The following is a 288,358-nucleotide window of genomic DNA, read 5'->3' as shown; positions in this document are numbered from 1 at the left end:
GGGTGTGTCTGATGTCCGTCGGTAGCTCGTTCCAGGTCTTTGCAGCAATGTGAGAGAAGGATCTTCCACCTGCTCTGGCTCTGTGGATGCGCGGGGTTTCGGCTAGTGCGAGGTTGGAGGATCGAAGGTTTCTTTTGGGTACGTTGAAGTTGATTCTGTCATGAGATATTTGGGACCGATGTTGTGGAGGGATTTGTAGGCGTGGGTGAGGATCGTGAAGGTGACTCTTTTCTCCACTGTTAGGTGTTGGCTGATGAGTTTGTGCCGGGGGGTGCCATGTTCAGACAGGAGAAGTGATGGCCCTTCCCATCTTCCCAGACAAAACACGCTAGATGACTGTGATGATTGTCAAGAAGCCTACCCTGTAGCCTAGTCATGTACCTCCTGGAACACCAAACAGTCTGACTCCAGCATGAGAAATCACCCATAAATTTGGAAACTACAGTCGCTCTCTCTCGGAAATGCCAGAACTAGGAGACATGAACTGTGTGGCCATCAAGAGCATAATTTATGAGTATGTTGTACCTTATTTTAAGTCTCATGTTTTGTAAAGGAACGTTATGTCAATAACTGTTTATGTAAGGGGGGGTTGCCTCAGGCTTATCCTCCACGACAACCCTCTGTTTGACTGGCTTGCTTCGTCCCATATGATATCATATAAATTATGAAAAATTCGCCTCATCAACTTTTAGCACAGTGCTTGGGTACCCAGACAAAATCAGTGCTGTGTGTGAGCGTCGCTTTTTACCTGCAGTGCCACATGGACAGGCCTGAGGCCTACAACTGGGAATTTAACTCTTAGGACAGTGTTGGTCCGACTGGTGTTTTAAATAGTTGAGGAACTGGATCAGCACTGTTTTACCACCCCAGATAATGGTAAATGGTTGTCGGTATCATTTTATATGAATATGCTGGTCTTGGCTGGAAATGTAGCATTGGTTGTTCACATCTCAGAAGTAATTATAAAGTATAACAGGACACAACACAATAAAAACCACCAATGAAAATAACAACACAACTAAAACATAGCTTGACACAACACAACAATACAAGGAAACTTAACAACCATTGTGCAATACGCATGACACACCAAAACTTAAGACACGACCCCTACACTCACTAAATGCGCCCAAAAATCCTCAACTAGTGCAGAATCAGAGGTCAAACTGGGAGGGGTCTATGTGGCATGTTATGCTCATACTTTAACAGCAGTTTCACTACTGTTTGTGAAAAGGCAACTGTCCTGGGATAGTTAATTAGGGCAATTGAGATGCCTCTGTTGAAGTGGATTGGAGGGAGTCTCCCTTGCTTTAAATCCAAGGGAGGGACAGCACGTTAAACAAGAAACATACCTTCTTGCCTGGGTCTCTGCTGTCTGAAAGAAATTTAAGTGTGTGATTGGTTAATCTGCAAATGTAAAAGCTGCTTGGAAGCCTGTATTGGCTTTAATTGATGAAATCACTTGAAGTTTTGTGATGACAAGGATTTAGTCTTTTTGAAAGGTATTGTAAGGGTGTTTACCAATTGAGTTGTGGAGTGTGTGCTTTAAGTGGACAATTATAAAAAATATTTGCATTGGATAGAGTCTGTGCCTTACTAAAATCGATGTTTTGAAGCACTGTGTTTAATCTTAAACCTAAGTCTTTATGCACATGTTGTGGCAGCCTACCTTATACTGGGTATAATAAAAGTTTAAAATAATAACTTACATATTTACAGTGCTTTCTGTCACAGGCTCGAAGTGGAGCCTCGAAGCACTTAAAATACACAAATCACTATTGCCCACTGCACCAATAGGGAATCAGTTCTGTGACTCTCTGGTTACACACACACATACATCTGCAGTGACCGACTTAACCAATAGAGGTTTCATTGAGTAAAATAATTAATTTCCCACTGATTACTTTAACTTGCATTTATTTTCCTTTTAAAATGTGTATTTTATATGCAGTTTTTCTGAAGGTTATAGACCAGTTAAATAGTTTCACAATTGTTTGTTCTTTTTAGCCACACCTTTTACCACGCTCCTATGCTCACCTACCTTGCCCCTTTTGCCCTCAGGATCACAGTTCCAATACTTTTTTGGATCCTGCCTGAGACAGCGCATGCTCTGTTGCTTGCCGTGCATTTTGTTTACATACAGGGAACGTAGTGCTGCCCATTGTCATCTGTCACTCATTCTGAAACACTGTAAATATAGCTTGTTTTTTCGAACATCTCCAGATGATATTAGCATAGACAGTGCTGCACAGTTATTCATGTAGTGGATTAGTGCTTAGGTTTGACGGTAATGTGACGTTTATTTTTCTTGTGCTCTGATTTGCTGAAGAAATTATACATTTGCTCAGACCACTATGATTTTGTGAAAGTTCTTATTTTGTAGGCAATAATTGTGTATAAAAACCCTCGATTTTGAGGGTAAGCCACAAGACTTTCCTGTTTTACCAGGGAAGCTGTCCGATTCTTTTCTGATTTTGCTGCCCAATGAAACTTAAAATATTTTTTAATTTTTACATATTCTGTATATCTCTGTGTTGGAGATATTTCATGGCATTTACTCTGTACCACATATTTTGGATTTTTTTATTGAAACTCTTTAACTTTTCATAAATCTAGATATCAGTTATTGAGCGGGCTCAAACATTTTAATTCATTTTATTTGAATTGATATTGATTCTTTGGGTGGTCCCTTAACAGGTGGACATATTGTCTCATGAAACTGAGGTTAACACTGTCCTGATCCTGTAATTGTGAGCAGTTTGGTTGAAGTAAGATTTTGGGATGCCTTTTTTCTCCTACACCATACCACACCCTACAATGACATGCCATACCATACAGCAGATCAAACCATACTGTACAATAATAGGCCATACTGTACCATATAGTATCACAGGCTATATTATATCATGCAATACAATGACATCCCATACTATACCATACTATACAATGAAAGGGTATACCATACAGTACTGCACAATGACAACCCATACCATACCGTACAATGAAAGACCATACCATACTAGACAATAACATGCCATACCATTCCATACAAGGACACACCAAGCCATACTTTACAGTGACAGGTCATACCATACAATACCATACCAATATACAATAGGCTATATTATGCTATACTATACAATGAGAGCCTCTACCATACTTTACAATGACAGGCTAATCCATACTGTACTGTACAATAACAATCCAAACCATACCATACAATGACAGACGATACCATACTATAAAATGACTGGCCACATTATAGTATACTATTCTATAAAATGACATACCCTAGTATGCAGTGCCAGTCCATTATATCATATAGATGTATGACCCACTCTCACGGTAGGACTTTCCTGTGATACATTTGTGACAAAAAACGTCGATGAGCAAGGGAAGCGAGAGGAGTATTGGAACCACCTCTCACAACGAGGGCCTGTATATAATTTTAAGCAAGCTGCACTAGCAGAACGCAATTTGGACAATGCATCACAGAAAGGAATTATGTTATACAGAAAAAAGGTGGCAGTGGTTTAGAACAACGCAGCCAGCACCTCTGTTATGTTTGCAAATGTAAACACTCAATGTATTATATAGCGTGCTCAATGCAAATATCGTACCACCCACAATATTATTTAGTACATGGTAGGAAGATCCTCCAAGCACATAAATCATAGAAATTCAAATGGCAGAGCACAGCACATTTAAAAGTTCAAACTGACTAACAAACAGTCAGTAAACCATTTTTTTCCAAGCAAAGAACAGTAGATATATCACAGTCTTGATCATAGGTGGATCATTTAGCAAATTGTTGACACATAGATGAAGAAAAATGAACAGCCGCCATGTGTTTCGTCGTCATACGACTTTTTCAAGGCTCAAGTATAAGTTTCAGAAATATACGTAATCAGCAAAGCCAACATCATCATAATCTGTGTAATGGATTTGACGTGCTACTCCATTCCAATTAAAGTCATAGGGCGAACAAGTGCCCAGAAAGTCACCAGTATGAGCGAGTATGCCAAAAAAACAACCTTGTTATGTTAGACGAGTAAGGGCCGGAGTCCCAAGCTCCCAGGAAGTTAATAATCTTCCTTCACAGTCTCAATCAGCGAGGCTCCCGCCCACATTCAGGTCATGAATTATGACAGCTTCATTATACCCAAAACAAGCATTGGACTGCATAAAATGAATTGGTGTATTGAAATCTACTGAAAACATTTCAATTACAATCGTGGTGCATTATGGGCAATGAAGTATTCCGAGACTAAGATGCGTTAGAATCCATATATAACCGCTGTGGACATTTAATAGAAATTAGTGCTGCTTTATGAATAAGGCTTATCAGCTGAAACGCGTCAGAGATGATCACCATGTTGCTGCTCTAAAAGAGAATAAAAGAGCTTCTCGAATGGAGGTGTGCTTCGGCATGCTTTTTCTGTGTTGCTGACATATTAGTGGGCTACTCCGTTCCCGCTGTCTGCTGATGCTGCCCTGCAGGGTCGGAGGCTCCCCTTAGGAGGTGTTTTTTGCATATATATATATTTATATTTGTTTTACTGGTAGTTATAGGTAGGACCTAGTTTCCATAGGAAAAGTGTTTTTTGTTTTGCAAATCACTTTGGCGCCGTTCGACGAATCTTCATGAAATGTTCAAAATTAGTACAATGCTCAGTTCAGCTGTAGTCCGGCACTCAGAGAACAATCACGTTGCCAAAATTAAATGCACACAAGGTCACCAGAGACATTACCTCATGATCCTTTATGCAGCTGTATTATAGAATTGGCACTAGACAAAGTAGTCCTGTTGGGTAGAAATTTTTAGCAAAACTGGGGACTCTTCTTGCAACAAATGAGGTTCCATTATCGCCCTGATGCTCATTTCACACAAATTAAACCTCAACGAGAATGTAAACAAAGCAGGTGTCTCAGTTGAAGCTCCACCTCTGTACAGCACAAATGATCCTGACTTCTTGGGTTGGCGATGGTAAAGCAAGTGTGCTTCCTCAAGTATTCCACAGTAAAAACCAATCTGAAATCCTTAATGGAGGTTAATGTAATGTTGATATGTTGGAGCATAATCTTATCTGTAGTGACTGTGAGGAGTGGTTTCTTTCTTTTCTTGAAAGGAGAGTCCATGATTCTCCGTTTTAATTACCCTGAGTATGGAAATGCATAAAATCATCTGCAAGGTCGGCCCGTTAGGTCCCACCCCATTTCCCTAAGTAGTATGCAAAGGTCTTCCAGCCTTTTCCCAAGTTAATGGACAGCTTACCAAAAGGCCTCTGAGCATGTTTCCTGCTGATTTTAGTGATGCGTACTTGATGCAGAGGAATTCTGAGGACATCTCCACCAAACAAAGAAGCACCTGCTTCATATAGGGCCTGATTTAGATCTCAGTGGGCGAGTTACTCCGTCACAACGGTGATGGACATCTCGTCCGCCAAAATATGAATCCCATAGGATATAATGAAATATTTATTTTGATGACTGGGATATCCATCACCGTTGTGACAGAGTAACCAGTTCGCTGAGTTCTAAATCAGGCCCATAGTTAGGAGGAAATACTCTTGTTTGGTGAAGAATCCCCTTTTTGTAGTCTCATCCTCTTCTCTAGATGAGGTTTCATGTTATTACAGATCTGTGGATCAAGTTGCTCAAGGAACAATCACATTGCCGAAATTATATGCGCACAAGTTCACTGGAGACATTTGCTCGTGGTGAACAATATGCAATAGTCATTACTCAACGAAGTATCGCTTACTACACTTTGCTGATCTTAACAGAAACAGACAAGGTCACTAGGCCACTCCCTCAAACCCATCCATCCAGATTTACAATTACTTTTTAACCTTAATTTCTCAAACACTACTCAACGGATTTACTCCAAAGCAAGAAAAGCACAATCTGCGGACCAAGATCTAGCTGCCTGCCAAATTAAGTGTTATTAAATTCAGCAGTTTTTGTAGTAGCGCTTCTTAAAGAAGTTTATGGAAAATGCATAAATATTTTGCGTTTTGGGACCCCCCCTTTTTTCTTGGCCCCCGCTTGACAGATCATCCTGAAACTTTCCATGCACAAACAAAGCAGAAAACAGCACTTTTTTGGAACATGTCATGGAGATTCGTCAAACTATGACAAAGTTATTAGCAACATAAAAAATGCACTTCCTATGGATACGCTGACCTAACTATAACTACCTAGTGGCGACCGCCACTCATTTTATTTCAATATATATATAGTCAGCACAGACAAATATGACACTCAGTCCAGACTTAGCACATGCACCCCTAATCTTGAAGCTACGTCATAGGGAGGGACCTCTATGATCCCCACCATACTTAAATGTGCATTTTTCAGACACTGAGTTGAGATGAAGGTCAAAGAGAGCAATACAGGCATGAACAAAAACACGGAATACAACATTGAAATCAAGCTCTAATAGTGCTGTTTGAAACCACGAGTAAGTGAATCCTTACTGATAACAAACATTTGAACAATGCACCCAGGTCCTGGCCGTACCATATCTTATATAAGATACAACACTTGATTATGTGGGGAGAATTACATGTAATATCACTTGATTGTTGGATTGACTTTTTAAGTTAAATGTGTGAGAACTACCATTCCTTCAATGTCTCTTAATGGACTAAGTTGGAGAGAGGTACAGAAGGTGAAAGCAAAGATGGACTAACTATTTACCGTGATCAAGACCAGTGTGGTCGAAATGCATAGGTGGGAGAGTTGGGCTGAGTTACTCTATAAAGTATCTGGCTACATCGTTTGGCGAGTGCAGCGTTATTCTTTGGTGGCAGACTAATTTGCGGGGGAAGTCCACCCCTACCGACTGTGGAATGCGCGTCCTCTGTTTTGGACTAACTTGTTGGATAAATATATATATATGTGTATATATAATAGCATTATGCAGCAACATCATCACCTGAGGGAAAGAGGAGTATTATTTAAAATACTGATGAGAGACTTTGCGTGATTCAACACTTACAGCAACAACTGAACACCAGCTGCTTTGATGCCGTGATGTCCGCAGCCAACAATGTTTGGGGCACCACTGGGTCCAAGAAGATCACATTACTTAATGTGCCTTCACTGTGGGCAGTACTCATCGTAAGCAGCGAGGTTCGAAATAAGGCAAGCGGTGTAGCGAGAGACATGACGCTGTTCCTTTAATGCAGAGGTGAGGTCAAGCACCAATGAAAACATTAGCGTCTTCATTTAAACTTCATGCAGGCGTAAGGACCTCCATTATGAAACCGGCACTGATGAAAGCTAATCGCTGAAACGCGTCTGCCGAGTGGTTTCATGGCTCACCGGTTTTATGCCTACTAGATTGAATTAAAATCAGCTTTGCAACGCTCTTGGCATGTGTCGGACTCATTCTTTAACGGAGTGAGTTATGGACTGAATATATATATATATATATCAATTCTCCGTGCTGCACTCGCGGGGTCCCTTTAAAATAACTTTATTTGCAAGGACGTGTTTTGGCTTTATGCCTTCTCCTGCTTGCTTCATAAATAAAACGTCACTGGCATGATTGTGCTTTTAAGTTCATACCTGGGTCTTCATAGGTCACTGCACAATGACAGGAGAGAGAGAGGATTGGATGATCATGGGCCTATGAAAAAGCCCCATTTCAGATTTTACATATCAATGGCGTGCTTCTGCGCTTTTATTTTATTTAGCCTGTATGCCAATGTTCTTTTGCATATTACGCCCCCAGATGGGCACCTCCGAAGCACACAACTCTCCGTGTGAATGAACTCACTCTTCCTCCGACACTGGCCATTTACGTTGTTGTGACGGTCATCTTACGGGACCCCTCGTCAAGCCGTCAGGTTTCTCAGCATGCCACACAGGAGTCGGTAGATAACCGTTGCTCCAACAGTCTGCATGACTATCGACGATATTGACGTTCCATGCCAGGATTCCCTTCAGGCGGTGCAAGGCGTCATGTATATAATACGTTGCTCCATAGTCCACCTTGAGGCGCAGCTACACTCTTCACGACGGGTGCATGCACACCGGGAGTTGTGTGCTTCAGAGGTGCCCATCTGCGGGCGTAATATACATCAGTGTTCCACTGTCGAAACGCGTAATGCTGGGCACTTGCTGTTTCTAAAGAAGCTGACATCTATGCAATAAACTGCACTTGGATTTATTAGCATGTTGTGGTCCGTACCTGTTTGTTGCGGGAACTAAAGCAATTCAGGACAGTGGATTTTCATATATATATTGTAGTATATATTATAATATTTGGACTGCACTTAGACCGCTGTGTAGAATGTAGTTTCAATATTTAAAAGCAATATTCCCAATGTGATGAAAAACATTGCAAAGTAACATTTTATAATGTGTTATCAGACTATATTTGTGAGGCTAAAACGTCTGACTACATTTATGGAATATTTGTGGATGTGCACTTTTAGATGAATAACTCCCAGAACAGTGTTGCATTTTCCTTTGACAAGCGGTGCAATATCCTTGATAGTGCATCCGGTGGTGTAACATAAAATGATGGGCTACAATGAAGAATTTGAACAGGGGCCCCTGAGCAGCGTTGTAATGAAGGGGGAACAAGCTGCATCCTGGATCTGGTAGCTATTATTGACACAAATTGCTAACCGTCTGGCCCCAGTAAAATGTTCTGAATTGGTCCCGGTGTAATTTGCCAATACTGGGACAGAATTCAGCAGCACCAGCACATTGGCTGTTTCTGTTCGGAGCAGCAAAGTGCAGGAGGTGAGAAGTTTTTTTTTACTTTCTCTTCCAGCTAGATCCAAAACAAAGGCTATACATTAAAGGACCATCAGCCTTCCTTTTGTTCTAGTATAATCCTGGCTGGTAGGTAGCTGTAGCCTAACACTTAGATTCCAATGCAATTGGGAAACAAAGACACACAGCTTGTTATCAGTTCACAAGGGATGTATGATGTTACAACGCATGCTTTTACAACGCATGCTGTTACAATGAATTTTTTACAACGCAAATGCTGTGACAACGCAAGTCTTTACAACGCAAGTCTTTACATCGACTAGCAGTAGATGGCGTGCTAACATTAAAAAAGGGTAATTTACTATTCTAACTCCAGTCCACGTTGCAGTAGGGAAGGTGTTTGGATAGTAAACTACACTATTTTTAATGTTAGCACGCCATCTAGTGCAAGTCAATGTAAAGACTTGCGTTGTAATGGCATGCGTTGTCACAGCATTTGCGTTGTAACAGTTTCGTTGTAATGGCAGTGCGTTGTAAAAGTTGCGTTGTAATGGTTGTTCACCGTTCACAAGTACCTAAGATAAACTCGGATTTTGAGGCAGGTTTTTGAGTATGTGTCACCCCTTTATGTAAGAAATATACCGGCACTGTAAAAATGTCAGATGTATTAGTATGTACAAGTCTTTACATGGATAACAATTTAAATAGTACTTACTATTTTTTTTTACTGAATACTTTTATAGTGCTGCTCATCTGGGTGTCAGAGCGCTTCACATCACGCACACACACTATACATTGACAATACATCATATAAGTATATAAATCCATGTACAGGGTGTTACATAAGACAAAGAAGGGTTCAAGGTGTAGGATTCACGTCTTTTCTGGTATTAATTATATGCTAATATTGCATGGATGGAAGAAACACTAAGTCAGGATTTGTTGGGATGGAAAAGTCCCTTGCATGGTGATGGTCGTGCACCACTGCCCTGAGTGCTCCAATTGCAATGATGTCTGGCTCCCTAATGCTGATTTTTGTTGTCATAGGCAAACACGGATTTTGTGTGTGTGCACCATGACATTGGCCTGTCTCATGGATTGCGGTCTTGTTGGACATGGAGGAGCACCCAAAGCACTACCCTCATAGTGGTGAAAGGCTACTGTCTTTACCAAGAGACAAGCAGCATGAACACGGTCGTGGCAGCAAACTGTGTAGTAATCAGTAGGTGTGAACAGATCCTTCTCACTTATGTCACTTGAGTGATGCCTATCGGACATTTAAGTTCTGCTACTGTGTGCTTAACTCACCATTGGCCTACATCAGTTTGGTGTGTAGTAATGCTCAGTGCATGTCTAGAATCCAAGTGCCTGCAAATGGTAAAGTACATGAAGGAAGTAGTGCTGTGCACCTTGTGCTATATGCACACGCTGGGTGTATGTATGCCTGCGGAGGATACAATACATGGAACACAGGTTTCCATTTTTCGAGACCCAGGGCTGAATGGAGAAATATGAGGGTAGGAGGTAAAATAATTTCCTCAGGCAGATTTGTGTATTGCTGCATTCCTATAAGCTGAGTGGGACAAACTGATGGAAGGGAGAGCCAGGCTCTCCAGAACACTTCATAGGGTGCTCTTTGATTCAGAGAGTGGTCACAAGGCAGGGACCTGGGCACATACCAGGCGGGAGATAGGGATGATTAAAGAATCATGAAGAGTAGTGCTGGGGCCCTGAGGTGATCCTTTGATACACATATTACTGTGGCTGACATCCAGGTGTGAACCTCTAGTCACTCCCATGGCCTGTGTTGTGAGGCAATCAGATTTGGAGTTGCTCCTGCCATGACAGACTGCTTTCTGGAGGAAGAAAGAACAGAGGGGTGGGCACTTCGAAAGGAAAAACAAGCAGGAGGAAGCAGGCCCAACATAAACTTCAAATACCCATCATCATCATCAAAGAAACTTTATTCGGTTTTGTAAAAGAAAACCATAAAAGTCAGAAATACATCACAACACATATAAAAACTACCATTTAGATTAGTTAAGAAGTAAAAAAAATACATATCACTCTGTATTCCATATTGCCCTCACCCCCTCTGGCTAGTCGCAGGTCGCTCTGAGCCTTGCTTCAGCTTTTAAAAAGCTGAGAACATGCCATACTGTGATCCCCGAAGGATTAATAAAAAGGTAAAAGCAGGTTGCACTTGGTTAAAATTGTTGTTTTTTTAATATAGGGAACACAAAGGTCTTCCTGGGCAGCTCATAGTTGCTGCAAAACATTAAAAAATGAAGCATGTCCTGTGGAGACATACCGTCGCAGCCACAGGGCAGCAAAATCTCTCCTTTCTTACTCCCTCTAGGATATGCAAGGAGAAGATAAAATAGGACCAGTCAAAATCTAGTCAATAAAGACAGGTCATGCGAGCTGGGAATCCCTAAAAGATAAGGTTCCGTAGAGGAGACCGTTTTCCAGACGCTATGTCTGCATACGCTGGGCTTCCTTAGCTCACATTCTTCCCTTTCTATCATCCGCAATCTAAAAAAGGACTCTTTTACCCAAAGTAGGTCTTTCCTACAGGCACTATAAGGGGTGCAAAAAAGGTCAGGTCTGCCTAATTTCCTAAATTCTTCCTGTATATAGTTAAGCCAAGTTATAGAATGAGCACCGTCAAGGCCTAGGCAGTCCCTTAATATCTCTTTGGTAAGAGTATTCCAGTCACTTGACAATATTTTAAGCCAATAATATAAAGGGCGAAAAGACAACAAATTTGTTAGATAGGGCACACCCAATTCGCTATTAACAATATAAGTAGCAGTACCCTGTGGGACACATAAAAGCCGTCTCAAAAACCTGTTTTCCACTATTCGGAACTCCCCATGTTGCGCATAGCCCCATATCTCACTACCATATGCTGCCTGGAAGACGCACCTAGGTTTATAAATCAGCAAAAGGGCGCCTATGGGTTTATTGCACAAACGGTCGGCAAAATTAAAAATGGCTGCGTTGGCACATAGAAGGGCCCCCTGTTTGCTTTTTTTTAAATAGCTCCAGTTTAAATTAGCATCCAACATGACTCCTAAATTGGAGAAGATGCTGGTCTTAGGGACAAGGATAGTCCCTACCTTAAAGTTGAAGGATTTTGTTGGACTTTGACCTATCTGCATCACGTATGACTTGGAGTTATTTACTAGCAGGTCCCTGTCTTCCATAAAGGACACGAAGGCGTTAAGTAGTAATTGCAACTCCCTTGCGGTCCGAGCCATAAGAACCACGTCATCGGCATACAATAAAACAGGCAGGCCCTGGCCTCACCTGGGGTACATCTGCGTGGGTGGATAACAGGTCCTTCTCTAGATTATTGATATATAAATTAAATAAAAAGGGAGCCAATACACATCCCTGGCGTACCCTCCCCTGAATTGGAAACTGGCTGGTCACTTTGCCGTCATTTGTATAGCAAACCACCGCTTTGGTGTCACTGTGGAGCGCATGTAAAAAGAGGACAATGTTATTATCTACTCCCATATACCTAAGCGTCTCCCATAATTTGCTCCTGTTCACCCTTTCAAAGGCCGACGACAGGTCCATAAAGGCCAGATGAATCATAACTTGTCGCGCGACCGTGTATTTATTTAAGATTATGTACAGATTAAGGCATTGGTCCACTGTTGACCTCCCTGGACGAAAACCAAATTGAATATCTGATAATAAGATATTTGAATCAGCCCATGTGGTTACTCTATTCAACAGAATACGGCCCACCACTTTTACCATTGAGTCCAACAGTGATATAGGCCTATAACAGAAAGTATTATCCCTGTTGCCTTTCTTAAAAATCGGTACGATGATAGATGTGGCCCAGGAGGTGAGCGGAGCTTCTCTAATAGCTGCATTAATGATGGAAGTAAGGATTGGCACCCACAACTGGGGGTTAGATAAAAAGAGGTCAGGAGGTATACCATCGGGGCCAGGAACCTTATTTCTGGACAGTCCCTCAATACCTTTTCTGACCTCGTCGGCATGGATGACAAGAGCCGACTTTCCTGCCCCCCTACCGTCCAGTAACCTAGTTTCTGTTTGACTAGCAAACATTTCCTGGAAATAACCAAACCATTCCTCCTCCATAATGTGAGCATCAAGTGGTTGGCCGGCATCTCCTACCAAAAATGGGATATTAATTGTACTCCAGAACATTTCACAATTTTTAGGGTGCAGGCATCAGTGAGCTTTGTTTACTCCTCATCCCTCAAGGCAGCCTTATGGGTTGCTAGTATTAGCTTATATTGACTTCGACAGGCTTTCACTGAAGCTGGACTCCTGGGTTTGATACTTAATGCTGCCCTCAGTTCCCTTGCTACTCTTGAACATGTATGATCAAACCATCTTAGGCCACACTCTTTCTGGTCCCTGGCTTGTGCCCTTAAGAGATCCCCAATAACACAAGAGATAAGCACGAATGCGTCAAGAAAAGTCCCTGGTGCTTTCTGCCCTATGGCGCAAATATCCAATTCCCCTTTCCACCTTGAAAAGAGAGACTCATAGAAAAATTCCGGGATGATCTGGGCCCACCTTAGCCTTCTGCGCTGATCTGTAACCTCGAGGGCCCCAATTACGCAATGCTTCCTGTGATCCCCTGGCTGGAACCAGCTAACTGTGGCACAAAGGGGGTTATAATCCTTATAAATACGCTCCTCAATTGAAAACTGCATTAGAAAGGGGAAAAAAGGACTAGACACATAAATAAAATCAATATAGGATACGCACCCCCTCTTTGAGAAGGTTGCAACAGGAGGCTTCCTTGCTCGATTCGCTCGACATATTGCCATAGTCAAATCAAATTCTTCCACTAAAGTGTTGAGTGATTCTCCCTACTTAGTATGCTCAACATGCACTCCCACTCACCGTGGACATCCTGGATTGGGCATATTTAATACAGAAGGGTCCCAGTCACGGCCAGCATCACTCGATGGTGGGTGTCGTGCAGGGAGGGTGTCGCGTGGGGAGGGAGGGGGTGTTAATTTAATATTTAAAAAAAAAAAAAAAACCTAACCATCTCCTCCGGTCCAGCGTCGCGTCTCCTCCCTCCTCTCCATACAGGAAGCAGGCAGCCTCCCTCCCCTCCCCTAAGCCAATCACAGTGCTGCAATGGCAGCGTTGTGATTGGTTAGGACACCGACTCCACAGGCGTCCATGGGGAGGCCATTTTCTCTATGTAGGATGCATGCAGCCTACATAGATAAAATATAGAGTGTGCATGACTGGTTTGGCCAACCAAACAGTCAGCGCCCCAGTCAACTGTGGGCTCGCCACTCCTCCCCTGCCTGGAGCAGGACCGCCCACCTGCCCGCACCCAACCAAACCCTGCCTTCTGCTTGCTCGCAGTGTGAGAAGCAGAAACATTAAATGGTATATAAAATACTGTTTTATGTTTGTGCTTATCACACTGCGAGAAAGCAGTGGTGTGACACTCCTCCGCCCACATGGAGGAGCCGCCCCTGAAGGGTCCACACATAAGTGAAGGGTAAAGTCCCCAGCAATCATAAGAAACCCTTTATAATTAAACGTTGATGTCATACTGTTTAAAAACAAACCTTACCTGGTAATATTACAGGCATATGGGGCAACACCAGTGGCATTATAAAAATTCACCAACAAAAACTTATGGGCCCATGAACAAATAACAAAGCCTGCAAACAGGGATTGTCCATTGGCAACACCTTCATACGACAATTGACGGTCACGGAAACAAAGATGACAAGACCACCCTTGTGTCTTCCAGCCCTTGAGGGGATGGTGGGCACAAAAAAGATCCTATAGCCCTCAAGAAAAATACTTTTGGTATAGACCCATGTCTCCTGGAGACATATTACCTCAAACCCTTTAATAAAAGCACACCACATTGATTCACTAAGCTTGTTTGTTAACCCCGCAATGTTCAACGACAAGAGTTTACAAGCATTTCCTTCTCCGTTCCCAACAGGACCTGGCAAAGTCACAGTGTTAAGTGAGGATGATGACTGTACTGGGACCTTGTCAGTCACAGGTGTCCAGGGTGGCCTGGGGGGCGAATCGATTAGTGAGGGGAATAACTTGAGTCGACGGCTGACTAAAAGACTGCTGGCGCAAAATAGGAGCCTGGTGAGGCCAGTCCTTCCCTTCCCCAGGTGGTCTTACTCTAATAGCAGTATCATAGAAGTAGCCCAAGGAAAGGGGCTGCAGGAGTTGTTCTGAGCAACTGTGTGCAAAACCCCTTCTACCATGTGTGGCCTATTAAAATTGATAATGAAGCAGTCTCAACCCATATGTTTGCTGGACATGCCGATCCACAAGACTCTTCGTACCATATTGATAAAGCCCTCCAATCTTAGGCCCAGGGTAGTTGTGAGCAAACCAATGTAACACTTTGTTCTTTAGTTGATCAACGGCTTCAGTACCACCTCGGAGTAATACCGGATCATTACCAGGAACTACTACATATGGGATTGACTCTGGGGGTAGGTCTAGAGCTGGTAACCTCTGCGTCTGACTTGTCACCATCTGCATTGATGCCTGTGTCTTTTGGCACGCCCCTGTCCCACTCGAAAGTTCTCCCCATGCAATGTATGCTGGCCCGGAACAGGTCTGAGCATTTGGAACAGGGAATTTCTGCATCTGTTATTGCACCCGAGGTGTCAGCCTTTGAGGGATTTGGGTCTGTTGGCATTTGGAAGGGAAGGAGTTCTCCACCGTGCAAGTCTACCCTTTGATCCCATTGGGCCCATGGTAATGTGCTCTCATGCTATCTATTCGAGGGCCAGGCTCTCCTTCTGGCTTACTCAGGGTTTGTCATGACTCTATTAGCGTAGCCTGTTGTGGCTTTAGGAGCTCCAATTCTATGACGGCTGAGCATTGCAAAATGGGGTCTAATTTGGGGTTCATGTTTGTCAGAAGTAACTCAAGCCAGCCTTCCATCATTACCACCAGTTCATCCTTAGATAACATATTGTTTACCCCTTGCGCCAAACCCTCTGCCCCTGCGTTTCACATTACTCACTGACAGCGGGCATTTCCTTTTAACTCCCTTCCCTAACTCAGTTCCAGGGACTCTCCCTGCCCCAGTATTCTTTAACGTGTGGGTGGGGTCCACCCCCTTGTCACAGGTGTACTGCTTGTCCGTAGGTGGTGCTGGGTCCGACCCTATGGTTCTGGCCACCTCTCCACCCAGGCCAGATTCTACATCCGCCTCTTTCCTGATTATGCTTAAACCAGGGAGGAGAGAGCTTGGTTCTAGCTCTACAGGCCCTGCCGGACTATCAGGCTGGGCTATAATGTCCCTTTTGTTGTAAACTAAACTGGATCGAGAACAGGGTACTGGGGAACAGGACAGCAGGCGTGTGACAAGCTGAAGTTCCTTGTCGATGATCTCCACTGCTCTAACAAGGAAAGCGTCCATGGTGGTACTTTGTAACGCTGGTGTCCCTGCCACCACCCCAGTCGTTTTCCCATATTTGTCAGCTAAAGGGATATAGCAACAGGAATGCAGTCATCAGGATTGTGCAAGTTGACCTGCTGGCTTCCTATAAAAATAAATCGCTTTATCGCGTGCGATCAAGTAGGTCCGACCCCCACCTGACTTAACCCAGGTCAGCAACGCTCAACCTCCTACCTGGTTTAGTGATGATTAGTGAAGTAAGTGAAGTCCAAGGCACTGTTATACACGAGGCACTCGCTTGTTATCCACACCCTGCGGTAGAATGCTAAACTAAAACACTCTCAGTATACTGGATCCAAATCAATCCTCAGCTCTGCCAACCAAGAGGGGTGGTCCAGCCCAGCCTCCTCCGGGAGCAGATGGGCCCACCCTTGGCCCTGGCTTTGCCCGGGCGCAGCCCGAGCGCGTCTCGCGCTGCGGGAGGGCAGCTGCGCTTATTAGCATGCGCAGGGCAATCCTCCTCCTCCTCCTCTCCTGCTTTGCCTGGTGGGACTGTGAGTCCCCGCTTCCTGGGTCTCGACAGAAAACAACAGCCACAATAGGTATTTACTTCAAATACCCATCACATTTGGTGTCTAGAAAAGGACTATAAGAAGGGGAGCTTGAAACCCCAAAAATCCTCAACTGTTAAGCAGCCAATCGGGCTGAGCGAGGAGGAGAATCTCTGCATCACTTCTGCCTGTGCGCAGGGCTGGGCCAAGAATCAAGGCCTGTTGGTCTCTTAGCTGGGTGAGAGGACATCACTCAGGGAATCCAAAACCACCTGCCCTGGAGACTGGAGCACCAGCTCCAACCTGCTTATCAAGACCAGTGTGTCCTGTGAGGAAGAGAAGAGCTCTGGAGGGAGTGAGGTCCAGTGGGGTATCCTGGAGAATCGATTCCGAGTGTGGTATGAGGAGACAGCTGCTGCACCAATTGGGTTGTTACCCATGTGCAGGGAAAGTCGGGGACCCCCGTATGCCAGAGAATGGCCGATGTGAAGCAAGCGAGCATGATCGTTGCTGCACTGAACAGTACATCGCCTGTGTGCTGTGTTAAGTCGGTGACCCTGTACCCTGGTTGGGGCTACCATGAAACTTTCTGCCATGTCGAGTGGGCCGTAACCCGTATGTTGTGTTATGTCAATGACCCCATATGCCAGGGGGGCTGCTGTGAAGACTGCCACTGTGCCTATCAGGCCAGACCCTGTGTGCAGTGAAGGGACGGTGAACCCAAATGCCAGAGGGGGACACCGGTACCATGCATGAAGCATGGGCTTGTCCAGCTTGTCATCGTAGGAGAGAGGCCACCATGGTGACCCTAACTGCCTGAGCCATGACTGATGATCAGCACCAGGATCGTCACCCTCCTTCCCCCCCTACTACTGGTGGGAAGAACTGAAGAACTTACCCAGCTTGAAGGAGCAGTGAGAACCCCCTGGCCGCTGCCAGGCCACATGTGGGGGAAAGTTGGGACAGCCAAGCACAGCCCACCTGGCCAAATGAGAAAGACGTACCGTTGAAAGCCACTGCAGCTCCGGCGCCCGCAAATGGGGCACGCTCAGTGACTCTGGTCATTCGTATTCTACTGGTGTGGGTATGACTGATATCAGGCCAGACAGCTCCACTGGAATTTATTTGCCAGAATACCCCCCAGTGACTTTGACTACTAGTGGGGCTTAGCCTGAATGTCGCCTGTAGTGAATGGGGAATAGCCATTACTGCTAGCTTGAGGAGTGGGGGACTCACAGACCTGCCTATGAAACACTAGAGCCATGTTATAGGTGGCTCTGTGTATTGTTTGTGAATGTCGTATTTTACTTAGCGGTCGAATATGAAGCTACTTTCTTTATAAAAGCAAGTATTCACCTGCACAATCATTTATTGCTGTGTGTATTTTGAGTTATGAACCTGTGTTCACCCCCCTGTGTCTCCCCACCCCGAGAAGCCTTGGACTGCTCGACCCGTGCTACCACTGAGAGTCAGGTGCTGAAGGGGTGCTTGGCCCAGTTGGTCAGGACGCATATTAGGTTGGTCCCAGGACATCAGGTGTAATAAAAGGATCTCTGTGTCAAAAGCAGTGACCCACTTACCTATCTACATAACATAATAATCTGCCATTTGCATGTTACATGATGTGCTTTGCAGGAGACACAATAACTCTCTATGCTACTCTATGTGTGAAAGCTGTGACGAAACACCACACAGATCTCTCTAGAAAATGCTTTAATCACAGGTTAACTTACACCTAATATTATTATTCCTTGAGATTAACTGGGCACACACAACTGTCTGCAGAAGGTACCTTAACCCTATAAGATATTTTAAAATGCAACTTTTGCAACCAATTGAGCCAAAATAGATTTACTATCACTTTTCTCATTGGTGCCTATTTCTTTGTGACAGAGTTGATAAAAAAATAAATGTATAAGTTGACTGTCAGCTGTTATTTATGTCTCTGTCCCATTTGTTGCCACACCTGTGAATGTTGTTTTGTCTTTTCTAAGCTTCCAATGCGTTTGAAGTTGAGCTTGCGCTAACATAATCGAAATTGTACTGTCCAACACAAGATCATTGTTGTCATCCTTGCCTTTGCTCTAACTGAGAATTGTGACTTTTCCCAGTGCCTGGGATTAAGCTGTACTTAACCAAGGACAACTTAGCTGTCGTGGACCACTCTGTACATAATGTTTCAGTTCATGTTACCTGAATCAACCTTAGAAACCTCTGAACTCAAGGCAATAGTATTATGAGAACCTCTTCGAACGTACGCTGTAGTAAAACGTTTCTTGTTGCCTGTTCCTCATTGGTGCCTATCCTGAGAACTGTGTATCTGTGTGGCAATGTATGAAATAATTTGCCTAAAGTCAGTCCTATAGAAAGACCTGCACAGGGCACGAGTCGGGGGTACACGCGGGTACATAGAGTCCACCCACCATTTTCACAGGGTGTATGCCGTCCACCCTGCCAAGAAGTTGGGCCTCATAGAAATATGTTGAACTTGTCCCTGTGTAATTTTTAGACACCGGGACACGTTCAGCAGTGTCTGTACGTTTTCTGCTTTCCCTTCCCTGGAGCAACATGCAGGCAAAGATAAAGAAAGAATTTAGGGGGCCATCAGGTCTCCTTTTGATCGAGTATCTTGACTGAAGGTGGCCTGGAACCTCACACTTGAATGCAACTACAACAGACAGAGGGGAAACAAAGGCACACAGTTTGTTATCCCTTCACAGGTACTTAAAAGAGGCATGCTTTTGACTTTGTTCAGTCACTGTATATAAGTGCATGCACTGTAAGAATGTCAGATATGTTGGTCTGTCCCAGTAGTTACACAAATAACAATTTAATAGCACTACATATTTCTTTTATTGCGCTACTCATCCTTATGCTGGGTGTTAGAGCACTTTACGTAACATACACATTACCCATTGACAATAAATCATGTAAATGTGCAAGTCAATGTTTAAGATGTGTTACATGAGACAGTGAGGGTTACAGGGTGTAGGAGTCACATGCCCTTCATAGCTCACTGTCTTCTATTAGAAGGATCACAATTCATGAACGGCAAGGAACAAAAGGATCTCTATGTTCAAATCAGTAATCCACTCATCTACCTACATAAAATAAAAGTCTGTGATCTGCATGTTAGATGATGTGCTTTGCAGGAGACACCTTAACTTTCCTTAGTACTGTGCTTCAATTCTTGGACTAGACAAAACACAGATCTCTCAAAGAAAATGTGTTAACCTCCAGAGTTATGTCACCATTATTATTATTCCCTGAGATTTACTGGGCACCTCTGTGGCAGATGCCTTAACCACATAAAATATTTTAAAATGCAGTCTTTGCAACCAATTAAGCAGAACACATACACTACCATTCTTCTCCTTGTTGCCAATTTCTTTGTGGTAGGGTTTTTAAAAAATGTAGTAGTTGAGGCCCAGATTTTGCATCAGGATAGAGCCAGTTTTTTGGTACAACCCCAACGCCAAATCTCATTTGTTAAATCTTATAATTCTCTTAAATGTACTCATGATATACCTGATCAACAAATTTGTGAGTCCTTCATAGCTGATATCACTTTCTATGATGTCACTTCCTGTGATGCCACTTGCAATGTCAGCGTCACGACGCAATGCGCTGTGATGGAACGCATCATGATGTCACATGCATACTGCCTGACTTGGTCCATCCCCCCACTTCTTTTTATAGGACTTGTGCCCTGGACCTGCATTTCCCCTGTCAACGGATCCCTGTTTCATCACTCTAAGGGGGCGAGTCTTATCTGATTAACTATTGAATTTTACTGAATTCTGTGTACTTCTTTTCTGTATTTTTGCTGCTAGCCTTACCAATGCTATTTCATGTATTTTGCCAAATAATTCTCTAAAGTCTTGAAAGTTTGACTTGTCTGTCCTTCTTATTGAGAATGTCACAGTCCTATTCCATATCTGAGCTTCACAACAGATAGAAAAGAGCCCGACCAGGGTGTAGTGTTGTAGGTCCTGGGCCCACATGCTACCAATCATGGACACAGATAGAGTGTGGTAGGGTAATGTAACTGGCCCAGGGCACATGCGGCCGGCCCCTTTTATTAGCAGGATCACCTGACCGATGAAACCTGTGATGGGTGGGTGTTAAGTGGGGTTACAGCACAAGGCTGAACACTAGAACGTGTTCAGCAGGACACTACATCCCTTCCAAATCTTATTGAAAATGAAACAAACAAAAGTCCAACCTATGCGGAAAACAAACAAAAATACACAGCACCATTGAGTCTCTGCAGGCCATCTGCCAGGCAGTGCTGATGGCTGACTTGTGTTGATGAACATCTTCTCTAGTGTTGGCACGAGTCATCTGTCCTATCACTCTTCTCCTTTTTCTCTTGGGCACCTGTGGTAGTTGTTTGCCCTGTGGCATCATGCAACTCTCTTCTCCTCCTTCACGAAGTGGCATCCTGCCACACTCTTCTCCACCTTCGTGATGTGGCGTCTTGCCACGCTCTTACTTGCTTCTGACTAGGTTCCTCACTTGTATGTGGTGTCCTGCCATGTCTCATGTTTGCGCCACATGGACATCTTGCTGGTTGTGTCGAGTTCTTAGGACTGTGCCTTTTTCTTTGCTGCGGATCTGTCGCAGGTCTGTCGTGTTGATAGGACACGCGTCTTCTCCTTGTGACCTCTTGTGGGCCCCATCTCCTCATCAGGGATTTTCGCGGTGCTCCTCTGCCAGGTTACCTTCTTCGCTTGAGGACGTTGTGGTTGTGCCTTGAGCCTGGCCGTCATGGCGCCTGCTCCTGCCTCAATTCAGGCATGCTTGGCAGGGTTGGTAGCTTCATGTGACATGCTTAATGCTGGGCCCATGGTGGCTATTCTGTGCAGCAGGCGGCTGCTGGTGCAGCCTCTTCCTTGCTTCTTCTCTTCGAAGAGGTCTCTCTCTCCCGGGCTCCTGCTCATGCTGTCAGGCTCTCTGGTGCAGCCTTTGCGCACCTCAGACCTCATGCGCCCAGTCCTCTTCATGGATGCCCTCTTCTGACATTTGGCATGCCCATTTTCTAGCTTGCTCTGATTCTTGTTCACCACTGAGGGTGGGTGGTGTAATGTAAAATGTAAATGTAATGTAAAAATTATTTGTAAAGCGCGACATTCACCGGACGGTTTCTTGGCGCTATTCACTTTAATCAACGAGAGGCAGAAGCAAGGCAAGGAGAAAGAGATTTATGAGTAGATACCAAGAAAGAGGTGGGTTTTTAGGAGGGACCTGAAGTGAAGATAAGAGGAGGAAAGTCTCAATTCCAGCGGTAGAGAGTTCCAGAAAGAGGGTGCCAGAAAGGAGAACCTAAGACCGCCGTGTTTTTTGCGCTTGAAGCGGGGAGTCTGAAGGAGCGCAAGATGAGAGGAGCGGAGATTCCTAGAGGGGGTATAGGGGTGCAGAAGGGAGGAAATGAAGGAAGGGCCGGTGCCTGCCAGAGATTTATGGGTTAGGCAACCGAGTTTAAACTTGCAGCGCTCCGAAATAGGAAGCCAATGGAGGGCCTTGAGGAGGGGACGGACGTGATGGTGTTTCGGTTGGTGATAGATAAGGCGAGCTGCTTGGTTCTGAATAAGTTGTAGTCTGTTGATTTGATATTGGGGGATGCCAACGTATAGGGCGTTGGCGTAGTCGATGCGGGAGATGACTAATGCCAGTAGTACCAAGGTGAGGGCTTCAGTGGTCAGAAAGTGGGCTATTTTACGAATCTTCCGGAGCTGGAAGAAACAGGAGGACACGGTGGCACTGACCTGATGCTGCATTGAGAGGTCGTGGGAGATGTAAACCCCGAGGCTTTTCACTTTGTCAGCAGGGTGGGGGGGAGGGCCGAGGGAGGAGGGCCAGAAGGTGGAATTCCAGGGATTGGAAGGGCCTCCGACAAGAACGAGCTCCGTCTTGTCGGGGTTAAGTTTGAGATGGTGTGTGCCCATCCAATTACTGATGTGGCAGAGGGTGGACTGGAAATCTAGAGCCGCTTCGTCCGAGGAGTCGAGATTGAAGACGAGCTGAATGTCATCTGCATAATTAAATGCTGTGACATTCCTACCGCGGAGGGACCGGATCAGGGGGGTGAGGTAGAGGTTGAAGAGAAGGGGTGACAGGGAAGAACCCTGCGGGACACCGCAGGTGACTCTCGTCTGGTTTGCCGTGAACTGAGAGAGACGGACCGATTGATGGCGGTCTGCAAGGAAGGAGCGAACCCAATTAAGGGCCGTCCCGCTAATGCCTGCCTCTTCGACACGGTCGACTAAGATGGAATGATCGACCGTGTCGAAGGCTGCTGACAGGTCTAAAAGCACCAGGGCTTGACTGGTGTTGGAGTCGGCGCCTCTACGGAGTTCCTCCATAACAGAGAGGATGACAGACTCTGTCGAGTGGGCAGGTCTAAACCCAGCTTGCTGAGAGTCTAAGAAGTTGGAGTCCTCGATGAAGGAACTGAGGACGGTGGTCACGTGCGTCTCGAGTACCTTGCTTAGGTAAGGCAGGAGAGAAATAGGGCGGAAGTTGCCCAAGACCGTGGGGTCGGCATTGGGTTTTTTTAATATGGGGATAACTTCGGCGTTCTTGAATTGGCTGGGGACCACGCCGAGCAGCAGGGAGTTATTCAAGAGGGCCAGTGGGGGGCCAGGGCAGGACAAAAAAGCAGTCCGGAGAATTGCTGGGGGACAGCAATCAGTGGGGGAACCGGATGAGACTTTATGAAGCAGGGGGAAGAAGACTTCGTCAGATATAAGAGGCAGCTGTGACAAGGAGTGAGAGTTAAAAAAGGGAGCAGCCTCTGAGGGAGACATTGCTGGAGGGCAGGAGGAAATACTGTTTTTGATTTTACTGATTTTGTCAATGAAAAATTGGTTAATGGTGGTGCAATTTCCTCACTTGTGGTGGCGTCACACAGCCACTGGGGGTTGTATGCTCTGCGCATTTCCCCTTGCACCTTCATGGGGCTTGGCTGCTTTTCGGTCCTATCACCTTCGCTGGACCTTGCTTGGCCCCTTGATGCTTCTCTTGGCCGGGGCAGTGCTGGGCTTCTGGGTAGTGACCTTGGGTGCTCTGTGCAGAGCACTGGATGTGTTGAGGCAGCTGTGAGTGTCCAGTGGCATCTTGCAAGGGTATTGGTCCCTCCCCCTTCCTGGTAGAAGCTGATAGGCAGCAAACATGGGGCTTGTGGTGCTCCTCGGCTAGATTCTCTTCCCTTGTATAGGCATCACTGGGGTACCGTCCTGGTGCCTGCTAACTAGTGACAGAGACTCTGGATGGCTCGCATGTGCCTTTCCTCAGATTCTGCCGTTCCTGGCAGTCTGCTTCCTGCAGTGGGGTCCAACTTACCGGCTCTCTCTCCTCTAAATGATAGTCTGATCACAGGGGCGTGTTTTCAGTCATCACCCACTGATTCTGTGCTGGGGGACGTTCAGTGTCCGTGTGAATGGTTGTGCTGGTGCAGCAACCACAAGTGGCCACCAGGTGGCACTGGAGTGTGAGTCTTAGGCTCCGGCAGCTTTGCTAATGCTGCGGGCACGCTGGGCTCTATCGAATGCTGCCTGGACGCTGGGGATGCCTGTGCCAGTGGGGGAACACAAATGCTGGTGTGGTTACCATGTTGACCCCGGTCGAAGCATCCACCGCAAGTCAGTGTGGTAATCAGTGGTGGGTACAGCTTACAGGTGCCTGCACAGGTGTTAGAAATTGGATTTCTGGTTGGCTAGGGCTTGCGTCTAAGCCAGGCAGAAATCACCACTCTAGTCAGGGCAAGGTAGTTACAAGCTGAAGATAACCCCTGCTCACCCCCTTGGTAGCTTGGCACGAGCAGTCAGGCTTATCCCAGAGGCAATGTGTAAAGCATTTGCGCAACACACACACACAGTAGAGACACACTAGGCACACCACAAAAGAAACTCCAAACAAGGTTATATAAAAAATAGCCTTTGTATTATCCAAAACACATTAGAATCATAATCACACATATACACTGTGCCAACTGGCACTAGGCAATATTTACAGGGGATTATTTACAGGACAGGGCCAATCGGACCGCTGTCAGAACCATCACAATTGATAGTAAAACACAACCAGTAACTACTGGTAAGATAATGAACTTAGCATCATATTACATTTGCACTAAACATCATAGCATGACATTTGGTAAAGGCATAGCACAAACACATTATGCATCACTCAGCAGTGCACCACAGTAACACTAAAAAGTGCACACTGCACCTTAGGGCCTTGCGCCCTATCAAAATCAAGAAAATGACCCCAGGCCAACTGGCCTTTCACTGGTGCTCAAAATGTCCTATGTCCAGAAAGTCAGGTTGTAAATGTAGGACCTTCCAAATGACCATCTGGCTGCCAATGCAGCAAAATCACTGGTGCGCAAATGCGCTGGGGACGTGGGGTGTATCTCACCCCTTCCTTATCCTCACCAAAGAAATGGCCCCCAAACGTTGCAGCTGTCCGCGCTCTCAAGGTGCAGCTGGGGAAACAAGCACCGGCACCACCGTGCCTTGTGAGCCCCACTGGGACTCTTAAAACCAAATGGCTCCCACGTTGCAGCTGCCCGCGCTCTCGCAATGCAGCTGTGTCAAGCAATAGGGGCACTGGCCACAACTGAGCAAGTTGGAGCCCCACTGTGGGGCTCTGGAACACAAGATTGCCCCCACGGTGCAGTTGCCCGCAATGGCGGTGCAGCTGTGCAGAACGATTCTGGCACTCACAGTGCCTCGAGAGCCCCATTCACCGGGCTCCTCCTCGTGCCATCTATTGCCACCAACAAGCATCAGCCCTACTCACCGGGCTCTTCTGGGTCTCGCTGGTCTTCTCTGGTGCCACTCCCGCCTTCTCCGGTCAGGCTTGGCAGCATGCGGGGCTCTCTTCACCAACACGGCAGCCTCTTCCTCTTCCAGCCCTACCCACAGTCAGGCAGCTTGCCTGGCTTCTGGGTTGGCTGCACTGCTTCCTCGGTGGCTCCTCTTCTCTTCAGGTCACGGCAGTGATTCTGGGTAAATGCGGGGTTGGCTCCCGCCTAAAAGGTACCAACGCAGGGTAGGCTCCTGCCGATAAGCACAAAATGCCATAAATAACACCAAAAGCGGGGTGGGCTCCCACTATTAAGGAAGCATCAATGTGGAGTGGGCTCTGGCCACCAATAGCAGCGGCAGTGCTGCAGAAGCCCCCAAACTGCGAGGGAATCCCCACGTCGGGATTCCCTCCCAAATTTGTCTCAGCCTAGAGCTGCAAGTTAAAGCAAAAACGATCCTCTTGTCCTGGAGCAAGAAAATACAGATGCAGCGCTCAGGCGCTGGGAGTTCAAGGGGCATAGCTGGGCCCAGGCCAGAACACAGGGCCCTCCAGCAGGGAGGCAGTCCCTTGTGGCAATTCCTCTGGGGCCCGGCAGCAGCAAGCCCCATGTCACAAAGAAGCACAAAAGCACCACTTTTTCATGGGGTCACAGCCCCAATATTTATACCAACATTTGCTTTGTCTGCCCTGGCACAGGGCTTGGGGGAACCAGCCTAAACTGGTTCTGGGGGATTTTGGAGCACTTTGTTGACAAGGCTCCTCTTCGCCTTTGTCAGGTGGGGGCTCGTCATCAGACACACCACAGGGGGGCAGAGCCAGCATTCACCTAGGCAGGCACAGATCTTTTCCAGGGTCAGGGGACTACTCCTCCACTACTCCAAATGCAGATCCCCTATTCAGCCTAGCGCTGACTCACCCTGTCCTCCCTGGAGCCACACACACCTCACCAGCCCCTGTCACTCCAAAGCCAGACATGCAATCCACATCCGGCAGGCAGACACATAGCACACAGAGATGTCAACTTCTAAAAGTGTTTAGGTAGGGTTCTGGAACAAGTAAAGGTCATCACTCTTTTCCTTGCAGATATTCCAATTTATTTTTCTAAAGATCTATTAGATATCTGACTCTTTTTGTAAGTAGAGTCAAATACAGCAAGCATATGTCATTTGGCGATACATAAGTGAAACAGCCAACACGTGTTTCGCCCCCATTGGCGGCCAAAGTAAACGATTCTCGAGTTAAGTATCAGGTCAGGCGTCCAGTCTCTGATGTCTGCTCCGGTCTGTTGGCGTGGCTACTTTGGTGGGTGGCGCGACCAGTGCTGCAAGCCCACAAGTTTTTTAAACACGGGGGATTGGGCCTGAACTGCACCCAAGCTAGGCCTCAGGAATAGTTTTAAACAACAGGGTGTTTGGGTGTGTATCTCAAATCTATACCATAGCTGCAAAAACCACCTTGCCAACTAAAAGTGGTTTGGTGTTTTTATTACACCTTGACAATTTGTCCATTTTTTTACATACACATTCATCATTTAAATCATGTCAAAACAGGGAAGAACAATCAAATAGAAAGATTAAACAAAACATTATTAACTGTGTACTTAGACATTAGACAATTACAAACCAATAAACCGACAGCACATAAAAAGGCAAAGAATGACCAGTCCTTCAATTTTACACAGAACAATGGCGGCACAGATTATTTACAATTCGTAAACCAGCAACCTGCCAAAGACATAGTCATACGTGATCTGAATACAACAGGCTGATTGCCTGCACACTGTGTTACTCTGTGGCTCAAGAAAATAATTGTGACTAGCTGAGTCGGGTCGACGTGTTTCGGAACCCCTACTTTCTTTAGGGTTCTCCTCAGGACCAGGAATAGGTCGAACAATACAACATCTATGAAAATTCAAAAAAATGTGCCAGATTTAATTCCCAACTTCTAAAAGTGGTATTTCTAAAATAGTTATAATAAATCTGCGCACACCATTGAGCAGCATTTATTACTACCATTCCAAATATACTAAACGTGACCACGCTGCTCCTCTCATATCAGAAATTACCACTGAAACACTTATCAGGGAATCCCCAATGCATTCCTATGGGAGGGCAGCCTCACAGCAGTGAGAAACCAAAATGGCTGTTTGTCACTACCAGGACATGTCACACACTTACGATACATGCCCTACCTTTTACCTACAATGCAGCCTGCCCATAGGGCTAGTTAGGCCCTACCTTAGGGGTGACTGACATGTAGTAAAAGGGGAGTCACACACATGGCACACACTTGAGGTGCCACGTCACAGTGGCAGTAACACTGCACGCACAGGCCCTGCAATGGCAGAGGCCTGAGACAGGTTTGAAAGGATACTTTGGTGGGTGGCGCAATCAGTGCTGCAAGCCCACAAGTAGCATTTAATTTACCAGCCCCAGGTACATGAGATACCACTTTACAAGGGACTGACAGGTAAATTAAATATGCCAAACAGGTGTAGACCAATCTTACCATGTTTACCACAGAGAGCACACGCACTTTACACTGGACAGCAGTTCAAAGTGCCCAGAGTCCTAAAACCACCCACACCATGTCAGAAAAAAGGCTAGGAGGAAGGCAAAAAGTTCAGGGATGACCCTGCAAAAAGGGTCAAGTCCAACACAACCCCCTTCCAGCCAAAACGCAGGGTAGACCAGTCACCACCTGGATAGAACACGGACGCGGTCCCGCAACTGCAGGGGCACAATCCAGTTCTACGCCATTCAGAACCCATGTGGATCCCTCTGTCAAAGCTCCCAGGACCTAAGCTACCCCACTGGTACTCCCTAGTTGTCCGCAGCCAGGACCAGGCCCTAGGCCATCCAGATGTCTCTGGCCCTTGCTATCTCGCAGAGTGGGGGGCGGTAGCCCAGGCACATAGTACCCATTCTCCACTCTACCCCTCATCAGGGCAGTTCTAAACTGTCACTGATCCTCCAGCCTAGGGTCTGCACCCTCAAGCTGGCCAGAAGTCACAGGCGAGGCACTCCTCCCCCTACCTCTCCTTCTGGGGTTCTGCACTCTCCTCCATTGAGAGGCACCATCAGAACACAACTCTTCCACCAGTTCAGGACCTCTCTCCAGCAACTGGTCTACCAACCTGGGATCTAAATCCTCAGGTTGAACCGGGGTCAGAGGCGAGGACTCCCTCCCTCTGCACCCCCTTCCAGAGTTCTGCACCCTTCCAACTGGAGTGGTACCCCTGGAAGGCACACCGGTCAGGACACTGCTTACAGTCATCCTTCCCTCCAGGTCAGGCAGAACCTGAACTTGCCCTCCCAACCTTGGGGCTGAACCCCGCAGCTGAGCACTTGCCTGGCACGCCAGGACTTCTGGGGACTCACACAGTATCTCCCCCGGTCAGGACACTGATTACAGATGTTCTTCCCTCCAGGTCAGGCAGAACCTGAACCTGGCCTCCCAACCCAGGGACCAAACTCTGTGGTTGAACACTTGCCTGGCACACCAGGACTTCTGGGGACTCACACAGTATCCCCCGAGGATAACACATGACTCATGTGTCGTGTGACAGTCTGCCTGGCACACATCTCCCGACCCCTGTCCATCTGACAGTGCGCGAAGATCCCCCAGGACAGAAGTGGTGTCACCATGGTCACTCCTGGGAGACTCAGCCCTTCTGGCTGGTCCCTGACCCGCTGGTTCTCCCACTGGGGAACACATCCCCCTCTCACCCCTCAATCCGGACTTCTGCACCCTCCACTTAGGAGCGGCACTGCCAGACACCAGAAAAACTGGAGCTCCATTTACAGATCCTCCAGGTTCTCCTAAAACTAGGAGATCCCCCTCAAATGGCCTACTAGTACAGCCTAGGCCCCCAACCTGGTGTTCCCTTAGGGAACCCTCCAGGCCCTAAGACAGGGTGTCAGGCACCTTGGGACACAGCCACACTCACTCCTTCTCCACTGAGACAGGCAGAGCCCCTACACCCCTCCCACTATACTGGGGCCTAGCTGGGCTACTCTGAACCTCTTCCACCACATAGGACCGGAAGATACCTGAGCCACTCTTTTTGGGATCACTCCCCAATGCCTCTTCAGACCCTCTGTCACACAGCCAGAGGTCTGCCTCCCGTGCAAGCTCCCTGGGATCAGAGAGCTCACACTCCAACAGGTGTTGGCGTAATCCCGGTAAACAATTACTGAACATGTGCTCTCTGACAACCAGATTGAACAGCCCTTCACAATCATTTGCCGTGCTACTCATCACCCAACCTTTCAGTGCATCACAACATTCATCCACAAACTCCCCCCAAGACTGGTGAGACAGTTTCCTACTGCACCTGAACCTCAACCTATACCATTCAGGTGTGACACCCTCTTCCTGGGAACTAGGTACCACGCTCTGGGATCTGGGAGTGGGACTTCCTGCACTGGACTCCATATTGCTGCCACCACTGGACCACAACCTCACTGGTGAATCCAGGCAACTAAAACAGCACTCAGGGGATAATCTATGCTCCAGAGCTAGTGACTCCCTGGTGAAGGCCCTCTCTGCCTCTGCCATCCTCTCCTGCGCAAAGACCCTCTCAGTCTCTAGCTTTTTCTCTTCAAGGACCAACGCCTTGAGACTCAACTCCTGGGCCACAAGGCCTTTTTCTCCTCCAAACCAAGCCGTGCTATCTCCGTGGGATACTTCAACTGCAACAAGTCCAAAGCCAGCTGATGCTCGCTTTCTTCCCTTCTATCCACCCACTCCTCTGGGGACAGGGAAAGGGGTGGGGCACTGCCCCCGGCACAAGACCCAGCAAGGGACTCCCTATCTCTGAGGTCCTCACTACCTACTGGCGTCCCTGTCCTGTCATTTTCTTCTTCTTCTTCACACTCTTCAGGGCCACCCTCAGACCCACCTCCCTCTTGGGGTGTGGCCTGGGCACTCTCCCACCCAGAGCACTCACATCTCCATGTATCCTGTTGCCATTGTAGCAGGGCGACCCTAAGTGATAGCTGAGTGTCTTCCCCACTCACTGCTAAGCCTCTCTCATCACAGAACCCCCTTAGCTCCTCTAGACTGTAGTTCAACAGCAACAGATCATATGTGTTAAAGGCAGGTTACATTCTGGCAAGACACTTAAACCTACACAGGTACAAGATAAGACTCCTAGGGGTAAGATCTGAAGCAAGAGTACACAATTTGAAAATGACACTTTTAGGAGGGATAACAACTCAGGAAAAATAATCCCCAAACATGTGATTATCTAAAGGCAGAGTTTGTAGTGCAACCAGTTGTCACTGTGGTACTGCACAAACGCAAGTCCTATCCTCACCGCTGACAACCAATGTTAGAAATGGGATTTTTGGTTGGCTAGGGCTTGCGCATAAGCCAGGCAGAAACCACCACTCTAGTCAGGGCAAGGGAGTTACACGCGGAAGATTACCCCTGCTCACCCCCTTGGTAGCTTGGCACGAGCAGTCAGGCTTATCCCAGAGGCAATGTGTAAAGCGTTTGCGCAACACACACACACAGCAGGGACACACTAGGCACACCACAAAAGAAACTGCACACAAGGTTATATCAAAAATAGCCTTTGTATTATCCAAATCACACTAGAATCATAATCACACATATACACTGTGCCAACTGGCACTAGGCAATATTTACATAGAATTATATACATGACAGGGCCAATCGGGCCGCTGTCAGAACCATCACAACTGATAGTAAAACACAACCAGTAACTACTGGTAAGATAATGAACTTAGCATCATATTACATTTGCACTAAACATTATAGCATGATATTTGGTATAAGCATAGCACAAACACATTATGCATCACTCAGCAGTGCACCATAATAACACTAAAAAAGTGCACACAGCACCTTAGGGCCTTGCGCCCTGTCACCATCAACAAAATGACCTCAGGCCAACTGGCCTTTCACTGGGGCTTAAAATGTCAGGGCATAAATGTAGGACCTTCCCAATAGCCCTCTGGCTGCCAATGAATCAAAATCACTAGTGCACAAATGCGCTGGAGATGTGGGGTGTCTCACCCCTTCCTTATCCTCACCAAAGAAATGGCCCCCTAAACGTTGCAGCTGCCCGCACTCTCGCGGTGCAGATGGGGAAACAAGCACTGGCACCACCGTGCCTCGTGAGCTCCACTGGGACTCTAAAAACCAAATGGCTCCCACGTTGCAGCTGCCCACGCTCTCGCGGTGCAGCTGTTTCAAGCAATAGGGGCACTGGCCACAACTGAGCAAGTTGGAGCCCCACTCTGGGGGTCTGGAACACAAGATTGCCCCCACAGTGCAGCTGCCCGCAACGGAGGTGCAGCTGTGCAGAACGATTCTGGCACTCACAGTGCCTCAGGAGCCCTGTTCACCGGGCTCCTCCTCGTGCCATCTATTGGCACCAACAAGCATTAGCCTCACTCACTGGGCTCTTCTGGGACTTGCTGGTCTCCTCTGGTGCCGCTCCCGGCTTCTCCGGTCAGGCTTGGCAGCATGCGGGGCTCTCTTCACCAACACGGGAGCCCTGCCTGCATCGGGCTGCCTCTTCCTCTGCTGGTCGTCTGCTTTGGTTTCCTGGCCCCGCCCACAGTCAGGCAGCTTGCCTGGCTTCCGGGTCAGCGGCGCTGCTTTCTCGGTGGCTCCTCTTCTCTTCGGGTCGTGACGGTGATTCTGGGCAAATGCGGGGTGGGCTTCCGCCTAAAAGGTACCAATGCGGGGCGGGCTCCTGCCGATAAGCACAAAATGCGGGGTGGGCTCCCACCGTAAATAACAGCAAAAGCGGGGTGGGCTCCCGCTATTAAGTAAGCATCGATGCAGGGTGGGCTCCTGCCAGCAATAGCAGCGGCAGTGCGGGGTGGGCTCCCACTCTGCTGCAGAAGCCCCAAAAATGCGGGGGAATCCGCACATCAGGATTCCCTCCCAAATTCGTCGCAGCCCAGACCTGCAAGTTAAAGCAAAAACGATCCTCTTGTCCTGGAGCAAGAAAATACAGATGCAGCGCTCACGAGGCGCTGGAAGTCCTTAAAGTTCAAGGGGCATAGCTGGGCCCAGGCAGGCCAGCACTCAGGTTCCTCCAGCAGGGAGGCAGTCCCGTGTGGTGGTTCCTCCTGGGGCCCAGCAGCAGCAAGCCCCACGTCACAAGGAAGCACAAAAGCACCACTTTTTCATGGGGTCACAGCCCCAATATTTATACCAACATTTGCTTTGTCTTCCCTGGCACTGGGCTTGAGGGAACTGTTTCTGGGGGATTTCGGAGCACTTTGTTGACAAGGCTCCTCTTCCCCTTTGTCATGTGGAGGATCATCATCAGACACACCACAGGGGGGCGGAGCCAGCATTCACCTAGGCAGGCACAGACCTTTCCCAGTGTCAGGGGACTACTCCTTCCACTACTCCAAATGCAGATCCCCTATTAAGTCTAGCGCTGACTCACCCTGCCCTCCCTGGAGCCACACACACCTCACCAGCCCCTGTCACTCCAAAGCCAGACATGCAATCCACATCAGGCAGGCAGACATAGCACACAGAAATGCCAACTTCTAAAAGTGGCATTTCTAAAATAGTGATATTAAATCTGTGCACACCATTGAGCAGCATTTATTATTACCATTCCAAATATACTAAACGTGACCACGCTGCTCCTCTCATATCAGGAATTACCACTGAAACACTTATCAGGGAATCCCAAATGCATTCCTATGAGAGGGCAGCCTCACAGCAGTGAGAAACCAAGATGGCTGTTTGTCACTACCAGGACATATCACACACTTAAGGTACATGCCCTACCTTTTACCTACTATGCACCCTGCCCATAGGGCTAGCTAGGGCCTACCTTAGGGGTGACTGACATGTAGTAAAAGGGGGGGGTCACAGATATGACACACACTTTAGGTGCCACGTCACAGCGGCAGTAAAACTGCGCGAACAGGCCCTGCAATGGCAGAGGCCTGAGACAGGTTTGAAAGGCTACTTTGGAGGGTGGCGCATTCAGTGCTGCAAGCCCACAAGTAGCATTTAATTTACCCGCCCCAGGTACTACTTTACAAGGGACTGACAGGTAAATTAAATATGCCAAACAAGTGTAGACCAATCTTACCATGTTTACCACAGAGAGCACACGCACTTTACACTGGACAGCAGTGCAAAGTGCCCAGAGTCCTAAAACCACCCACACCATGTCAGAACAAGCATTGGCATAGCCAATAGGTCTCACCTTTAGGACCTTATAAGTATTTAGTTATGCAGCACAATATCCTTACTGCAAGAACATTAACTGTTGCATGGCTAAACACTCAAAAGGTCCCAAAGGCGAGACCTATTGGCTATGCCAATGTTTGTTAATCTTGAAAGCGCCACTAATGGAGGTCACAGGAAATCTCTTTTGAAAACCATCAGCTGAGGTCAAGGAGGAGCAGGCTGGTCTCTAGGGGAAGCTTAGGGGAAGCTAAAGGGAAGAAGTGATGTCATGGAGGAATGGAGGGGGTCTCTAAGGGTAGCTAAAGGGAAACAGTGAGGTCACGGAGGCAGGAAATGGTGGGTGGGGCGCATTATAAAGGGACGTAGGGAAACTATGAAGGAGGGTGTGGGGAAGTCGCTCAGTGCAGATAAAAGGAAGCAGAGAAGTTGAGATGTGGTGGGCGGGGGTTGAAGGAGCTTCACAGCTCAGAGACGTTTTAAGGCATGGGCAAAGTGGGCTCTGGCCCAGGGCCCCAGCCTCTCAGGGGGCCTCCTGATAGAACCAGCTCTGTTCTGCAGAGAGTCTTGCCCTGAAGACCTTGAATAATATTTAAACAGATTATTGTAAATAGTGTTTTCTGTCATTTATTTTTAAGACGTGAGAGTCTATTACAGACATTTTGCAGGCAAAATAGGTTTGTTTCATGCAACATCCATGCTAAAAGTTTCTTTTAGATCAAAACAGGACCTCACACATGAGAGAGTTTAGGGTGTGACAGAGATTATTTGCAGTATTATTAGTGACCTGCTGCTGTGTTACAATACTGAAAACACACATCACTGTCCCTAAATATATGATGTTCACACATTTAGAATTTGACCAAAGCGGGCAGGAATGAGCTGGAACTGGATCATGAAATCAAAGCTGTTCGGAACAGGGGCCCCCAAAATACATTTGGCCCAGGGCCCCCAATATTCTTAAAACGTCCCTGTCACAGCTGCCACATTGTCTCTGTGCATGTCTGACATTTCTATAGTTGCTGTGTACCCACGTGCCGCGTTTGCACGTCTTGTGTGACACTTTAAGTGACACGTAATCGTAAGCAGAAAAGCGGTGCAATGCCACGCCCCAGTTTCCATGTCTGGCAAAATCAGAAGCACTTAAAAATATCCGGAAACTCTTAGTTAAAAAAATAAATAAACCTTTGAGATATTTATTTAGGGTTTTATTTATAGTCCATATTCAGGGGTGATGTGCGCATCGGAGAATTAATGATACATAAAGTATAAGCAATAGCACGTCAGGCAGACAACACGTTATAAAACAAAGGGAGCAAAGCACAAGGCACATTTCTGAACAGATGATACATGGCAGCATCACTCGCCGCCCGTTCTCACGAGCATGAGCATGCACATCCCACAGAATGCTTTAAGATAGTCACCTCATTGTGGTGCCTTTGTGTGCATTACTCTCTGTGCCCTTATCTTCCAAAAGATCCTTATCTTGGGACAGGATCGCACAACATGGCATCACCGCAGCCGCAACCACAACCGATTCGATTCAAGAGAGACAATGTAGTCCCGGTTCAGGCATTCCCCGCCACAATCTGTTTTTTCTCCAATTTCTGTACTCGATTAGGGAATTTCACCCAGTTAGGACTGGGACGGGCAGACGAACTTGGAAGTAATGGAGCTCAAAAGCGACTTTCCGTGCCCGGCCCAGCAGGTGTGTCCTCAGTGACACTGGGCTAGACAGGCCCTGCCATGCGCCACCACTGCAATACCTCACGCAGTGTTCGCATGACTGTCGGTGAAAGGGGCTTGTCCCTCGAGTCCCCCATCGCGGGTTGACATCCCTAGAAATGCGCCCACCACAAGATGCGCAGTTTGGAAACTATCATGACGTTTATAAAAAGAATATATAGCATGCCTTATAAAAAAGAAAACTATTTTCCGTGCCCCCATTCCAAAGCAGACCTCCTAAGAATCCAGAAAGGTTTGTCTGTGTCCAGCACTGGAGGTATCCACGGCTTAATTTGTAAAAGAATAAGTGTCCTGGGCCCAAAGTGTATCTCAGAAGCCTGCAGCCGGTGCAGTTGAGGGCCAGGATTGCCGATGCCAAGGCTACTATTCTTGATTCCACCTCATGCCACCTTATTTCACCTCGCTGCTTATTTTTAATTCCTACCAAAAAATTGTCCCTTGTCACTGTTTCGCTTTCTCCAACTCTTCTTTTTTTCTCTCTCTTTTTTTTTGTTAAAGTCTGAAGAAGAATGGGTACATGCCGATCCCCAAGTGAGCCACCTGCAACCACTGGCGCAATCTCAGCACGTGAGCATCTGAGCAGGGTTACGTACATTTATTTGTGTGACGGGCGGCGCATTACAAAATAAAGCTATTTCCTTCTATGCAAAAGGTATATGAAAGTAAAGCCTTCCGATGAGGGCAGCAGACGATGTTAGAACTGAGCCGGTCGGAGTTGTGGTGGGTGAGCCAGTGAGCCGTTTGTGAAGGCTGGAGCCCGGCAGTGTAAATACACGATGCGATCACACCTGCTATTCACAGGGCTTAGACTGACAGAAGTGCGGTATAAATAATTCCACAAACCACGGTATAGTGATTAGTACATTTATAGAGTCCAAAGGAAGAAAGAGGTGGCATGCCTACACATTAACAAGTCCCTTCTAGCAGCTAGAAGGGGCTTGTAAACTTGCAAGCACATCCAGTGGCGGCTCGCATAGTCTTTGTGGATGTACCAAACAAAGTAAACATAATTACAGAGCGATTTATGTTGCGCTTCCGTCGTTTCTAGGCACTAAATGTGCACAGCTACTGATCTGATATGCACGTCCAGGTGGGTCTGCCAATGGCACTTAGGGCTGTACAACGGTCCGAGCACCGTCGTCTTTGTTCCAGACGATAAATATGCAGTGTACGCGGCCGGGCTTGCAGTTCCTCCAGCGCAGCTTAGTTCCTTTTAGCTGCACCCGGGCACGTCAGACCTCCCCTCTGTGCACTGTAAGATGCACGGATATTTATACATTGCGAACCTGTCCATATACACGAACTGTCAATATGCAGTCATGTTTGAAAATCCCTTGTACATGACATGTCCCATTGTGTACTCACTGAGGTAGACAAAACGGCGGCAACGGATGAGGAAACCCCGCGTCTGGGCACGATAATTGAAAACAGATGTGGCCCGTGCGTGTAACCGCAAGCCTTAGGCTGTGGGCAGTTACATCAGCTGGGAAAAGGAAGACGCACGCAAACACCAATCGAAATATTGCAGGAAAAACAGCCACAAGCACGAGCTTGTGAAAGGTGCTGGTCAGCTGCAAGAGGTCGTTTTCCTATGGCAGCGCATGCGCGCTGCTATAGGCTCGACCTAAAAAAGACTAGGAGGAAGGCAAAATGTTCAGGGATGACCCTGCAAAAAGGGCCAAGTCCAACAACAGGTATGGGGGCCTAATCATTTACGAGCTCTGCCATACCTTGAGGAGCTCTGTGGCACCTTCTCTTGTTGGCACTGACTCCTCCTCTTGACACTGTCTGCCGATTCACGCAGTCTTTCTGCGGGCGGATGACAGCAGGGGCATCTGACTGTTGTAGATGACCACATGGTGAGTACATGGTGTCCCCTCTCTCCACATGCTGTTGTGACTGTGGCAGGTGCGGGGTTGGCTCACGCTGCGTCTACTCTACCCTCCTAGGAATCGTATAGCTGCTGGTATCAAACATGCCACAGGGAGGCTGTCTAGCACGGGTTAAGAAAGTAACCACTTACAGGAAGGAAGTGTGACACTTAAGCAGTGTGTAACGATGTTTATGTCACTTGCATCTAACCTGAATACATGATGAACACAACAAATCTAAAAAACACATAATCAGAGAAATTCAAACTAATTTATTTAACCAAGTTTCTGCTGTGGCTCTCTTTCTAGGTGATGACTCGACTGCTGTGCCCGGAGCTCTAAGAGCAGAGACCTAGCAGAGGAATGCCGGCTGCCCGGGTCCACGAAGGAGACCCGCTAAGAGGGCGGCCGCCTTAGTGCCACAAGAGGCACAGGAGGCAGCCTCCCAGTGGTTAGGACCCTAAAGGGTCTGGCGTGCTGCATCACTTCCGGGTAGAGGGGGTGGGTGGGTGAGGTACATATACCTCACCCCGCCCACTGGGTGCCCTCTTTGCCCTCTACCCTGACGCCGTTTCGGTAGTGTCCTCTGTGTGCTGCGGACCACGAGGTTAGTAGGCCACCCCCCACTCCGCCCCATGGGGTCCATGCCTGGGAGGGACCCGTCCCAACTACTGGTGACCGCCCGTCCCCCTTGTTAGGTGCGCGCCTCCTGGCCGTTGGGGGCTCGGGGCTTGGGAGGGGGACCGGGGCAGGAGGGTTGTCTCCTAGGGGGACGGATCCGCTGTAACGGAGATCTCCCCCAGGCAGAATCCTGCTATGGCTAGGGTGAGCGCGGGGCTAGGACCGAACGGTGTGGGCCCCTGGGGGGGGCAAAGAGGCTTTCTGTCAGCGATTGGGCCCTTGCTTAATCATCGGCCGGGGGCAGGAGGTTACGTGCATGTTTTTTGTGGGGCTTCAAGTAGTATAGGGCGCTGCCGCGCATGGTTGCACAGTTGCCTTATCCAGTGAATTGATCATTTGTGAGGTCAGGGGCGCAGGGCGGGCAGGCCCGATGAGGGCGGTAAGGGGCCATGCAACACGGATTGCGGAGGAGTGTTGGGGCCACTGGGCCGGGTGCCCGCACTCTGTCTTGGCCGGTTAATCCGCGCGCTGCATTGTGCGCCCACAGGGTTCAATGATGCCCAGGTACGCGCTGCTGCAAATGTGGCTAAAAGGGGTGGGGCTACAGGCGGGGGCCATTATCTTCCTCAGCGTACTCCTCTCCCCTGTCTGGGGGAGGAATGGATGGGGCGGATTAGCAATACAGGAGAACTTCCCCTTTAGCGCCACAAAACTACTTCGGTAGAAGGCCAGGTGTTACAGTGGTCCACCCGAGTCAGGCTGCAATACTTGACTCAAGCAACTATTTAAACCTTTCTTGGTGTTGGCAGAAAAGAGGTTGCTGTTTGAAAGATGACCTATTTTCACTGCATGAAGTAGACAGCAATGCAGGGCATCTTTCGTCAGTGGGGCTGGGCCCCATGAGAAATCTGATACCTTGCTTACATATGGGGCAAATGGTTGCCTCATACAACATACATGTGTATATGTAAAGTACACGTTCATCACTATGGGTGTCTTGGTGCTTAATGACGGATGTTGGTTGTTACCCTACTCATTGGTTCTCATTTTATCGACCTCGTATGGATGAGAGGCTGGGTGGCCCGCCGGGATTTGTAACGGTGACCATTGATCGTACACAGGCCCCTGCATTGCGGGTTTAAGTATGATAGTCGAAGGTATATGTCGAGGCCCCAGACACTGACTGCAGAGGACAGCATGACCTTGCTTCCCTTGTTTACTGACATCTAGCCCAGTTACTAAAGCGGCAGCAGCCCACCAGTCCATCTGAAAGTGGCGGAGGTCGTTTAACCTTGGCACAGTGAATAAGAGTTCAGCCAGTATCCCAAATGTACCCCCCTTTCTCTCTGCCAGCTTTAGGGTGTATCTAGGCTGCCCTAAGATCTTGGAAAGGTATATGTCAGGTGACTGAGGGATACGTGGGCTTACGGAGGCTACTCCTTTCATTCCTCCTTCTGCCCATCGCGCCTGAAGTGTTGTGAAGAAGGGAGGAATTATTTATTTCATAGATGGAATCAACTATTATTCTGTTTCCTTTCTGCTCCTTGTCATGAAACCTTTGGAGACGTTCTTTCCATCATTGATCCGGAGAGGGTAGTCAAGTCCATCGAGATTTCCTGCTCAGATGGCAGGGGGTATCTTGACTACCTGCAGCGGCATTACGGGGCCTATACTTTGTGTCTAGATTTCTCAACCTCCAGTGATGAGCACACATTTGTGGCATGAGTGTATGCAAGTGTGCAGTGCGGTCCTGCAAGGCCATGGTGGCTGTCCATGATTGGTGCAAACAATGACCCGGCTCTGTTTACGATGGAGAACCGTGTCACCTCCAAGCAGTGATATTAGTCCTTGGGAAGTGTAGTGACCAAGCGCAAGTGCTTCATTGGTTTCAGAAAGCTGGCAACTGTCGGCCATCCTTCGTGGTAGGGTATTGGCATGTCGAATGCCAGATGTTCCCTAAAGTGCATGTGGGCAATGTAACGGATACTCTGAATGCAAAACAACTTATGGCGACTTGTGGAGTCTTGAGGACATTTCTCTGTTAGCTTTCGTTGTTTATGTAATCATGAAGGGTCTGCACTTGGTGGTGGTTAGCTGTAATGGGGGAGGCGGTCCATCCTTGCACTCCAGGCGTCAACTTAAGTGGTAAGGCAGCTCCTCAGCCAGGTCAATGGATCCAGGCAATGCCGTGCAATGCAGGTGTTGCAGCGGGTGACCTCCTCTTCCCACAGTTATTGGCCGGGTGGTTTACGGTCCTCAGCACCGTCACTTAATCATCGGCGATGGTGACAGCCCGCCCGCAGGGCGCTGCCTCTCTGTTTTAGAAATGACCACAGCATCGGACATTTATTAATTAAACACTTTAAATCTATTGCCTGCTGCCCACGCCATCCTTCTAGCACTGGGGGCCTGAAATAGTCTGAATATTCACACGTGCACAATTGATTGGGTTAGGAGTTGTCATGTTGACTACTCTCTTGCATGTGGCCTGTCTGGTGTACCACAACTCCCCACCGCAGCGACATCTAGGGTCTAACCATGGTTCTTTCCGTGGCCAGCTTTCTGTTCTATAAGAAACCCATTGCTATGCCCCATGCTCCTAATTGCACCAGTCTTTGGGCAGGGCGGACAATATTGAAATTACTAGTGCGCACTGCCCATGCCTTGCTTTTAGCCGTTGAAGCTTGGAATAGTCAATTGGTTTTGTATACTGCAGGGGGAGGGACTCAATCATTTTCACCCCTGCCAATATAAAGCATAGTGATACACACTTTCCAGTTTTGTACCGGGGGGCAAGGGGCAGTGACATGGGCATAGCTCTTGCTGCAATCAGCGCACAAATCTAATGCATGTTTATGTAAGGGCACGGCATAGCGCGATCTGCAAATTACATACATCTTCCAGTACCTTCAGTATACATGCGCGCCCATTTTTCACACTTCCTGTGGAGGGCTAGGAATCCCGGGGGATACAAAGGGAACCAGGGCTGTGGGGTTCAGCACCTAGGGTCACTCTTGGTCAGCAGGTAGGGTTACCTGGGATAGGACTACAGCAAGTAAGCAGGATGGGCTGTGTAAGGCTCACCCCACAGGGGGTGCAGTCACTGCAATAAGTGGGCACATTACAAACCTTCCCTCAATCCAGATTGTCTCCATTCATGAGTTCGCCATGTTAAAGGATGGTTCAATTAACAACTTTCCCTGCCCAGACAACCATGGATACGTGGGGGAGGAAGATTACTTCTAGCACGGGGGCTGCTGTCCCACAATGGGAGAAACAAGGTACATAGCAAGTAATAATTACGATTGTACCGAGTGTGCCATGCAGTTATGATTAGTGTAAGGTTTCCACTACACCGGCACAACATCACATATATGGGGCAGTCAGGACACAGGCTACATGTTCCGCCTATACCATAATGGGAGGTAACCACACATTGCCACTTGTTTGGTGTCCGTTGGTCTAAGGACTGGCCAGTGCGACTTCCTGCTGTCAGATCTATGAGAGCAATAACTCTGAATTGTCTGGGGGCGGGGGGTTCTGGGCATGGAGACCCGGGCCAGCCCACCCCCTTTGCTTTATCAGTGACATCCCGCACCCTCCTTCAGCAGGGATTATTTCAGGGATGCTTCATAGGGTTCAAACTTGTGGTTTGCCTTTCCTTCGTCCTGTTACTGCCACATTGTTCCAGTTCCAATGGTTATGCGCTGGCAATTAGGTTTGAGCCAGAGTTATACCGGTTAGGGCAGCGATTTTGCGCATGAATGGAAAGAAACGCCATGGCTTGCCAGGCGCTCTACACCACCTCACGGTGGTAGATAGGGCGGGTCATAGAGTGTTGCCGCCGCACGGGGCACAGACGTCAGGCAACCTGGGCTTGTTACTGTTCGCCTCGGCCAGGCATATTCACCCACACTTTAGACAGGGCAGCAGGCGGGTTTTGGTAGAAGTCATCTTCAAGTGGACTGCAAGGCAAAGTTGGTAAATACGTCATTAGAGGACATAAGACGACATGGTATTAGAGACCTTCTGGCATTATCAATATCCAGACAAGGGCAGTTTTTTGCACATATTGTTCCCTTCCAGTTTCCTCAGACTTGTCTGCCCCAGGGATATCCTTCCTTGGACTAGTAATGAAAGGGGCAGCTCCTGCGACCTGTGTCCCAAATAGGTCAGTAGTCTACGCTGGGGTAGATGTTCCATAAGGGCAGGGTTACTGAGGTTGTCCCAAAGCTTTGTGGTCAAATTGGGTTGGCGCAGCAAGTCCACAATCCTTAGGAAGCAATTCGACATGCGGTCGATCCAGTAGGGCAGTTAGCTTACATAGTATCAGCAAGTGGATAACATGCACTGGTTATTCAGCGACTTCATGCCCTGGGGGCACGGGCGCCTCTCAGCATCTGTTTTCATCAAGAAGGGTGCCAAGTGGCAAAAACCAGGAAATAGGTTTAATATGTGCCTCTGGCCTTACAGCTGTGTGGAGCCAGGCTCATTTAGAGGTAGGCCTAGGTGGAAATTGGGTGCTTTTAAGGTTCTCATGACCTTTGCGGTTTGTGGTATCTCCCAACGGATCCATTGTAGGTGTACTGCGGTCTACATGAGATTGGGAATCTGGGATCCCGACACTCTTGTGGGTTTTAGCATCCAGGGTAAGAGATGGTTAGCAGGTACTGGCATCTGTTTCCGAGGGCAGTTAAGCAAGCGGGGTGCGCTGCATAAGTTGGCACTACACGAAAGGGAGAGGTGTCGCCAACAGTGGGGGTCAGGTGCGATGCCATGGCATTACTGGGCCAGGCAAGGGCGGATGGGTACAGTGCCAGGAACCGCGTGATCTCTGAAGTTAGCTAGCTATGGGCAATCAGCAGCGGAACGCATCAGGCAGGGGGGACTATGGGAATCCCAAGGTTTTATAAGGTACAGCCGTACGCAGCCTCCCCGGGGAGTGGCCGGGAGATAGGTTAAGGTATCATGTGCGGGCAAACTTGGAGCATTCCAAAGGCACACTGTGAAGCACCAGGGGTTTGATGGGGTGCAGTGTTATTGTGCAACTATGTGCCAGCTGGAGTAGTTGTTTATACTGGTGTGCAGTTGTCAATAAGGGTGTTAGAAAACTAAGGTGGCCTTGGACTTGTTTGCGGGACCAGGGAGAGGCCTAGGTATCAGCTGGATGTAGACAAGCTTCCTACCCTTGTTAGAAGGGGCATGGACAGGTTTGCTGGACCTGGAGAGGGGCCCGAGCAAGCAGGATGTAGGTAAAAAGGCTTAGGTGCAAACTGGAGTGTACAGAAAGGTGTGCAGTGCTCAATTCAGGGTGTTAAGCAAGCCAGCATTTCTTTATTTTGCCAGGACCAATGGTTGGGTTTATGGCCTTTTGTGCGTCTTCTAGGTGGCACGAGGGGCGGAATGCAGGAATCAGAGACAGGTGTTGTCTTCACCACTGAGTCAATTCGGTTTGGGGGCCTAGGCTAGCGCTAGGACAGCTTGCTGAAGATAGCTGCAGCACAGACCGGGGGGGTGTCAACCCTCCTAACAGCGGGACATACACGTAAGGGGCTATGAGTTGGATGTCCTGTGTAGGCAGGCACTGCTGTAAGAAATGGTGTCCTCCATGTTTAAGAAAGCAACCATTGAGGGACATGTGAGTTATAGGGGTCATGGATAACCCCTTGCTTAGTGAAGCAAGGAGCCCGGTCTAGGGAGGCCAGGAAGCCTTGTGCAAATGAGCTAACCGCGTCATGCGGAAATTCACTGTTCAAAGTAGACTTTATTTGGCTAGGATACCCAGGCATGCGCTGGACCGGCTGGATGAAGAAGCCACAACAGAGTCTTGGGGGGGGGGGCATTCCTCCTCCTAATGTACTGGTTTTACACCTGGGAGGGAATAATCTGGCATCTCTGGGGAGAAGGGCACTGCTTCAAGCATTAACGGGTACCACGGGTAAGTTGAGCAATCGGCTGGGGACCTGTGAGATATGGAGGGCTAAGATAACGCACCGGCAGGTGTGGCGGGGCGCACAATCATGGGAAGCCAGGGAGGTCTCTTGCAGGAAGGTAACAGCGCCATGAGTAAATTCTCTGAGCTAAGGGGGTGTGCCTTCATCCGTCAGGGGTTACTGCACACTAAGGCCACAGGGTGTTTTGATGAGGATGGGGTACACCTGTCCAGAATCGGTTTGGACCTGTTTTACTTGTTCTGGGTGAGGCCTCAGAGACAGCAAGGTGTAGGTAAGGAAGCCTATCTTGGTGGGGGGCTCTGGGGTGACGGTGGCCACACCCAGAGCTGTGGCGGAGTTACAGGGCAATCCAGAGGCTGTAAGGTACAGAAGGGTACCCTCTGCACGAGCACAGTAAAGGTGCTAAAGCCAAATATCGCCATGGAGGTCCTCGCGTTGGACCCTGGAGGAGCGACGGCGCCCCGTTAGTCCTAAGGGCGGTTGTGGATCTGCGCAACCGGGGGTTGCCTGGAAGGCTCCGCCCCTTTCTGGGGCGCGAGCAAGGGAGTGGACTGACGGTCCACCGGTGGGAGGAGTTGCCCCTCCCCCAAATCTGACTGACACCGATTGGATTGGCCACGGTGTAATTTGGCTCATCAGGTGGCAGGTGGCAGGCGGCGAGGGACTGCCTGCCTTGGGATCGCCCGTAAGCTAACCCACCAATCTTGGCATTGTGTAATGCTAATAAACCTGCAGCAATTTTCTCAACAAAGAAGGTGTCTTGTCTGGTTATTTCGCTGAGAGATTGCTGTATGGGGGGGATGGTGAGTGTTGCCGATATTGGCACTAAGGGAGAATCGCTCCTCCAAAAGGCTCCTAGCTGCAATTTGCTTTCTCTGCAGAGCTGTCGGCCTCACATGTATGACGACGTGGACAGGACTCTCCATCTGACTTGTGAGTGTTCAGGAGAGTTGTTGGCACAGAACGTCGGTGTCACAACATGCTCTGCTTGTCACGTCTGGGGCTGTATGCTTTTTCTGGTTCAAGGTACAAGCACCAGAGGTCTGTCCGCAAAGCAGCTAAATTCAGCTGCTATGCTCTGAAAGTAAACACTGAGCCAGTCCTGGGCATGCGCTGTAGTTTTAATACAAGCTCCTGCACCAGCGTGAGGCTCACTCGTGAAGTAGAAAGGCTGAAGACCACAGTCCAGCCCCTAACATGGCCGTAACCATGACGTCAGTTCTCCCCTCCCATAGAAACTGCATTGGCATAGAGCAGCGAATTTGAACAGCTCTGGGCAGGGATTATTTATGCTGGCTGGATTGATGGGCAACATGCGATCTCAGCAAGAGCAGAAGTTATCAATTGCGTAACATCACATTTGAGTGCGGCCATGCGAGGGCAAGCAATGAAATGCGTTAGTTTCACCCTTGATGCTTGGCACTTGGCAGGGCTGCCGGTTATGGGTGGGTGTTAAGTGGAGTTACAGCACATGGCTGAACACTAGAACTAGAACGTGCCCAGCAGGACGCTTCACGGAGCACCAAAGTCGGTATAGGAACTACACCACTCCCGGTGTTAACACCGGCACATCTTGACCCCCAATTTATGGGTTCTCCAATGCAAAGTTTTTCCACTTTCATCACTGCCCCAGAGTCTCCCATATTTCATAGATATTCATCCAAGCCAGAATGGGGCCCCGTGAAGAGTAGGCGGGCCCCTGAAGGGTTGGGGGACCCCTACACCTCAGGGGGCTGCGTTGCGCCCGACTGCCTTAACAGTGGAAACACGGGTCCTTTTGATCACGTTTGTTGCGTCAAAACATGAGGAGAACGATCTAGGGATGAAAGTCACAATCCAGTCAAAATAGACTGGGGAAGCTCGGAAACAGAGCGCCCATTGATTTCTTTCATTTTAACTTCCTGGCGCTGCGGCTGCATCACTACACGATACCCGCCTCCCAGTGGTTGCAACTGGCTAGCTGACATTTTTGGGTGCCTGGGAGGAGCGATTATTCTCTTCTACACAATGCGCCATGGGTCGCCCTCGGAGGCTCGCCCCGCCCTCCGCCCCGCCCATCAAACCGCTTCTGCTGCTGCTTTCTGCTCAGCGGCAGCCGGGCTGGCCCCAGCAGAAGAGGTCTTCGCGGATGATTTCCTCGCCGGCCACCTCCAGGAGGGATCCACGTCCTGTTACGATTGCGTACTCACAGCCCAGGCCTACTGTGGACCCAGTAGCAGTTGCCAGTGGTTGCGTGCCCAGCGGTACCCCCTGCAGGCGGGAGGCAGGGGATGCGATTCTGCCAGCCAGGTAACCACCCCTGCTCCCGGGCCACCATTGTTCTTTGTTACTTTTACCTTCTGGCAACGGATTTTTGCTCTAAGCGCACTCCTAAAATCATTCGTAAGTCTGTCTTCCTGAATGGTACAAAGAATGATGTCGCTTTTGTCCTGCTCGTTTCATTGGAGGCTCCTGCTCCATCAAATAATTGCGGGTCAAGGGTAGGTTAAGTGTGCGTGAAATAAGCTATTAACGCGCCCGGGGCTGCAGGGTCTCAGTTCTGGGTGGATTCTGTTCATCAAATAACAAGAAAACAATGTAACCTGAAACACACTAAACTTTCTTTCGGGAAGTAACTGGGGGTTTACTACTCAACTCTCTGGTCGAATTCATTATTACGTTTGTGTGGACTTGATGCTGTGACTATTACATTCACGCATCGTAGAAGCACAATAAATCGTGGCTATAGATGCGAATAACCTCATTTTTTTCCAAACAGCCTCCGGTTTACGGTGACGCCTAAAACCAAACCTGACTTTTATGTCAAACGCACAAAGCATCCCGAAACGTACAGTGTCACTTACGGCAGGAGTCGGGTAAGGCAACAAATGAACGGGGAGTGTCCGTGGTCTGACTTGGCGCTAAGAGCCCATGTAAGAGCTGAGCCATGAACATGTTTGGCATGCAATTTGTAAAATTTTCAAACACAAAAGATCTGGCTGACCCGGGCAACAACCATTTATTTTAAGTAGGACTGATGCTGGGGGGTCTCCACCTCAACCCAACCACTGCTTCAGCAATAATACAGACTAATCCAGTCCCCTGCGCCCACTATTCAAATTGTATTATAAAGAAAAAAGAACGTAAGTCAAGTCACTCGCAGACAACATATCCTCAGCAAATAGGTGTATGTATACCACAAAAAAAATTGTGTGTAGAAAAGAGAAAGTACCTCACGTGCGCACCACCAGAGGAGCTACTACCTGCTTGCCCACGTTTTTATCATCATTGGTAACTTTCTCATGTAGAAAAGAAATTGGTGTCCAGTAAACAAAATGAAAAGAAGTGTAAGAGGTGATAAATATATCACCAAAGAAAGACCCAGTAAAAAACACGAGACAGAATGTCTCAAAATATAAGTAAAATTGAGCTAGGACTCACATATATAGTTGCACCCTTTTTTAATCCGAAACGTGAGCTTGCTCAACATTAAAAACACAGCATGTTGTAGACCAATTCAAGGAAGGCCAACATGTTTCATTGCCTGTATGTCTTTGCGGCAAATTTTGTCAGGGCTTCGAGGTCAGCAATCACCTCACTGGACATCTGACATTGAGTATCGAGTGACAAGTGGAAGCCAAGGGTCCGCGTACCAGCTCCCACTCAAAAGGGGTGTGTATCTCTTACACTTAACACTTAGAAAACAGCACATCCGTTGTTTGTAGGTTCATCGCTACCCGATGACCACCATGCGTTTTCTCATCCCGGCGTAATGCAATTTGTACAACTCTTATCGTTTAAAAAAAAAATGATAATGTCCCTTCAGACTTGAAGTGTATTTCTTTAACATACAGAAACGTTTCATTTTTAGTACATCAGACTATGTGGCACTGCAGAGAGGCATTTATTAAAGGTGATTTAAGAAACACACATGCCCTTCAGATGACCGTGCCATTATTATCACGTGCACCCTTTATGTGACCTAGATTCTTATTATATATGGACCAACATTAATAAACATGCTTTGTTTAATAATAAACACACAAGCGAGATTTGATTAGGATCACATTGTTAGGTCAAACAGGCAAGCCGGGATTGACTTTAGGTTTTCTGATTTCACACTTTGTGATTCAGCCACTACACTGGAATCTCTTTCTTCTGTTTTACATCGAATGTTCATGCTTTCTCCCCAATTCCTGGTGCATGAAGTTAGAGTGGGAGGCAGGCAGAAGCCACATGAAATCTCTGCTTGTTTGGGCTTGAGGGTCAAAGAAGTCCACCAGCCTTGAACCTTCAGTGGTAAACCCCAAGACTCGCCCAACTTTACTTATATCCAGCCCTGGTTCTAGTGGGGGAAGGGGAGGGCAGTCAGGCCCCACTCCTCCTCCCTCCTCAAATATGCCCTTAACCCACCCAAAACCCATCCTGAAGAGGAAAGCCATACTTTGAGCTGTTTCATAATGATTCACGTGGAGACAAAGTGTCTCTTTCTGTCTAATCACTTAACTTTCATGATAACCAGAAATTAATTGGCCAGCTTTAAGTGCCTGGGGGCAAGTGTGAAATCAGCAGGAATGGAAGTTAATGATATTGGGCACAAATGCACAGCAAGGGGTGACTGCATACTGCCATCTTAAGGTACTTAAGAAAATGATATATTAGCAAATAATACATAAATGCATTAGTCAATTTATAGTTTAAAGCAATCTAAATGTCATAAAACAAAGAAAAACGTTTATAAAGTTGCCTCAAGAAGGGAGCTAAGCAAGATCTCCTACAAAGAGAGCACCGTACTCTGCTAACTCTGCTATGTCAGGAAAGGTTCTGCTAGTAAGTCAGGAAAAAAGGATTCTGAATGGTCCTCTACATTACATTAGTTTAAATCACGCAATTGTAACATTTGACATCCCTACACATGGCTCCCAGATAATGAGCCAATCCGAGTTAAGGCACAAGTAGATAACTAAACTCATTATTAGGTCTCGCCTAGCGAACGCAGCGCATGCGCGTTGCTCGCCTTGGCGAGACCTATTGTTGACGGTTTGGTGCGCGAAGGGAGACAAACCATGTGCGCGCACAGACAGGCGATGCGCATGGCGTCTCCTTTCAAGAAATAACAAGCGCGCGCTGACAGGATCCCACCCCGCGCTTGTTTTTTTTTCGCACATTCTCCTCGGAAACGCTGTAAGACTTCCCTGGGAGCAGAACAGAGGAAGCACAGCAGCAGCATACGCCTTGTCCTACCTTGCTGGAATGTCAAGAAAAGCTAAATGAGTTTATCAAAGAGGGATGAGAGTATTTTAGCAATGATGGTAAATGCGGGAGTTATAACAGTTGTGTTATTTTGTGGTGGAATGCTTCGTGCGGAAACCAAGGCACCAAACAGCGTGACAACAAATTGAAAATTACATGTGCGTGTGAATAGGGCTTAAATCTCTATTTCAAAGCAGCGAAGATCATTATCAGACGGGGACTGTGCTAGAGAGCAAGGGTGTGCTTGGTTGGAAGACTGAAATAATTTTAGACTGCTTTCAGCTTTTAGGTGTTTTTGGACACTATTCTCTATATAAACAGCTTGTAGATTTATAAACCATAACATTCATTCATACACAATGATGAATGAACCTGACCCTGAAAGGAAACCAGATCAGTTAATTAGTCTAGGACAGGTATTATCTTTGCAATATCGCTTCCTTTTTACCATGCCTTCATCATGCAGAAGTACATTCACCAATTCAACTGTTATTTGATTTGCTCATTGATGCGCACCGCATGCCCTATCGCCGTTCTGCACCTCCAGCATTTAGCAGCATGCTTTTCATGGCCCTGCCTCCCCATCATAGATGCTCTGCTCAGCTGGTGGGGCATTCTCTCTCCCCTCCTCTTCCTCCGCCTATTAGCAACAGACGTGCAGCCAATTGACTTGTTTTCCCCCTCCCCCAAGAGCCGAGCAGCAACTCCTCCTCTCAAACAGGCATGCTGATATCATTCTTCTGTTTTGTTAACTCCTACATACAACAGAGAGGCCCCTGTAATGTATGGCTTTGCATGTGTTGATGTTTTAAAACATGAGTAATGCAGTAAAGAAGATGCATTTTTTTGCTGGTGATAGTGGAGGCAGTTGAACAGTTGCATTGTCCTCACCACCACTCGGGTGTCTGGTGTAACCGATGCAGCTATGCAGTTTGCACTACATTGTTTCAGAAAGACAACACCTAGTGTATGGTATACAGAGCAGAATGCGCTACGGAAAAAATATATGCCGGTGCCTCGCTGCCGCACTGAATTGAAGCATTTCAATTATAGCACTTTCTTAATGTTTGAAGCCCTGAAGTGCTTTAGCTTTTAAACATCGTAAGCGCGATTGCTTCTAAAGTAAAATAAACAGAAACAAGCATTGAAAATGCAATAGGTCTCGCCTTTGATTAAGTTAAAGCCATTTGCTTTGCTAATGGTATTGTATAGCAAAGCAAACTGCTTTAACTTAATGAAAGGTGAGACCTATTGCATTTTTAATGCTTGTTTTTATCAAGCTACTGCACCAGGTAGCTACTCTAAGCATCCTTCAAACTTATGGCTATCTGCTAAATAATGAAATACTTTGGACCAATCTGTACTCTGCTCGTGCATCGCATTGCAACGTATCCCATCAAAGAATAAAAAATAAAAAAATGTCACATGGGAACGGGAATACCAAAGGGCACATCAGCAATAGGCCTACATTAGCAATACTAAATGTAAATGTGAAAAATACACACTCAGTGTGTTTTAATGCAAAGGATTTACATTCATATCAACATTAACATGCAATTATGAAAAAAAATCTTCAGAACTCAAACACAAAGTAACAAAACTGCAGGCTTAAGTCATTCGTGTATGAGCATGTGTTGTAATTACAGTACGTTAATGAATGCACTTCAGTTGAAGACAAAGCAAAAAAATGTCATGCTAAATTAGAAGAATACAGGTACAGCAGTAGCACCCCTCCAAAGCCAGTGTAGGAATACAACCCATTATGGTGTATCCATTCTCCCTACACCTGCCCAAACATTCTGGGAGATCCCCCAGCCTCTTAAATATCATTTCCACCAAGTCTTGGCGCTTCCTAACAAAGATTTTACTAGCCTTCTGCCTCACAGAAGTCCCGAAGAATCTTTGAATATTTTGGTGGGGGTTGTATCCTCCGGTTCCCAGCTTCAGGATCCTGCCTTCCCTTGGAACAGACACCCCTGCAACCACTTGTTAGGCTTTACATATAGATCTTCAGAATGTTTCAATCCAAGTATAGGATCAGGTGATACAGTGCAATGAACTCCTTGTATTACAACCTCCCCGGACAAGCATTGTTACTCGCTCTCCCCATCTTGAGTCTAAGGGCGTGTGAGAACACGTCCTGCGATTTTCTTGTTTCTTTTCTAAGCTACATGAATGCTTCCTCCCCAATCATATTGATCAGTGGGCCTTGGACAGTTTTGATCAGAGACGACTCAAGTCACCTTGGGCATTATTAAGCAATGGGATATTGCCTTAGTTTTTAACAGATTCCTCGAGTCTTAACTCTAAGGGGATTTGTCAAGAGTATGTCCCATTCAGCATTGCACATTGGTTTAGGGTATACTTGAAGTGAAAGCATTAATATGGTTTAGCTGCTGTAAGCACAAACCTGTTTTTGATGCTACTCAAAGGTAAATTCCCTCACCATACACATCACTCAGCGTTGCTGCTATCCCATGCCATGAAGGCTGGCCGACCCTCAAGATCAGTCTACAAACTACTGTACCGTAAGGCGCTCTTAGTAAAACTTTTGTCTGATTTAAGTTATTTCATCCAAAGGACCTGCTCTTTAATTTCATGTTCACATTGTATCATCTTGGACTATTTATCTTTTTTCTCTGTGACGTTTGACAATCTTGTTTTGCACATTCTTTAGCTGCATCTTATTGTGTTTCTTTGTGAAGTCCTTATAGAAAGTTGTTCTTGGAGGGTTCTCTTGATGCTAGTTGATGCTGGGTAGTGCTAAGAGCTGGCTAACGTCAATTGATTTCTGTGTGCAAAAAACACTGCTTCCTATTTCATGTGCTTTATTATCGGATCTTTTTTACAAAGGCCGAGCATACATGCTATGGGTATTGTGCTGTAGCATAAAAAATATTTTGCGGTCGTCTTAAAAATGTTATTTGTACTAGTATGGCATATAAACATATACGTATTTTGCTGGCTTTTACTTTCACCACTTACAACTCCAACTTCATCTTCATACTCCTGTTCACTACACTCTTCTTTGAAAGTACAGCTTAACTCTGCTGATTCCTTCTATTTAGCAAAGGGACTTTCCCAGTTTCCACATTGTTGTACATCAAGATATTGATTCATTTTAGGATTTTTTTTCCCCTAGGACATCGGAGGAGCAGGGGGAAGAGAAAAACACAGATACAAAGTCCACAACTGTTACCAAACACGCCCCTAACAAAAGCCAGACCGTTTGACGTTGCTAATACTTGTTAGTACATGCAAGTATGTGCATAAAAGGGACTATGGGGGTTGTGGCCAAGATGGCGAGCGGGTAAGACGCGCTCGCTTGTCTCCCCGCTCCCGTCGGCCGCCCGCTGTCTTCCTGGCGTTGTTGCAGAGCGCCGGACCCTCGATTGCACTCAGTGGACGAGCGAGAACCTCAAGGACTGCTTTGCGGTGGGGTCTGAATGATAGAACGTCCCCAGCCGAAGTGCTTAGCGGCCCGACCATGGCGAGTCAAAATGGTGGCCCGGACGGCATAGCTGAGTAGCGGGTCTCGGCATTGGCGTCCCCTGCCTCGGAGGGGCTGAGAGTACCAGCGGCGCTTTCTGCAGGTGGGCCATCGTAGCCCACAGGAGGTGAGAGGCGCTTCCCCCTGACGACCGTGTGCGACAGAGAGCGCAGAGGAGGAGGGGTGACGGAGCACGGAGGCCCGTGCGGAGTCAGAGCAGGCTGGGTGTCCGAGCCCAAATCCCCGCGCTAGTGGCCTCCGCAACCAATGTACATCAGGTCTCCGGTCACTGGAGGTGTGCGACCCAGAGGCATTTCCCTCCCCTGCCAGACGAGGCAGACACGCTGAGCGACACTGCTCCAGGCCTGTGGCCCCACCTGGAACAGTGGGGTCCAGCCTCTGCTGAGGTGCCATCGTGAGACCCAGAGGGAGGGTTGCAGATGGGGCAATAGACTGCCCCAGCAACAAACGTTTTGGGGGACGTAGTACCACACAGTGCCCCGCCCAGCCATATAGGCCTCTCCACTGCACATCCATATACACCCGACCCTGCTCGGCTGGCCTGGGACCCCTGGGGTCATCCCGGGAGGGGCCTCAGCATTGCACTCAGCTGCATGCGGAGAGCAGGGGACTCGTGACCCGCCGGAGGAAGTAGGACCAGGCTGGACTGAGGCCTAGCGCAAAGACGACGACCGCTGTGCCCTGCCGGACCGGGGAGGACAAGGCCGGCGCTTCGGCGGCCGGAGGTGCCGTGGCGCCATGGTACCACATCAGAGGGGGGGCACTGCCACAAGACCCAACGGGGCCATCGTGCAGCCTATCACTAACCCAGTCCAAGCCATAGGAAGACGGAGCCCTGGTGTAGGCGGGGTTCACCAGGTGATGAAAGCGACCTCACTGGCGGCGTCCCCGATGCAGGTCAATCCATGCTGCTGAGAGGGCTCACCCCGCTGATTCTGTGCACCGGCACGGGATCCAACACAGTCACAGGTTACCGGGTCACACACCACTCCGCTTCGTTGGCAGCGTAGGGCGCTGGCCCGGACCATCCGCCTCAAAGCAGCCTTGCAGCCCACCCACCACAAGGGAGGTGCCAGTGTTGGATGACCGGTAGACGAGCAGCCACCTTCTCCCACACCACGAGCGGACGGCCTGAGCCCCGGACCGCTTCCATTTTTCCTGAGGGAGGACCCCCGCTTCCAGACGGCTAATTCACCCTTACAGCCACAGCCCAAACATGTCCACCACACGGGGAAAGAAGGAAAAAGAAAAGGGGAAGGAGGACAGGAATGTGAAGGACAGGTTCGCCAAGATGTTGGGGGCGACTGAAGGAGAAGGCCGCACCTCTCCAGCTTCCTCCGCGGGGCAGGCGACGGAGAACATGGATGAACCGGTCACAAGGGCCTTCTTTTCCCAACTGTTCTCGGCCCTGAGGGACGACCTACACGCCCTTAAATAGGATTTTGCTGACGAGATGAAGGAGGTGCTTAGGGACCTGGACGCAGTGGAAGAAAGAGTGGCAACAATGGAAGACCACGAACAATCCCGTGACGAGGAAGTCGAGCAACTGTAGCAAGAAGTGATCCGCCTGCAAGCACAACTAATAGACCTCCAGGCCCACGCAGAAAACTTGGAAAACCGCTCACGCAGAATCAAACATACGGGTGAAGGGTGTCCCTTCTAACGAACAAGGCATAGACATCACTGGATTTCTCCAAGGCCTCTTTCGCCATGTGCTGCAGGAAACTCAGAACTTTGCTATCAAAATTGACAGGGCTCATAGAGTTGGCCTGCAGTGGAGGGCCCCAGCACCCCCCCCCCCTGACATCCTGGCCAATTTGCCAGACTTCCAGCTTAAGGAGCTCATCCTGCGGTGAGGGAGGGACGTGCACCCCTTAACATACCAGGGGCACACCATAGCCCTTTATCAGGATTTAGCGGCCATCACGATTTTCGATCAGTCACGACTCACCTTCGCAACCAGGGCGTCTCCTACTCGTGGGGGCATCCATTCCACATAATTTTCAATTGGGATGGCAAACTACGGCAAATTCACTCACTGCAGGAAGCGTGTCAAGTCCTGGGCATTGATCAGCCACCCATCAGTGGAGTTCCCGAGCAAAGACAGGAAAAATCATCGATAGAAGTGCCAACGAGTCGGAGGTGGTCGGGGACCCCCTCAAAACCGAATCCGGAGATGATGGCGCAGGAGCGTCGAGATGTCCTGGCCTCCCTGACTGCTGAATCCGAACCTGGAGCTGGCGAGTGAACTGAGCCGGGGGTCAGATAAGAGGACCATAGCAATGTGGGGGGATGGCAGGCGGGGGTGGGGTGCACCGTCTGCCACAGATGCGCCCTACAAACTGTTTCACCGAGGAGGCGCGGTCAAGCACTGCGACTTCTGGAGACTTTGTGGGGTATTTCCCGTTGGGTTTGTTGGGGTTAGGGTGGAGGGGTGGGGTCCGATATCCAAAATCCACTGTTGCAAGATCCTCTGGGGGTTCCTGGCATCTCCACGGGAGTGTTCCTATGCCAGCACACGCAGTCTCCACCTATACATAGCGTCCTCACCAGACCAGGAGCCATGCCATTATCTAGGGGCCATCCTAGATTGTCTCGCAAACCCCTGCTTTAGCTATGGCAACTGTGAAAATATTTACGATTAAAGTGAAGGGGCTCAACAACCCGTTGAAGAGGCGCACAATCCTATCCTACTTAGAGAGCGCAGAGGGAGACGTGTGTCTCTCACAAGAGACGCACCTCCTTCCCAAAGATAACCATCACATGCGCTCGAGGGCCTTACCTCATCAGTACTTCTCTTCACTAGGGGAGAAAAAGGCAGGGGTGGCCATTCTCATATCTAGGTGTTGCAAGGGGGGAGGTAAAGGAGAAAGTGTCAGAACTCAAGGGGAGGTTACTAGCCTATACACTTCAATTTGGCAGCCAACTCCTAGTGGTCGGCTCCGTATACGCCCCTAACTCGGGTCAGGAGAAATTCCTCCAAGCTGCGTTAGCGGATGTACTGGCCCCACAACATCGTATGACACTGGTAGGGGGGGACCTAAACATAGTCATGGACTCTAACATGGATAGATCGCCGGCATCCTACTTCCACGGGGGGAGCTCTCGAGGGATGGGAAGGAATGGCTGAGGGAGATGGGTTTGATAGACATCTGCAGGGCAGCCCACCCCATTTCAAAACAATACACATTCTACTCCCACACGCACAAGTCTTATGCTTGCTTGGACTACTTCCTGGGAACTGGCGAGGTCAACAGCGTGGTTAGGGCGACGTGCATTGAACCTATGGCCTTGTCTGATCACAACGCTTTGACGGTGTAGGTACTATTGACCCCGCGAGCCCACTGACGCTGGGAGCTGGAGACTTAAAGAGAATATGCTCCATAACAAGGTAGTGGAACAGTAACTTCTTAAATGCATTAAGGACTATCTCACACTTAATGACACCCCAGACATAACAGTCATGACATTCTGGGAGGCGATAAAGGCTGTGGTACGGGGGGAGCGTATAGCGATTGCGGCGGCTTACAAGAGAGAGCGCAAGGAGGTGCGATCCAATCTGTCGGCACAGGTGCAGAAACATGAACGGGTGCATAGCAGGACAGGCGCCCCTAGGGTCTGGAGACAATTTAAGGCGGCCAGGGCGCAGCTCGCCGCCCTAGACTTGGATAAAGCGGAATACGCGGCGGTACTCCTAAAACATTCTTACTATTTTGGGGGGACCGTACGGGCTGTCTACTTGCGAACCGGCTACGTGCCCAAAGACAACGATCACTGGTTTCCTTGCTACAGAGGGATGGCTGGGGGGAAGTTAGAGGGGATGAAGAAATAGCCCACACATTCTGTTACTTCTATGAGAAGCTTTAAACAGCGGACACCTCGCCTGACCGCGATACTGCAGCCTACTTGCAATCTGTCCACACTGTCTCTAAATCAGGCGGCGTCATTGGACGCCCCCATTCACATAGAGGAGGTCGTCACAGCGATCTCATGCCGGAAAGTGCTTAAATCACCGGGCCCGGATGAGTTCCCCTCCCTCTTCTATAAAAAAATCTGCCCCATCATAGCTCCCATCTTAACCAGGCTGTTTAATGCCTTTGGAGGCGCTAATCCGATTCCGGACACCATGCTCCTGGCAGCAATAGTGGTCTTGCCCAAACCGGGGAAAGATAAACAACAATGCGGCTCGTACCGCCCGATCTCTCTACTTAACATAGATTTTAAGATCTTTACGGGAATCGTCGCGTCTGAGCCCCCATATGCCAAACCTGATAGCATGAACCCTGCTTGATCTGGTTCTATCTCGACAAAGCAGCGACAACACGAAAAGGATACTCCACCTCGTAGATACGGCTCACCAAAAGCAAATGGACGCCCTCCTGTTGATGATAGACGCTGAAAAAGCGTTTGATCGGGTGGACTGGGGGTTCCTGGGACACTCGATGGTGAAGTTCGGCCTGGGAGAGAGGGTTTGGGATTGGGTGGGCTGCTGCTACGCCAAACCCACTGCCTGTATCCGGGTCAACGGCGTCTCCTCTCTACCCTTTGCTATTCAAAGAGGGACCAGGCAGCGGTGCCCGATGTCCCCGTTACTGTTTGCTCTGTACATAGAGCCTCTAGCGCAAAGGGTTAGAGATGACCCTAGAATCAAGGGGATCTCATTTGGGGGGGGGGGGGGGGGAACACACCCCATCAGCCTTTATTTAGATGACGTGCTAGCGGCTTTGACAGAACCCAAACTCTCCTTTCCCCGCCTTTGTTGAGGAGTTACACACATTTAGCCGGGTTTACGGCTTCCGGGTCAATGTGGGTAAATCATTGGCACTGATCCGGAATCCAGTAACCCCATCATCGACCCTCACGGGTGACTGGCTGGCCAGCATAAAGGTTGCAGACACTATCCCCTATCTAGGGCTAGACTTAGCAGCAACGGTTCAACGAACAGCTTGGTTGAATTACGCCAGGCTGGTGCAGCAAGCTGTGAAGGACTTGGGCGTATGGAGCAAGCACCATCTTTCCCTACTCGGGCGGGTAGCAGCTGTCAAAATGTCCCTACTTCCCAGGGCGCTTTATCTGTTCCAGACCCTGCCGGTTTTGCCCCCCGCGGGAGTGACTGCTTCACTGCAACGCAGCATCAATCAGTTTGTGTGGGCAGGGGCACGACCAAGGATGAGTAAGATCCTAGGGTACATGCGCCCCGAAAATGGAGGCCTTGGAATTCCAGACCTCCTTATCTACTATAAAGCGGCCCAGCTGAGGTATCTGGTGAAGTGGGCACGGCCGAAGTCCGAAAAACAGTGGCTCTTTCAGGACAGAACTCTGGCGGGCATCCCGCTGTGGAAGGTCCCCTTCTTAAGGAGGTCACAGCGGCCGCGTGGCCTGATGGGCTCGCCAATCACTATATCGATACTGGTAGTCTGGGATGGGGTGGCGACACTTACAACTTTTCCATCTCCGCTGACCCCCCTGTTTGGTAATAGCGAATTCACCCTAGGATTGTCTGACAAATCATTTGGGGAGTGGCGAGACACCTTGTGTCGTTCGGTGGGTAATCTATTCTATCGCTCAGGGGTGCTCTCGTTTCCCCAATTGAAGCTAGAGTACGGGATCCCCGAGTCCAAGAGATTGAGGTATTTGCAGCTGAGACACTGGGTCCTTCAACTGGGAATGAGGGAACAAGGGGGCCGTAAACTGACCAAATATGAAAAATGGTTAATTGCTAAGCTCACCGACAAAGGGTTGATATCTGAAATGTACGATATGATTAGAAGTGGCCCACACTCACAAGCAACTCAGAGTCAGAAGCCCTAGGGGAAAGAACTGGGAAGTGACCTTTCACAGAAGGACTGGGACGGAATTTACTATAGAGCAAAGCACACTGCCCGAAACGTAGCCAGTATTGAAACCGCTATGAAAATAGTGACCTATTGGTATCTAACACCCGCGCGCCTCCACAGAGGCAACCCCACCGGAGCCCCACCTGCTGGAGGGGTTGTGATGAGGGAACCCTGCTCCATATACTGTGGGATTGCCCAATACTGTCTTCCTATTGGTCTAAAATTCTAGACGAGATAGATGAACTCTTTGATACTGAGATTCCAAGGCTCCCGGTATACGTGGTTCTGGGCCTCCCTAATCCCATTACATTTCCTCTGAAGAGCATGAGAGGGCGCCAGATGGAGCTAGCATTGGGTGCAGCTTTACAGAACATCTTGATGCACTGGGGGACAACCACTCCTCCTACACATGTGGGGTGGCTCCATAGACTATGGCAAATCATTGGGATGGAATGCATTTCTGCCACGCTGAGCGGCTCGGCTGCCACCTTCCAAAAATATGGAGCCCATTTTTAAAGCTGCTCTTAGCCGAATTAAACGAAGTTACCCAGCCCAAATATCTGAGTGTGCTGAGACTTTCGGACCTGGGGCAGAACAGCAACCTTCCTCTACTGCGTGAAGGGCGAGGCCTATGTGGCGAGACAAGGTCTGGACAGCCAGAGACTCTGGGATATCGGACGGGGTGGGGGGAGGTGTTTAGGTTTTTGGTTTCTAGCAAAAGGTGGTATCTTTCACAATGCAATGCTTTTATTGCTTTGACAGTGTTTATTTGTACAATTGTATTCACAAGAAATACGCTATCCTTGTCATGCAAACATGTACGTATGGTATACTATTTTGCCTTACACAGCCTGTGCCTTTGAATTGTTTTCTGGTATTGAAAATACCAATAAACACATTTAAACATAAAAGGGACTATGGGGTGTGAATAATGTGTAGCTAGAATGCAATTTTGACCGACTTTGCCTTGGTCTGCAAAAATCAAATAGTAGCTGACCATGCTGATTAGGACCGTGTAATACCTGTTTTGTGTATAAGGTAATCTTGCACAAGATCAATTTACAAAGTACCTCTATTCATCTTTTATTTAGTGCTTAAGTACCCTTTGTGAATTAATGTGCGCTTTACACAGTTGATGTTCTTGTGTGTGAACGCTTCTGCTGCATCTCATCCAGTACTGCTACTGTTCTATGCCTGTTTAGTGCGCAAAAAAGCTTGCACTGCTGCCACTTGCTCTCTGCTTGTTCTGAGTGTAAGAGAATTGTTCATTGGTTCTTGACAAGGCAGTGGCGTAGCTAGGATGTGGCGTTGGGGGCGTCCGCCCCAGGCGGCACTATGGGGGAGGACAAAGGCATTCAGATAAGGCTCGGCTTGCTTTCGTGGACGTTCGAGACGGGCAGAGAAGGAATAGGACTCGGGCAATGTCCTCTTCTTTTTTGTGCTGTCTTGCTCCTCACTTACTGAAAACCGTGACTTGAAGAAACGGTTCACAACCTCTTTCCTTCTTTCATTTAGTTGCTTCCCTGTGAAATGGATCCAAAAAAGAAAAGCACTCTTGCGAGAAATGCCCTTTTTCTGACATTTTTCTATTCCAAAGAGCAGCGGGATGGAGAGAAATAGAAGGTTTTAAATATGAAAAATAAATAGATAGCTAAATAAAGCAAGACAGAGTGGTTGCAAAGTGGCCAGCTTGGTTTTATTTACATCCAAATACATCAGCATCACTTTACAGAGTTTGCTAGTGAAGTGCTACTTTTGTTTTCTCATCTTTCTTTGAATAGCATTGTTGTTCCCAGGTGGGAAAGTGTACCATTCCTGGAGGTACTGCAATACCTCATTGATGGGTGGATTGGAAAACAAAATGTGTACCATGGCTCTGTGTTTATGGATGTGGTCTTTAAACCATACTGCTTACGTTTTGTAAGGATATAAGCAATGGACATTGAAACGGTTCCCTTCAGGGCCCACTTGTCATGTCCTTAACTTTTCAGGTAAAATCACTCGCTGATTTCTGAATAGTGAGTGAGAGATCGTTAAGGTAACCATGTTGTTTCTGCTTACATTTCACATGCTTTACTTAATCTTGCATTCCCAATGGGTGGTTGCTTTTACTTTTTTTAGGCAGCATATTACTCTTATCAAGTGCATAATTTGAATTGAGCCACATCCAAGTGTTTATAGTGGACACAATTAGGTTATAGCTGAAGGCAGTGCGAGTTTCTCTCAGTGGGGAAGTATGGTGTTCATTGGGAGAGAGGATGTGGCACTATGGCCAGAGCTGTGGAATTTGGAACTGGGGAACCAGGTTCAGCCTTCATGACCAGTCCACCAGACCACTCTACTGAGGGAGCACATTCCCATGCTAGACCTTAGAAGGCCCCACTAGACCTTAGAAGGTTTGATGTCTTAGCACAAGCAGGTGTACCCTAGTGGTGTCAATTGTGGGTTAACCTTGAAGGCCTGTCCACCACAATCCATACTGAAGTTCATCTCCAGTCTTGCGGGCAGGCCTATGAAGCAGCACACCCTAGAGCATCAGTGATCCAGTCTCTGTGACTGTCACTGAGGTCACATGAACCTTGAGCAGGTTAGGGTGATGCGAACAGTGTGACCGCACTGGGTACCTATTTCGGGTAGGTGTGTAGAGTTTGCAAGTATATTATGGTTTAAAAATAACTTGCTGCCTCCTTCCTGGCCTCCAGCCATTTTCAGAAACAATAAAAATGTCATGATAACTTCGTTGATTAATGTTCTTCCTAGAGAGAGATCGGAGTTTTGTCTAGTGGAAGGGTTGACTCCTGGAAAGGTAGCACAGAGGGTTAATGTGCCTGCTGCAAAGAACATGTACCATGCAGATCACAAAGTGCACTGCTTTAATGGGGGGGCCATGATGAATTGTCATTTAATGTCGGCTGTAGATGATGGATCCCTGAACAGTGTCATGTATGTGCATGTTTGCATTGTGCTGAGGGGATTACCAGGTAATTATTCACGCAGCTCTCTGATGGATGTCACATGCAGTTTTTCTGAGTCCCCAGATAGATCATGCAATCTGTGTGTTCTCTTTTGTATTGCCAGTCACCGGTGTATTCAACTGTGTAGCCTTGGACCGTGTCATGTATGTGCATTTAACTTGCATGATCGAGGTAACTATTAGCGGTGATACTACGTGTCTCTCGGACCTCTTTCAAGTGCTCGCCGTCCTTTTTCCCCAGCAACCCCCCCTCCCCAGGTGAGGCAATCTGAGGGATAGCCCCGGGCGCCACAAGCTCTAGCTACTCCTCTGTGACAAGGGCACGTGTGTGTGTGTGTGTGTTGCAAATGAGATTTCGAAATCTCCTAGTTCCTTTGACACACACAACATATTTTCATATTTTACATACAAAACAATTTTCCTTGAATCCATAAGTTGCTGTCAATCGGAAAGCATAATAACAAAGAAAACCGGTTTTACTTCTCATTTGAGATTTATAATTTAATTTAAAAGATATAGCACAACCATCAGAAATATTGAGTAGAGGGATGTATATATAATATTCATGAAGCTTTCTTGGAAACAGGAATTTGACTTTGAGATTTCCCCTCCATCTCCCTGATCATTCACTTAGGTGGCAACCCACGTTCCAGTGTAAATCATGCAAATACAGTCTTGTGCTGTTAAAATGGAACCATCTAGAATTTCACGCTCACTTCCGTTTTCAATGTCCTGCTATGTTGTTTTTCAAACAGTTTTTTTTCCAGCGCTCAAGTAGTTAGTAAGGTCCGGAAATGGTGACTCCTTTGAACTGTTTTATTCTGTTTTGGGTCTGTAACTGAGCTTGTTTCAGTGGGTATTGTACAGCTATGTGAGGGACCATAGGACTGGAAGTTGGGAGGAGATTTATTTAATACGGCGGACATCTGTGGTATAAGAAAAATCTGACAATAGGTATTTTGGCGATGAGCTCGAAGCCACATTGCTTGAACATTGATCTTGGGGTCTTGCCAGGCTGGTTCCTGTGGCGTGGGAGCGATGTTCTGTATATTTCTGAGCAGCAATAGGCAGTAATTTGGGTCACAGTGTGCTTGGATCACTGAGGATCCCTCCACTCATCTTAAAGAGGGCCTGTTATTCTTATGAACATTTAACATTTGTTGAGCAAATAGAGGTATATTTGATGTGAGAACTGTGATGTTAGTCCTTCTATTACATATGCACAGACCTTAGGTGTCTCTGGGCTCAGGGGAACTGTGAAGCCAGGTCTTGCACAGCCACTGAGTTCCCTGTGACCTGCGCAGGAACTACATTCCATAGCCCATTGTGCTCTACTTCTTGTGGTCTCACAGCATGTTCTTGGCAAGTTCAGCGGGCAGAAAGTCAACATACTAGTGAAGAATACCAGAAGTGGCAGGTCTCAACGATCTATAAACATTAGCCACCCCTTCTGTTGGTGTGTCTTACTATTGACTGGATTGTTCCTTATCGGGGTATCTTGTGGACTTGATAGTTTGTAGCAATTGAATAAGACTTTTCAGTAGAATATATGCCTTGCAGGATACTTGGTAAAGGGTTTTTCCGTAAAGCTTGTGTCTAATGGGTTAATGCTCATTCAGCTTTTCTTTGGTGTCTTCTGCCCCCCCCCCGTATTCCTAGCATTATACAGCATTTTTTTTCGGCATTAAACATTTGACAGAAATGGAATGGCATTTACCCTGTGTCTGGATTCAAACCTATTAGTTTCAGAGAATTTTTAACTTTCAACGGTTTGATTTGGTTGTAAGTTAGAAATGGTATTGCATATTAGAACATTGGAATGTTGAGCGCTCCATTGAAGACAATAGAGTGTTTCAGGTTTTTAATGGCTGGTAGAAGCCGGAGCATCAACATTCCAATGTTTGTTCAGAGCTGTTGCTGTTATCATAGGCCTTATGGAGCCCAAGAGGTTTTTTATTCTCAATAGATCTGTGAGACTTTTTTTTATTTTTATAAATTAAAACAGTCTGCCCTCTGGGGCAGGATGTTCTAATAGCCTTAGAGCCCTTCGTTGCGGGCTCCACCAGCCATTAAAGGCCCGCTCCCTTGTTAAAGGCCCTCACCTTCTGCTCAGGTCTTTAATGCTGGTGTGGGCCTTTAATGGCTGGTAGAGCCTGCTATGGCAGGCTCTAAGCTATAAGAAATACTTCACGAAGGCACCACGTATGAACCATGCATTTAATTGCATCACCAGCTGAATTTTTAAAGATGAAAAGAGACCTATGCCACTTGAATGAAATGGAGCTGTTTATGATGGATATTAGCAATTGATGCGTATAGGCAGTCTGTGGGGGAAAAGAAAACATTCTGTTGCATTGTTTGGAATCCAAGGGCAAATATTTTAGTCCTCTACAAAACAAAATGATTTAAAGCACGTTATTATGTAATTAAAGTGTGGTTCTTAAATATTACCTTTATTACTTTGTGGACAGGAAGTAGTTGAATCCAATGGTTGAGTTTATGGCAGTATTAAGGAGACCTGTCTCTAAATTAACGTTTGGGGGTTTTAATCATAAGATGTTGCAGGATCTAAGTATATTCCATACCAATAATTAAAAGAATTTGGAGTTAAATTGTACTGCAAATGCTATTGAGCAGTCTTCCTAGTTAGTGAAGGCAGTCATCTAGGAGAAAAGATGGACCCAAGATGGAGGTGTGTAACTTAGCAGTGAAGGTCCCACCAAAACATAGTATATGGAAGAGAAAAGTATTTGTGAATCGTAAAAATCTGTACTGTGCTACCGTGGTACTAACTTTAAGGGCAGCAGAACGATTTCAGTAGCTATGGTAGGAAGGGTAATTTTTATAAAGTTTTGTATGGGCACACGCCAATTTGAAGGGAGAATAGATTTTAGAAGAGCTGGAAATACAAGTGATCGGAGATAAATATTGTGTATAGTGGAAAAAGTTGATAGCATCGGTAGTAAAAGAAGGCATGCGATTTGAAGTGTGTAGTAGATATAGAGGCCGTGGAAGTGGAGTTTATGGCAAACGCTAGTTACCATTTCCAGAGACTTTTCCATGAAATTAAAAATAATGGTGTTAGGTTAATCAAATCTGATATCAATCTTGGATGGTTTTAAGGCAACATGGTAATCATTTCTTATTGTTTGAGTGAAATTGAAAATCAACAAAATACAAGAGTAGCGAGGTTAAACAGAGGTGTATATATCAAAGAGCTGAGTGGCAGTATTGAGTTGGAGAAATCCTTGTGTTTTGTGTATTAGAATTGATTTGTGTATGGCTGCCTCTATAAGACAGAAGGACTTGAAACGAAGGTTACTAAAGGAATGTCCCAAAATATTAGGGAAATTAAAGGAATGTACACATAACAGGAACAGTCTCAATATTGATATGAATGCTAAGTGTAAATTGCATAGAATTCTGGTACTGGTTTGGGACGATCTAAATAATATGTTGTCTGGACAGTGTGACAAAGGGGTGATTGAAGAGGGGGAACCCTGCAAGTAAGTGTCCCGTGTACTTTTGGCATAGAATGGGGTGGCAGTCTTGGAACGTGAAACTTTGATATATTGATGACAACATTCTGGTTTCTCTGTTCAGCATAAGAGAAATCGTTGGTTTTGTATGGTCTCCATATACATCATCATAATCCTCGAGCTTTCTTTGGTTGATAACCATGAAAGCAAAAATATATACTACGGTTGCTTTACAGTATATCTCAATATTAATTTACCAAATCAATAATTACAATATTTTGTAACAGTTTATAAAGAATAGGGATCCAATAAATACAAAAATAAGCCATCCTAAGATAATTCATATGCAGAATTTCAGTCATCCAAACCCTCCGCAAAAATCAAAATCCCCAGTAAGTTGTGCATATTTAGCCAACACAACAGAGAGGAATACTCAAAACTCCATTAAAAAAATTCTACAAACAGAGACTTAACTCAACATTAATACAATCCTTTAAAAACGTCCCCACCAGTTTCCTCAATCTAACAGCTGCAGAGATAGAATTATAAACCATCATACAGATATGTTCTGATTGTAATAGCTGTAGCTATAGCGGAGCTGTTCTACACCTTCTGATATTCAGAAGCCTCAGTGGTGGAACAATTGTTTTTTCTCCCTAGGTATTTCATACAATATTTAGGAAAAACAATAAGTGGAGTGCGGACTGAATGAGTCACAAGGAGAGGACTCCAATGGCCCTAATATGTATAGGGCCTGGGATGTGTGTGTATGCCCTATAACCATAGTATGTGACTTGCAGTATTTGTCACTAGTCCCAGTTCACTCCTAAATTAAACATATCTATTTAACAGCTTATGTAGCCCCACCCCTATTCTCGACACCAGAACACATTCGTCTGCATAGAACAAGGCAGGGAGTTTTCTCAAACTCCCCTTCGGAGTGTCTGTCTCCCCAATGTTCAAAAAAAGTGTCCAAGTCATTAATGTATAAGCAAAAGAGAATCTGGGCCTACACACACACCCTTGTCTAACACCATGGTTCATTTTTATGGGATCTGTACATTCCCCATTATCTCCATACCTTTACAACCTGTCACTTTCTCATGCATCTTGACAAAAAATGAACCAAAGCTACATCCACACCCATGTCGAACATTTTGCTCCCTAGTTTCTCTCTGGTCATCCAGTCAAAAGCTGAGTTGAGATCCATTAAGGCTAAATACAGACAGTCCTTCTTTGCTTGTATATACTTGCTTATACAGAAGTGAAGATTTAAACATTGTTCAGTGGTGCCAAGGCCCTGTCTAAATCCATACTGGGCTGGAGAAAATCTACCTTTGTCGGCCATCAAAGCTTCCATTTGATCCAACAGTTCCCTGCCCAAAATGTACTTGCCGAATCAAGTAATGAAATGGAGCAATAACAATGTGGGTCTTTTTTATTGCCCCCCTTAAAAATGGTAACAATTATAAAGTTTGACCATGATTTAGGTAGGCCTACGATAACGGCACTCCTTAAAACATTAACGATGAGTGGTGCATATAAATCAAAATTATTAAGAAATGGGTCAGGTGTTACTCCAGCAGTGCCTCCGCAAGCCTTGTTTTTTTGCACATTGTTCGATTGTTAATCTAACCTCTTCTAGGGTGATGGATAGCATATCAGTACAAAGCCCTTGGGGACTGACCACTGCAAAATCACAACAACTATCAGGTTCAATTTGACTATAGTATACCCTTGAAAAATGTTCCACCCAATAATGAAGCAGGATAACAATATCCGAGGGAGCGTTATAATTGTCTCCAAAGTAAGGGATGTTAATTGTTTTCCAGAATAAACTAACGTTATTCTTTATGCTAGCTTCGTGCAAGTTCTCCAACGTTTCTTGCCTCATTGCCCTTTCCTCTTCAGAATTGCTTGCTTATAGTTCCATCTGCATGATCTTACTGCTGCCCATTCTCTGGGTTCATGTTTCCGGGCAAAATAAGGTGTTTGTGAGCCTTCAAACAAACTTTCTCAAACCATATTTGTGATCTGTCCTTTCTAGCTATTTTGTCAGATGTCAAGAGCCCTTTAGCAGTTTGACAGGTCTCATTAAACGCTGCCAACATTTGCTTGGGGTCCAACTCCTTATCCATACAAACCGATATCTGTTCCCCATTTCTCACTATAAGATCTTCTAGCAAACGCCCTGTGTCCACCACGTCCCAAATGAAAAGGATCCACATATTTTTATTTAATACTATCAGGGCGGTAGTGAGCAGATGATGTGTTACCATGCCCAGATCTAAAGAGACTGCCAGGGAAATCAATAGCCTTATACTTATGTTGCAAAGGGAGAGCTATACAGTCAATGAGGCTACCTTCACCTCTGTCAGTATGTGGTGTGTCCTTGTGTTGGAACGTCAATGAGATCAATTGCAAGAAAAATAAAATGCTTACTCAGAATATAATTAAATATAATCACCACATAAATTGTGCTCAAAATGAGATTAATCTTCAGCATCATATCTTGGTACCTCACATACAAAGTTACTAAGATTTAAGCACAGCCTACAATTAGTCTCCTTCCCCCCCTCCCCCAGATCACAATAGAATCCTTATTAAACTCATTTTTAACCTTTCTATGGGTCTGATCAAGGGAAAGTGGTATCCCTGTTACTGCTAGGAAAATTGTTATGATAAAAGGTAGCCACGATGAGCATTTCCTTGGTCTTGTGGCGAAGTGTAATAATTTGAAAGTGTGGGGAATTGAGATACATTTTAAGAATCCTCCTATCTAGAATGGTAGAAATCAATGTTAACAAAACACCTCTATGATGGCCCCTTCTGGAGTGACCTGCTGGTGTATGTATAGACATAAACCCATCTATATAAACTGCTTCACAGGCCCATGTCACATGTAAGCAGATTATGTGAAAATCTAAATTGTACCAGTCAACATTCTGTACCTTGTTCCGAAGGACAGCCATATTGCAGAACAAACATTCAATAATTATATTAAGGTGCATAAGATTGAGGATCGGCATTTAAAATTAACCCCAATTGTGTAGCCACATTTGTTATCACAGCAGGTTTTACAATATTGACATTAGTCTCCTCAACTTCCAAAAGTGTTGACTCCCGCTCCTCACAGATTGGAGGGTCTGTCAGTTTTCCAATATTGCCACAGGGGCTTTTAGACCTCCAGACCGGACACCCCTTTCCAGATAGTTACCATCCACTGTCAGCTGCCTTGGGATCCATACTCCAAATGCAATTAGTTTGAGGAACAGCAACCAGTGTTGGCACCATACCCAACCATCAGCCTTCCTGTTAAAGGGGTGTAAAGTGATTGTATGTTGGAATTACAAATGAATTGTGTGCAAATACCTGATGATGACGAATATTAGAGGGAAATGTAATAGCTGGTCTATATAAATGCCCCAAAGGAACCACCTTTATAAACCTGTACACAAAATGGCCGGTCAAGAGACATTGTAACCAGCATGTGCCCTACAATTTGAACATTCCTAAAATGTACACAATCCCCTGATTCCTCTTTTTGGGCACTTTCTATCCAGGAGACACTTTGCACATTAATCACATTACTAAATAGAGTTTCACAGCTAAATAAGTCTATTGGCTTTGACAACCAATGTACACCTTTTGTTGAGATTTTTTTCCGACCTGTTCATGGATTGAAACGGGCATTCGTAAGAACTATCCTGTATGGGGTGTAATTCAGCAGTAATTGTAAGACTTTATTAGCGTCTCTATGATTCTAATCCTTGCCTAGGCGATCATCTATACGTGCCCCAACATAGCCTGTAGGTAAGTATTGTTGGTTACTTCCATTATGCTCAGCTACTAAACTGATGCTTGTGTAAGGAGTATTGTTACACTGGGGGTCGGGAACTGAGCTGAGGTTTGTCAGATCTCTGCATCTCATCACCCAGATGACCATTGCCCAGCTCGACATCAGTTCCATCATGGGATGAAACAACATGCAAAGGTCTGTTCGTATATGGCAGATTCACAAATTCAGGGCCTTTATCTGTCACCTCGATTGCTCTTTGTCCTGATAAGACTTTAAATGACGAATATATGATCTTGAGAATTGTTAATAATGGATCGAAAATTTTGGCCAGAGCCGTCTCAAGAGAGTTAATATACATTCACTGCAGTGAATCAACTCCTTAAGTATCCTAGAAGTTGTGCAATTGTAGCGATAAGGGGCTATGGATGTATGCATGTCATCTTTAATTAGAGCAGATGCCAACGAAAATAAATTTGCGTGGCACTTTGCTGTTCACGTTCAGCTGAGAGGTTTGTGTGTTCCAGTGATGGATAGCATTGCTTGAATCATTCACTCTCTGAATTCTCCGTAATTTCTATTTTATATATTCAAACTGTTTGGTTTGTTGGTGCCTTACTCTTCTTTCCACTAGTGAAATAATTCTTTGTCTTTACAGGTAATAGTTGTATATAAGGCACTCTCTCATATACTATCTCTTAGTGTAACTTGGTATTGGTGGTAGTTATTGATCCTTTTGGCACAGGTTTGGTATGGGACCGATTTTGTTTTTTTATCAATTTTTTAATGTTATATATATGTTCTTTCCAGAACAGAGGAAGTCGTAGGGCTCAATGCCAACTTGTTGGCAGAAGGCACACAAGCCCTTTATTTGAGAATATTTTGGCAAACTTTTTGGGTGAAATTTTAACCATGGTCTTTTTTGTTGGGAATACATGCCATGCTTAAATTATTGTATGTGTAATAAATAAATTACTCTTTCCTGGTGTGCATGTATTTGTATGTACTGAAATCAGAGCGCACTCATGTGTTCGTGGTTGCAGACCCTTTGTGTAGTGTTCTCTGCTTGCTGCCCACTTTCTGCAATTTGTTTTGAGTTTCGGAATAGGAGTGTATAAGAGTTGTTTGAGTTATACAATTTCTGAGATGTGCACTTATATTTCCATTGGTAACTCATTACTTTGCCTTTTAAAGAAATATGAAAGCTGTATTTGGAGTGTCCCAGGTACACCTAAGTAAGAGGGAAGGGCGCAGGTTAGCATGAATGTGGAAAAGATGCAATGAACGATCTGTAAGGTGCAGTTTGAGTAAACATTCTGATAAAAAACTTGGGTTAAAGGATTTATTTAGAAATGTGATGAAGGTGTGTTTGCTATGGTGCATGGGGAAACGGAAGCTCAAGAATCATTATTTGTAGTTGCAGTTTCACTCTTTCCAGGATAGGCCTGGGCGTCAATGTGCCAGCATCCACAGTACTAATGGCAAAAATGTAAAGGCAGACTGAAAGTGATGACAAGGGAGTCTGTTGACAGGTGGGGACTGCGTACTAGTGACCATGCTACATTTTGCCCCAGATTATGCATCAGACGGGTAAATGTGAAACTCGAGCTGTTAGAAAGAAAGGTAAACTAGTGGTAAATGACAGTGAAACATAGTAACACATAAGGTGCAAGCGTGTATGTGCCAAGCACAAAACAATTGTACCAAACATGCCCATTAAGCTCAGTTTTTGGTAAGTGACATGTTAATAAGAATGATCCTGCAAAAAAGAAGGCTTTAACTTGAAAGAAACACTAACCTACACGAAATCACTCAGCTGGTGAGGGGGACAAATGCAATACCAGTGAAACGGAGGATGTGGAGGTTAATCTAAGACCCATCGTGTTGAGAAAGTCTTGCTGCTCCACTATTGTTAAAGCCAAAACAAACTAGGTTAACTTTTCTTAATCAGAGCTTTTGTCCGTCTAGACTGTAATGGACTGTTTGACATCAGTGAGTCCAGATTTCTCCTTCCCCAGTGTACTGCCACAGCATTATTACGTTATTAATGTCTCCATCAAACAAATAGCCAACTAAGGTCATCCGGCTCTGTTGTCCCTGGACCGGTCTGTGTTTTGGTACTGTGGACGATAGCATCCTGCTGGACAAATTTCAACTAGTAGCTTAAGTGCATGAGCCTAAAAATACATTTGTTTCCGTTGTTTTTGGACAAATATCCTACAATGGTGTGTTCAGCCACTTTCAGTCAGTAACTGGAAATGCTGCCAATTCTCTCCTTGCCTTTTCAATATCCATGCCTTTATTTCCAGGGCAAACATTAAAACCTTTAGCCAAATAAAAGCTCCAGGGGTGTTTTTGGACCCAGTTGTGGATTTGCATGTGCAAGTCAGCTCAGTCGTTAGCAACTGTTCTCGTTCTGGGGGAAATCATTTTCCTTACTGCTCAGATGGTAAGAGTTGTGGGATTAGTACTCCAGTCCAGCCTAGGCTAAATTCTGCAAATTCGTTTCGTCTTAGATCTACAGAGGACTACTTAACACGTTAGAAGGGGCTCAGAATGCCGGAGTTGGAACGAATATTTGACTGTATCTCGGGTTAGAGAAATACGTTGTATTGACTGCATGTTCAGGATAGAGTTCCATGCTAAAATTTTAACCTGATATGTGTCTGTTACTCCGATTTGCTCCATCAAATCTAGGAGACAAAACCTTGTTAACATCAGCAACTAGAATGCTATGTTCCATGGTTTCCAGACTGCTTTAGGCCAGCCTCATACATGCTTACCACAATGGCTTGATGAAGAATATTTTCCTAAGGAGTTAATTCATGGAATGCCATTCTTGCAGGCCTTTGCCTTGAATCTTCATTTTCCAGGTTCAAAACTGCCACCACGATTATGGGGCTGATTACAATGTCCGGCGGAAAGCCACCCCCTCCCCCAACAGACGGAATCTCCTAGACCATGTCACAACCCTTCCGACGGACGCGGTCGGTTTACAATCTGACGATTACGATGTTGGAGGTCGGTTTGTAAACCACACGGTCTTTCCGACTGGATCTCGGAGAATTTGTGTCAGTCGGACCCGCATCATACAGCTCTACGGACTGCGTTTATGACCGAGCGATTACGATGTCGGTTTCTAAGAGCCTTTCCGAGTCGGCCTGTCTGACACAAAAAGGCTGTCGGAAAGTGACTTTTGTGGCCCCCAGCAGGGCCCCCTGCATCCTGTGGCCTCCAATTGGGAGCCAAGGGGGACCTAAGGGACCCCCCGTAAAACTCTGAACTGTGAGGCAGCACCATGGGGTGCCTGCGACAGGGTGCAAAGTTTTCCGCACACCCCACATTTCCCCATAGGAGTCTATGTTGTCGAGTGGAACGCAGGCACCCATAGGAGTCAATGGGAATCTGACCGAACAGTGTTTGGTTGCATTGTCATCGGTCGGCAGGAACCGCCGACCTCTAGTCGTCGGTCCTGATTCAGAGTCGGTGTCTGGAGGAGGAAACTCTGACTGACATCGTAATAAGCCCCTATGTCGTTAGCTTACCCATAACTCTATTTGGTGTCTCCAACAAAAGATGTTCAGCTTATAGAGAGGCATGATGTCAATTGTGCGTAAACGTGTCTTCACAGTCAAACCATGAGATTGTGGACATGTCTCTCTTTACCCTGAAATCAAAACCACATCTTTACTATAAATGCCGCTTTGTCAACTTTTCAGAAGGTGTCTTAAGCTTTCCAGCTGTTAGACTTACAGGTCCAGGCTGCTAAGTTTTGAATGACAAACCTGAATATTATCTGTATACCATCTGTAAGACTTGACTCAAAAAAACAACCTGAGTATTGTGAAGGAAATTGCTCTTGAAGGACATTGTCCAATGATTTAATTAATGAATACTACTTTCAAAGTGGCACAATAGAATTTACGAAGGAGTAAGTTAAATTATACTTCATTGGCAATTTGACAAATAAATCCACCAGATCTCATAAACACTTGAGGAATCAATCTAGTGGCAAAACACTCTGTCAATGGCATGGCTATTATTTCCAGACCACAATAGAAGTATAAGTATAGAATATGGCATTAAGTGAAACAAGGAACGTAGGGAAACTGAAAAATGAGTTAAATGCGCTCATGTACATTGACGAACTGTACCACCAGGCATTATTACTTTTGCTTTTGAAGAAAACCATTAATATTAAATCACTATGTCAAACAAGGCTGTGAGTGTACTGACATTCACGATTCCTTCCAGATTCGGTACCATAATATAAGGTAGCTATGACGGCTGAGTTAGTTTTCACTAAAAGCAACATTGCTCAACTGATTTACTTCTAGTGTAGTTGTCACAAATTAGTATTTATTTCACCCATTAAAGCTCCCTGTGCAACTAATTTTGAGGGATAATTTCACCACTAATCATAAGTCATAATCTGCTTTAGTTATTTGATATGCTGTGTTCTTCATCTTTGTGGCATCAATGTTGTTGCTGGCAAAAAGTGGCCCATTAGAAAGCATCATTTTATAGATAGTATTTAAAGGCAGCAGTGGATATAACCTTCTGCTTGTTAATTTGTATCACTTTAGTACTGCTATCCAATTGAGTCATTTGGGTTCTTACTTCATTTTGCCACATTCCTCTATCTTATTGCATGTCTCTTAACTTGTATGTGGTTGTCTCCAGAGCTGATTGCACTATGACTTTTATAAAGATAGTAATCCTAGAAACTCAGGCTAATGGTTTGCCTCAGCAGACCGGGCTTTTCCAGCCAATTTTTATAGGTGCCAAGTCATAATTTAAGGCAACAACTATTTCCTCCACCCTTACACCCCTGAGTTGCTTTGACCCCTTTTGCTTCTGCCCCCTTGCTGTTTCCCCGTGTTGCTTCGCCCACCCGCTAAAAAAAAGTGCATTTTTTTCTTTTCAGTTATTAATCACATTTCGATGGGTAACTATATATAAAAGAGAAAGAGCCGTGTCATTTGTAAATGTGCACATGCTTGATGTGTTCGCCTGCAAAATAGCCGTGCCAGCCGGTGGCTACTTTCACATTCTTTTCACTGCAGTGTAGGCCGGCTTCTTGGTTCCAATGTTTACTTCACCTCCTTCCCCCTGCAATATGCGCTCTCCCCAGGGGGTGGGATGTGCTTTGTTGAATTTAAGGCACCCAGAGAACTTCCAAGGGCCAGCCTTTGCTTTGTGCTGGGTTTTGTTATTCAGCCCTCTAAGGCCCGCTGTGCAGGCTGGACCTTCCTTCATGGCACTGTTAGGTAAAGTTACTCATCAAACCAATCACTCCTCGATCTGTTCATTAGCAGAAATGCAATTGAGTGTTAAATAAAAATGCATATGTGTATCCAATTAAAAAAAGGAACAGCAAATGCAGTCTACCAATAGAGGATATCTTCCAAGTGTTTCCATGTTGCATGCAACCTTCACCTAGATTTGGATTTGTAGCTAGTATCACTCTGCATGCTAGGATCTTTTACTCCTTACTGGTGAAGCTACATGTCCCTGAATGCAATGTGCTGCTGGCTGAGAAGTAACAACTGTCGCATTTTGATTGAATGTTTGATATGGTACCATTGACAGTTATGTTTGCAGCATGTGGGATACAAGGATATGACCCTGGCTTCTTTCCGTGCTTAAGCAGTGTGCCACTTAGTCCTGTGCTTAGCAGAATAACTTTGTAGTCATTGACTCCGGGCTTTCGGACATTTCTTATGCCCTGTTAACACAATGACAATTTGGCTGCCTGTGGCGCATGCAGGGGGCCCCCATAAGAGGGCAGCCGCCTTAGTGCCACATGATGGCACACAACGACGGTCTAGTACTGTAGGGACCCCCTATGGGTCCGGCACGTCCCGCGTCATTTCTGGCACACTGGTGTGCGGGGAGCCTGGTATAAGTACCTCTTCCGCCCACCGGGCGCCCTCTTTGCTGCAAAGCATTCACGCCGTTTCCCTCCCTACCGCTTACCCGGCGTATACACAGGGGGTGGGGTGGGTGAGGCTGATAACGTGTTATTTTGTGTTGCAGACAGAGTTACAGGGCGATCCAGAGGCTGAAAAGTACATAGGGGTACCCTCTTCAGGAGCACAACAAGGGTGCAGAGGCCAAATATCCCCAGGAAGTCCTCGCGGTGGACCCTGGAGGAGCGACTGTGCCCCGTTAGTCCTACGGACGGTTGTAAACCTGAGTAACCAGGGGCTGCCTGGTACACTCCGCCCCCCTCGAGGGGTGTGAGTAATTGGGTGGACTGGCGGTCCACAGGTGCGAAGGGGTAAACCCTCCCCCAAAATTGGTAAGCACCGATTGGTTAGTGCCACGGTGCAATTTGGCTCTTCAGGTGGGCAGGCAGCGGAGGGGCCCGCCCTTGGATCGCCCATAAGTTGACCCACCATGTTTGCATAGTTCGGTATGCAAATAAACCTGCAGCAATTTTCTCCACGGAAAAAAAGGGTGTCTTGTTTGTTTATTTCATCAGGAGATTGCTGTGTGTATGATGGGGAGTGTGTTGCCGATATTGACACTATGTATGTGCACACAGTCAACATTAGCAGTCTCTACCTACACTTACAAAGGTCTGCCCAACTAGCTCAGCTGGCTTTTATTATTCTAATTTATGAGCCTCTGCTGTTTTAACTATGTGCTTCCCAAACTCTGTTTGTTTTATTTATTTTAATGTATTTATTAAGACATTTGTATTGTGTGCCTGGACCTCAACTGTATTGGGGCACCCTACAATGAAATGTTCAAAAGTAAGAGGATTACATCGAAATGGGGGAGGAACCGTTTATATTTTAACATTCATAAAGAACACCAGGAGACCCACATTAGAGGGAAATCAGCAGTTAATTGAGGAGCATTATAACGGGTATTGTTTGAGAAGGAGGGTTGTTAGATGTTTAGGAAGGCGAAGTATGGTCGCAAAGTCCTGAGGTCTGAGGAAGAGTATTCCAGGTCGACGAGGCTATACCAAAGAAAAGGCAGGGTTTGAGCTTTAGACATTCTAAACTTGAGGGTTTTGTGTAGTTAGACACAACTGGTTAAACATCTTTGACTGCCAGAAATCTTCAGCAAATCTGCAAGGTTAGGAGGACAGTCATTGTGGATGGCCCTACGAACAAAATAACAGATTTGTAATTTAATTCTGGCTGATATGTATGACCAGAGTAATTTGTGAAGAAGATGGTAGATGTAATCAAATTTGCCAGGACACTTGACTAACCTTGCTGCTCAGAGAAGTTCTACTATGAGCTGGGCAGTAAAGCTTGGGAAACTCGAGCCAAAAGAGAGGTGCCAAAGTCAAGCTGAGAAATGACCATTGTAAAGTCACACGTTTTGAGTAGACTGGAAGGGATATAAGAACAGATTTGTATTTCTTGGTTTAGTGCACCAAGGTGAAAGTTTGCAGTTTCTGCCATCTTGATGGTATGATAGGTGACGAAGTTGAGGGCCAGGTCAAGTAAGAAGCTAAGATATTTGACTGACGAGGTGGCAGTGGGTGTGCAGCCTTCCACATTTAGGGAGGCAAGCAGCTTAAAGTGAAGTCTACATTTGATAGAGGGTTAGAGGAAGAGAAAGTCGGTTTTATGTGGGCTGAGAGACAGAAAGTTCTGAAGCAGCAAAGAATGACGTTGAGGAAAGCAGGTTCTGATTAGCTGGATTCCCTTTAAGGTGGATGATTTTAAATAAAGCTGCGTCGTCCACATATTGGTAGAGGGCCACACCGGTGTTTCGGAAGATCAGAGTGGGTGCTAGGATGGATCCTTTTGGGACCCCACACGACATTTGCAGTGGATGAACACCAATATAGAACATAGCCGTGGAATCCAATTCTTAATGGAGTCCGATATGGGTGAAGAAATCCCAAGTGTGTGGGTTCAGAGGAAAGAGCATTCAAATAAAAAATGGAGGCTGATTCAATAGATTCTAATTCTGAACCACTTTTACCTTGTCCGCCCTTCTGTGCAGTTAGGGGTGTTTTACATGCACACTTGTTATTTAAACAGAGCCCCTATCCCTCCTTTGCCATATGTGTCATACTGACAGATTATATATATATATATATATATATATATATATATATATATATATATATATATATATATATATATATATATATTTATCCATATTGGTAAATTTCGATTTTTGTACTTTCTCATGTAATCATTTGTTTTCAGCAGACTCATCCAAGCATCGGGCTTCCGCCTCAAACCCCCCCTCCCCCACCACTCCCTCACTGTGACACTTTCTACCCTGGAAATAATGGAGATTAACCCACCCCTCCCCTAGTCTGCCCACACAGGGAGTCAAAGTCCATGGACCACCAGTATAATTACTTGAAAAAAGCTCCACCAATTCCTTGGCTCCAAGACAGTCCTTTGCCCTGAAGGGGCAGATTGAGGGTGTAGGAAAATGCCTTTTTTGTGTGGTCAACCCTTTTTTCTGGCCTAGTGCTGCTGCCTTTATTATTCTGAGCATTGAGGCTCTGCCAACCAATGCCCAGTGCATGTGCTCTGGCTCCTAAAACACCAAATTTGTATATCTACATACCTAGAAATCCATAGTATATGGTACAACAGTGTACCCAGGGCCTGTAACTTAAATGTCACTGGGGGATTGCAGCACATATTATGCTACCACTAAAGTGGCAATGCAAATCATCCCCCCAGGCCTGTCCCTGCAGCTTGGATAGGCAGTTTTAAAAATCGACTTGGCAAAACAAACTTTTGCCAGGCTTAAATGTTCCTTTTTAATATAGATAAGTCACTTCTTAAGAAGGCCCTAGCGACCTATATGGCAGGCTGTGTGGTATTTAACAAAATAGGGCATGTGTACTTGTGTTTTACATGCACATATCTACTGAGAATCCTCTCAAAAATTAAAGGTACACAGGGAATACCGGATAATCTCATGGCATTGCTTGAAGGGGAGCACGTTTTGATAATCCTTTTAGAAAGTTATCATTTTCTCACCTGACTCAAATGTGCTTTTCTGCCAGTGTTCAGTGTCATCTGACTGCTAATGGCTCACCTGTGGTGAGATGTGTATCGCTTCCAGACAGTGGACATAGGGCTTCGGTGTGGGAAGATGTTTTTCTCCCTGAGCAGGATGACCTGGGGGCTCAGGATGGCCCAGGCTCTTCCTGATCTTCAAAGGAAGCCTACCCTTTTACTGCCAGATGTAGTGCTCACCTAAGCCTGTTTCTCTTTTGTCCTCATAGCTAACCCGTCTCAGTGGGAGGGGAGCTACGCCTGAACAGGTTTGAAGTGACAAAAAGTGAGGGCTTGCTCGCTTTTATAGCCACACCTCTGGGTGGGCACAGGGAGCCCTGCACAAGGCAAGAAAGGTTCTTCAATGTTGGTTGTAGATAGAGAGGGGCACTGTGAGATAGTTTACAGTAAAACACACAGGAAGGTCTGCAAAAGTGGTTAGGGAGATCCTTGGCAACATTTACCCCGTTGTAGGGAGTGGCAGGAGTTCCGCCCCCCCCCACCCCCCCACACAGGCTGGCACTGAGCATAAATATGGCATCCCCAGTACCCGTCTCAAACACCTCTGGACCTGAGCAAGACAGACTTCACTTGCTTTTATGACCTGTAAGGAAACCCCCCAAGGGGGTGATCTGTCAGTTTGTTAATTAAAATATTATCTATTATAAATTGGATTTCTATTGTGGTGTTGACTATTTAATTGTTTTGGTACTTGTACATACTTTCCAAATTTTCCTAAGTTAAGCCTTTTTGCTATGAACCATGTCTGCTGGGGGTAGCGATTGGGTTTAAATGAGAAACCTTTACTGGACCCAACAAGAAGAATGACATTATTACTTGTGGTGAACACTATCCACCCCAAATAATAATCCATTTTCTCACAGAGAGTGTACCTGCAATCTGGCTGCCCCATAGAACTAAAAAGCCCACTAGATGCACTGATATTTTTATTTATAAATAAGAAGAGTGTGCGTGGGGCAGAACCCTCTCTATACACCAGGGATAAGGGTTAAGAAATAAAGAACAAATGTGGTGGTTGGCGCCCGCTCGTTATGGCATAGGGTCGTGCCCTTTCCTCTGGATGGCAGAAAGTCTTTTTGCCCTTTTAGATGGACAGATTTGAGGTTTCCCCATCTAAAAATGGTTGTGTGAACATAAATTGGAAAAAGTTGTAAAATAGAGTAATTTTAAAACACTTTAGGATCAGTTTATTAATGGGTGAAACTGAATGTAGATTTAGATAGTTATTTGTCACTGCACTCTCTAATACCTCTCGTCATGTCTAGGTTGATGTCTGTAGTGTGTTTGTTGCTTCATCCTCACTCTATAGCCATATGATCTGGATTCAGCTGGGGTGGGAGGCTGGACCTCACTTCTCGTAACCTCTGCTCTTTTCCAGTACTCTTAACAGTTAGCTGGTCCCTTAAAAGATATCTCTGTTGATGAGTGTCGGAGGCTCAAAGCCTCAGGAATGTCTGTTCTCAGCAAAACCAAGCACATTAGACCTGTATATGGACATAATCCGAATTCCAGTCAACTCTTCTTACCTAAACGTTCAAAATATATCCATATAATTATTTCTTTTTGAGCAGCAATAAAAGAGGAAGGACTGTTATGGGTGGATGCTTTTACGTGTTAGTAATGTTCTAGTTGAAATGTTTTACGATTATTGTCTTAACCTTTTGTTAAAGTCTGCTATTTGGAGTGACAATAAAGAGACCATATGCATAATGGTAGCCTGCGGTTTTGACCTGAAATTATTGATTTCTACTACAGGAGGTTGAAATTGTAATACTGTCTCCCTGAAGCCACTAAAAGTAGGCAGAGGAAATTGTAAAGGAGGTTAAGGCTATTTCAAGTACGTTTCAAGCACAAAGGTGCTACTTTATGACTAGTTTGCACACAAAATGTTTCGGGGTGACCCTTAGAGTGGGGACAGAGAGAAAAGGGGGTCCCAAAACACGTTTTCCCCCTTCATTTTTCCATAGGAACTTTAGACGCAACTACAGCACAAACCGTTGAACGGTTTTACACCAAATTTGGGGGAAAGATCAAGGTCCAGAAAGACTGCTTGTTGTGTTGTGCTGTAAATCCAAGCAGTAGTTTTGAAGATATAAGGTTAAGAAAAATGCGTATATCTGGCCCTGAGGGATCCGCAGACCTAACAGATCTCAAGCTGAGATCTTAGTGCCTGCCACCACATAAACCAGGAAGTGGCGGTAGCCATCTCAGGACTCGAGGCTCAGTTCCCAGGAAGTTCTGCCACCCCTGGAAACACTCAAAAAAGTGAGTCTCCTGGGTCATTGAAACAATGACCCCAGGAGAACTTAACACATTTTTTAAAAGCATTTCCTAGGCTGGATGTTTTGCTGTACAGCAGGGACTACAATGCCACCCAGGGGCTGGTTGTATTGCTGCATTTTATGTGGCTTGAAGATGTACCACATACAATACAAGGCAGTTCGTTTTATGATTGTATTTTTGGGGTGTAAAATTTTAAAAGGTAGACTAATCAACATGTTTGTTTTATTTATTTATTTAAGAAAAAAGAATATATCCTATTTATTTTCACCTTTTTCACCACCAAAATGTAATCAATACTACGTAAAAAGAGTCACAGACATGTAGTTTAAGAAAACTTGATTACATATTTTGTAAGTAATCAATAATAATAAACATTGCATTGTGTGCATTAATGAAATATACATTTGATTAAAATTATTGGTACTTTTTGTAGAAAGATGATAGATCTGCTTTATATACTGTATTGGGTGCAGAAGGGAGAAGGGGATTTGGCTATCTGCGGGCGGGGGAGGTGGCCACCAGGCCCTGTGGCCAATCCCCTGCTGCGCATGGCCAAAGGCTCGCACTCTCACCATGCACTACTAATTTACCCACATATTACATCCCTAATGACTTCTTCTATGACATCATTTATAATATCACTGCAGAAAACTATGCATGGCTGTGACGCGAGTTATAGTTACCTTACGACATGAATTAGTCTGGTGAATTTCTGTGGTTATTAAAGTTTAAAACATTACATTGTTACTGAACATTTCGCCTAACTATAACATTACTTTAACCTTTGGTTTTTTTCATTACATATATATGTGTGTAAATATATATATCTTATGGTGGACAGTCAGACAGAAAACACATTTTAGCACGAAGAACAGTGATCCGTGTCCATCTGTTCCAGTTGAGGAATCTTTTGCAAACTGATTGTTTGATATATATATAATATATCATTCTGCAGCAGTTTAGGCCAGCATTTCTATAAGAAATGCGTTTTTTGTGTTGCTAATAACCTGTTTGCTGAATCTCTAGGACAATTTCCAAAACCATGCTCTGTGTTGCCTTGTTTATGCATGGAAAGTTTCAGGGTGATCCGTCAAGCGGAGGCCTAGAAAAAAGGGGGTCCCAGAATGCAAAAAATCCTTTGGTTTTCCATAGCCCTCTTTAAGTAGCACTGCGGCAAAAACCGCTGAATGGAATTTCACCAACTTTGTCAGGAACCTGGATCATGGTCCACAGATTGCTCTTTTTGTGATTTGGTGAAAATTTGTTCAGTACTTCTTGAGAAATGAAGGTATAAAAATATTTATATATCTGGATAGTTGGGTCCGCGAGAATCTCTTGAGTATGTCGCAGAGCTCAAATATAAAGTTAGAACGTTCTGATTTGCCCAGGTAGCTTTTTCCCTTGGCCCATCTCGCTCCTGTGTAGCCAGACTCCCACGGGAGCGAGCGCTCTGATTTGCTGCCAACAACAAGAAAAGAAATTGCTGGTAACCATTACAGGACCAGAGGACTTAGTTCCCTGTCCTGAAGTGAAAAAATTAATTAATTTAAAAAAATGATACCCTGCACCCGTAGGCCCCATTTGGTTGGGGGGGGGGGGGGCCCAGAGTGACTACCCCGCCCTCCATGTAAAAAAAAAAAAAAAATCCTTTAACAGAAGGGAGCGTTTGGCCCTAGGGAACGCGTCCCCTGGGGCTGACTCACTTGCTGTGTCCCGGGAGCCCACCCCCGGGACCCAGTAGTTTCCCTGCCCACATTGACGCCGGGGCTCAAGGAGGGGGGTGGGGGTGCTCACCCTCCTCCCCTGTTTAGTTGCATTTGGTTATTATGTTGTATTATTTCTAGGATGGCGTCCTTGGGAGTCTTTTATGGCCTAGGGAGGGAGGCCTTCCATGGCCCCTCACCCCTTTTTATGGAACTGGGGTCCCTCGGGCCAATTAAGGGTTGGGGAGGGGGCTTAGTAAATATGTTTTTATCCCATGGGATGGGGTCTCTGGACCGAAGGCAAACCCTACGCTGTTCATGCCAAAGGCTTTGGGTATGTGTGGGATTGGCAACCTGCTGGGGGTTTGGCCTCAGAGCCTTACGGCAGGCCTAGCCCTGTGGCCAGCTCGGCCGTGCGTGGCATGGGGTTGGCCGCATGTGGGTAGTTAGAAGCAGAGCCTGCCTGCAACATAGGCCCTGCTGCCAGCCCCACGCCACTCGAAGCGGGGGCTTGGCTGCCTGCCTGCTGGGGTGGGGGCTAGCTGCCTGCCTGCTGGAGGGGAGGGTTGGTTGCCTGCATTGGGGATGTTGTTTGCCTGCTTATGACCTCACATATTATATCACTAATTACATGTTCTGTGACATCATTTATGAGTCCACTGATAACATCATTCACGCTTCTTTTGTAACTCTATAAACTAGTATGGCATTAGAGGCCTGAAAGTAAATACAAAATAGCTCAGAATAATGTGAAGTATCATTAATGCCATCACAGATACAAATCTCTTAGGTTGAGCAAGCATGTGTTATGTGCAACATTGACCCTATACCAAACACTTCACAGGCAGCCTAGTTCACATTCACAATCAATCACACATATATATAGGAAACCCTCATGGCACACAGTGTTGAATATGTATACAACTGTTCAGAGAAAGTCAAGTTCTTAAAGATTCTCAACTTCTGTTCCAAAATGAATACCCTAGTATGGACAGCTTTTCTCCGTTTCAAGCCCCTCACATTCCTTGAACCTACATTGAGAAATTAATATGATCTGAGTACAAAAGTGGGTACTGTAAACGGTGTTTACTCTATGGAGAGAGTTTACTCCATACCACACTGTTTGCAGACTGTGAAATCTCATGAGAAATGCAACACGGAGTGTCAAAACGTATCTAATAAGAACAGTGTACAGTATTCGCTTAAAATAACCACAGTCTGAGAGTACTAAGGATTCTACTACCTGCAGCCTTTATACAGTGGTGAAAACTGTGGAAAACATTGTGAGTTCAGTGTATTTTTATTTGTAATCCGGCCAGTCCCAAGGACCTTCACTGGTAGTGGATGCTTACATCACCAGGCCATCTAAGTATATCATATCTGCATGACTAAACAGTGAAGGGGAAGACATTCCACCAATGCCAGCATCAGGCCAGATGGGCCATTCAAATGCACTAGTCCCCTTGGGATACAGGTTGGCCATCTCTACTTACAGGAGTCTTCCTTTGCAAATGGTATTTGGGGAAACCCTGAAGTTGAGCTGGTGAAAGCCTCCCCTCAAAACAAGGTAATGTCACATGACTGTTAAGTATAATGACATTGTGCTTTGCACTGGTGTCATATGTCATTCTCTGTACCAAACCTCTATAGGTGTGACTGTCAGCATAATTGTCACAGGTGGCTGGGCCTAGGAGAATCTGCTGTTTGCAACGCCTGGGGCACAGGACAAATTATGATAGAAATAAAATGATCTCATGAAGGACACAGCCTTTGTGAACCTTCGGCTGCAGGTGACTATCGGGATGAGTAAATCACAGGTCAGATATGCGCTCAGAGGAGCAGCTTCTTGATGCTTTGGAACTTGACCTCGGGTAAAGTATGCAGGGTGCTTAATGTGAGCCGGTGGTTGCAGGTGGGGTCCACCAGCCCTCATTTTTTCCTCATCAGATTTGGACCCAGTACAAGAGAGAGAAACATGAAAGTGCACAGGAGGATGAGCTAAAAGACAGAAGAACAGTGACAAAGGGAGAAAGAAAGCAGGGATCAAAAAGAACCTGCAAGAGTGAGATAAAGTCGAAGGGAGTGTTTAGTGGTGGAATGAGGGGGAACTTATGACTAGGCAGCTTTGCTTTTTGACACTCTTGACTTTCGATAACGGTGGACAGGGGCTTGCGTGCATACCTTTGGGCCCGAGCACGTACCCAAATTGCACACTGTGTATAGTTGCATATCAGTGTGTACACTTTTGTGTAAGTTTCCATTTTTTGGGGGTACTCAAAAGTTTCAAGTTACCTGTCCTATCTTTGGTTGTGCGGAGTTCTCTACCCTGACTGCAGAGTCTCTTCAGTTGTGAAATTACTATTATCTAGTAGTTTGTTGGCATGGTTTACCACCATTACTACTTTCACCCCAGGCCCTCATAACAGTGATTTTGAGAGCCACACTAGGAATTCAGTAAGACAGGAACAGTGCAGTGGCCACTGGCAGGGAATTCTAAGCCTGAGATTTGTTCATTAGTCAATAGTGTTTAACATTTAAGTCGGTTTTTATTATTGAAATACAGTATTTTCAAAGGTCACTGATCTATAGCAGTGCTAGGAACACTGCATAAGCAAATATGTGAATTTGCTTAAAAATTGAGTTTCAGTGCATGTTCCCTTGGACTGTTGTTCACTACAGAAATGTCCCTTGGGTATTATGAGTCAAGACCTAAACTCTTCTGATGATGCCTTTCTCCTCATCCCCTCGCCCATGACAAAATACATTGCTGTGATAAATTGTGAATTCACACTCTGTCTTCAAGAGATTGTGACTTGATCCACAACAGGTGTAGATTCGAGTGGGTTGATGGGAAGTGACCAGGGGGTGGGCCTTACTCTGAAAGGGCTAGTGACGAGGGACACTAATAAAGGACATACCTCAGCCCAAAAAGATATGGCCCCCCCTGTCACTTTGACATTATGCTCCTGCCTACAGCTTCCACGCTTAAAAAACTGAACCAGTCGAACTGTATAGTTTAACACTGAAATGTAAATAAAATGCTTTTTTTTCTTTAAGGAATACAAACTACCACTCAGAACGTTTTTGGAACTCGAGCATGCAGGCACTGGTAATTGATCAGTACACAAAAGGAAGGAATATCACATAGTCGCTGTTTTCAACTTCGTTTTCATTTAAAACCTTCCTAACTAATAATACTTCAAGTACTTTGATGTCACTGGATACATTTTGTTATTCATAGAGTTTGTCACTCCTTTGTAATATTTCAGTTGAGATTCTTTAATGTACAGAATCTATATTCAAAAGGTACAGGTCATACAAGCAAAAAATGGAAACTTGTTAGATTTATGAACCTTTCCAAGCCAAGTTTGTTCTATTTTGTCTAACTGAGCTATTTTTACTACCTGTCCATGATTGCTTAATTTACTGAAAAATGTTTGAACGTGGAACAGCTTGTATGTACAGTTTGTGCTTTTTGCTGTATATAATATTTAGATGGCATTTTTGTGATATTCATTGGGTTAAGACATTTGGTTTTCTGTGTTATGGATTAGTTAAACAGTGTTTAGTGCAAAACTTTAGAATTTACTGTTCCACTGTTTTTGAAATTTTACAACCTTCATGTGTCTCACTAAGTTTCTGCCGTGTGAAACGCACCAACTCTGCTTCTCCACTTACACACCTGTGGCACACCTTTATCCTGAATGGGAGAAGGAACACATTGCCTCACACAAAGTACCTTTCTGAAAGCCGATCTTGTTCCAAATAATCTATTTAATGTGAAGTGACCAAACAACAAAACAAATAGTGCTATTATGATTACCGGGGTACAAATGGATCCTTCCCTAAGACCTATTTCGAAAAGCTTTACCTGGTTTGGAGTGGCAGTTGTTCACACACTCCTAAAATCTCTGAACTCTGCAAAAACAAAGGTATCACAATTCCCTGCATCTGGTTGTCAAAATGTGTCCAACAACTTTTTTTTTTTATCGTGAAATTTACCTTTATCAAGTGAAATCGACAGGCATATGCTAATATCAGTGTAGTTGGTGTGGATTGGTGTCCACCACAAGTAATTAATTAACAATCTTCTTAGGTGCAGTCAAAGGTTTCAGTAATTGAAACCTGAGCGGATCCCCTGGCATGTTTGGCACAGAAGGCACAGGGTTAACTTAGAGAAAATGTGGGAAGCATTTAGAGGTGCCAAAACTGTTAAAATCGGAAACACAATAAACCTTCTGCTCAAATTTTTAAAAATAGGACAACATTTTTATGAACAAAATAACACCAAAACGAAGAAAACATCCAATAAGGAGAACCCTAGATATGAATTAAAGATATAATAGAAAATAACACCAAGAAGCGCAAAGCACCTATTCTGGTCAATGATCAAAGGTCTCTAGGTGCGATTTGAGGCCGAGCGCGATGAGGACATGATCTTGTACAACAAGCAGATTGCTAAGTCGTGGAAGTCGGGAAGTTTGAAAAAGTTTCTAAGTTTCAGTCTGGAACGGGACTTGTTTTGAAGAAAAGCTCTTGTTCATGTGGTAACCTAAAATTAAATTCAATGCTGTGGAATTGTCAGTTGGATACTTTTCGTGGTCAGTTCCCTTTAAGCTATGGAACAAAAAGCTTTGAGCAAAGTTCCTAAATTTCTGTTGGTGCCCAAACTACCACAGATGTATACTTCTGAGGCCACCAGGATCTGGTGGAGGGGGGGGGGGCACTTAGAGACCCTCAGTGTGTAAGGCAGACGGCAACAGCAAATCCCAGTCCAGGTCCATTTGCCAATGATCAGCTGGGATTTTTTACAGGGATTTTTTACAGGAATGTCTTCTTCAGCCTTTTTATGTTCCTGGAGCCACCCAAGGGATCAATCTTATGTTCTTGGAAATCTCTCTGTCCTTGGATTTCAAGTGGTAGGGGTCCAACCTTCTCTGGTCTTTCTCATAGGTCACTGTCACACGGAGGAGGACTTGCCTGAGATATTCCGATTGTCCTCCCAACACTTCACCGAGCCAAAGTAGGACTTTTAACCTTTCAACAAATGCTGGCTCTGAGGAACTCTGAAGACGGACCCTGTCCCTTTAAAAATGATCCCGCTGCGATAGGAGAGATTTGGCCAGAGCCAGGAAAAAGGAGGACAGACAACAACACAAAGGTGGAACAGGAGAAACCGGAAGAAGGCCTCTGGCGCGGAGAGATGCGTCTGTTGTACACGCCACCCGAAGGAATCCCCAACTGTCTGGAGACGCATTGGAGGATGCCGAGTACGGCTGCTCGACCTGAAGAGGGAGAATATGTCACAGGCCCTGTGCTTGAGGAAGGAGCAGCCTGCCAGTGTGGGGTTCTTGTTAGCAACACTCCAGGAAGAGTGAGGCTCTTGCAGGTGCGTGCTAAGGTTCGGACTTGGGGAGAAGGGAGGAACCCACATGGTGAACCACAATAAGAAATGAATACCTTGCACCCGTATTGTCTATGTTATGATTCCACCCGCGCCCCCAGGTTACTTTACTTTTGGTATTGCAAAGGGTGGATGGGTGAAAACACAACTTGTGTTGCCCTGTATAAATGGGATTGTGTTCTTTCTTTCACCTCGTCACCATAGAGCATCCCTACCACATAATAGAGCTATATCTTGGTTTGATTTAGTGTGCACCCTTTTCTAAACTCCTGAGCACTTCCTAAACCCTCATGATTTACTGGTGAAACTGCAGGAGTTGAATAAAGTATTAGCGGAACGTCATGTTAACCGAGTAAGTGCTAGATTAGGGACTTGAGCTTCACCATTTACCTGCCCTGTTTCCTTCGAGGGTTTTGGTGAACAGCTCATGTACCCTTGCCTGCAGGAAGAAAGGAAAAGAAGATTACTTCTCCAGTCCAGAGATCACCTGTAAAAACTAACAATACTTTCCTTATGTTACAGAAATAGTTCCTTATATGCAATAAACAACCTAATAAGTTGTACTCCGTCATTTCGGGAATTCCATTGAACTTATAAAATACTGTGAATCGTCAGGACCAATGACAGTCACAGATGCCAAGTGCAGCAGGTACAGTCTGGCTGGTATCTTGTCACAAGTTTAGCAATGTTCTCAGGCAGGCTAGGTGCAGTGCCAGCTTTGTAGGATACACCAGCCTGTGGGTGGGGTAGACCCAAAAACACTCTTAGACCCTCTTTGACCAACAGAATAATTGTTCCCAGGCCTTGACCTACTTACAATTTTAGTAGTTCCTGCTTGCTTTACTGAAAACCGGTCCAAAATGCAATGTGTCAGGGCAAATCCAAGTTGACAAAGGTCTCCTGTCACAACCATCCTTCCCTCTGAAGGCTGGGGTGTGAGTGGGGAGTATCCTAAGGTATTCCCAGTGTCCTCCCACATCCAGTACTATAGTCAAGTTTGAAGCAGGCACTAAACCCACAACAAACCCAGAGACAGTAGTCTGGTAGGACAAAAGCATTTTCCTTCAGCAACAAGACAGGATACAAGAATGTTCCTGGTATTGGTGCAAAACATTTACACAGGCGTCAGACAGATCTATCATGCAGGCTTTGACACAGTGTTTTCATCAGAATGCCCACACCCTGCATAGTCTATTTAGCTCAGAGAAGTCATCTCTGCCCATTAAATCTAGCCTATTGCATGCTCCTGGGAGGAATTTCACACCTTTTTCACACCACTTCCCCGACTACGCAGAGATTTAGAAGCCCTGAGTTAATGCGAATTAGCTTCCAGGAACGTCAAGCAGGGAACTTTACCTTCATTATCAAAAATGTGACTTTGCCTTTGAATTATAGTTTTAATAAATATTAAAAATAGTGGTTTAATTATTTTTCTAGCATGTCTCATTCTCTAGAAACAGTATTAGTGTTTTACATAAGATAGTTAATACTACCACAGTGAAAATAGCTTTTTAGGCCTTGCCACGGTAGGGACATGATAACATACATTTTCTACATATCATATTTTTAAATACCTGCACCTTACCATGTGAACTACAATGCCTTCATAAGAGTGATTTACAAATATTTGAAAGAGATTTCAACCTGTGAAAAAGGGCTATTTTAATATGTTTCACTGCAGGTCTTTCTCTGCTGCAGTTGGGGTTCAATGGTAGAACTGAAGCTATATTTTCCTTTGTCACACAGGTGGATAGCATAGTAAGTGTTGCTGTGACACTTAACATTTGGTGACATGGGTATATTTTTCCACCATATACACTATGGCCTTAGAGTAAAGTTAAATATGCTAATCAGGGATTAGCCAATTTCTACAAGTTTAATGGTCTGAACACATATACTGGGCACTGGACAGCAGTCCCCCAGTGTGCAGAGTCTAAAACCAGTAGTAAAAATCTTCAGAAATAAGGGTGACCACACAAAAACGGGCGATTTCTCACGATCAGCATAGAACTTATTGCTTTTTTCATGAAAGCATTGGATGTGTTAGCAAGCAGGACTCTTCAACCTTTCTCCAGTACTCTTAATTCCATCTATGATAGACCACAGCTGGAGAGGTCATTCATTGCTGGATGCGTGCCAGTCCCAGGCATATTATTGACATTATATTCTTCTACCCATATGTCTTTTTCTCGCCTTTGTTGATTCTCTAGAACTGCCTTTTGGCAGTGTTCTATGCAAGCAATGCCCTGACATATGTATTGTGGCCTTCTTTGATCAGAGGTTAGACTGGAAATGTTATTTGTGAAATTTCCAGGGCGAGTGCAAGAGGTCTTAGAGTGTTGCAAAGTGCCTGACCCATCTGGAGCACTGATTGCTCTTGTTTGATTGGGTGTGAATATCATCTAATGGATGAAATAAATAAAAAAGAAGGAAAATTATGTTGCCATTGGTGTGCTGTGCCTTGTGCATTTTGTAGCAGTTTGTCCACAACTACATACATCTATGCTTAGATGCATTAGCCTAATGTTTCTTAAGGGAAAGGGAGGAAATGGGGGAATCTTAATGTTTACAATTGCAAATTCGAATATATCAGATATATTTCTTTCACTGGATCCAGTTGTGGACAGAAGTGTTTGGCATCTTCTGAATTGGAATGGAGGATATGTCAGTCGGTAAAGGTTAATGCAAATTGCAAGCAGTGGAATTGTCTTTCTTTCGCTCTGTATCTATAATCCAGTGTTCCAAAACCCTTATGATGCAACTGGATACAGTAGACACCTTTTAAAATTAACAGAAATTTCCACCCAGGGACTTCTTTAGGAAATGTGCAGAATTTATTTGGGAAGCCCACACAAACAGGGGTATATTGTCTAGTATTCAGTGTTTGTGTCTATGTATGGGAGGTTTGGTTTATCACATTCTGAAACATTGCATAAGTTTAACCTTTTATGCACAATTTTATGCATATTTACCCTTTCCATGGAGCCAAATGGTGATTATCACCACATATCACGTTTGGTGATATGTGGTGAGGAAAACGCCCTCATGTTAAATTAATCTTTGACTGCCTGTGAAAATGAAGCGTTTGTAAAATAGTTGTTTGATAATGAAATAAATAGTGGATTGCTAAATTGCCTGAAATCGGAGATTCACATTAGGGAGAAGGTGTTTTTTTCCAAACTATTTCCTCTTCTAACCTGAAGCACCTGTATGGTTAGATTACAGATGTCCTTCTAAATAAATGCTACCTTAATGCCTCCTAAATCTTCTCCCTAAATGTTAATTATTTGGCTAAACCCTTAAGCAACAGTCTCTGCCCATATTTCTTACGGAAAGTACATTGCTGATCAGACCTAGATATATCTCGCAATCTAATCAACCTTTATCTGCCCTTCTACATTCACAAGGTAAGTTGTTGAATGCAAGATAACTTTCTACAGTGCAGTGTAGTAAAGACTAAAAATGTAGGCCTTGATGTACAAGAAGGTAGGTTGCAAATCATTTGCAAATTTCCTAATGATGGTCTGCAAAGGCATTGACAGCAGACCTCCATCGTGGCATTCACATTTGCAGAATGCCAACCCCTGTCTTTTAAAAGGACAGGAGCTGCAATTGTATTATACATTTGGCATAATGCAAATGGACCTCGGTGGGTGAATCTGGCTGTCTCCTGGACAGCTGTCTGTGCCCCTACCCTCCCAATGCCAGTGTCTGATATTCTCTTAGTGGAAGCTTTAACTCCGGGAAAATTCCCACAATTCAAATGGATATCATCCACTTTGAGGTGTCAGTACCCAGTTAATAGTTTGTAATCACGGTCACAATTCATTCATACATATCCTTTCAATTGGTATGGACTCAGGTTCCTTGCATATTCCAAGGAGTTGCAAGGTTTACATTGAAAGTCTTAAAGGCATGTGTGACTCTTAATGTACTTTTATTAAATTGCAAGTTTAGTTTTGCAGTCACAGTATCTTCAGTTTTGTGCAACGCAGTCTTTACAACACCAAAATCAATAGATGGGGCCTTAGTTTCTGAGTTAATACTTTCCTTTTATGTCCTTCCAAACCAGACCTGGGACTGGTCATCAATTGTAATCCATCCATTAAGCAATGAATCATGAGTATCCTGCAGTCATGAATGAACCAATTACATTTTTCCATGTGGTGTTCAAATGTCTGACATATTTGTGGCAAAATGAAAATTTGACTACAATTCTATCTGAATTATAAGGCCGCTTCTCAAATCTCCCAGACCATAACTAATTGAACTTCATGAAATCACGATGCAATTCTTAGACAGCTTGTCTGAAGGAAGGTGAGCAGCCTCATCCCGTATCCTTTAACAATATGAGCTCCCAGTTAATAAAGGGATCACAATTAAGATTCTTACCGTGATACAGTATTCCACAAAGAAGGCCGTTAACACTTTTAATGCTTTATGGTGTGACACTCCATGATTAATCTGCTTCTGGTAACTTTATTGAGATAAAGGTGCTAAGAAGGGAATCAATTGTAAGAGGAAATATTTTTCAATGCTTTACTACGATTATCCGTCCCAATTGGTGACGTCATAGAGTAAACCAAAACACAATCTTGCATGTATTTTATAAAATAACCAATCTTAAGAAAGAGGCATACACTAATTTTAAACTTAGAATAAATCAATTTTATTAAATATGAATGATTTACAGGTATTAATCATGAAATTCCACAACATTAATCTTGCAAAGCAAATAAAACCGATGAAGTCAGAGATTAAGGTCTGCAACATCAACTCTGATTTAATATCAATGTTTCACAAAATCATTTGGTGAAGGTCCAGTAGTTTCACTTAGCGGCAAGCCGGCGCACAAGCTATCCTTGGTGTGTAGATGGTGGGTCCCTGCTTGGGGATCGTTCTCTTGTGGTGATCCCCAAGCAGGTATCCACTGGGCAGAGCTACAATTGAAGATACCTCTACTGTTAGAATCAGTGCACAGTATTATTGTGAAGTAATTAGGATTTAATTATTTCTTGATTACTGCATCTATGGGTAAATATCCTACATTTTAAATTTTTTCTTTAAATAGGTAAGCCTATTATTACCTAGCGTGCCCTCATTCAAAATAGCCACCACGGTCCTTGCTCTAGGTATTTTGAGCATTTTTTGGCGCTATATGTGCATAAATGCAGAAGTATTCTTCACATGCTGTCTGATTCAATGCACACGTAACACGATTTATTCAATATAGGTGTGTGTTTCTGATTATTTTTAACCAGGGCCACTGTAATTATGTGGCAAGGGAGGGCAAAATTATGCGGCAGGGTTGAGTAAATTATGCTTCAAGAAAAGGCAAATTATGCAACGTAATGCAGCACATTTTCTGATTGTACTTTTTACACTGTCTGGGTAGTGGGTGCACCTCATTAGTGTCAGTTTAAAACCCAAATATAGCAGTAGAAAGGTAACCAGTCAACCTTTGCAAAAGGCCTTCCACTGCACGGCAATACATATCGCTCCATTTTTAGTAATTTCTTACCCATTTGAGCAAGAAACTATTTTTTTGTTAAAATCTTCATATTATGATTAAGAAGATTATGGTAGAGTATGTGGCAAATGTGGAAATCTTTAATTATGTGAAAATCACTGCAGCCACACAATCGCATAATTACAGTGGCCCAGTCTTTAACCTCGTTTGATTATATGTACTTCTACTTCATTTTTCTGCTAATTTGTATTTTGCTTCACAAATTGCCCTCTAGTTTTTGATCATTTATCTGATTTTACCAAGGATTTATTAAGGTTATAGGTGAGTTCTGGCTTCATTGACTAGCCATAGTTGTTTTCCATTAACATATGCTTTTTTCATTTTATCCGATTTGCAGATATTCCTACTTCCTTTCTTTCATTGTAAAGGCTATCCTGATTTGTCCTTAATAAGCAAATGATAGTCTATTTGGTGGACCTTCTGGGATTTAGAACCTTCCTATACACTTCTGTATCATACAGGGAGCACTTGATTACATTCACTTTATTTTTCCTTGTTACATGTATGAATTGCACCTTAAGAGCGCGGGCGATATTAATATTCAGGCGCATACATCAATTTAGTTTATATTCTCCAATACTTTTCAGTTCATGTGTGGCCATCGTTGCATTTCCAATATAATCTGGTTGGCCTGAGAATAGTCTTGCGGACTATGTAGAGTAGAGACCGAAAAGTTGATGCCAAGTCCAATTCCTGCCAAGTGTAACCTGAATTGTTATATCTTTTGTGGAACATTGATATTAATCAGAGTGGATTTTGCAGACATTAAATCTCTGACTTCATCAGTTTGATTTGCTTTACAAGACTAATGTTATTGAAACATTTCATCATTCTTATTGAATACAATGGAGTTATTCTTCATTGAAAATTAGTGTGTGTCTCTCAAGATTGGTTACTTACTTACTATATTTTAACTTACAGATTGGACCCGTGAATAAAAACCTCAGTTCTGGATTCCATTCAGTAATTTTAATGTACTCACTTCGTTTCAAAGCCCACATACATCCATGCACAACTGCGGTGACTCTTTTCAAAAAGACCTACCCTAAAGAGCCCTCTAGCGGGGCCCGTGAGGCACTGCAGCGCCACCCCCACGAGGAGCATCGCCCTATGATGAAGCATGACACCTGCAAGGGTGTGTGAGGGCATCATAGACAAAAGGAGCAATTCCCTTACCACTCACACTAACTTATTTTATGTGTGAGCCACTTTTACCTACCTGGTTTTGTTTTTCCATTTTAGGAACAGTTACCCCCTTTAGTTTAATACTGATCTCTTGGGAGCCTGGGTACTGGACCTCCTACTTCTAACTACGCTCCCGGTCCCCAATCCTTCCTGTGTGCACACACATTAGTTTCTGGCAACCTTGGAACATAACAACCCTGATCCCTCAAGATCGTGGAAACAATGTACTACTTTTCGCTCAGTCACTTGTGCTCATTTAGTTTATCTCAGATACACAGAATAAACAGTCTGGGCGTTTCAATAAGGATTTATTGAACAGTTGTTTTTTTTTCGTGTAAAATATATGAGCTGCAACAACCATTAGACAGTAGCAGATATATATGATTAGCAGTACTATGAATATAAAAGGGTAGTACAGTTCTACCATTTTGCAATAAGCATGAATAAATACATGAATATAAAATGGATGATAAAGTGTGCATACTCCTACGATGCCTATCTAGATGTACCTAAGTGTACCTAGCATGTGAGTAGGTGTAAAGCCAAGAATCCCTCTAGGTTTTAGTCGAACCCCATTAACTGAAGTGTGAGAATGTCGGAGGCCTTCTTGGTCTCGGGTTGGACACACCGCAAGGGATGTTTAGACCGCTGTCAGCTGGAGCGTCTGCATGCAGGAGCCTCAGTGTCTCTGGTCTGTGTGGCGGCCTGGAAGTCTCGGTTCCCTCTAACTACTGATAGGAAGAGGTGCTGTTTTGCTACAGAAAAGTATATAGATTATCTTTGTCCCTTGTTCTTGTGTTAGCCATTGTTTGGTATGAGGATGACGTATGTGATAAACCTTGTGTGTAGATATTATGAAGATGATGTATAGCCCCTGCCTGGTATCCAAGGAGCCTTATGAATATTCATTCTTGCGGTGTCAGTCTAAAGATGAAGTCATAGAACACTATTCTTCAGGGAAAACCCTCCTTCTGCACCTAGGCCTAGAACTAGGTAAAAGGTTCAGTCCATAAAAGGCGTTCAATCCTTAAAAGGCTTGTTACTGTGTAATGTAGGGGAGGTGATGTAGGTGAAAGGGTATGATGTTCCCTGGGCCTATATTAGGGTACCTATATGAAACATAACAGCATGAGGCCTCATGGAGTGGACAAGGAAGATGGGAGGAGGATATTGGATGAGGACACTGGGAGGTCCAGGTGGGGTGGGGTCTAGGGGGAGGCTGGGATGGGGGATACAATTGTATTGTGTGTCTGTTGATTGAGGAAGATCGCCAAGAGTAGTGGATGTACGGACGATTAGGCAATTCGTCCATGCCTGAGGGTATGGTGGAGAATGTACCCTTTCAGGGTGGAGCCGTCTCATCTGACAGCAAGGGACCCCACACTCAATTGAATGCGTCCAATTTGTATTTGATGTATTCATGACTAGCCACTGTGCAGTTCAAGCCACCATTCACTGCATATAGGCGTGGTGGTTTGTCTCCAGTGTCTGAGAATGCATGGCTTGGCCACATCAAGGGAAGTTGCCAACCATCTGTGTGATATGTGTGGGGTGGGGGTGATGTAAAATGGACCATGGAGGCGGCGATGGAATCATACTGCTACCCACTAAGTAACGAGCTCCGGGAAGGACCGCAGGATATGAAATAAATTGCAACTACCATGTTACATTTCTAACATCTGTTCTGGAGTAGCTGGAGGGTCTTCTTGAGTTTAAAAGGTACCAGTACCAGTCATGGAGTACTTTAAAGTAGAGCAACCTTAGCCTCGAGTCTCTGAGAACCCACCGTGCGTTCAATAGTTGCCAGGTCAGCCTAGTCGTTGCTGGATGGGTCAGAGTGTAAGGATTTGATAAGCACTCCATACAGTCCGGAGACCACTTCTGTAGCGCACCAGGACGTGGAAATATTGGAGAGTGGACGAAACCAAGAACTTTACTCGCTGGCTGCCAAGAACAGCAGTCAGGCAGTGAAGCAGTTGTCATTAACACCACTGGTCTGCGGGCCAGAGTCCAAACTCCTGCCACAGAGCAGGGAAGGACTTTGGGAAACCACCAATATACACTTGGTACATTCTCCTGAGGCCCTCTGCATCCCAGGATGCCCATAAGAGCATGCCCCCAATACAGAGGAAATCATTGTGCCATAGTAGCGCTTTGTGTGTTGTAAATGTGGGGCTCCCACAAGTTTATGTGCCTTCTTCCAGGACACTGTCGTCCACGAGAGGAGTGGATTGTAGCCCGTCCTGTGATTACAGGTTTTCAAATATGGTGGCAAAGCGGGACATGTAATCTTTAGTAGGTCTCATTCGAGGCGAGACTCCTGTGAGGGCCCTCGTTTTGCTGCCAACTGTGATAAGGGGAAGGTCCAGCTGTAAGATCGCATGTGGGGTAATTAGAGGCCGTTGTGGCGATCTAGAGGTGGGACCCTTGAAGCTGTGATTTGCACCTGCCCCAGATATAGGAAAAAATCTCTGCCTCTATGCCTGCTAATAGTTTACTAGGAAGTAGAAGGGGGAGTATACCACAGAGATAGTGGAACCTGGGCGGAGGGGGGCACTGTCATATTGATGGTCTGTACCTTCCCCAAAGAAACAGGTTGAGGTGTAACCACCTCAGAAAATCCCTCATTGTTCTGTCTATCAGAGGTAGGAAATTGTTTTCCACCAAGCGGGAGATACCTGCATTGATTTGAATACCCAGGTAGCGAAGTTCTGTGGAGACCCACCACATATCGTAGAAATGGATACATTCCACTGTTGTAGAGCAACCAGGAGGAGCGTCTCTCACTTTGATCAGTTGATTTAATAACTTGATAAGCACAAAAAGTCATCAATAATGGACATTGCCACTGGAAAACAACCGTGGGGTTTGGGAGTAGAACATCATCTGCGTGTAGCAGGGCTTTGGCAGTAGAGATGCCTTTCACCCCTGGTGGCTGTCGGAGAGCTAACACAAGTGGTTCAAGGGCCTGCAAAAAAGAAGTGGGGACAGAGGGTGCCCCATGGTGAGTGCCTCGCCCCACCTTGAATATCCCCGATAGGAATTCTTTGCAGAAGACGTCATCCATTGGCATATCCTATAAAAAGTGTATCTTGCATATGAAGTCCTTGCCCAGGCCCATTTAAGACTTGACCTGGAAGAGGTAGCGCCAATCTACGCAATCAAACTCCTTCTCTGCATCTGAAATCAGGCGGCAACTAGGGCAATCTAACAGATCCTTTATATCTTTAGGGAGAAGGGTAATGGTGGGTGGCCTTCTTAGTAATGGCCCTTAGAAGAGCCATGGGCATCTGCTTCCTGAAAATGGGGCACCAAGTGTTCCTTTTCCACCATGTAATATTCTCCCGGGAAACCGTCTTCTTCCAGCAACTTGCATGCAGGGAGGGTCGATATTGTGTCAACCACCTCATCAGACGTGAACGCCCCAACAATAAAGCCTGTCATTTCTACAATCACACCGGGAGGTATAGTTGGTCTGCTGTGTAAAAGAAAGCATAGTAGTATATTATGAAATAAATCGATTCTCAATATCAATGGGATGTACTAGTAGGTTCCTCGTCGGGTCTTGAATCGTCCGGATGTCTAGGTAGGATTACCTCTGATTACGTTGGGCAGCCAGAAGCCTACCTGCATTTTCCCCCTGGTTTTACCTCCGCCATCATATCTTGACTAGGGCTTTCTCGGCTGCTTGGGGAAAGTACAAATTCAATAATATCTTGGCGAGCTTCAGCTGCATTTAGAAGGCCAGGAAAGGGGCTGCCATGTTCTGAGACGTTAGAGTACGCACACTGGTTTCTAACAGTCTGAGATCAGAGTGGTCCTTGTGTTTGGTCATCATTTCGCTCCATAGTGTGGCCCTACTGGCAGCCCATAGCACCCTATGTGGTTCATCAAAGTCCACATTTTCCATAAAGTAAGACCGGATGTGGGTACAGAGCTGATCTTTGCCCATGGGTTGTCAGTAAGCGAGTGCTTTTATTGGCTACTAGCAAGGTGGTGGTGCCACCTGCTCCATGGCAAGGTTCAGTAAAGCCAGGCAGTGGTCCGTCAGTCCTGCCTCTGAGATTTTACTATGGGTAACGTGAGGAAAGAGTATATCATGAAATAGGTAAGAGATTGAGTCCCGTGGGCGCAGGAAAAGAACATATATTCTTTGTCGCTTGGGTGGAGTAGACCTCAGATGTGCACCAGTGCGTTGTCACTAGTTAGATCACAGAACAGGGCCCTGCCCTTGTGATTATACGTATCGCCACATCTGACACTGTCAAGGATCGAGCCGGGTGCCAAGTTCCAGTTCCGCTCAATAGCACTGGCATCTTATGAAGCGGAAAACCGTCTTGAAGGTTGTGCCAGAAAACAGAAATTGTCAGAGGTGAGCTCATACATGGAGCCCACAGTGAGCATTTTGCCCAGGATCTGCAGTTTCGCCCAAACCCAACGGCCCTCCTCATCTGACCAGGTTTGATAGCTTTACTCTGAAGGCTTTTCCCTATAATGATCGCTACATCGCATTTCATAGAACAATTGTTTGAGGAGGAAAACTCACCTTGATCACTTGATCATTTACGGACCTGCTGCTGCTGATAACTGTATCTAACCATTCCTGTTTGAGCTTGGATGATTCCACCTGGGACAGGCGTGTCTCCTGCAGCAGGGCTATGTCAGGATGTTTTGTGCAGTGATAGTGTGGGATCTTCTTCCATTTAATGTAGTGAGACATGCCATTGACGTTCATAGAGATCAATGGCAGAGGCGTGAGTGACATAGGAAAACTTGTGGCCGAATAAGACTGGCAGGAGAAGGTTTGAAACGGAAGGAGCAGGGGCTCTCCTTAATGGGCGGGACGCATGCTCAGCAAGAGGCGATAATGGGTATAGACCCCAAGGGGCAGCTAACTCTAAGCTTTGGGTCTGGGCTTGGGCCAGCAGTGCTGGGGTGCCCCACCTTTCTTCACCCGGGAGTGCACATAAGAGCATGAAGCAAAGATGTCAAACGAGACTCACAGCGGCTTATTGTCGGGTGTCACAACAGGAGGGACAAAATAAAGTGAGTTGGACTGAAGGGGAAAGAAGGATAAGATAAACTGCTCAAAGTCCTTGTACAGGGCCACAGGGAGGGTTCAGGACTGCACATACTACCCACCTCCCAGCCCCTTGGGTGGTCAGTCTATGAGATCAACAGGACAGCCACACCTTGATAGGGGTGTCCAGGAAGACAAAGTGGGGCACATTCACCAAATAAAAAACCTTAAACCACCCCTAAACAGAGAAGTGCAGAACAAGAATGTTAATTGGCAAGTGCCTATAGGAGGAGAAAAAAAACAGGATGCAGGAAACAGTAAGCATAAAAGTCTGAGTAACAAGAGGGTGTTGTACAAATTATATATTCAGGTCTGTCCGCCACTTCTGGCATCACTCGCTCCCTGCTTCAGGAGAGACCTTGATTTGCCCCTGATCTGGTCCTTAGTTAATGCTTCCACAACCGGGTGCAGACCTGCTCTGTCGGACTCTCTCCACGGCAGGCCTCCCAACCACACATGTCTGGGCTGGTATCTAGAGGGCTTCCAGGGCGGGAGAGGGTCCTCCAGGAATGGGGATTTAGGTGTTGCACCAATGGACACATCCATTGTAGAGTCTCCCAGGAAATCAAGGAACAGTTCAAGGTCTCCAGGTTTCAGTAGGCCATATGTGATAATCTTCTGCTCAGGTGGCTCCGGAAAGCCAAGGACTGCTTTTGCTTGGTGTTGTTGACTGCAGAAAAGTCCGGCAAGCAAGAGATTTGGTTCCCATCCATAGGTGAGGGTTCACAGTATTTCTGGCGCAGAGAAAATGGCTCTAGTATGTTAGTGGTGATGCACACAAGCAATAATTGGTCGTGGGTTTTAGAGTTGGGTGCTTACTGGCTGGACTGCTCTATGGGCTCTCTGGAATTCCAAGGGTTTGCATAGCTGGAGATGAAGGAGCTTTAGGAGCAGGGTGGTCAAGTAGCCCAACATGTCTATATTTTCTGCTCTTTCCGTTCCTCTGCAGATTCGGAAGTTGTCTTTTTGCGTCCTTTCGGCCAGGTTTGTCACTTTCCTATACAGAAATTGAATATCTCGTCCCCAGTCCGGTAAAAGTGCATATTGACTTTCACATCCACCTTGTTATCCACCTTGTTATCCACCTTGTCCAAGCATGTGTGTGGATGTAGAACAGCTCTTGCTGCATAGATTTAACCGCTGACATGAGGTCAGTCATCTTTGCGTCCATCATAGTGAGGGTGGTGCCAGTGGCTGTGATTTCCTTGAGAAGGGTGTCCATGGTAGTGTCAGAGGGGTTGTGGGGGAACGCCATGAGGCAAGTTAAGAGCGTTGGACAGCCCCCTAGAAATGGAGCTGGTACACCTGGTGTTTCGGGTATGACACGTTGTCTTATCGTTCAAGCACCAGCAAAGGCCATCAACACTGCAGCCTCAAGGCCCCCAGTGGGCAGCACCAGGGCGGCTTGTTGAACAGTTTGATAGAGTAGTCACTAGGTCCCAGGAGGAGCTCCCTGCCAAAGCACAAGTCCAGTCAGTAAATCAATGTGTGCAGCATTGGGGACTCCCAATTAGGACTCACTCCTGCTGGTTGATGAGAAGATAGTGCTTGACCCGGACATCAAGTGGGAGAGCCTACTCCTGCCAGGACTGCCTAGTTTGGTCCTTGATGCCTGTATCAAATGTTATATGATGTAAAAGTGCCTTTCTGTATTTCTAACCCATATCCAGCATTGGTGCTAATTTCAATGTCCGTGAGGGCCAGAAAAAATTATTTTATAAAAGTGGACAATACTTTTATCCTGGTGTGCAGTACCATGAGCAGTGTTCTCTCCCCCGCAGGTCTGTTCTCCCCGTATCAGGGGCCGAAAGCATTTGGGGTAATACAGGGCCCTAGTCTGTATGGTGGGTGAGAGGTAATGGCCACCGGGGGCCCCCTCCATGGAAGAGTAAGAGGCAGGATGCTCACAGCAAACTCCACGGGCCAAATCTGCACTGAGGGACGTCCCACTAGTGCGTCCTCATTACGGGCCAGCCGTCTCTGCTGCACTAGGCTGCCCAATGTGTGTCCTCGTCCGACACCCGTATCACATCCGTGGCTTCCGTCTTGCCGTGCAGCTCTGAAGAGGGCGAGGAGGTAGTCCGTTAGGCCAGTGGGTCAGGTAGGGTCATTCAAAAGGGTCAGGCACTGCACCAGCGGTTCTGGTGTAAAAGCTCATAGTACAGTCCCTCCTGGCAGATAGGCAGTCGACTGCAGCGTTTGTGGCTGTTGCGGCAGCATGTACAGTGCAAAAGCTGGTCTTGCAGTGCGTCGGCACATTCAGGTTAACTCCCTCATAGGCAGACAGCTGCGGCAAGCCCTTTGGGCGGCGAACGGGAGGCGTGAAGCGGGTACCTACACAAAGCTCAAAGAGGGAGCAGCCATCTTTGTTGATGCCAAATTCAGCCTCCTCGTTGCTGTTTCAACTTTTGTTATACTTAATAGTTTGTCCTAATATTTATATGGTAAAAGTAGTTTACAGATTTAAGAAAATAATTAAATATTCATTCAGTGTTTAGGCAGTCTCACTGTTGCGTTGTTCTAGATTAACGAAATTGTCTATATAATTATGAGCAATCAATTCTATCAATCAAATTATATTCTATTACTTGAAATCCTCCAATTTTTCTTTATTTTATTCCCAACAGTCCAATATTACTTTCCATTAAAAAGCTTCCTGCTAACGTATGTTTAGTTGTCGAACCATTCATTTCATGTACCTTCATCAGAGTTCTAAGCAAATATAACCATATGTTTCATGGCATGCATTGCTGTAGATGCACATGCGGTGCATACTCCTGCCATCTAATTGTGAAAGTCGTTCGAGTCACAAGATTGGGTGACCCCTCCTCTTGGTGATACTGCGCATGGGCCTCGACTCATTTGTTAGATTGCTTTCTCTTCACCGTTGACATCGGACGTGTGTGCCTCTGCTCCGTGTGTCAACTCCATTCGGTACGGCTCTTCTTATCCTTTTTACGGTCTTCAACTGTATTGTTTCAATTGTGCCTTCCACTCCTGCACTGCTCTTGATTCTCAACAGTTTGTGTTTCTACTCACTGCCCTTCGGAGCACCGTCCGTCTCTGGCCTACTCCTGCGTGTACTCGTTTTCCATCGAGGATGCCTTTCTGATGCAAAGCACATCCTTCAGGTTTTACCCTTGTTGCCACGCCAAGTATCCGCTCACCCACCAACACCTTGTGTGCAACTTTTGTCTTTCGTTGGATCATCGTGAAGCCGACTGCGACACGTGTCCTTCGGGATCGAAGGGTGCTTCAGTTGCAAATGTCTCGCAGAAGTGGAGAAGACACCCCTGAAGCTTTCGTTGAGGAACATGACCAGGAGGTGCCAGGTTCGGAGGAAGAACAAGGGGTTTTCTCCCCAGATGAAAGCTCCGGCTCCGACATGGAGATAGATATGGAGATGCGTAACCTTCCAACTGATCAGCTTGTGAATACTGTTGCCCCTGATCCAACTTCAACACCTGAGCATGCCTCCAAACATTCACAAACTAAGGTTGCTGGCCTACCACTGCCTTTCGGGCCATCGTCAGATCCAAATTCTGATACCAAGGCTAAGACTTCGGCATCGACCTGTTCGGACCATGACCGACCTTCGGGACAGAGCTAGCAACCAACCACATCTATCTCTGTGCCGACCAAATAGCTTGGTTCCACACCGAATCCCTCGGGTCCAAAAACTATGGAGCCAAAAGCTTCTAAATTTTTATTAGCTTCCATGTCTCCGGTTGAACCCATTCTCGAGCAAAAATGGGCATTCGACAGCAGAAAATTCAATTTCAAGAAGGTACAGGACCAATCCTTGCTTCTTCATCACCTAAGAGGAAGCTATCCTTCCAAGAAGCACTGGATAGCCCTAGCCCTCAAATGAGAAAGATGAGGACAAAGCCATTAGTCCTACACATTGGCCTCTACCACCATCTCCATCCCCCTCCTTCTCCATCCCCCTCCTTCTCCTCCTACACATCCAGCACTTTGCTCACTTGCTGCGACACCTCCAGGATCACCAGGTACGGATGATGGGGGGAGGGTGTTTCAAGGACCATCAGGAGATCCTTACCCATTAGATGCATACGACACTGATCCCATTACCCTTAACAACCTTGATCTGTATGCTGCTCGTCCCTCACCTCCAGAAGACGCCACTTCTTACCAACAAGTCATTGCCAGGGCAGCTGCTTGCCACAATGTTGAGCTTGACGAAGATTCCTTTGAACAGGATCTTTTGTGTGATACCCTATCTTCCACACATAGGGACACACAATATTTACTCAATCTTCCTGGCATGATGAGGCATGGAAACTAGATTTTTATTGAGTCAGTTTGTGCCCAAGTTATCACCCCACGGGTGGACTAATAATACAAGGCAGCCCCTTCTGACCCACTTTTTATCAGGGGTTAAGTCCTACCTGACTCCATAGTTGCCAGAATAGCTTATAAAACAGCTAATACCCAGGCTACTGGAGACACTCCACCACCTGAAAAAGAAAGTAAGAGAATAGATGCAGCTGGAAAAAGATTTACAGCTCAGGCAGCTAATCACTGGCATATTGCCAGTTCTCAAGCCCTTCTGGCCCTTTGACAGAGCCCATTGGGATGAGATGAAGGAACTTCTACAGTACCTCTCAGAGGAGCACAGCAAAAGTGACAAATGGTCTCAGAAGGTCAGGCCATCACCAACAACTCCATCCAATGTGCACTAGATGCTGCGGATACAGCTGCTAGAGGTCTCAAAACCAGCTTGCTCCTTAGATGACATACATGGCTTGGGTGTTCTGGTTTCAGACCAGAACCCAGCAGGCAGTATTTAAAATACCTTTTGACAAAGAGCACCTTTTTGGGCCACAAGTAGACACTATGCTAGATAAAATGAAAAGGACACTGATATAGCTAAAGCCATGGGAGCTTCACAAACTACAGCTTTCCATTTTGTCACCCAGGCTACAGGGGTGCATGCATATCCACAACTTCCGACGCCTCCACTTTCCAGCGAAAATTAGGCCAATCTGCCTACAGTAAAGGTTACTTTAGAAGTTCCTTTAGAAGTGAAAACAACAACAGAGGAAGGGGCAGAGGTGCCTCCACACGTGGAGCAGCACCCACTACTAAGCAGTGACTACCCAATCCTTCCCTCTATCACTTCACACCTGTCTGGGGCAGACTACATTATTTCCACATAGTCTGGGAATCCATCACTACAGACCAATGGGTTCTAGCTATTGTTCAACATGGCTGTTGTCTGGAGCTAGTTTCTACACTGTCCAATATCCCTCCTCACACCCAAAGGTTGTCACAAGACCATCTAACACTTCTCAAACAAGAAGCCAAAGCCCTCCTTCTCAAATGAGCTATAGAACCTGTCCCACTTCAACAGCAGTGACGAGGGGTATATTTACTGCATTTTCTCATTCCCACGAAAGATGGGTCACTAAGACCAATCTTAGCGCTCAGACCCCTGAACCAATATATCGTCTCAGAACATTTCCATATGGGTTCTCTACAGGCTGTTATTCCACTTTTCCCACATGGCGACTTTATGGCTACATTTGACCTAAAAAACACGTACCTTCATACACCAATGCACCCTGCACACTTCAGATTTGTCATATGCTGTAGGGGGGCCTTGCCCCCAAATCTTCTGATCATGGCATGCTCATCTTGGACAATGTGATGTGAGCAAATTAAATTATTGTCTATTCCAGCAGAGACGAGCAGAAGAGCCAAACTTGCACTGAGACTCGGCTGTTTACAAAGAGAGGCGTGCCAAATATACTGGAATGTGTGTTTTGGTTCTCCCTTTGATAGCTTGGACAAGCAGAAGGCTTAACACTCCAGAAGGTGCTTTTGAGTGCATTAAACCAAGCATACCATATATATTGATGATGTGTTTCAAGTGGAAAAACTTACCTCACCTAATTACTGCTCAAAGGTAAACTGTAAGCATCCTATGAGACGTTTGGAATCACAAAAAAGTTTATTTTAGAAATCTGATGAATTTAGGATTGGAATCCTAGCCTACGCGTATTTTGTAGGGGTCATTTGTGATCAATATTAAGGCCTTGCGTTCAGTGGACTAGGCTGACATGCACTGAAAGGAGGATTTACTGAGCAACTTGCATGTGATGTCTGATAAAGATTGTTTCGACTTTCAGAGGCTTGGCTTGCGCTGAAGAAAAGTTGAGTTTAAAAAAAAGTCTTGGTGTAGGAGCTGGTGCTTTCGAAAGTTAGTCAAGTATGTGTAGCAGTCAGGTTGACGCAGCAGACTCTCTTGGCCAGTTTTTGTGGTGACAAATTTGGGAGCTAGATTCTAACAACTAGATGTTGGTTGCAGACAAAAGTGAGAAAGTGCTCCTCAACCTTTCATAAGCCAAGCAGGTGCTTATGGGGAAGAGCCCTCTTGATGAAACAATTCCTCTAGGTAAAACAGGTTCCTGAAGCAGAATGCCAGGTCATCAGATAGATAGTGTATGCCCACTCAATCTTCTCCTTTGCGGGTGTTTGAGAGTTTCAGACCTGTGTTTAATGTAGGGAGTATCTGACTAAGGGCTTAATTTAGACTATGGTGGGCGGCCTGCCGTCCATCAGGGTGGCACAGTTAATTAACAACCTCTTTCCACTAAGGCGGCAGCTCTGAAGACACTGAAGGTTTGTGGAGCTATAGCTGTGTGTATCTTTTATTGTTGTTGGGTATTTCGGATATATATTATGTTCTCCTAGAGATCTATTGCCCATTTGTCCATTTATGGTTCCTGACCTAGTTTAAAGTAAACTCTCTTGGAGGTCGGGTGTCCGGTAACCTCAAGAGAGGGTTGTGCAATGCAGACATCAATTGCTCCCAGAGGCATGTTCACCAAAGAGATGTATTTGTGTTTAGGTAATGAAGTTTTGTGGTCCTGTTTCATTTATTTTGTGATCTGGGAACTCATAATTATCTAAAGTCATTTTCTCTTTCGTTAATTTATTTGAGAAGGGGTCCCTCTGTGTATTTAAAGAGTAAGAGAATGTGAAATATAGACCAGCATTTGTAATGTCAGTATGGTTGGCTTATGAATCAAAGTGCCATTTGTCATTGATCGGTAACTTTCCTGTGTTCGGTTTTTATTTTTTGTAAATTCTTGTCGGTTATTTTCAGTGTTTTTCGATGTTTAATTTTTTTTTTTTTTTAAATCAGCCGTTAGTGTGTATTCCTTTTTTGCTCTGAACTTTATCACAAGGATGGTGTTTTCCAATGCTTATAAAGTAATTGGGTTTCATTTTTTTTCATCCTTCCTTCCGGTTATCAAGTATTCCTGCATTCTTTACTGCTCTTAACTCCCTTCTTTATACCCTTTCATTGAATGTACTTTTTCAAGTAAAATTGCATTATGTCCCTTAACTTCCTGCCCGTCTAATTTCCCAGCACTCCAATCCCTCATGCCAGCAGTCCAGTCCCACCCCTTATCAAGGACGTGCAGGAATATAGATGTTTGCACACCATTAAGATTTGACTGTAACAGATAAAATGGTGGTGGTGGGTATTTACAACCCCTTCCTGATGTGTTATTCAGACAAATGGTAGATTTGCTGAATGAAGATTTACCACCTAGGACATGCTATACCATGGAGGGCTCCCTGCTCCGTTTTTGCAAACAGTGATATTGTTTCCTGTTTTTGGCTTCGAGATACCAAGAAAGAACTGGGCTAATAAATGAATTTTTACTGTTTGATCTGGACCTGTTCCTTCTTTGCCTGATCATAGGGGGGTCGCTTGCTACAAAACTATCATATGCATACTGTTAGCTACAGGGACTTTGCTGTCCCCAAACTGTGCAGCTCCGGAGGTGAGCAGCTAATGTAGTTAATGCGCTTCTTTACTTGCAGGATGCCTTGGCCGCTAGGGATGTAGCACACTGCAGATGAAATCAGCAGCAACCAGCTGACCTGTTAGCACTGTCCCCGGAGTGAGTGCTGTATCCTGTTAAGCAAAATTAAAATACAAAGAGAAACGAAAGGGGAACTATAAAAGGAGAATATGTAAAACTAAAGGACTGACCATCCAGCCGTGTCACTGAATCACACTCATTGTCAGGTAGATGTATATGTGATCAGAAAAATCTGTCATTCAAAGTGCAAGCAAGCCAATGACTTATGTGAACTGAACCACTACCCCATGCAGTTTGTTGTCATGGATGGAAGTAGAATGTACATGACAGACCAATAGTAGAAGAGAGCTGAGCCAAAGGCACTGTATGTATCTATGTTCATATATATTTATAGATATGGATGCATACATTATTCAATGATATTTATTTTTTATTGCAAGATCCTGGCAGATAGCTAAGAATAGATTTTAGCAACTTAAAGGGCAACTCTGCTGCCCCTAGGGTTTGTCGGAGGCAGCATTCAACATGGAAATCATTCCCTACAAAGGTAATCAGACATTTCATCTAACAAAATATCTTTCTGTAGGCTTTAATACATAGAAATATTAATGCACCTTAAATGCCTATTGATTTTACCATCTGCTTTTCACAATCAATATGTAAGGCCTAATGTGTTTTTCATAACTTTTCATAATACAAAAGATCAGACTTACTGCAACAGAAATCTGTTTTCCTAGTGAACCAATCAGACCTGTATCTGTCATCATTGGCTTATCACCATAACCAGCTGAGGCCCCTTCCTGCCACTGTTCCTTTAAGTGTGTGTGACCTACTTATCTTATTTGTTTATGCAAGAGGATATAATCACTTGTACCTATGCATGCCTCCTATTAGATCACACACAGACATAGGTGAAATACTTTTAATTTCAATGTACGATTGTCAATTACCCTACGTGTTGCCAGGAATGAGCCTGCACTCCATTGACTATTACTGTGATTGTACCACATTGCCCTGAAATGTGAATAAAGTGTGTTACAAAAAATGAAAAGCCTGAGGCCTCCTGCACTGAGCATAAGAAATGAAAAACAACTGAGGCCTCTGCACTGTGCATAAACCTCCTCACAAGGCAACCATCAGCCAAATACTCATAAAATTGCATAGTATACATTAAAACAGTTGGCAAATCAAAATTCTATCTCTCCTAAGAGGGCGTAACAAGGATTCTGACTATAAAAATCTTCTATATGCACCTCATGGTTTGTCAGAGCAGGCTACCAGCCCACCCCCCTCTCCCAATCCCATCCACCTTTCCCTATCCCATCCACCTCTCAACTATAGTAATCAATGAGATTCCATGTAGGCTACAATACAGAGTAATAACTGTTAGTGCACTGAGGCCTGCCAACCAGATCTCAGTGCTGGTGCCTTGATCCGTCAGTGTCCCACTAGAGCTGCAGCACTTATTGTGCCACACTGGAAGTGACAACGTGAAAACATGTGTCTCAGCGTGCCACTGCAGACAGTTTTAAACTGCTAACACAACTTTGCCATTTAAACTGATGGCAAAGCCCAAGCCTCCCTTTTCTAATATATATGTCACTCCTTCAGCAGGCCTATTGAGTCCTAAGGCAGAGTGCTGTATATTAAAAAGTAGGACATGTTTATTTATATCCTAACAGTAAAACCCCCAAATTGTAGGTTTTTTTATTGCTGAAAAGTTACTCATCCATTTGGTGAGTACAGGTTACACGTTGATGACTCAGCTGTGCTAAATTCGGAATGGGACTGCTAAAGTTTATACTTCACGGCATCAAAATAACCATCACATTAAACCAGACTTGATGCCCAAGCCGGATTTAATGCATCTTTTGAGTAAATGCAACTTTTAGAAAGTTGCCACTCTGTTGCCCACGTTTTGCATTGGCTATTTGTAGATGCTGGCCACAAGACAGCCTTCTGCCTTCCTGGAGAGACGTGTGAATGACTCCCAGCAGTGGGAAAAATAGAGGCCTGCCATTGGAAGAGTTGTTACCTCTCCCTGGCAGGAGGCCACACAGGATGTGAGCTTAAAAGGCGAGCTTCAAAGAGGGATCAGCCTTTGAATGGTGGACATACATGAGCATGTTGAGCTAGACGGGTTGGCATCAGGGACAGGGAAGTCGGACCAGTTGCCAATCCAGTTTTTCTGTGGGCGTGAAGACATCAGAAAGACACACCTCTAGGGTAAGCTACCATGCTCCTCGCACTGAGAGAGGGGTATGCCATTTTGGGAGTGGGCAGAATAATGCAGTCAGGGCAAGCTAAATTTCACACATTGTAGAAGTTGTCATCAGACAGGAAGGGTCCTAGTAACCCATTGGCTAGTAACCACCGCATCCCACAAGCGCACTTTCTGGGCATAAATATGGCACCCTGATCTCATCACATCTGGACTGACAAGAGGACTGAAGGATTGCCCTGCTGTTCCTTGGACCTGGCAAGAGAGGCTGCACCAACCACTGGACTGCACCTGCTGATTATTGGGCTAGCAAAGAGGACTGTGCCTGTGGTGCCTGGCTAGTGGAAAAGCCAGACAGAAGCGCTGAACTCCAAGAGTCCATTGGCTGACTTTCTGTTGCAGCACCAGGGACACAAAAGCTGAAGAAGCCTTTTCTGGCCAATCTCTAGCCACAATCACCTGATCACTGACGTGCAGCCTGAACGACCAAGTGCAGATGCTCAAAAGTTGCACCAGAGTCTGGTTTCGCTGTGACGGGAGACCAGCATTCTAGTGGCAACTGTACTTTTGAGGAACCAAAGAGGACTTTGGGAGACATCGACTCCTGTGGCCAAAGTTGCCCAACCTGGGCCATGGAACGTGGACCAAGACGTAACCTCAGGAAGTCCCTGTCAACCGCACAGTGTTCTCTGAATTTTGCATCTTCAGCATCCTGCATTCCTTGGATCAGGACCTCTCCGTTAAAGTCTATGGCGATTCACCCTTAGAGCCTGGAATTGGACGTGAGACTGCTTTGATGACAAGTATCAGTCATACACCTTCATTCTGGCCCCCTTGACCTTCACATTCTCCCCCCACCCCTTGATCCCCTCATGAGTTGGTCGCTCAAAGCAGGCCATAGTAGCCAAACAACTTTTTAGAAGTTTTACAAAGTTCTCAAGCTTTGCAGTTACCAATACTTGTTGGAACTTTGCAGTGATTTTTGGTTTACTCAAAACTTTATATCTCTGGAACCCTCTGGTCGATTTTCTTTGTTTTAGTGACCTAGGGCCATATGTAGGTAAATTACATTTACCGATTCTTAAATACCGAATTTTACTGATTCGGTATTTATGAATCGGTAAATGTAATGTAGGTAAAAAAATACCGAATCGGTAAGTGTCGGTATTTTAGAATCGGTATTTACCGATTCGGTAATGGTAACCTGTATCTCATTGATTCCTATGGGCCAGGAGGCCCATAGGAATCAATGGGATGCCAGTTACCATTACCGAATCGGTAAATACCGAATCGGTAATGGGGGGAGCTCAATCAAGGATGGCAGGGTGTCACATTGACACCCTGTTGCACCCCTGATTCGTGCAGGTGTGCACATGTGGCACACATACATGCCCTGAGGGCATGTGTGTCTGCCACATCGCACACATCTAAGGGCCAAGAAAAGCATAACTGAGTCATTCGTCATTTACCACCAACTTTCAGTTGGTGGTAAATAACGAATCCCCACACCCACCACACACTCCCCCTACATCCCATTTCTGTATTCGGTATTTACCGAATCGGTAAAATTACCGATTCGGTAATTTTACCGATTCGGTAAATTACCGAATACAGAAATGATACCCCTACATATCAAAAGCCTAAATACCGGTCGGTAACGGTATAATTACCGAAAATCGGCCGTTACCGACCGGTATTGGGCTACCTACATGAGGCCCTAAATATTCATAAAAAATAAATTCTATTTTTAGAAATGGGTGTAGTTTTTTTTTTTGTGTTGTGTGATTTTTTTAATTTTGTTGTTTCGAGACTTCTAAATGATTTACATGTGTTTGTTTGAACCCGACTGCTCAAAACCACAACTACCCAGAGTTAAGCTAAGGTTTAACAAACAAGCCTGACTGGACCCAAGTCGGTATCGCGAGTGTATTACACGATCAGGTCGCACAACCACACCATATAATAAACCACATTCCTTACAATAACAATCTACCCTTAAATGCCTATTGTCTTTAATATTTGCTTTTTACAATGTTTGTCTGGCCCGCCACCTTTATCATAACATTTCATTATAAACAATCGGGCATAGCTTTCTCATTGGTTTGCCACCATAAACAACTCAGAAATACTGTGTTGGTTCATAAACCTTCCTACAGTGCAGTTATCTGGTACACCATAATAAAATTCCAAATATGTACAAAATACAGTTGTCAAAACAACATAAAAGCCCTATTGATAGGGTATTACCGTAGTGCAAATCATCAATTCCCTTGGAGTAGGCGGAACTTGTGGGGTTTCACTCCACGGAATTCAGCCGAGCTACCTAAAAACTCTGCGAGAGGAACTGCAGTATGTAGCGCTGCTTTTTTGCTATAGGAGCTTGTCCCGCACTGTAAAATCAACACGAGCGCACCATATGGCACGCCAGAGGGAGCTGCTTCTTTCTGCTACTCGAATAGATTTTCTACTCAAGTGGAAGCTTTCTCAGAGCAAGCAGTAGTGATCTGCCACGATCGCCTGCACAGTTAAATCTTGCCGGAAGGTGGTCTAGTGCTCGATGCTTGACAACTTAACATTGGCGAGCCACGTGCAAGAAAAAACTTTGCCACGCGGCTGTTGGTGGAATTTTTCAGAAACTCCACACTCCCTGTAGAGCGCGAAGTGGGCAAAACTGCCAGAGGAGCAGGGTTTACCGCCCTCCGGTACTATCACCATGCTTTATTGACGTGGTTCATCAACACCAAACCCTTTGATTACTACAGTAATATGTGAGATCCAGTGTAACAAAATAGGTACCTATAGACTTTAGCACACTATAATAACAATCTACACTTAAAAACCTATTGTCTTTAACACAAGGTTGTTTTGTCATAACCTTTCAATATAAACAGGACACACCTAAGGATTCTGACATACCTTTTCCTATTGGACCGATAAGACTTCTAGCTATTATCACTGGTTTGTCACCATAACCAACTCAAGCCCATTGTACTTACCATAAGATTTCCACAAGGCAGCCTTCCAGCATTTAGTCAAAATACTACAAATGTGCACAAAATTACAGTTGGCAAAGCGAAATCCTACTTAAAAGAGCCTAACTAGGATGATTGTAGTGCATAGCTTCTATTTCCACAGTTTGATCTGGTGGGTCATTGGCACCAAAACACTTGCCTACTACGGTAATCTGTGATATTCCATATAACAAAATACCTGCCTATAGTCTTTGCCACAGTTCTAATCGCAATCCATCCTTAAAAGCCTATTGTATTTAACATGTTTGTCACAATAAGTAAATCGGGCCTACTTGCTTTGTCATAATGTTTCATAATTAACACATCAGACCTATGAAATCCAGCATGACTTTTCCCAATGCACCAGTGAAGCCTTTACCCTTTATATTGTCTATACACGTTACCCAAACAGGGGAGCAGAGCACCAAGTAGGTTGTAAGCAGGGACGGACCTTTGACAAATGTGTGACTACAAGGCCTCCCCCTAGGGAGCTGATACCCTGTTAACATGGGTTAATTCCTCTTAATAAACAGCGGCAAGTATTAGACTGGTTCTAACAAAATTATTAAATGTGCCACATGAAAATTGCATACCTTTTGGGGGAAGTGACCTCATTGCATCCCGTCCTGACGAAAGCCCAGGACCTTTTTCTAGGCCACTGGAGAGGGCTGAAACATATTGGTGTCTAGCTTAGGGTAATAGTACCACCACATCCTAAATACCCTACTATAGTGTTTTTGCCTTCCCTCCCATTCCACCAATAAAGGATACTTTAGGAGTAGGTGAGAAATGTTATCTTTAAAGTTATGCACCCATACACCTTTTCATAAGTGCTCCCTGAAACCTGGTTGAGCCCACCCCGACCTTTAGGAGTTGGGTTGAGCCCGATAATGAAGCATGTCACTATTGGAGTGAGTGAGGGCTATATTAAAAAAAAAAAAAAAAGGTTTATTTCCCTTCCTACCCACAATAATGGGTTGGTTATAGATTGGACATAGGAACTCTAGGTGCCAGTTTCACTGAAGAGAGAACCACTATATAATAAATAACCCCCCCCCCTTGTTCTCTTTACCTTTTGAAAAAAACGCTGTGTTTTTTTTTGTTTTTTTTTTTTAGAAAGGACACTTAATTACTTTTGGATATACACTTTACCCAACACCAGCCTATTCAAGTGTATATAAACTGGCAAATATCATGCATACAGTTATAAAATTAGACATATGTAGAGAAATACAGATTTCAGAACCATATACAACCCCTTTCAACAGGGCCTAACAAGATTTATCACAGTGAAAACTCCCAGGGTTTGTCAGAGTTGGTGGCAATAGCTAAAACCTATGACTACTACGGTAATTTAAAAGATTACAAAATTCCAGTGTACAGCCTGTCACACAGAGTTAGAACAGCCAACTGTTAAAATCTCTACTGGCTTTACCATATGCTTTTCATAGTTAATAATTCATACCAACTGCTTTTGCCATAATGTTTAATTTTTTTCTTTTTTTTTGCAAATCTTTTATTGATTTTATATTTTCAACACATACAATACTGGCATGTAAGTAGTACTGGACTTGCGGTTTATAACATGGATACAGTGCATGCATTAATTTATGTCCCAGCTGTATCATCTAGACAGTAGAAACAGTATATGGTACAGATTTGTGAGTGTAAACATAGTTCACATCCATTGATCGACTGTGAGAAGAGGCAGGGAATATAGAAACAGGACAATAATTATGATAATACAGTTCTAGTTATCTTGTACATCATATACATTATTACATGTCTGTTACTGTTCGCCTGTACATGAATTAGCATTCAGACTTGGTGGTAACATTGGTACTTGCAGATGTCTAGGTGGTGTCAATAATATAGGGAGAGAAGCACAGAGATTAAGGGGGAATTACATAAACTAACCAAAGGAACAAATAAACGTGTAACAGTTGCTCAGCCCATATTGCCCCATCATTGTCAGGAGTGAATTCGTGTGGTGTTCTTGCAGCCAGTGGCTACCAGCTACGCCTTCACCTCTGAAGAGCGTATTGATACATTCATATAAGCAGCTTGTGCTCTGTTAGCCAAAAGTGTTGTGGTGCATACATTACCCAACTTAAATGAGTATTAATTGCCCACAGAGTGCGAATCAGCAGAGTCCCCATTTATCTCATCCGCACTGAGTTGAAGGTCAGTATAGAGACTGTCCCAGCATGTTGCGATCAGAACCTTACGCAACCGTAGAGTTTCTTCTCATCTAACGGCTAGGCTTTCCTCTTTGGCCCACGCGAGTATAGAGTGCCGCCAGGCTATTATACTAGGAGGGTCTGGCGCTTACCATTTTTTAGTAATCAGCCGGGTAGCCACTATCAATCCCAGGTCTAAGAATCTGGAATTGACCTTGGAGGTAGGTGTCCTGCGGAATTTATGTAGCAAGTAGGTTGGCCAATCGAAAAATAGCGTTTGACCAGTGCAGGTGTGTAATATTGTCGCCACTTCACTCCAATAAGCGCCCACCCGGGCACAGTTCCAGAGCATGTGTGCCAAGTCAGCCCCATTTTCAGTGCACCTCTGACACACTGCATCTGTACGACTGAGGAACTGATTGATATTGGCTAGGGGTAAGGTATGCCTTATAAACTACATAGAGTTGTATTTGCCGGAAGTGCACATTCCTAGGTATGCGTACCGGACTCTAGAGTACTTGGGCCTAATCCGCGTCTGTAAGCTGGCATCCCAAATCCTGTTCCCATTTATGGCGGAGTGTCTAAGCTAATCGCTGTATGAGTTCTTAGTGAGGCTGTGAGCCAGCGCGTTGGGTGCCTGCCCAACCCCATGACATGTAAGTACTGCATGGTGAGATGCATTTGTGGCTCTGTCGTGATGTCTCCCCACTTGGCCGTAAGCGAAGCTACTAGTGAACGATGGACCAAAATGACCCGGCGGGAGCCCTTCTTCCTCCACTAGCGATACATAGGGTATAAGTGCCCCTTCACGATACAGGTCTCCGAGCGTCTGGATGCCATTTTCCTGCCACCTCCGAATTGCTGACATAGAGACTACTGTCTGTCTATTCAGGGTTCCCTCTAAAGGTAGCGCAGGCGCATAAGGGATCACTTTACGGGTTATGTAAAGGCTTCTACGGAAGCATTTATAAGCAACAGCAAGCAGCAAGGATTCTGGTGGTCGCGATCGTGCACCTGGGTGAGTAAGGCTGACTATGTGTTACAGTGGGTGGGGTGGCCGCATAGTTACAGTGTCTGTACCATAACTGTCTTTGCCGTAATGTTTCATAATAAGCAGACCACACCAATGGCATCAGACATTATGGTTCCGTTGCTCCAATGAAGCCTATAGCTTATCGCCATACCCAACTCATGCCTACAGTTTTGAGTGTAAGCTTTTCTACAAATCCGCCATCAGACACAGTCGTAAAAAACTGAGGTTTTCAAAATTAAAGTTGGCTAAGCAAAACACTGCCTCTCCTGAGGCAACCTAACCAAGATTCTCACATCTGGGTCACCAGCACTAAAACAATTGCCTTCTACGGTAATCTGTGAGATTTCATGTAACTCAATCACTATCACTAGGCTTTATTGTAAAGTAATATAAATCCACACTTAAATGCCTATTGACTTTCACAATAAATAGGCTAAACCTTGTGCCTTTATCATAACATTTCCTAATAAACAGATCAAGTCGATAGCTATGATCATTGGCTTGACACCAAAACCAACTTGGTCCTGCTGTTTCTAGTATAAACCTTGCCACAAGCCAAAAAGTACAATACATGCTGCCTTTTTAGTGGAAGCACACACATTTGGCCAAATCCAGTACTTGGGATAACCAACATGTGGGCTCCTCCCTCAGTAGGACTCAGTCTTTTTTGTTGATCACATAAGGTCAGGTGCCTGTCCTGCTAGACCTATAAATTCATGTAGATTAGTGTTGCCCTGGACTCTCAATCTCAAAACTGCAATCTGAAGCCTAAAATTAATGACTGCCCTCCTCCCAACTGTGCTGCTGCCAGAGAAAGACCAAGATTGTAAGTTATCTAGTTATGTAGGACACTTTAATGGCATTATGTCATGTGTCTGAAAGCTCGGACATACTGCTGGTGGCTTAGGCAGCTAGATATATAAAACGCTCACAGCTGTATGTAGAGCAAGCAGGTTTTTTTGGAAGCACACAACTTGTGCCCAATAAAAATATGTACTCCTGTCTACGAAAGCCCTTCTCCTGACGGTGCTTCTCAATGCCCTGTTTTTTTGGATAATCGCATAATATCTGGTCACATCTACGGAGTCTAGCTAGAATTAAAAACACCCACAACTCAAAAGGGATGTGCTAATTCTTAAACAAGGAACTCAAGAGTAGGTCAACTTTCATTAACTTATTTTCTTTTTTCCTCAGATTAATATTGGAAATAGTCCAGAGAAGCAGTAAATATTTATGAGCAGTTAGTCTAAATAAAAAGCAGTGCGGATGAACACAAACCTTGCTCACAAGATCAGCAAGAGCAATGACTACCACAGATTAATTCATATTTTGGCCTCTTATATAGCTAGGACTGCAGTTACAGTGATTAACGCTGATAGCTAAAAACAATCAAATAGCATGATAGTTCAGCAATAGAAAAAAGGCATGGAAAGTATGGTCAATATAAAGAGGATTGCATCAGATAACAGCACCTTGGCTATCAGCCTTGATTCCTTATTCCATTAAGATTGTACTGTGTGGTAGCTTTTGTTTCTGATATCTTGCAGTAAACTTTGGTGCTAATAAGGCATTTGCTTATATAAGCTTCTTGAGCACCGTAATTTTGTTTCCACCCTTACACGTCACAAAATACACAATATATATGTGCACTTAGCACCACATAACTCTGTGTGTCCTAACGTTATTAATGTAAAGTGTTGCACTTTAACTGGGTACTGAAGTGCATTCACTGTAGAACTAGAGATTCATATACGCTGTGTGTCTTCACCATATTAAAATTAAATGAACTCCTTGGATACCGGATACAACCATCCTCACGCTATTAAAATATATTTACTTCAGAAGCAAGAAAAATTTATGTAAACATGTGCACTGATGTTTTCACATTTGAATTTATAATGTAGTTCTCAGTCACATTTATACTCATGTATTCAAAGTTACATTTCATTTACTTAAACTGCAACATGAATCTTATTCTCAATTTATGTACTGACATTTCAATTTATTTGTAGTTGGATGTGCACTTATGAACTCTTATTAAATGTGCACCATTTACCTTCACCATCCAAAATGTGACAGCCCACTTTTTTCCATCTTTACAAGAGTAGTTCAGCCTGAATTGAACAGTCCACGTTCTAGACCATCATTTGTGTCTTTCTAGACACCACTCTTTTTCCAGACTTACTAGTTCTCCATTCAAACCTGTCTACATGACCACCGTACTCTCCTGTCTGCTTGAGAAAAGTGTTTTGCCATCTCGGCTCACCTGTCCTACCTATTGTGTTGGCTCCGGGAGTCAGGCCCCTAACTCCTTATCCACATTGAAGACCCTTGTTGCTGACCTTCCAATTCATATACTCTCACTATTTTCTAATGCCACCATCAGCCAATTTCTATACCTTGCTCTCTCAAACTTTTACTCTACACTGCCTAGCTTCAAATGGTCTGGCTCCAGCACCATTGCCCCCAAATTGTCCATCTCCTGTGACGTGCTCTACTGCTTTGGTGTAATACTGCTGATCTATTTCGGATCTGTTGATGCTGAGAATATTTGTTTGCTAATCTGCACTAACGAGGAACATTGTCAGATACAGTCATCCTGTCCTTCACCTCCTGACTCCCTCAGCACTTTAAATGTCTCATTGAGAGAAGAAACAATGCCCTTCCTTTTTGTAGTCCAACTACCCCTGCCATAATGAACATTGTTGAAACTGTCTGTTCTCACAATAATAAGGCTTAGCCATCCCTCTTCCTATCTGAAGTATATACGCCCGCTTTATCACCCTTAAAAACTAACGAAGAGTTGCATTTCCTCTCAGAATCCAGCTAATGCATGCCCAAGTGATTCCTGCTTCTAAGAACCTACTTGCATGATCATTCATTACTCAGTTGAGCCTCTGTGTCAACCTCTGTGCATCCTCCCCTAATTGTCGTCATGTCCCCACATACACCTTCACCTTTTAAAATTCAGTCTTAAAGTTTAGCCTCAATGGCACAGTATAGCTAGCACAACTCGATTTTTAAATGTCTATTTATTGTCATGTTACCATGGGAAAACAATGTATTGTTGCTGGAAGGGAAATCACCTTTCATTACATTGCATGGGTTAAAAAAAAGAAAAGGCCCATCTGCTGCTATTTTATGCAGCTGGAATAAAAATAAAAAAAACAACAAAAAAACTGAATCTCTCCCTTAGTGAAGAAGCTGCCAAAAGACCTAAAAAATTAACCCAGCCTGTACGGAACACCCCTCACATCCCTTCAAGAGAGTGCCTACTGACATGCCTGTCCCCCAGATTTTCCCAGGGCAACCAAACACGCCCGCCTCTTCTTAAGCAAGCCTGTGATGCCTTCTTGCGTGAAAAGATTTAGGTATATTTCATCCACAATTCAAGCAAGAGACAAAACGCCAAATTGCAGGCATTAAGCAGGTCCTATAAGGGAGGGTGAACCACAAGAGACCTTGTTTTCCCATGAAGTAACACTGTATTGTTGGTTGTCCCAATCCATTCCAAAACTGTTCACAAAACACGTAAAATAAAGATTAAATCTAATGAAGAAAATGGAATAGGATAAAACTTAACTTTTCAGAACTGATCTTTTCACGGTACGAATGAATGAATGAATGAAGGATCAAACAGAGCTCTACCATTTTGTCCCAACTAATGTGCTCTCATGTTCTTACTAGCTGCAGCTCGACTTAAGCTCCACTTGGATATTAAGCATACCTGCCATCAACATCAATTGATCCATATATTTTTAAAAAGGCAAGAACATGTGCTGGACTGGTAGGAGTATAGTAGATGCAACTATGTGATCTTAAAAAGCAAGGAGCACATAAGCTACATTAAAACCCACCATAGAGAAGAAATATCTCTTCCATTGATTGACTTGTATTTCAAAGAGCTTTTTCAAATATCAGTACATTTTAACAATCTGCACAACGCACCCATTCCACTAAGCGTTAAAGTTAAAGAGAAAAAAAAAAACTTTTGAGGGACAAATACATAATGTTATTTATTGAAACCCACAGAAAGTCCACCTCTTCTAACAAAAACTGAGCCTATCCACAAAGGTATGTTTGCATGAATAAATGTATTCCTGTGTAGACCTACTCCTACACCTAGGTATAAATCTCCTCTTTATTGCTAGCAACCATTTCCGAGTGGAGATTTACACTTCGATGTAGACCTAAGGCCCTCTAAAATGTGTGGGTGGGGTCTCCCACAACTGCGTTTTTGAGTGTAAAGTTACCATTTTCAGGGGCAGTATCAGCTGTCCGTGACTATTTGGCCAAAGCAGAAGCCTTTTAGAAAACCAAGCCTCCATCAGCAAAAACAATACATAATACAAATATACTTGACGTATGATGTTATTAACTGTGGGAATGTTTACATAATATTTATATCCTTCTTTCTAGTATCCATTTTGTTTCTAATCTGCTCTTTCTTATGTTTTTAAGTAAAAGCCACTTTTATAAGAACACTTCCCAAACCCCTGGCATGCTTCTGTTTTGTGTGCCTATTGTTGATTGAAATTTTGCCCATAAATGAACTGTTTTGCGGGCAAGGGAAATCAGGGCCGCTCCTGCCTGTTTAATATTGCTTTCAAACTATTATTTGTCGTCATTTGGGCTAATTTCTCAAGTTTTGATTAATTTCTTGCCTTGATTCGCAGATCGTGCTCGTTCCCGCCCACAGGAAGCTGTATGGTGCTTCCTCATCCTCCTCGTAGGCCACGCCTCACTGCAACGCTGCAATGCCAACTCCTTCGCTGGATTGCACCGGGCCTGGAGCACACCGGGCTCTCTGATGGGGAGAGATTTCTGCTCTGAAGGATTCTCGATGAACAGAGCTACTTTTCATTATAACCATTCCCTGTGGGTGGAGGCTGCGATTGAAACCAAGCAAGGTAAGGTCTAAGCTGTACCTTTCTTATTATTGCTTCTTGTTAGAAATGGGGGTCTCTAGTTGGCAGAGGTAGGTACCTTTGTCAAAATGGGGACCCTTGCTTCTAGTCAGGGTAAGGGGGATACAAACTTTAGATAATCCCTGCTCACCCCCTTGGTATCTTGGCACAAGCAGACAGGCGTATCCCAAAGGCAATGTATAAAGTATTTGCACTCAAAACACACAGTGATAACACCACAAATGGACACCACACCAGTTTAGAAAAATATAGTATCTTTATCTAAACTCAAGACCAATACGACAAAAATTCAATATATATGTAATAAGAATATGACTTTTTAAAGGTTTCAAATTACTTGGTCCATAGAAAACTTTGGGTATGTGATTTCGCAAAATGTACCATACAGCTGCAGAGATGGGAAGCATTGAGAAACAGAGATGCGTCAGTTCCTGAGACCTTTGGGAGGTGATGCAACAGTTCTGCTGCACGCAGGAGAAGTGATGCGTTGAATCCGGTCTGTAGGGGGAAGGGATGCGTCAACTCAAAGACAATTCTGGTCCACGGGTGATGCATCGGAAAAACTTGCTGCACTTGTGCGATACGTAGAAATCTGGGATGCGTCGGCGATCGATTCGGCAGCGTTGAGCGGCACTGCGTCCCTTTCTTCACCCGCGATCCCGACTATGCATTGGTTCTTGGAGCCATAACCGGTGCTGCGTCGGTTCTGCCGTGGCGGGCGATGCGTGGAGATTCTTCTCGCAAGGCAGTGCTGTGTCGGAAAAACAGCCGCAAAAGAAGCGATGCATCAATTTTCTTCAGTTCTTCTTTTCTTAGAGCTCCCAGCAGCAGGGACAACCTCCAGAGGCCCACAACTGGCACCTCCTGGCAGGTCAGAACTCTCAGCAACAGAGTTGAGTGGAGCAGGGGGTGAAGCTCTTGTGTCCCTGAGACTTCAGAACAGGAGGCTAGCACACACAGGCCCTTGGAGATCTTTTTCAAGCAGGTTCAAAGCAAAGTTCCAGTCTCTGTTCTCTCCTTCGCAGAAACACCAACTGCTGTCCAACCCGATACAGCACACAGCAAAGGGGCAGTACTCCTACTCACAGCTCTTCAGCTTTTCTCCTTGGCAAAGGTTCCTCTTGAGTTCAGAAGTGATCTAAAGTTCTGGGGTTTTAGGTGTAACACTTATACCCCAAAATGTCTTTGTTCTCTTTGTTCAAGGGTCTCTGAGCCCAGTCCAAACCAGTTATGTCCTCACTGATGCAGTATGACCACAGGGGGTGGAGACAATATTATGCAAGGGAGACAGGCCCTATTCAGGTGCAAGGAAAACACCTCCCACTACTCTAAATTCAGCCAAGGTCCATTCACAACAGCTCTGAGTCATCCAGGAAGGGCCAGGCACACCTCAACCCCCCCTCCCCCACCCCTGGCTGTCTACAGTGAATGCACATCCCCAGCCCCTGTCACTCCAAAACCAGTCAGTCAATCCACAAACAGGCAGAGGCACACAGAATGGGTAAACAAGAAAATGCCTATTTTCTAAAAGTGCCATTTTCAAACACATAATTCAAAAAACATCTTTACTAAAAGATGTGTTATTAAATTCTGAGTTCAGAGAGCCTAAACTTAATTTCTCCATCTTGTCCCAATGGGAAGTTATACTCCTAAGATGTTACAAAGTATTTCCCATTCTGTCTTTAGGGACAGATAGCCTTTTAAAAGTGAAAAACGAAATTGACAGTATTTCACTTTCAGGAAATGTTGCACACACCAGTATATGTCCTACCTTTCACATACACTGCCCCCTGCCCATGGGGGTACCTTGGGCCTACCAAGGGGTGCCTTTCATGTAAGAAAAGGGAAGGTTAGGGCCTGGCAAATGGGTGCACTTGCCAGGTCGACATGGCAGTTAACAAACTGCGCACAGACACGGCAGTGGCAGGTTTGAGATACCTTTTTAGGGCTACTCATGTGGGTGGCACAATCAGTGCTGCAGGCCCACTAGTAGCATTTGATTTACTTGCCCTGGCACACTCAGTGCACTTTACTAGGGGCTCACCAGTAAATCAAATATGCCAATCATAATAACAATTTACACAGGGAGCACTTGCACTTTGACTCTGACCAGCAGTAGCAAAGTGCCCAAAGCATCTAAGCCAGCAAAAACGAAATCCAGCACAGCATCAAAAATGCAGGAGGTAGAGGCAAAAAGTCTGGGGAAACCACACCAAAGATGCCAAGTCTAACACTTCTCTTTCTAAGCAGTCTAAATTGTATTGGTATTAATACCTTCTCTATAGTACCAAAAATGCTAAGTTAATACTAACAATGACTATTAAAAAACAAATGAGTCATTCTATCCTTCTGAAAAGGCAGGAGATAGGAATAAAAGCCAATGGAGGAAGGAAAGAAGTTTGTCATGTGCAGGCATTTGGTTTTCTCCCTACTATGCCTGAATTTTTCCCTAAATGGAAGGTTTTATCTACAGGGTATTAATCCCCTAAAAAGAAGGAAAATGCAGCAGATGTCCCACTAACTCCGGAAATGTCTCTTAAAGCGAACACTGTGAATGCTTCCTTTAATAAACATCCTTCAAGTCCAAAAATATTAATTGTCAAGGAAACAGGAAAAATAACACCACAACAAAATAGAGTATTCTCCATAGACCTCACTCTTTGGGATGTTGATTTGAGTATGTTATCCCAGGGATAGAGGAATAAAACACCGAGGAATTCCTTGGTTTATTGTTAAAAGTACACCAAGTAAACTCTCCTCATAGTAATAATCTATCTTGCTCGCCCTAACTCTGGCTGAATGACCTCACCTTACAGGAGAATATGTTCATGTTTCTGAAGCATTGCACACTCTCCAGGGAATTCTAGAATCAATGCCATCACTCCTTGAAAAAATCACAAACTCAGACCACAATCTGGAAATGCTAACCACAATAGTAGAATCCTTAACTAAATGTAAAAATATCGATCAAGATGCACACAGGAAACCTCACAAAAATAAGCAAATACTGAGACTAAAAACAGTAATTCAAAAGAGGATAACCCAAAACAAACAAGATCATGGACCACGTAAACAGTGAAGATACCTCTCAAGAATGATAAAGAAGCAGAAGCCAACAGCTTCGGGTAATGTCCATTCACTACGGAAACTATTCTCAGATAAACCTGAGGTCCAATAGCAATCTCCTCCATGCTACTCAGTGTTCAAATAACCTAAGAAAATTAATATTAGGGCAGTTGAATCTAAAGAAAATAAGTCCACATATAATGAGCAACATGGAAATAAAGCTTTAAATAAACAGGTACATTTTTTTTTTAAACCAAATACAGAATCTCAAAAAGCATCCAGAACGGATAAGATTTGATGTGAACACCAGCTCTAAACTTTACATAGAAGCCAATCCTCCATCTACTATTGGGACTGCTGCTGCTGAAGGGACTGAGATGTATTCCACCCTGCCCTCTTCTGCTAAGGCTGTAGCACTAAGAAATCTAAATCCCAAAGTGCCGAATTTTAATCTACATTCTCCCCTCAGCAGGAAGGGGCATCTGAAACAGGAATGACAGTTTCAGAAGTAATGCCAGAGTCTCTGAACACATCTCTAGAATGGCTCAACTCTTCCTTCCTCTGTTATTGAAATTACAGATCTCTTTCCTTATGAATCTATCTGATTGAATAGACGGAGAATCCTCAGCGTCTTGCAAATAAATCCACAGCTTCTAAGTCTTTTCTCAGCTGAGTTGAAATTAGTCTCCTTCCCTTCAAAACAGGTTCTTTATATTGCACAGGTTGAATTTTGTTTGAAGTTAATACCATTAATTTTAATGAAAGAGTGGGATACCCTTCGTGAGAATGGCTACGATGTGTGATTAATCACCTAAAAGGTCTGGCTTCAACTGTATAATTTAAAAGAGCACATGGATTGGAGATTAGCTTGTGTATTTCAAAGAGGGGGTTAAAAGCATCAAGCAACTCGAATTATGTAATTTTTCAAGTCAATGAAAACTGAAAATATATAACCAATCATGAGCATCAACCGAAATGGCTTCCCTCACACAATGTGCAAAGAATTCAGATAAACTTACCTAAAACTAAAAATCAACAGCAAAGCTCTGTCCTATTATTCAATCTCTATGTCCCCCTGACATCAGTTTAATGTCACCATATATGTCACTCCCAGACATCAGTATAATGTATGATTATTGAATTGATTGAAAGCACACTTGAGCGCAATAATAAAGCTAGATTACTATTAATGGGATATTTCAGTGCTAACATTTCAAATGAGTTGTTAAAGGAGTGCTCCAATAAAATACTGGAAGATGCATGGAATATACTGGAATCTTTATTTCCCAGCTTACAGAAAACAGACCGAAGAGGCAGAATGCTTTTGGAATCACTAATGTGCAATTAACGGAGCAATAATAAACGAAGAATGGTCCCAGACAACGAGCTGCACCAACAAGGAAAGGTAACGAAGGATCATCTTTTATTGACCGGATAATATCTTCCTATGATTTACACAGTTTGTGGAGGTCTGTGTTAACTTCTGTCAAGCTTGTGACCATGCAGTTTAATTCGCGATAACCGGTCTACAGGTTCAACAAGCAGAGAGCTGGTGATCCAGTGGAAGTGGGTCTGGCAAAACTCTTTCTTGCTAGTTATCTTCTCTGGTATAGCATAAAATCAATTCATCAGGCCTATTTTCCTCATTTAACTTATGACAGCCAGAAAATACTATCTACTTCGACCAACATCACTTTGGTCCTCCGATGGATCTTGCTTTGAGCTATAAGGGACTAGAATGTTTGGGGAATAAACAATTATCATATGAGGATCTGGAATAGATAATTGTTATCTCAAACTATTTCGCCACATAACTTAACACCTTTATCAGCCATGAATATAGATTCCTAGAGACAAAGAATAGCACCAAAAGAATGAGACCGAATCGATAATGGTATTATAGTAAGTACATTTATCTAATGCCTCAAGAATACGGTAAAAAACAAATACATTCATAGATCAGATTTAATAACAAGGGAGACTGCAAAGAAAACCATACAGCACATTAAATTTCAGGTTCATTGATGCGTATACAAACCAAATCAATGTCATCTCATGTTCTGTCCACAAGAATTCCGTTTGTGTCCGTTATGCAGCTTCGATTGCCACATCAGGAGTCAGAATAACCCCTCAGCCGAGAAAGGTTATCTCTTTGTGCCCGATTGCCAGCTGATGAAAGCACAGGATAAGGTCTCAGTTCGCATAAAGTTCAGTTCATTTTAGTCTATGCCACTCAGAATGAGTGATTATGGGCAAGGAAACAGGAAAGTTCACGACAAGCAAAATGCGTGGATCAAGGGAAAAATGAACAGCATGTCGACCAGTGAAAGGTCAGACAGCCAGTCAGTCATCCAGACTCCTCCTGAATTTGGGCAATTATACTCCAATAAATCCAAGTTTACACCCCTTAAAGTGTGGATTTCATCAGACCATGGAGTTTCATTGGTCACTATTATGTGGTGATAGGTAAAATATGCAAATCCAGAAGAGTTAACTAATCCTTTTCTCACATTTTCTTTAAGATAATTATATTCCATTTAGTTAGTGTCTAGTAACCTCCTCGGAAGTAGGCAGTGCATTTCGTCATTTGTCATGAGTCCGTTCCCAGGCGCCTTTTGACTGGGATGCAACAGAGTTGTTACAATGTCTATTAGAACGTGCAACATGTGAGAAAAGAGTCCATTGTAAATGAGAATTCAGATGAAAGCATTACAAAAAGTTCCCATAGGGCTTGGGTGAGAAGTTTTCACGTGACTTAACATTAGCTAAGGAAAGAAATCCTTCGAGGCCTAAGCAAAAAACAGCAAAACACGAACTATTAATAATATTAAAGAGCACACATTTCTAAATGCATTTAGCTTTTCTTATTAATTCAAATAGGTTTTGCTTATGAAATACAGGTCAGTATTAAGCACTACTAAAAAAATAAATTCTCGCCCTGAAGTCATCAATCGTACATTACCATGTAAGTTTGAATTTCAGCATTTCACTTTTCAATATGTGTTCATATATGTAGGTTACAGAAGCTGTATAACATTCTATGTCAGTTCCTTGGTTAAAGGCATTCTTTACAACCAATTAGTGTCAATACACACGTTTCTAGGGCAGGTAAAGGTAATACACTATTCAATGCATATAATTTATGCTTCAAAATGTAAGTATACATATTTACATATATTTTAACATTCTGCATGCTTTTACGATGCAGTATCTAAAACCTGACTGTGCAGATGAAATTTCTCTCAGCAGGTAGACATATCATTTATTTTGTCTCCTCCATTTAAAAGGTGTCGTAAATTGATTTGTCACAGGTGGGAATTGGTGAAGATGGATGCGTGATAACATCTACACTCCATCACTGGTCACTGGAAAAGCTAAAGTACAGGTTGATTCAAGGTGAGGCAGGTTACTTTGGTATACAAAACTGGTTGACCAAGTTTATGATCTAATAAAACATATCAAAATGCATATAAAAAAGATTAGGTAAACTCAATAACAGCCTTTGAGTTTATTATCCAGAAAGCTACAAACAAGATTTCTACCATAAGGCCTAACAATAAAAAGGTAAAAAGGAAAAACCAATTACAATTATCAAGAAAAAGAAATTTCTGTGGCCATAAATAGGCTCACTGAACTCCAATACATGGATTATTTCAGTCAATAGAATTAAAGAAATTCTAGCATGATGGGGAATAAAAAGAAAGAGGATTCACATAAAACAGAAGCAGGAGGTGTTTCACAAGAACTGGGTTGCCTTTCACCAGGCAGCAAAAGAAAACACTCATGACAATTTTGGAGTCTCATTGCAAATCACAGTGGCTTGAAAAGATTGTTACCAAATATCCCTATCCCTGAGTCAGAATGAATCCAATATGTGTACACTACCCTCCTGAATCCAACAAATGGCAGCAACATTTGTCCGCAAGCCTGGCTGGGTTTGCCACACTCCCAATAGATAACTAAATATCAGCCTATAAAAGAAGCACAATACCCTCTGCAGCAATGGGTCCAGACGAAATACCCAAAAAAGTTCTGAAAAAAGAGCCCAGAAGGATGGAGTAAATTTCTACTTAATCTTTTTAACAACTTTGACCAGGCAGGGCAAATCTCCTCCACTTGGAAGGGGGGCATTATTATACCAATTTACAAAAAAGGGTTGTAAACCTGGACAGCTGATTATGGTCAGATCTTTTCAGCCAATATATTAGAACATTTTCAGTATTGGGCATCTATCAAAGGAGTTATCCTAAGACAACAGGCAAGTTTCAGATCAAATCACTCCGTGATGGACAACATTGCAATGGTCCAAACTCTATTAGATAAATATGTGGGAAGAAAATCACAAATATAGTGCCTTCATTGAATTCTCGATGGCATTCGATAAAGTTGACAAGCCAACCTTCTGGATGAAACTGAGCTCACTGGGTATGCCTTTGATTTTACTGAGAATACTTATATAATTACATTCCTCCACGTGGTGCAGAGTGTTAATGGGAGGAGGTAACGGCCTAACTGATGAAATACAAATGAAGAATGGCCTGAAACAATGCTGCCTGTTGGCCCCATTACCTTTCTATCTACATCTCAGTGACTTGCCAGCCCACTTTGCAGATGTACGTAATTTTTCTCCATGTGTCGCATCCAAAAATGTATATATTTCATATATGCAGACAATGTGGTTTTATTTGACCTTACTCCTCTAGGTCTATTCAGGCAACATACATGTAAAAATTAACATCACAAAGTCTAAAATAATGGCTTATAAAAGAAGGAAAAATGGGGGCATTTAGCTGGCCTATAAGTGGAACATTGTAGTAACTGAAACTTAGGCCATTTCATTTTGTGCAAATTCCGTCTTTATTGGCAACCTCGTTCAGTATGGTGAACAATTAGAAGCACAGCACAGAACAACATCATCTGTCATCAACATTCTACATCCTAACATAAATACCTGGAACATCCTAAAGTTCCCATTCTACAATGGCAATCCGAATTCTAAATTCTACATTATATCACAATATTACAAATTAACTATATCCTTTACTACACATCCCTTCTCTTTATTAACACGAAACAAAAATGCAGTTTCGCAACAACTGAACAGTGTAACACATTCACACTTGTTATAAGATTAATACAGATAAATTAAAACAGGTGATCCTATGTGGGACACACATAGTCCTCTAGTCTCCTTGTTATTATTATGTTTCTACCAAAAGTGCTAATTCGTACACCTTCACTTTGAAAATTACGAGTACCATTACATACACCATTATCCCCATGAGCCTTGCTCCTGGTTTCTGCATCACTCATGGAGTCACTCTGGCCATTCTCCCTCCTTACACTTGAATCATTGTTTTTTCCAACTCTGGATGCACAGTTTCTTTCTCACTCGTAGAGTCAACATTGTTCCACCAATATTTGTGACCTTGGTCAATCTTCTGGTGAGCACACCTCACCCTGTCAATACCATTGTTCTCGACCAAATACTGCCATCGTTTAATTCCACCCTATTGTTCAGACCTTTATAATTTGCATAGGGGTATTAAACCTGCTTTTCCCTCTAGCATCCTTACAGATAGATTTTACACAAACCCATTGTCTTACTACTAGCTTCACATTACACACACTCCATGTTTTTTGTCAAAAGATATTTTGTTCTTTTGTTGGGATGTCAAAATGCATTTCCTAACTTCCTCTGCATCTCACACAACTTTCTTACTTCTCTCCATGTAACCAAGATTAGCTTTAGAATGCTGTACACAACACCTCATTATTCCAAAAGGACTTTCTCCAACAGTGTCATGGGACGTCATTCTATAATCTTCAATCCTGTTTCTAAATCGTTAATGCTTTGAATATCTAACTGCAATACAGCCTTAACAACTCAGTTGATTCTCTCCTCGACACCATTCCCCATAGAATGATAAAGCGCAGAGATTCTGTATGAAATTCCTGTAAATTCAATGAAATCTTTCATCTCCCCGGATCTAAACTGAATGCCATTATCAGTAAATAAAGATTTTGGGAAGCCCTTTCGCAAACATATTTGATTACAAATCCAGTGTCTACCTTCCTAACCACTTCCAACTCAATTCATATATAGCTGTACATTTGTGACCCATTACTCCACATAATTAGTCCCATGATGTCCAATGCCACATCTTCCCATGAAAGAGTCAGACATTCCAAGGAACTCATTGGGGGAGTCAGTGTTTTCTGGGACTTATCTGAACTTTGACATTCCATGCAAGATCTTACAAATCTTTATTTCCGTGTCGATTTTTGGCCTCCAATACAATGATTTTAGATTCCGCTTGGTGCGTGCCATACCAGCATGTCCCTCATGACAGAGCAAAATAATTACTTTGTCACCTCTCACTACAAACATACGTTCAACTCCTAACTCATCCCTTACTTCCCAATAAGCCTTCATCTCTCCAAGAAGTTCAGCTTTAACACATTCTCGCCATCAATTTTCAATTTTGACTTTATTTTTCTGTAAAACGTCAATCTCCTCCTCCTGTGCTTTCATCCACTCTTCTTTTTGTAATCCTTAGATTTCGGTGCTAGAAAATATTCCATCTACGCATACATCATTCCTAAGAGGCAGTGACAAGAAATCTGCAGTAACATTCCTTTTTCCTGGGACATACTGTACCTCATATACAAAATCCTGTAGACGCATAGAAAGTCTAGCAATTGTTACAGGTTCTCTGGACACACCCTCTGTGGTTAAGAGTTTTGTCAATGGCTTATGATCAAATCTCATGATAAACTTCCTTCCCCACAAAAATTTGCGGAAGTGCTCTAGTGCCCAGGTTTCTTTCTCGATCACAGAGTACTTTCCCTAGTTGTGAGACAGTGACCTTGATGGAAATGCTATGACACTTTCTCCCCCTTGATCATTTTATTGGGTGGGTTCACTGGCGTCCGTGGTAATGAAGGTTGCAGCAGTGGGACTGAAAGCTTGCAATGTGGGAGCCTTACTGATTGCAAGTTTTAGTTCTAAGAAAGATTTTTGGACCAGAGTAGATCGTTCAAATTTGCTTTTATTCTTTAACAAAGCTCGCATGAGTTTTCTCTGAGAATTTGTCAACAAATTTTAAATAGAACTCCACCAAACCCAAAATTGAGCAGAGCCCATCCTTGTTCCTGGGTGGCGGAGCTCTGTATATCGCTTCCACCAATTTCTCCTTGGGCTTTATTCCCTTATCGCTAATTTCATGTCCTAAATAGGTTACTTTTCTTTCTGCAAACCTGAATTTACTCATCTCTGCAGTCGAACCTTTCTTCCAATGAATGTTCAGTACCTTTCTCCAAATTTCATCATGGTGTTTCCTGGTTTTGCCCATGATCAAAATATCATCTTGGAAAAGTGTCACCTCTCAAATGTTATCAAAAAGCTGTGTGATAAGTCTTTGGCGCTAAACCGAATGGCATTCATCGGAATTGGAAACATCCAAATGGCATGCAAAAAGCAGTAAGAAGTTTAGACTTAGGATGCAATACTACCTGATGATATGCTGCTGATATATCCAATCAAGAAAAACACTTTGCATTCCTGGTTAATGCCAACATTCATGTTATTCAGTCCCTTGAAGTCAACACACACACCCTCATTGCCATTGGCACGTCTGGCTACCTCCAACGGAGAAACCCATTCCAAGGCTTCTATTGGCTCAATAATATTTGCTTTCAACAGCTTCTCTAATTCCACTTTTACCTCATCTCTTACAATAAAAGAAATATTGCATGCTTTGTAGACCGTAGGTGTAGCATTTTGTCTTAATCTGATTATATTAGTTACCCCCTTTAATTTGCCAACCGTCCCATTAAAAACGGCTGGGAATTCCTCTAAAACCCATTTCTTGATGTCTTCTTCTTCACAAGCCACTAATACTTGTTCAGGACTGTTCAGGTCTAAAATAAAAAATTTTTACATTTTCTCTCGTCTTTCCACCCCAGACCGGTAGTCCATTTTTGGCCACCTACAATTTACATAATACAAGTCTACTTTTGAATCTAAAAATAAGTTGTCTTACTCCAATTATGTCCATCTTTTCTCCTGTTTAGCTTTCAGGATTTATATCAGAAGGTTTCAACTGATCTACTACACCAATGAAAGGTTTCATCCACATACTTTCCGCTATAATTGTGTAAGGTAAACCAGAATCCGCTGCCACCTGCAGCGATGCACCTCCAAATGATACCAAGTAAAGAGGCTTGTTTTCTCCTTCCCAAGAAATTTTCTAGACAAGCTTCTTTTTACCATCATACCTTGTTAATTACATCATCAACACTCTCCTCCGAGGTAGACTGTGCCTCGTCACTCTCTTTCACACGTGCTGCTTTACCCTTCATTTCTTTTTATCTTTACATTGGCACACTCTAGCAAAGTGCCTATTAGACCACATTCCATACACTTGGCAGACTTAGCCGGGCACCTGTCAAACCTTGCTGAATGAGCAGTGCTGCCACAACGATAACAAGCAAAATTAGGGCTCCCTGCAGTGTCAGGGCGATCACCTTTCTTTTTCTCCTTCAGGTTATGCTGACCAGGGTTCTGTATAAATTAACTTTTTCCTTTTGAAATTTTGTTAACAGTATCTCCTCCCTCTTTTTTCTCTTATGCTAAAGTTACTGTCGCACATTGTTCAGAAAATTCATCTTTCCTCACAACTGCCATGATATCTTTATGGCTAGTCTCTCCTTTCACTCATAACTCACCCTGAATAGACTTATTGTTTGTATAAATAACAATTTGATCTCACACTAGCTCGTCATGAAGGTTCCCAAACCTGCACAAAATAGAAAAAAAAATCAACACGGAGGCATAGTGCTCAATGGACTTATGTTTTTTCTTGTTTCCTTTGAAAAGAATAGAGTATCTAATTACAGCTACACTCACTGCTGGTAAAAAATGCTCATCTAAATCCAACAATGCCACGATATACACATCCATATCGCCAGATCTTTCATGCCTTTGAAGTTGATTATAAATGTGCCCACCTTTGAAGTCCAAACAATACATTAAAAAATCGTTTTTCCTTTCTGCTGAAAAAAAATTATTGCAGTCCTCCAAATTGGCAATGTATTTTAAAAAATACATCCTCCATTCGATCCACTGTATAATAAGTTCACCTGGTGACGATAAAAATTCCCTTGGTGAATTTAAAGGCAGTGCTGAATTTCCCAGTGGAGGTGCCTCAGTGGTTTACATGTCATTCAAATTCCACAGTGCTATGAAGTTTCAGAAGGAAGACAAGTTCCACAACACTTGGGATTTATGAAAAAAGGCAAAACACTGTAGATTACGATGTCTCAAAAATAAAAGGAAAGAGTACTTACAAATACTTTACAAAAGCAGAGTGCACTAAAACCCCTTTGTTCGAGGCTTGTGAGCTGTAGATCACATGCTTATGCATAGATCGCCATCTAGTGTTGGGCCCGGATGTTTGCACTTTGTTTTTCTTGGAAGAAGTCTTCCTAATCACGAGGTAGGTGACTCCTCCTTTCAGTGATAGTGTGCATGGTCATCGACTCCATCGATGTTACTCGCTGCGCTCCGGTTCAACACTGATCCTTCGATTTCCCTCAGTGCGTAGAACACTCACCCTCAACGGTATTGTTTCCGATCGCGTATTCCATTCTTCGCGTATTGTGTTTGTTTAGAAAGAACCCTCTTTCGATCAGAAAACTCGTGGTAGGCTGTCGGGCCTAACCACCTCCATTCGACTTGCAGTCGATGGAACAAACTCCCTTTAAATACTGCCCTCTGTGCCACGTGAAATACCCGTGCACAGACTCGCACGAAGCGTGCAACCTGTCTTTGTCACCAGAACACAAAGAACAGGACTGAAAGGCGTGTAAGGCTTTCCGCTCCAAGAAGACGATTTGCGACAGTTGGGCTCGACGAAGCGACATGCAGAGCCAACGCACAGGCTCCATTCCGGACCTCTTCGGACCTGAATTGGAAGAAGAAGCTGGCAACGCTATCTGGGCAGAGTAGGAGCAGGATCCGATCTCCATTTCGGAGGAGGGCTCTGACCAGGATGAGTACATCCCGCATGGACAATGTACTGTAAGTACAGTCCCTTCTTCGCCCTGACTCTCAAGTCAACCAGTTAAAAAGAAAGCTCCGGACCAACCTCTGCCCTCAGGCCCTGGTCGGCACCGAGAACAGACTTCCAACGCCCCGACTTCAGACTAGGCGCCAAAGCCATCCCAAAAACCTTCTAGCTCTGAGAAGCCCCACTCCAAGTAGGGCACAAACCAAAGCCTTCGGGATCGAAGCCCAAGTTGGGAACCGAACCTCACCACTCGGCACCGAAAAACACTTCAGATACGAAGACTACAACCCCTAAGCCACTTGCACCAAAAACTTCGGCGCCGATGCAGACTGATGTCCCAAAATCACCAAAAAAGCACCATTTAGACGATCCGCTCGACAAACTGGACCCAAAACAGAAGGTGACTTGCATACGTCCTAAAACTGGATATATTACCACCAAGGTGACCTTAAAGAGAGGACTTGTACTGGAAAGGAATATCACATTCCATTAAAAAAGAGAACTGTTGGAACTAACCCTTCCCCTCCTCTTCCATCACCACCTTCTCCTCAGTCTCTACCTGTACCAACTTCTCCTGAGCACTCGCCACCACATACACCTGACAACCAAGGTGACGGGGGATAATGATGATAATGATGATGGCCAACCGAGACCTACAGACGACTGGGATGACTACAACACTGACTCGCCCACAGACAATGACCCTGACCCAGCTCCACAAAGAATCCCTTGAAGAGGATTTCCTTTTTGAGACACTCAACAGTACACAAACTTCTACACATTTGTTACCCATGCTAAAGGGAATGATCAGGCATGTAGGTGACATATTTAAGGATCCTGTCAGTGCATGTATCCTTACCCCTAGGGTGGATGAAAAATATAAGCCTGCACCATCTGATCCAGTGTACATAAGAGGACAGTTGCCCTTAGACTCGGTAGTCTCCAATGTACGTAAAAGGGCAAACTCCCATACTACTGGAGATGCTCCACCCCGAGATAAGGAATCAAAGCTTCTCGATGCCTCAGGTAAAAGGGTAGCCTCTCAGGCAGCTAACTTCTAATGCATAGCTAATACACAGGCGTTACTGGCAAGATACGACCGTGCGCATTGGGATGAAATGGAACAACTCATGCAATTCCTACTCCAAGAACATAAACTTAAAGCGCAAGACCTAATACGGGAGGGACAATTGATTTCAAACAACCAAATCCGGTGCTCCCTAGATTCTGCTGATACATGTGCTATAGCAGTGAACACTAGTGTACTTTTACGAAGACACGCATGGCTGTGCATATCTGGTTTCAAACCTGAGGTGCAAACCTCCATATTGAACACACCCTTTGATAAAAAGCATCTCTTCTGGCCAGTAGTAGATTCTTCTCTGGAGAAGATGAAGAAAGATACTGAAGTGGCTAAATCAATGGGAGCCCTTCAACCTATACAAGGCTGTGGTTCCTTTCGGTGTTCCTTCTATTGAGCAGAGTCCAAAAACATTTCCTCGGAAACTGCATCGACTTATAAGGGCAATAATCAACCCTTCGGCTCTAAACATTATTTCAGAGTGGGTTACAGAGGGAGCAAAGGCAGAGGTAGAGGTTCTAGCACGCGCACCTCTCCCTCCAATACAAAGCAGTGACTTGCCCACACTTCACCCCGACCATTTAACACCTGTCGGGGGGAAGACTGTCACATTTCCTACCAAAATGGCAGTCAAAAACAACAGACAAATGGGTTCTACAAATTATCCATTCTGGTTATTGCCTGGAGTTTATCAACACTCCTCCAAACAGTCCTCCAAAGTCACACAAACTTTCACCGAATCACTTACACCTCCTCAAAAAAGAGGTACAATCCCTACTTCTAAAAGGAGCCATAGAGCCCGTGCCGCCACAACATCAAGGGTCGGCGTTTATTCTTTTTACTTCCTAATTCCCAAAAAGGACGGCCCTCTCAAACCAATATTAGATCTCAGAGAACTACATCTTTAGATACAGTCAGACCATTTCCACATGGTAACACTTCAAGAGGTACTACCTCTTTTGCAAAAGGATGACTTTCTGTCTACTCTAGCCTTAAGGGACGCCTACTTTCATATTCCAATCCACCCGGCTCAAAAGCAAATTTTTCAGGTGTGTAGTAGCAGGTCAACATTACCAATTCAAGGTACTCCCATTCGGAGTCACCACAAAGTGTCTGGCGGTAGTAGCTGCTCATCTGAGAAGACAAAGCATCCTGGACGATTGGCTCATCAAAGCCAGTACGTATCAACAATGCCACAAGCACACTTCCGTAACCATTCAGTTACTTCACCGACTGGGGTTTACAGTCAATGTGTTAAAATCACATCTACAGCCCGCCAAAACTCAGAACTATCTCGGAGCCACCTTAGATACTCAAAGGGCTCTGGCGTTTCCCAACGCAGCCAGAATTCAAAACATTCAGGCGTTAATTCGCCAGTTTCAGGCCAATCAGTCACTTCTAGCTCTAGCTTTTATGCAACTGTTGGGAATGATGGCATCTTGCATCATGATCATTCCCCATGCCAGGCTACACATGCGGCTACTTCAAGAATGCTTAGCCAGTCAGTGAGACCAGCCACATGGTCTGTTAACCGATCTAATGTTGGTAAGCGGCCACACTCATCGCTCTCTGCAGTGGTGGAGCACACAAAATTTGTCAAAAGGATGGCCATTCATAGACCCGGTTCCACAGACCGTATTAACAGCGGACGCGTCCCTAACTGGCTGGGCAGCTCATCTTTAACAACACACTGCAAGGTCTGTGGAACCACCGACCAAGGTTGCTCCACATCAATCATTTAGAGCTTATTGCAATCTTTCTAGCTCTCAAAGCCTTTCAAGATCACCTGTCTGGCAAAGCTGTCTTAGTTCGAACTGACAACATAACAGCTATGTATTACATACAGAAACAGGGGGCGGTATGGAAACCATCTGTGGGGATAAAACTTGTTGGAGAGAGAAACGCTAATAGTGCTGTGGTGAGGAAGTCATTGGATTTTGGTGTTGCTGGGTTAGATACTATGCCCCTTGAGAAACAGTGGAATACCGCATTGAATACACAAGCTAACAGTGATTAAAGGGTGGCAGAGCTGGGAGAACCAAGAGAACCAGGAGAGAAAGTCGCCCCGTCCAGTGGTTACAATCTGAGAAGGCTGGAGGTTAGAAAAAATATAAAGAGTGCTTCAAGTGCTCAAAGTAAAGCCGGTAAGAACACCACTCAGTTAGAACCTGCCCTTTCTCTCAAAACTAATGATGGGTAGTGGGTGACACCAAAAAAGAGAGGACTAAGAGGGAGAAAGAGACCTGCTATCTACGGTTAAAATTACCCCCTCATTAAGGACCTACTTTAAAGTAGCACCCAAGGTTGTGGTGTTAAAATACCCTACGTTGACGTCGGTAAATCCGAGAGGAGACCGAGTTATTTTGAGCCCTAACAGATTCCAGATCTTAGGTGAGTCTCTTGAGGGTGGGGGGCCTTCATTCCCTGCCCCCCAAGCAGAACAAAAAACAGTGCTGGTAGACGTAGGAGCTCTCTTCCCCTCCGGTAAAATGAATATGCAGCTCTCTCAAACAGAGGCATTAAGTAGTAAAATCTCACCGGGAGCACAGACCAGCGCAGGTGTGGAGCCCCCGGGTTACGTAGCTGGTACTCAACTGCAACATAATCTTCAAGAGCAGACACAACCGCAATCAGTTACATACCTCATTCAAATACTAACTATGGAGGTAAGGAATAGATTCAAGACTTCTGAAATAAATCAAAAAGAGATTAAAACATCCTGCGACAGTTTGGAGAAAAAACTGGATGATATTACAGCTAGGACGTCGCAGTTGGAAAGCGCAGTAAGAGACTTAGCAGAGAAGCCTGAGACAAATTCGAAGGAGATTACAATTTTAAACGGGAATGAGGCTATGCTAAAAGAAAAGTTAGAATCAATGGAGAACAATCGGAGAAGAAACAATCTTCGTATTCTAAAAGTTCCGGAAGGGTCTGAAGGAGAAGATATAAAGGTTTTTGTGTCACGATTAATTAAACAAGGTGTACACATAGAATGCTCAGTAGAAGACTTGATTAAAGATATACAGAGTCCATAGAGACCCCTTCGGATTAAACGCAAAGAAATCTAAACCAGAAGATTACTAGTCAATTTTCTTACTTATAAAATAAAGTAAGAAATACTTTCACGAGCCTTAAAGCAGAAAAGCCTATCAGTAGATGGGATTGTCTTTGATATCAGATCTGATGTCTCCCTAATAACAGCCAGTAAGCAATGGGAATTCGGTAAACTGATTGAGCCATTCAGAAAATGGGGGGCGACGGTGCAATTAAGATTCCCTGCTAGTTTGAGGGTTATGCATAATAACAAAATGCAGACTTTTCGAAATGTAGAGGAAGCCGAAGCATTTCTTAAATTAATATCAGATTCTAATGCAAAATAGGAAGCAGAGAATGGTTTTAGCTCCGGTTTGATAACTTTCCTAGAGTCTCTACCCCCGATTTGATATCTCTACAGACTTGTTGTATGGTTTTATTGCTCTGCCTTTTCTTTTCTCGTTTGTGACCGCAAGTATCGTCGTCTATTCTGAGTAAATCTACTTTTTGACACTTTTTCTTACACTGAGCAATGTTTGTCATATAGATCTCGAACCTCGGGAAGCCTCCTCAGGCGTAGGCCATGAAGAAAGAAAAAGAGGAGGGTTTTCCAAGAGAGGGAAAGGGGGGAGCACAGTCACGGGTGGGGGAGCAAAGGGAACAAATACAAAAAATTAGTTGTCCTCTTCTAATGCCCAGGAACTCTGACCATAGGGGAGTGATGAGAGTGAGGATTATGAAATGAGTACCACTAGGAAGGTTCATATAGAGGTTCTGTCTTGGAATGTTAATGGTCTCAGAGTGGAGCAGAGAAGGGAAATAATCCTACAATATATAAAGGATCCCTCTGCTCAGATCATAATCCTACAAGAGACTCATTTAACAAACAAAGAAACCATGGAGATTTTTAAGTCCAGAAGATGGATTCAGAAAGTAATATGCACAGACCACCAACTAACAATAAGAGGTGTGGTGATTCTTGTTAAAACTAACCCCCAAATAGTCATTGAAGGTAGTAGAGTTGATAAATTAGGCAGATGGGTAATAGTCAAAATGAGATGCTATAACCAGACCTATACAATGGTTGGCTATTATGGCCCAAATTTAGATAATCCTACCCCATTTAGTAATTTACTCCTTAGAACTCTTAGACTTTCCAGACCCTATTATATTGGTGGGAGATGTTAACGTGGTGCTGGATGATAGGCTAGATCGTACCACCAAAAGTAGAGCTACAACTCCCAATAAAACACGCTCTCTAATTATAAATTCAATTAAAAATTTAGGTTGGTGCGATATCTGGCGGGAAAGGAAGGGATCTTTAAAGAGCTTTACATTTAACAACAAAAAATATAGGCGTCAGTCGGGAATAGATTTCTTCGATCAAGTTATAAAAGATCAGGTAAGGGATGCTAGCCATGTAGGATCTCATTTATCGGATCACTCGGCCATATCTCTACTTTTTGGCTCCACTAAATACGATATGCCAAAGCAGATGGACCATCGATCGTACCATATTGACTGATGAGGAGAGAATGAAAGAACTAGGGGTAGAATCCCAGAATCTAGATGGTGCCCCTATAGGCGTAGTATGGGACAACTACACAGCTTTTTTAAGAGGAAGGATAATGTCTATTCAGTCCCTTAAATATATACGACGTAGGGCAGAAATAGCTACCATCCAAGAGAAGATTAAAATACTAGAACAGATGTAGACCCAAGAAAGGATAGAGGAAGATGGGGTGGTTGCTATTGAAGCCTTGAAAATTGAGTTAATGGGTATCCTGGAAAGAAGAGTACAGGAGAGATGGAAAGCAAGTAGACTGCCCATTTTAATTACGGAGAAGGCTGCAGCAAGTTACTTGCCTGGAAGATAAAAAAGGACCAAGCAAGGAACTTTATAAAAGAGTTAAAATCGAATGGGCCAGAACCTCTAGTTAGATCAAGGGAAGGTATTGAAGAGGCCCTAATCAGTCACTTTGGGGAAATTTGTTCTGAAAATCTAGTTGCAAAGGGAGAGAAAGTGAAAGAGTGGCTAGGTCGAGAGGCTCCCCATAAGCTCTCTGAGCCTCAAAGGGAAGAATTGAATAGTTCAATTCTCGACTCTGAAATAAGGAACACTATTAAAGCAGGGAAAATGAGCAAAGCTGCAGGGCCAGATGGTATCCCGGATGAGATGTATAAAAAACTGGAGAGCTTTTTAGTCCCGGTAATGGTTAGATTGTTTACGGAGATTTTTGAGGGCGGCAAGGAGATCCCATAATCTTGGAATGACACCATTATTACTCTGATTCTCAAGCCAGATACACAACCTAACTGTTGTGACTCCTACAGACCTATCTCATTACTAAACTCAGGCTATAAGATCTTTACAAAAGTGTTAGCAGATAGGCTGAGTGGAGTACTGGATGTACTACTACACGAGGATCAGAAGGGTTTTATTCGTGGCAGAGGAATTAAAGATCTAACTTACAACCTAATTGGCGCTGTGGATATAGCAACCACTTTTAAAATACCTTTAGCAGCCATTACCGTGGATGCAACAAAAGCATTTGACGGGGTCAACTGGTCATTTTTGCAGGACATTTTACAACTCTCTAATCTGGGGGATAACTTTTGCAGGGTAATAGCTCTCATATACCAGAATCCTACTGTCAGAGTCTTGGTGAATGGAAATATCTCCAGCAGTTTTAATATCTATAGGGGGACTAGGGGGACTAGGCAGGGGTGTCCTCTATCTCCTCTGCTTTTTAACTTGTATATCGAGGCACTGGCCGAAAAGATAAGATGTCACAAGGGCATACAGCCTTTTAGCTATCGGGAATGGGTGAAAAAAGTAGGACTGTACGAAGATGATTTAGTAGTGTACACCTCAGACCTCAATACAGCATTACCAGCAGTTTACGATCTGGCAGCACGATTTGGGCAGCTCTCTGGGTATAAGATTAATGAAAACAAAACGGTGGTAATAAAATGGAATATTAACTCACAACCAAACAGTGTTATGGAAGAAATTAGATATCTCGGAATTCAAATTGGGCAGAAAGTAGAGCAAATCCCTGAAGTTAATTATCAAAAGGTTAATAAGGCGGTCGGGAAACTCTTACTTAGCTGGTCCCATCTCCCGTTAACAATTTATGGCAGAGTAAATGTGGTGAAAATGGCAATTCTGCCTAAGTTTACCTTTCTGTTCCAAAATATCCCAATGGCTTTTAAAGAAATTTGGCTAAAAAAATCTCAATCAAAGATTAGCAGCTTTATTTGGGCGTCAAAAGGGACCAGAATGGCCTGGAAAAAGTCAGACGGAAACATGATAAAGGAGGCCTACGATTACCAGATTTGTCTTATAATGCCTGGGCATTCTTATTAAAAGGAGGAAAATGTCTATTAAGTAAACCAAACAGCTCCGATACCGGAAGGATGTTTAATGCTATGTTATCTGAGATTCAAGGGGGTGAGCATGAGTTCTTACAGAAATATGGAGACCCACGATATATTTTTAAAAGGTGCGATTAAAGACTCTGCAGAGCTTTGCAATAATTTGGTTCAACATCAGGAGAGAAGTCAACATAAGCTATTATGGTGAACTTGCCCTGGTTTGGGATTCTCCGGGTTGTCCAGAGTGGTCAAAAGATAGTCTGGCACGTCCTCTGAAAGAGGCAGGGATAAAAACCTGGGTGCAGCTGACGGATGAAGGGGTGCTGATTTCTTGGGAGGAGGCCCAGAAGATAGCCGATGGGAAACTGTCCAAATGACAGAGATGCGGGACAGTCGAATGCGTTAGAAACCCTAATAATATCTGGTGGACCCAGTGGAAAAGAGGTGGCGAGATGGTATTGGAGTCTGGTAGAAGGCTCGGATGGAGACTTCAATCTGCCAGCAACACTGTGGGAAAAGAACTTGCCGGGAGAGCAGTCTACAAATTTATGGCAAGTATCTTGAAACATGCCATACTCCACAGTACGTGCTGCAAATTTAAGGCGGAACCACCTTTTTTTGTCTTCACAGGGTCTACTGAACGCCATATAAGTTGGCAAAAGTTGCGAAAGGTGTTACTCCGAAATGTCCCAAATGTGGGGAGGAAAGAAGTAATGATGAACATATGTTCTTGGAGTGCCCGGCACTACAAGCTTTTTGGAGGGATGTGAGTAATACAGTGTGTCTAATACTCGGAGTGCAGCTCCAGGTAAGCATACCCCTTGTATTCTTTGGGCTACCGGAGAACCATGATTCTCTCACACAAAACACTACAAAACTAATTTTCTATTTAATATTGTTGGCTCGCAGGGAAATATGCAAAAAATGGATTAAAGCTATTCCCCCAAACAAAGCAGAAGTGTTATCCTCAATAAAATATACAGTTATGATAGACAGAGCGACAGATGTGTAAGCAAAATGAGTTCTGGCTCCCTTTTGAGAATTGGGTAAATCCCATGTGCGAATCTACAATAATAGTCCTATGATTAGGCCTTTATACCATTTCTGCTTGTTCACCCCAGTGGTGGCTGATGAAAGGGTCTGGTAGTTGACAAGGCTACCTATGGTCGGAGTATGAGAAGCAAGGTATAGAGTGTTCCAACCTAGGTCAAACAAACAAAAAGGCTCCGGATCGTACTATTTTCAGGGAGACTTCGGAGATCGGTACTTATACCTTTTGGTGGACCTGGGCTGATGAGGACAAAAAAAAAAAAAGAAACGGGGGACGGGGACACTCTCTCCAACTGTCCCACTTAGCCCAAGACATCTGGAAGTGGGCTATTCAACACAATATCTATCTTCTAGCGGAACACTTCCCATGAGTCAACAACAAGATTGCGGACCTCCTCAGCAGGCAGAGGTATCAAATGCACAAATGGGAACTTCACCCTCAAGTTCTCCACCCCTACTTCCAAGCTTGGGGAGTCCCTCACAAAGATCTGTTTGCAACACCCCAAAACGCAAAATGCCAAAGCTTCGCCTCCAGGTATCCACACCCATTATCCAAAGTCAATGCTCTATGCTTGAACTGGTCAGGGATATTTGCTTACGCTTTTCCGTCTCTGCCACTCATTCCATTAGTGATTTGGAAACTCAGGCAAACATCCGTCACACTAATCCTAGTAGCTCCAACATGGGCACGTCAACCCTGGTTCACAACCCTGTTGGAACACTGTCTCGTACAGCATTAAAAATTACATTTAACTCGCAGTCTCCTCTCACAGAGCCATGGAGAAATCAAACACCCAGATCCCACACAATTGAACCTCACAATCTGGCTCCTGAAGTCATAGAGTTTGGTTATCTGAACCTTCCACCAGACTGTATGAACATTATTAAGGAGGTCAAAAGGCCTACCACAAGAGCCTGCTACGCAGCCAAATGGAAACAATTTTTTATCTATTAGAATAACAATAACATCAACCCTCTTGATGCTTCCATACAGAACATTATCTGCTATCTGTTAAATTTACAGCAGTCATCATTGGCCTATACATCCATCAGACTGCATCTCGCTGCAATTGCAGCCTATCTTCAAAATAAGCAACATTTATCCCTCTTTAGAGTGCCTGTAATCAAAGCATTTATGGAAGGACTAATAAGAGTTATACCACCAAGACTTCCACCTGCCCCAGTCTGGAATCTTAATATAGTCCTCACAAGGATAATGGGCCCACCATTTGAGCCCATGCACAAATGTGAACTACAGTTCCATACTTGGAAAACAGCTTTCCTCATTGCAATCACTTCATTGAGGAGGCTGGGTGAACTTCAGGCACTAACCATAGAAGAACCTTTTTTCCTGCTACACAAAGATAAAGTGGTTCTTCGTACCAATCCCAAATTCCTATCTAAGGTAGTATCTGCATTTCACATAAATCAGTCGGTTGAATTACCTGTTTTCTTCCCTCAACCTGTCTCCATTGCAGAACAAGCACTACACACATTAGTTGTTAGAAGAGCGCTGTTGTATTATACTAAAAGAACCACATCTTTTCGTAAGACCAAACAACTTTGTCGCTTTTGCAACACCTCACAAGGGCAATCCTATGATCATGTTTTCAAGCTGAGCGTCATTTATCTATAATGCTCTTTTACGATGAACCGATCAAGTTTTAATTTGTAATGGTTTTAACCAAACAATAAAGAATATACTGAGTCCTTCTTCCCCTTCCAGAATCCTATATCCAAATCAGGTATTGTTAGGTGGATCGTTAAATGTATTCAGATTGGCTATGCAAATGCCAAAATAACTCTTAACAGTACCCCCTAGAGCACATTCCACTCGTAATCTAGGGGCTACCATGGCTTTCTTAGGGGACATCCCTATTGCTGACATCTGCAAAGCTGCAACATGGTCCACATCACACACATTCACCAAGCATTATTGTGTAGATGTGTTAGCAAGACAACAAGCTAATGTGGGGCAAGCAGTACTTAAAACGCTGTTTCAGAGAACTCCATCAGTTACAGGATAGCCACCACTTAGGGGAGACTGCTGTATAGTCTATGCATAAGCATGTGATCTACAGCTCACATGCCTCGAACAGAAAATGCTACTACCCAGTATGCATCTGTTCTTGGCATGTAGAGCTGTACAATCTCATGTGCCCACCCACCACCCTGGGTACCTGTAGCTGCTGTAGTTCTCTAGTTACTATTCATTCATACACATGGACATCTCTATTCTTTACTACTACTTCATTCTCTCACCCTCTGCGGGAAACAATCTGAAGATGGAGTCGATGACCATGCGCACTATCACCAAAAGTAGGAGTTCACCTACCTCGTGACTAGGAAGACTTCTTCGAAGAAAAAACATAAGATTCTACAGCTCTACATGCCAAGAACATGCCAAGAACAGATGCATACTAGGTAAGTAGCATTTTCCTTCTTTAAAATGTACTTCTTCGTGGCAACTCTGACAGAAAATAATTGTAAATATCATAAGACTGTTAAAAACAAAATTGAGGCACATCGGGGTTATGACCTTGCATGAAGACGTGAGAGGTTAGCACTCTAGTATTCCCGATGACATGCAGGCAGATATGTAGCACTGTGTTTCCGTCTGGAGGAAGGCTGGAACACCGGGCTCTTCATGTGGTGTTGCTGGTGCACGCCCAAACTTCGAGTCTTCCCACGACTCCAGGCTCTTCACGTGGTGTCGCAGATGCACACCACGACTTCGAGTCTCCCCATGACCTCAACGCTGGAATCTTCATGCAGGCATCGTGCCTTTAAATTCCTCCCAGAGCCCGCTTTTTCACACGATAAAAGGGGTGGAACATTCTGCTGCCGCCCAACAGAATCCTCGATAAAGATTTTTGAAAATCGGGTACGCACAGCATTAGCACAAATACCATAGCCAATATTGCCCAAATTAGAAATGGAAAGATTCCGCCTACCGGAGTTTATGTCCATATGTGGTAGCGTCAGTTATAAGGGGCAATAAATGGCTTTTTTCCCCCTAAAAAAAACACCTCCGCAGTTCACCATTCAGATGCAACCTTCTCTGCAAAGAGGAGAACAACTTAGAAATTCCATGGGTTCACGAGGTTGCCTAGCTTGACGCCAAATTCTGTAGTAACTGAAACGTAGTCAATTTTACTTGTGCAAATTCTGTCTTTATTGGTAACCTCGTCTAGCACGCTGAACAAGTAGAAGCACGGCAAAATCTGTCATCCATATTGTAAATCCTAACATAAATACTTAGAACATCCTACAATTCTAATTATACATGGCATTCCAAATTCTACATGATAACACAATACTACCAATTAAGTATACCCATTACTACAAACACCTTTGGAAATGGTAAATTCCTATTCATATTTAGGAAAAGTATTTAGTCAAAATATCAATAGTAGTTCAAATTTTATACATTTAGGAAATAAGGCCATGGGGCATGTGGCTGTTTTAAATCAATTATATAAATCTTGTGGAAAAAAGAGACATTTTAAAAATTTACTAGAAATATAGATCTCAAAAATCCCTCCAACCCTCATATATGCTCTTGATATTCACCTATAGGGCAATGGTCGTTTTTGGACCTCTATGAAGGGAAACTTCTTAAATTGGCTTCAGTAAGCCAGTCAGTCCCCGTTCAGGCATTGCGACTTGAATTTGACCTTACAAGTTCATCTGCCTCAGCAATGGCAAATATAGTGCGCTGGGCCCATAGCCCATGCCACACAACAGAAGGCACACTTAAGGACATGTTGAGGCAGGAAATCTGTACAACACCAGAAAAAGATATAACGTTTAATGAAAACCTGAAATTGGCCTTAAATAAATTGGAGTGCAAAGTGGAAGATCTATCCACCTGGTGCCGTATTTTACATACGGCGCATTTTCCGTGATTGCTCCACGAGCACCTCTTAAATGGTGTGCCTGGCGTAATCAAGGAAAATGCACCATATTAGGATGGATGTGCTTCCTCCAGGGCAGCCGCAAACTCCCGCTTCACCCAGGGCAGGCATTCATGTGATAAACAGAGCAGCTGCTCTGTTTTTCACAGTGCAGGTGGCAACCTGCCTGCTCTTTCAAGGGGGATTAGAGATCCCCTTGCAGGCGGATGCAGTGAGTGACTGCACCCGCCTGCAAGAGGATGTCTGCAGAGGGCCATGGGACCCCCTTTCCCGTGGGCTGCCATCAGTTGGTGCACTGTTAGTGCGCCTCCTGACAGCTTCTTTACCTCTGTGCCCACGTCTTTAATACAGCGCGGGTGCAGAGGCACAGGCATTCCCTTATATACATGGGGCCATGCCCCCATACAAATGAGGGAACGCCCCTTTATGATATCGCTGGCGCTTTGTGCGCCAGCTCTATCAGTATTGCAGAAGATGATTCACAAGCTTCTGTGGATACTTCTGTAATACCAGGGTGCCCCGGGGGCACTCAAAGGGGGTGCAAAAGTATCTATCATTCAACCTAGAACATGGCGCTAGACGCAGAATATTGTTGCTTGGATTAGGGATGCTTACTCTCAATGTCTACAAAAGCCACTGGTACAGCTCCACAGGACTGTGTGATTTGTGTCAGGGAGGAAGCCAGGAATTAAGACATATAATCGATATTTGCCCTACAGTCTCAGCAGTGCACCGCCATTTTAGAACTCCATTATGTTTTAAGTTCAGGATAACAAGTACAGATGAAATGTTAATTTTTAAGTGTTATAATGTATTCACATTTTTGTTATCTTTTCTGAAATGGTTTTAAATGTTCTGTGTATTTGAACACTTGATTTTATAGTTGACTCTGGAAATGTTATTTAATTTTACATTGTTGATCCCTGTCGGTGTCTAAATCAATACAAACGTCTGACTTGACATTATTTTTCAAGTAATGGAGGGAGGCGGCCATCTTGGAGAGGTGCTGATACTCCTGAATTACAGCTCTTTAACAAAGACCAACGAAGACCAAGCACCCAAATGTATGTCTGTAAAGTCTGAAATGCAAGCAAAAAATCTCCAGTGCTCCAGTTATGTTGCCACTAGTTTCCACTGGTGAAAGCAGGAGTATGTGATAGATTGTGGCTCACTTGTGCCAGCACCCCTCCTCCCTTCACACGCCCCCACTACTACTTCTGTCCTAAATAGCTCTTCAAGCTAAGTTCCCTTTTTGCTGCTTGCCAGAGTGCAGTTGAGCAAAGAAGAATGCCTTTCACACTGTACACCTACTGTTCCTCCTCTGATTTACACAGCAGGCAGACTCCGACTACCCATTTGTGGGCATTTTCTTTCTGCTGCAATCTACCTGGTAACCAGGAGTTCAGCAAGGTACACTGACACCTGTTTTGTGAGTAATGCGAAGAGAGAATTTGCATGTTGTTAAAAAAAAAAGCTATTTTGCAATTTTAATTAGCAGCCTTTTTACCGGGAAGGAAATGAATAATTCATAATACTGTACTTTAAAGTAGACTGTCCTGGTTACTTACTTTGCAACTGTTTGTTGTAATTTCCACCCTCTACTGTAACTTCCTTCCACTCTTACGCTGCCAGTCTCAGGCACTATTGAGTGCAATAAAAACATATATTGCTTTATGTCAGTCTATTAACTAGGTTTTCAAACTTGTACTTTTCACGTCTCGAATGGCTCGGTAGCCCCCCTATTTTTTAACACTTTCTTACTTTTTTGGACTATGTAGATTGGATTTTGTTGCACCGTCCTTCTGGGTTAGGGATGGCTAACAGTCCTAACTGCAAACTGGACACAAACAGATGAATGACTAAATGAAAAAAGTAAATGAGTCTAGTTTTTCTAAAGCACTGTGTTGCCCAAGAGGGTCTCTTGGCTCTTGAAGAAAAGAGTCTGCCCAAAAAAATTACATTCGGGAGAGAAATGGAAGTGGTATATTGTGAGTGAATTTTGGAAAGGACAGTAATTAGATTTCAGGTGAAGGTTTGCAGGCATTGTTCCTCTGTTTAGCACCAAGAAAGGAAAATGAGCAGCCACCAGATTTATATACTTGAGTAAGCTGCAAGAGAATGTGATTGACTGAAATAAAGGTGGCTGGTGAAGATGGGGTGGTCCTGTGGGATGGAAAGCTGTGTAAGAAGCAGAGATTGGCCTGTTGGTCAGTGACTGGCTCCTGATGGGGAATGCCAAAAACCAGCAGCTGGCAACCTTTTGAACTTCCTGAAATTTGGATAAGAGGCATTCAGGCTGTCCAAGGTTAATTGAATTACACAGTGCAGTGGCTAGAGTTTAAGTCAAGGGATAGCATGTGCAGTTGAAAGTAGTAAAAACTATAGTAGAAGCAATTGGAGGCAGTACATTTGATTTGAGAGGAGGAAGGACGATTGGCATCAGACTTCAAGCTCAAGACTTCCAAACATTTAACAGGAATAAGGGAAAAGCCCAGCTTGTGGGCCACGAAAAGGGTGGGGAGCAAAGAGCAGAGGGGCAGCCTACAGCAAGTATTTTCATCTCATCAAAGTTAATTTTAAGTGTTGGATCTACCAGTCAGTCTGCTATTTTTGACAATCCATTGTTATGGTCCAGCTGTGCAATGCTTTTATTGTCATTCACGCTGATGATGAATTGAGTGCCATCAGCTGACATTAGTGAGATGCCAAAAGAATGAATGAGACCAGCTAACGTAGAAACAGAGATTGAAGAGGATAGGACTCGGTGAGGATCCCGGAGGGTCCTCCACCTGGAGGTGGGGGTGGGGGATTTAAAAGCTGACTTGAATTGATCCATAAAGACAGTTTGGGCATGTTAAGGGAGGAAAGACTGGAGTCATACGAAGGCGGAGCCTGCAACAACCGTGCAGCTGGATGGTCCAAATTAAGGAATCTGACCACAGTATCAAATGCTGTGGAAAGGTCAAGGCCTGTCTCAGCAGCTCTGCCTCTCTGGGCCACCTGTAACCACAAACCCCTGGAGGCAGATAAAAAAGCAGACTCTATACTATGTAGTGGTCAGAAGAACATCTGCATTCGATTTTGACAAGAGATGCTTCATAACAATTCAGTGAGTTCCACAGTGGTAGGGTCCAAAAGATGCACACTGATTGTGAGAAGTCTTGAGGAAGAAGTAATACACGCGCTAAAGTTGGCCACATCATTAACCATTGAGTTACAAATGGCCAGAATATTAGTGCTAAGGACAGTTTGGAAGACTTTAGGAATGATCTTCTTCCACCTCCTAGAAACATTATAGTTAGTGGAAGCAGTGGTAGCTTAAGGGAGAGAAGAATAGCTTGAACGGTTGGACAATGGGATCCTAAACTCAAGGAAGGGGTTGAGTGGTGAAAAAGAGAGGCTGCTGCTAGGAATGAAGATGGGGTATTGTATGTGGCCAGCCTGGTGAGTAGAATTAATAACTAATTGTGTAATGCTCAGAATTTGGCAGGATTGAAGCAGTATCGTCATACCGGGGTGCTGCTGGTCCTCAATCCAATTGTTAAGGTCTCAAAGTAGGAAGAAGTTAGAAGCCTTAGTGGCATGCGGGGATGAAGATGTTGGAATGGAGCAGAAAACCGCACTGGTGGGAGAGGCCAACTCAGAGTTATCAATGCAGAACAAAAGTATTTTTGCTTAAAGCGCAGGAAGAATAGAAAGATTGGTAATGGATAGGGAGGGTATGTATATAATAGCAATTCTGCCTCCCAGTTTGAAGGTGGTCATTTTTGTGTTTTTACTTTTTAAGTGAAATTACAGTTGATCCACAGTTACTGCAACCAAGCAAAGCGGTATCGCTGTCCCAATTACAATTAAGAGAAAACTAAGCAAGTGTTATCGCAGAGTTTCTGAAGTCAGTGTATAACAAATGTGGGGGACAGGTAGTCCATTAAGCCTCTGACAATGGGTGGTATTCATATAGCAAAGTTCAGAAAGATATTTGGCCATGTAAAATGCCAGGCAGGTCAGACAAGCCCCACAAGGGTTGACAGTACAAATATTTTCAGTGAAGGAGAAAAGATCGTTATGGTAGAACGAAACAACAAACTCAACTTGAACCCGCACCTTCAAGTCACAACAATCTCTCCCCCTGTTATCCCCCTCCACAATGTCCAGCTGAACCTTATATCGCAACAGTAGTGAGCTAGGGCCGAGCGCTACCCATTCAGGGCCACAGAAAATAAGGTATACCTAAGTGGCATGCTGCTGACCCGGGTACAAGTTGGAGATCCCCTATAGTGTTCCCAGGAGCCTCACGATTCGGGGGTGTCACCATCCTCCCCAAATAGTAGTGCTCTAAAGGTCTGACAGCATTGCATCCAGCTGGAGGCTAACAAGTATTTGCGCAATCCCACATTGTCCTCCCTGCGCAAGGCCACCCCCTCCGCTTCTGCTCACACTAGGAAGTACTGTGTCTACGCCACAATTGACGGGAGTTCTGGGTATTTCCACCGCCTGGTGATAAGATGCTTAGCCGCCAAAAAGCCCAGATCCAGGAACCTGGAGGTCGATCCGTATTTCTTTGTCCTAGGGAACTAACCCAATATGCACACTTCCCAGGTTTGCAAGTTGGGTCGTGCCGTACATGCCGTCAGCCAGACCAAGAAAGATCGTCTGGGTAGGATGGAAGGAATCTCTAGAAAGTGTGATATTAAGTATATCCTACGGAACAAATACACACCATTTTTTTGGGCCTCGTGGACAAACAATGTGGCATTCTCCTTTACTGAAGGACTCGTAAATCCCAGTATTAGGCAGGAAATCCTAAGATTTCGAATTGGGGTTAACCGTATGTATCAGAGGGCGGAGATGGCTAAGAGACTAAAAATATACGGAGGTTTATGGGATTGTGAACTACAAATTAAATCCAGCATTTGTTATTGGACTGTTTGTTTTTTAGAAGGGAATGTTCGAATTTTTTTTTAAGCCAGTTTTAAGAAAATACAGAATATCTAACCAGTAGTAAGCTTCTAGACGTGACCTGTGCAATAGGTATTTTATTATTAGTATTTATTTATTATTAATTATTATTTATTATTATTTTATTATTAACAAGCAGCAATGTATGGGAACATTTTGAATGGAGCAGAGATATATGCACGGTCATTGAGAACATACAGTCTGGTAAAAAAGGAACAGGTAGTTCTATGTTGACCAACAGCTCTTTTATCTAAATCTAATCTGTTCTTTTTTTTTAATGTTTGATATTTTATCTTCAATATGAAGTGTTATGTTATAAATTATAGTGTATTTTCTGTGCTGGGTTTTAAGTCTAGAGTATTTTATGTTCTACGTTTTATGCACCACGGTCTAAAATAAAAACAATTGATGATGATACCATCTGGCGAATACATTAATTTAGCTATGGTGGAGTGCCGTCCCCTCCCTCTCTCTCTATGCAAACAATGGGAATCAATGAAATACAAATGTGTGTATATTTATTATGATCATTTTTGAAAAACTTGAAGATGGCGAGACAGCTTAAGCTGGCTTTAGGGCAGACTTAAGAAATTCAGTACCATACCTATTTTATAAAAGTTATTTCTTGTGCTAGTCTTTATGCGTCTCCATGTTTTTGGGGCTCTTGGTAGGGGACAGAATACATTTTAAATGGCATGCACTGTTCCCTGGTTAGACTGGGAGGTGGCACACTCTTTATAGCAAGACTTTGAGTATGGTGAGAACCAAGCCATAGAAGCAAATCAACTGGCCCTGTTCTCAGTTATTTTTAGGGTTACTGGTCATTCCCAACTTTAGGATAAGATTACAGTTAAGAAGATAAGTTAGTTGTGGAGGAACATCCTGTTTGCACATGAAGTGGGATTTTAAGTCTGGCTGTATTTTTCCATGCACTTACCCATTTGAAAATTACATACTTAATGCTATATGCCCACAACTTTATACAAGGTAAAACCCACAAAGGATCCGGTTGGCAAGTCAGGTGAAATTCCGAGTTTTGCTCCCTGTAATGGTTCCATAGTGCCAAATTCTTCTTTGGCACATTTTCCAGGGTGAGTAAATTAGTTAAGCGCTATTTGCCAACCGGAGTCTTGGCAGGTTTTGCTTGCAGATCGTGTCTGAGCAAATAATGGGGGGCATGTAATTTGCTCAAAGTAAAATAGGACATATGCAGTAAGCGCTTGGCTGAATATTGCTCAACTTTAAATACTGTTTCAGGCTCAAACAGGAATTTGCACTTTAAAAAGAATTAGCCCCATTGTTGTAAACTGGAACTGAATCAAGGTTTCACTATCTATGACTTTTCAATCAGTGGGCCTTCCTGTCTCAAATAATAGCATTCATGATAATGCCCAACTGACAATATTTTCGATAGAATACAATTATCAAATCATCTTCTTAAGCATGCTCCAAATCCTATAAATCTGAAAGAGACACGTTAGTGATAGATTCCTTACCTTAGAATATCCCCAGGCGTCAGACTGGATCCGGAAAGTTTTCGTCAGCAGTACCCCTGCGCATCGGAAGGTGGCGTCGTGCGGCTCCGCATCCGTCGTAGGCGTCGTGATCGCCGGGATGACGTCACGGCAGTTACTTAGACTCCACCCTCGCGCGCTGACGTCAGTTCTTTCCTTTTCCAGGCCGGCAAGCGCAGATCCGGAGAGAGCGGTACCCCCAGTAAATTTTTGACTGAGCTTTTTGGGACTTTTTGTCTCTGTTCTTTTGAATCTGACTACTGGTGTAAAAGGATGCCCGGTTTTAAGTCTTGCGAGGCTTACCCCCGCATGATGTCGGTGACGGACCTGCACCATGAGTATCTCTACTGCCTGGGGCGCGACCATGACCCCTCGTCGTGCCCCGACTGCTGGGCCATGGCTCTGAAAACTTTACAGGAGCGGTCCCGAAAGTTGCTTGATGCCCGGGAGTCAGCTCTTCGCCGTTCAAGGTCCCGTGGGAGGTCGAGGGACCGGTCGCGGAGCTGCCACCATCGTTCGACGAAGTCTTTACACTCTGGGTCAGGTAAGACGAAGCACAAGAAGTTGAAGAAGCGGCGTCACTCTTCGCCTTCCCCTAGCCTGACGCACGACACAGCTCGGGGTGCAGGTGGTGCCACCCCTGTGGCTCCGGAGGACCTAGGCAGATGCTGACGGCCTACCCACCTTTCCCGGGTCCGTCGGCGACTCCGACCCAGCTGCAGGAATTCCTGTCTGCTATGGCCTGCCTATTTGGCCCGTCGGGTTCCGCCGGTGCGCCTTTGGGCCCTGCGGGCCCGACCGGGGGTCCTCGCCTTCCTTTGTTGCCGACTCTGGCCCCGACGTCATCTACGGCTCCTGCCTCGGCGCTGCGAGACCACATGGATCCATGCCTGGATCACAGCCGATGCCGGTTGGCCTCATACGACCTCCACCGACCTCGACGCCTATGGCGCCACCGGCGCCAGCCGACGCCGTCCCCGGCTTCCACCCCAATGTGAAGACAGTGCCGGACCGGTGTCGACCGACGCCGATGGGGAATTTCTATCCCTTTATTCACCCACCTTCTTTCCCACCTGCTCCCCAGGTTACGAAGGACTGGGAGGGGTCTGAAGACCCTCTCGCAGCCCAATGTGAGTTAGAGCCAGACTGGGAAGAGGATGTGGAGGACGCAGGTGGTCTGGATTTTTCTCCAGAACCTGGTGCACTGTCTCCTTCTACCGTGGCTACGGAGGAGGGTGGTACTTATTTAGAGGTGTTGCGTAGGGCAGCCGAGGCTCTTCACCTCGAGCTCCCTACAGTGGCCTTCAGGACTAACCTCCTGACTGTGATGCTTTGGCCAGTACCATCGCATGAGATGCTCACACTTGCTCAGGTCTTATCTGCCCTAGACCCGCAAGACTGGATGGTAGCGTTGGACTTGCAGGACGCTTACTTTCATATTCCCGTCCTGCCGGCCCACCTGCAGTACCTGCGGTTCACGGTAGGCCACAAACACTTTCAGTTCACCGTGCTCCCTTTTGGCCTTACCAGCACCCCTCAGGTGTTCAAGAAAGTGATGGCGGTGGTCGCAGCTCATCTGCGCCAATCGGTGATCTCAGTCTTCCCCAATCTCGACGACTGGTTGTTGAAGGTGGGCTCGTCCCAAGCAGTCGTCTCCCACCTTCCGACTACGGCCGACCTCCTGCATTTGCTGGGGTTCTCCATCAACGTGCTGAAATCGCACCTGATTCCCTCTCAGAGGCTCCTCTTCATCGGAGCAGTTCAGGACACGGCGCAGATTCGGGTTTATCCTCCCGAACAGCGAGTCCGGGACATTCGGGCTATGATTACGATCTTTCGGCCCTTGTTCTTGGTTTCGGTCAGGATGACCTTGAGGCTGCTGGGCCTCATGGCCTCCTGCATCCTGCTGACAAATCATGCCAGATGGCATATGCGGGCTCTGCAGTGGGACCTGAAGTTCCAGTGGGTGCAACATCAGGGCAACCTGTCAGAGTACGTCCAGATCTCGGAGGGCACTGCACAACAGTTGTAGTGGTGGCTCACAAACCAGCATTGGGTCAGCGGCAGATCACTCTCCCTTCCCCAGCCGGAGCACACAGTGGTGACGGATGCATCCCTCCTGGGATGGGACGGCCACATGGGAAAGGCAGAGATCAGAGGCCTCTGGTCTCTGGTGGAGTCCAGGCTCCATATCAACCTTCTGGAGCTCCGGGCTATCCTACTAGCACTGAAGGCATTCCTTCCCTCTGTCAAGAGGAGAGTAGTGCAGGTGTTCACAGACAACACCACCGCCATGTGGTACTGCAACAAGCCTGGACCCTATGTCAGGAGGCTCTGCGCCTCTGGACATGGCTGGAACGTCAAGGCATTTCCTTGGTGGTTCAACACTTGGCAGGTTCTTTGAATGCCAGGGTGGACGAATTCAGCCGCAGGTGCATGTTGGATCACGAATGGCATCTTCACTCGGAGGTGGCGCAAGGTCTCTTTCGACAGCGGGGAGAGCCTTGGTTAGATATATACGCTACCGAAGAGAACGCGCCATGTCAGCAGTTCTGCATGTTGGAATTTCCAAGGCGGCACTCGCTCAGAGACGCTTTTCATCACGAGTGGAGTTGCGGTCTATTGTACACCTTTCCACGTATACCGCTTCTACCCAGAGTGCTGCAGAAGATCAGGCGCGACTGGGCCCAAGTCATTCTTGTGGCCCCTGACTGGGCTCGAAGAGTTTGGTATCCCGAGCTACTCCGTGTGAGCATGGATCCCCTGATCCAACTGCCTCTTCGGGAGGATCTTCCGTTGCAGCAGCAGGGAACGGTCCTCCACCCAAACCTGTCCAGACTCCACCTCTTTGCGTGGAGATTGAGCGGCGACAGTTGATTCCATTTGACTTGCCTCCTGAAGTCTGTGATATCATTCTGGCAGCCAGGCGTCCCTCCACTAAATCGGTATAAGCCTGCAGGTGGAACAAATTTGTGGCATGGTGCACAGCAAAGGCTGTGGATCCCCTTTCTGCAAATCTTTCAGAAGTCCTTTTGTTCCTTCTGTCTTTGGCCAGGCAGGGCTCTGCTCTGGGCACTATTAAGGGCTACTTTTCTGCAATCTCTGGCTTTATCAGGCTCCCTGATCAGCCCTCTCTTTTCAAGTTCCCTGTTGTAAACAGATTTCTCAAAGGCATTACTCACCTTTTCCCTCCTATTCCTTTTGTGCTGCCGCAGTGGGATTTGAATCTGTTTCTTACCTATTTGATGTGCGCTCCCTTTGAGCCGCTGCACAATTGTCCTCTTTGTTTATTGACTTTGAAGACTGCTTTCCTGGTTGCCATTACCTCCACTAGGCCCGTGAGTGAACTCCAGGCTCTTTACTGTAAACCTCCTTTTCTGTCTGTTCATCCGGACAAGGTTGTGCTTCACACTCGTCCTTTCTTCTTGCCAAAGGTTGTTACTGCCTTTCACATTGGGCAAACTATCACCTTGCCCACTTTCTTTCCGCCTCCACATCCTTCCAGAGAGGAAGAGAGGTGCCACCGTCTGGAACCAAAACGTACGCTCTCATTTTACCTGAATCGCACACAACAGTTCCGGGTGGATGACCAGCTCTTTGTTGGCTACGTAGGCGCCAAGAAAGGCCGGGCTGTACACAAGAGGACTATCTCCCGCTGGGTCGTCTTGTGTATTAAAGCCTGCTTTCTCTGCCTAAAAAGGAACCTCCGGTGGGGTTGCGCTCCCATTCTTCCAGAGCGACAGCAGGTACTACTGCATTGGGATGTGGTGTCCCCCCCACTTTTACTAAGCATTATTGCCTGGACTGCCAAGTCTGGAGAGATGGCTTCTTTGGCCGTTCTATTCTCCATGACTTTCTGGTCTGATCTTCGTTCGCAGACCCACCACTGGGGTTGGTATTGCTGGGGTATCTATTCTAAGGTAAGGAATATATCACTAACGTGTCTCTTTCAGATGCACAAGTAACTTACCTTCGGTAACAATATATCTTTAAGAGACATTAGTTAGTGATGGATTCCTTACCGCCCCACTCATCCTCCCCGTTCTTAGAACTGATTCTAGTGTTAAGGTCATCCCTTTCAGGGCCCTAGTTTGAATGCACCAGTGGTCAGTATCTTGATTGGCTCTGCATTCCTGATGCGGAAAGTAGTGTACAGAACTGACGTCAGCGTGCGAGGGTGGCGTCTAAGTAGCTGCCGTGACATCATCCCGGCGATCACGACGCCTACGACTGACACGGAGCCGCACGACGCCACCTTCCGACGCGCAGGGGTACTGCTGACGAAAACTTTCCGCTTCCAGTCTGATGCCTGGGGATATTCTAAGGTAAGGAATCTATCACTAACTAATGTATCTTACAGATATATAGTTACCAAAGGTAAGTAACTTGTGCTTTACTCAGATACCTCTTAAATAGTCAGTGAAAAGATATAAGGTTTTCAAAACATGCCAGCTTTCTGTGTGTTTTGGATGACAAATTGACTATTTGCTAGGTTATGACTTAGTGCTGTGTCTCGCTCTTCATTCCAACTTTCTACTATTACTTTTATCTTTAGGTTTTTAAAAATGAAGAAGTTTAAGTGAGGAGTCCCTCATTTCGCCATGGAGAAGGAGGCGAGTGTCCTGGAAAGGAACCATGTTCATAGTGTCTATGAGAAGATTGCTCCCTACTTCAGTGATGCTCGCTACAAAGCTTGGCCGAAGGTCCAGGAGTTTGTGCTAGCCCAAGAGCCAGGAAGCTTGATTGCGGATATCGGTATGTTAAAAAAAAAAAAAAGTTTTACTTTGTAAGCAACTTGATGTTTTGAACTTCAACAGATTGCATGCTGATCATCCACTAACCAGAGTGTAGCAATAGAAGGGTTTGCTACTGTTTCAAACTCTTATTTATTCAGAAAAATTGTCAAAATGTAGTAGTTTGGTTACTGCAGAGTGCTGTAGTGGTGTTCCTAAGGATATTATCACATCTTGGTAACTGCAATGGGCCAGACAGGGTTCTCAGGTGTTGCCCTCTGTAAGCAATTTCAGGTACTCTGTGGGACTCCCTCCAGTTTTTGGATCTTGCTACAAGAGCCTTGTTATCATTGTATCAAAAAAGTATAAAGTTGTACAGAAAGAGTGGGTTTTGGGTAAGAACTCTTCTCCCACTTTGGCCTTCAATGTGTTTGTCAGGTTTGCCATTGATTGAATGGACTTGTCTGCCGAGGCAATGGCATTCTGAGAATGGTAATATTGCCCCATTTGTGTCATGGTTAGATTTTGGTGATGTGCTCAAGTAGTCCTATTGTTAAACTGCTGGTGCAACATGTAGCTTTAAACTGGTAGCTAGTAAGTTTTCTTTGATGTTCTTACTTTGCTGGTACATGGACAGTTTCATTATTGGTTTATGGCTTTACTTCTTGCTGCTTGGGTGCTGAAGCTGTCATAAAATAAAGTCACTGTGCTATTCACCCTATTCACTAACCTCATTGGTGTGTTCAATTTGTTGCCATGAGAGCATGTTGTTGGATTTATGACTTTTTTGTTCACTAAGTAAAAGGGGTGAGCACACCTGCTTCATTATAGATGAAATGACAATACTCGCCCTTTGTCAAAAGAGTACACTATGCAGTGTTTTGCCATATTTGTCTCTTACGTTTACCGCTTACAATGTAAACTTCATCTTCTGTCTAGATTTCATAACACTGTTCTATGCTTTTGCAATATGTACTGCAAAGGGCCTCTTATTAAATTATTTATTAAGATGATTATTAATAATAAAAAAAAGGATGTTCGCATAAACAACTCCTCTATAAGCAAAAAAGTGCACCTTATCAATAACCACGTTTGCTCTTTGATTTTTAAGCAAGTATACAATGCTTAAATAGCACAAACATTTGAATATCGGACACAAATGTTAAGGTTATGTGTAGTGTGTAGCGCACAATTCACTGGGGAGGGAACGCTGACCCTGAAGTAGGAGCTACATGGGCAGTGAGGGCTAGGTAAGGAGAATTCGGGGAGAGAATGTGGCCAAACGGCTAGGGCGGTCGACCTCTGGGCAGGGGAACCGCGTTCGAATCGCAGAGACGCTCAGCATTCTGTGACCCTGGGCAAATCACTTAATCTCCCCATGCCTAACAAAAATGAATGTGTCCGTCTGTAACGTAACTGGTGCTCATGTAAAGCTCTCTGATACTTTCGGGTCTAGTTCGCGCTATATAAAACTTCACCAAAAAATAGAGCAGAATTCAAGATCTGAGAAGGAGGGGAAGATGGTTAGAGGATTTAAGAGTGAGGTAGGAGAAAGCACAACTGCTGGATCTGGTTATGTATATGCGGGGGTGGGGGGGGGAAGTGCAGTTAAGCAGAGGTGTCTGGTAGGTTTGTGGAATCTTTTGTTATTGTTGAGGTACGTGGTTAGCCAGGGGGGTGTGGGTCCATGTTCAGCAGGATACCAGGTGGCAACCCAGAGCAAGGTGTCTTTGCTGAAGAGTGATACTTCTGAATTGTCTGTATTGAGCTTGAGGCAGTTAGTTCTTTCTATTTAATGGTGGAGCGTTTGATAGATTCTATGACAATGATAGCCATTATGCTTCTGGGTCTGTTCGTCCTGTCATGTCTTGATAGCTTGTTATCTGGGGCTGACAAGGGAGTCAGTCTGCTTTCAGTCCGAAAAGCAGGTACACTGAGGGGTCTTGTAGCAGATATCAATTCCAGTGGCATGTCTAGTAAGGGCAAAAAGAACAATTGATGGACAGAGTGCAGAATAATGTCATACATTCACCCCAGTATAGAGATCTGGACCTAAATCCATCGTTTTTTTGCTCCCCATGCCATTCCAGTGTGAACCCAACCATATGCAAATCAGTCTTGACCCTGTGCCCAATGGGAATAGTCCAGCCCCAACTGCCAGGCCAGGTCCTCCCTGGACTGGAAACAAGCATCCTTGGACCAGTTTCGGGGTTTCACCCCCTCATCAGCCAGAATAGCTCGACTCTAGGGGCATGGAAAGCACAGGACCCACGTCTGGGCATACCCGTCCCACTCGGGTGACAAATGCAAAAAGAACAATTGCTGGACAGAATGCAGAATAATTTAATACATTCACCCCAGTACAGAGATCTGGGCCTAAATTCATCATTTGTTTGCTCCCCATGCCATTCCAGTTTGAACCCAGCTATATGCAAATCACTCTTGACCCTGTGCCCAATGGGAACAGTCCAGCCTGAACTACCAGGCCAAGTCCGCCCTGGACTGGAAACCAGCATCATAGGACCGGTTTCTGGGTTTCACCCATCATCAGCCAGAATAGCTTGATTCCAGTGGCATGGAAAGCATGGAACCCACGTCTGGGCATACCCGTCCCACTCGGGTGACAAATGCAAAACGAACAATTGATGTTTGCTTTGTTCGCCCTAAGTTGGCAGGGTATACCCAGATGTGGGTCCCTTGCTCACTTTGCCACTGGCTTCAAGCTAGCCTCGCAGTGATGGGTGTTACCCCGAAACCAGTCCCAGGATGGGTGTTTCCAGTTCAGGGAAGACCTGGCTTGGCAGTTCGAGATGAACTGTTTCCATGAGGCACAGGGTCAAGACTGATTTGCATATAGCTGTGTCTGAACTGAGGTGGCAAAGTGAGCTAAAGAACGATGATGGATTCAACCCAGATCTCTTCAGCGCTTAGTCCATTATCTCCCTGTGTTTTCTGTGTTTAGTAAGGGAGCAAGTTTTGAGAAGGATGCAGGACAGGAAGGGGTGTGTTGTAATGGGTGTCAGGTGCGTGTGTTGGGTGTCTGTGGTTTCGTGGAGGTAGTAGGGTGGGTGTGGGAGAGTGCAATTAAAATGGCAAGTTGTGCAGGAAAACGCACTTTAAGTGTTGGGTGGCGAGGCAGAGCAGCAGTGTTTGGAGATGTAAACAGGGTTCTGGACATAGAGGGTTGTGGTGGAGTAGTGACTGGGTCAGGGATGTGGGAGGAAGGAGGGCCAGGGGTCCTGGTGCTGGGCACAAGCGGGGCACAAACAGGTGCAGATAAGCTGCAACCTCCATTAAATGAAGACCCCTTTGGCGGGAAATCAGTGATTTCTCTTCCTGTGCAGATGGATAATGGGAAATCCAGTGATGTTGCTTCCTGTGTAGATGAATGGTGGGAAATCCAATGGTGTCACTTCCTCTTATGTTATATGTATTCATATAGTGCATACTTCACCCTGGATGGTGTCCTGGCACTGAAGCTGGAGCTGTATGGGCCAAGAAAGGGTCAGGTCTTTCGAAGATCAAGATATTCAGTTCCTTGCAGAATTCAGGAACTTAGGAGGAGGCTCTGATGTGCAGGTTGTTTCAGCCTGTAGAAGCAAAGGAGGAGAAGCTACGACCACATGATCTGCTTCTGTGTGTGTAGGGGATGAGGATGTGCAATTAGGAGTCCAGCTTATTCGAGGTGTCTGGTAGGTCTATGGAAGTTTACGTGTTTTTTGAGGTACATGGTATGCATGTTGTGTAAGGTTTTGTATATGTGCGTGAGGAAAATGAAAACTGTGCATTTGTGGATTGGGAAACAGTGGAGCTCTTTGAGGTTCAGGGTGATGCAAGTGCAGAGTGGGAGGCCTGGCCGCAGGTTTTTTTTTATTGTTTAGAGTCTTTTGGTCAGTTGAGCATTGATTATATCATAGAAGTAGGTGTAGATGAAACATGGGGAATCCAATGATATAGCTTCTTGTGCAAATAGATGATTGGAAATTAGTTATCTTGCTTGACTTCTTCTTTTAAAGACCGTTTTGGCTGAAAACTAGTTTTCCTATACCAAATCTGCCACATCAGTAGCTGTATTTACAATACCTACCTATCATAACAACCTTCCATAAGCTACTATAACTACAGTACCCACAACCGGTAAATGAGCTCACCGCCAACAAGATGCTTATGCATGCTGGGGTCCCCATGATGCAGGGGCCACACGCCTTAGATGCGGACAAGCCTTTTGGGGCTCCGCACTAGGAAATCCGATCTCTAGGCACAAGTCTTAGTTTAACGCTTAACCCGTGCTACCAGTTGGGATCAAGCAGGCGATGTTGGCACTTGAGAGGGGAACCGCTCTCCAGGTGTCGCAAGTAGACAGTGTGGGTCCCTCATAGGAGATCTTTAATGTCCCTGATACCTCCAAACGAATGGGACCAGCCAATCATGTCCTTGGAGAGCACACTTCAGGGTGCCACAAAGCAGCAGTTAGTCGGCCCAGGCCAGACAGTATTCAGAAAGGGCATGCAGTCCCTTCCAGTGGCATTAATCCTCCTTGTGCACAACAGATTCTTCTGGCAGTGTGCACCACGCAGTTCCAAGTTCTCCAGTCCCATGTCCCCACAAGTGTGTCTCTCCCCTGCGGAAGCATGGCACCAGTAGTTCTATTTTAGTGTGCCTTTGAAGTTGGGGGTGGTTCAAGGGTCTCCCTGTGACCCACAGATGTCTCCCCCAAATTTTAGTCATGTCTGTCAAGAGGCTGTGGAATGTAGATCTTAATCTTTAGTGAGGCCATGATCTGGCTCCCAAACGTCAAGTGTCAAAACCTCTCCTTTCAATCTATCCAGCCAGGCTCTCAAATGGCAGAGGTTTGTCATTCCAGTTGCATGTCTAATGTTTTTAGCAATCACTGGGAAATGCACAGATGTGATCCCCCAGCCTCCAGTGTGGAGTGGGGGCCAGGCAAAAAGGCACACAATCCGTTTAATAGCTGAGAAATGCCCACTTACTAGAAGTGAGAGTCAAGGATGGTGAATGCACTCCTTCCCGTATTTGTTTAAGTTTGTTGCTGAAACTGCCAGGTAAGTGCGTGCAAGCAGCACTGCGAGTCGTCCTCTCACAGCATGTCAAAGAAGTGGCATTTCTAAGCTAGTAATGAAAAAAACATCTTTACCACAGGAATATAAATCCAATGATAGGAAACATTATGAGGTTACTCCACGGCAATACTCTAGTGATATAAAAAGTTTCCTCAGTATTGGCTTGTGATTCAGAAAACAAGGGCAATTGCACACCCACAGACCTGCAATGACCGGCTGGACACATGTTTAAAATACCAAAGGTGTAAGTGCGCACACACATGCCTGAAGTGGCAGGCTGGACACCTATTTAAACCACCATAGATGGAAGCGTGCACTTTCCGGCCTGTAATGGCAGGATGGTCGTATATCTCAAAACACCATAGGCGCAAGTGCGTGCACACAGACCTACAATGGCAGGCTTGACCTATGTTTAAGAAAACCAAGTCACAGCTGCTTCCTTACGTGTAGGAAGTGAGCGCACTTTCACACTGCATTTAGAGTGGGAATGAGCCCAGAGCCCTAAGGCCACAGACAGAGAATCAGCAACACCCCAGTGGTGTCCCAAAGAAAGGAAGAGCCAACCTCCTAGGAGGGGAACCCTATGTGGGGTTCTTAACAACTTGGGCATGCAACACCTAAGTGTACCTCTCCTGCCTGTAGCCTAACACGTGCGTTTACCCTAGGGGTGCTCTGGTGGTAGTGGAAGGCCCACTCAGGGTTGGCTAAGGAGAGAGAGATGCATCCTTAGCACAGGTCTGCAGTGCAGTCCTGATACATGGTTGATAGGCTATTCTGGTGGGTGGCACACTCAGTGCCATGTCCCACCACTAGCCAGTGAAATACCCGCCCCGGTTATGTGGTGTACATTTTTATAGGGCACTCGTAGGTACAGCACCTAAACCAATCACGAAAGCACCCCGTCCTGGCATGTGTAGGAAGAGTGTGCAGCGCTTTCCCACTGCAGTACAGTGGGAAAGTGCCCAGAGTCCTAAGGCCATGCAAAGAGAGTCAGCAAAAACCAGGAGGAAAAAAACTAAAAATGTAGGGATATCCCCTAAGAATGGCCATGTCCAATATCTAGCAACTCAATTTAGTTTACTGTGCTGAAAAACTAACACGACTAACACATGGAATTATTAAGTTGTCAGTTGATGATGGTTCAAGTACATTCTATTGGACATTGGGTCAATTCTGTACTATGAGATATATATATTTTTTTAAATAAGAGCTAAAAACCTAATATTTCAACAGTGCATACAGCGGTGAAAGTCCTGGTTAGGTTTCGCCTGCACAGAGCTTGCGCTGTGCTTGTGCAATCTATTGCTCTCAACATACATCTTAAAAGGGGCTTCTCTTATCAGTTTCCCATCGCCAAAGTACTGCTTCCATCCGCATTTGCTTAATTCTTTTTTTGTAATGTTTTACCTGCACAGCTCTTCTGCTGTGCTTGTTTACCTAATCTCCCCTGTACAGCGCTTGCACTGTGATTGTTTACTTAATCATTCTCCCCCCGGCTGCACACATTTCAAGCATATTTGTGAGCTCCGTTTTATTTGTTTCTGTCCAACGTCCTTCCCTGCAAGCAGATTGAATGATCCATGCTGTGACGTGTCACTGCAATATTGAAGAACTTTCATGGTGTATCTTCCAGTCTTTGGCATATCTCTGTTAACACATTGAAGTGTGAGAGTGCTGCGACGGTGTCTCCGTGCATAAGCTATCAGGATTTCACAGACCACAGTGTAAGTTGAGCTTTTCACTGCCTATAAACTTGGGAATATTTCTAACTAACTAGCTCTTTTCTGTCCATCGGCCCACCCCTGTTCCATCTGTTCTTGATTGACATCTCAACCACCACAAAGCTCTACTAAAATGGTCACTGGTGGGTTCTCACAGGATTTGATGCTACCATTCTATCCACCAAGTTGTTTTCAAGGGCCCAGCCCTACCTCCCTCCCGTGACAGACACTCTTGAAGAGGGGGTCTATCCGGCAGAGGGATGTTTTGTGGATCCACCCACTGGCCCAGCCCTCACCATCTGTGTGCGCTCCTCCTTGGGCTTGTTTTGCTGCAGTGGTTCCGGTGAGCTATGGACAGGAGGACACTGGGGGCTTATAACTTTACACATACTCTACATACCTTTAAATATGTGGTGCAGGAAGCTGCTTCAAGGCAATTTCAGTGGAAATTATTTCTTGCGTGTTCCCTTGCTCCCTTTTTTGTTTCTCAGACGGCAGTTTGTTTAAGCCCTAAGATGCTTACATGCCCTAATTGTAGTTCTGAAATCTGTGCAAACACGCTCCAGCTGTACTTCTGCACTGTGTGACGCCTCCTGCTGATGTTCCACATGTAGAAAGTGTTGATGAAGGCTCAGTTTAAAGCCCACTCTAATTCCTCAGCTGCTTTCAGTGGCTTACTTGACCTGTAGTTCCTTCACACCCTAACCCCACTGCACTGTGCTGGCAACCCAACTTGTCTACCACCTTTTCAGTGTGATGACACAGCAGCTTCTTCCCAAGGCATGTCACCCTATACTGTGTGTTGGCACTGCGTTTGAACTTGACTGCATGTGCCACTTGTTGCAGTGTTCTGGCACAGTTCCTGCCAACACCCACCGCTCACACATTCTGTGGTATGCAGTAACTTTTGCAGTGTGCTGGCACTATTTATTCCACATCCTCCCTTCCTTCCACAGTGTGTCCCACCTTTTGTAATGTGTAGGCACTGTTTTTGCTCCTATGTGTGCTCCCTGGGTGTAAACAGTGTTGGCACAGCCACAATTTAAGCTTTCTTTCCCAGGATGCAACCACAGCTTGTACACCCCAACAGTGTTTAGGATGTGGGGACTATTTTTACACCTTTACAATAGCTCTCTCACATTTAGGGTGATGGCATAGTTATTGCCTCCCACCCCTCCCTATGTGACCTCTTTCTTGGTTTTGGCTGTACCACTTGACTCTCTTGTGTTCCTTCTCTTCCTGGTGCTGACACCATCACTGCAACATTTTTTGGGGGGAAATGGCACAGCTTCTGACCCCCCCTCACAAATCCCTAGAGGGGTACTACAGTCCCTGAGTCCCTGACCCCTAACTAAGCTATAGCCGAATCATGTCCTTCCTCCCGAGGTGGTTCGGCAGTTCCAGCTCCTACTTTCCCTCACAGCACCTTCTGCCCCCACCTCCAAGGGTGCTGGCCTAGTCCCTGCCCTCTCGGCCAGGTGCTGGTGCGGAAATGCAGCTGTTTTTTCACTTTGTTTAGGTTTTGCTCTAAACTTGGGTGGGAGTTCAGTTAGGCTTGCACTGCACTTTAGAGACAACCCATGCAGCCTCCGCACTCAAGCGATTCCTACCCCCTTGCTCTTGGGGCCGAGCTTCCCTCAGACCTCCATGGAACGCATGTCAGTGCGCCGCAGCGCATTCTTTTATTATAACAGCATTATGTCAAATTTGTGATTCCAAGAACACAGTTTGCAAGAAAGCATTGCTTTTGTCAATAAACAAGTCCTAACACTTTACCGGACTTTCTGTAACTTGTATTGTAAAACTGCTCACCAAGCTATAATTTACAATAAAAAACAGCGTATTATTAATCATATAGGTAAAAACGAATACATTTACCAATGCTTTTTGGATTTCTTATCAGCCAATACCTCTGTATTGTACTAAAATTAGATGCATAATAAACGTGCATACATTTCAGCCAGTCCTCCTCACCCATTGGTTTGTCATTGTCATTTCATATTTCCTTCCAGCCACAGCACTAAGCAGCACTTAAGTTGATAGTCATGGACTTCTGCTCTTTCACAAGAACCGATCTACATAAAGTAGTTTCTTCGGTGCCAGGGACTGCTATGGCAATGTGCTTTTTGGGACCAAAAACATATTTTTGATTTTAGCCGCTTTTTATTTTTATTTTTTATAAGGTCGCAAAAGCTCCCAACCAATAGAATGTTGCTAATAAGTGTGACAAAACAGACCTTGACAAGACCAAAGTCTACCTGCCTATGCCAGCTGTATTACCTTTGTCAGGGGTTGGTTATGTCTGTCAGGCAGCTTTAGACATGTCATTTAGCACTCTGCAACTTGTTGGGTCTTGTCCATGATAGATAGATAGATAGATGGTTGGATATACACCCACACACACTCTTACTTTCCAACCTGAATAAAATGTCATCATTTTTGGATTCACAGGGAAAAATATCCCAACTAACTGGGTGCCATTTAAAAAAAAAAAAAAAAAAATCATAGCTTTTCCCAACAGTTGTTTATGCCACCTCCCCCAGCATGCAGGCATGGTAGCTACTGTTTAGAGTTATCCAGTGCATTATAGATCATCACTCATCCAAAGGAAGTACAAGACCCAGATTCAACCATGACGAAAAAAATTGAAATATGTTCAATGTGAAATCAGGAGTAGAATTAAAGATTAAGACTTAGATAAGCCTGGTAACATGAATAGCAGAGAGCCAAATTAAGTTAAATCAATTCCTACTCAAAATGTTCCCTGTGGTTTTCCATGAATGATTTGACTTATTTGGAGTTTTATTTGCACTATTAGTTCTGTCTAGTGAAGCTACCCTTTGGGTTTCATTCACCCATATATTAAAAGAAATTCATTTAATGCCTTTAATTGCCTTGATATTATCTTTAAAACACCTGTGCAAAGCATATCAAATTGCTGAATATGTGACGAGTTAGCGGTTTGCACTTTAGTTCACTATAACTGAACATCACTATATCCATATCCCAGATCTAATTGTAGAGGTTGTCTTCAAAGCTCTTTCGGAAAAGCCACTATTTCTTTCCATAGATTTTAGATGCATGCGCATAGTGCAAACTTGTAGTATTGATCGGCCTCTGTCAAGATGCACCATAGGCAACAATACATCTTACAAGAAGACATTCTTGATAGTAGCATGGTGACAGTAGTGACATTTGATGTAGCATTAGAAAATACTGGCACCTGTATGACACTGATGTAAACATCTGTGTTACTGATGTAAACATGGTTATGTTAAGGTAGATTCCTTCTGAGCGCAGTTAGGCTCCAAATGGACGCCCTTGCCACCCTACCTGGATTTAAGATCTAAAATACAATAACAATGGTCCTAATGAAGTCTTGTATAAAATTGTGATACTTTTCATAATGAGTATACATCTATTTGAATGTAATGTTAGTCCCAAAACTTTCAGGTTTGGGAGAGCCATGGTCTACCACATAAGTCTCTTGGCCTAAACTGGGGTAGCAAAGCTGATTACTGAATCTTCCACCACATGTGCGCTGTAACGAGAATCGTCTTTAGAATAATTTTAAAAAAAACATTTGGGGTGTTAAACTTAGAAAGATAACCATCCTGATTTACAGGGTACCTAAAAGCTTCAAAACACCAAAATGTACTTAATAAGTACATGTTACGAGGGAGCAAAAACTGCATAGTATGAAGCTGAGTTGCCCAATAATAATACTTAAACCAGGTCTTGCGAGTTTTGCCATAGCCAGTCTGGTAGCCAACTTTCTCCATTATATTCTTGGTACTTTATCTGTCCTTTCAAAGGTGTTATTTCTAGCTTCTAACCTGGAAAAGAAATCATTTGGGACATACACTGGGAGAAGTTGAAATGAAAAAATAATGGGTTTAACAATATACCATTTTAACAAAATTAATTGTGAATTAAAAAAGGGTTAATGGAGTATGAAAAAAGAAATAAGAAATACGTAAATAACTGTGAGTCTCCAGAATGAGAGTGAATTAATTTGAGTTTAAGGTTGAAGCCTACCAGACAGCGCAGCGGTCGTGTTTGCTATCGACATCTTGGGGACATTCTGAAAGCTTCCCTGGGGATGCATTCCGCCTATTGCATTGGCTTTGTGGTTTGTAACTCACATCTGCTTGCTTTCTATTTGCCAGCTTTATTTGTTTTAGGCTGTCCAGCTAGAGCTCGTCCCTCCTGTGCAGCATAGCCTATTTACTGAATTCTTCCATGAGTGCATGCCTTCTGTAAACAGGCCTTTACATCTTGTTACATTTGCTGTGCTTTCAAAAACAAAGGTCAAATGTAAGGCTCTGTCCTCTGAGGGAGCTTGGTGCTTACTTTTCTTTCTCTGACTTCAAAGTGAGAGGATTTATGTAACAATTTCGCTCTGAAAGGAAAGGCTTTCTTTCTAGCACAGAGCAAAATTTAAATTTCTGTATATGAACTTTGCCGATATTTCAGAATATATCAGAATTAGGAAAGCACAAATTAATCAAATTTTGTGTTTTTCTAAATTGTGGTATAAACAAATATTTTAATATGATTAAAACAAATCAATACTCTAAGAGATGACATTTCCATGCAGTGTTTGTGCGCTGTATACTTTTATCAGTACAACTATGTCTCAAATGTAATAGTCATTTCAGTTGAAAATGTGTTGCCTGTAATGACAGTGCACTATCACAACTCGCATACTCTACACTGCACCACTCCACTCTAATCCACTAGACTCTGCAACAATCTGCTCCACTCTATGCCACTCCACTTTACTGCCCTTCACTCCAAGCCCCTCAGCTTTACGCCCCTCTATGCCACACCTCACCATGCCACTTTACACCACTCCCACGCCACTCTTCTACACCACTCTCATGCCACTCTCTTCTACACCAGTAACTTTCAGCCATGCTGAACAGCAGCTACTCTGGTGTACAACATGGCTAAAATACATTGGCAGAGCCAATAGCTCTTTCATCGGCAAAACCTATTGGCTTTCCCAATGCTTGTAAATGACTCTTTTCAGAAATAAAAAGATGTGAGGGAAATTAACTTCAGTTATTGTTTAGCTCAGAGTGGAATACATTGAATTCATATTTATGTCTGAAAGAAAAACCTAAGAATACAGAAGCCCCACATGCACCATGTTGCACTGTTAATTTGTAAAAAAAAAAAAAAAGAAATAAGTGCCAGGGCCCTCATCAGGAGGCTACTGCAGCGTGCACCACCAGTTGCCCCTGTCAGCGCTGCCAATGATGGCACTAACACAACAAACTACAACACTCCTACATGTGTGACAATTCAGACTATTCCAGGCTCCCAAAGCTATTAAAATGGCTATGGCAGCATGTATTAATCCTTTTTAATGTGAATTGAATTAATAAATGACTGTTGTGCTCATTTTTTAATTAATCATACCACGCCACCATGTGGCAGGCTGTCATAAGTGCTGTGCCGAGCACCGGCTCAAATTAGGGACTGCAATGTTGCCGCTATTGGGAAAACAGATCATAGTTAGCAAGCTGTCGGGGCAGAAGAGTGTGATCCTAAGTATGTTCTTTTTATTGTTCACCCTCGCCTCTGGCCTTCCTGTCTGGTTTATTCATACTGAAGGCTCACCTCTCATATTAGATCACTTATACCATGCATGTGCAGAGTGTTTTGCAAAGAAGTGTAAAGATTTCGTTTCTGCTCTAGTGGACTGGTATTCGATTTTTAATGGGGTAAAAGCTTTTGAGCAATTGTTAGCACCTTTAAATGCAGCCTGCCAGTGGAGTGGTCCTCAAACACCTGGGAGGTTGCAAGAGAAATTAAGAACTCTGCCCTCAAGAACTAGGATTGGAAAGTTAATATTCTATCACACTTAACTGCATAAAAGAGATAACTGTGAATGCAGTATTATTTTATCTGTTAAGTATGTATTGTTATTTACTTAAGTTATGCTTTTAGGTGTTACTTATGATATACATATTGTAAGGTCCTGGAGAGGTGCTGGGCTAGGACTAGGAGACCAATCAGCAGCTGAGTGTTTGTGCTCTATTGCATGGTGTGCAAAGTCTACAAATGTCATAGTGAACAAAACACAATATGGTAGGAATAGGTGTGACAAGGGGTTTGCTGTGGCGTCAACCAGGTACAAGTAAAGATTTCCCTCACTTTCTCCAAAGTGACACAAAAACATAATTCTGTAATTTACACTATGGCCATGCATTCTTTTTTAACGCTAAGGAACATACTGAAGATCAAAATCTGCACCCCAGGCTACTGGGATGTTCAATGCAACAAAAAGGTTCAGTGAGATAGTTAACACTAGTCTAACAAACACTTGTTTTTGTTTTTAGGATGTGGAAATGGCAAATATCTTCATATCAATCCCCAGGCATTTAAAGTAGGCTGTGATAACTGCTTTCCTCTAGCAGAATCTGCACGGAATCAGGGATATGAAATCATGTTGTGCCTTCCCTATCGAAATGAGTGTTTTGATGCAGTCCTCTCCATTGCTGGTAAGTTGTGCTTCCGATCTATATTTACTTATCCTAAGTTTACGTAGTTGATCTAATTGATCATCTCTAGCAACATTTAAGTGTGTGTGTGTGTGTGTGTGTGTGTGTGTGTGTGTGTGTGTGTGTGTGTGTGCGCGCGCGCTTCGACCTCTTAAGTGCCAATGGTTTTCCTCCAACCTTTACTTTTTGTTGGGGAATGGGCTCTTTTACTTTGGAGCTTTCTCTAGAGCATGATATATTTTACGGTTAGCATCAAATGGATAACTAACAGTAACCTAGGTTTTGAGTTTCATGTAATCTATTTGCAGTAAATGGCAAAATATAGTGGGAATTGTGTTGTATCGATAGTCCCATGCCTCCACCCAAATAAATCTGTTTGGTACCTCCACCATCCCATTCCATCTTGGATGGGGTCAGAGATCTGGGGATGCGCACAGATGATGCCTTTTGAAGACAATCTGTAAACCACCTGTGTTCACCTAGTGGTTAGGTGGATGAGCTCTTAGAACAAGGAACTGTGGTACAACCCCAAGGAGCTCTTGTCCGTGAAACCGATGTTGAGTTTAGGAGAGGTCTGGGAGGGTGTGATCCTAGGGTGCATCAGACATGCTTGGGAAACTCTCTTTTGGGGCATTGGTTCTTGTTGATATGTGTTTCATCTGTCAAGAGATTACCTGGGCTGTGGTGATGCCGTCCACCTTGTACAGTCCCTCATATCTTAGGTCTCCCCTTCAGACAGCTTTCATCTCGTTGCTTATCATTGGTTGGCTTTGTCACTCATTTACTTGCTTCTTATTCCATGGCTTGCCTTTCTCTTCTTGTACTAGTCACTTCCCTGGCACATAACTTGTTTGCTTCCTTCCACTTTTCAGATTTTCTCTTTATCTTTTTCGACAAACACCCTTCCCAAACAAATCCCTCTGGAACTGCCTCCACATTGTTCCCTCATCCGCTTACCCTTGCTCCCCAGTCCCACCTACCCAGGTCATCCAGTGCTTCTTCCACTCCTACGTAGCTCCTCTTAGTTTCGTTTTTGTTCCTCATCCAGCCTCAAGTGTCTGTTGCTTCCCCGCCCACTCTAACTTTCTTTCTCCAACATGATCTCGCCCAATCTGTTCCCACTCTGCTCCCTCGCCGCTGGTGGTCCTTTAAAAAAAAAAAAGTGTTATCTGTTTTTTTGGGGGTGGCTCAGCAGCTGAGATTTGCTGCTGGCCACTTGCATGCCAAAATGTGCTTTTGCACAAGTAAAATGTATTTTTATGTACAAGTCCAAGTGGCATCTGCCATCTTGGATCAATAATAAAGAACAAAAGAAAATGGTGCCTGCTTCATTCTGTAGGCATGCTCCCTGCACTCTGCATCCACTTGACCTTACCTCTCCCTAAGTCCCATACGGCAGAGGTAAGGAGGCATGTACCTGGATACCTGTCACCAAAATGCTATCTTCTAGAGTACAAGGAGCTCATTAGGCCTTAGTGAATGGTCTCTTGGATGTTAGGATTCGGGTAAACCCGAATGGTTGAACGTTTTGGTGAATTTGAATGTGGCGGGGTTCATTGTTAGACATACTTTTTATTCTCTCCTGTTGAGTACTTAGGGACATGAATGGAACCTTAAGTTGTGCATTTACAAAACATTTCTACCTTTTCCTCTGGCCAGGCCAACTACCTCAATGCTTGACCAGGATTGAAATTGTCCATACTTTCCCATAAACTTGACTTCTTACTCCTTAGCTGGGAGCCCTCTCTACTAACTGGCTGATAACTCTCCTGCATCAGCTATAATAACTAACCGGTTCCTCTGCAAGTAACGTAACTTTAAGGACCGGCCTGGAGCGGACAGGTTGCCAACTGAAAATATGCCCGACTCATGCCTCGAGGCTGTTGCCTATTCTTTGTACTATGCGGTGCCTCCACTATGCTGTGGTGTCTGTCTCAAACTAGATTACCTTTTCATCCACATGCATCCTAGTGGTCATGATCCCCTTGAGGTCAGACATTCTTGATCAGCCCTTTTTCGATTGGGGGGAACGGTCTCTCACCAGAGAATTTGGACGTTAAAAGTATTTTGCTGCAAGTCAGATGGGAGCATAATGTCACCCTGTTGGAGGGTGCCTGACATCTTTGGGAATCTCAAGTGACTATGTGACCTCTTGCTTTTGAGTGGTGGTATTGCGGTCTCTGTTTGCACCCAAAGTAATGTGTTACTTCTCTGTGGGTCCCAGGAAGGAGTTGCACTGTCCTCAGGCTGTGGTTCGGACAGCTGGCTGATCTGATCTCGTACCAGTTTCCATTTCAACAATATTGTTAAATCCTGCTTGATTACATTAGCCTGCAATAAGCTAGTGACAACGGATGCCTTCAGGGACGGGCACTAGACTATAATGACTCACAAAGATTTCCCAGGGGCCGACAAAGTATTGTCTGTGGCATGTCCCAGGCCGCACCAATGCCAGCAAGGTGAAGTCCTGGAAATAAAAGGTGGGCGTAGGGGGGCGTGAAGCAGGTGCATGTGTGGACAAGAAACCGAGCCTCGTGACTTCTGTCTGCTACCCACGCTCTATTCTCATGCACCAAGAATTAAAGTCAAAGCATTAACTTATAATGTCAAATCTGAAAGGGAAAGAGATACTCATCTAGGGCCGTATTACATATTGGTATTGTTTGCGCCCAGAGCATCTTTGAAAAAGTGTGCCGGGCGCAAACAATGCCAATGCACTCCATTATGGTGAATGCGCTGCCCTGGGGGCAGCCACGAGCTCGCAGCTGCTCAGTGTTTTCACAGTGCAGGCGGCATCCGCCTGCATTTTTACAGGGAAATCGAGATCCCCTTGCAGGTGGGTGCAGTCAGTGACTGCACCCACCTGCAAGGGGATGTCTTGGGGGTCCATGGCACCCCCTTTACCCCCTGCAGAGGGCTGCTTTCAAGGGGCGCACTGACCGTGCACTACCTTTTAAATGGCGGCTGTCATTGCGCCTCCTGAGGGCTTCTTTGGCTCTGCGCCCGCGTCTGTAATATGGCGCGGGCGCAGAGTCAAAGTAATTCCGTCATTTGCTTAGGGCACGCTCCTATGCAAATGAGGGAACACCCTCTGTTGATAGCGCTGGTGCTTTAATTGCACTATCAGTATTATAGAAGGGGGCGCACAAGCGTCTGCGCCCCCTTCTATAATACCAAAGTGCCCCGGGCTGCGCAAAGCAGGCGCAAATACCTGTTGCGCCCCCGGGGCACCTTATGTAATACAGCCCCTGGTGGCTGAATTGCAAAATGTGACACCAGAAGACCTTTATTTATGCCTGTTTCACAGCCTTCTGAATAATCCTGATCTCTAAGGTGAAGAGCAGCCCAGGGCTGTTGGTCACTCAGGGGCTGCAATTAAAGATCAAGAGGGGCCGCATGAGGTCCCCGGGCTGGACTATGAGTATCTCTGAGCTTGACAGAGAACTGCAATGGCTCAGCTGTGTGGATACTTCACATATGTAGGGTAACACACCCAGGCACACATCTGAACTATACATTTCATTTTCTTTCCACAGTATTTGAGTTGTTGAGCTTCACTGAAGTACTTCACCTTTAGTATTAAAATCTAAGGTACATTTGCAACTCCAGAGCCAGTGTAGTGCTTACATTGGCTTTGTATTTTCAGTCTTGTTTCTGAATCGACTCTCTCATGTCTCCTGTCTTTTATCATTTACCTTGTATTGTTCTCGCGCCACAGGAGTAGTTCGATTTTACTGCAGTTTTGCAGGGAAACTAGAATTACTTTGATTTATTTCTAGGAGCAGCGATTTCACTCTCTTATGTCTGTAGAAATTAGAATTAGATTTTATACACCGTGGCAGCGATGATCACACTCATTTTTCTATGCGGCATTCGAGTTATGAATTTGCTAACAATGACATTATGATTATGACTTCACTAATGGAATACCTTAGCATTATCATTATATCTGCTGTAATGAGATACCTTGGTGTTTGCTGCATGTAATCGGTACCCTAGAAGTGTTTCTTTTAAGTTCTTTCTTGGCGGGTTATTTGCATAATTCTTCTTCTAGATGTGGTTCATGATAGAATTAGTTGAGTGGCGCATTTTAAAAGCAAAATCAAGCATAAGTTTTATTTTACTAAGCACTATCCCACTATTTTGATGGAGTGACCATTATATCCATCCGGGTTGACTTATGGGATTTGAAGTTTCTTTACAATTTTCTATGAATATTGCTCCTATTATAGCTAACTTGAGATATTGCTAAAAGAAGAGCAGGAGTCTACAGCCCTTCATGTCTGCTCCCCTCCTGTCTTCATCATGCATATTGGTTATTAGTACGTGCCTGATGGAATACATACTCTGGGGAAATATGCCACATGACTGAACAAGGCAGATGAGTTGCCACACAGCAAACAAGTTAACCAACCAAAAATCTTAAGTGCCTCTCACAATCTACTTGACAGCAGTTCTCGAGTCCGCTTTAAAAATGGGGCAAACTGAGCACAAATGTAGACCTCGGCAGGTGGCCTAGCAGAGCCCCCGGTCAGTGGAGTCTATGGCCCTAATCTCCCCAGGTGGAGGACTGGCAGTCATAATTTCAGTTCTCTTACTGCCTAGCGGGGATCTGGTTACCTGCAATTCATCCATCAGTAGGACCGATGCATTGTGGGAAGAGCAGTTTGCAGCGTTTGTGCTTTTTGTTTTAATTTTATTTATTTTGCCTCACTTGGGTATCTTTTCTTTGTTTTAAAGATACTCACAAAGTGGCAATTTGTTCTAGAAAAACAAACAAATAAATTACCCTGGCGAGGAGGGAGTTTTCTCTCTGCACGTTGGGACTTTTGGTTGATTCCTCTGCCCGGGTCCACAATGCAAGGCTAGTGATGGGCAGCCCAGTGGTGGGTGGCCCGTCAGGTCAGGTGTACCAGCAATGCAACCAGAAGAGGCTGCATCATCAGACTCCTTTGATTCCACCATCTTTGAATGGGGCAAGGAAACGTGAATTGGCTGTTCTCTGCCTGATGCTTTGAATCACCAAACACATCCTGACCCTATCTTATTTCGGAACTGAAACAACAGCAAGATATCTACGTCTGCCACAAAGCATGTCTGCTAGCCATTGGACTCCCAGAACATTTAAGGGAAGATTCCAAGCCGCTTGACGCAGCATTCCAGAATAGCAATAACACACATTACATATCTAACTAAGTAAAAACTATAACGTTCCCTTTTATGACATTTATTGTTAATTTCAATTGTAATTCAAATCTTATGGTAAGTACATTTATAGCGCTAAAGTGGGAGATAATTATATTCATGAATTTTACAGTACAAACAGTAATTTTGAGATCAGTTTCAAATGGAGTAAATGTCACAGCTTCAGATGCACTGAAAATGCACTGAGCAAAAGAACAATTTCTGAGCTGCCTCCGCCACCAATCTTGCAAGTTAGGGCAAACACATAAAACAACATCTGCGATATTTAGTGCAAAGGCAGCATCAATTATCACTCTTTCTAAAATTTTCCGAGGTGACCTAAATTGAAATAAGGGGATTAATAAGAAACCGATGCTCAAAAACAATGTATTTTTAGGGCTTGCCTGAAAGAGTGCATCCACTGTCACTTGCAAGACATTTTGTTAACTTAAAAGGGTTTTTTAGCCCGCCTATTTCTTGCTATTGGTTGGCTTCATTTCCTTGGTTCTCTTTGGTCAGCATATGTCTGCTTCACTTCCTTTTCGTGTGTTTGCCCCTCTGTTAGTTCGTTGCCCAAGTACCCAATCAATCGATCAGGGTTTGTAAAGCGCGGCTACTCACCCGTGAGGGTCTCAAGGAGGTGGGGGGTACGGTGGCTAAAACTGATTGCTAAGTTTATCCGAAGAGCCCTTAGGTCCTTCCTGAATTGCATTAGCGAGGGTGATTTCTTAAGGTGGATGGGTAGGGTGTTCCATGTCTTGAGGGCAAGGTAGGAGAAGGACATTCCTCCGGTTCTGGGCTTGCGGATTCGTGGGATGGTAGCCAGGAAAAGCTGGGTGGAGCGGAGGTGTCTGTACTGCTTTCTTATGGTGCCCAGTGCCCTTCCACTGCTTGCATACTTTAAAAAAATTATTTTAGTTGTTGCACTCCATAGAGTACATGTGTTTGCAGGTCGTCTCCCACTCCGATCCAGCCCTGCGTTGTTGCTTGCCGTCTTCCACCCTCCCATTCCCTCCATATTATATGAAGAGAGGTGTGGGAAAAAGTCAAGGTGTTGACTCTACCGAGGCTAATCCCCTGTTTCATAAAACAAGCACCTTGTGGTATTCACTTATATTATTTCTTAGTATGGTTTTGTTATTCCATCTAGTTAATCTGTATGACTTATGTAAGTAGCTTTAGAAGTAGAATGTGGTTGGTGCCTAGCTACGATGCTGCCTAGCTACCAGGTGCTCCAGAGTCAGTTGCTGCTGTGTGTCCTGTGGTTAGGATGCTTTTACCCATGTACTTAAAATAAAAGAAGAACTTCCATTTTCACTCTGCCTCTTGGTACTTCATTACACTGGCGACGAGCAGAAGTGGATGGTACCCACGAAGAAATTGAAGAATCTTCAGAGAAACCCTACATCTCGCAAGATATTTCTTCTTCCTGGTGACATCAACTTCTAATCAAGCGTCCTAACACAGATAAGTGCATTCCACGGAAATTTAAGGTAATGTGCTTGGCTTTATAGCGCACCTTTGCCGCCTCTTTCTAGCCTTTCGCAAATACTTTTTCTCATGCGTTATCGTTTTCAACTCAAAACGTTAAGTGAGACTCTCTTGATATCCCTTCCTCATCTCTGCACTTCAGGATTTATACAGCGTACATTGTATATTGCTGCCACTTATGTACTTTGACATATTGAATTGACTTTATGCTTAAGCGCTTACAACGGCACCTAACCTGCTGCATTTTTTTTAATTTGATCACGAGCTTCATATTCTTGTTCGGCTGCTCGAGTCTCTTCATGTCACAGTCAGACGTGTACCAGCGTCTTCATCACGTCTTCACGCTGCACATCACTCTGACTCATCTCCTAGCAACGTGTTACAACCAGCCGTGTAGCAGCGTCTTCAACATGTCCTCAAGCTGCACGTCATTCCGACTCTTCTCCTTAGCAACGTGCGGAGGCCCTTCTTACACGTCACAAAGACAACTCTACGGCTTCACAACCCTGCAGTGCGCATTCATAAACGCGCTATTACCAGTTGCTTGTTGTTCAAACAGCGCTGACAAACACAGCACTTTAACGCTGATACACACAGCTTACTTATTTAATGCGCATTTGTGTATCGGCATTTCTTTCGTTTTTTACTTCCACGCTGTTGCACACAGCAATTTTAAATACTTTAAGTCTGCTATTCGCTGATCCACACAGCACAAGTTAATACGGCATTATTCAAGGTGTGCTCACCACGCTGATACACACAGCAATCTTTCCTCAATTTATTCCACTTGTGTATTAAGCCGATGACTCGCTAATATACACACATCTATACTGTCTCATAAATTCAAAAGTTAATTTTCAATCTTCATTGTCCTTCAAATACTAACACCCAGTTACTGAACAGTAATACTGGATTTATTATTATTTACTTAAGTTTTATGTTTGCTTAATTCACTAGCCTTTCTTTTTAGGTTAAAAAGATAATTTAAATTCATTAAACTATAAAACCATTACATCTGTCTCCAACATGCAAAACGTAACACCACCTCCCTTCTTTCTTTCAAATCCTGGTGACCCACCTTTGCGTTGGTCGAAATGGAAAAAAGTATTCCTCAACTACGCCAGGGTCTGTGGTGTATCTTTAAGTGCAGAGAGAAAATCTGCTCTATTGTTGCATTGTTTGGGTCAGAGGGCCAAGACGTGTTTGAACACCTCCCTGACTTAAACGATGGCAAATCTGACAACCTTAATGAATTTGACTAAAAAAACTAGGTAAACATTATCTCCCAAAACTAAGCACCATATTAGAACGTTACCATTTTGGGAAGCGTGTACAAAAATCCGACAAGTCTGTCGAGACATATCACAGCTTTACGCAAGTTAGGTGCTACTTGCCAATTTGAAGGGTCATTGGAAGAATGCATACGTGACCAATTCATGCTTGGTTGTAATGTTGAAAAGATAAGATTCATTTTGGCAAAAAGATGGTCCGAAGCTCAATGAGGTGATTGTCTTAGCCAAGAAAATAGAACATTCCTTAGCGTGTGTGGAAGTAATAAAAAAGGAGAATGGGGTCTTGGAAGAGAACGTACACACTATCAACAAAATCCCGCAAACTCTTTTTCGAAGCAAAATAATCCTGCTTGGAAAGGTCGTTCAACTAACAACATTTGTTCTAATTCCAGATGGAAAGAAAATGTTAAACTCAAATGTTACCGTTGTGATCTTTTTGGCCATCTTGCAAATGACAAATCTTGTCCTGCCCTTTCTTCTAAGTGCCACAGCTGTGGGAAGGTTGGACACTTTGCTAAAGCTTGTAGAGCCAAAAAGTCTAAATCAAATAAACGTGTCAAGGAGGTTTTCTTCGAAAGTGATGACTCAGAACTTGAACTTGATGATCTATATTGTGGAGAGATTATGACACCTTGTATAAATAACAAGTGTCAAGGGCCTGTTGATGGTGTTCTTGTGAATGACTAACATTAGAATGCTCTTTGATTCAGGTGCTAAAATCTCTTATACCCAAAGATTTCTTTGATTTAAAACTACATGGTAAATTGAAGGTCTTTAAGCCAGACATCAGACCTTTAGCATATGGAGGACCACCCATAAAACCTTTTGGTTATTTTCTTGGCAATTTTGATTATAAACAAAGGTTAACTGCTAGTGACATCATTATCAGCTGGTTTCACCAGGCTGACTTGGGAGTATCGCTTGTTCCTAGTGCTGATCCTTGCATTGTCTTGAGAGACATCTCCTCGCTTTCTTCCACACAAAGTATTGATTCTGAGCACGCTTGCAAGGATATCTCAAGTGTGAGTGATTTCGGCTCTAAGTTAAGAACTGAATTCAAAGAGGTCTTTAACAAAAAGTTAGGTTGTGTCTCTGATTATGTTCACAGAATTACTGTAAATCCTAATTCTGTTCTTGTCACGTGCAAGGTACGAAATGTTCCCCTGGCCGTAAAAGAATCTATGCATTTAGAACTTGAAAAATTAAAGTGTGATGGGATTATTGTTGAAACTGAGGCAAGTCAGTGGTTAGCTCCAGTTGTCGTTGCACGCAAGGCCTCAGGTGAAGTACGCTTATGTGTGGACTTACGTGCACTTAATCGTGCAGTTGTTGCGGACAGGTACCCTCTCCCCAACATCACAGAAATGTTGGCACAATTAAGAGATTCACGTATTTTTTCCACACTAGATATGCGTGCCGCCTATCATCAGGTTAAGATAGATCCTACTTTCATGGATCTGACTGCCTTTATTACCCCTTTTGGGACATACAATTTCACACGTCTTCCTTTCGGCTTGGTCATTGCAGCCTCTGTTTTTCAGAGGGCTATGGAGGATGTGTTAAAAGGGGTAGAGGGAGTCCAGATATATCAAGATGACGTGTTGATTCATGGTTCTTCACAAGTTGAACACGATGCAAGACTGAGATGTGTTCTGGAATGATTTCACATGAGAGGTTTAACTCTTAATGAAAATTTTAATCTTGCTGAAATTGATTATCTTGGACATTCTTTGATACGCATAGGTGTCAGACCTAGGGAGCATTTGGGAAAGACTATTGATGAACTACCCACTCCTCAATCTAGGGATGAACTAATAACTTTCCTAGGTATGGCTGAATATTATAATAAGTTTGTGCCATGTTTTGCCAGTCTTAATCACACTCTCAGGTCTCTCTTAAAAAAGGGTGTAAAGTTCTTATGGTCACCACAGTGTCAATTGGAGTTTGAGGAGATCAAGAGAGCACTTAATTCAGCTCCTTCCTTACAGAGCTTTGACTTTTCTGCGGACTCTGTTTTGGTCCCCGACGCGAGTTCTAAAGGATTGGGAGCTGTCCTTAAAGAAATTAAAGATGGGAAAGAGGAAACCATTATGTTTATTTCGAGAGCTCTTGTTGGTCCAGAATTGCAATGTTCTGTGATTGAAAAAGAAGCACTTTGTATTTTTTGGGCAATCAAAAAGCTTAAGAAGTTTCTCTGTGGCACCTCTTTTGTTGTGCATTCAGATCACAAGCCATTTAAAGATTTATTTTGTAAGAAAGATCTAGATGCGGTTTCCTCTAGGATTTGTAAATGGGTTATAGTACTCCAAGACTTTGATTTTGTTGTAAAGTATATCCCAGGGATTGACAACAAAGTTGCTGATTGCCTTTCGCGTTTAATACCCAAAACTCTGCTTACCCTGACTCTGAAGACTCATGGGAGATAGACAATTTCAAGGAGTGTGAGGTTGTTGAAGGTGTTGTATCTGAGATGGAATGGAGAGACTCTTTAAAAAATGACAAGGTGTTGCTTGAAGTTTGCAAGTTTGTGTCTAGTGGGTGGACAGGTTTTAAGTCCCTGTCTGGTGGTGTGCGGACATTTTGGAATGTAAGACATGAACTTTCATTGTATAATGATCTCTTGTGGAGAGGAACGTGCCTTGTTCCTCCGTTTCCTCTTCGCGAGAAAATCATTCATTTAGCACACGATGGTCACCAAGGTATCTCCAAAACCAAGGAGAGAGTTTGTTTGCACTTCTGGTGGCCAGGTGCTGATATTCTAGTTTAACGCTTGGTCAGAGACTGCTCTGAGTGTAGAATGTCTGACAAGGTCTGTAAAACTGGAGCTCAACCTATGATTATTCATGAACCTCCAACTAGATGTTGGCAAAATGTTGCCCTTGATCTCTTTGGTCCTGTTTCTTCCAAGTCTGGTCAGTTTTACATGTTGGTACTTATAGACATGTACTCTAGATGGCCAGAAGTAAAGGTTACCAAGGTATTGAAACCAGAGATGTTATAAACTTTTTAGAAAACATTTTTTACAGGGAGGGTCTCCCCGAGACTCTCTTAACTGACATTGGTGTACAACTTTGTCTCAAGAGAGATGGAGGACTTTTTAGCTAAAAAGGTAATTGTTCATAAACGGTGCTCTCTTTACCACCCAGAGTGTAATGGGATGGTTGAGAGATTCAACCATGTCTTAAAAGAATCTATTCAGTCGGCCAAGGAGCAAGGTCATGACTGGAGAAGCACATTACTTGAGAAAGTTATGGCTTATCGTTTAACTACTCACTCTGCTACTGAGAAAGTTCCCTTTGAGTTGTTTAGGGGACGCACATCTAACACTCATTTATTTCAATCTTGGATGAGAGGGAACGGGCTGATATTGGTGTTTCTGAGGATCCTCAGTGGAGGTCACTCCAAGATTCCAAGTAAAAAAAATGAAAGCTAATTTTGATGCCAGACATACGGTTGCTCATACTTTAGTTAATATAGGTGATTGTGTGAGAGTACGATTTCCACAGAAAATTGGAGGTACTAAGTTCTCTACACCGCGGAAAGTAGTTAAGGTTTGCAGCGTGAATCTTTCTGGATTCACTATGCTGTGCATTATTCCGCCATCAAGTGGTTGGGTCCGGAATTGTAGTCTCTTTTCTCTTTTTTTAATTTTTTTTCGTGGCCCAGGTGGGCGTCGACATACCACATTTTGGTGTCCTTCATGACGTCGACGCTCTTCCTCTGGAAGCTCCCACCGTTGGGTCTGGATCATTGCCAACGAGTTCGAGCTTTGGAAGAGGAATTAAGTAAAATCACAGAAAATCAACAAAAAACTACTTTTCAGCTACACCGGACTACAGGTCAGGTAACCGGAGTGACAACGAAGAAGGCTTACAACCAAAACCTCGACGTTCGATGGAGAATGTGCTCGCAGGGGGCTCCCTGAGTGCGGGGATGGACAAGACATCGTTCAAATTTTGCACTAATTGCCACCACAAGTACGCCCAGAAGGATCAACATCCAGTCTGCAACCTCTTCCTGCCGCTAGACCACAGCAGCGAAGACTGCAACGCGTGCTCGGCGTTTACACCCAAGACCCTCAGAGTAAGGGAGAGGCAGAGAAGGGCAAAGCACAGCATGCAGGGGCAGGGGCCACCACCATCACTACGAGACTTGGGCCTCTCTAGTGGAGAGGAGGACAACATCGCCAAAGGACCGGAGGACTGCACGGTCGTCGAGGTCCATAAGAAGACGTCGAAGGAGGTAAGGGAGTCATCGACCCCTAAACACTTAAGCGACACTCGAAAGGGTGAAGCTAAATCCCTGAGCGACACTCGTAGAAGTGAAGCTGAGTCCTCGAAGGGAGCTCTGCCGCCGAAACACTCGATGAAAGCAACAGCTACCAGGGACAGTCAGCTGAGCGGATCCTTCGGAAAGGACTCCCATTCGGAGAAAGCCCTCGAAAAACAAAGATCGTCGAAGGTTGCCTTTGAAAAGGACACCTCGGCGCCGAGGAAAGAAAAGCCGGCATCGTCGTTGTCGACGGCCACGAAGAGAAGCGCTCCAACCCTCGACGCCGAACATGTCGCCGAAATGGAGAGGAAGAAGAGGAGGCTTGAGGCCCGAAATGGCGAGCATCCTGCAGAGGAAAAAGGACTTCGACGAGAAGATGCGCCAATACATCATACCGCTGAAACCCTTGCTCGAAGCCGAAAGGGACGAAGAGGACGCGGAACCGCCGAAAACGCCTGAACCATTCGAGGAACTGGGAGACGAAGACTACTATTTCGAGGGAGAATGCGACGAAGATCTGCAATCCTACCAGGACTCGACGTCCTCGGAGGCACAAGACATGGAATGGCAAGATCTCGACGCCGAATCGCCGGAAGAAGGGGTAGACACTTACCCTTCGAGGCCCTCGCCGCCAGACGACATAGGGTCTACAATATGGTCGTACAAAAGGCTGCACAGACCTATGGAGTGAAAATGGAGGAGGAAAAGCCCAAGGCATGTTGCCTCCTGGAGACTCTACTGCCTCAACAAACTAGGAGCCAATTCCTGCCCATGCTCCCTAGTGTGCTGGATCAAGGAAGAGGGGCCTTTAAGGAGCCAGCAGTATGCAAAGTTGTGACCCCTAGAACTGAGAAGAAGTACAAACATTCTTCAAAGAACCCTGCATACATCTAAGGGTCAGTGCCAGCCGACTCCATAATTGAAGCTACGGCTAGGAAGAGGGCCAATGTACCCACTAATGCCGGACCAACTCCAGACAAGGATAGTAGGAGGATGGAACTCACAGGGAGAAAGGTGGAGAGAAATGCAGCTATACATTGGTGCATCGCAAACTCAAACGCCCTGATCAACAGGCACGCATACCAGCACTGGGATGAAGTGGGGCAGCTGCTAAAGCATCTACCAGACCAGTACCAACAAAGAGCAGCTCACCTGGTAGAAGAAGGGAAGAACATGGCAAACACATGCCTAAAATCGGCATTGGATGCTGCAGAAACATCGAGCAGGCTAATGATGATAGGAGTGACCGAGAGAAGACACGCATGGCTCAGAATTTCGGGATTTAAGCCAGAGGTGCAAAGCAACATCCTAAATAATCCTTTTAATGGAGAGCAACTGTTCGGCACGCCAGTTGACGACAAGTTGACGCACCTCAAGAAGGACAACGAAACAGCAAGGTCCATGGGAGCGTTGCAGTTCAGAGGAATGAGAAGAGGCACACCCATGAAAAGGCCGGGTGGTAGAGGAGGCAACTTGCCTACCACATCGCACCAAACATTCCAGCAAGGCTACCAAGGTAACAACCAAGGTCAGCAGCAGCAGGGACAGCAGCAGCAGAATTGGCAGTACCAGCCCCGGGGACAATCCTTTCGAGGGCGTGGAAACGGAAGAGGACAAACACGAAGAGGAGGGTAGCAGCCCTCAACCAAGTGACTCCACCATGGAACAGGCCCCCACCCGAACACCTCCGGGTGGGCGGAAAGACATAAAGAAGAACTGCAGCCGAACGTTCAACGACGAGCAGTACCTCGAACACTCAACACCGGTAGGGGCAAGAATAAGACTTCATCCAGGAATGGAGAAGGTCACATCGTACAAATGGATACTAAACATCATACAATACAGATACTGTATAGAGTTAGAAAAACAGCATCTGAACAGAAAACCAAGAAGCAAGGCACACTCAGCAAAGGAGCTCTCGCTCTTGCAGCTTGAAGCGCAAAAACTGCTCAGCAAGGTGGCAATAGAGGTGGTAATGCAAAACCAAAGGAACTAAGGGGTTTACTCAACTTACTTCCTGGTGCCTAAGGTGGACGAAACAATAAGACCCATCCTAGATCAAAGGTTCCTGAACAAATTCATAAAAACTCAAAGGTTCAAGATGACTTCCCTACAAGAGGTAATACCACAAATACAACAAGGGAACTTCATGGCTACTATAGATTTAAAGGACGAATGCTTACACATCCCCATCAACCACAAACACAAGCATCTGCTAAGGTTTGTGATCAACCAAAGCCACTACCAGTTCATAGTACTGGCATTCGGCCTGAAATCCGCACCAAGAGTGTTTACAAAATGCCTAGCAGCTGTCGCAGCACACCTACGAAGGCAAGGAATATGCGTATACCCCTGTCTCGACGACTGGCTCGTAAAGGCACGTTCATACAGACAATGCAAGCTATACATCCAGCAGGTCATGCTAACACTGACAAGATTGGGTTTCTCGATCCATTGGGAGAAATTGTCAACAAAACAAGAACCAATCAAGATATTCTTCGGGGCAGAGATCGACACCATACAGGCCAAAGAGTTCCCCAGCTGGAAGAGAACATTGGCGATACTGAAGGAAACACGTCAGTACCACAAGGGGCAAGTTCTGACAGTGAGGACGGTGAGCAAGCTGATGGGAATGATGGCATATGCATTCACCTCGTCTGAAACATTCGACTACACATGTGGCCATTCCAGGAATGGATACAGCAGCAATGGTCACGGGCAACTGAGAGCTGGGAAGATCTAGTGGTTGTCACACATTCAGTGCATCAGGAAATAGCGTGGTGGAACAAACAAAACATATCACAGGGGAAACCATTCACACAACCAGCTCCCAACAGTGACCATCACTACGGACGCCTCCCAGCTGGGGTGGGGCGCACACATGAACAAGCTCAAGGTGAGGGGGCTATGGTTGTAACAGGATGCGGTCAAACACATCCGTTACCTGGAACTAAAAACAGTGTTCCTAGCCTAAAAAGCATTTCAGAAGGAGCTGTACGGAAACAGGGTGTTGATCCAAACAGACACCACCATGACCATGTTCTACATCAACAAACAAGGAGGAACACAGTCAGTAGCACTATCGAGGCTAGCACCGGAGATATGGACATGGGCCATTCCACTGAGGATAGACCTACTAGCTATACATCTCCCAGGGAAGGACAACGTGGAAGCAGACAGACTCAGCAGGCAGACGTCAGCATCCCACGAATGGGAGATCAGCCAACAGGAATTACAGAAAGTATTCCAGAAGTGGGGTACACCGCAAATAGACCTATTTGCAACACACCAAAATGCCAACACTTCGCATCCAGACAACCAGACCATCGGTCACAAGGGAATGCGCTATGGATAAGTTGGTCAAAGACCTTTGCATACGCTTTTTCCGCCACACCACTGATACACAGGGTACTCAGCAAATGCAGGATCAGCAGCATGTCACTGATACTAATAGCACCTCAGTGGGCCAGACAGTCATGGATCTCACAAATAGTGGAGATGGCACAGGTTCCCAAGACAAAGGGACCTGTTAACAATGCAGAACGGAAGTGTGCTACACCCAGAGAACCTCAGCCTGGCGGCATGGCTTCTGAGGACCTAGAGTTTGCACTCCTCAAACTACCGGCAAGCACAATGGCAGTGCTCAGGGAGGCAAGAAGGCCTACCACAAGGAAATGCTACGTAGCAAAGTGAAAAGATTCTCAGAATGGTGCATTAGAGAGAAACTGCAAAGAAATATCACAAGGGAGTCAACAGTACTAAAATACTTACCACATCTACTGCAAAGTAAACTCAGCTACACATCCCTAAGGGTACACTTAGCGGTGATTGTGGCTTACACAAGAGGAGAAACGGGGAAAAGTTTCTTCACCTCACAAGTAGTAAAAAGATTTCTAGAAGGAGCAAAGAGGATTGCACCTCCAAACAGAATGCCAGCACCAGCATGGAACCACAATTTAGTGCTGACCCAATTGATTAAAGCACCATTTGATCCGATGCACAAGGCTACACTGCACATGCTCACACTAAAGACGGCCTTCTTAGTGGCTATCACATCACTACGAAGAGTAAGTGAGTTTCAGGCGCTAACACTTCAAGAGCCCTACCTGCAGATTCACAGTGATAGGATTGTGATGAGAACAGACCTACACTTCATGCCAAAGGTGGTGTCTCGGTTCCACATCAACCAAACCATCCAAATAACTATTTTTTTCCAAAAACCAACCACAAGCACAGAGAGGGCGCTACACACACTGGACGCCAGGAGGGCAGTGATGCACTATATAGAGAGGACAAAGGAGTGCAGAGAGACAAAACAACTCTTTGTTTCCTTCGCAAACAGTTTTTTGGGACGACCAGTTACCAAAAAATACCATTGCACGATGGATTGCACAAACCATACAATTATGCCACAAACAAGCAGGGCAACTGTTACAAGGAGCAGCTCATGCTCACTCGACGAGTAAGAAAGGAGCAACAATTGCGTTTCTGGCCAACACACCAATTCAACACATTTGCCAAGCTGCAACATGGTCTTCAGTGCACATGTTCACTAAGCACTACTGTGTGGATATCCAAATGAAAAAAGAAGCGCAAGTGGGACAGAAGGTCTTACAACACATATTCAGTAACCAGTGCTCATCTTCCACCGAGCCACCACAATAAGGACAAACCGCTACAAAGTCGATGCACAGCATAGTGAATCCAGAAAGATTCACGCTGCAAAACGTATATTTCTTACCTGTCGGTGTAGTTTTGCAGCTTGAAGACTTTCTGGATTCAGTAGCGAACCCACCCTCCTCTGCCAGAAAGATGAGACAGGAGGGAAGGAATTAAAAATGAACAAGACTTTAGAAAATAAGGGGAAAAACAAGAATAACACAAGACAAGAAAAAAAGAATCTGAAGATGGTGACCAAAGGTGGGATCTTCCGGAGGAAGCGCGTCGACGTCACGAGGGACACCAAATGGTGGTATGTCGATGCCCATCTGGGCCACGAAACAAAAAAGAGAGAGAGAAAAGAGACTGCAATTCCGGACCCAACCACTAGATGGCAGAATAATGCACAGCATAGTGAATCCAGAAAGTCTTCAAGCTGCAAAACTACACCGACAGTGAAGTGACCTTATCCCTGCCGATGTGGAGTGGCCTTTGGGTATATTCAGCAGTAATCGTGCTGCAGCGTTCTGTAGAGACCGTAGTTTCTTCATCTGTGCTTTGTCAATGCCCATAAAGAGGGCATTGCAATAATCCAGTTTGGATAGAAAAAGAGCCACAACCACCATTCTCTTTAGTTCTTGAGGGATGAAAGGAAAAATCTTCCGAAGGGTCTTTAGTAGGAAGAAGCGGGAGGAAGTTAGACTGTTGACCTGGGCAGTGAAATTAAGTTGGTCATCAAAGACCACTCCTGGTCCAATGCTGTGAAACTTGATGATGGCCGCATTTGGAGTCTTAATAGAATTGCCCTCGTAAGTTCCTCTGCTCCACCTCCTCTGCGAAGGAGTACTCGTTCATGCTCGACACTTGTGAAACTTCATGATTATGTCTGTAACTAGGCATATCAGATATTGTTCACAAATTTGTGTTTGGGGGAAGGTGTGTGGTATTCACTTATATGATTTCTTAGTATGGTTTTGTTATTCTATCTAGTTAACCTGTATGACTTATGTAAGCAGCTTTAGAATTAGAATGTGGTTGGTGCCTAGCTACGATGCTGCCTAGCTACCAGGTGCTCCAGAGTCAGTTGCTGCAGTGTGTCCTGTGATTAGGATGCTTTTACCCATGTACTTAAAATAAAATAAGAACTTCCATTCTCACTCTGCCTCTTGGTACTTCATTACACACCTCTTGTGAGTTTGGTGGGAATCAAGCTTGCACATAATGTATTTTTGTCTCTGATGGGGTCAGACAGAAGACGAATCCTTACGGTGACTGTGTGCCCCAGAGGCACCCATGACAGCCCTAATGCAGCCCACTGGCTCCCCGCCTGCAGGTGCGATTTCACAACCCCCAAGAGGTTCAGGTATCCCGGCCTGTCGCTGTCAAGTGGGTACATAACGTCTTTGGACTCATGGGCCAGAGATGGCTTTTTAATCGGCAGCACTTTGTCTCCGTTAATGTGAGGTTGATCATTGAAAAGGTACAAGCACGAATACAAGCCTCACGGTACAACATGCTGCTGATGCACTTTTCAAGCAGGCTGATGCATGGTGGGATTTGAGCAATGAGATGAATGTGATAGGAAATAAATGCTCCCTGGCGTTGCTGAGGAAGATAAAGAGCAAGACCCTGTTTCTGGTGGAACAATGTGTTTAGGAGGAGCAGTTTTACATGTATATCTCCAGTAAAACCTTTTAAATATTTTGTATTCTTCTGTATCGTACAACAGTCATCAACGGGGCCTGTCGTGCTTCATGTCTTATCGTTCAAACTTATTAGGGATTTACCCTATCCTTTGGCCTATTTAAAAGGATATTTCATGTAGGTTTTTGGAAAAATATTTATAGAATTCGCTGTCACACACACGCCCGCTCAGACACAGAGGCACACCAAATGCAGACACGAACTACACCCACCACCAACACCCCCACCCTACCACCGCCACTGTACCAATACTCTCGCATCATCACACTACACTACCTCATTACCACCACCTTACCCCTACCACCTTATACCTACCATGCTAACCACCACCACTCTAACCGCCATCCTAACCTATCCTAATGTCACCATGTCCACCCTACACACCACCACCTACTCTAACCACAACCCTACAATAACCACCACCAGTGCCACCGTCACCATCCCCTCACCACCACTACCCTCCCAGCACCAGTACTCTCACCACCCTAGCCACCACCACCGCCGCCACCCTCTACACCACCACCCTACATTATCCACCACCATCACCCTTTCTCAATTCCTGTAGAAGCTCTACATTTCCAACAACCATTTTCAACTGTTTACTTGATAGTTGTTTTAATTAAAAGGTGTACTTTTTCGTCTGAAACTCTGCCTCAAGGTATCTAATAAAGCTAAGTCATATAAAATACTAAGAATTATGTAGATGTTGTCTATAGACATCTACCCACCTGCCAGCCTATTCTATGGAAATCAATATGTGAACAGGTTACGAAGGAATTCTGTGGTAAGATGTTGCTGTGAACCCTCAGGCGAGTGCTTGCTGGGCAGATTCACCTTTGCATACATTTCATAATTTATTGCCTTGTACATTTTAATTGCTGTGCAGTGGAAACATACAATTTTGTGTTCTTTGCATTTCGTGGCATGGTTTAATTAAGCAACCTAGGAATACAATCAATCCTGCTTTGAAGACTGAATGTGTGTGATGTCCTTCCTCGTCCTGTTTGTTCCTCCCCTGGAGCATGGCCTCATTATGCCCTTCCACTGCTTACTTGTCAGGCACTGGTTTTTCTTTTTGGTGAAGCACTCCACGAGAGTGCATGTGCTTTCTCACTCCCTCCGCCACTCTCCATGTTGCTCTCATCAATTTGCATCTCCGCCAAATATCTCCGTACTGTGCTTGCTCTTTTATACTTACCCCCCCCCCCGCATTGCTTTCTCACCTGTGTGCTTCTCCCCATTCCATTTCCGCTGTTTCTCGCCCATGTGCTTCTGTTCTCTCACTCTTCATGTTGCTCTCTCTCGCCTGTGTTATCTACTTCTCCTGCCGCTCTCCATGTTGCCTCTGATGCTGTCTTCTGTGATACTTCCCTCGCCTGTGCCCTCTGTTACTTCCACCTCCTCTCTCCTTGTTGCTTCTCGCCTCCAACTTAAAAAAAAGAAAAAAACACTTTTGCGCTACCATTTTTCATTTACCAATAAAACTTGGATCACTAAATAAAAATAAAAACAGCGCACCCACATATTTTGTAGGCGTGTGCATGAGTGGTGCATGCACCTACAACATGACACGGCCACTGCAGCGGCTGCGACCTAGCACCTTTCGGATTTCTTAGTGATAAAGCCAGAAGGTCCCAAAGAAGAGACCTATTGCCTTTGCCAAAACGTGTTTCTCTTGCAAGTAGTGGCATCCTCAAATAATTGAGGTAAATATTTACAGTGTAGCTGTTTGATATGTAACCCAACGTTTTTTCAATTAAACTTCTTAATGTCACAACTAAACAAGATCATATTAGCCTGTTTTTCACAATTCAATTTTCTTAAGTTACAAGTCTGTAACATTTTGTAGCTGTAAGCTCCAGGTAAGGGATGAGGAGTGGGAGGAAGGAGTAGTCTGTACTGCTAGTTTGTGGACTTTCACAAGCTCGTGACGGACCCTTTCTCACCCTGGCTACATCTGGTCTTACTCCAAAGGGTTGAATACATCCCCTGCCTGAATGGGAAGTCAAATAGATCACTCCCAAGCTTGCAGCTCTTACCTACGCTGGCCGCTCCTGGATCTATGGTATGACTCAGACCATACAATAGTACTTTGAAAGAGGGTTTAAACCAATATTTTTCCTGTTTAACATCTTTAGGAATGTTTTTTTGAGTGTTAAATGTAACTCTGTTAGTATCAATTGTCGATCTTCACGTCTATTTGACATATTTATTTTCGGAAAACGCCCACGCTCTCATTCCATCCCATCTCCTGCATTCCACCCATCTCCTAGACAACCTCAAATGTTTTAATGTGATAAAGTTTTAAATTTTATTTCTTTTCGTGTTCCTGCTTGCTCACATCTGAACTGTTCAATTTAAACACTTGATTCATAATTCATTAAATATATTGTTCTACTGCACAGCGTTTTTATTTAAAATGTATTTTTTTGTCACAGTACTACCCTACAAAGGGAACAATTAAGCAATGACTTATTAATGTAAAGTCTCTTTATAGACGAGGAGGTGAGGCTGGGAAAAGGGAATTTTGGGAAGAGACAATCAGCTGACCTCACACTTCGCGTCAGACACATCCTGCTTGAGCTATTTTCTCCATTCAACTTTGTAACACAGATTTATTTTGTTTCTAATGGATTTCTCTAATCGAAGACTCCTCCCTTTTTAGGTTTCGGCTCAAAGGCTGCGCTTGCGCAGTCTCGCTCCGAGATTTAATGTTTAGGAGTGGGGCTTTAACCCGCCCCTTTTTTTTTACCTCTTCTCCATTGGCTGGCCTCTGAAATACTGGTCAGCCATTGGAGAAGAGCATTGTCTCTCCAAACAAGCCCCGTCTTTTTCAGATTCGGGGGCGTGTTTTTTCGATTCTTTCTCTCCTCTGGAATGTAAACATTCCAGCCAATGGCAAGAGGAGAGAAAGAAAAACACGCCCCCGAATCCGAAAACGCCACTGCGTTTCTCCGAGGCATTTCTGCTTGACCTCGGAGAAAGGCGGTGGTGTTCAGGGCGATTCCCTCAAGGACTGGCAGCTGGGCTCGCTCGCCGCGGCAGCACGTAAGACTAGTTAGAAGCAGCAACCTTGAAAATTAAAATATAGCTTTTCGTTGTTTATTTTTGAATCGCGCTTAAGTGAAAGCGCAATACAAAAAGAAACAGCGGGAATGGCAGGCGCTTGGCTTGTAATGACTCTAAGCATAGCTCCGCCTCCATCGTTTGGCCTGTTAGCTCCGACGCTAGGGTCTTGCTGCACCCTTATTAAGAATGTATTCGCACATCGAAATACTGCAAATAACTGAAGAGAATGCATGTTGACGATTTCACATGATGTTCAAGCGTTTCCGTAAAGAACGTTCCTTTTCCCTTAATCTTGTGTTTTGTCATGTGTACCTAATATTAACAATTTACTAATTAAAAAATGTAAATGATTTCAGCCTGAATACCGTTCCCTCTCTACTGTGCCTCCTCGTGGAATGCACCGCTAAGCCTAACTCGCAGTCTCCGGTAAACACACATCGCGATTCGGTTACAAACCACAGTGTAAATGCTTTCAGCCTGAGCACCGTTCCCTTTCTACTGTGCCTCCTCGTGGAAGGCACTTCTAAGCCTAACTCGCAGTCTCCGGTAAACACACACAGCGATTTGGTTACAACCCACTGTGGTTAGCAAGAGCCTATGACGGCGTTGCTCTCCCCTACGTTTTCTCACTCTTTTACTTCCGGTTGCGCTCCCTCCCAGTCCTCTCTTTCTGAGAGCAACTTCCGGTTGGCTCCATGTTCTAATTTCTCCCACATAGTACTTCCGGAGCCGGACGCTCTTTTACCCTGCCTAGCCCGAGTGACTGCACTGATACCAGGCTCGGCGGAAGATTACCGGCTCTTTGCCGCTTGCAAACTAAAAATTTTGGACTCCTGGGCTCAGGCGGTGGATCAGCAGGAGTTGGCAGCGGTGATGGTGAAGGAGCAGTACTGTCTTGCGAGCTAAAGGGGGTTGTGGCAGAAGCTGTCATGGCAGAAGCTGTCAAGCGAGTAAAGTGTTTGTAGGTTCACGAAGACTAAGTGCGTTGTCGCAGAATGCTAGCTACCTTGTTTCCATTTACGTGATTACATTTAATAAATCAGTGCCAACAGGTAATTATTTAAAGCCCAGAACAGTGCCGACCCAATATTCTGGTGATTTGATGCTACTAATCTAGAGCCATTGGATTTTTGTAGCTTAAGCACTCAATGCGAGTGCATGTGTTTTCCAGTTGTCTTGATAGCGTGCTTCTCTCCCCTCTGTGTTCCGTAATTCCCTCTCGCCCGTGTGCTACCCTGCATGCTCCACATTTCTATCTCGTCTGTGTGCTTTTCCCCCACCCGCACTTGTCACTCTTACTTGCATCTGTCCTCTTCTGCTTTGATGTGCACTCTTGCCCTTGCGATATTCTGCCCCTAAGTCTGTTCTTCTCGACCATGTGCATTTCTACCAACCCTCCTATCTGTGTTGCTCTCTCTCGTCTGTGTTCCTCTTTTCCCTCACCAGTGCTTGTGTTGCTCTCTCACCCGTGTGCTTCTCAACCACCCACAGATCTTTTTGGACCCAGCTCACCGTATTCGTCTCTCGCTGATATGCTTCTCTGCCACCTACTCAGTGTGTTTTTTTTCTCTTGCCTGTGTGTTTCTCTTCCCACTCCTGTGCTAGTGTTGCTCTCTTGTCTGTGTGCTTCTCTTGACCATGTGCTTTTCAAACACCACCTGCGCTCGTGATTCTCTGCCACAGCTCTCCGTGTTTCTCTTTCTTGCCCATGTACATTTCTGCCCCACTCTCGATATTCCTTTCTTGTCTGTGTGCATCTCTCATCTATGTGCATCTCCCTTTGCCTTGTGTTCTATTCTGTTGCATCCCCCATCCTCTAAATGACCGGCTCCTCTTTTGAAAGATTTTGAAGTAAAAAAGGTTTGATTTTACGCTCCTGGTATTTTTTCATCAATCCATCTCATATTGGTAAATAAAAAAGGCGCCTGTATCATTTGGTACGCATGCACAAGCATGGTGATGCATGTACATGACTGTCACTGCATTTTTTACCTTTTGCCATGCTGCACAGCATCGGCTATGCTGCATACTATTGGTAAAAAAACATAGGCGCGGCATAATCCAATCCCATGTGGAATATCTGTGCTGTCTTGGGTGGCAGTTCAGAGTGCTGGTTAAGTGTTGTGTTGAATATTTGTGGTGGGGATTATGAGCAATGCCAATAGCTCTAACTTTAACAATGCCGAGACCATTGCATTATAAATGCTTGTTGAATATTCCTGGGGTGACAGACTAGATCCGGAAATTTTCTTAGCTGTGCTTCCACACACTTCCAGGTGGCTCTTTGCAGTTGCACTTTGACTTTATTTTACTCCAGAAATAATGGAGCACAGACTCGCATAAGAGTATCGCTTCATGTCGATGCCAGTTCCTTTTTGTTCCATGCCTTCATACAGGAGATCCAGAGCTCTGCTCTTTATCATTGGTTGATTAATTCTTTCATCAATTACTTTGACGTGCGCAAGGGAATGATGTCCACACCGCAGACTACAGGGTTCAAAACATGCTAGAATTGTCAGAAACCAATGTCGTTGTGGCACCATACGAGGTCTGCCTTTGCTGCTTGTTCTTCGGGGCTCGAAGCCAAGACATTCAGAGAATGCACTCTCATGCACCTGAAGGTGATCCGGAACATTGAAATTAAGCTCTATGTTGCTGAACACCAAAAGAAATCTTGTATTTTGCATAAATCCCGCTACAAGTCAAGGGCATAGATTCGTTCCCTGCTCTGAAGGCCACTCCCTGAACAGGTCCTCTTCACAGTCATGGTCGTCCAATAAATCAAAGTCTAATTAGGAATGTAAGATGTCAAAGTGGGACTTGACCCCATCCTGCCATTCTCAGTCCAAAGAGAAGTCAGGAGGGCAGGGTGCCAGCCAATCTTGCTCCAAATCTCCAGTTGCAGAGCCAAGTCCTCAGTTTATCCTGTTGCGCCTTGAATTTCCCAGGCTTTTTGTAATACTGCAGCGGACTGATGATTTTAAGAAGGCTATGCAACATATGTTTAGCACTCTTCTGGCTCCCTGTGGTGCATCTTCTGGCCCAAAGAACCTGTAGATACCTCCAGTCAGATCACCACCATCAGATCTGTCCTCAACATTGTCTGAGCCCCTCGGACCCACCCTGGATTCGTCACGGACTGTGGTGCCAACTTCCACTCTGGTACCAAGATCCACACTGATCCACACCGGTCCTATCTCCACTAACTCTGGTCCCAATTTCGCTGGAGATGGAGCCCCTGTCGACTCCTGTGTCCAGCCTGGAGCTGAATCCAATTCATCAGAGGTCCCGTCTTCACTCCACTCTAGTTCTCCCATTCCCGCTACACTCCAATTCTGACAACTCTTCTCTTCCGCAAATTTCCCCCAGAGGAGTCATCACCTTTTTGGGTCTGATTCTGATGAGCCAGACAGTGATTATTAAGAAAGTCAGGATAATTTCTGCCACACTATGTCCTCTAGTCCTGTTATTCCTCTACGAAGTCTATCTGTGCTGAGCACTGGGACAAGTTTGTAGCCTGGTGTGAAGTTTCCAAGACTCCTTACAATCCAAATTGTTGGATGTTTTCCGGTTTGTTCTGGCTCTAGCCCAGCAAGGCCTAGCAGTGGACACTCTCAAAGGTTATTTGTCGGCCTTTTTTGCATTTGGTCCTCACCTTCCTCATGTGCACTCCATTTGAGCCCATGCACAGCTGTCACTGCTACTTCTGGCACTCAAACTGCCTTTCTTATGGCAATCCCTTCAGCTCAACCCATGAGTGAGCCTGAGGCTCTCTTGGTGTAGTCAGCCTACACCACCTTTTTCACCAGACAAGCTGGTGCTGAGGTCAAAGGCTGTCTTTTTGCTGAAAGTTGTGATGCGGTTTCCCATTGGGCAGTCCATCACCATCTCAACATTTTTTGCGCCACCTCACCACTCGAAAGAAGAGGAGAAACTCTATCAGTTGGACCCCAAAAGAGCCCTACACTCTACATAGATCACACCAAAGACCACTGAGTGGACGACCAGCTCTTTGTGGGGTTCTCTGGAGCAAAGAAAGGTAGGGTGGTGGAGAGTCCACTTCACAGACCCTACACTTCACAGACCCTACACCTTGGGGAAGTACTGTTTTGATATATATTCTAAAGGTGAGTAATCTGTGGTTAGAAGTATCTGTCACAAGAGCAAGATACTTAATTTTGGCAACACTCTTTTGTGGCGAATACTCTATCTAGCTGCAGATTCCTCCTTGTCCTCACACATCTACATTCTATGGAGGGGCCTATTTTTTACATTTAAAAAGGTACCGATTTAGAGTTTGAGCTGTGCGTCTGAGGGCACTGAAAGAGTCTAGCAAGAAACTGACATCACCACACAGGGGTAGTGCTTATATGCAGCTCTTCTCCATCACTTCCGGGGCAGAATGAAATCAATGCGTACCTACACATCGCCAACTAGATGCATGCGAGAGCACTGCTATGAAAATTTTCAGATCCACACTGGCACTTGAGGAATATTCTAAAGGTGAGGAATCTGCAGCTAGATAGAGTATCTGCCAGAAAGAGCATTACCATTTTACGCCACATCTGCCATCTGCTTTTACATTCCCTTAAAATGGGAAGAAAGATATTCTAGTTTGGGACTTGGACTATCACTTTGGATTGATTAAAAGTTTCTTCAGTGAAGGTCTGAATGATTATAGTTAACAATGAGAAACTTGAACATCATAGGTTGGAAATGCAACATTGATCCAAGTGTAACTCAACAAACCAATGGCTTTGCTGAATCATGCATATATTGAAAGGTATAGTTATTAAGCGCTTTATTTAGAGTTTAATGACAGAGATGCTCCATCAAAACATGGCGGATATTCCATATGCTGCATTACAAATAAATTATAGCCTGTGGGACTTGTAAAAATCGAGATTGGGATATCCACCACATTTTGGTAGAGTAATCTTATCTTTTCCTATAAAATATTTTGACTTATTTTTTTACCTTATTTTATATTTATTATAAGATGCTAACCATAAATGTCTTATTTCTATCAGTTTGCTTTGATATATACTTTTGCTTGCTAATTGTCTATAAAGAGCGCTCTGGAATAGGAGACCCCCTCTGAAGAACTTTGTTTTATTGAGTGGTTGACATCCATGTACATACCACGGCAAACCCATATAAAATACAGCCAACATGGTTGTGAAGCCAACAGCTAGACCCCCTTCCCCATCCACACAGATGCCTGAACCTCAAGTTTTTGGTAATGAAAATCAAACAAAATGCTGGATAGTATACAGCTCAAGTCCTTACATCTTCCAGGTGAAACTGCAGTGATTAATGGCGACAGAGTTCATGTAAGTTAGTGGATAATTTCACTGTACTGAAATCAGTTAGTCTCCTGATGTTCATTTTAACAGTCCACTACAAAGTTATATTAGGTTGTACACTCTAAACTTCACTAGTGACTATATGGCTAATAACTTTCAATTAGTATTGATTCTGGTGGGTGGCAAACTGGTGGCCAATTAGTGAATGCGACCCTAGCACCATGCACAACCTCTTGAACTCTCTTGCAGTCGCCCCCCACCCCCAGTGAAGGTGGTACCCCTAAACTTGAAAAATTATGGACTGCATTGGGCCAATCTCATACGGGTTACTATATGACTTATTTGGTGTGTTTTTGGAACATACACTTTAAACAAGTACTAGTATTGCTCTACTCAGAGGGCCAGACTGGGGAATGTGTTATCTCCGACTGCCCTTGCGCAACTGGTTTCCATTCTGGGCCTCAGTATTCCTTGTGGCCATGTTCTACTTTGATACTAAAAGGACAGAATACCACCCATGATATTAACTACTTATGTGCTCACACCGTGCACGGAATTGTTTTCAGGGTGTCATTGTCAAACAACTAAGCCAAGCTCATTTGTAGGTGTCTTCTGCAACAGTGCATGCGCTCTCACTTGCAAGAGCTATTGTATACAATAAGGGGCTCGCAGCCCACCCATTGCTTATCATTCATTGGCTTCATTGTCATTCTTATTTGCTGTCTTCTAACTGGCCTGAGCATGCTGGCTTCTTTTCCTCTCCTTTCGGCTGGAGTTTGAACCAAGCACTGATTGCTTCAAGCCTGCTTGTTGTCCTTCCGCTGATCGCTCTGTGATAGAGGTAGTACTTTTATTTTTTTCTTCTTACCTGTCATCCTTGTTAAACCTCTTGCCATTTGTAGCTATGTTTTACTATGCCACACACACACTTCAAAGAAGCCTTTTTCTCTTTTTAAATGCATGTTTATTGACAACGTGTGTTATCTGCTTTTATTATGACATTAGATGTCTTCTGTTTCCAAATGTATTTTCGCTAAGACATGGACGCAGTTGCTTTCTTTATGTGATGGTTGTTTTCGCCACATGTCATAGTTTCTTTTTCTTTTTCACGCATCAGGAGATTAACTGATTTGCTTGAAACACAAGGGGAATGGTGATGAGACCTAAAACGCTTCAGCAACGTCAGTAGGTTTTAAGACTATTGGCTCGGCCATTGCTTTTATTCATGCTTTACAGCATGAGCATTGTCGATTTAGGAAATGATTGGTAGCCATGCTGTATAGCAGCCTGACAGCTCTGTAGCATGGCTAAAATAATATTTAAAATAAGACTGAGACATCCAGCACTAATGCAATAAAAAAAAAATCCCACTGGCCCTGGCTGCGTCATAGCGCCTTCTGAAATTAGTTTTAGCTACACTGCAACTCATCAGTGCAGCTATACAGCATGTCTACAAAATACTGCCAGAGAGAGCCAATAGCTAGCATGGTTGCTTCGCCCGTTAAAGATAAAGGAGTGATTTGACCCTGCTTGGATTCTAATCTAAGAGCTACGCCTTGTTACGCTCAATTTTCGGCGGCCGGCGATCTATTTATTGTTTCAGCGGAATGTACAGTTGATTTGGATTTACTTAATTTGAAAAAGGGAATGCCCATTCCTGACACATCTCGAACACAGTACTTCCGGGTAGGCCAACCGGAAAAGGGCTCCGAATTATGTAAACTCACGCATTTGGAAACCGTAATCACGAGGCTGCTGACAGTTTGGTAAAGCATTACAGCGCGTGCGCTCGTTTATCGAGCAATGTTGTCAATGTTTTTCTTTGGCAAACATAAATTACCTGATAAAAATCGGCAGCTGCTTGAAGCCTAGGAAATAAATCGTGCAGCCTGACCCCAGTGAGAGTTCATGAATAACGGCTGCACGTGCGCTTATTTTATCACCGCAAATATGTGAGTGCCTTTCTTTAACCGCAGCCGATGAAATCTGACAGGCCAGGAAAGTTAATCACCCAAATAGGATTAGTACAGTCCAGTCTAAAGGGTGTGCTACGCTAATAAACGACGAGTCTGTTGGCTGAAGAAGGCTGCGTGATGCAGCCACGACGGGACATGTTCGTTTTTGACTGCGTCACTCCAGACGATGCAGCATTTCCGAGTTATTTATTTTTCTCTTTAATATTTTGTAATGTATTATTATTCTTGAATTTTTTTTGCCAAGCATACCTAGACCCAACGAATATCCAAACTATAAGGCGTTGTGCTTAGTGTGTGGGTACCTATTGCGACAGAAATATAGACCTGATGGAGGGAGGTGGGTGCTGGAGCGGTATGTGCTTGGGACCCTCCTAGACACTACACACCATAGGTTTGATATCACATTGCAGATATTTTCACATGTGTACGTCACATATATTTTTGATTTCAGGCAAATAGTGATTGGCCTAGAATCACAACATTTTTGTGTCTAGTATCAAAGAGTAGGACTCGGGTCGGTTTATTGCAAGGTCTGCAATTAGGCCATCAGACTCCATGTTCAACTCACTCTTTCTCATCCTTCTCTCCCTGTGGCCCCTCTTTCGCTTCCTCTATACACACAATGTACACACTCTAATTCTCACAATCTGTGTGTGTGTGTGTTTATTCGACCCTTCTTCCTCTTCCACCTCCCCATCAGTTGATCTAACGGACGGTGGACGCTGCCCCTGCAAGGGTTGAGCTGATCTGCAGCTCCTGTCATCACCAGAGCTGTGAGGTTCTCAGAATTTTTAAGAGTGACGTTTAATTAGCATATTGAGGTGCCACCTGAAGTGACATCAGATGACCTTTAACAGCAGTGTCCTCACAGAAAGAGGCGTTGATGCAATAGCAACAAAATGTCACGAGCATATAAAAGGAAAACAATGATACAAATATGTAGGTTAAATTTACACATTACCTAAAATCTCTCCTGGGCGGATAATTTGTGTTGGTGTCCAAATTAGTTATGGACAATCTATTCCTGCCAGCAGGCAAAAAACAACCATCACATGGTATGGTGTTTGCTCCTGTTGTGAGTTGTGCTTCCGTGGCACATCTGTGTCCGGTCAGTCTCCCTATCCATTCCCTGTACAAGGAAGTGAAAGTGAACTGTGTCAGTCTAAGTACTAAAGTGCAGAAATTATTTCAAAGTACCAGTGGTTGTTGCTGGCACGCTTTCAAACAATCCATATATTGACAAATGTATTGTTGAATTACTTTCATGTCACAAGCATGCTAGGCACAATAATGCGCCCTGCTAACAAAGGGACTTGTTTATACAGCTGGACTGTGTCCAAGTCAATTTGTTAATACAGTTAAAACCAATATGGATTCAATACACAAGAGTGGTATTTCTCTAATACTCATTTAACCTCTACAATGGAAGTCCTGAAAGTACTAGTACAAGCATGTTACGAGAATAAACTGCCTAACAATATGGTTTATCTATTAGAAGTATACAGATGTGTAAACAAATGTATCCAGAGGCTGTAAGTTTTCATGTCAATATGGATAGCTAGGCGACTGAAACGTACTTCATCCCTTCAGAAAGGACTTCCGCAATGCAGTGCTATCCTTGTGCTATGAAGGTTGTAATGCCAGAGCATGGTCTTGGTATTAAAGCAGCTTCTTGGCATCAATCTAAGGCAAAGTGTATTTCACACGACATAACGGCTGCATATTCAGTAGGCCGGTAGGAAGCCGCACTGTCAGTCATTCGTCCATTCCCTCACAGTAGCACTCTAATCGACACATGGCTGCGGTGTCTTTTGCTCCAAAATGTAAAAACACATATCAAAGCACAGGTGAAGGGGCCTGACCCTGTTCCCCGCTGATGTTCTAAAGGCTTAACCCAAACATCCAGGATAGCCCAGAAGGGCAGTGGCTCAAGGAGGCTGACTAAAGCCAATCCGTGTGTTTTACTTATAATGCTTTGGCGAAGCTGTTCTGCTGGACATATTAATGGACGTCTGTGCTACTGATCAAATAAAGTGTCAAGAACAGATAAAGCAAGGAAAAGGGGGATGCCTGGTTGTGTGATGCCATTAGCATCACAGAGTCAGAAGAGGTGAGAGGAGCTGTGGTCAAGGAAATGGAAAGACTGCAGGCCAGCAATGGCTGTAGCCACGGGTCTGTATTGCGGCTTATGTCCAAAATGATCATATACATAAACAGTCTACGTGCTTCTTGGCCCCTGAAAGCGTGTTCACTTAGTTTTTCCCAGTGTGTTGCCGCCCTACCCCAACATTCTTTTAGTTTTAGAGGCTAACTGCTCTTAAAGATTAATATGTTGATTGTACAAATAAAACTGAATAAGAGAATGGTTTGTGATCACACCCATGTATTATTCATCAAAGTGTTGCCCCCACATGATTTGCTCCGGTCCTTAATCTTGTAGCCGATTCAATGAGATATTGTGTGAAACTGTATCAAGACATGCTGAGATCTAGTAAGATCATAGCAGCTGTTCCGCCCCTGACTAGCTCCCATCTGAGTTCCTCTGCTGTAGCCAGCAGTTCAGATAGAGGGTGAGAGCTGGTGAGTGACCTGTTTTTCCGACAGGTTAGATGCGAAAGGCAACAAAGAGATTGGACAGACGTTTTCAGGCTTGGAAGTGTCCAATGAAAGCTTTTTGAGCAGAGCTACTACTACTACTACTACTGTTGCAGGCTTCCTTGACAGAGGCACGGTACAGAGGAGATGGAACGGTGCAACAAATCTACCAGTATAAATGCTAGTGGAAGCAGCTTGATAGACCTTAAGCTGAGCTGGCTCCAAAGGGGAGCCTGATCCAATGGTTTCAGCCAGTTCAGTCAGAGCCAAAATTGAAAGAGGGTGGAAGCAAGAAAGAATATGGGCCGGATTTAGAGTTTGGCAGACCGCATTACTCTTTCACAAATGTGACGCATATCCCGTCCACTGTATTAAGAGTCCATTATATCCTACGACACTTGTAACACGTGATATGTCACGTTTGTGACGAAGTAACCCATGCGCCAAACTCTAAATCAGGCCCTCAGTCCAGTGATAGGAGGTTTGGTGAGGGAAACAGATGCATTCATAGCCGTATCAAGAAACGTCGAATAGACTAATCTAATCATATTGGAAAAGAAGCCTGTTACATCGAGTAGGAGTAAGGGGAAGGCAAAAGATTTTTAGGGCTACGGTCTAGGAAAGACTTAATAATAGTAAATATTTGTTCAGCAGGATTGAAAGTGGATTAAATTAGGTTGGCGATATAGGAAACCCTAGCGGTTTTTATTGTTTTGTGGTATTTCTAAATTTACTCTCTAAAGATTATTGTAATTGTATTTATAATGCACTTACTATCCCTGACAAGGAGTTAAAGCACTTTACGCTGGCAGCACACTGCTCTGGAACCCAAGGTTAGTGATTAGTCCAGAGTTATTGGTTATTGTTATTGGGATAAATATTGTGTGCTCAGCAGCCCATTTCATAAGGTCATTCCAGTTTTCTTTTGATGGACTTAATTAATATGGGTTAGTTGTGGCCATTAGTGAGGGGGCAGGGGTATGTGAGGTCATGCATACATTTCGGTGGCATAAACATGAGTTAGAGGAGATTAGGTGTTGCTTTGTTGCAGTTGTATAAATTTAGGAGGAAGGTCGAGAGGTTGTGATCTTGTGTAAATTAGTTGTGGGGAATCGTCATAAATACAGTAGTGGAGATTAAGGGACACATGCATGTGACAGGGTAGGTTTTGCTCAGAGAGAGGAGGCATGCATGGGATGGAAAGGAAGGGAAGGGAAATTTGAAAGAAAAAAAGGATACCTGACAATCTAAAATTTTAATTAGAAGGTAAACTTTTCATGATTGATTTTAGAGGTGTTTCGTTTTTGGTAGGGGGCCGAGTGGGCTGCAGATTCCATTGTGCAGGTTAAGGGACCTTTTAGGTGAGGCCCAGCCTTTTCTCTTTCTGGATCACACTTTCAGTGGATAAACCTCACTCCTCTTTATGCGTTTGTTGAAGGTGCTCCAGGCTTGAGACTATCCTGCTGTGAGGGGCATTACTATACAACAGGGTGTGTCTGGAGCGCAGCCAGACTCCCAACCTGCATCCCACAGTCCTGCAGCTCTTATAATACCCATCTCACTCGCATGGGTTAATGTACACAGGTTCTTGGTCCCGTCCTCCATCCATTCGACACCGTAAAACAAGCATTCAGCACACCTCTTGAGTGGTGTGTCTGAGTAAAGGGTGCCCGGAGTGCTCTCACCTGCTTTGACCTCAATGTACAAACCAAACAAGGACCTCAAAGTGCACAGTAATTTCAGTTTATGTCTAATGCAGTCTGAGTTTTGTACAAAGTGCTTACTGCAGCACATAACTAACTTTTCAGTGCAAGTATCATATTTTTAAAGGACGTAAACGGTGACAAACACATCAAACTGAAAATAAAAATGATCATTTAAGCACAACTAAACAAAGTATCAACTGGGGGCACTTCACACTCACAACACTGCACGTGTGTGTCTGTGCTACTTTGACAGCCACGTGTGCTTTCCCCCTTTGTTTATAAGGCTACAAGCAATACTTGCCATGACTGTGAAGTGCTTAAACTCAGCATTCCCTGTAAATTTCTGAGATTTTATGTGGGGCACTTTCAGGTGGGAGCTGAGAGTTAGTCACCGGGGATTAACCTAACGAATGAGGAGCTTTGGCTCGGTGTCCAATAGATGGAATGAACTGGTCTGTGAGGCAGCATATTGTGGCCCAGGAGGGACAATGACCTTCAGGCCTGTGGATCCAAGGTCATGTAGAAGGATGTTTCATGGTAATTCAGGAAAAGCGTTCAAGACCTAGGAGGTGGGTAGCTTTGGAGATCAGCAAAAGTAGTTTGTATGTTGATGGGTTTTCTGGCAGACCGCTTGTTGATGGTATTGAAAGGTTCAAGGTGTATGCCTGGGGGTATTAAAGAGGGCCATTTCCTGTCTTTAAAGCTAACCTTAGCCCATGGGTCAACTCCCTGTCTTAAATTACCACTAGAAACACAATTCCACCCATGGATCTATAATCCTAAAGCTAACTGTCACACATAAACCTCCATGTGCAGCCCCACAGTCATGTAGATTCCATCCCTTGCACCACATTACTTAAATCACCTCCCATGGCGCTGATATTCCATAGCCAGGTGCACAGACATCCCAAACTGGGTTACACTGAAAAAACGCATGCAAAAAAAATCTCTGCAAGCAAAATGAGTGAGACCACACCAATTTTGTTTAGAGAAAGTTATGTTTCAGATTTATCTGAAAAAGTGATAGGTTAACTTATGGGTGATCCAAGGGTAGCCAGTGATGATATGACCTAAGCTGTCTGCCCGCCTGATTAGCCAATGAGAACCAGGAGTACACAACACCTGGTGCTGAACCTTTGGGGGTTGACCACATATCTGGGCCCCTTGGTTCAGGAAAAGAACTTGAACGCATAGGTTGGGGGTTACCAGGCAAGCCAGCAGTTGCTTTGAATTACTGCTGCCCGTGGGAATAACTGGGTGGTGGCGCTTTCATCCCAGGACCCTACCCATTAGGACTCCTGGGGCATTGGAATAAAGCCCCTCTGGGCTCTTATTTCTGCTTGCTTTCCTCATCAAAGTGCTTTAGAACACCCTGTATCTCCGTCTGCAATGCACAACAAGAGAAAATAAATGAGTGGGCAAAACTCGCGGAGTTACATAAAAACTCAGAGATTCTGTGGATAACCGTGAACGGACAGAATGTGGTATATTGCGCTGCTCATGCAGATTTTTAGCGCCGGGAGCTTGTTCCACGCTTTAAAATCAACACGAATGACAAAACCAGGTGCGCCAGAGGGCGCTGCTTTTTTCTGCCCCTCGAGTAGATTTTCTACTCTAGTAGTAGCTTTCTCAACGCAAACAGTTGTCACCTGCCACAACCACCCTCATTGGGAGATCTTGCCGGGAGGTGTTCTAATACCTGAAAATCACACTAGGGGATGCAAATTCTCACTCGCCAACTTAACACTGGCCGGCTACGTGTGACAAAAACCTCCGCCACATGGCAGTTGGCAGACTTTTCGGGAACTCCACATTCTGCTTCTGGGCAAAACTCCGCAAACTCCACCGGTGGAGCGAAATTTTCACCCACCCATAGTTGAGACATGGAGGGTGAAGATAAAGCACAGGTCGAGGCCGTCTGGATCAACATCTTTGCAGGAATAGCAAAATGATATGAGCAGTTGAGAGGGAAGGGGGTGCCCATCTCTAAGGTTGTTAGATTTGAGAACATAAGGTCCAAAAAATGACCTGCTCTGTGCCTGGCAGTTTTAACAACCAGTAGCCGAATGGCTTTCAAATCGTGTATGAGACTTAGCAGCTGGGGACAGTCTGTGTGCAATCAAAGTGACATTTTGGATCTGTCACAGATACGGTGTGACCAAGTTTATAAAGTCCTCTGCAAAGTTAGAATTGTGACCTGGAGGGTGACAAAGGAGTGCGCCTGAGAAGGAGAACTGCTGGGAGACATTCAGAGAGAAGAACAGCCCTTCACATTTGGTAATGAAATGCTTCTAAGAAAAACCGAAAAGGCATGTTTTATATACAGACTATAGTTATGTTACTAACCAATTTGTCTAGTCGATCCCACTTAACAATGTGATAGACATCCGGTAAGAAGAGCGCTACAACCAAGAAGCTTCTATCTTATGTTTGGATAAAGAGCGACAATTCAGACTATAAAAGGAAAAACTATTATTGTCTTTACTGTAGTGCCCATATGAGTTTTTATGGCCGCCATTTCTCTTCTCAGGGTTCTCAGTTCCTTATTTGTGTCCACTTTGGATTGCTCCATTGTCCAGATGGAGGACTGAATGTTTTAAGTTCCAGCTTGATTGTGTTGTGACCTGGACCCCTGGGCCAGATGCCTGTTTTTTAATGGCTACTGCTTCATAGAATAGTATTTGTCTTGATACCATGTTTCCAGGTATCTGGTATTAAAATGGGATGTAAATACAAAAATAAGAAATAGTTATCACTCATTCATGTGATCAGTATGTTTTGTAGGCCACTTACTCAAATTCTACAGTCCATTCCCTGTGGAGAACTTTATTAGTTGAGTATATAATGTACCTGGTAAGGTAGATGGCAGATGCTATGTTCAGAACACAGATTATATGTGCACATTTTCCTCAAGGCTTACAAGTAGATCCTAGAGTCTTGAACATGGGAGCAGCCCAATAGACAATCACTGCTGATATCGAGAAACAACTGCTGTTGGCATCAGAAACGCATGTATGCTCTCATCAGGCCTGAATGTGTCTTCCAACATGGTGGCCACTCCATGCAAGTTATACACTGATGAATGCACACAATCTGGTTGCTTCATTTACTTTTTCTGCAGTTATTCTTCAGTATATTCATCAGGTAAAATACATGGCTACCTCAAAATACGCACTACTCTGGTATATAACACACTGTTTAATATCCAGCAGCGGGACCCTTTGTGTTATTTTGACATTCACTGCATCTTGGGAGCATAAAGTGGAGAGTCGCTCCTATCACACTCGTATTGTTCTTGGTCTGAGTTAACGTTTTTACACATCGTCTGACCAGTCTCTTCCTTACACAGACTGCACCAACAAAATGAAGGCACAATGTATTGACACACTGTTTATGTAGCTACTAACTAGCATTTAGCATCTTACGATAAGTTGTTCTATTCCTAATTTTCCCTTCAAATTCCTGCATAAGCAATGATACAAAAATACTACAATACACAATACCAGTTGCTTTAGAGGCTGTGCATATCCTTGTTGCAGTCAAAGCTAAATTTATACATATGATTCCATACCAGTCCATATGCTATCATCGTATGTCAAAATGCATGGTCTGGTGTTTTGAAGAGATCATGAGAATTTGATGAGGAAAAACTGAACTGTAATTGACTTTAATCTGAATAATGTTCGTACATCTACATTGAACAGGGGAGTAACAGCAATGGCTCAAATTCATGTGCAAGAAGGGTTCCTTATACAAATATAGTTTTGCTCTGGACCCACTTGTATATGAATGGAAAATACGATAGATATTGACCATCACTACAAAGACGGACAGTATGTGCACAAACCTTTTGAAATTACTGCAAGTGAGTAGTTTTGTAATTCCTTTAGAAACCAACACTATGATATAACCTGTGTAAGAAGAAATTTGTCATGTGTAGGGACACAATTTTCAAATATCTAAACAAATGTAAAATTTTGTGCAATAATCTAGTTAATAGTATCCAGCTAACACTACATTTTATATTTCAGTGGTTCATCATTTTTCCACCAAGGAGAGGCGAATCAGAGCAATCAAGGAGATGGCTCGCATTTTGAGGACAGGAGGCCAGATCATGATTTATGTGTGGGCTATGGAGCAAAAACGAAGGAAATTTGGAAAGCAAGACATCTTTGTCCCTTGGAACAGTGAGCCTCCTTCCCCAAGTCATGTTTCTTCACACAGTGCAGTGCATAAACCAAAAAAACAAATTCACCGACCAGCAGCAGCTAACCAGCGTTGGAGCAGCATGGATAGTGCAGCAGAACCACAGAGCAACAGTCCATCTTTTGCAGAAGGAAAGGAAATATTTTACAAATGTTTAGACAAATCTTTGAGGTGGAGATTTTTTTCAAAGTCCCTTGATTCAGTATTAGACCTTGGCGATCGTATTAGTTTCAATAATAACCAGTTTCCAAAGTGCAGTGTTATCTCAAGTAGGGAGAAGCTGTTCGAACAAAAGGAGCCAGGAGACTCCACAAAGGGAAGCCTAGTAATGTTTACAGGGTCCAGGAAGAACTCTGAAGATGAGTCTTTGGGCATTGACTGGTCTCGTCTTCCTCGCCATTTCAATGATTTTTGTGGCATTGATTCAGAGAATACTTCCCAGCACCCCGCTTCTGAACAGTTGATTCGCGATTGCAGCAGAGTATCTTTGCCTGACCTGGTATCCCGTCACAAGGAGCAACCGGTTAGAAAACAGTTAAAACACAATTTTCCTATTAAACTGGTTGATTCCTGTAAACAGTTGAACAAAAACAAACATGGAATCTCTCAACAGGAAACCGATTATGATCTCAGGAAGGGTGTTCCCAAGAATCCGGATCAGACACCTCCTGACAGTGCGTGCCTCCGGTATTATCATGTGTTTAGAAAAGGGGAACTTGTAGACCTGATAGGCCACCACGTTCCTGAACTGCATGTTGTGCAGGCTTACTTTGACCATTCCAACTGGTGCGTTGTTGCGGAAAAAGTTAATGTGTGGACGATATAGAGTTATGGCTCATGTGCCATTCCTTGAGCCGTTTGCAGTTGTAGAATTGAATCTGATGCTTTTTTTATGGATGATGTTTTTTCCTCCTATTTTAATTTCCAGAAAGGAATTTTTATATATTTATTTAGTTATGTTGGTTTCATTAACTGTTTTTGTTTTTTAAAGGAGAGCGATTGCAGAATAAGAATACAGGTGTGTTGTATTTAGTTAGTGACAGTTTTGATGTTATTTAAAATGGATATGGTTAGTATGTAACCTGAATTGTACGATGTTTTATACTAGTGAGAAAGATGTTTTTCATACATTTTATAATTAAAAAAAATCTAACCACACTTTTCTGTTCTTTTTATTGGAACTAAACGTTTATTTATAAACAAAGTAATGACAATAATTCCCCAACGAAGTAAACAATATCCTGAACCAAAATGTGCATTCTGTTAAACCTCATTGGGGCAAGAAACTTTAACTTGTGGACAGATCATTTTGCAATATAAAGCAAGACTGTCCATTTCTTTAGATTACATATTAATTAAATTGTTACAGGACCGTAATGAATCTACATTTGGACTCAATACTCAAGTTAATAACACAACAGCTGCAGGGTAAACGTTAGTCCAGGTACATGAGAACTTCAGAAGTGATAGATTTCTTCTCACAGCTATTCCACCAACCATCTCATGTACACTTGTGATTTAGACCCTTGCACCTGTATTTTATTGTACAACACTTGAGATTCGGAAAGGGATGTTTTTGGAAAGATGAAGCACAGGAAAGCATATAAAAGTGTTCTTTATTAAACCAGTAAGAACAACCTTTTGATCCAGCCGAAGCGGTGTACACTTTTTATAATTATTCACGTTTTCCCTAATTTATAATAATCAGAGATTTTTCTTTATCTAAAAGTTTGGGCCCATATTAACTCAATAACCGCATATCAGGTCCTCCAATAGATCTTTGGTAGAGCCAATAAGGACTCGATAATAAGAGACAGGTGCTATTTCCCTCATGATGACCAATAATGAAGGAAGAGCATAACTAACAATCATAATCACAATATGGAACATGTCAAATCTCATAATAATGACAAACTCTGAATACTTATCAAGTAACGTTTATCTGAATATTTCAAAATATGAATGGTCAATACACAAGTACATAAGATTTATCAATTCATTATTTTGTTATCACAGGTACATTCACAATAAGTAAAACACAGTTCATGACAAATGCATAAAAAATTCAATAACAAGTGTGAGAGGAGGGAGATGAGACAAAATAATAAATCATTGCAATATCGGTATGCAATTCAGAATTTCATACACACCTTGATCAATGAAACTAATGCACAACGTGCAATTAGTCAGAAATAGCTAACCCTTCGGCCGAAATGTTATAGGTGAAGCAACATCACCAGCCGGTGAAGTGCAAAGTAATCAGGATAGTCTTGCTCAGGAATTTCAAGGATAATAGCTAGCCAGAGTAGCATAGAGAGTACAGCAGCAAAAAGCTCTCTTCTCATAGAAACAGCTACTGCCAAGTTATTTTCTCACAGTCATAATAATACCCTAAATGTTTAAAAATCCAACCCCCCTATTTTTACAATTTCACAGTTCCACACAATTTTATTGGTCAGGCTTATGAGGTGATCATTTCTCCAGGCTAGAACATCCGGAACTTTAATAAACCAGTCCGTTGTTTAATTCAGATGTCGTCATCACTCTTCGGAAGCAGGAAAAAAAAATTGTATTTTTCTCCATGTCCTCGTGCTCACGTCCACATCAGCTTGCAACATAGTCAACACAATTATTCATAGAAAGAAATACTCTAACTGTAGGAAGGAAATCCTAGTGGTATGCTTTGAGCACAACTAAACAAATAAATCAGCATTTTAGAAATAATGAAGGACAAAATACATTCTTCTGAGGCCTACGTTAGAAAAAGGAAAATTAACTCTAGCAGGTTGTGAGGCCTTCTTGGAGAAACTAAAAATCGCCGCTTTTACTAAATAATGGAAAACACATTACTTGTTATAGAAAATAGAGAAATACATATGAAAAATCAATTTTGAAGATTCATATTTCTAATTAAACTCATAAATATAATCAAAATGTTTAATATGCAAGCTATTTATAATCAATCATTTTCTTGTTTAAAATGAACATTCACGAAACATTTTTCTGTAAGCATTTCCATTATTACTATACTTGTGAGTTTCTAATGCACATTAGTCAAGTCTCTCTCATATTGCGTGTGTTTTCATAAAAAACCATGCTTTCATTGTTTCTACACTGTAATCATGTTATTACTTTTCACACTGTTAGCCATTGTTGTGTTAATAACACACTTTATGAGATTTGATCAAGCAAGATCTTTTTGCAAAAATCATGCTTCATCACTCTGATCTGGCAAGATCCTCAGCAACTGTGTCCTTCTCAGCTTCCTGGAATCCACAATCCAGATTCCAGAAGTGGAAGCACATAGGTTGCCAGGGAACATCAATGGCATCACCAAGGGAATACTCCTGAAATAACATTTAGATGACAATCTGGATATGTGGGCGATACTCATTAACACTTCCACATCATCAACATCTCTAAAGTCGGAATCTCTGGCTTGTTGCATGTTGGAATTTTGTATCAAACTCACCGCTCCCTTGGTCACAGTAGGATCCCCCATTCTGCACACTCTAGACAAATGCACATTTTCTTTCATTTGAAACATTTGATTTTCGCAGCCGGACATTTGACCACTTTAGCAGTATGCCTCATTCGATCACATCTGAAACTTGTTTTACTTTTTTAATTTTCAAATTTTCTTATAAAATGTTTTCTCTCATCGGGATTACGTGTAGACTTTTTACCAGTGGATACTTCACACACTTTCTCAGCATCGGTTAACCGTTTGGACCTAGATTTCTCCCCCCCCCCCCTCAATTCTGTAACATACCCTGAGGTATTTTCCGTTGGTATAGCAATTTCAATTGTTTTGTCTGAAGAAGGGTCTTTGAAATCCAAAGGTTTTTCCAGAATTTTCAAATTAAAAATTCTATTTATCACTTGGTCTCTAATATTTCATCTCTGAGCTCTCTAAATGTACACGTGACTTCTAACCTTCTTAAAGTAGCTACTATTGACCAATGGACTCTCCTGACTAGTGAACAAAATCTATGCCGCTCAACCACAATACTAACTTTCCTCACAAAATTATCCTCAGGTGCCTTAAGAGCACCCTCCTATACACCTTCATTGTCTGAACCATCCACGTTCCTACCCAGTACCACAAGTTTTGGCAAGGGTTTTAACACTTTACTTCCCTCAATGCCCAAACCTTGTTTAAGAATATCTTTTTCCAATCTTCCCATGGCATGAAGGGCAAACCAGGAGTATGTACAAAAGAGGATGGCGCAGGAGTAGATTGTGTAGACATGGTTGGCAGTATGACAGTATAACAGTCTAGATACACAAGCAATTATTACTACACCTGCATATGACTATTTATGATTATGAGCAAGGGAGAAATAATATTAATCAAGTTAAGTTAGACAGCAGTATGCTGCACCTATACATAAAACATCTTCCTTGATGATGTCCTAAATTTCGAATGGTCACAGAAAAATGAACAATACTGTATTAATTTCTTGGAGTGCGCCTGTCGCTGATACGTCGCCAGGCTGGACTATGGTGTTCCCATCACCTCTTCTAGAGGCACACGTTCCTCAGCGCGTCCAATCTGTGAGCTACCTGTGCATCCTTCTAGTGATTTGACCACAGTACAATAGCAGCCGCGATCCCCACACTGCTGCTTATCAACTGGAATGGTGAGGATCTCCAAAGAATTACGGGCAAATTGAAGTCGCAGTGCTTTTCCAAGATGGTGGAACGCAAACGTGTCATCAACACCCCAAGCTGCAACCCACCCAACCTTACGTATTCTACATTGGCACGTCATACCCCCACAGGAAATGAAGGCTGGCTTGCACACCCCACAGTCTGAATGGCATGGTCTCACTTTTAAATGCCGCAGCAAACCACCACGACCTTCATACAGTGCGATCCTCCAGGCATGCTCTCGTCAGCCACAGCCGCAGCGACAGCGAGTATCCTGTACATAGATGCAGGACAGTTGCAGTCAGGCTTGCGCTGGTTCACACACCTTAAAAACCAGCCAGTTCAATTACCAACACCAAGGTCTGCTCAGGAGCTCCTGCAGCCTATTCCCGAAAAAGTGCCACAAACTCCAATGTAGAACCAACCAGGTTCCGTCAGGTGAAGCAGTGATCACCAGCTTCAAAGGATCCTCAGGGGTCATAATGTCTCTTAAAACGATTGTTGAATATGCTTCCAAAGTTCTTGCTAATTCCAGCGCTCTTGCCAAAGCTGATATCCTGATTAACAAATTCCTCCTCGATGGTCACATCCCGCCCTCCAATTTTGGAAAGATGAAGCACAGGAAACCGTGTAAAAGTGTTTTGTATGAAGCCAGTAAGAACGACCCTTGATTTTGCTAGATCCTCAGCAACTGTGTCCTTCTCAGCTTCCAGGAATCCACAATCCAGAAGTGGAAGCACACAGGTTGCTAGGGAACAGCAATGCCATCACAAAGGGAATACACCCATGATAACATGTTGATGACAATCCGGATATAACGGATGTAGTCCTCGGAAAGAAAGCCTTTGGGCATTGGAAGCTGATGGCTTAAGATGTAATCATCTTGATAATAATATTTACCAATTTTAAATCCTATTCTATAAGGTGCATGCCCCACCTCCCCATCCCAGTTGGCACCTTAACTTGAGGGCTGTTGTAAATTCCTAAGAGTGCCTGGTTCTCCGTTACAATTGTCAATGTTTTTTCTATATAGAAACGTGATGCAAGTCAACACTTCTGACAAGCATCACAACATCAGTCGTTCTGTGGTTGGCATGGGATTCATAGAGGTAAATCTCTCGCTGCCTTGTGCTCAGTTGAATGGGTTAAGCTATGTGGTCAGTGGATGCAATATTATTCATTATTTTCTTGAATGCCTCATCACAGTCCGGGGACCACAAAAAAAGGATGTCTGTCGATTTTCTCAGTGGGGCACTTTTTAGTGATTGCCAAATTGGTGATGTAGCAAACGCAGTAATAGCCCATGCTAAGAAAAGTCTTTCATCAGGAACATCAATTAGCAGTAAAACACATTCTTGGCAATCTCGTAGCTCCTGATTGATGATGAAGAGAACTCTGAAGTGATCAGCTAGACACTAGACTCCACTTGACATCGGGGGAGAGGAAAAGAAGCAGTAGTCACCCATAAGTAGAGTCCAGAAGATGTTCGAACACCTTGAATGCAAAAAGATCAGGTGCCAAAATAGTAGCAAAGAGCAAGAACATGTTGAAAACTCAGAGAACAACTGCATTGTAATACAGCTTCTACTTGCTATTGCCTCCTTTACATATGCGTCAAGCAGAATCTGATATCACAGGAAAAGACTAATACGTCTTGGGTGGCGAACCTTGGGTTGCATCCTAAAGAAAGGCCACTATTTTGGAAAGGGATGTGTATGGGTTTGCTCACACCCCTTTCCTGAAATTCATGGTGTTCATTTAGCAACATTGCTTCATGTCACCCATCTTGTTGATCAATAACATGGAGACATGAGAACAATTCAGGTGGCGATGATACCCAGCCATGAACTAGGCAGGGCGGCCAACGTTATGCTGTTGGGCAGCCTGTGGAGAGCGCCTTCCTCCTCTGAAAGTTTGACATTTCTGATGAGCTCTTAGTGCTGCTCAGTACTTATGTAACAAAGCAGCTGCATTCAGAACACCTTTGAGTGTCAGCCTTCAGTGATGCTAGGCAAAATGCTTTCTTGTTGTTTAAGTTGTGAAACTAGTAGTGTGTGACTAGCTTGTCATGGTGGGAAGCAAAATTATCCATTGACCCATCAGACCCTAGCATGCAGTGTTGAGCATGTACCTCTCTACTTCATTGTTGCATTGGGTGGGTCGAACCTCTTGTTCAAACAGTGCTGTGGACCCTCATATGAATTAATTCTCTCAGGGGGGCAGTTCTTGTGTTTCTCGCATGTTCATGAATATAGTGCGCAAATCACGTGCACCACTTCTCCCAACTAGGGCCCAAGCTTTGTAAATCAGACATGTTGAATGAGGGAGAGCAGTGGAAAAAAACCTAAACGTTTCGTTTTCACACATGATGGTTTGGCAGATGCAGGGGCCACTTCACTTGCTGACACCCAGAACACCTGTATGGTAACAGACACAGGGACCAAGCAAACACACAGAGCTGGCAAGTGCATGAGCTCTTCCTGACCTCTGCACCTTTCACTCTACTCAGCTAATTGCATAGCCTTCAGTAGCAAGAAGTGCAGCAGAAAGATGGTCAGCATGAGTCTTTGCATGTTTTCTTTCCATTTGGCTGGAACTACTTACCAGGAGCATACAGGACCCTGAGTAGGAGCAGAGGGGCTGAAGTCAGCATGGATCCTGGCAGGCGGGGGGGGGGGGATGTCGTTCTGCATCCGCCATGCCACCAGCGATTGTTTTTTGCTCGTTTGTGACATTCACACCCTGCAGGAGGCATGCACGACCAGTCAGCAGCCACAGCAGGCAGTGCAGAGCACTCTGTGCAGCTCCCCTAGACCGGGCAGGAGGTAATTACTAATGGGTGGGGCCGAGTGGGCCTCAGACCTTCTAGAGGAAGCAAGATTCAGAGCGGTGGTGGCAGCAGTTTGACCATTTGCACCATCTCGTCCTTCACATACTATGATGCCACGTGGTGGCCTGCATTGTGCCAGGAACGTCACTGTAGGGTTTGCAGCTCCCTCGTCCAGTTGTGGGATCTTGTACAGTTCAGGAAACCTAAATAGCAGGCTGTAACAGTCCTGTCTCCCTATTTTCCTGACACTCGTAACTTGGGCTTGTGCATGCCAGGAGCTTCTTTCAAGCTACTCCTCTTCCTCCACTCGTTCTTACTTGGTTCTTTGAGTGGTGGACTACACCCTAGAAGCATGTCACTGGGATGGGGCACTCCTCTTCCTACTGACATATATCTGCCTCACTTTTCCACTTGTGCATCATACTTGACTCAATATACCTCTGACTGCACATACATTGAGCCGAATTAAACACGCACAGCTCAAGGCAAGTAGGTTTTATTGTTTTAGCATACCCGACATAAAAAGGAGTGCAGTTTGCGTGTTTGTTTGAGAATTAGCATGTTATCATCAAGTGTAAAATATTCCCCTTGCACTTTTTCTTTATCACACTTTCTCTGTCACACATGTAGACCTCAATTTGTCTTCTCTTGCTTTCCTCTTTCCTAGTTTTTGTCAGACTCCTGATTAGTGCTCTTGACATCAGAAGTGCAATAAATTGGAACTTCGTGGATTAACATTGCAGACACCATCACACCTGAAGTTCCTATCGTCACAGCAGAGTTTTAGTGTCATCTGACTGTCCTTGCCACAAAAGTACCTTATGTTATCAAGTTTCACATCCGCAGGAACAGAATGGGCCCTCTAGCTACTTCTTTCCACCCAGGTGCCTGAAAGGCTCACGCTGCAACAGATTGCAGCCACAATGTACTTCTGTCCACAGATGCAGGAAAAAGTTAGGCCTACAAAGCACTTCTGTCCCTGTAGAATTTACTCACTAGCCACTTCTGTCCCACAGGTGCCTGGATGACTCAAGCTGGAACAAAGTGCAGCCACAGCGCATTTCTGATCCCGTAAATGCACGGAAAGTTTGGGCCCACAAAATATCTGCTGTCCCTGCAGGGACAGAATAGAACCCCTAGCCACTTATGTCCCCACAGGTACCTGGACAGCTCGTGCTCGGACTGATTGCATCCACAGAGTATTTCTGACCCTGCTGATACATGAAAACTTTGGGACCACAATGTAGTCTTGTTCTTGTATCGACATGGACAGCGTGGGCCCACCAGCCTCTTCTGTCCCCACATGAGCCTCGATAGCTCATGCTAGGACAGATTGTAGCCACACCTCACTTTTGACCCCACAGATGAGGGGAAATATTGGGCCGGCAAAGCACTTCTGTCCCCATGTGTGCCTGATGGCTCATGCTAAGAAAGACTGCAGCCACAGTGCACGTCTGGCCCCACAAACATGCGGAGAAAGATTAGACCCACATTTCACTTCTGTCCCCACATCTGCTGGACAGAAAGCACAGGTTCTTGGATGGCACATGCTCAGACATATTTAAGCTGTAACGCATGTCTACCTCTGTAGATACATGAATAGATTGGGTTAAAAAAGCTCTTCTGAGTCTTCATTTGCAGGGGCAGAATGGACCCATTATACACTTCTGTCCACTCGTGCCTGGATGGCTCATGCTGGAACAGATTGCAGCCACTGTGCACTTCTGACCCCCCAGGTGTGGGGAAACATAGCCACTTGTGTCCCAGCTGGTGCCTGGACAATAAAATACAAGATGGAGAGAAACGGGTAGAGGCACAAAAAATCAAAACAAGATTTGATTGAACAAAGAGACATAGAGAATCTACATAAAAAAAAGGGCAGAGAGAAACCCAGATAGGGGCAGAGAGGCAAAGAAAGTCAGGGAGTGATAGAGCAAGGCTTAAATATTCCAGCAACCAGACAATGGAACTTGGTCTAACTCAATGATCACTTAAAGGACCAAGCTGAATTTGCTATGCTACAGGAGCCTGCCAAGCTCCAGGTGTCTGTTGCCATTAAAACTACTTACTATATTGTAGGAAGCGCGGTATCCATAGAAAAGGAAACACGGACCAGGAAGGTGAAGAAAGACGTGAAGTTTATTAGCACGTCTGCATACAACCAGTTCAAGCTTAGAATAACGTTTCAACCCCCAAACGCTCATCCCAACCTTCTACCATATTTTAAAGCTAAACATTCCTTCCACAACACAAGTCCGTCACGAGCTGGAATGCAGAACTCCGCTCGTGACTACTCATGACAAGTAAACACGTTCCCAACACACCTCCCCCCCCCCTTAAAAAAAAAAACAACAAAAAAAACAATATAACAACAGTAAGAATAAACATCACAAATAATACTTTAAAATAACTTACAAGATTAATTCATGTCAAAGTCTTTGTACCTAGCAGGAAGGCGATGAGTGCGCCCAATCCTTGAATTATCAGAAACAGAACTGGAAGGAGATAAATCCTCATGGTCATTATTATGCTCCAAATCCAGAAATACATTACTGGTGTGATCATCTTGGTGAGTAGTAACACCCTTAAACAAAGAAACCCTGTTTAAATTCCAGACAGAGCCACCATCAACTCTGACAGCGTTCTTAAATGTTTCAATTACTTTTCTTGGACATGACCAAATAGACAACCCTTTACTTACACCTTCTTTTTTCTTTATGCAAACCAAATCCCCTACCTTGATCACCTGTTTGGTTAATGAGCCCAATTTCCTTTCCATCTCACCTTTCATTTTAGCTTTGTATGATCCTACTCTTCGTTGCACTGCTTCATAATCCACTTTAAAAAAATCATTGAGCCCCTTTCTGTTCTTCATCCACCAAGGAATTAAATTAGTGCTAGGTTTACGCCCTCTTAACAGTTCAAAAGGACTGACTAAGGTAACAGAATTTGGAGAGGTCCTGTATGCTAACAACATGGATTGCAAAGCATTCCGCCAATTCAAACCACCCTTAACAGACAATTGAATAGCCTCTTTAACCACACGATTGAATCTCTCCACTTGACCATTCGCTTGAGGATGGAAAACAGCGATCCTATTGTGACTAATTCCACATTTAATGAGAAAATCTTCCATTTCTTTGCTGATAAATTGTGGCCCATTGTCAGTTACAATTTCTTGAGGAATGCCTTCCCTACAAAATACTTCATCTAAGAATTCAATGACACTCTGAGAGGTTACTTCCTTTACCATTTCAACTTCCGGCCATTTGGAATAGTAGTCAATAAGTACTATTCCAAAAGCTTCGTGCTTAGGTAAAATATTGAAGGGACCAATGATATCTAACCCAAGTTTACACCAAGGACCAAGCGGAAATTCTACAGGATGAGGTTCCGGACGTAAAGCCACAGCTGACTTGTCACTGTTGGAGCAATGAACACATGAACGTACAAAATGATCAACTGATGCATCAATGCTTGGCCACCAAAAGGATTCCTTGACACGTCTCCTGGTAAATGAAATCCCTAAATGCCCTTCATGAGCAATGCCGAGAATTGTATTCCTGAGAGAAAAAGGAGCAATAATCTTGTCACCCCTCAACACCAAACCATTTTCGACAGCTAGTTCTTCTTGAACCTTAGAGTAACCCATCATATCTCCAGATAACTTCCTCTGATCAGGCCAACCTTGAAACACATACTTCTTGACATTAATTAACTCAGAATCTTTTTGCCATTTCTTGCAACCAAATGTTTTCTTGCAAACCAACATGTTTACCAAACACTAAGTTCATATCACCCATGGTAAAAGCTACTTCACAATCATCATCTTTGATTTTGTCTGGGAATGCCGTGGGTGAAATTAATCTAGACATGCAATCAGCATGTACATTGGCTTTACCCTGGACATATTCAATTTGAAATTGGAAAGACTGTAATCTTGAAGCCAGTCTTGCAAGACGTGCAGACATAGTACATCCACCACCTGGTGCCATTAAATAAACAAGCGGCTTATGATCGGTTTTAATGGTAAATTTAGTACCCCACAAAAAGGTTCTGAAATGTTCAGCTCCCCAAACACAAGCCAAAAGTTCCCTCTCTATAACTGAGTAATGTTTTTCTGCATCTCTCAAAGCTCTTGAAGCATATGCTACAACCCATTCTTTACCATTGTCTCTTTGTAAAAGAACACCACCTAACCCAGTACTGCTGGCATCCACCATGATAATACATTGTTTGCCACACATAAAAGGTTTAAGACACGGGGCTTTCACTATGAAATCCTTTAAATCTTGAAACGCTTTAGACAGATCTGTGGTCCAAATGAATTTTGCATTTTTCTTTAATAAACGCCTAAATGGGTCTACTTTAGATGCAAAATTTGGTATGAATTTGGCATAAAATTCTATGAGACCCAAAAAGGCTACAAGTTGTTCTTTAGACATAGGTGTGGGAGCATTTATAATACTGTCAATATGACTCCGTTTAGGTTTGATTCCATTTCCACTAATTGTATGTCCTAAATATTCTACTTCTTTTTCTTTGATCTTACATTTATCAAGACGAAGAGTCAGACCTTTTTGAGCTAAAGCAGCAATTACACTTATTAAATTTGAATCATGTTCCTCATTATTTTTAACCATAAACAAGGATGTCATCCTGAAATGCTATCGCTCCATTTAATCCCTCCAAAGTATCCCTCATAAGTCTCTGAAACACTGATGATGCGATAGCAAGACCAAAAGGCATGCGGCAATACCTGTAAAGCCCTTCGGGTGTGATGAAAGCAGTGATATTTTTTGATTCTTCAGAGAGGACCACTTGGTGATAAGCACTAGCTAAATCAATGCAGGAAAACACTTGAGCCCCTGCTAGGGTGGAAACCATCTCATGGAGATTAGGTAAAGGATGAGCATCCACCCAAATTGCGTTATTTACACTGCGAAGGTCCACACATAACCTAAGCTCACCTGAAGACTTAACCGAAATCACAATGGGAGAAACCCAAGGTGATGACTCAATAGGCTCAATAATGTTCTTACTACACAGCTCCTTGAGCATGTCCTTCAATTTGCCCCTGTAAGTGAGAGGAACATTTCTCACTCTGTGGCGCACAGGAACTACATTGTCTTGTAACCTGATGACATGTTCAAACCCTTTGTATCTTCCTAACTTTCCACTAAAAACCTCGGGAAAAGATTCTTTCAATCTATTTACAAATTGAGGATCTTGATTGTGAGTAATACTGCAGGAATCTACTACGTAGACAGGGGGGTCAGCTCTGGGATCGATTTTAATTCCTAATTGGCGTTGGTGGGGCCATCCTAAAAGTGACAAACTTGATCTTGCTACATATACCTTCCCAAAAGTGTGACGACCGGAAAATGTTAAGTTTGTGCAAAAAAACCCAACCAGGTCAATTTTGTGTCCAGTATATCCACCAGGAGATACATCAGGTGGAGACAAAACCATCGTTGGCCAATTGTTACGAAAAATATTTAGCGAAATAATGGTGTACCAAGCACAAGAATCTACAAAAAATTCTAAATCAATGTCACCTACAGTAATGAAACATGAAGGAAACTTAGTATCCTCACCCCCGTCACACATGTTAATAACAGTGTTGACTACATGCTCATTATCATCTCCTGGATCATCGTTATCATCATACATGTAATTGACTTTTCTAGGAATTGAGTTACAAAATTTCCCAAAATTACCCTTCTTATTACATTTTGTACAAACTCTCCCTATGGCAGGACAATTCTTAAAATCAGCTAAGTGGCTGTCACTCCCACATCTGTAACAAAGTAATGGATAAGTGTTTTTTTCGTATTTTTTACTTTTGGCTTTACCATCAACTTTTATCGGCTTGTCAGTCTTTTGTGGAAAATGTTTCCTTTGTTTATCGGAATCTTTAGTAACATTGAATACATAATTTTTGTCATTTCCTCTAATTTCTTTTACGAATTTTTCAGAATGTTCAATTGATTTTGCAATATCAATAGCATTGTTTAATGACATGTCTGATGTGGTCCAAAGACGCTCCTGCACTTTCTTATTGTTTGTCCTCATTAAAATTTGATCTCGTAACACTTGTTCATAACAAATATGTTCAAAATCACAAGTGATAGCCAAAGATCTTAGAGCTGATACGAAATCTTCAATGGGTTCCTCATCTTTTTGCTTCCGTGAATAAAATATACATCTTTCCATTACAATGTTTTTTTTTTCCGTATCGCAAATTCAGTTGTGAAGATGCATAATCATACACGTTAATATTGCCAGGATTAATCAGTGCAGGTAAGCTTTTAAATTGTTTCAATGCAATCCCACCTAAACAGTGTTTCAAAAGCAAAAGTTTCCTCTCTGGTTCACATTCCTCACCCTCTAACACTTCTACATATGCTAAGAACACAGGTTCCCATATTTCCCAAGACATGGGAGGATCACCAGGAGCAGCTAGAAATGATGGAGGAGGAACAATGCCAGACATGGCGAAAGAGATAAAAAAAAAATAATAATAATTAAAGAAAAAAAAAAAAACAGTAAAACAGCTACATAAGATAATGTTTCTACTTATTGTGTGACTGTATTAGCACAAACCAAAACAAATCATATAAGAACAATTGGTTCTAGGAGTAGTCACAATATGAATGACACACGGTGTGCGTGTCACCGAAGTAGTAAATATTACCCTATAAGCTACTTTCCGTGTAAGCGAACCACAGTGTGTATTCTTATTTACTGTTGCCAGGAAACGATGCAGAAGAATCGTCTAATGCGTCCTCGTCAAAGAGATGTGTATACTAGTAGTTGCCAGGAAACAACTCCCATGCACGTATATTGACGCGTTGCGCTCAAATCAGCGTGTGTCCTTGTATACAGAATGTGTACTCCGGTTGTTGCTAGGAAACGAGAGAGATCTCCCCTACGTATGTTGACGCGCTGCGCTCACGTCAGCGTGCGTCTCTCATACGCTTCAAAACGATGACAAAGATTGCTCCTCCAGGATTCTAAACCGTGACGATGAGGGCTTGCCGGTAGAATCCTTGAGCAAAAGGGTACAAGGAGAAACGTATAGAAGTAAGGGAATTGCTTTTCCGTCTTCCTTTCACGGTTCCCGGGTCCCATATAAAAATAAAATCCTTCCGAATGAGATCGTAGCTTCCCAGAAAGAAAAAAAAAAAGTCAATATATTCCGGATTGGATTTAAATATGGTTCCACATCCCGCTCGTCACCAGTGTAGGAAGCGCGGTATCCATAGAAAAGGAAACACGGACCAGGAAGGTGAAGAAAGACGTGAAGTTTATTATCACGTCTGCATACAACCAGTTCAAGCTTAGAATAACGTTTCAACCCCCAAACGCTCATACCCAACCTTCTACCATATTTTAAAGCTAAACATTCCTTCCACAACACGAGTCAGTCACGAGCTGGAATGCAGAACTCCGCTCGTGACTACTCGTGACAAGTAAACACGTTCCCAACATATATCATTGTAGCTGATGACCAACAAGTGTTGGTGATGCTAAAAAAATGGATGTTTGTCACTCTTGGACGTGAAGTGAAAATCAGTATGTTCCTTCTTACAGCTTTGATTTTCATCCTTAAGCCATCTGGCCTGGACCCTTCAGAGCCAATATGAATAACAGAACAATGTTTTTGTCTAGTACATCTGTGTGAGGGGAAAGAATTGTTTAAGGCATGTGGCTGAGTAAGGATGCAGATGGAATACCTCATCATTTTGCAGAGATTCTGAAGTGGAAAAGGAGAATTGGAATATGTGCAGTGGTGCGATATTGAGTTTTGATTATATTTTCAGTTAATTTTTTTGAAGTACTCTATATTGCGATCATTACATCCGAGCATATTTCAATATTAAGCAAGAGTGAAAACGAAGAAATATGAGCTATTCTGTTTAGAATGACCAGGTGTCTTGAAATTTGAGTGCGTATGGCAGGGCTCAAGATACATTCTAGTCAATTAAAAATGTTTAGCACCAATTAGGCTAAATTTACTTTTGGCACAAACACCTAGCATGAATGAACCCAATACTACTTAGGCAAATACGCTTTGCCTTCGGCACATAACCTTCACACTTGTTTAGACTTCCAAACACCAATTTTAATAACAAACCTCTTGAGAAACCATTTGCAGCATCTTCTGTATTGTATCATGTGTCACCTTGTAATTTGCCTGCAGAGACAATATACAAGTAGTTGGCAGAGGTGTTTCATATAATGTTCAGTGTTTCATAGAATGTTCAGTTTAGTTTGTGCCTTTAATGGAAAACATTTCACATGTCCACTTTCCAGGTGCATTATTAGATGGTTCAGTAACGTTTCCCACTGTAGGAATGCATTTCTTAGATCTGCAAGGTAGCAAATGGAATTGTAGACAACCCACAGTTGTAGCTGTTTGGCTTTTGGTCAGCAGAGAGCACATCTAACTTTAGAAATAGATCATGAAGTTTAAATGAAGGCACAGATATAGTCTCATGATGTGTGGAACCATCTCAAGTTGCAAACAAGTACTTCTTTACAATTGGAACTGAAAGTATTATCAACAGACACATAATATAATTTTTTACCTAAGTGAACAATTTGAACAAAGCATTCTGAAACAGTGGCAAATTTGGTTACAGAATCACTCTTGCAAAGATAGGCCTGGATGCTTAAGCCCTTCTATGTCTGGAAACAGATTTCTGAACACTGCACAGCATGAATAATATCTGACTCTTGTGAATCAAAGGTGCTTCTATCCTTAAGTGTTCGAGACAATGGTCTCTCTATTCAAATAGTCACCATTACCAACCCTTTTTTCAGGAGCTTGTCTTAAATTGTTTTGGATTTGTATGAAAATCAGTAAGATATTTTGAAAATCTGTTTGGTCTACTTTTTGACGTTGTCTGTGCAAAATGTAGGTCCCAGTTGCAGAGAGGTTTGTTTAATTTATTTGATTACTCATTGATTTATCTTTCCTGGTCAGTACCGGAATTCAAAGAGGTACCGCCCTTCTTTTGCATGGTCTCTGGAACATATTAATTTTCATTGTAGTTGATCTATATTTAACTGATTGGTCCAGTACAGTTGGGAGGCACTTCTTCCTGAAGTGATAATTGTCTAGTTGTGTTGCTTCTTGGGTTTGATATGTGTCTGGACCATCACGATTTGTAGCCTGCTCCTCTAAGAAATCAGTGGTATGGTTATCAGTACTGTCTGGTATCAACACGGTGAACATGGTATTTGACAGCCTAAATATTAATTTTTAGAAGAGATTTTGTTATAGTCCAGAGGCAAAGTGCTTTCCACTTAACAATGGAGGGGATCATTAGAAAAACAATCAGCTAATGACTGTTCCTTTACTGCACTCTAAGGCATCCAGAATATTTATTCCTACATCCATAACTCTCCTCCCAGCATTAGTTAAAGTTGAGAGGGTTGCTAGTCAGATGTTTTTTACTACCAAGCCTAGCTACTAAAGCAGATATCCCATTTTTCTTTATTGCAGCGGTTCTATATCCATCGTGCTCAGACAAGATTTCCTTTTTGTAAGTGGAATTTTTCTTAGTCTACATCCTGGCCAGTCAGGCAGTCAATAGTTTCAGCATCCAATGGTCAGTAATGTATTTTCCAGCGATTTGAGTAACATGAAATGATGTGCCGAATTTCAATCAATAATGATTTCAGTAATACAACACATGGTGACAAGGGAGTAAATAGGTCCTAGGAACAAAATCTGTAATCATGCATGATATAAGATGCATTTCTTTCTGTCATAGTGAAAGAGTCATTCATTTTATTGACGTGTACTTTCTAAAAATCTGGAACCCCAATGATTTTTTTCCCCCACTAAAAGCCTGATTCTTATTTTGTAAGCATATGAACAACCTCTATGTGATGGCAACATAGGTTTGTGTAACACAGGGTAGAAAATGATTCCTGAATTAATTTAAAAGCTGTTTCATTGTCAAGTGTTCTGGTGTACTGTAGAGCCTTTATCACTTTCTATTCCGTAATTGGTGTTGTTTTTCAAAAACTGCCATTGAGACGTTTTGATTGACCCATAATTGGGAACAACTTTCTCAGATTTTTAGAGAGTACTTATTGAAACACGGACTGTAAAAGAATGCACAACTGTTCCTCTTCTAGACAATATTCCATTTTCTTAACCATTTGTAAAAGTGTGCATTTATGTGTAGTGGTTATTGAAAGATTGTTGATCTCTTTCCTGGATATGCGGATAATGTGAAAGCTGCAATAAACAATACTAAAGAGTGGAAAGCATTCTTGCAAAACAGACAAATCAGTGAAATCTTTGTCAATAATAAAGGTTTGAGGTTCATAAGATGAAAACGTTTTGGAAACACCATTAGTCGAATGATGTTTTGTTTAGTCTCATTTCCTACAAAAGCAACAGTTTGTCCACATCGCATGCCATCATGAAACATCAGTAAGAATATATGGTAATTACAATTGTTTACCTCATAGGTAGCATAAAGGTGAACTGCTTCTAGAAATGTCATTCAATGCCTTCATTGATTAAGTTTGTACTAATTGCACCTGAAGCACACCTGATTTACTCAATGCAGAGAACACTGCCATCTTAATATTCAAAAACCTTCTCTAAGGTATATATTATATGATCCTCCTCACTAAGGTGTACATTTATTTTGATGTATTGTGCTTCCAAATTTTGAATATCCTCTAAGTTGAAAGCTGTTCCATTTGGTTTCATTAGTTGTTGAAATTTTGGCTGCAGTGCATACATTCTTTCACTTCAGTTTTTTGTAGGCATTGAATCTGGACATAGAAGCCTACTGTAGCTAGATCCAGTGTATGGTTATGTAATAATAAATCCTTGGGTATCAACAAACTAGCCAAACTTTAATTACACCAAACTGTGACCACAGCTGGAAATTCACTTGAAAGTAACTTGAGGATAAAATATTAAAGTGTACTATTCTGTGTACATAGTAATATACTCCACACTATAAGGAAATTTCAGTAACCGCCATCATAAGATGAATATTAGATTTAAACAATTGCACTATAGTCTCAGTAGAGTATTTAGTTAAAACAAAATCTTGACGTAGCATATAGTTAATTGGTACTGTTTGTGGTAAGTGCTGTCTCTAAAGCTGCAGGAATAAATGCCCAATTTGGATTATCAAATGTGTGCTCTTATTTCAGGGTGGTGAGGATTACCTGTCTAGGCTTAATGTAGGAGTTGGTATGCTGTGTGGAAATTACACAATATAGACAATAATGACATCAAAGTTCAGGAAGATTTTAATTTCCACATGTGACGTCCGATAAGATTTAAAATGTTAAAAATGCCCAATAAACTCCATTACAGGCAAATTGTGGAAGGGGAAAGCTCGTGATAGGAGCTACTTATTTACTCAACTAAATACTGATCCCAACGGTACCAACATTTATCGGGTTGATATGCAATGTATCCCTCACAGTGCTGCTCGTAATGAGAACCACAATTAGAATTTCCTCCCAAAATTTGTCAATTCCCCATTACTACCAAACTCTACGTGAGACAGAAGGTCTTTCATTACAGCAAAGGAAAGAATAAAAGAAACGCTAAAGTTCTAGTATCTACAGGGACTAAAAAAGTCTCTAAACCATTTTCAAACCCATGCAAAGCTATGTTGGTTGGTAAAAAAAAATCACACTGTTTTTATTATTAGCCTACGAAGAGAGTTATGTACCCAGAAAGATAGATTTAGAGGCTAGGAAATTGTACATTTACAGTATAATTTTAATTAAGAGTTTACCAATGAGTTAAATACTCTAAAATCACATCCAGTGTATAAAAGAAAATGTAATGAGATTAAAAAATGTTTACTTAAAAAAATTAAGTACCACTTTGCCACAGGACCTGGAAGTATATTAATGGACACCAGCAACTTTAACACAGGCAAAAGGAAATAGGTCTATGTTTGTTTTCCTTTTAACTTTCTGTTCGGACTAATCGAAGGTGTTGATGTGCTGATTCTCCATAGTGAATTAGTTTCCTGTTTAAAAGTCCACAACTCCTTGAGAAACTGTAAATAAGAATTAATGTAGCATCCGTGTTCCAGGTTTCTGGTCTGAGTCTTTGTTAAGCATCACATAGACAAAAGTAGCACCCACAGCAGGTTCACAATGTGTGGCAGTGCAGACGCCAAACACCTGCATTGGACAAAAAGAGGAACCCTCTGTTTTTGGACAAAAAGAAGACACTTTTCTTTAACTACAACATACCTCCAGCTATGGTATCTTCCATAGATTGTTGAGCTTGATTAATTTCTTGTTTTAGGCTGCGAATCCTTGACAATAAACACTCACATTGTTGTGTACATATACAATCACATAATATTGAAACTCAAGCCACTATAGTGGCATTGGGCTGTGAGTCCACCTCAAGGCTGTGTCAGAGCTGAATTTCATTAAGGAGCAACCTGGAGAAGTGTGTAGGGCTTTGCATTTCTTTTTTAGGTAGGCCACAGATGAATGCACAGTGTCTGTACTGTAGTAGTCTTATTCAGTCTGGATGAAAAATGCTTTGTCTTCCTCAAGCACTGTCAGTCTCACTGTCAGTAGCTCGTATTTATCCTCACTGTTAGTTTCACTCTTAGCCAGTCTGTCACTCTAGTATTGTTCAGACATTCTGATTCTCAGTCACTCCCTTTGTCTCTGGGGTTGTGAATATCTTGTGAAGTCAGTCACTTTAAACCTGCTCAAGTACCACTCTGCCTGTTTCACACTCGCTCTGTGTATCTCTGTAAAGAACAGTATGCAGAGTTTACTTGTCAAGATAGCAGAGGACATTACCTTCACCATCCAGAGGAACATCTATCTGTCAAATTTGAGATGTCCGCCAACCCCTGGGATTTGTTTGACTAAATTGACAACCAACGTCATGGCTGTTCCGGTCAGTGCAGGAAAAGTTTGAAGGAAGGTACCGTCAGCCATGATGGATGGTCGTCGATCTTTTCAAACGTTTTTTGTTTTTCAAACACAAAACTCCCAAAGTGGGAGTTTGTTTTTGTAAAATGTTATGTTATGTTACAAAGCATTTATATAGCGCTCGGCTACTCCGATAGAGTGTCCCGGCGCTTTTCGCATACAGCTCAGCGAGAGTAACATAACTACATAGAAACGGAACAAATATAAAAAGAACAAATCGAAAACCTAAAGATTAAAAAGCCAGGTCTTAAGGCTCTTCCTAAACAAAAACAGATTGGACGTACTGCGTAGAACCAGAGGCAGCGAGTTCCAGAGCTGGGGGGCTTTCAGGCTAAAAGAACGCCCACCAATACGAGCTTTCTTAACACGTGGCACCAAAGCCAGGTATAATGCTTCTGAACGTAAAGCGCGGGCGGGGCGATAAAAAGTCAACCTCCGCTGCAAGTACTTAGCCCCTGTGCCAAACAGAGCTTTGTGCATAAGAGTCAGAGTCTTAAACATAATCCGTTTCCGAACAGGCAACCAGTGCAATGCTTGCAGTAGCCCAGAAACCCCCGCTCGCCTACGGAGGCCAAAAATAGCACGCGCCGCCGCGTTCTGCGCCACCTGCAAGCGCTGGACCAAGTAGTCCGGAAGCCCCCAAAAAAGGGCGTTGGCATAATCCAGTCTCGAGCCTATTAGAGCCTGGACAATGATCCGCCTATGCTTCTCAGCGAGCAATGGTAAAAATTTGCGGAGCATCTTCAAAATGCCAAAACAGGTGCCAACCAGACCAAGGATATGTGATTTTAGCGTAAGCTTGTTGTCCAGCTTAACTCCCAGGTTTTTGGCGACCAGAGAGGACTGAGCCGGAGGACACATGTCCATAGGCCACCAGACCTGCCATTCAGGGTCAGCGGTGCATCCAAAAAAAAGGACCTCTGACTTACTGGAGTTGGCCTTGAGACTGTTCTGCTGGAACCAGTCAAAGACCATCCCCAGACAGCCCCGAATGCCCACACCGTCAAATGCCTGATCTTTCTTGCACGTGAAGAGCAGTTGAGTGTCATCTGCATAAGATACAATCTGGGCCCCAAAAGCCTCCGCTAGTGCCGCCAGAGGGGCCATAAAGATATTAAAGAGAGTCGGGCTCAGCACAGATCCCTGTGGAACTCCGACTCCCAATGGCGGCATTTCTGCGGTGCTTTGGGAAACCCAGACTGTTTGGCGGCGGCCCTCGAGGAAAGATGTAAACCATTTAAGCACCGTCCCCCTAAGCCCGATGTCATACAGCCTGGCGAGAAGCGCCTCATGGGGGACGGTGTCAAAGGCCGCCGACAGGTCTAGCATGACAAGCATGGCCTTGCCGCCTGCATCCAACGTCTCCCGAATAACCTCCGAGACTTCCAGCAGTGCCGTCTCGGTACTTAAACTGGGACGGAAACCAGATTGAGATGGATGCAGGAGATGGTTGGTTTCTAAGAAACCAGATAGAATACCATGGACATGCTTCTCCGTGATTTTTGCTAGGACCGGGAGAAGGGAAATTGGCCTATAATTGGCCAACACCTCGGCGTCTAATCCAGGCTTCTTCAGGAGGGGGATCACCATCGCCCTCTTCCAGGCGCATGGGACCCTGCCCTCCCTCAAGGAGGCGTTAAGGAGAGGGTTAACCAATGGATTCACAACTGATGCCATCCTGGCCAGAAATTTGGCCGGGCAGGGATCCAGTGGCGAACCAGATTTCAAATTGGTCAGCGGCGACAGGGAAGCTTCCTTGGAGATAGCAGAAAACTCCTCCAGCACAACATCTGGCATGGACGATAGAACAGGACCCACCCCAGTACTGCACCCCCCCTCGCCATTCCTCTCTGGAAAGGAGGCCTGGATGTCCTTAATCTTCTCAGTGAAAAAGCTAGCAAGATCACAAGCCCATGTATCGGATGACACTAAGAGGGGCACGGTGGATCTCAGGGTCATGAACTCCCTTACCACAGTGAAGATCTCCTTACAGGAGTTCATAGACGCCTGTATCCGTCTGGCCAGATATTCCTTCTTCGCTAACAAGATGTCACGGTGATAAACGTTCACTACCGCCCTGTAGGCTAGTTTAGCCTCCCCCTCATAATGGGAGCGCCATGTCCTTTCCGCGACCTTACACTGGCAGCGAGACAGGCGAAGCGCCTCTGTAAACCAAGGCGCAGATAATAGTTTGGTCATGGCCCGAGGGGCAACTGCAGGGGCAAGGTCATTCAGCCTTTCAGCCAGCCAAAGCTGCAGGGCCTCAATATCCCGCTCCAGATCACCCGTGACGGAGCACGGATGGTCCACCAGCGTCTGCGCAAGCATCTCAGGCGTAACTTTGTGCAATGCCCTGGAGACTGAACTAGGTTGTGTAGGATTGTTACTGCGTAAGACCACATCCCCCGGTATGGAAAACTTAATCAGCCTGTGATCCGTCCATAGCACTGGCACAGCATCGATGTCAACAAGAGGGGTCGAAGAAAACACTTGGTCTAAAGTATGACCCCGCTCATGGGTAGGACCCAAGACAAAAGGTGCGAGACCCAGCGGAGACGTGATATCCATCAGTCTGAGTGCGTCTAAGTCGTCCTCCACATCCAGATGGAAGTTAAAATCACCCGCCAACAGACAGTGCTGTGTGGACAGGGCCAAATCGGACATGACGGTTTGCAGGTCCTCGAAAAAGGAACCTACCGGACCTGGAGATCTATATACCAATAGCCCTTTCAAGGCTTGATGCGGGGACTGTCCAAGCGTGAAAGCAAGAGCCTCAGAGCCAGAGAGAGAATTCAGGGGGAGAAGAGAGCAGGAGACACTCTTCTTCACCACCACCGCTACTCCCCCTCCCCTACCCTTGACCCTATCCTGCCGGAAGATGTTATAGGCTGGAGGAATGGCAGCGAAGATGTCGGGGTTAGACGCCTCACCCAACCAGGTTTCGGTCAGTAAGAGGCATAAAGGGCTTTCCCTGACCAGCAGATCATAGATGTCCAAGGCATGACTGCCTAATGATCTGGTGTTAACCAAAAGGCAAGAATGGACAGCACAAGCCTTATCTGGTCGGCGGGCGGCTACCGGAGCCCAAGTAGGCATCCAGCCACAGCCCGGGCAACATCGTTTCCCCTTATAGCATCCCGGAAATGTTGTCCGACAGGAACGAGAGAAAATCCGCATAGTATGAAGAGTGGATGAAGAGTAACAAATCATCCTAGCGGGGCGCCGGGCCTGGCCAGAGTCTCCCGCCGCTCCGTCGCCACCGAGTCGCTGACGGGCGCAGACGGGCAGGACTCTGGCGAGACTCAGGCGTAGTGAAGGCGCGTCACCGCTGCACGTGACCGCTGCGCTGCGGAAATGATGTTATATAGGAGTGACAGGCGGAGCACTAGAGCGCTCACCTGGATGTAGAAGGAGCGTTCCAACCCGCTCCAAGATGGCGGCCAGAGTGCGCGCGGGAGCCCCGTGAGCCCGGACCCGCCGAAACAGCGGTGCGTGTTACACAGATATTAGAGTGCAAGTAAGGACCAGGGAGGGAAACCCCGCAATAAGAGCAAGGAAAAACGAAATGAAAAACAGAAATAGAAAAACAAGGGAGCTTAAAAACACTATATGCAGCCAACAGAGGAGCGTGTACGCGCAGCAAGCGCTAGATGGCCAATGACGGTCACCTTTTCCAGGCTGACCTACAAAGACTCAACACCTGAAATAAGTTTTCCAGGCGGAGCACTAGAGCGCTCACCTGGATGTAGAAGGAGCGTTCCAACCCGCTCCAAGATGGCGGCCAGAGTGCGCGCGGGAGCCCCGTGAGCCCGGACCCGCCGAAACAGCGGTGCGTGTTACACAGATATTAGAGTGCAAGTAAGGGCCAGGGAGGGAAACCCCGCAATAAGAGCAAGGAAAAACGAAATGAAAACAAACAGAAATAGAAAAACAAGGGAGCTTAAAAACACTATATGCAGCCAACAGAGGAGCATGTACGCGCAGCAAGCGCTAGATGGCCAATGCCGGTCACCTTTTCCAGGCTGACCTACAAAGACTCAACACCTGAAATAAGTTTTCCAGGCGGAGCACTAGAGCGCTCACCTGGATGTAGAAGGAGCGTTCCAACCCGCTCCAAGATGGCGGCCAGAGTGCGCGCGGGAGCCCCGTGAGCCCGGACCCGCCGAAACAGCGGTGCGTGTTACACAGATATTAGAGTGCAAGTAAGGGCCAGGGAGGGAAACCCCGCAAAAAGAGCAAGGAAAAACGAAATGAAAACAAACAGAAATAGAAAAACAAGGGAGCTTAAAAACACTATATGCAGCCAACAGAGGAGCGTGTACGCGCAGCAAGCGCTAGATGGCCAATGACGGTCACCTTTTCCAAATAAAACCTTAATAGCCCCCCACACCCTGGGAGATGACTGTCTGAAAATGATCAGACTACTTGTAAACAGTAGTCTGAACACTTAAATCATTCACACTGTAAATAATATGAATTTTGAGGGCTAACCCCCTCTCTTTCCCCCTGAGGATCCAGAATGAAAATAACCAAGGTTCCAGAAAATGCTGCCTGAGCTCATACCTAATCACTCAAGCTCTATGTGTTCAGGAACCTGTAGAAAGAAGGTAAGACAGAACACATGAAGCAGGATACTGCCATGCCCCATTCCCAAGCCATCAGATTGGTCCAATGTGACTCTCTTTCTTATTACTCCACCTCACTCTCTTTTCTCTCTGCTTTACCCACCTCTCTGTCTGCCTCATCATCCTCTTCTGTCCGCCCTCAATATGTTCACAGTGGCTGCCCCAGGAGCCAAATTAATTTAAGTGAGCGCTTATCTTTTGGATGTCTGGCAAACTGCGTGTGGGTGCAATTTATCTCTTGGTCATGCACTAGGTGGTGAAAGGCATTGAGATGCGTGCATCTGTATGCAAAAGAACAAAAAAGTGATAATGTGAGAAACGTGGTGACAGAGGGATGGGAATTAGAAGGCAAAGTGAGATGGAGGGTAAGTGGGTAAGAAGGGCAGGTAAACGGGTCTGAGGGATATGAGTATTGAGAAAGGGATGGTAAGAGGAGGGTGTGGGACAAAGGGAGGGCTACTGAGAAGATGTGGGAAAAAGTCGAGAATATAAGATATTGGAGAATGCAAGTTCCCCGGTCCGTGCATGAGTACCTCATCTAGTCAAGGTTTTTACTTTATATTCTAGGACTTTTAGACCTGTGTATGACCTTGCATTCCGGGATCTGTCCTGATTATATAAAGAAAAAAAACAGACTGAATGAGCTACTTATGGATAGATGCTGAAATTTGAGGACGCAGAAATATGTGAAAGTAAGTAAAAAGATAGGGATATAAGACAGATACACGAAAGAAAAGTTAGAGTGCTGGAGAAATGTATAAAATAGCAGGGTGAGACAAGGGTATGTAAGATAGGGAAAGAGAGGGAAAGGGATGGTGGGAACTGTGTGAGACTCGCCTTCAGGAAGAGTAAGGATGAATGATAGAAATGCAACCAAGAGAGGAGTTTTGAAATGAGAGGTGGGCGTAGGAGACTGGAGAGGGTGGGGCGATCTGTTGGGGAACAAAATATGTGAAGGCCTAGCTGCCACTAGTTTGGAACATTTTGCCAGAACAAGCAACTAATGTGGCACCATTGCCAGAGCGAATGAGGCAATAAATGTAGCTTCACCTTGACTGGCAAACATCTTTGCACTGACCCTAGGTGATGGAGAGTGAGATCGAAGTAGCCAATAGGAGGAAGGAAAAGAAATAGAGAGACGTTGATGGAGAAGAGATAATGTGAAGAGCATGAAAGATTATGCGGAATAAAGGTTGGGAGAGAACAAGACTTGAGAGCCAAGGTGAGCAATGGGTTTGAGGGTAAGAGAAGAGGGGGAAAATGCAAATAACTGAAAAAAGAGTGCAACTTGTACTTTCACTCAGTGATCTGTGCACTCATCTCAGTGGGTTATGCCCCTGATCCAAAGACTTGTGTGTGATACACAAAACTGTGCATGTTTCCTGAATGATAATAGCTTCAGCAGATTCAACAGCAATATTACTGCTACTATGTTAAATCTGATCTGCAGGAAAGCAACACCTACTGTTGCATTGCCGTACACGTTATGTGAGAGAGCAAAGTCGGACCTGCTTCTTTCCAATTTGTACCTGTTCGGGTATGAGGAAAACTTGCACCGCTACTGCCCAATCTGTGCCTGCCTAGAGAGGGAGGTAAGCGATCATTGTTGCTTCACAAGCTGTACCTGTTCTGTGGAAGAGGGACCTTGCACTGCTGCTGCTGCTGTTCCTGTTTAATGAAGAATGGACATTTACATTGATGTTGCCCAATCGACCTGTTCTTTGTGGAAGAGAACATTGCACTTTAAATGCACCATTTGAACCTAATCTGCGAGGAAGGGAAGCTTGCACTTATGCAGCCTGTGTTGTGGGTGGCTGCTCTGCATTGTGTCAGAGAAGGTTGCATTGAAGTTACCCACGAGGTTACTTTCTTGTGTAAAACCTGAAATAATGTTTTACTGCACAAAAGAGAACCCTCACAAAATAGGCGACCTGAGCTAACTACTGTTTTGCATGAGAAACAAGCTCAGTCTTTGAAATAGACTAAATCACAATGTAAATGTAAAAATGCAGCTACAAAGTGACCTCCCCCATGCTGGTTTTTGTTTGTCAAAATGACAGTAATATATCGAAACAGCAATCACTAGATGTCATGGAGTCTATTAGCAGTCATGTGAAAAGCACAACAAAATGATCACTGGGGGAGGGAACGGTTATGGCCTTTTAAGTGCAGTGGCAAGCGTCTCACTACAAATGGCTAACTCAAACATTTAAACAACAACAAAACAAAGCAGCAGCATAGTACAGGAATCCTAGGATATAATTGTTGCAGGAGCTGAAATATCTACTAGTCTCACTACTAAGATTGCCAGTGTGCTGTGGAGATTCCAGCTTGCCATCTATGCATTTTCTTCATGGTTACATCATTCTTGTGCACCCAATGGGTGAGGCTTCACTGTTTCTCTGGTCGGGCAATAGCTGAGTTTATGGACTAATTCAACAAGTTTAGCACACACTAAGAAATGATAGATAATTTTTATTGCACAATTAATTAAAATCTTTGCAATGAAGCCATATAAAAAACAGTATAAAGTGCATATCTTCCAATATAATAGAAGAGTTTAAAAAAAGTATTTCAGTCTTTTGATCAAAAATATAAAAGGTTTAAACACAGCATAAGCAACTATAAGCATAAAACCTTGAGAGAGAAAAAGAAAACTTGGCACAGCGTTATGAATTATAGTTCTGTGTGATGGTCAGCATCCAAAACTACCTTTACTGTCATCAGATATTTCATGAAGCGTGCCAGCAGCTGCACTGATTCGCCTTTCTTGAACTTGACCAGGGCAGCTTGACATGTCCGTATATTTAAAATACGCCAAATAGGGCGAAGCCAGTATATTATAAGTGCGCGTAGTTTCTTGCAGATGCACAGTATGCGAGTTAGAGATTCCTCTACTGCTCCGCATGCTCGGCACTTAGTTGCTACAGCCTCTTTGTACCCACGCCCATATTTGTATGCAAACAGTGGAATCGATCCGAACCGCAATTTCATTAATTGACGCTTCATTATTGGTTTTAAGGAGGAGGAAATGTAGTGTGGCAAGGTCCCACTATTATAAAGTTTTGATGCCCAGCTTCCATGACTTAAGTTTTCCATAGTTTGCATATCACTATCGCAGACAGTAACTTCGCCTGTTTTGTTAAAAGTCTTGCGGCCGCTGATATAGGTATGGGGGCTGACCATATTTCCTTTGCTTTCAATACCTCAACACAATGAGCTAGAAATTCAGACCATGTGGACCCTTGGGTGTTTATCATTGTCCAGATGTTTTTCTTTAGTGTGTTGTCCCGGGCTTGTTTAGCTTTTAGACAATATGCTATGAATCTAGCTTTCAGGATCCACTTTTGGGATGAAAGGTTGAATTCCCGATGTATTTGCGCATGTGAGGTAGCGGTCGGTAGGAAAAAGACTTTACAGAAACAGGATGACTGAGCTCTGTCCAGCCATGTTGTCATCTTATCTTTGAAGGCTATTGCTCCATGGGCTACTGATGGTAACAATTTTGCCCCCATTATTCAGGTTAAGGGCGTGAGATCAGGTGAACTTATGGCTTTCCTTGCTCTACAGAAGATGCCTTCCAGAGATTGAGCCGTTCCTTGCATTGCAGTGATGTGAGTGGAGGGCCGTCCTTTGTGATCAATCCACGCTCCTAGGTACTTGTAGGTGGTCACTATCTCAATAGGTTTACCTTAAATGTTCCATGCACCTTTCCTTTTTGTTTGTCGCAAGATTATCATTGCCTTTGTTTTTTGCCATGTTTACTTTTAAATTGTTCTCTCTGCAGTTTAGAGACTATGCCGTAAATAGTGCTGTAGGCCAATCGGGGTTTGATCGTGCAGTATTGTGCCGTCCGCATATTGGAGTGATTGAATTTTGGTTTTGTCTAGTTTGGAAGGAAACGCTCGAGCTTCAGCCAACCATTCAGGTAAATCGGCCAAGTATAGATTAAAATGCATTGGGGCCAATCAGCATCCCTGCTTTAAACCTTTATTGGATTGTATTTTTTTGGTGGTGGACCAGGCTGTGGTGACTCTAATCTTGACCCAGGTGTCCGAGCATAGAGCAATCAGTGCTGTTAAGAGCGTATTATCAATGCCCCAATTCTTTTTGGTCATTGGAGAAGTCTTGTGATTCCATGCTCCGATACACGTTGTTAATGTTCCTCATTGGGGGAATTGTGCCATCGTAACTGGATGTCTCAACATAGAGAACTTCGATGTCATTTTGCCAAGCTGTGGGCGAGATATTTGTGATTGATCCAATTCCAGAAACGCTTCTGGTCTTGTGATTTTATAATTTCATGTGCTTTACTCCAGTGGTTTTCTTCCATCACTCTTGTATAGGAGAACCTTGCTTTTCTATATTCTCAGCGGATATCTTTACATTTTGCTTTTAGGGATTTATGTTCAGGCACCTCCTTAGTGGTTTTGCACATAACGTTATTTAGATTGCGTTTGATTGTCGCTATTAGTAGCTTTTGTTTTGTAAGGTGATTTTTTGGGGGGAAAATTGGTTGGGTCTGGAGTTCGTCACCATTGTTAATTTTTCCTTTGTTTCTTCCAAGAGGAGTTCCCATGATTTAATTAAGGGCAATTCGCCATTACCGTGGGTTACTTTATTTAATTGAGATTCTACTTCTGAATTGTTTTTTTCTTGGTATTCTGTTACCCACCTTATTTTGTTTATTGGTTCCAGTTTTTCCTCCGCACCGATCAATTTGATTCTAGGGTGGCAACATTGCGGGGCTGTGATATCACAGGTGATGATTGCGTGGTCACTTGCCACAGTAGGTGTTACTGAGAAGCCCTGAATTGCATGGAAATGGGCAATCGAGATCCAGATGTAGTCCAGTGTAGCCAATCTAAAGTTTGAAAGGTGGGTGTAAACTGCTGACAAGTCAGCGGCTGATCTACCATTTGGGATTTGGAGACCCAGATGATTAAAGAAAGCTGACAGTTTGAGGCCATGATTATCTTTTTGTTGGTACGGGCAGCTTATATCTGGAATCGACCAGGCGGAGTCGTCCAGGGCTACCAGCGGGGAGTTTAGGTCTGAGGCCATTAGATTGGCATTAAAGTCACCCATTATCATCCATAAATCATGTGGGCACTGGGAATGGAGATCACTTATTGTTGGCAGCATTCTACTTAGGGTTGCTTCTTGTTTGATCTTAGATGGATGAAGATAAATGCAACCTAGGATCATGGTTTGTTCAACCTGGGCTGGCATGTCTGATTTTAGCCACTTTGCCTTACCAAAAATATAATCTCCACTTTCCTAACTTATCAGCGATACTTGAGCGGCCAGATTGTTTTTAACGTAAATGGCTACCCCACCCAAGGGGTGGCCACCTACTTGAGATGCTATGGCGTGTGATTCATAGACAGTGTAGTCCGGCCATTGTGTTGAGCACATAGCCCAGGTTTCCTGTACCACGATGATATCGTAACTCTGAAGGTGTTTAATTGCGTCCCTATAGTCTTCATCGGCCGTTAGGCCCCTAATATTCCATGAGAAGATTTTCAGCTTGAAGGCAGGATTTTGCTTGATTGGGAGAGACCCCGTGCGTTAGGGACAGGGGTTTTAACACCCGTGGTAGCCAGGACCAATCTTTGCTGATCTTCCCCTTAGTCAACCATAGGCGTTTGCCCCCTTCTGCATGCATTGTAATTTGAATGAACCCTTTGCTCCATGGTTTTATTCTCGGACCATCTTTGATGCTGTGCAAGATGGAACCTGTTGCTGGCTGTGTTGTATACTTTCTATTCTTTCTTTCCTGATATTTTTGTTCTTGGTTGCCTGCAATACGTTAACAGCTCCATTCTTCAGAATCACTGGATATTTTATGTTAACCGGGTTCTTGATCTGAATCCCCCAATCATCAATGGCTTTTTATTATCCCTTAGGGCATTAGCCATGGCCAGATCGGAGAAGATTATCTCTGTTGTCTCATTTATCTCACCAGGCTCCAGAGCAAAAAAAGCAATGCTATTGATGTCTGTAGTTTTTATATTTTCTAAGCCCGGGATATTTGAGCAAAGCCTCAGGATATTCTCTCTGTTGAGGGTGTCCCACTTACCCTGCGAGAATTATTCGGGGTATTACAATATTTTTAGATTAGAGTTTTTGTGTTGGTCTGCAGTAGGTGGTTTTTGTAGGGGACTTGCCTCTGGAGCATCCAGAGCCTCCATGTTATTTGGTGTTGGGATCCCCCGGATGTCCGATTCTTCCCAAGGTAAGCTGGACCTTACGGCCTGTGGATGTACATTGCTCCTAAGAATGAGTATTTCACTTCTATTTCAGGATACAGGTGTCTGAGTCTATAAACGCAGAATGGCAGTGAGGCTGACCCGACCCCACCTGCCCCCACAGCTCCGTACATGAAGATACCCACTGCCAGCCTTTGAGACCTTCCTTCTGCTGTTAAGTTGCCAGATTCGATTGTTACCCAAGAGTTGCATGGACCTCACATGGTCATGGTGACCCCTTCTGTGTTGAACCCTCATGAGTGGGGTGAGCACTCACTAGTAGAGAGAGTGCCACATGCACATTTTCATGATCACAAGCTATCTAATCTTGATAGTGACAGTAAAAATCACCCCATCTCAATCTTTTTGTGATGTACTCAATTATTTTGTTAGTGACAAAATTACTGCCATTAAAGCCAACATTCCTCTAAGTCCCCCCTCTGCAAATCAACATGTCACGGTCAAGAATCTCCACTCTGTGACTGAATTATCTACTATCAGCTAGGAACTCTTTTCTAATCTGCTGATTAAAGCCTGGCTCTCCCTCTGGTAGTTGTCCCCCCTCAAGTTCTAAAGGAAGCATTTCTCGCATTGCCTCATCCAGCTTTATTTTTGCTCAATGACTGATTAACATATGGCCTTGTTCCTAGAACCTTTAAAGAAGCAATTGTGGTCCCACTTCTTAAGAAACTTGGTACAGAACCATTCATTTCGTCCTTTTTTGGCCAAAGTGTTGGAAGCCCATGTTGCTAACTGCCTCTGATCTTTTGTCGAGCAATCTCACTTTCTTGACCCACACCAGGCTGGCTTCCGCCCATCCTACTGAACTGAAGCAGTAATTCTGACTGTGGTGGATGAAATGAGGGAATGGGATGACAGAGGCACCACACAGGCACTAGTGCTTCGCGATTTATCTGCCGCCTTTGACACTGTTGACCATGAACTTCTGGTGGAATGCGTTGAGGCCGCAGGTATCCAGGGAACAGCACTTAAATGGTTAATTTCCTTTTTGAAAGAGCTCTCCAAATCGGTTCAACTCTCCCCTTTCAGCTCCCCTAGGGTCAAATTGACCTGATGTGTACCTTGTCCCTTTCTCCCATCTTTTCAACTTGTATATTTTTCCGCTGGTACAGTCCTTGAGAAAAATGAACGTGTGCACTGTTAACTATGTCGATGATATGCACCTTTGTTTCACAATCAATAATACTTGGGACTCATTCCTGAATTTCCAAAAAACACATGCTGCTCATCCGCAACTTGATGAACAGCAATCATTTGAAACTTAACCCTGAGAAGACAGAGCTTGTTCTTGTTGGAGGCTCCCAAAATCCATAGGATTCCAACTTTTGGCCCGCTGAACTGTGAACGCCCCCACAGCCCACAACCTCAGCGTAGAGCCTATGAGGTCTTATCGATAATAATATTTCTATGAAGCCTCGGGTTGGGTCTGTAGTTTCCTCTTGTTTCTTCCAGCTTTGGAAGATTAGAAAAATTGGAAGATTTTTCACTTTCGAAGTATTTGTCCAGGTTGTTCTTGCATTAGTCATCTCTTATATGGACTATGCAAATTCGCTTTAATTTGGTCTGCCGGACTACCTGATAAAGATACTACAACTGGTACAAAATCAGGTGCCCAGACTGATTCTCCGACAGCCAAGTAGATGCTATATTTCTCCTCTGGTGAGGAAACTCCACTAATTACCAATCAATCAATTTTGTAAAGTGCACTACTCGCCCGTGAGGGTCTCAAGGCGCTGGGGGTGGGGGGATGCTGCTACTGCTCGAATAGCCAGGTCTTGAGGAGTCTTCTGAAGGTCAGCAGGTCCTGGGTCTGCCGTAGGAGGATGGGGAGGGTGTTCCAGGTCTTGGCGGCGAGGTGGGAGAACGATCTGCCACGGGAGGTCACTCTTCGGATGCGGGGGACGGTGGCGAGGGCGAGGTCGGCGGAGCAAAGCTGGCGGTTGGGGGTGTAGAAGCTGCATCGTCTGTTGAGGTATGCTGGTCCGGTGTTGTGGAGTGCCTTGTGTGAGTGGGTGAGGAGCTTGAAGGTGATCCTCTTGTTGACGGGTAGCCAGTGCAGGTCTCTCGTGTGGGGTGTGATGTGGTTGGGATGGGGGATGTAGAGGATCAGGCTTGCAGAGGCGTGTTGAAGTCGTTTCAGGAGTTTGGCCGAGATCCTGCGTAGAGGGCGTTTCCGTAGTCCAACCTGCTGCTGACGAGGGCCTGGGTGACTGTTCTTCTTGTTTCGGTGGGGATCCACCTGTAGATCTTGTGGAGCATGCGGAGGGTGTTGAAGCAGGAGGACGAGACGTTGTTGACCTGTTTTGACATGGAGAGGGTAGAGTCGAGGATGAACCCTAGGTTGCGTGCGTGGTCGATGGGTGTTAGGACTGTTCCCAGTGTGGTCGGCCACCAGGAGTCGTCCCAGGCCGAGGGGGGTAGAGCCGAGGATGAGGACTTCCGTCTTGTCTGAGTTTCGCTTCAGTCGGCTGTTCTGCATCCACTCGGTGATGGCTTTCATTCCTTCGTGGAGGTTGGTTTTTGTGGTGAGGGTGTCCTTGGTGAGGGAGAGTATCAGCTAGGTGTCGTCGGCGTAGGAGATGATGTTGAGGTCGTGCAGTCGGGCGATGTGGGCGAGCGGTGCCATGTAGATGTTGAACAATGTCAGGCTGAGGGATGAGCCCTGGGGTACGCCGCAGATGACTCAGTGGCTTCGGAGTAGGAAGGGGGAGGCGGATGCTCTGGGTTCTGCCGGAGAGGAAGGAGGTGGTCCAGTCCAGAGTCTTGTCTCAGATCCCAGCGTTGTGGAGGCATGTGCATAGGGTGCGGTGGCAGACCGTGTTGAAGGTGGCTGACAGGTCCAGGAGGATGAGGGCCGCGGTTTCTCCGTTGTCCAGCAGGGCCCTGATGTCATCGGTGGCGGCGACGAGGGCAGTTTCGGTGCTGTGGTTGCTGCAGAACCCGGACTGATACGGGTCTAGGATGCTGTTCTCCTCGAGGTAGCGGGACAGTTGTCTGTTGACGGTCTTCTCGATGACCTTCGCCGGGAACGGGAGCAGGGAGATGGGCCGGAAGTTCTTGAGGTCCTTGGGGTCAGCCTTGGGTTTTTTGAGTAGGGCGTTGATCTCGGTGTGCTTCCAGCTCTCCAGGAAGGTCGCTGTCTCGAAGGAGATGTTGATGAATTTCCGGAGATGGGGTGCGATGGTGGTGCTGGCTTTGTTGAAGATGTGGTGTGGGCATGGGTCTGAGGGAGATCCGGAGTGGATGGTGTTAATGATTTTGATGGTGTCGTCGTCGTTTATGTTGGTCCAGGAGAGCAGGGGATCGGTGCGGATGATGGCCATGGGGACGGAGGTCTCAGTGGTTGTCGGGGCGGTCGTGACGCTGAAGCTGTCGTGTATGTCTGCGATCTTGCGATGGAAGAAGGTGGCAAGGGAGTCGCACAGGTCTTGTGAAGGTGGGATGTCATTGGTGTTGGAGCTGGAGTTGGAGCGTTCCTTCACGATGTCGAAGAGCTCTTTGCTGTTGTGTGCGTTGTTGTCTAGGCAGTCTTTGAAGGAGGCCCTTTTGGCGGATCTGATGAGGTGATGGTGTCTGCGGGTGGCGTTCTTGTGGGCTGCGTAGCTGTCCGGTGTCTGTTCACGGTGCCGTTTCTTCTCTAGCTTTCGGCAGGTTTGCTTGGAGGCCTGGAGGTCCTCAGTGAACCAGCTGGCTTTCTTGCTGGTGTCTGTTGGAGGGTTTCTTGATTGGGGCGAGGGTGTTGGCGCAGTCATCGATAAATTATCTGAGGTTGCGGGCAGCGGTGTCAGGGTCGGTGGGGTCCACGGGTGGGCTCCGGGCGAAGGTGGTGGTTAGCTGGTCTTCGGTGACTTTGCTCCAGCAGCGGCGGGGGATCTGTTGGGTTCCCTGGTGCGTGGTGGGTTTCCAGAAGGTGAAGTGGATGCAGCGATGGTCGGTCCAGTGGAGTTCAGTGGTGTGGTTGAAGGTGATGTGGGAGCTTGCTGAGAAGATGGGGTCAAGCGTGTGGACGGCAGAGTGGGTGGGTGTTGTGACGAGTTGTCTGAGTCCGAGGTTGGCGAGGTTGTCGATCAGGGTGGTGGAGTTGGTGTCGTTGTTGTTCTCGAGGGGGAAGTTCAGGTCCCCGAGAAGGATGTAGTCTGTGGAGGCGAGGGCGTGTGTACTGACGAAGTCGGCAATGGAGTCGCTGAACTGTGTTCGTAGTCCGGGGAGTCTGTAGATGAGGGTTCCTCTGAGGGTGGTGTTGGGATCGGTGTGGATCTGGAAGTGCAGGTGTTCGGCGGTGCTGAGGGTGTCGTCGGTGTTGGTCGAAATTCTGAGAGTGTTCTTGTGGACGATGGAGATTCCTACTCTGTTGGTGCGGTCCCTGCGGGTGATCTTTTTGCCGTCTGGGATGGCTATGGCATAGTCTGGTGCCGGGGAGGGGTTCAGCCAGGTCTCCGTCAGGGAGGCGACGTCTGGGGAGGGGGAGTTGAGTAGGTCCCAGAGTTCAACGGCGTGTTTGCGGGCGGAGCAGGTGTTGAGAAGAATGCATCTGAGGTGGTTGCATTCTTTCCCGGTGGGTGGATTTGCAGATCGGATGCAGTTCCGGCAGGAGAAGGATCTTTGTGTGCGTTTCGGGGTAGCCCTGAAGCAGGTGTGTGATCGTCCGGTGTTGAGTGCGTGGAGGGTGCTGGCATCGTAGCGGTGTCGGGCGGCGTGGCGTTTGCGGGGGCCAGGGGGTCTGGCGCTGGGCGCGGTCCAGGCACGGATGGGCTTGCCCTAGGCGTGCCTTCGGCATGGCCGCACAGGGGCCGCCATAAGAAGAGGGGGTGGGAGGGAGGAGCAGCTGGGAGGTGGGAGCGGACGAATGGGCGATCGAGGGGGCAGGGCTGCAGGGGATGCAGCAGTGGGAAAACCGGGGAAGGAACTGCAAGGGATACAGAAGGCAAAAAAGGGCACAGGGCACAGAAATGGTACAAGAGGGGAAAAGGAGGAATGAAAATGAAAACGAAAACCAAATACAACAAAATGCAATACAAATACAGTTAAGCAAAGTGTAGCGAGCGGGGGGGCGGGACCGCAGGGGGCGCAGCGGCGGGAAATGGGCGAAGGTAGGGGAAAACAGGGGCAACGAAGGAGACTAGATTACAGAGGGCAGCAATGTAGAATACGAGGGTGACAACAAATACAGGAAGGCAGAAGATATTGGATGGCAGCAATGAGGAAATACGAGGGGGACTCAAGAATAGCAGAAAGGCAGTTATAAGGCAGTTATGACATATGCACAATGCAGCAATACGAATAACAAAAGTACCGGGCTCCAGAGACAGAGGGGCCTTGAACCTGCGGCAGCGGCGGTGACGAGCAGCAAGGTGTGCGGACACACCAGTGAAACAGTGCTCTGCCTTTAAGATCGAATGTATCATCTTTAAATCCTTGGATTGGCACCTGCCCTGAGTTTATCACTTCATGTATCCATAGGTACACCCCTGCTCGTAATTTAAGGTCCTCGCACCTCAAACGTTTGATCATTCCTTCCTTCAAAAAGAAGAGGCAGGGAGGCGCCATATTCTCTGTTTTGGCCCCTCGATTCTAGAACTCACTTCTATCTAATATTAGATCATCATCTTCTTATCTTAGATTTAAACAACTTTTGAAAACTTGGGTATTATCCGAGGCATATGAATGAGTTGATGAGCTGCAAGTACCTTCTTGTATCCAGCATCAAGAAACCAATCAGTATATGTGCACTTTATAAATAATTTTAACATAACATGAAATATACTGGTTAAAATGCGAAGGTGTACAATATTTTAAGATAACATTGACATCTTTTGAAAAGTAATTGGAAGGAAATGCCTCTTTTTGTATGATCACCCCATCCCCCAAATTTTTCAACTGATGCTGCTTGTTTTTTGACTCTGAAGTGCCCTGTGCCTTGTTGATCAGGCCCCAGTGCATGTACTCTGACCCCTAAAATATATTTGCAATTGGCTAATACTGTAGTGAGCTCCGTTCTGGGCCCACTTTGGTTACCCCCTTGGTTTGGCGTTTTCTGTCTCTGCCTCTTGTTTTTGCTACCTTGTTCTGGGAATACGCTGTACATGTTGCTTGTTATTCAGGAACTCTACTTGGGATTCAGTCTGCACATCTTGTAAAAGGTTGTTCCGAATACATAACAACATAGTGTACTGTTTTTCTCTGCTCGTTTAGCAACAGCTCCTAACATTAGACATAACACGGTCGCACAGCTGCATCTTCCAACACAGTAGTTATCATATAACTGTGCCTGTCCCCTTGGGGGCTAGAGAGGAGGGTTCCAGCAGAGACAATTTTTCTGGAACAACAGCAGTGCCTGACATGCAGCCCTGCGTAAACTAAGTTTACAGTCATAATGTGGGCCACCGAATTACATACGCCGGATATGAGGTCTGAGGCCAATCCCAGACATTGCAAATTTATCCCTGTGCTCAGACAGTAAGGGTGTATTCAGCCACAAAGAGAATTTGCCATGGTTGAGATGTTTGTCCTATACGCCCTGTTAGTAATGCTATTTACTTTGTTGCATCTGCCTAATGATCACAGCACATTTGCTTGATAGACTACGATAATTTCAATCAATGTATTGTAAACTTTCTATCTTTTTCTTGTATTTACCACGGGCATGCATGAGTGACTTAGTAACGAAAGGGGAGGATCTGTTTTCACGGTTCCGTAGGGGACTAGAGGGTCATGTTGGAGGTTGCCAAAATCACCTCCTACTCTGGGAAGCTTAGGAGTTCAGGTGAGGCCCTGTGAGCTAGCCGTGATATGGCCAACAGGTGCTAAAGTTGTAGAGAGACTCAGTCTCTACACTCTGATGTCCTGTTGTCCTAATACAAAGTTCTGCTTTACCAGCAGAATCCACGTAACAATACCTGGTTGGTATATATTTAACTTACCGATAAGTCCTTAGTATATGGTACTCGCTGTACCCAGGGCCTGTAAGTTAAAATGTCAATAGTGGACGTCAGCACTTGTTTTGCCACAGCTGATGTGGTAAAGTGAAGACTTCACTGTAGGCCTGCCACTGCAGCCTAGTCCGGTATATTTTAAACTGACAATGCGACTTGGAAAAATAACCTTTTTTGCCAAGCCTAAAACCTTCTTTTTTCATATTTCACCCCTAAGGTAGGCCTTAAAAGCCCATAAGGCAGAGTGCAGGTTGTTAAATAGAAGGACATATTTATTTTATGTTTTATATGTTCCTGACTGTGAAAATTCACCATTGTCATAGTCACTGTGGCAAGGCTGGCATTCCCGTTGACTAAAATGGAGCTACATTTTCCCAGCTGCTAAAGTGCTAACTTCCATTGGGAATGCCAGCAGTACTAATGCAGGTTATCAAATTAATAGTGGGATTAAATCCAATATGTTTCTAAAGTTATATTTAAACTAACTGTTAATATAAAGGTGATTTTAGAAAATCACGACTTCTTACTAAAAAAGTTTCTTTTAGCCGTTTCTGATTAACTCCAGCAGCTGTTACCTGAGACACTTTGCTGCCCTCCTGCCACCAGCAAAAGAGAACAATGGGCCTCTTCGTGGGAGGAGGTGTGACCTCCTCCTGTCAGGTTGGCCAGAGCGATGTGCCCCGCGGAAGGCCACACTCCAAAGCATCACACTTTAGCCTGCCCTCATCTTTGTCTTGGTAGGCACACCGGCATCTCTCCCATAGAGGGAAAACTAGTTGCAGAATCTGTTTCCCAGGTGCTTATTAAACTGGGCACACCTCAGTGCTGTGCCAATAGTTCTGACCCAGGGAAGAAAGGTTCTGACATCTTGGATTTGAGCAGCGAAATGCATTGTGGGATTGTCTAGTGCCAATCCTCCAAGATGTAAAGCAAGAGAGGGTAGGCTCGCCCATGGGAAATTTACCTCCTTGGTTAGGGATTCTTCCCGACCTAAAAACTTGAGACTGGCATAAAAGTTACACCCCTGGATGTCAGCCTATGGCACTACTGAACTCGGAAAGAACAGAAGGACTGCGTGGACCTCAGTAAGTAAGGATGTACCAAGGAGGACTGCACCTGCTCAACCAAAGACAGGACTTCAGAAAGAAGACTGATAACGGCTTTTGAAAAAGAAACAGAGACAACAACAAAAGCTCCATGGCAAAGTCAAGGCCCCTCTGGGCATTCGACTTCAAATTGCACCAGCTGAATGTTTTGCTGGTTTGTGGGTAGCCTCGAACTCCTCTTGAGAACCAAAGTTCCCACTGAACCGCTGGATCTCCCCTGTCCGCTGACAACGAGCTCAACGCAGGATCCAAGCCGCAGAGAACCCAACCGGCAAGCTCTGTCGACAATGAAAAGAACCAGTAATGTTTCTAAGTGTGAGGTAAAAGGTTTTACCGGGATCTGCCATGCCCCTACATCCAACCGGCACTCCATCGCAGTTATCTTAAAACTTTGGCCCGACCCCGGAGTTCAAGGCTCATAGCCTACTACCGCAAGTGAAAGGCAATGATTTATGTAACATTTTGACTGAATTGCAGTAATTTATTAAAACACTTGAAAAACTAGATTTTTGTCATTTTGCGGTCTATTGAAAGATAAAAATGTATACTTAAATACAAATAAAAAAGAACAACAGTAAATACTTCTTTGAACATACAGAACCAGAATTACTCATGATAAAATTGACATGGCTGACTGTAGTACATCTTCACAGAGGAGGAGGTGACAGGGCGCTTAAGTTGAGAAAACTAGAACCTTTGTGGATATACAAATTACGATCCATGGGAAAGGGTTTAGATTTAGATGAATCTGTTTTAACTCATGGTAATAGGAAATTAATATTATTATCAAGTCTAAACATTGAGATCTTAAGGAAAATATGAGAAACCTTGACATCTGGTCTGTGTAGTATTTTACTTAATTTTTGGAGTTGAAGAAGTGTACAGACATTAGGTAAATTACACGTTAGACTTACACAAGTAATTGGAATTTGCAAAGTTATGTAGTTTTGAGCAATTGTATTCTGAGAAAGAAAGACAGTATAAGGCTAGGATAGGATAAGTGTCCTGGAAGAGATGACAATCACCAAGAGTCTTGAGTATATGTATCGAGTAAATGAAAGATAGCACAAGGATAATGTGGCAAGTATCCTGTAAGAGATAAGGGTTCAACACAAAAAATCACACTTTTCCCACGTATTGGATAAAATAGCAATTATGTCTCTTTAACTGGGACATCGATCTATGAAGCAGTAGAAGCCCGCAGATTAAATGTCACTTTATGGTTTGTACAATGGCAATTCCACAACACCTCAAAGAAGAATGCAAGGGCTCGAGAAAAGATAGTGACTCACTTTAGATCACAACATATATTTACTAGGTTTTCGTGAGATGTTAGCCATTTATTAAAAAAGGTAATGTGACCTTCAGTCTTTTTCTTCCTCTAAATGCAACCTATTTTTCATTAAAAAAAAGGGTGTCCTTATAAGCTTAATCATTTATTGGGTGCATTCAAAAAAGAGCGTTTGATGTGCATTTTAAAAGGAGAGAGTAACGAACTAGAAACGGATGGCTTGCAAAAATAATTGAATTGGAGCTGCGGGTTCGAGGTTCCTCTGAGAGAAAATACTCGTCTACAACGTTAACTTAATATTATTTTTAATATTCTTAACTATATTTGTCCAAAAACAAGACCCGTGTCGGAATGTTGTGCTTAAATTAGTTTTCAGGTTTTCTTTTCCTCTTGGTAGCATTTGACAACACGGTTATTAATAGTATATTCTGCCAGCAACAAAAAAATAGTATGGCTGTTTTATTTTTAATAGTGAAGGATTTACTTCTGCGATCATACGACGGAAAATAACCCTAGGGATCATAAATGTGGCTACCACGAGGCAGGAGCTAACTTGGAACCCCGCCTATATGAAAGATGTCCATTTAGATAGTAAAATGTCAGGGTGTATTAAAAACGAGAGCGGCACTGTGACCTTTACAGGAACAGCATAGAACGATGAAATAGTAATTGCTTGAGAGTATGCATATTTAAATACTTACTAAATCTAATCATTTTGCAGGGAAATGCAGAAACATTGAGAGGAGCAGTCCTTCCTGTAATGTTTGATCTCACATATTGATAATACTAATTTAAGGCAGGATTATTGTTTGTTACATCAAAGGCTTACTTATGAGTTATGGAATTCAGGATGTTAGCTAAAGGGTACAACTAATCACTTTTATCTGAAATATAACCGTGATGCAGTGAGTAAAAATATCAGACCTAGTCAAGATGCACTTATTAATATTAACATTATTGCATACTAAATGGGGTGGGTGAGTTGATTATCTATAAACACATGGAGAGATCGTAAAATGAGGATTAAGACGACGCTTAAGGTTATGCATAAAGAATGAAAAGCATTAAGCTTTGGGTGTAAGGACAACCTGATTATGTTTATTTATGTTAATGAGTTAGATTGTATGTAGTTAACAAATAAACTCGAAAGATGATCGAATCTCGGTGGCTTAGCTGCAGGTATGTAATGTATTGTCATGCAATGTACAAGCATCTAGAAAACAGTGCACTTGAATGTGTATGCATTAGTATAATACAAATCAAAGTAAATAGTATCCTTTGTGGAGTTTGTTTTATTTTTAGTGATATATTGGGCATCACTTTGTCCTGGTTTATAGGAGACAAAGAAGCATCAATAATCACTGTCCTCCTTCTTCCAAGCCCGAGAACACTCGGGAAATTGTTAAATCATGTTATTGGAACAATGTCTTCTGCAACAGGATCTCGCCTGTTCCTGCGGGCAGTTTGTCTGATTCTTATTTATCCACAAAGTGTGATTCTCCTTTTGAAGAGATTATGGATTTTGTGAGTGCCCCTTTGTCCAGATCTCTGTTTATTAAGTTCAGTCTTGGAACACTCCCGCTGGCTGCCTTTACTGACACATGGAATAAAAATTCTGTCATGCTTACCAACAATCTATGTCCTATGTGTTGTCCGAGCATTGAAAATGAAGTGCGTGCTTTTTTTTTTTTTTACTGCTTATGCTATACAGCGCAAACGTTGCATCAGCCCTCTCTGCCAGCTCCTCCTTATAGAGAACCAACATTTTGCTTTAAGGATCTGTAAGTCAGACACTAGGCCCAGTGTTGTATATTCAGACTCAAATGTTTGAGGTCTACCACCAACAATTCCACCGGGGGTCACTTTGACCCACAATAAAAGAAAACGGGATTCATACTTCCCCTCCCTCTGTAGACACCTTGGCAACAGAACATCCCTACCGCATCCACCTCGTAGATCCCCGTTGGAGGACTGCGCATGTCATTATAACTTTGGCCTGGGGGATACCGATTGCTAGAAGTCTATAGGTTCCGACATGTGAGAGATGTTTGTGACTGTTAATGCACGGTTGACAAATCTAATAGTGGCACTCCACTCTGAACCCAGATCATATCTAACATCACGCCCTCTGGGATCACACTGGACGAAAAAGGTTTTGGTCTTACACTTTACATACACACAGTATATTCTGGGCTGTTACCTGGAGCAATGCATTCATTAACATTTTCCCAGCACCTGAATGACCGAGACACTTACGATATTTAACCACGGACTGCAAAAGAAAAAACGGCTACTGTCTGCATAAGCGACTTCTGTCATGGCGTTACCAGCCTCCAAGTAACTCCCCTTTGCATCCTCTTAATCGTGACGGTACAACATGAAATATGTATATATACATACAACATACACCATTGTATAAATCATCCGACAAATAGTCTAACAACTGTGGACGTCAAACTACTACCAAGATGGCACCCTTAATTGGAGACACTGACTATTCGCACACGCTCTAGCAGCTGCACAGCGTGATGACCTGTGAATCTGGAAGTATTCAGATACAGAAGTTCAATAGAAATACATGCACACCACCAGGATATCTTTCTTACAACAGCATGAGCTCAGAGTAGGTCGGCCGCCAAACACGAGCATCGACAACCGTAAGTACGCGATGATGCGCTCCCTCTCTGGCTGGAGACTCTCCACTATGTTGCACTATCAGAGCAATGTGGTGTTAGCCTCATTTTCCTTTTCGCATCCGCTAAGAGTGGAGCACTGCATTTGATACAGTGTCCCATCAGATTCTCCTTCAGCGCCTAGAGGATATTGGCATTGGTGGCTCCGCTTTGGGGTGGCTCTCCTGCTTTCTTTCAGAGAGAGCCTGCCAAGTGATTGCCCCACCCCCTTCTGCTCTTAGAGGCACGCTGTGCGCCAAGTGATCCCGCAAGTGTCTGCTCTGACCGACCCTAATTAATATTTACATCCAACCCCTGGCAGCAGTTGCGAAGGATAGGGGCCTGAGTGTGGGCTCCTATGCGGATGATACACAGTTAGTGGTCATGCTATCTGACAACTCCGCAAAGGACACACTCAAATTTAAAGAGGATCTAACAGCTATTGCAGGCTGGATGACATCCAACTACCTCCAACTGAATGCCAGCAAATCTCAGATCTTGCTGGTGGGAAAAAAACATTCATCTGTGGAGCGAGCTCTGCTGGCCATCCAACATAGGTACCCCGCCTACCCCCAAACAGATGGTTAAAAGCCTGGACGTATGGATGGATTCCGCACTGACCTTCCAGCCTCAAACCAAGGCGTTAGCAGGAGCCTCTTTTGGGCTCCTCTGCGGTCTCAAACCCTTCGTTGGTTTTTTTTATGCTAACACCCGTCCGTTTATTATCCAGGCCACTGTGTTATCTAGGCTGGATTATGCTAGCTCTCTATATCGAGGGGCTAATAGATCAGAGATACAGCGCCTACAAAGGACACAGAACGTGGCCGTCCGGTTACTTTTCGGTCTACCCAGGACCTGTTCCACCTCTGACTTCATCGGCAGACTTCATTGTCTCCCGGTGGAGAAACAAATCCATTTTAAAACTCTGTGTATCTCCCATAGAATCCTGAATGCCCAATCCCCTGATATCCTAGCGCATCTCCTCATACCGTACACTCCCACCGCCATCTGCGCTCACTTGGTCAGGACCTGGCATTCGTCCCTCGGGTCAAGAGAGCTAGGGCTGGAGGGCGCTCCTTCCAAGCTCTTCCCCTAAACTCTGAAACTCCCTCCCGGTGAGCATTAGAAGCATTCAAAACCATGTGGCATTCCGTATGGCCATAAAAACATATCTTTTCCCTAAATGATCTTCTGCTCCGCCTGCTTAGCCCTGCCACGTTGTCTGTCTGACACTAGCTCTGGGATGTCCCTTGGCTGGGGCAGCCATGCGCTTTACAAATACTGTAACATAAAATAACATAACATACTTAGCATTTGTTTGCTTGTTCATTGTGTAGTTGTTATTTTTAAAGTAGTTAGTTTGTTGTGAGATTAGTTGTAGGGGTTGTTATGTCCGGTAAGGGGACACGTGATTTTTGAGAAGCGTGAAGTTGGGGCAGTGGTATGGCTGCTCTTTCACTATTTGCCAAAAAGGCTTGCTGCTGGAAGGAGGGTAGGACAGGTCTACCCTCTAAACAAACACAGGGAACACTGGAGGCTCACCAGGCACCTCTGTGTGACACCCTCATACATTGGACCATCCAGCAGGTACAGCATCAATGGCTATCTGGCATGTTGCATGAAGGGGATCACATGCACCACATTGGAATCGAAGTGGCAGGTCCTGTAGGTAAGTTTCATGTGTTTCTTTGTATAAATACAAACTTCTATGAAAAAACATGAATTTGTAATTCTGCTGATACTGTAAAATAGTTGAATATAATGTACATTTTATGTTGTCTCAGTCTAAATAAGTCTGTATATTATTTTTAACATACGTTACAAATGTTTTTAAGGTGGCCCTCCTCCATACAAACCGGTGGAGATTGCTACATTTGTGGAATCATCCAGCCTTGATAAGTAACTTTAAAAGTTTTTACAACATTAACCCATATAATATAATTAATCTAGCAACATTCAGGCAATCATTATTAAAAGACATTCCTTCATGTGGACAACACTAGACCAGAATTATAATGTTATTATGACATTTCTCTATTAATAAATCAATAAAAGGCTACATAAATTGCTTAATGACTGGTTTCAATATATCACAATATTTGTGTGTAGAAAAAACATTGTACAAACATATCGAATGTGAAATGCCATGGTTTGCTTTTTGTGCCTTCAAGTAATATATTTTGGTCGGTTCAAGTGTTGTCCTATGCAACCCCCCCCCCCATATCTATTCATGATATTCAATAAAGAGAAAGATGACAAGTCGTAGTCACAAAATATGTAGACACTTTCAGATATGCATACAGATTTCTGGGTCCAATAGCTTTTGCTATCAGAAATGGATAGCATTATCTATAGATTTTATTTTAATCACATTAACATATCTGCTTATGTCCAGATATTTCTAACTAATCACACAACATAGATCAGCAAATCTTTGCATATCACTTCATTGTATAAAGGTGACTGAACGGAACAGCAGCATTTTAGAAAGAAGTGCTTCTGTTGTGGTCTCTCCTTGCACTGGTGTAATTTAGGGCGCCATGTTGCAACACAGACATCCTTGCGCCATAGTGTTATAGTCTCAACAATGTGGTAGGTATCTAACTTTCACAGAAATGGGTCTGTTCACAGTGAATCGGGATATTTTTAATTTTTTCTCTTTGTATGTGTGCTGTACAATGCTTCACACATGCAAAGTGGGAAAATCAATACAATCTTTTTAGAATTCTTGCTGTTAGTGATGCCTTAGTGAGGATGAGATTTTACACAGAGGACTGGTGTGCTCTCTCAATGTGCTTTCCCACTTTTAGCAGGCATGCGTCCACACAGGCTGTCCTTAAACATATTGCAAGGCTGTTTGGGTTGTGCTAAGCACTGGTTTGTTTAGCAAGTGTTCTCTCCTTGAGCTTTAAATATATGCTCTTTGTATGTGTGCTGTTGACTACAGCACACATGTAACAATGGCAACTGGAACATAAATGTTTGTATTTCTTCTTCTTACACCAACCTCGATGATGTGCAGGATTTGTGCATTCATTGTTGGCTAAAAGTTAGGGAAGATACTGCGCCGGGACACCTCCTTGTGAGGTAGCTGTTCGCGCTCTACAAAATGCTGTATAATAATAATAATAATTATGTCAAAAAGCTTGCTTGTTGGCATGTGGTCGAATATGCATTACCCATAGAACAGACCTTTGACACACTATATCGCAAGGCGGTGTATTGCAATTTGCATTGATCATTAGCATTACTATGCAACATAATGTTTAAGATCCTATAATTGTACACTCCACCAAATGTTTTTGTGTTGTCAGTGTGCTGAAACAGTAATTCAAAACCAGTGCAAAATATTTCTAAATCAGGGCCCAAAAATGTATATTCAATAAAAGATTCAGCACTACATAGAGAATATGTTCAATGAAGTGGCAAGTGTGTATGAAACTGGCCAGTCAAGGCTCATTGTAATCTGTCTTGACCTTTACTGTTAGCCTTAATATTTCTAATGTCTTCGTGACATATGTGACCCTTAATTGCAAATACTTCTTATAATGTAGGTTTTGGTGTTATCATTTTCTATTTGAAGGGGAATCATTTTATAAAAATGTATAGGTTGGCACATTTCTATTTGTTAGTCCTGGTTTGCATGCTGGATCAAGTATAAATGATTTACAATGTATAATATTGAAAATCTGGTTTAAGATTTCTTATGTTTAGAAAATAAACATGTAGGACATCATGTTGTTGGTTTGAAGATTTGTATACTTGAAGACACGTTTGTGTAAATGTTCTTTATATATTATTTTTTTTTAAAGGCATTTTATTGGTATGTTAGGTGGCACATCATGGCCAAAGAGGCCCATTGCAGGCATTGAGTTGGAAAATATTACTTAATGGTACCAATATTTTAAAACATCAACAAAAAGTGCAAAAGACACTACAAAAACAACTCTGGCCCAGGCAATGCACCCCACCCCTTAAATTATACCTATCTAGTTCATTCGGGTGACCGGGTCTGCTAAGCGTGGGAAGGTCCGTGTCTAAATGGGTGTGTTTCCTGCTCGATGATTGGTACTAGGGATTGTGCAGGGGGTAGGCCTATGCCTCTGTATTCTGCCCAACGAGACCAAAACTTATTATGTTTCTGTGGGCAATCCCGCGCCCTGAACACTGCTATTTCCATCACCATGCATTTTCCATGGCATGTTTCCACCCACCCACTGATGGCGGAGAGGACGCCTTCCAGTGCTGGGCTATGTCCCGCTTGGCTAATGTGAGCCCCAGGAATAAAAGATGTTGCTTATATCTGTTTCCCCCAAATCCCATCTGTGCTGTGTAGTAGGAACAATTTGGGATCCAAAGCAAGTTACCAGGATAATACCTGCTCCAGGCAGGAGGACACCCTCTGCCAAAAAGGCTGCAGTGCCCCACAGCTCCACACTGTATGCAAAAATGTCCCTTCCCCGTCTCCACATCTAAGGCAGGCGGGGGACAAGATAGCGCCCATACGCCAGAGGCGGGACCTCGTGTAGTGTGCTCTATGCACATATTTGAACTGAATTAGGCGGTACCTGGTGGCGATAGCGGCACTGCAGAGGCTTGCCAGGCAGGAGGACACCCTCCACCAGAAGGGCTGATGTGCCCCACATTGTATGCAAAAATGTCCCTTCCCCATCTCCATATCTAAGGCAGGTGGGGGACGAGATAGCGCCCATACGCCAGAGGCGGGACCTCATGTAGTATGCTCTATACACATATTTCAAATGAATTAGGCGGTACCTGGTGGCGATAGCATCACTGCCGGGGCTTGCCAGGGCCTCAGTCCAGTCATTATCTGTGAGATCTGAAATATCTACTTCCCATGTTGTGCGTAGTGTGCCTAACGTGGTTTGGTTATGTGTAGTTAAGGTCTGGTAAATTTGTCTGATTTTGTGGGTACCTAGGTCCCAGTTCAGCAAGCGCCCCTCCAGTGGGTGAAACTCTGGCAGGTCCACCAGGGATCGATTATGCTGTGTCAGTATGCTGGAGCTGGGGATATCTTTAAAATTGACTGCGGTTGAGGTGATATTCTGTTTGAATTTGTTGAAAGGACTTAAGCACCGTCCCTTGCATTATGTCCCCCAATCTTGAGATCCCAATAAGGTTCCATGCACATAATCCTGGTAGTGTGACCACCTGACGGAGATAGGTTCCGTGCCATAGTGGGGTCATCTGTGTTAGTCGCCCTCCCCAGCCCATCTTCTTGCAGCGCCATAGTTGTATTTCAAATTACATGCTGGTGGTAGGTGATCCAGGTTTATCTGACTATAAAGAAGGTCTCAACTGCAAAAGCCAGATCCGTCTGCGCACTTTACCACCACTTATTAATATTGAGTAAGTGAGAGGCGGAGTAGTAAGCATATATGTCAGCCGCGGCTATTCCTCCACAATAAGAGGACTGCATGCGGGTCCGCAGGGCCAGCCTGGTGGCCCCACCCACCCCCAATAGGAATTTATTAAGGAGTGCATTTACTTGTCGGAACCACGATTGCAGGATGGCATAGGGAAAATTTTGAAGTCAGTATAGCATTCGTGGTAGGGAGACCATTTTGAAGATGGCAGATTACACGTACAGAGATAGGGATAAGGGCGACCATACCTGTTTCTCGTCTCGGGGACGTAATAATATTAGATGGATATTATGTGACTAGGAAACAATCGGACACGGCAAAATGAATACCCCCAGGTATTGGAACTCACTCATACCATGGGTAAGTTGAGTCGCCCATGAGTCCCTCCCCTGGTTTCCACAGACGGGGGACAGCACTGCCTCCGCCGGGTTAGTTCTGAGTCCAGTGGTTTCCCCAAATACCTGGAGTATCTGCAAGATTCACGGACCGTAAAACCCCCTGGTCTGTAAGAAAAAATAGGATGCGGTCCACATACAATGCTATCCTGTGGAACGTCTCCACTGATCACTCATATCCCCGCACCAGGGGGTCCTCCAGCCTCACCCCTGTCATGCGGGGCTTGATCGCCAGAGCAAATAATAGCGGGGAAAGCAGACATCCCTGTCTTGTACCCCGATATATTGAGAATCGATCCGAATGTGCTCCCACCACTCGTAATGAGGAGGAGAGATTTGTATACAGGAGGCGAACATATGAAAGAAACCGTGGCCCAAAATTAAGTGCTCGTAGGAGAAGGAATAGATAGTTCCAACTAAGTGAGTCAAATGCCTTATCAATATCGGCTAGTAGGACGGAAGTATGGTGTCCAAGTTCTGGATCCTTTGCTATGGCGTTATGAACTCACCTGATATGTTGTGTGGCATGAAGCCCGCCTGATCCAGATGGACGAGCTCATGGATATGTGTATGAAGACGGTCAGCGAGTACCTTGCCCAAGAGTTTAGATTCAATATTCAGAAGGGAGATAGGGTGAGATGAGGAAGATTCCTCTAGTGGGCACCCGGGCTTGAGATACACAACAATTCCCGCATGTCGCTAGTCCAGGGGGAGGATTCGCAGGTGCAGGGCATCGTGGAGCGCCCTTAGGAGTTGTGGGCTTGAGAGGACCATGTGAGATCATAAAAATTCATTTCAGAATCCGTTGGGGCCCGGTGCCTGGCCAGGGCACAAGCCCAACAGGGCATTATCGAGTTCTTCTACCGTGATTGGCTCTTCGAGTTGCTCACGGATATGGTTGGGCAGTGATTTTGGTGGTATATCTTTCAGGAACTCAGTAATTTACTCATGGGATATCATTTCTTCTTTTGTGTACAGTGTTGAGTAATAAGATTCAAACACCTGAGCGACCGAGTTAGGAGTAGTGCATAAGGTACCTTCTGCGTTTAGAAGTGTGGGCACCGGGGTGGGCGACAGCGCCGCTTGACAGAGGCGGTGCAGCATCTTGCTTGATTTGTCACCCCATTGATAAATTCTGGATTGGGTCGCTTGCCATTTGCATTGAGCTTCATTTGTAAACCACTGGTGTAGTTGCTGTTGTGTAAGAAGGAGACCGCACTTAGCATTGTCTCTCTTGCCCTCCCTCACTTTGCTTTCAAGAACCTGCTGGCGTGTCTCGAGGTCCACCACCTGCGCGAGGAGGTAGCGTTTCTCTCCCGCATGATGACTAGTGTCTACACCTCATATCGTGGGTTTTCGGGCTTCTCATAATGTCATATAGGAAGGGCTGGTGTCGGCATTAGACTCCAGGTAGTCTATGATTGCTTCCCGGGGGATGGTTTGATAGGCCGGGTCTTGCCGAGCCACGATGATATTCCCCATCTAAAGGGGGATTTATGGGGTTCTATGTATTGTCTTAGTGTTACAGGGGAATGATCTGACAGTCCCTGGAGTAGGATGGAGACCCCTGTGGCTCTGAGTGTGTACCTGTGGGAGGAATAGGTAGTCCAGTCTGGAAAGTGACATGTGCACTGTGTATGAGGATAGCTGTTCCCCGTGACCCATGGACAAACTCGGAATGAAAGACCTTGTTGAAGCCAAAACGAGCTAGGTATGGTGCTTTAGTACCCATCATGTGGGTTTCTTGCACAAGGAGTATGTCGAATTCTAGCCGTTTAACCTGCTTTAGAACTGCTACCTGTTTGACTTTGAGAACCCCGCGGACGTTACATGCCATAATGTTAAGCCCCTCCCGCATAGTATGGATATTATCTGGAGCCATCTATGTATCAGGGGGGATTTGAAGTGGGGAGTGTGTGTGTAAGGTCTATGATGTAATTGTGCCTGCGCCTGAACTGAACTCTGTGAAACTGAGTATAACACCCCCCATCATCCCCCCACCCTAATACCTCAGCCAACGTGAAGTATCTGTTGTGGTCGGGGGTTCCAAAGTCCCCAACGGGGGACCCCGGAAACCTCCCGCCAATGGTTCCCCAACATCCCAATACCCTCAACCATGGTTTCTTAGGGCATACAGTGAACACCTGTTAGGATCCCCCAAGCCTGGTGGTTTCCCAGATGCGAACCACGCTGGCCAAGCCTACGATTAGCCAGGCTGGGAGCCTGGGATTAGGCACCCGACGGTTCCCTGTTACAGTCATGAGTCTTCACCCTGTGCCTGTGAACGCCAGTTAGACCTGGACCTATGCCATCATTTGGAGGTAGATGTATTCAGGCAATTCTTTCTGTTACCCTGTGAGGAGTCTGATTCCAATGGAGGCAGAGTATGCGGCCTGGGGAGGACAGTCTCATCGGTCCATGTGAAGATTGCCAATGGGGTGTCAAAGAATAAGGATTTCACTTTATAGATGATTCACATCCGTGCTGGCTATAGCAGCATATACTGAATGTTCAGTTCTCGGAGTCTACGTTTGGCCACTGCGAATGACTGACATTGCTGCTGAACGAGCCAGATATAGTCGGGAAAGATGATAGTGTAATGAGTCATATACAAGTTTATCTGTATGTCCCCTGGCAAATTGAAGGATAGTGTCCCTATCCACATAGTTAGACTTTCCTGTTTTCAGTTTCTATGTTTAGTACATTCTGGTGGGATTTTTTCAGTGTTTTCAAGTGATTTCAATAACAGTGGTTATCACTTATCAGTGGTTACACATTTCAGCACCTTTAAAAACAACAGAAACAGTGTTTTTCCGGTGTTCATTGAACGTTTTGCTTTTATTACTGCTTGCTTTGTTCACAGATAATGCATGGTATATAGACAGTGTACGTACAGTGTATATGAGGTCCAAATACATTTTTGCAAATAAACTTATTGTAGCACACCATACACCACTTCTTCAGTGAGTCCTTGGTTGTGTGCACTCACTTTTTCCTTCCCATTTAAACGTTTTTCTGTGAAAATACCCTCTCAACATTGGCACTTAAGACGGGCAATGCCAAAACAGCCAGTACAACATTTGCTAACTATGGCCACTGACATAGCTTTCCATGCAAATACTGGTGCACTTGAAGATTGCGATTCTCTGGACAGGTTCTGCAGCATTTGCGTTGAACTGGGTGCTTATGCCCTCCGAGTTATTGCAGCTGTCAAAAATGAAGCAGCACTTTTGAAACTACGTAGAAAGTTCCCCTTTATGGAAGGGATCTAGAACTTGTACAGTGTAAAGCAGTGAGGTTTCATTGACTTCAGATGCCATGGTTGGTTAAGGGACATTTCTATGCATTATTGAAAGCCGTTTCTCATACATTGTAAAATAAAAGTTCCTGAATTACTCTTCAACATTTCTTCGCTTACCAAGTGGCAAACACTCTAACATGGAACATGTTGCTGTGCCAAAGTCACCACAGGTGTCACCCAGCCTATTCTCAAGGAGATGTTTCACATCTTCACCAATTATGCTGAACACTTGGCGGTGAAGGGTGTTTTCAGACTCTAGTTTTTTTTTTATTATGTCCACTACAACAGTTATGTTTTCCTGTAAAAATCTAAGAATGCAGTACAGTGTACTTTTTTCACATCACTATCAATTTGCAACCAAAGATCCTCACATTTCTTGCCCTTGGCATCATCACTGATTTTTGTAAATGGTTGCCACATGGGTAATATAGCATTCACAGCCCCTTGGACTGAGAACCATCAGCTAAGTGACACAGTTGGGATGACTGTTTCTTTGATGCCACACAAAGCACAAAATGAGAAATATTCGCATTTTAGTTCCAGCGCATAACAAAATAGTTCACCAGAATTGACTAAAAAGTCAGTAGCATTCTTCATTAACTCTGAAGATTGTAAATATGCTTTTAGCATACCATCTAACAAGTGGCAAGGATCTCTTACAACCGACTGCGAGGTGGACCCCCTAAAGGGATCACACCCGCTGGACCCCCAGCCCATAGCCATCTCCGTGTGGCCCCCTAGGCTCTCCCTCACTTTAATGTGGGGGGTAGAGTCCCTCGGCGGCATCCAATTCTTTCCCAACCGATGGCGGTTCCTGTAGGAGTCCTTGATCTGTGTTGCAGTGGGGACGGGGGGTGCAGGGCCACCTCACACCGCAACGATTGGTCCTGCACTGCAGGCATATGTTGTTGGGGACGGGTGCCCGATGCATCTGGTGGCCCTGGGACTCAGCCTGAGCCCTCGGGATGCAGGGCCCTCCGCCAAGCCTGGCGGGCCCTACGTGCCACTCAAGTGTGCCAGCCGGTGCGGGTCAGCCCCTGTGTCACCCGCAGGAGTCATCTGTGCTCTGCTGCTGCGCCGAATTCCCCGGGGGAGAGCCAGCTTACCTTGTCTCTGCCTCGAAAGGGGGTTGCCACCACACGCACGTGGCAGCTTCCACATTGCTTTCTAGGCCACAGTAGGGCGAGCCCCTCGATCAGATCGCACCACTTCGCTGCACCGGCTGCCTCTTCGTTTTGCCCGGGGAAGTCAGGTGGACTTGCTGTGCGTGCCAACCTTGGCCGGATCGCATGGGATGATGGCATCCATCCACCCCAGTCTCCACTCCCATGCAGTCAGGGCAAACAGCGGGGCACCACAGTCCATGAAGGCTGGGCCGGGTCGACCTCTCCTCAGGGCCGGGCTATCTTGCCCCCAACATATCGCTTCACCGGCTCCAGATCACCATCTGGACATCTCCCTGCTGGGGTAAGTGAAACTGGGTCAGCCAGCGGGCAGTTATCACGGACGTTGCTGGATTTCGGGCTTGGTGGGACGTAGCTCGTTCAAATGGTGACCGCCATGATGGCTTTCCAAGCCACGACCCGTTCTTTATATATTCTGAAGCATACTTTATATGACTTTATCTGTGAATTTGAACATTTGTGAACACAGGCACTGTTAATGACCCAATATATGTGTACACCTGAACAATGATTCCTTTTGTGAATTCACTTTGTTTTCTCACAACTTTTTGTCTTCCAAAAACAAATTATTCAGCAAGCAATATTTTCCATAGTTGAGCAAGCAAACACTCACTTGGTTTTCATATTCAGATTACATACGGGCATATCTACTCTCTCATTCAATAGACTCAGCCATTGCACTTTTATAGTAACTTCTGATGGCACACCTGCCTCAAAATGTGTTTCATTGTTATATTGTATGTTATGTTGAGGTGTTTAGTGAACAACTGATCTGAGAGGTTCTCCTGGGGCACAATGTAGGAGCTGCATTGCCCACCCCATGGCTATTACTAGGTGAAGAGCCAGCCCTACAGTTTCTTGAGGAATCAAATAACTGAGGTGAAAAATATGACATGCAGGGGCAGGTTGCTCCAGGCTTTAAAAGAAAGGTAAGATAAGGCACAACTACTGGATCTGGTTCTTTGCTTGTGGTGGTGTGTGCAAGTAGGAGTCTGGCTGAGCCCAATTGTCAGGTATGTTAATGGAAGTTGATGAAGTAGGTGTGACATGTAATTGCAGTGTTTTGTAAGGCTTTGTATGTGTGCGTATGAAGTTTGCTGAGTGTTAGTTGGGGTATTGTAAGCCAGTGGAGCTATTAAAGGTGCGAGGTGATGTGGGTCCTATGTGTGAGTTTGATGCTGAGCCTGGCTGGTGAGTTTTGTATGGTCTGCATTTTTCTGGTCAATTGAACATTGAGAGTTTTGTTGTAGTCCAGCTTGCTAATGTTCATGGCTTGTGTGCTAGTTTTGTCTTGAAAATCTTGTGTGTAGAATCAGGAGACGGAAACTTCATTTACTTGAGCAGTCATGGTGAAGTGCTTGTTGATTACTATTACAAGGTTGTTTTTGTGTGTTTTTAGGAGGGGTGTGTGTCCGTGTTTGGCTATCCACCAGGTGGCTTGCCAGATCTACATGCATTTGCAGAAGGGTCCTACTTTCATCTGGTGTGTTTTGAGTGTCTTTTGTTTTTTATCCGTTATCCACTTCAGCCATGTATGGGGGGAAATGTGTCTGGTGGTACTGCATCTTGTTGGAGAGGGAGAGTATGCATCTATGCTCTGCTGAGGGTTTCTTGAGGAGGGGTAGGAGTTTGATGTGTTTCTAGGGGTTCTGTTTTCTGCAGCCAACATAACCATGAAATGTTCCAAAATGTGTTCAAAACAATAAAAATACATTTATCAATCATGTTATTATGCCATAAATGTGTGTATTTAATTCAACAACGGAAGGAACATTCATTAAAGCACATCGACAAGTAAAACAAAAATGAACATCAGATAAAGAATTGAGTGACAAGTGGAGATAAAAAACAAGTATTAAAATTATTCGAACAGACTACATGATAGTAAACTTTAAAACCCAAGTATTATACAGAGGGATAATATTTTCAATGAAATATTACACATAAAGAAACATGGGTAGGGTGTAGGAGGTTAGCCAAACAAAGGATATTCTGGGTTTGGCATGTTCATAACACTACAACATTACAAATGTTTGCACCGTCAAAATACTTATTTGGCCACACACTTAATGCACATTATAAAATAAAGGCGAACCAATGAGTATTATATTGTAGTGAAATGTGTGAATCCCGTCTTACCAGGTGTGTTTCTTACTAAGTGCAAAAGTGTGACTTGGGACAAAGCTAGTTCAATAGTACATTTGAAGTTTGTAATTACAGTATATGAGGCATGGCTTAATTTTAAATCTTACTTTCTGAACCACATTCCTCAAGTAGAGTGAATGTCCCACTCGCACTGAGAGGCCCCTTGTTCATCAACCCTTAGTTTATTTCTACAATGTATGTACAATCTTTGGATACATATCTTTTATATTCAAAACTCAGGTGTGGATGCATGCGAAGGTCATGTGACACCCATGGAATGTGTTCCTGACGCAAAAGTAACACAAAACTGTGCAGAGTACATCTAGCATAGTGTTACTTAGGTATACTATACAACAACAAAACTCTTTTCAGTTTGTAATTAAATTATACCATAGGATCTTAGGTTGCTTTTGCATTATATAACATATGTGAAGTCTGTGGGGAACTGTACTACATCTAACCATACAGAAGTATGCATTGGAATGTATGTTCGCTTTTTTCAATGCTGCATGTGTGTATTTTTGAAAACATCTGCTGTTGTTTGACAACAGAATTATGTTATCTGTACTTGATGAGTGCATGTAAAGCTTCATAATTTCCTGACAATTTGGCTTATTAACAAAGGAAGTAAAGAGCAATTAAGCAAACTAGGTTCCTATGGTTGGAACCCTTGGTTCATGGCTTAAACTGGGAGACATCTAAAAAAAAGCAAAGGAGGACCAAAGGGTTGCAAGGCACACAACATCAGCTACAACCAGCAGTATTGCAGAATCAGCAGCTCCAGCAGCACCAGCATCATCAGCAATAACTGCCCCAATGACACCTGGTGGAGGTAATGGACACAAAAAGTAAAAAATCTGCCCAAAGACTCTTGAGTTAACAGGAGATGCACAAAATATTAAAGAGATTTGTTGAGAGACTCCTTAACCTGGAACGCTACAACTGTAGCATTAATAAACAATTAAGGCAAATTAAGTGATAATGCGTGGGGGTGCAGGGGGCTGTGTATTTTATAGCACAGCTTTCCTGAACTTTTTGAAGGACTATAAAATCTTGATGTTTTATTGCTTATTGTTCTTGTCATTGGGATGGTGGTGTGGTCGGTAGGTTTGGGGTTATACATTTTGTAGGAATTCAAATTTTTAGGTATTTTAGGCAGTTTTTAAATTAAAAATATGAGTTGATGGGATTAAATGAAGAGGGCTAATATTTTAGTAAATGTAAGCTAATATATGTCTTAATATATGTGTGATGTCTTAGTTTTAATAGTGTGTTTCAATAAGTTAAGGCTTCAGAATAGTTTTAATATGTTGGATGTAGGTGTTGTAGTGTGTGTCTGTTATTTGCTGTGTGAATAAAAGTAAAACTTAAAATGAAATATAAGTATGCTTACTTAGCAAAATATTTGTTAAAAGTTTGTGTATATATATAAAGATTAATTAAGATTTTTTTTAAAGAGTATTTCTTTATTGAATCAAAATTAGGATAGATATGAGTTTAGTTAAATATAAATCTCCATTGCAGGGGCTACTAACTTTGGCACTAACCACTGCATTCAAAATTAGATTTCAGAGATTTCACAAATTAACAGTGAGAGTCCAGCAAGGGCTGAGCCAGAGGTCTGGCTTGGATATAAGAGCCCATATACAAGCTGAGCCATGAAAATACTTGGCATGAACATCATGCAACAAACATTATTTTAAAATATGATAAAGTCTCTTTAGAGACTTCCACACTTGACCAAATTGTGAGGTAAATATATTTCACTGGGCCCCCCTTTTTGGTCTCCCACTGTAGCATGCACTGCCTATTGCAAGACATATTGTTAGCTTACATTGGGCTTAGAGGCCTCCCATTGCTTGCTATTGGTTGGCCTTACTGTCACTCTCATTCTTGCTTCATATTCATCAACTTCCATGAGCTTTCCTTCCATGGGCGTTCCTTCCTCTTCTGGTGTTTGTCCCTCCCTTTTCATGTGCTACTTTTTTCTTTTTGTCTAAGCGCTCTATAAGAGTGCATTTGTTTTCAAGCTGCTCGTGTACTTCCTGTTCCTCTTTCTTAACCATGTGTTTCTCTTTTCCCCCCTCGTCCTTCTTGTCATTCTTGCTTCCTCCATCTCTGCCCATCTTCTGTCTCTGTTCTTGCTTCTACATCCCCGTCCACCCAATGTGGTCCATTTACTTCCCCATGTCTACCTGCTGCTGTCCATTTGCGCATATATGTGTGTGTATATATATATATTCTTATATCACTGTGTGTGTGTGTATAGATATATATATACACACGCCTACACAAAGATGTGTACGTTACAAACAATTTTAAATCATACTTTTAAAATAGCTATATATTAAAAAAATAAAATTAGCTCCGATAATAATATTATATTCTATCTCGGACTGGTGATTAAAAAGAAGAAAATGCTCCGCAGATTTAGTAGGTGTGCACCTACGTGTTGGCATGTTAAGTTATGTTAGGGGGTATTTATAAAGTGCACATACACCAACAGGTCTCTTGGCACTGGGTTGGGAAGCCACTGTTAATAAGGGTCCGTACCTAACTATATGCTTGGGTGGTTGCAGTTCATCCAGTTTCTAACAAAAGCATTGGTATTCTGCAGGAACTCCTTGGAGTCAGATGTCCCACCAACTCTAAAAATCAACTGCATGTCATCCACATAATTGTAGATTTTACCCTCTTTTTGTTTTAAAGTATGTATCAAAGGGCAGATGGAGATGTTGAAGAGATGGGGAGACAGGGAGGAACCCTAAGGTACCCCACAGTTCATAATAACAATGGCAGAACTATGGGGGTGAGAGACGATCTTTTTAAAAAGATTTCATCCAGTTTAAGGTGGTGCCTCTGAGACCCACTGCAGCAATTCGATCTATTAAGATCTAATGATCAACACTATCGAACGCTGCTGATAGATCTAATAGGATCAGTCCCTAAGTGCATCCCTCGTCAGCCTTTTCTTTTAAGGCGTCCACTACGGATAGGATGATTGATTCAGTGAAGTGAGCGGGCCGAAAACCTGCCTGGTGGGAAACTGCCTGGTTTTTTTGGAGCAGCATGATCACTGCTTCTTTGAAGGCTGAGGGTACAACTCCTTGTGTGAGGGATACATTCAATAGGGAGAGAGTGCACTCAGGAAAGGAGGTGAAAATGATTTTTTGTATGTGTGGGGCGCAAACACTTTTGGGATAGCCAGATTTTACTTTGCTTAGTAGTTCTGTGAGTTATTCTTTGTTTAAGCAGGGTAAAGTAGCCATGGTATTAGAATTACTATTATCAGGTAAATTTTGCATATCCTGATGGCTAGAAACATTGGATTCTTGGATTGTCTTTATTTTGTCGAGGAAAAAGACAGTAATGTCATCGCATAGTTTCTGTGAGGGAGTGATAGGGGGAGTTACTCGATCGGGTTGGATAAGTCCCTTACTATATTGAAGATATCTTTTACTTTGTTATCTGAGTTTATGACTTTGTCAGTAAAAAAATATTTTTTTGCCTCAAAAATGGCTTTTTTGTAAACTGTCAAGTTTAGATTGAATAGCTCCTTGGTTTCTCACAAGTATGTTTTGCGCCATTTCCGTTCGGCTTGGCGCGTTCTTAATTTAGCAATTTTTAATTCAGCGGAAAACCATTTTGTTGCTTCATGTCGCTGAGTATAGGTGGTTTGGGTCTGCAGAGAGGTATGTATATTGCTGGCCTTCAGTAGCCAGTTAGAAATTTCTTACTCAAGGTTGTCTACATTATCTGACATGGTAGGTAGCTTGAGAACCAGGGTGTTACAAAAGGAATTTGTTTTTATGCGATTTAAGTTTCTGTTCATACTTTTGGGAAGAATCATGGATTTGGGCACAATAATATTACTCAATGTAAAAATTATTATGTGATGGTCAGACCACTTGCAAGGGTGAATAACCAAATTCCAGAAAGTGAGGTTGATGGACCAAGCTTGATCAAGTGTGTGTCCTTTGATGTGTGTAGGCACCTGGATATGTTGTTCAAAATTCAGACTTTGTAGTGTTTCAGTCAGTTCCCTGAAGCTCTTTCCACCTTCTTCATAGTTCATATCTCCAATTATGAAAACTTTGGCATAGTTCACGGTCAGTGAAGCAATGCAATCTGCTAATGCTTTCATAAACTTTGGCATCGCTATTGGCGGTCTATAAAAGAGTACACACACCAGTGCGGAGGTGGGGGAGTCCAGTTTAACTGTTAAGCTATCAGCCAGTGTAATCCCTAACAGGGAGAGGGCGGTGAAGGATAGACTCTTCTTGGTGGCAGCTGCCACCCTTCCCCCTCTTTTCCCAGTGGATCTGTTGGACTGTAGAAGGTAGTCATTTTCTGGGCGTGCTTCTAAAATATCAGGGGTGGATGCATCTGTTAGCCAGGTTTCTGTCATAAGCAGCATATCAGGTGAGTTAGAGTCTAATAAGTTGAACAACTTTAGCTGATGTTTGACCATGTTGCGAGTGTTTAAATATAGGATGTTTAGTTCATTTGTTCGGTGTTTGCTAACTGAGGGGATAGTATTTTTATGGCTCATTGCATGTTTGGTGAACCCACACCAGCTGAGATCTATTTCAGCACCGGGATTGAGGAGGCCCAGCTTATTGAGCTTATATTTAAGTAGCGGGCCAAGGTGCTGCTTGTCTTGTGAGTCCAGGTCTTTTTGTTCAGCAGGCGTGTTGGTATGATTTTGGCCATAGTGATTGGCTCCTGGTCCAATCCGGGTGTGGAAGGACAAAAACGGGCTTGCCTTTGGTGGGCCAGCAGTGCGCCCGCTGCGTGTCCATACTGCTGCCATAGTTTTAAAGCCCACGGAGTGGTTCAAGCTCCGCCCCTCCCCACCTGATTAGTTGCTCTTAGCCCTATACATTTAGGGAATGAGCCATCTATGGTCCGTCTAAGACAGCATGAAACAGCTGAATTGGTGCAGCAGAACGGATTTAGATTCAATTTCAATTAACAATACTAACTTTTTAAAACAGTGCATTGCAAATAATACAATACAATTAGTCACCAACTCCAAAGTGACTCAGTGTCTACAAAATTATGCAACAGATCCATACTAGCATTTTTTTGTTTTACATTATTATCAGACAAGCTGCACAACAGCTGCGTGGCTGTACAGCATAGCTGAATATAATTTCCAAGGCAAATAGGTCTCCTAGGCAAGATCAACTTGCTTTGCCAATGCTTGTTTCTCATTAGCACAAATGTGAACACCTTCAAATACGTGAGTCAAGGATGTGTGCTGCCCAAAAAAAGATCTAGTATTTTATTTAATAGATTATCATGTTGCTCCATGCATAAGGAGAATCTAAGGGCCAGATGTACAACCCATTGTTGCATGCGCAAACGGGTTAGCGACGGGTTAGCATGCAAAAACTAATAGGGCCAAGTACAAACCCTATTTAGCGAATCGCAATTTATTTGCAGCTCGTTAAATAGGATTTGCGACTCACAATTAGGAAGGAGCGTTCCAAGGTCGTCCCTTCCTAATTGCAACATGCGACTCTTTGTAAGAATATTTTGCGACCACAATTGCGGTCACAAAACACTCGCGATTTACCACCCTCTTCAAGAGGGTGGTAATGCACTTGCAAATGGGAAGGGGTCCCCAGGGTACCCCTTCCCCATTGCAAATGTTCGGGAAAATATTTTTTAGGGGCAGGCAGTGGTCCCAGGGACTACTACCTGCCCTTAAAAAATGAACTGAAAACGTTTCATTTTTCTTTTCTTAAATTCATCTAATTTTCCTTTAAGGATTAAAAAGAAATAAAAAACTGCTTTATTGAAAAGCAGTCCCAGACATGGAGGTCTGCTGAGCCCAGCAGGCCACCATACCTGGGAGGGCCAGCCATTCCTAATGGGATCGCAAATTGCAAATGCCTCATGAATATTCATAAGGCATGCAATTTCCAACCCTATTAGGAATCGCAAACAGTGTTTTGTACATGGCATTTAGCAACTCGCAAATTGCGACTCGCAATTGAGCGCAATTTGCGAGTCGCTAAATGACATGGTCGTACATCTGGCCCTAAGTCACATATAGGGTACTCATGACAACTGACTTTCCTTTTAGCTCACTAATGACATTCTCATAAGGGCTGGGAAACAGGAATGTTTTTAAGTTTATTTTTAAAAACTTTGAATAAATGCCTTGCAACGCAATGATATAATCCGATTGACTAAGGTAAAACCATCTCGGGGCAAAGCTGGGAATAGTGTGTGTTATGTAGAATTTTCTTCCACTGTTCTTGAAACAATCACCCCAGTTTCCACTGTCCAATACATGCTGTAGCAAAGACACAAATGGTTATTGAAACTTTCCAAGCATGTAATTTCTGTTCTCTTACTCACTAATCATGTCCCCTGGTGCTTGAAGAGATGTTAGAGTCTCTGTGCGCCAGCAGGATGTCGCTTAGTGGGAAAATATCGCTGAATATGTATGCTACCGACAAAAGCAGAATAAAAAGTATTTCTTCTTCACTGCCAAGCATGCTCTGCTGGAAAAAATTGATTTGATGAAATGTTACTCAGGTCGACTCGTGAAAAAAATGCAATTTATCTGTTGAGAAACAGAATCTGAGAACGTCAATAAAATGATGTATTTTCCAGTGTCCTCTTAGCATCAGACCTTAGGAAGGACACAGGAAGGCTTTTCAAACAGTTCACATTCTCTACACTGATGTCTGAAGCAACTAAAGTGCAAGAGCATCGAATTCGGTCTGTGCAGCGGCCCGTAGTCTGTGGTCCATGATCCCCTAGGGGTCCATGACTGGTTAGAAAATGAAATATTAACAGATTAATAAAGTGTGAAAAAAAGGAAATATATATATATATATATGTCACCAGTAGGTAGTTATAGTTCAGACAATGTTGCCATATGAAAAGTGTTTACTGACTTGCCTATATTTTTGACGCTATTTAACAAATCTTCGCAAAATATTTCCAAAAAAGTGCCCCGTTGAATCTTGTTGTGCATGGAAAGTTTCGAGGTGATTCGTCATGCAGGGGCCAACAAAAGAGGGGCAGCATAAAAAGTGTGTTTCCCATGTTAATTCCCATAGGATTTTTAGACACGCCTGCAGCCCGAACCACTGGAAGGAATTGCACCAAATTTAGCAGAAAACTAGCTTTTGGTCCACAGATTGTACTTTTTGCTATTTTGTGTAAATCTGTTCAGTAGTTTGACAGGAATTAAAATCCAAATTTGGTTATCTGTGGCTACGTCATGAATAAATAGAAATAAATTCACTCATTAGTAATACAGAAAGTATACTATTTTACCTTTTGTAGTACCTTGGTATATATTTTTAACACTCACAAACTTTTAGAAAACACTCACACATACACCCAATGATTCACAATACACCTTGGTATTTAATTTAACACTCAAACTTTCTAAAAACACTCACATTCCCTGGGTGATGTCATTAGTGATGTAATCATGATGACATTTGAGATGTCATCAGTGATGTCACTGACCATGTCATGAGTGATGTAATATGTGAGGTCATAAGCAGTGCATTGTGGGCACGGGTTATGGTTAGCCTATTACTATAACGGCCGAATTTCTCTGGTTTCATACGAGTGAAACGTCAGCCTATCTGTAACGTCCCTGTAACCTTTGGATTTATTCAGTGAATATCTAAGATTTTTTAAATGCTAATTCCTAACTGTCCCTGTAACATTTGGGTTTTTTGTAAATTCATAAGATTTTTCAAAAGTTAGGTTCTAATTATAAGATATCTCTATGCTTTAGTTTTCAAATTGAATTACAGATTTTGTATTATGTTTTCGAACTAGAACATTCCTCTAACATATTGTTTCTTAGTAAATATTTGTAACTTCTTTTTTGGCTGTTAAAGGTATTTTTAAATCATATTGTTTTGCATATTTTTTTTATTAACTAAATAGTTTTGTAGATTTAAAACTGTAAACTAAAATGTTTTAAGAAAAATGTATTTATAAAAAATAAATGTTTTTAAACGTTGATATTTAGTAAGATTTGTCAGTGATTGTACAGTAGAATACATTATTGTATAATAGTGTATGTGTAGATATGTAACAATTTGATTGTATATGTTAAAGTAATCATTTAATATTTTTTTTGTAATTTACTGCATTAATTTAACTCTTTCAGTAATAAGTTTATATGTTTCTAAGAATCATTGTATTGTTGGTTGTATACAGTTTTTTTTTAAATACAGTTTGCGTACTGGGCGCGAATCTCTACGTATGGTATGAGACTCTGGCGCAGAGTAGCTATTAACATAATATATGTATAGTAACGTTTTCAAATGATTTGAAAGCAACACGATTATTAATATAGTAAATACTAAAATATAGGATGCAACAAATATTACATTTTTTATGTTTATCACAGATTTCAAAAAGTGCGATGGTGTCCGTACCATATTTGGGAATCATGTTGGGTGGGCGCTTCCAAAGCAGTGTTGGCACTAATAATAACGACATATATATATATAAAATTCACTGAAAAAACCATAGGTTTCACACATGTTATAGTTAGCGGAAATTTTACTGATAAAAAACCAATGAAATTCCCCCGTTATAGTTAGTGCAGGCAACTATAACTCACGCGACCGCAATCCTCTGCTGATGCTAATACTGTATTTAGACACTTATTTGCCCATGTCTTCTTCCATACATTTTTAGCTATACATATATTACAAATATTTTTTTTTCATAAAGACACATATGTCATCAGCAGAAGATTGCGGTCACGTGAGTTATAGTTGCCTGCACTAACTATAACGGGGGAATTTCATTGGTTTTTTATCAGTAAAATTTCCGCTAACTATAACATGTGTGAAACCTATGGTTTTTTCAGTGAATTTGCAAGGTTTTTTAAATGCTAATTCCTAACTATAACGTGTGTGAAACCTATGGTTTTTTCAGTGAATTTGTACTGTTTTTTAAATGCTAAGTTACTTTACGCCATTCGTGGCGTGCGCGCCCACTTAACGCAGTTCGTTCCGTGCGCGCACGGTGCGCTTCGCGCACCGCGCGCCCACTTTACGCAGTTAGTGCCGTGCACGCACGGTGGGCCCACGTTACGCTAGATGGGCCATGTACGCACGATGCGCTTCGCGCACCGTGCGCACATGGAGGACATATGATGCACTTCGTTTTGAAAGGTAATATTTTAATTTTTCGTATATGTTATAAGCCATGCACAAATGGTGCCCTTCGGGCACCATTTGCAGACGGGGTGGAGAGAGTGTGGATAATTTTTTTTTTTTTTTTTAAATATTTTAGTTTAACTCATCTTTAATAAGCCATGCACAATTGGTGCCCTTCCTGCACCAATTGCACACGGGGTGGGGAGAGTGTGGATAATTTTTTTTTTTTATAATTTTTTTACCGTACGCGTACGGTAAGCGTAATCGGCGAAATTAGCGAAAAAATAAAAATTCCGTTTTTGGCCTTGGGGGATCTTTGGGGACTCCCTCAACATTGCTATGTGTGTGTGAGCTGTCTAAACTGCCCCTTTACATGTTTTTGGGCTTAATATTTTAAACATCACTCTCAGTGCGAGAGAGAAAATGGCGGCCGCCGCTTCCTGGTTTCGGCCGATTCGAATGTTTACTAAGATCTAAGAGCCAATCAGAATCGCGCTCGCGCACGCCACCGTACGCGTACGGTAAGCGTACCGTAAGCACACCGTAAGCTGGCTCAGATATATATATTGATTTAAAGGCTATTTTCTCAGAATCTACTGAACAGATTTACACCAAACCTACAAAAGGCACTTCCTTGACCTGAGGACTACCTCTCTGCCAAATTTCTAGTAATTCTGTTCAGCCGTTCGGGCTGTAGCCCTGTCTAAAGGTCCTATGGAAAAATGCATGGGAAAAACGCGTTTTGGGACCCCCCTTTTATCTCAGCCCCCGCTTGACGAATCCCCCCGAGACTTTCAGGGAAGGAGCGGAGCGTAGCGCCCCACCTATTTTGAAAAATTCGCGAGGATTCGTCGACCGGCGACAAAGTTATTCAAAATAGAATGTTGCGGATTTCCTATGGAAACGTGGTCCTAACTATAACTACCTACTGGCGACCGCCAGTAGGTAATATATATATATATATATATATATATATATATATATATATATATATATATATATAGCGGAGTTTTCCGGAATGACAGACGAATGGTTAAAAGGGCGGGAAGCGTCCGCTAATCTAATCTTCAAAAAGAAAAATACGGGAGTGGGAGACAATGCCGGCGTACCAACAGTGCCCGAGGGGTCAACAGCGAAGCAGCTGGGGAACCAACTCGAGAGGCTCCGGAAAAAAGAAACAAGTAGATGGTGGGAGGCGACTTCGCTGCAAAATTATCTTGAGGTTGATAGAATCCCACGAGGCCTAAGAATTTTCATCATTCCTACACTCAATAATCCCAAGCCACAGTTACTTAAAGACTGGACTGATAACACTAATACCTGTTCTAAGAATATGATTCACATGCTAATCAAAAATGCATGGGAAGAACACAAGGAATTAACGCAGCAAATTCAAGCACTAATGGATGAATTAGCTAGCAACACAGACCAGAATGAAGTTAAAAGCATCCTGAAACTTGTAGATGAGAGAATTAAAGCTTTTGAAAAAGGAGTAATTGAGAGAAAGGAAAGAAAGTTCCAACGCGATGAGAAGGATTACAGATTGGGACGTATATTGACATTCGCAAGAAAATTTGATAAAATCAGAGCAGACATGGCGAAAGATAAAACACTTGGAGTAATTGACAGAGGCACGGATGGCTCAATCACAGATTTGAGCTCAGATCAAGAATCAGTAGACAGTGGTGCATCAAATCAAGGTGAATCGTCGTCTTTTTCCGAGGAGATGCGCCTCATTCAGAGGAATCACGAACAGTCCTACAGAGGAACACCGGGGGGAAGAGGCGCCAATATGAGAGCAAGAAAAGACGGTGCAGGAGGGCAAAGGAAAAACAATACTGGTATGGGAACGAGAAGCCAGGACAACAAGAAACAATAATGGAGGACTCCACCCAACAATTAACGGTAATAATTCTGTCAGACCTATTACAGTTTCTGAAGAACAAGTTTTAAAATTAGGCTTATCGTTTTGTCCTGATAATCACCTAAACTATGCCCAAACTCGAATTGATCTCTATCAATTTGTACGTAAAGTTAAACTTTACAAATTACACGCATCACGTGGCAAAGTCATTCATACCAATGCCGGCACTTTGTCGCAAGAAGCTAGCTCTAGTGGTAACCAGCGATTAGCCATAGCTGATATTCCATTTCTTTTAAACATGCAGCACTTACAAAATCCCAATGATAATGTCATGAACACACAAAACCCATTTGATCCCAACAGCGATGACATCAATGAACATGGACTAGGAATTGAAACCAATGCCCCTAGTCTGACTAATTTCAGAGCCCCCTCCAAATTTGTACCACAGACACCCAAAGACAACATCGACCTATTCCATGAGACGGTCAGTCAAGATCTACTCAAAATTATTGACAAACACCCACAAATCAGGAATATGAGTAAAACACAGGCTGTATCTAGCTTACAGCAAGACAATACAATAGTGATCAAATCATCTGACAAAGGGGGGGAACATTGTCGTCATGGATAGGGACAAATATATCCAAGAGGCCATGAGACAATTAAACAACCCCACATGTTATGAGAGGGTAGACAAGTCATATCTTGACACACTCCTCACTAGATACCATGGGTACCTTAATGAATGGTCTGACCGAAAACTTTTGAGTTGGGATGAAAAGAAATATTTAATGAATGAAACACCCACCACACCTACCTTCTATTTACTACCCAAAGTACACAAGGATCCAATCAACCCACCTGGTCGCCCTATAGTTTCTTCCAAAAATAGCCTTCTTGAGAAAACATCAGTATACATTGACCATTTTTTGTTTCCATATGTCAAAGACCTCAATTCATATCTCAGAGACACCACAGATTTCCTTCAGAAAATTCAGAACCTGCACTGGGAAAAAGAATATTGGATGGTCTGTCTAGATGTAGAGAGCTTATATACGAGCATAAAACATACAGATGGCCTGATGGCTTGCCAATATTTCTTAAAAGCTAGAAACATTGAATTTTTGGAACACACACGGATGCTCCTACAAATGATTGAAATTTGTCTCACTGAAAATGTATTTATGTTTAATGATAAATGGTACAAACAGCTACAGGGCACCTCGATGGGTACCTGCTTCGCCCCCAGCTATGCCAATCTCATGGTTGGCTGGTGGGAGAAGCAGGTACTCTGGAGTGAAGATACTGAGCCATGGTCAAATAATATCGGACTATGGCTCAGATTTATTGATGATATTTTTTTTGTGTGGGAAGGCAACGAATTGGATCTGCTTGAATTTGTAAATCATTTGAATTCCAATAACCTGAACCTTAGGTTTACCATGCAACACAGCCAACACAGTATAGATTTCCTTGACATCAAATTAACAATAGAAGATGGCATGTTAACCACTGACTTGTTCAGGAAAAAAACGGCAGGGAATTCTATCCTCCATGCAGCTAGTTGTCACCCACCTACTTTTAGGTGGAGTATACCTTTCAGTGAATTTCTAAGAGCAAAACAGAACTGTAGCACTAATACACTGTATGAAAAAAATAAACTTAAAATGATAACTAGATTCAAAAACAGGGGATATCCCAGCAAGATGCTGCAAAGAGGCGCCAAAAAGGCAGATCTTTTAAGCCATAATGATGCCCTATTCTCGCCCCCTAAAAAACTGAATAAACCAGACAATACTGACACACCTGTCCGTTTTATTACAACGTTCAGTACACAGGCAGACGAGTTGAGGAAAATCTTAAAGAAAAGGTGGCATATCCTTACACAGGATCCTCCCCTCCAAGCTAAGTTAGGACAGACACCAGCCATCACCTACAGAAAGACTACATCCTTAAAAGATAAACTAGTAGATAGTCATCTACAGCCTCAAAAGAAAAAAACTTGGCTAGATCAGAGAATTGGCTTTCACAAATGCAGCAAATGCATAGCCTGTAGCCACAGTGTTAACACCAAGGAAATCACACTACCTAGACTCAAAAACAAATGGAAAATCGATAAGTCCATTTCGTGCAGCACTGAATTTGTAGTCTATGCTATTATCTGCCCGTGTGATAAATGGTATGTAGGATCAACCACATTTCCAGTTAAGAAAAGAAATTTAGAACACTGGCGGGCCATCACCAATCATGACCATAGCTACAGTACAGCGAGACACTTTGATGAGATGCATGGGGGTGACTGGACCAAAGCTAGATATATTGGCTTAGCAACCATTCCAAAACACCCAAGAGGAGGTAATAGAATTCGAGCCCTGCGCCGTCTGGAATCACGACTGATTCTACTAGCTGGCAGTATGTTCCCACTCGGTATGAATAATGACGAAGAACTTTATGTACATTTGTGAAAATTGATATAAGCTTCCCGCAACCCAACCATGAGTTTCTTTATGATATCACCTTAACGGGGTGATACAAATTTTAACTTCATTTTATGGCTTACTTTATGTGCTGTTTTGTAACTCTACCTTCTTTTCCAGAATTGTATAGCTGGTGGTACATATACCTTTATATGTGTAGAATGTGGAAATATGTTATTATGTTGAGACAATGTACACAACAAAGTGCTGCTTTGATATACCAGAGGATTTATATTTCAATATTAATGATTTATTATTTATATCTTGACAGATTGGAATACGAGGAAAATAGTCACTGATAACTGGTTAAGAGCACACAAGATTCGGCAATCTTGTTGAATTTTTCATCTCGACAATATCACGATTATTGAATAAATAGAACTATCACCTGCCTCACTGTTTGTCAGCATTTTAAGGTACTATACCTTCACGCCTTCCTCATTGATTATCCAGGTACTTTACCGATATTCTCCACTTTGGCCAATGTTCAACTGAGGTACTAGACCTTCACCCCTACCTATACTGCCTGATTGAAGTACTTTACTCAATCTCTCCATTTCCCAATCTGTGTCACCTTGAAGAGGGTAAATAAACCTGAATTTATTTCCTCAGTTTATATTCTGGATTATGTTTATTTACAAATGAAGTAACTATATATTTGTATGTATAAATACCAAACTTTATTGTATGATCGAACGAACACGCACAAGCCTCTGTATTTTGATGAATATTTCTTTTATGTTTACTACACACGCTGCGTCATGTACACTGTACCTTTAAATTGTAAGTGAAACTCACCCAAGGTCATGTGACCAAGATCTCGGCTGAGATCGAAACGCGTCTTGTTGTCTGTCGAATAAACCCGCAGCATTGAGCAAACCCTTGGACTGGAGTGGCTTGTTTTTCTACCCAACTTGTGGAAAATTGTTCGTATATATATATATATATATATATATATATATATATATATATGTTGCTACATAGTTACCATCAGGTTGAGGAAGCACTCTGGCAGCAGCAATGCACGGCAGATCACACACGCAGCAGGAGCAGCCTGACGCGTTTCGGAAACCTCCTTCCTCATAGGCTCAGTCCCACAGATTAAAACAGCATTTGGGCCACACTACATTTATTGCCTAAACTGCCTTCAGATAGGCTGCTTCATAAGCCACAACATCATTGGTTCACAGGTCCCTCTGGAATTCTGGGACATGAAGGGCGGCAGTCTCACCCTGATAGGTGCCGTGTCCTCTGAGGTCCTTAATGCATAGCACTCCAATGGGCCCTGCTCTGAGCGCAGTCTGAATTCCTGGCACTGCTATCCCCATGTGGAACTGGACGTATTTCCAGTCCCTAGCCCGCTTTGCCATTCCTAGCGGTGGTGCTCCCTCCACGGCTGGGCAGCTGCGAAAATATGTTGCTTCAAAGTTACCCACTGGTTGAGGAAGCACTCGGGCAGCAGCAATGCACGGCAGACCACACATGCAGCATGAGCAGCCTGTTGCATTTCTGAAACCTCCTTCCTCATAGGCTCAGTCCCACAGATTAAAACAGCATTTGGGCCACAGTACATTTATTGCCTAAACTGCCTTCTGATAGGCTGCTTCATCATAAGCCACAACATGTTTAGTTCACAGGCCCCTCTGGAATTCTGGTACATGTAGTGCGGCAGTCTCACCCTGATGGGTGCCATGTTCTCTGGATCCTTAATGCATAGCCCTCCAATGGGCCCCACTCAGCACGAAGCATGAATTCCTGGCGCTGCTTGCCCCATGGGGAACTAGACATATTTCCAGCCCCTAGCCCGCTTTGCCAATCCTAGCGGTGGTGCTCCCTCCACGGCTGGGCAGCTGAGAAAATATGTTGCTGCAAAGTTACCCACTGGTTGAGGAAGCACTCAGGCAGCAGCAATGCACGGCAGACCACACACGCAGCAGGAGCTGCCTGACGTGTTTCGGAAACCTCCTTCCTCATAGGCTCAGTCCCACAGATTAAAACAGCATTTGGGCCACACTACATGTATTGCCTAAACTGCCTTCTGATAGGCTGCTTCATAATCCACAACATTATTGGTTCACAGGCCTCTCTGGAATTCTGGGACATGTAGTGTGGCAGTCTCACCCTGATGGGTGCCGTGTCCTCTGGGTCCTTAATGCATAGCCCTCCAATGGGCCCCGCTCTGCGCACAGTCTGAATTCCTGGCGCCTCTTGCCCCACGTGGAACTGGACGTATTTCCAGCCCGTAGCCAGCTTTGCGAATCCTAGCGGTGGTGCTCCCTCCACAGCTGGGCAGCCGCGAAAATATGTTGCTACAAAGTTACCCACAGGTTTAGGAAGCCCTCAGGCAGCAGCAATGCATGGCAGAACCCCACGCAGCAGGACCAGCCTGACGTGTTTCGGAAACCTCCTTCCTCATAGGCTCAGTCCCACAGATTAAACCAGCCTTTGGGCCACACTACATTTATTGCCTAAACGGCCTTCTGATAGGCTGCTTCGTAAGCCACAACATGAATGGTTCACAGGCCCCTCTGGAATTATGGGACATGTAGTGTGGCAGTCTCACCCTGATGGGTGCCGTGTCCTCTGGGTCCTTAATGCATAGCCCTCCAATGGGCCCGCTCTGCGCGCAGTCTGAATTCCTGGTGCTGCTTGACCCATGTGGAACTGGACGTATTTCCAGCCCTTAGCCCACTTTGCCAATCCTAGCGGTGGTGCTCCCTCCACGACTGGGCAGCCACGATAATATGTTGCTACAAAGTTACCCACAGGTTGAGGAAGCACTCGGGCAGCAGCAATGCATGGCAGACCACACACGCAGCAGGAGCAGCCTGACGCGTTTCGGAAACCTCCTTCCTCAGAGGCTCAGTCCCACAGATTAAAACAGCATTTGGGCCAGACTACACTTATTGCCTAAACTGCTTTCTGATAGGCTGCTTCATAAGCCACAACATGATTGGTTCACAGCCCCCTCTGGAATTCTGGGACATGTAGTGCAGCAGTCTCACCCTGATTGGTGCCGTGTCCTCTGGGGTCCTTAATGCATAGCCCTCCAATGGGCCCTGCTCTCCGCACAGTCTGAATTCCTGGCGCTGCTTGCCCCATGTGGACCTGGACGTATTTCCAGCCCCTAGCCCGCTTTGCCATTCCTAGCAGTGGTGGCTCCTCCACGGCTGGCCAGTCGCGAAAATATGTTGCTACAAAGTTACCCACATGTTGAGGAAGCACTCGGGCAGCTGCAATGCACGGCAGATCACACACGCAGCAGGAGCATCCTGATGCTTTTCAGAAACATCCTTCCTCATAGGCTCAGTCCCACTGATTAAAACAGCATTGGGGCCAAACTACAGTTATTGCCTAAACTGCCTTCGGATAGGCTGCTTCATCATAAGCCACGACATGATTGGTTCACCGGCCCCTCTGGAATTCTGGGACATGTAGTGCGGCAGTCTCACCCTGATGGGTGCAGTGTCCTCTGGGTCCATAATGCATAGCCCTCCAATGGGCCCCGCTCTGCGCGCAGTCTGAATTCCTGGCGCTGCTTGCCCCATGTGGAACTGGACGTATTTCCAGCCCGTAGCCCGCTTTGCCAATCCTAGCGGTGGTGCTCCCTCCACGGCTGGGCAGCCACGGTAATATGTTGCTACAAAGTTACCCACAGGTTGAGGAAGCACTCGGGCAGCAGCAATGCACGGCAGACCACACACACAGCAGGAACAGCCTGTCGCGTTTTTGAAAACTCCTTCCTCATAGGCTCAGTCCCACAGATTAATACAGCATTTGGGCCACACTACATTCATTGCCTAAACTGCCTTCTGGTAGGCTGCTTCATAAGTCGGCTGCTTCATAAGTCACAACATGATTGGTTCACAGGCCCCTCTGGAATTCTGGGATATGTAGTGCGGCAGTCTCACCCTGATGGGGGCCGTGTCCTCTGGGTCCTTAATGCATAGCCCTCCAATGTTCCCCGCTCTGCGCGAAGCCTGAATTCCTGGCACTGCTTGCCCCATGTGAAACTGGATGTATTTTTGGCCCCTAGCCCGCTTTGCCAATCCTAGTGGTGGTGCTCCCTCCACGGCTGTGCAGCCACGAAAATATGTTGCTACAAAGTTACCCACAGGTTGAGAAAGCACTCGGGCAGCTGCAATGCACGGCAGATCACACACGCAACAGGAGCATCCTGACGCATTTCGGAATCCCTGATGGGTGCCGTGTCCTCTGGATCCTTAATGCATAGCCCTCCAACGGGCTATGCAATGTGGGAACTTTGTAGCAACATATATATATGTATATTATGAATTATAGCCACTTTTTTGTTATTATTTACTTGAATTAGTGCTTACATAGTCTATGGTGGAGAGGAAATGAGAACATCGCATCTAAGCAAGAAATTTGAAAACATGAAAAAGGGGAAAAACAAGAAAAAAACATGTTTTTCTAACCCACGAAGAAACTAAGATACCATTTTATTTAAAATTAGGTGTTTTAATATTCTCTGTTGACATCCTTTCCACTCCAATATATGAGGATGTAGACACAATGTTAATTATATGCATTTATGCAGGAATCGTAAAGTATTTTTGCTAGGTTTAGTACTAATTGATTGCACTGGCACTTTAAAATGGGGTTTCACGTAATGCAATGCTGTCTTGTGATCAAGGCAGGGATCTGCCGAAGTTCGTCATGGCGACTTGATGGTGCGCTGATCAAATAAACAACTAGCACCAAACCTGGGTCTACGCTTGTTTTATTCTTGGACGGAAGCTGAAAAGCGAGAATCTTGGCATATGTGCACCGGGCTGACTTTCTCCGGTGACGTAGACCCCCTTCCCGCAAGTTGTCTCCGTGATCAGGGAAGTCGCAGGCATCCAGCGGACACAGGCAGGCATCGAGGCTTCGAGCCAGCTGGGGGAACCCGGAAGCCGTCCCAAATTGACCCGGAAACGGAATACACGGAGCCCCCGGTTGCGAAGTAATGCAGTCCCGTGAGGAAGGAGGACTGCTGTGGTGTAGAGCTCGCCGCGGGAGTTAACGCTCGGAAGAGTGGAGCTTCGTGGAGTGGCCGCGCTGCGGCAGCTACCTTCCAAGCAGGTACGGGACACATACTAGATTTACAACAGGTGGGGAGGTGTGCAATTGGGAGCCCGTCCACGGCGCAGGCTTGCCTGTGGGGGATATTTCCGTAAGGACAATAGTTCACACACCAGCATGTCGGCCACAGCGTTGCGAGATCGAGAGACTACTGCAGAAGATATGTTTGCTGATGCGCCTTTCAGAGCAGCGAGCAAGCAGCCTAAGTGCCGGTGATGACAGCGGTGCAGGGGTTAAAAGCCTAAAGGGAAAATACCAAGTACTAGAAAAGCTTATGCGCCAGGAAATAGAGAAGTGGTGGGAATCCAAATCATTACAAAAGTACTTAGATGTTGGACGTATCCCCAGGGAGTTGAGGATAATGATAGCGGCAAGCTATGATACACCCAACCCCCTGATGATGGCTGAATGGGCACAATTTTATTTGGATTCCTCCCGTAAGCTAGTCGAAATACTGGTGAAATATGCAGACAGCGACCGGGGGGATTTATTAAAGAAAATTGATGCCCTAAATGATGAAATAAAAGCGCTGAGTGACCCACAACAACAAAAATCCAAATTCAATGAAGAAATGATGTTCAGGCTTCAAAAAGAGGAAGACAAAATTAAACAACGCAAAACGTACAAGTTCAGGAGGGACAAACAAGACTATGACAACGGGCAAATATTTACATTTGCCCGTAAATATGATACATTTCGGAATGCCACAGCTAATAAACACCAACAGGAGGTGAGTCAGATGGTACACAAATTGCCAGAAGTGGAAGCTCCATCTACCTCGGACCTGAGCTCCGCGGTGGAGAGTGAGTCGGACGCAGAGAGACGGGATGACCAACAGAAACAAAATCCAATGAGGCTCACAATGGGTGAAGAATTAGAGTACCTGAGACGCAGCAGGAGAGAAACTCTACACCCTAGGAGTCAACTGGCAAAAAACGGCGCACGAGGAGCAGGAGAGAAAGAAGGAGGGCAGCCAAGCAATTCAAGCAGCAAGCGGGGAGGTCGGGGACGGGGGTCATGTAGGAACAAGCAGACACCCTACCAAGGACCGCAAAATGCCAATACAATCATCAACCTGGCAAAAAAAAATTTGACTGCAGCGAAGGAACAACTGCTCTCCCTGGGGCTAACATATCCCTGAATCTAACTTTAATTATACCCAAACACGTGCAGATGTGTACCAATTTATTAGGAAGTTGAAACTTCGTAAGTTCCACAAGCTTCAGCCACAACCTCAGATAGATTCTAGTGCAACTACTACTACTTCCAGTACATCAGACCTAGTGGTTGCGGATTATGATCTACTAGGAAACCTACGGGCACTGAAAAGGGGAGCGGAAACTTCCCAACAACATTGATGGCAGGGGGTGGGTATGGAAGAGTGTCCAGGACAGGCATCCCAGAGATCTTTAGTTATGACCTGGATGAAACCGGAAACCCCCTTCAAAATAAAGTCAAAATTCACACCAATTACGGTGAGAGACTCAGTAGATGTCTTCAATGAATTAGTTGTGGCTCAAATAAAGAAACTTAACATCACAACCAACAAAGAAAAAAGAAAAATCACAAATTGTGAAAAAGTATGGACGGTTGATGGCTAAACTCAAAAAAGAGGGGAACGTAATCAAAAATTCGGACAAAGGGGATTACATGAGTGAAGCTTACAGTCAATTAAACAACATTGATTGCTATTGCAAAAATACCCCCCTTAAATATAAAGTAATGCAGGACCAGCTGTATACCAAACTATTGACATGGAAAAGCATGGGTTTGCTCAATTTGGAGGAATCTAAATTCTTAAGAAAAGACTACCCAAAAACCCCTGTCATCTACTTCATCCCAAAGGTGCATAAGAACATTGAAAGGCCACCAGGAAGGCCCATCATTTCAGCCTGCGATGGGCCCTTAGAACATTTGTCAAGGTATATAGATTTCTTTTTGCAGGAACACGTCCACAGTCTGGAGTCATATATACAGGATAACAGTGACTTCATACGAAAGATCCGTAATGTGGTATGGCAAGAAGGATACCAGTTAATTACCTTGGATGTGTCCCCGCTTTATACTTGCATCAGAAACTGTGATGGTATGAAGGCGGTGGAGTATTTTCTAACCAGAAGACCCATAGAGTACATGCAGCACAATAGAATGTTGATGGACATGCTCGTTTTTTGCCTGGAGAATAACTATTTTTATTAAAAAAACAAATGTTTCAGCAGGTGCAGGGTGTTGCTATGGGGGCCAGTTTCTCCCCAAGAGACGCTTGTATGTTTATGGGCTGGTGGTCCTGAGAAACCAGTATGAACAAACTTACTGTGGGAAGGTGGTGTCCTGGCTACATTATATTGATGATCTGATCATTGTATGGAATGGTACACAAACAAAAGCCAGGGATTTCATTGCTCAAATCAATGTAAACAATGTGAATTTTGCATTCACATCTTGTATCAGTGACAGCATTTTTGGATGTAAAGGTTACAGTAGCAAATAAAATCATAACCACTTCCTTATAGCGCATAGAGACAGCAGGCACAAACACCCTGCTCCATTCGTCCAGTGCACACCCCCCTGATCTAATCCACAGCATCCCCTATGGGGAAATGTTTCGTCTACGCAGAATTTGCAGCAATAAAAAAGACTTGCAAAAACATCAGTCGAATAGTAAGGTACGCTTTCTGCCGCGGGGGTATGACAGCAAAACCATAGATGCAGCCATCCGTAAATCCAGGGCTCTGGCTAGGGAAGATCTGTTACAGTATAAAGATCATTCTCAGAAATCCACTGAAGAAAGTCTAGCGGTTTCCACTGAATGAGTAAGACTTATCTTGTCCTTCTCTAGACAGGAACAACTGCGCAAAATCATCCAGCGCAACTGGCCCATAGTTAGGGAAGATCCCATTATTAGCAGTTCCCTTCCAAGATTTCCTTCGATAACACACAGGAAATCAGTGTCTATGGCAAATGTTTTAGTGAAGAGCGGTCCAGAGCACAATGATGTAGAGGGTTGGCTCACTGCAAGAAAGGGATTTTTTAAATGCTCTAATTGCAAAGCATGCCTATATGGGAGCAATAGAACATCTTATTTAACAGCCTTCAGTGACAAGCCAAAGATGATTAAATACCATCTCACATGTAGAACCGACTTTGCGGTGTCTGTGCTAGAATGCAGCTGTAAGCTGGAATACATCGGCAGCACATAAGAGGGTTCTACAACACACTAGGGCAATAATCAACAATGACCCGAATTACCCAGTGGCCAGACACTTTAAAGAATATCACGGGAGCAACCTAAAACATCTCAAATACTACGTAATAGATACCGTCCCGCCACAAAGGAGAGGGGGAGATTGAGAAGGGAAGCTGAGATGCCTAGAGACCCATTACATCCTTGAGCTAGATACTAAGCAGCCAGGGGGATTAAACATGAGTGAGGACCTGTATACATATTTATAAACAATCTAGCAGAGTATCAGCCTCCGTTAATTTCCATGTTGAAATCTGTCATTGCATGATATCTTAGCTACCGCTTAGAATTTCAGGGGGCTCATTGGCCAGGTTTTACGGTTTGACTGAAAATGGTATATGGTGGAATGAGGTGGTTCTCCAACAAATCATCAATTTTATGCATAGTTGAATCCTAACAAATACGTACTCCAGTCTCATCTAATGGTTGTCCACAACGGACAAATGATTTTGGTCTGAAAGTTTGCACATTTTCTTACAATGAAATGTTGATATTGAGGTTTTAGAAAGAATTCTTTTTTTTAGCATCAACAAAGTTTTTTACCTGGTTTTAAGACAGATGAATTGTATTTATAAGACTATATATGTATCTATTTATATTTATATATTTATAGATAAATATTTATGATTGTGGGAATCATTTGTCTTAGTACTGTAAAAACTTTGGGGTTATTAACTTAGACCCATTCTTGCACAAGCTGTCATCAGCACATGGTTTTTTAGTGGCCAGAATAGCAAAACAGGAGAGATTATATAAATATTGTACTATTCATGGCCATTGACATGACGTCTTTATTTAGCACTAGCACTTCACACAGTATGCACTGGCGGGGTATTATCGTATTATATTTTTATGCATTATAGGCACTTTTTTGTTATTATTTAATTGAATTAGCACTTACATAGTCTATGGTGGAGAGGAAATGAGAACATCGCATTTAAGCAAGAAATTTCAAAACATGAAGAAGAGGAAAAAACAGAAAAAAACATGTTTTTCTAACCCACGAAGAAACTAAGATACCATTTTATTTAAAATGAGGTGTTTTAATATACTCTGTTGAAATCTTTTCCACTCCAATATATGAGGATATAGACACAATGTTAATTATATGCATTTATGCAGGTATAGTAAAGTATTTTTACTATGTTTAGTACTAATTGATTGCACTGGCACTTTAATATGGGGTTTCACGTAATGGAATGCTGTCATGTGATCAAGGCAGGGATCTGCCGAAACGCGTCATGGCGACTTGATGGTGTGCTGATCAAATAAACAACTAGCACCAAACCTGGGTCCACACTCGTTTTGTTCTTGGAAGGAAGCTGAAAAGCGAGGATCTTGGATATATATATATATATATATATATATATATATATATATATATATATATATATATATATATATATATCCAAACACATAGAGTTGTCCCCAAGAAAGAGCCCACAGCGGAAAGGTAAGTTCTTGGTGTTTTATTGATGTAAGCTGCAGCCCCTCAGACAAAACGAGTCTCCTTCATAAACAAGTCTTTAACGCCGACGCGTTTCGTGCGCTGTGCGCACTTCTTCATGGGCAGACTCAGGAAACAGCAAAGACATGCAGCCCCCAGAGCTTAAATCACCTGTAACACTCGTCACAGTGGGCGGGGCAACCCAGTTGCCTTCTGGTCTTGGTGGTTCTTGTAGCGCAGGGCTAAATGATTTCCAGTGAATTTGCATGCGTGCTGCTGATGATTCAAATTAAACCAAAGTGGGCTGGTGAAACGTCAATAAAACGCCAAGAACTTACCTTTCCGCTGTGGGCTCTTTCTTGGGGACAACTCTATGTGTTTGGATTAGTAGCGGCCAGTCCTGCCGCGAAGGAAGCCCCGCCGTGTGTACACGGTCTTTGCTGGCACCAACCGTTGTCAGCATTCAGGAGCAGAGAGATGCAAGATGTGAGTTATATGGTGCAATCCCTCAAGTACAAGACGTTTCACCAGGCCACTGTGGTTTTATTTGAATCATCAGCAGCACGCATGCAAATTCACTGGAAATCATTTAGCCCGGCGCTACAAGAACCACCAAGACCAGAAGGCAACTGGGTTGCCCCGCCCACTGTGACGAGTGTTACAGGTGATTTAAGCGCTGGGGGCTGACAATCTCACCAGCTGTAACGTCGATGTGGCCTGACCCGTTTCGAAGATTAAATACTTCTTCCTCAGAGGCTCGACGAACAGTCATGCATTATTAGGCACACCTCCTTTATATAAATACCACACCCTCAAATGGGCAAAGGATTCTGGATCTTGAAGTGCGCCTAAAAAACGTTTGCGGATTTAGAATGCGTCTGGGCGCTGAGGCCCATGGAGGGCTTTCGAATTTGAACTGCCAGTGTTAATAAAAATGCACCCATACAGGGCTTGAAATTTAGGCGCACTTCAAGATCCAGAATCCTTTGCCCATTTGAGGGTGTGGTATTTATATAAAGGAGGTGTGCCTAATAATGCATGACTGTTCGTCGAGCCTCTGAGGAAGAAGTATTTAATCTTTGAAACGCGTCAGGCCACATCGACGTTACAGCTGGTGAGATTGTCAGCGTCTGGAGGCATTTTTACCAATAAAAGGATTCTTCCCTAAAACACTGTGGAGTGCGTTTCTATGAGAGGGGCAACCAGAAGCTTGATGTTAAAACGCGGCAGCCCTTGCCGCGAGAGATGTACCACCCCGTGATGGTTGGGGGCCGCGGGGCTCGGTATTCACCTGGCCTCAATAGCGGGACATTGTTTGCGGATTTAGAATGCGTCTGGGCGCTGAGGCCCATGGAGGGCTTTCGAATTTGAACTGCCAGTGTTAATAAAAATGCGCCCATACAGGGCTTGAAATTTAGGCGCACTTCAAGATCCAGAATCCTTTGCCCATTTGAGGGCGTGGTATTTATATAAAGGAGGTGTGCCTAATAATGCATGACTGTTCGTCTAGCCTCTGAGGAAGAAGTATTTAATCTTCGAAACGCGTCAGGCCACATCGACGTTACAGC

The 288,358-nt window shown here is 44.2% G+C and overlaps 1 protein-coding gene across 5 annotated transcripts; it reads left to right on the top strand.

Moving 5' to 3' along the window:
* The first annotated feature begins 45,933 nt into the window (after positions 1-45,933).
* On the top strand, positions 45,934-208,905 carry LOC146802131 (putative tRNA methyltransferase 9B). Of its 5 annotated transcripts, none has more exons than XM_085621695.1 (6): positions 45,937-46,189; positions 119,918-120,151; positions 124,526-124,640; positions 156,796-156,995; positions 170,126-170,287; positions 207,573-208,905. In XM_085621695.1, the coding sequence occupies exons 4-6, from the start codon at positions 156,842-156,844 to the stop codon at positions 208,571-208,573; spliced, it is 1,317 nt and encodes a 438-aa protein (XP_085477821.1). In that variant the 5' UTR covers positions 45,937-46,189; positions 119,918-120,151; positions 124,526-124,640; positions 156,796-156,841; the 3' UTR covers positions 208,574-208,905. The 5 variants fall into 5 exon arrangements, with proteins under 5 accessions (XP_085477824.1, XP_085477821.1, XP_085477822.1 ...); XM_085621696.1 differs by lacking the exon at positions 124,526-124,640 and adding an exon at positions 46,659-46,755; XM_085621694.1 differs by lacking the exon at positions 124,526-124,640.
* Positions 208,906-288,358: the final 79,453 nt, after the last annotated feature.

The sequence above is a fragment of the Triturus cristatus genome, chromosome 8, assembly GCF_964204655.1.
Source record: "Triturus cristatus chromosome 8, aTriCri1.1, whole genome shotgun sequence".
Taxonomy (NCBI): Eukaryota; Metazoa; Chordata; class Amphibia; order Caudata; family Salamandridae; genus Triturus; species Triturus cristatus.
Note: the sequence above shows the minus strand (reverse complement) of the source record. Positions and strands in the feature narration are given on the sequence as shown.

Coding starts and splice junctions, on each gene's coding strand:
- LOC146802131 (XM_085621694.1), top strand. CDS start 156,842: ATGGAGAAGGAGGCGAGTGTCCTGGAAAGGAACCATGTTCATAGTGTC. Junction 156,996..170,125: donor AAGCTTGATTGCGGATATCG/GTATGTTAAAAA, acceptor TTTTGTTTTTAG/GATGTGGAAATGGCAAATAT. Junction 170,288..207,572: donor TGCAGTCCTCTCCATTGCTG/GTAAGTTGTGCT, acceptor TTTATATTTCAG/TGGTTCATCATTTTTCCACC.